At 37.5% G+C, this 243,793-nt stretch overlaps 1 protein-coding gene across 2 annotated transcripts; it reads left to right on the top strand.

The window, feature by feature from the left end:
* The first annotated feature begins 2,247 nt into the window (after positions 1-2,247).
* Positions 2,248-127,972, top strand: LOC129432171 (thyrotropin-releasing hormone-degrading ectoenzyme). 2 transcript variants are annotated; one of them, XM_055190393.2, is made up of 20 exons: positions 2,248-2,420; positions 2,841-3,547; positions 6,079-6,352; positions 13,132-13,258; positions 51,196-51,350; positions 62,620-62,733; positions 71,025-71,162; positions 72,728-72,793; positions 85,225-85,290; positions 87,210-87,397; positions 93,348-93,436; positions 99,584-99,717; positions 99,882-99,937; positions 108,772-108,919; positions 109,209-109,306; positions 110,023-110,130; positions 116,878-117,045; positions 122,885-123,025; positions 123,243-123,324; positions 125,839-127,972. In XM_055190393.2, the coding sequence occupies exons 2-20, from the start codon at positions 2,856-2,858 to the stop codon at positions 125,980-125,982; spliced, it is 2,988 nt and encodes a 995-aa protein (XP_055046368.1). In that variant the 5' UTR covers positions 2,248-2,420; positions 2,841-2,855; the 3' UTR covers positions 125,983-127,972. The 2 variants fall into 2 exon arrangements, with proteins under 2 accessions (XP_055046368.1, XP_055046367.1); XM_055190392.2 differs by having other exon boundaries at positions 2,248-3,547.
* Positions 127,973-243,793: the final 115,821 nt, after the last annotated feature.

Raw genomic sequence — 243,793 nt, 5'->3', positions numbered from 1 at the left:
TGTTTTAGCTCTCTAAAGAAATTAGCCTCTGTGTCACGGCAATCGCAGCTGCCCTCGAGGACATTTTTTTATTTAATTAAACCCTTTACACTCCCTCAAGACTGATCTTGTGGTATGTATGGCACAATTTTGTGCAAAGATGCCACATGGAAATTGGTTATTTTTCAGGTTCATAGCTCCATTTCCATATTATCCAAAGATTTCACAGACATTCCATATCTGCCTCATTATTTCGTAAAAATAGGTTTTAAATTCCAGAGAGGTAAGAGGGTGTAGAGGATCTTAAAAGGATGAGAATCTAAATGCAATTCCTGCCCGTTCTAGTTTAGGGAATTCCAATTCCGAATACAATCAGTTCATTTACAACCAAGCACCATTATTATTTTCACTTCATCTCACATATCTTTACACCTCAGCTTCTTTCTCACAGCTTCTTCAATAGTCTCTGCACACACTTGCTGCTCTCCTTCCATTGTGCTGCTTAACCAGCCATGCCAACTGCTGCAAATTGAGAGGATTATTTGGAGCCGTCATGTCGATCAAAGAGCCACCACTGGCCTTCCTTTATGAAACAGACTGTAAAAACAATGTGCGCGTGAGATGTGCAAAGTTAAAGTGACATGAGGTGTTTGATGTGTGTGGGTCACTGTTTAAAGCTTTTATGGATGGAAGATGGATGAACACTTGAAAGAATAAATACTCCAAACAGGTTGTTCAGACATTTTTCATTGCTAATAGATGTTGATGATATATTGCAAAGCGTCTCAGAAACTATCAAATTATTGCTGTGTTTGTTTGCACATGCCAGTGAGTTTGACACAAACCAACTAAGGCAACATGACTGCTTTTTTTTTACCAACGACATATGCAGTAATAGTGTGCATGAGGTAGTACTGAAATTAGACATTGTTTAGGGTTGCTTTTGTTTCAGCACCATGGACAGCAGCCTTCAAAAAAAGGTTGCAGCACATACTTAAAGTACACCTATTTCATTCCTAAAAACAACGTTATTTTGTGTATTTGGTATAATACAATGTGTTCACGTGGTTTATGGTTAAAAAACACAATATTTTCCGCATACCGTACATTTTTTTAGATCCAGATGTCACTCTCTTCTTGAAACACACGGATTAGAAAAGCTCTGTGTCCCTGATTGGCCAGGTAATCTGTACGTTGTGATTGGCCTACCTCTGACGTCAGCTGGAAATGTGACGCTCCTTACCATGTTTGAAAGATTCGATCACAATGCAATGCTAACTTACAGGCTGACTCCGAAGCGGGAGGAATTATGATCATGTCAGTCTTCTCTACGTCACCAATCCTAGGAAGTAAACTGTTGCCTACAATCCGTGTGTTTGTTGTAGTCCGAGAAAAGAGATTTATGTTGGAGATGATAACTCGCGTCATCGTTTTCTTTGGGGTTTGTACCTTTTGCATATCGTTAACATGTACTACCACACACTTACACACCAAAGGAAATGTAAAATCTGACCATTTGTGCTCTTTAATCTTATGCATATTTATAAAAGTGAAATCCTGTCCAGACAGCCAAACACACTTTACAGCACTACACTTAATTACATAGATTAGTATTTGCGCTACGGTTTCAGCAGTAACAACATAAACAAGCGGCTGTCGTGGTCTGCACGTAACTTCCGGTAAACTCCGCTAAGAATAAATAACAACAAAGTTCTTTAAACGTAGTTGATTTATATAAAAAGCAAAAAAACAACACATAGATTACCTAGGAAACCAAAACATTTGTTATTTTCAAAAAGACATTTGTTCAAGATAGCAGTTTAAAAAATATATTAAATTTATTATTAATTAAAAAAACAAAACCGGAAGTAAAGTACGGATCCAGACGTCTATCGCATGTGTGTCCGATGAAACCGTCTATACAAAAAAAAGGTCCTGTTCATGTCAGGAGATAACCACCAGCAAGAATAGTAAAGGGACTTTGTTACATACCATTAAATAAACAATTTACCTTCACTGAAATGCTAATGTTGCGTATATGTGTAATGTAAATGAAATTTGACAAGTCATTTGAAGCATTTGTCATAGTTCTGTTATTGAATAGTATTTGTTTTACAATTACATTCCCTCAGTTCAGCACAAATTCAGCATATAAGATGGAAATACTGGAGTGGAGTGAATTTCTGTACACCAGAGAGAGAGAGAGAGAGAGAGAGAGAGAGAGAGAGAGAGAGAGAGAGAGAGAGAGAGAGCACCACTGGTTGAGGGAGGAGGACGCCTCACAGAGAGGGAGAAACAGCGATGAGGATGAAGGCAGGTGAAATGGAGAGAGAGAGAATGGAAATACACAACTCTTCTGATTTATTATGAAGCAGGTGTGCCGGAACTTAATGCACATCGGACTCAACAAAGGAGAAATCGTGGATTTGCGGTGATGTGCGGTATGAACCCGTCTGCATTTTACTGTATGAGCTCCAGCATCTGACTGCCCGCGCGATTTTATAGAATTGTTTGACAAAACCAAATTGCGATCTTTTTCAAATTTTAGCGAGCATTTATTCATTTGTATGTTGTGCATTGCGTACCGGTATGTTTTTTAAAACTTAGTATTTGGGACAACATCCAAAATTTCTACCCCTTGTGTGGTTTTGGTACAATCTTTGGGTGATTTATCGCCATTTATACCCGCCCGTTTTTATCTGGAGTTTATAAGTTGGCGCGCATAAACGTGTAGTAGATATATAGCATAAAAAATAACTTTATTTAACAGAATTGTTTAGCAGCAACAAGAAACGCGTTTAAAACATTCGTATATTTTAGTAGCCTATGTCTAACGTAGTGTTAACACCGTTTTAATGCAGTGAACATTCGTGCCAATGGGGATTGAGGACATGAGCATGAGGAACGGCCGGACTTTGTCCGATCAGTGGGCCGACAGCGTGGTGGTCCGACCCCGGACTACCGAACAGCACATCACGGTGCACAAGAGACTCGTGCTGGGCTTCGCCATCTCCATCCTCACCCTCATCATCGTCACTGTCATCGCCATCACGCTCAGCGTCAGCTTCGAGAGATGCGCAGCGGAGAGCAGCGGGACTCTGATCGGTAACGGGTCTAGCAACAGTAAGTCCAATCAGTCCCGGGACAGAAACGGGATCAGTCACAGAGAATCAGAAGATGGTCAGCAGCCGTGGAAACATCTGCGGTTACCGGGCACCCTGCGCCCTCGACACTATGACCTCAGACTGTCCGTGTACATGGATAATTTCACTTTCTCCGGTCAGGTGAACATTGAGTTTGAATGCGTTAACTCCACTAAGTTCATCGTGTTGCACACAGACAGACTGGAGGTGAATAAAGTGCTGGTGTATTCAGACAGTAAGAAAACCGGCGTCATGAGGATCCACCGACGCTTTCACTATCCGCCCAACCAGGTGTATGTGATCGCGCTGCACAGAGAGATGAAGCCACTCAGAACATACAAGATCAACATCACATTTGATGCACAGATTGAAAATGAACTCTTAGGATTTTTCCGCAGCTCATACGTGCTACATGGAGAAAGAAGGTAATGTGCCATGTAATGCAAGTGTCAAACTCTCCAATACATTCATGATCAAATTTTGAGTAATGACCATAATGTCCTTCAAAATGATTATAGCATTTTGTAGAATTAATCGTTATGGGAAAAAATACAACAGTTTGTTACGGTCTTTGAACCTGATTGAAAGAGCAGCTCTGTTCCAAGAGTCATGTAGTCGAACTGAAACTTTATGCATACCCCTTAAGAAATAGGAACCCTTAAGAAAACAGTTTAAACAACAGCAACAACAAAAACATGGATATACTATGGTTCCTGTAGTAAAACCACGATTTTGCCAATGGTAATCAATACACAAAAACATGGTTAGCCTACTCATAATATAATATAATATTTTACAACTAGGTTGTTGAATGCTTTATTCTGATTAGTTGAGAAATGCTCCACAGGTGTTGTTCTGTAAAACGCACAGTCGCACACAAATACAATTGACTTAGTATTTTTCCCTATTATGAAAGTAAATGGTGATCCTGCTTCCTGCTTGATTACAAATATTTTCCTTCTTCGTCTTAAGCAGAACAAAGAAATGTATTCACTCATCATAACTCATTGTAACTAATGTACAAACCAGAAATTAAGCTCTGTTTTTTGCAAAGGCGTACTAAAGGGTTAGTGGTGCCACATCAACATTAAAAATAACAATTTTTACCTTCTTGCAAAAGGAAAAACCACCAACGATCAAGAATGCATGATTAATCTCATGGCTTTGCAATCGAAAAATGTAGTTATAATGGAAGTCAATGGGTGCTTTTTACCCAAATCAGTGACATTACTTATGAACTTGGCAATTAAAGAGTTAAAATCATGGCATTTTTGTAAACATTTGATAGTTTTGATCAGTACTGAGGTTGATTAGACAGATTTATTAAAAATATTTATCTGATAAATTTTTACAGCCGTTTTGTTGCTGCTAACAGACACAAACAATCTGAAAGGGTAGTAAATTTGCCTGTATATTGAATTTTTGAAAATTTTCTAAGCATTTTCTCAAAATGTGTGTCAATATAAGATTTCAAGAATCTATTTGCTGAAACAGAGAAAGTTGTGGCCAAATTAAGACAACCCCCCCCCCCCCCCCCCACAGTGACTGTTAAAGGACAAGTTTGGTATTTTACACGTAAAGCCCTGTTTTCAGATTGTTTATGATGAAATAAAACGGTTTTGACTGAAATTTGGACATATGATGCTGGCCCGAGAATTTTCGGGTGTTTCTTGTATCACCTTCCACCTCTATAATGGCTCTATAGATGCACAGGAACAATTTTTTCTAAAATGCATTAAACTTTCGTTTACAAAGACGTGAAACTCACCGAGTGGTCAGGGGTGTTCACTGATATGCTCACACAAAAATCGCTTTTTGCTTTCTAACAGGTGTTTTAGCATTTGTTGTAAACTTGTGGATGTATTTTTCCAAACGCCTCACATCCTTATATTCTTCCGTTGAGAGCTTGAATAATAGACACTCCAGCCCAGTTGGTGGCGATAATCCACCTTTGCCAATGGCAAGAATACAAACAAGGTTCCTAGCGCGGAGTAATACCGTACCTCACAGCACATCTAATACAAGTCAATGGAGCTGGACAAAAACTACGATAAAACCTGTTGGAATGCGTATTTTGCAGCGATTTTTGTGTGAGCATATCAGTGAACACCCCTGACCACTCGCTGAGTTTCATGTCTTTGTAAACGAAAGTTTAATACATTTAAGGAAGGATTGTTCCAGTGCACCTATACACCCATTGTAGAGGTGGGGGGGTGATACAACAAACACCCGAAAATTCTCGGGACAGCATCATATGTCCAAATTTTAGTCAAAACCGTTCTATTTCATCATAAACAATCTTTATGAAACAGGGCTTTAAGTGTAAAATACCGTACTTGTCCTTTAACATCTTGAACAACCCATAAGGGCCAGCAATGTTGTCTTCATGTAGTAGGAAGAGAATATATTTGTGAACAACACTTAATTGTTAAGTCTGGTGGAAATTGGAAAACATCTTATCTAGCTGAACGTGAATGTAAAGTGTTGCATTTAAACTAATGTTATAAATACTTTGGATTTCTAAAACACTCTCAGAATTCATTGTTTTAACAAAACCTATATGCAAGATCAATATTTGCATTTTATTTGTTTAATGTTTTGATGGTGTTCTGTTACAGATGTGAAAAATGTTTACAGCTGTAACAAAAAATGAAACCTAAAAAACAGTAAAAATCTTTAGATCTTTAGTTTTTCTCTCAGACCTGTTGACATTTAATGTGTTACGTCCATTAGTAGCTGTGACTCCAAGCTAAAATTGCCCATCTACAACCAAAAACGCGCATTTACTTTTTATTTCTATTGATAATTGAAGAGATGATGATCCAACAGTCAGAGATTATCCGTTTAAAGTCAATCAATTAATATTAATGAGATTGCTTTTTATATTAAATACCTGAACCACTATAATGTCTCGTTAATCTTTCCCTTTTTCTCTATTCCTGTTATAATTCTGCAGGTATCTTGCTGTGACGCAGTTCTCACCCACTCATGCCCGAAAGGCCTTCCCGTGTTTCGATGAGCCAATCTATAAAGCCACGTTCAGAGTGAGTTTGAAACACGAGAGTTCGTATCAGTCCCTGTCCAACATGCCAGTAGAGGCGTCCACATCGGACACAGATGGATGGGTGATCAACCATTTCTCCAGGACACCGCGCATGTCCACATACTACCTGGCCTGGGCGGTGTGCAACTTCACCTACAGAGAAGCAGTAACAGATAATGGAGTTGTGGTGAGTGCATTTTATGCAGTGAGATTATGTAAAAGGAAGTTAGATGATTCCTCATTGGCTTTAACTGTGCAACATCGATCAGCTTCATATTAATGTAATGAATCTCTCTTCTTTATATCAGATCATGGTTGCCATGCTGACTGTAAAGTTGCTTTTGTCTAGAGCATTTATACTCACACCTTGGGTTGTAGCAGTTAGCCACGCTCTAGCTTACCCCATCAATCTTCAAAGTGGCAGTGTAGCCCCCTTATGCCATCCATCAAAAATGTTTGGCTGTGTGCAGTGAGAGGAAAGATTGTGGGGGAGAAACATTGGCGATGGGAGTGAAGTTATTAGTCTGGGTTTATGGCGCTAAAATCATCTCCCACACATACATGCATAAATATCTGTTCAGACCCCGCAATCCATAGCTGGTTGAGAATTATTGAGTCAATCCACACAGTGGCCATCATGATAATGCCACTGGACGTCTATGTAAGTAATAGCCATAAAGGTCCAGTTTTGATATAGTTGGAAAAAAATGCTAAAATCCAGATTATGATGGCATTATTGCAAAGGTTTTAAACTGAAAGACAGGATTTCCAGGTGACTGCTCTTCCGAGGGGCGCAAATTCAAAAGATGTGTTCGGAGTGTCATGTGTGTTGCTTGTGTTTTCAAAATATGTGTTTGTTGCATTATGTGAACCATGTGCATCATGTGTTTTGTCAAAAAAAGGGCCTGCTGGGAACGCGTCAAACCGTTTATGATAAAAGAGACACTCACATTTACAAAATACACGCAAGACACTTACTTAACAGTAAAGTCTGATTACGCATGAGATTATGCGAGTATCTGGCAAACGCGAGCATCTCTTTTATCATAAACCCTTTAGACGCGTCTGCAGCAGGCACTTATTTTTACAAGACACGTGATGCACATAGGTCCACTCAACACGTATTTTGAAATTACGAACCACACACATGACGGGCTACATACATGTTGTGACAAACTTCGCATCGTGCGCCCTCGAAAAAAGAAGTCACCGGCCTGCACTGAGGACTACTATACCTACCCGGCCCCAGCAAAACTCATGGTCCTATCATACATGGAAATGATAACTGTGTCAGGCTTAAACTAGCAAGAAAACGAAAAGCATTGCACCGGGTATGCTGCGTTTTTTTGCTAGTTTCAGCCTGACACAGTTATCATTTCCATGTTCAGTGCCACGTTATTTAAATAGCAAATGCATTTGGGCACATTGTGCGAACACATCTGGAAAACAAGGTGTGTTCAGACGCATTGTTGGCACATTGGTATTTTGAGGCAAAGAAAATACATCATTAACCAACTAAAACCTGGTCTAAAGTCAATGGCGCACTTTTTTTGTTATTTAAAGACCGCGTTAATAATATGCGCCTCTAAATGGGATGAAAACATGGGTACACATGGATGCGCAGTAGTGCACAAATATTTTTAAATATAACAAATTAAAGAATTAAAATGTACAAGATTATTATTGTGTCTCTTGGACATAAATGAGAACAAATTACAAAAGCTTCACCTGTAAGATTTATTTGCTTTAAAAAAAGTGCAAATATTGCATTTATTTTGAAATGTTTTTAAATGCTATCCCACAGATTCATTGTATATGATGACTTTGTACCTCTGGATATGGTGAGATGAGAACCATAGTAATATTTTTCAAAAAAACAAAACACACCCATTATTTATTTCAAGAATAGGAACAACCCTTTTAGACGGTGCGCCAGGCGCACACACCATTTACCCATCATTAATAGGGCTGTGCATCGATGCATCGCGTTCCCCATTAAAAAGATCTGTCTAAAATCGATTCTGAATCACAAGGTTGTGATTCTGTGTTTCATGCGCAGTTTGTGCGTGTACTACGGCTCTGTGATCAGTAGGAAGTCCTAATCAATCTAAATTCACTATGAGTTTGAGTCGTTTATAACGTGCATTTAAAAAGCAACACTCGTTAACACAATCATTCAAAATATTCTTTATTATCATGAAAGTACCTGAAACAATTTGAAGAACAGCGATATAAATATGCCTCTAGATATTTCCTGGAATAGCGTTTATAATGATACTTCTTCGGTGGCACAAATGGTGTTTCTGTATGAGAGCACCCTCTGGCTTTTGCATGTGGCAGCATTTCACCGTAATTCATTAAAATTCATGCATTGAGAAAACACGCATTTGCACGATTTATTTTCCAAGCCCTAGTCTATAAACTAGCAAAATTTGGATTCGGACACCCCCTAAGTGCACTTTAGACCATCTTTAAAATAGAGTCCACACGACCGAAAAAACACCTGCAAGCACAAAGAGAAACACTTGTCTCCCAGTGCTAGCTAATACCCCCAAGCCAAATCAACCTCCAAGCCAATGTGGCCTTGACCAATGTGCTTACAGACTCACAATTTCTTACATTAATAAATAATTTTATAAAAGTATGTATATTGTGAAGTAGGACACTTCTAAAAAAATCTATCATTTTACTAATTGTTAACTGGTATAACGAGGTTAAATAAAGGACATTTGCAATTTGATTTGCATTAGAGATTGGATCACACTCAGAATTGAACACTGCATTGGCTGTGATGGGTCTCTGCTTAAGTCCTAGTCACATATCATTTATGTCATTAAAAATGCCGAATGGTCTTGTAATATCCCAATTAAAATTCTGCACGGGTATACTAAATGTGCTCATTATGTATTCATGGACTAACTTACACGATCAAGGAAAATGTTTACTGTGTTTAATAAGTAAACTGATGAGTTTAGCAGTAGAATACAAATACCTCTGAAACATTTTAAAGCTAAAGTGAACTCTCCTGAAAAACACAGCTTAGATAAGTCCTAGATGGTTTATTCTAGTTCTGGTCCAGATTGTCAACATGAATGATTTTTCTGGTAAAAAAAACTAAGTTCCCAAAACCATGGAATCAAGGAACCATAGTTCATTCAATTTAAAATGAGAAAATTAAACACAGGATTGGATTATTACAGGAGTGAATTTTTTATAAGGGGTTTCAATTATTATTCATACACAGATATATAACAAGGATAGAGTATAATAACTTAACAGGTTGTTGGTATCAGGTAAAATGTTTTCTTCTCAGTGTATTGACTGAAGCTTCAGAGCACTTCATCTGTTCATATGCTAGCAAAAAGAGTTTGTGTGATCACTGCTGAGCTATTAAAGTTCAATTAACCCTGTTTAAGTCATCCATCAAGATGCCTTCAACCAAACCAAACAATCAAACAAGCATTAACAAATGAAGCAGTCAGCACTAGCATCAAATGAAACCATCTGCACAATGGCTGAGTAATGAAGCATGAGCCGTTTGTATAATTACAGGTTGCTTTAAAGTAATATTGATTTGATTGAGATTTGAAACACGTCCACAGTCTTAAGTGCCCTCACGTCATCTTTATTTCAGTCATAGAGCAGATCGATACAGAAGCATCATGTGCGGTATAAAAACATACTGTAATGTGCATTTCGAAAACAATGTCTTTAATCCTACTTGTTTTGTATTGTAACCATGTTAGGCTGAATTTCAAGGCCTTACATTCTTACTACTATACATGGATGCATGCTGAAAAAAACTGAAAGCCGCTGGTATCATTTTAACTGTAATGTAATGAATTGTAAGTGGTCAGAACACAACTTATTCATTTTGAAATATGAAATAATGCATCTTTAAATATGTCATACTATTGATACTGCACTGTATTTTTTTAACTATAAGAGAAAAATGGATTTAATGCAGGAACTTTAAATATTTGATCAGATCAATGAAGAATTATTTTATTTTTGTGTGTGTTTCATAGTATATCATCCTTTTATTACTATAAAAACTGCTTGTGTCTCACCCTTAGATTTGTGTAAAGCTGTGGTCCGACCTGGAGCAAATGAAAAGCTAAAAATGATGACAAAAAGCCATTTCCACAATGGGACTTCATGTACATTAAATAATATTACAGTAGAGATGTCTCCAGTTAACTAAAAAGCAAGACAATTTCCTATAAGAGATTAATGAATTGACTGTCAAGATAATAACTATTTGGTTTAGAAATGAAAATGTTGCATTTATGCAAGATATGTATTTTGGAAAGTCTATTTCCTATTGCTTGGTCGCCTGTTTCTTCCATTATTCTTCCTGTGTGTTTCTTGCTACTCATTCACTCATTGGCTCATTCGGGGCATGAAGGCAGCTCAAGGACTTGCATCCGGACAGCCTTCATAGGCATGGAATTTAGTTTGAAATATAAACAGAGAAAGCCTTTGTGATAACTAATCCCATATTTGAAAACTACAATATGAATTTCTCATTAGAAATTCAATTAAAAGGTGTAAAAAGTGAAATTATTACTTTATTAACTATAAATTGGAAGGCAGCATTTTACAGCCTTCAGACACAGCTGTTATGTTTTGCACATTTATAGCTGACATGTTTGTGTCATTATTGGCTGATATTTTTGGCTGTTATATGATGAGTTCCAGTTCTTAGTTTCTTGTAAATAAATCTATGTTTAGATGATAGCCTTACTCTCCAAGGCTTTTTTTGGGACAGGTCTTTTGTGACAGATTGTGACAATAAAAGTGTGTCTCAGCAGTTAGTTACAAGAGCCTTGATCGACTAAACTTTGGTACACGGATGACTCAATCTGCTGCAACACGATTGTCAGGTTGTGGTAAGAATTTATTAATAAAAAACCATTATTATTTTATTTATCAGCAACATTATTACAGTACATGACTAAAATTTTGATTCATTTACTGTGCGTTCAATTTATTTTGTTTTTAAGTAGAAAGGTATTGCTTAAGAGAACAAGCTTAAAGGGGACATATCATGTAAATCTGCCTTTTTCCTTGTTTAGGTGCTATAATTGGGTCCCCAGTGCTTCTATCAACCTACAAATGTGAAAAAAAGCAACCCAGTAACTTAGTTTTAGTAAACCATTCTCTGCAAGCATGTGAAAAAATAGGTTATTGAAATTTGGCTCCCTTGTGATGTCAGAAGGGGATAATACCACCCCTTAATCTGCACTATCCAACCACGGCCATGCAACTTGTTGCAGAGATCCACTCATTTGCATTTTAAAGGATACACCCAAAAACTCCACATTTTTGCTCACACCTACAAAGTGGCAATTTTAACATGCTATAATGAATGATCTATATGGTGTTTTGAGGTAGAACTTCACACATGTGTACTCTGTGGACACAAACGATTTATTTGACATCTTAAAAAAGTCTTGTGAAATGTCTCCTTTAATATCTAGACATTGTGTCATCAGGTGCGCTCAGCTACCTAACAAGAATCAGTGCAATGAGCCAATGAAAGTGCGATAAAAGGGCAGTGAGTTATGGTTGAATCTGGTCCTGTGTGAGTTTGTGCAAGTGAGAGTTCCCTTGAGACGAATGATATTGTAATTGAATCACCCAGTGACTGAAGCTCTCGAATCCATGGCCTCTTTGAATAGCCATGGATCCCCCAAGAGGCCATATGACTGACACGTTGTGCTGTGTCATGTTTAGGGCCGTGGAGATGTTGCCACAATAACAAACCGGTGTGCAACCACGGATCTCTAAAGTCTCTAAACGACAATGGCAAACACATTAAAATATCTCTTTTAGATTTTAAAGAGCACCTATTGTCTGATTCACGTTTTTAAATTTCCTTTGGTGTGTAGGTGTGTATTAGTACATGTTAATGATATGCAGAATGTACAAACCCCAAAGTAAACGATGACGAGAGTTATTGTCTCCAACGTAAATCTCTTTTCTTGGACTACAACAAACACACGGATTGTAGGCAACAGTTTACTTCCTGGGATTGGTGATGTAGTAAAGACCAACATTATCATAATTCCCCTGCTTTGGACTCTGCCTGTAAATTAGCATTGCATTGTGAGCGAATCTTTCAAACATGGTAAGGAGCGTCACATTTCCGGTTGACGTCAGAGGTATTTAGGCCAATCACAACGTACAGATTAGCTGGCCAATCAGGAACAAAAATAAGTGCGTTTCAGTAAAAGAGGGAAATCTAGAGCTACAAAAATGTACGGTATGTGAAAAATGTTCGTAACCATAAACCACACAAACACATTGTATTATACAAAATACACAAAATAATGTTGTTTTTAGCAATGAAATAGGTGCTCTTTAAAGACTTTATGCTGTGAACCTTGCATATTTTAAAAATGCAGTGTTTATTCGATATTGATGAAGCATATTGTCACCGATGTAAGTGTGACAACTTTCTTCTTCAATCAGACGATTTTGTGTTGTTTCCAGGCGCACGATTTAAAGATCTTGACACAGGTCTCCCAGAAATCCTGTATAATCCAACTAATCTGTAAATGCATTTCCAGTTAAGTGTGCCGTGTGCATTAGACATTCAGCCAATGGACATGAGGTCTGAGGCTGCCCTTACGAAAATTAACCATGTTTTTTTTGTGGTAAAAGTGTAGTAAACATGTTTTTAGTGTATTTATTACTTTTAGCAAAACCATAGATTTACTATAGTAACCATGATTTAACAATAGTTTTTGAAAACCATGATTGCCAAAATCATGTTTTTTTTCTGTGGTAACCATGATTTCACTACATTAACCATGGCTTTTCGGTTTTAACTGTAGTAAAACCATAGTTAATTTTCGTAAGGGTGAGATAGAGAAACCCCAAGGAAAAAGTTGCCATACAAAAGTTCCTTCATCACCTGACACCATTTGACTTTGGTTACTTTTGTCTCATATCGTGTAGATTCGGCTGTACGCCAGACCTGACGCCATCCAGAGCGGATCAGGAGACTACGCTCTGCACATCACCAAGAGACTCCTGCAGTTCTACCAGGATTACTTCAAAGTCAAATATTCCCTTCCTAAACTAGGTAAGAGGGCTTCTGTTTTGTATGGCTGTAGTTTTGTGTTTGATGTTGGGAATAAATGTTGTTTCATAGGACACAAGTTGATTTTTCATTGTTCCTATTGTACTAAATTCTGTATGGTAGAAAATGAGTATCAGTAGTAACTTTGTTTATTGATACTAAAAGCATTTTAGGCCTGATTGAAGTTGTGGTATGTGGGATTTCGAGCATACATGTGAAGTTATGCATTTGTGGGTTTAAATGTATGCGGTAGACAAGCTTACATCAGACCATCTCTGTGTCTGTGACTCCCTCCATTGGGTTCATGTTAGTTTGGTGTGTTCATTTAAATATAGGCATTGATCTTGCTGGGTTTCTGTCTGTCTGTTTGTAAACTGTGGTGGTGAGACTGGTTGGATGTGGTCCAGGTTTGGTTGAAATGAAACTGTGGCGTGATTCACATGAATGTAAAAGCTGTCTGTACTCGGGACTATGTGCAATTTAAACAGAACTGCAAATTATTTGCATTTATTTCATATATATTTTCACAATACATTATTTCACAATACTGCTTTCAAATCAGTTTTGCAGAGAATTGATGTTTTTACATTTCAAAACCAGCAAAGCTACCTTCTCCTGGAGACCCGATGAAATATGCTATCCGAGAAATGCAAGGGTAAGGGTTAAAATAATTACAAATCCTCAGTCTGAAACAAGATCAATACTGTGGTGGGTGCCGGATTCAGATCAGAGCAAATGTGCCCAGTGAGAAAAGCAACTTAGATATTTAGTGGTAAATAAGGAAATAGTACCAGTACTTCTATTGTAAACAGCAATGTGGCTATAAGGTACCTGATCAATAGACTGTAATTGAATTGAATTAAATAGGCCTAATCACTGGTCATACAGGGCACAGGATACAGGATGATCAATAACTAGCTGACAGCCTGCATTATATCATGTAAGTTGTTGGATTGGCTTTTTGGAGGGGGTTGCCCGGTTTGGACACAAACCCAAGTCCCTGTGAGCCAACAGCTCAGATGTTAAAATCTCACGTAAAGGACACAGTTTGTGCAGAGAACCTGTTTATTTTCAAACAATGAGCTGAAGATACGTTTTCCGTGTTAAATTTAGGCATAAAATGGTTTCAGCGTAAATTACGGCCTCATCTAAGAAACAATGTGAACAAAATTTACGCTAAAGGCCCTATTTGTGTGTTGAGTGTGGCAGTAGTTGTAGCCCTTCTATTCTCCAAACAGAAACATTTTGTCATTCTGCTCATGCAAGACAAGACAAATATACAGAGAAATTAAATCAAAGTGTCCAGGTTAAGTACAGCATGCAATCAACAGATCACATGTTGGCTCAAGTCCTTGCAAAGCACAAGGCTGCACATTTTTACAAAGCCTTTTCACTGAAATTATGTGCATTTCTGAAGGGGCGTTCACACTATGGATTACAACTAAACTATAAAATATGTTTTTTATCTTTTTATATGAAAGAAAATAAAGCGGATTTCACACCGCAACTATAACTTTAAAAGATACATGGAACAATATCATTGGGAACACTATCTGAGCGATTTTTTTCTAAGTGATGAACCATAAACCATGGACGGCCAATCAAATCTAATCGAATTTAAAGTGCTTCGTATTTGAAATGACAGACTACTCTTTGCTGAGGTCCATAACATAAAATTATCGGAGGTATCCAGCGCTGTTGCAGTGAAATGGACTACCTAATGTTTTATTCTACTACATTGACTACACCAATAGAAACACAAATGCACTATTTAGATATAAAAAACACAGCATTCTGAGGACATTTGCTGGTTATAGCTGCTGTAAATGCATCAGGAACAGCTTATTTAAACGCGTACTGACATGTAAACAATTGCATAGTTTTTAATAAAAGAATATCTATAATATTTGCAATTAACTCATTCCCCGCCAGCCTTTTTTTGAAAAGTTGCCCACCATCATTTTTTATGATTTTTACAAAAGTTTCCAAAAAGTTTCTAAAAATATATAAACAAAATATATAAAATGGAAGAACAGACCCTCTGCTTTCAATCAAACGGGATTTTTTTTGTTTTCTCTGCTTATTAACTCTTAAATATGGGTATTTTTCTTCAAAAATATATTTTTTAGCAAAAATCTGAAATAATTGCATTTTTGTGAAGGAATTCTGTTTAGAGTTTGCTTTTCAGAACGATTATCAAAAACATACACGGAGTGTAAAATTAATAAATATTTTTGCTTCAGTTTTTTTATAAATTGGGTAAGTGTATAATAGTGGATAATTGCGATATTGCACATTACTATAAAAACTCATAAGGAACAAATTTTTTCATGCAAATTTTTTCTCTTAATTGACGAGATAACTCGTCAATGGCGGGGAAAGAGTTGAAGGTAAATGATTTATGCGAGTACTGTGGCACGCAAGCAAATTAACATAAAGTTATGGTCTAGCAGTGTGGATGCTAATATAGTTATTGATACCGTCAACATTATGGTTATCGTTAAAACTTCGCAAAATACCAAAATATGGTTAAAATATTGCAAAAATGACCATTAAGTGTTGTTTCAATTTTTTGGCCTTACCTTAATTTAAAAGGTTTTTGTATAATCATGTTGGAATTTTTTAAGTCATACTTATATATTTTTTATATATAATATTTCACTTTTGTCAAATTCTCAGATCACATGTTGGCTCAAGTCCTTGAAAAACACAAGGCTGCACATTTTTACAAAGCCTTTTCACTGAAATTATATGCCTTTCTAAAGGGCTGTTCATACTATGGACGATACCTATAAAAATTTGTTTTTTATCATTCTATATTAAAGGGAATAGTGGATTTCACACCGCAACTATAACTTTAAAAGATACATGGACAATATCATTGGCATCACTATCTGAGCGATTTTTTTCTATGGACGGTCAATCAAACCTAATCAAATTTAAAGTGCTTTGTATTTGAAATGACAGACGACTCTTTGGTCTTTGCTGAGGTCCATAACATAAAATTATCGGAGGTATAAAAACTCATAATGAACACATTTTTCATGCAAATTTTTTCTCTTAATTGACGAGATAACTCGTCAATGGCGGGGAAAGAGTTGAAGGTAAATGATTTATGTGAGTACTGCGGCACGCAAGCAAAATACCAAAATATGGTTAAAATATTGCAAAAATGACCCTTAAGTGTTGTTTCAATTTTTTGGCCTTAACTTAATTTAAAAGGTTTTTGTATTGTCATGTTGGAATTTTTTAAGTCATACTTAGTAAAATAAGTATATTTTATATACAATATTTCACTTTTGTCAAATTCTCCGTAGTTTATGTTTGAGAAAGCCTAAGCATTGTTTTTTGGAGATTTACTGTTTTCTACATAAAATCATCCTACATAAAGAAGATTCTGTGAAAATAAATGTAACCTTTAAATCTTTAATATTGACATGTAATGTTAATGTGAAATCAATTAATTAAAATCAAACTTTGACACTCTTAATCTCACAATTGGATAAAACTTTTGCGTGGATTTCACAGACAGGGTCACATTTTAAGCACATTTCTAAATGATTCAAGTATTATTTATCACGATTTTATATTCCTGCTACGCTGTGAGTGATTTATGACATCTTTAAGAATAGGACATTGGTTCTAAGAGTTATGATTTAATAGTAACCCATCTCCTTAATGTGTCTAAAAATCATTGTGTATAGCTGTTGAAAGCATTTGCTAACACTTTTGCAGTCTAAATGACTATAATCAATTATTTTGTTACCCCTATGACCAATGGCATTAAAAGCACAACACTCCCTTTTTCATTTATCTCTTCATTTCTCTCTCTCTCTCCCTCTCTCTCTCTCATCATGTGTTGCTCAAGAAACGAGACAGTTGAATGTTTAGCATGTCCTTTGAGAGGGAGTTGTTATATCTGAGATATTGATTTACAGTAAGTGATGTACAGTAAGTGCTTCTCAAAGAGAGATCAATGATTAAAAAAGCTGAGCTGGTCCAATTTCTTTTTGCATCTTGATAGCGCCATGCGAGTGACAGGTATGGACAAATGTAAAAGGAAATCGAAGCCATGACAAATATCAGTTTAATATACATTTGCCCTTGCAGAAGATGCAAAAGCATGTGTGTTTTTACAGTATATTGTTCATTTCTGATTGTTGTTCTTCATAAGAAAGTGTTACACCTGGAACATGTTTTTGGATTAACACATGCTTTAGTTCGAAAACAACATTTTTATCATACATCATCATGATCACAGTGAGTCTCAAACCCAAAACCCTAAAAAACACCTACCTATATCTCTTTATTCAGGAAATTGTCCTAGTATGGCCAATCACATTATTTCTGCATACACAGAGTTCCAAGTGACCTTCAGATTTAACTTTAACCCGGTGCATGATGGAAATGATGGCATTTATTGTGCACTCTCAGAAATAAAGGTGCGTAAAGGTAAAAAAGTTGTCACTGGGGCGGTACCTTTTCAAAAAGTACACTTTTGTACATAAAGGTACATACTGGTACCTCAAAGCTAAATATCTGTACCTAAATAGTTCAGAGATGCAGAGATATTGAGGTGTGGAGATTTTTCATTTATTTATGCTAATATTTGCACAGTTAGCCGCCTCTGCAAGGTCACCATTCACTTCACAATTCTGTTTTTATCCTTCACGCCATTATTTATTATAAATACAACCTGTGACACTTCATGGCTTTTACTTTCCTGTGCCCTCTTTATCCTCTTATTTCCTCTCTCTCTTTTTCACTTTCTGTCTAAATATCTCATGATCCTACTTCGTGCTTTAGTGACTGTGACCTACTGCAGTGCAAAGATGACTATATCAGTCTCTGATAATAATGTATTATATTATAGCTAATCATCAAGGTTGAATGAGGGACATTTTCGAAAGTAAATTCACCATCGGTATGAATGTGACAGTCAATAAAAATGATGGATGTTTCACTAGAGGTGAAAAATGTGGCACATTATAGAAGAAACACTAAGTCATCGCATGACTGATGAATGTGAATGGTCTTGTGTCTCTGTGTGTTTCCTTAAACCTAATCTTTGACCCTTAAACTATAGAAAGATTTCTAAAGGTGATTAAATAATATCATATTCCCTACTACTATCTTCAGTAATGATGAAGTGCATTGTGTGCATTAGGGGTCGTCAGGGGTGGAAAGAGTACTGAAAGTACTGTTATTCCCAAAAATGTACTCATAAAAAGTATAGCTCTTTGAAAAGTACTCATGAGTAGCGAGTATTATGAATGTTATGTGACTATGAATGTTGAAACAACTGTAAGACAGCACCCTGCAATATAAAATAAATAAATGAGCCTTAGGCCTAAAAAAAAAATTTGTTTGGTTCCGGTTTCCGACCGACCCTGCCAATTTATGTGCGACCCAAATTTATTTTATGAGCTTGGGGAAGAAATAATACACATTAAATAAATACACAAATAAAAAATTTTTTGAGGCGAACTATAATTTACCTTTTAGTACAGCACCGTTTTTGTAAAGCACGTGTCCTCCAGCAACAAACAAAGCAGCTACACAGTCGTTAACACAATAGTTCACAGATCGTTGTCGCCACTTACCAAAGCACTGGTAAAGTGGTAATTTTTGGTGTGCATTCGAGATGCTGTTTCGTGAACAGCAACGTGATCTTTTGCCCCGCCGAAAGTTGTAAATTACAGACAAAAAAAGACGAGCTGAACAACGATATGCAAGTGGGCTTTTCCCTTCCAGAGAGCACAAACCAAGGCTCATTTTTGCTGGCAGTAAGTGAATTATAATATTTGAATTTATGGTATTATGACCAGGGCTTGACATTAACACCGCCAAACGCGGATAAGATTTCGGCCGTAAGGCGGGTCTGTTTTCTTAAAAGTTATGCGAAATGATAAACAATACGCAATGCGACACTGGGAAACTACAACTTCCATGAGCATTCTGCACCCAGAGCAACGCACAGAGATCTGTTGAGAGACGCGCAAGCGATCAGCGGGGCGTTGCGGACCAAATAATCACCTTCCAGAGAGCGCGCGAGAGCTGATGGATTTGCGAATGCACAAGAGGACGCAGTCTGAGCGCATACACACTTCGGGAAAGATAAAACAATTGCATGGAAGTGATTGATTAGATATAAATTGCGTGCAAACTCTCAGGGCAAGAGCGAAGAGAAATTCAGCGCATCTGAATGCACACGAAATCAAAAGAAACCCGCCATCGAGAGGTTCGCGCATCATTTTAATGTAACAATAATGCCCTCCCGACATTTGTCATTAAAAGTCTTAAATCACTTTTATCAGAAACCATTTAGCTTATAAAATACATCTGCATGACAGTAAAATTAATGTACATATCTTGACAGTATTTACTGCTGTTGTTAATAAATATTTAAAGTGGTTATCGATGGGTTTTGTGTTTATCTTTTCAGTTTAGAATTAGTGTTTCTTCTACACCCCTGTTCTACTTTTAATATATTCATTCAAAGTTAATCTATTTATGCCTTAATTACTAGCATGTTTTTCATGCATCTTATATGATCTATACTGATATACCAGCTATATACCAGCTAAATGTTGTCTTAATTCGGGTAGTCAGACTGCATTTGAAATTCAGTCTGCATCTAATTTAGCAAGTAAATTTGCTCGAATTAACGTAATTTTAGGATGCCAAAGTCAAATTTAATCATATACAATTTAACTTTGGCTAGTACCTTTGAAAAACAACTAGCCACTTTGGCTGGTGAGCAAAAAAGTTAATGTCAAGCAGGGGCGATTCCAGGATTTTATAAATGGGGGGGCACAGGGGGGACCAAGAACCAGTCAGGGGGGGCCAATCAAAAAATTCAAATGAAAATAAATACTGGTTTAGAAAATATTAAGCATGGTTCACAAAATCTTGTGCAATGCCACATGTTCTAATATAGATGGTATTAATTTTTTGTATTTTGCATGGATTAAACAACAGTTCTGTTCCAGAATAGTTCACTTTAAATAAATTGTCATAATTTACTCATAGAATCTTAGTAGCCAGAAAGTTGATGAACCCCATTGACTGCATGTTATTTTGTTCCTACATATGAAGTCAATGGGATCCATCAACTGATTTTGGTTACCGGCATTCTTAACTCTTTTCTTTTTTATGTTCAGCAGAAGAAAGAAACTCATACAGGTTTAAAACAAGTTTAGGTATATGACCATTTAAATTAAGTGAACTGTTCCTTTAAGTAGGCTATCTACATTGCGTGTAGCTGGTATTAGTTAACATTCTGACATATCAGGATTTTGGGAAAATATTAGCCTACTTAAAAATTTGTTTTACTACTCTGTCTGATCTGACTTTCATTGTTTATTAGCCTATATTGTATTTTAACACAACTGAATGCTATTTTTACATATTATCTGATATGTTGTCAGACAACAAGAAAGAGTTTAAGCTAGTGACTAAACACGACCCAATAACACCTGGTGTTTAATCCAACCAGCTGTTACTTTATACTGCTAAAATCCTAATTTAAATGCGACATTGTCTGGTACAATTTACATTGAAGAGCTGATACGAGGTGATTTTGGATTACCTGTGTGTCTCATGCAGGGTTGATCTTCTAATCTGATTGTGTTTATGAGAGCTTTTAATTTTAAATGCGAGTGATAGTTTTATTGTAGATCGCGTACAGCGCAGACAATTCAGCGCAAATTCAAAAATATCAGATAATACTGTTAAGCGTGCGCGCGCATACCGCACCATAGGGAGGGAGAGAGAGAGCTCGTGCACAGAGAACTGGTGTGTGTGTGTGTGGGAAAACACTAACCTTTCGTTAGTCATAATACTCGATCAACCATCAGTAACATCTGTTGACTGTTAACTTTTACGTGAAAAGACAACGGAACCCAGTTGGAAAACACCGCCAACTTTTAACTCCTTCACTCAGTGTCAGGGAGGCACTGTCGAGGTTCCGCACGCAGCAGTGAGAAAGCGTGCACGCGAGAGAGAGAGAGGCGCTGCTGAGCGCTTGCAAAAGCACATGAAGCCGTTTTAAATAGTAAAATAAAATGTAAATGGTAATCATGGTAAATCTATTTGATTTGTGCCAGTATTGAGTCTGTGGCGGGGCGCCCTCCTTCTCGTTTGCACGAGTCTCAAATCAAACAGTGATTGACAATTGGTCCAATTGTGCGGTGGGTGTCGTGGTGTCTCTTTCCTCCTGTTTTAAAAACGCGCAACTACTGGGCTCGCTTCGTCTTCGCGTTCGCGCGAGTCTCAAATCAAACAGTGATTGACAACTGGTCCAATGGTGTGGTGGGTGTCTGACAACTGGTCCAATGGTGTGGTGGGTGTCATGCTGTCTCTTTCCTCCTGTTTTAAAAATGCGCAACTACTGTGCTCGCTTCGTCTGTGCGTTCGCGCGAGTCTCAAATCAAACAGTGATTGACAGCTCTCTGGTCCAATGGTGCGGTGGGCATTTTCAGGTTGACAGTAAATCTAGCTGGCCCAATAAGATTGGAGGGGGGGCACCAGGGGGGCCAATCATATTCCAAGGGGGGGCGGTGCCACCCCATGCCCCCCTTCTAGACACGCCCCTGATGTCAAGCCCTGATTATGCTACAAAGAGTTCCACTTTTATACTTTAGCCACAGGCTCACGTAAGATATTTTTCATATCATACAGACAGATTCAACACCGGCCTCCACATATTGCGTTTCGTTATTTATTTATTTTTTTACTTTAAAACACGCAGTGTATTCGTTCAGCTGCATTTACTGCTCTCTCTCTCTCTCTCTCTCTCTCTCTCACACACACACACACACACACAATTAAAAAGAGATAATCCGTGGAGATCCGTGGCTCTGCGCTGCGTGAGACAAACACGCAATATGGCCAAAGTCACCTCAAATATATCCGCTATTCAATTGAAATATTTAACAATTTCCTACCTATCCCTTGCTGCCACTGTAAAAAAAAATAAAAAATAAAATAAAATAAATTCCCTACCGACCCATGACCTAAACTGACAACCAACCGGAACCAAACTTTTTTTTTTATGCCTTGGCCGCCCATGACCCTGTCGCCAGTCCACCGCTTTTCCTTCCTTGGACAAATTTTGATAGGTACTGATCACTGCAGACCGAGAACACCCCATAAAGAGCGTCAGTTTGGAGATGCTCTTACCCAGTCGTCTAGCCATCACAGTTTGGTGGGCTGTTTTGGTGGCAAAAGGGGAACATAAGCAATATTAGGCAGGTGGTTATCAGTGTTTCCCACAGGATTTTGAGAGACTGTGGCGGTGGTGACGTCACACACCGATTAGCATATATGTGTCGTGTTTTACTCTTTGATCTGTCACATTATATTGCATTTTAACACAACTGAATGCTATTTTTTACATATTATCTGTTCTGTTGTCTATAAAATAGTGACTTAATCGGACCCAGTTACGACCCACGACCCAGTAACTCTTTGTTTAATCCAATCAGCTCTTTTTTTAACTGCTGCTAAAAATGCGACATCGTCTGAAAAAATCATCATACATTTACTTTGAGGCTGTACTGACGTTGCTTTTCTTATCAGTGTTATGAGTGTGTGTTATGAGCTTTTTTATTTTAAATACGAGTGGTAGTTTTATTGTATATCACGTGTACCGCAGAGGCGCGCTGAGCGCTCGCTGCAATGAATTAAGACATTTTAAATGTTTTAAAATTAAAATGTGAATTGGAATCATGAAAAATCTATTTGTGGCGGCCAGTGTTGATTCTGTGGCGGTCCACCACAGATAAATCAATGTATAAGAAAAACAAAGTGTTATAATGTTATTGCTTTATTTTTAACTGCTAATATTAGAAACATGCAATCAATAAATCAGTTCATCTAACATCATGATTATATGATCATTACTTACTGTAATAAAAAAAAATATATAATACGCGTAGTTATTTGCAATACATGGCCACATGAAAATATACTGTAACATGCTTTAGTATTTATTATAGTAAACTGTGGTTATTATAGTAAATAAAAGTGTTTTTGAACCTTGCTATATTAAATACTACTACAGTATTTGCTATAGTGTATCAATTACAGGGTTTCCCGCAGAAAATTTGTTAGTTGTGGTGGTATCGGGGCCGAGGGCGTGGCAATCAAAGGGGCGGGACGTATGCGTCATGATGAAAATTTAAATATTTGTATTTAAAACACTCAAATAAAACCTTAATTTTGAAGAAACTATGACACATACTAGATTATTAATGAATTAAATGTTTTTGCCTTTTTTTTTGGAAGACCTAGTTAAGGCGGTAGGGTTTCCAAGCTTAGGGGGGCCGCCTTAACTGAAATATGCTGCGGGAAACCCTGAATTATTATTCACAATAATTAATACTACAGAAATACAGTAGTATACATATACAACTTCTGGGGACTAATTGGCTAAACAAAAAACAGGTATCTCATATATTCTTTTGACAAGTTGTTTTTCTCACTTATAATATTGCTTCTGGAGTTCAGCTGTGCTCATTCTCTGCAATCAAAGCTTTGGCACCAGCATTTTGGCTGTATTGAAGTAAAACACAGTGAATTTAAGTGTGTTTATTCAAAGCTATGTGTGTGGTTGAAGCATGATAAAAGCTGCAGTATGATTTAGTTTGTTGGGTGGATGGGGGTGCAGTAAGAGTTGAAGTTTTGTATTTTGGATTGTCACAAGCTCAAGTCTTTTAGTCTCTCTTGTTGAAATGTACAACAGTCTGCTCTTATCAATTGAGACCACCATCTTTGTTGCCTCCCGCTGATACCAAAACCAGAAGCCGAATCACAGATGGAGACTCAAAACAGCCAGAAGGAACTCTGAGGTTTCCTTTTAAAAGATAGAAAGTAAAAATCAGAGATGGGTGAGTCCAGACATCAGATTATATCAGAAGAAATACCACAGAGAAACATAACTGTGATGTTTACCGCATAACATTTTCCCCAGTGTGAGCATCTTTCCCATGATCCTCTACTATCACTAGGACTAATATATTCTGACCATACTGCATGTCTGTTGTGAATCAGTTGCTGTTTGAAATTGTATCATTGCATCAGCGCCCACTTTGGTGTATGCCACCACTATATCAGTACCACCACAAAACATAAGAGAAGAAAGTAGTAGTTATGATTTTGTTTATTGTAGTATATGTATCACTAAAATCTGACTTTTCCACGTTCAAGTGCTATAATTGGGTCCTCAATGCTTTTATCAACCTAGAAAATGTGCTAAAGAACAACCCAGTAACTTAGTTTTGGTAAACCATTCTCTGCAAGCACGTGAACAAATAGGTCATTGAAATTTGGCTCCCCTTGTGATGTCATAAGGGGATCTTATTATAATAATACCACCTCTTAATCTGCACTATCCAACCACAGCACAACCATTTAGTGCAGAGAGTAAGTAAATAATTGACAGCACAATTGAGTGTTAATTTCAACAAACCACCATTATGGCGATCAGTGTTTGCATTTCATCAGCTCATTTGCATTTTAATGGACACACCCCAAAATGGCACATTTTTGCTCACACTTGCAAAGTGGCAATTTAAACATGCTATAATAAATTATCTGTAGGGTATTTTGAGCTAAAACTTCACATTTTGACATCTTCAAAAAGTCTTGTGAAATGTCCCCTTTAAGTGTATTGGCTGTAAAATGGCAAACACACTGCTGAGTTTGTGTTAATGATACTAGAGTCAGTGTAGATTTTTGCAATGGTAAGGACATTAACCCCCCACCCCAACAAAGATGAGCAGGTTTTAATTTGTGCATATTTCTGCTTCTTAACATAACAGAGAAAAACACCTTTAGTGGACATTAAAGGTGCAGTGTGTACATTTTAGCGGCATCTAGTGGTGAGGATGGAATTGCAACCAACGGCTTAGTCCACTGCTCACCCCTCGCTTTTGAATCACATAGCTACGGTAGCCGCCACCGGACAAACGTGTCATCGTCGGAGACAACTTAGTAAAAAAATGTATCCGTTAAGGGCTTCTGTAGAAAAATGGCGGCACAAAATGGCGACTTCCATGTAAGGGGACCCTCGGTGTATGTAGATAAAAAGGTCTCGTTCTAAGATAATAACGGTTCATTATGAAAGGTCTTTAATACACCCCTGATAATATAGTTTTGTATATTATTTAGCATTTCTGTCAAGAGATCCTTCTAGAAATCACACACTGCACCTTTAAAAATACAGCGATATGTACCTGGAGCAACATATTAGAGGTTTTGCCGAAATGTAGGCAGAGGTATGGGTTGGTTTCTCTGATTATGACCACAAGCCATCACCATCTGTGAGACTTCCATATGTTTTTCTTCCCCACTTTCGTCCCTCTTCTGTCTCCACTTGGTCCATCTGTGTCTCCATCTCCACATCTGCATGTCTCTCTCAAGCACTCTTGTTGTTTTCTCCCTCGAGTGCTAATTTTCTTCTTCCACTCTATTTTCCCTCTCATCTTTTCCCTCTCACTCTTTTGTGTTGTTTTTATCTACATCTTCCTTTTCAAGTGCTGTTGTCTTTGAGACAAGACAAGTTTGACCCGGCTTCTGTTCCTTTTTGTAGAGCATCTGTTAAGTTACTAAGGATCAGGTCAGAGAAAAAGTTTTGTGGATTTCACTGTGAAAACCTCTGCCTGTCATTTTCAGTTTCAGGGTCGCTGTGGGTTGTCGGGGGTCACTTGAACTCTGTCTTCCTCTTGTGGCTTTCGACAGCGCAGCTGCGGTTTGTGCACAAGTGAGAAGAGATCTCAACATTTCTTACATGCGCACACACATAACCGTTCTGGTTCAATAAGTTCAGACTAGGGTTGTCTCTGCCACAGATAAAAAGAAAACCCTTGTCCTGCATATTCGTTTGTGCTGTCTGGGCTCTTTGAAGTGTTGTTTGTATTTTCCTGCTTCTCAAGACTAATAGAGCTCTCAACATTGCTCTTCAGTCAGGGTGATTCTGGGATACGTGCACTGAAAACAAACTTTTGTATCAACCTGACAGGAGCTCTCATCTCTCGCTGTCCTCGTAACCTTTTATTAGTTGTCTCAAGTGTTTCGGCAAATATTTTTCCACCGAGATTTTCATTGCTGTCGTTAGGAGTTCTCACAATGAGTGGACTAACTCTTATCATCATTAAACTAACAAGACACTATCTCACACTGTCAGTTCAAACTCTGGGTCATTATGTACTCAAGGTTTTTATTAGCTGGCATGTTATTCTAGTGATGCAACACTCTGGTTTATCTTTTTAGTATTCATTTAATGTAAAGCTGGGTGGTATAATAATACCATTACCACAGAATAAAATGTAACCCTGCCTGTTGGATTTACACTGCAAATCTTGATCCTCAATTCCGATTTGTTGCCTGTGTCCAATTTTGTGGACGGCCCGCTTACATGGTCTTTTAAAAGCGACTAAAACTGATTGGAGAATATTGGAATCTATACGCTTTTTTCCTTCTTACACGTTCGTGGGTTATATCCGATCTGTCCACTTACATTGCGGATGCGAATGCATGTATCTGATTAATATCCGATTTATTTCCACCAGGGCCTAAAGTTAACTTTTTTGACCACCAGCCACTGTGCCACAGTGACTTTTTACCAGCCAGTTTTTTTTTTGCCTGAATAGTGAATCATAACTGTCTTTATTCTATGAATTAAATATAATTATTTTTTAGAGCTACAAAAGTGATTTTCTATTTGTCTTAGGTTGTTTGATTAACATTAATGACAAAGACTAAAGTAAGTTACTTAAGGTTACTGTCTCTTTAAGACCAAATAAGCACAGACTGGTCACAGACTCTCTATTCATACACTTAAGAAGACATAAAGAAATGTTTTACTAGAATACTGTGAAGATCATTTAGTTTATATGTGCCCGGTCAAGAACAGAAAGATTTTATGTACGCTTGCTTTTAGGAATGCGTATTTTCGTATGTGCACTATTGAGGGCCCTTAAACCTGCGTGCACCCACAGACGGAGGAGGAATTCCAACTGCGCACATAAACGCCCCACATACGTTGTTTTTCATTACTCTATTCGCATAATGTATGTTATTGTACTACAGTATAAGACACAGTAGCACAACTCTCTCTAAAGTTTACACATCAAGAGTTATGATCCATCACAGCACAAATATGTGCAACTGCGATTGTACTGTAGCCTATGTCAGCATTGCATTCTCATCCCATCTCACCAACAGTTCAATACTTACTCGCACATCCAAACATAGTCAGAGAATTGCCTCATCTTCTTTCCAATCGCATGAACGTTGCGAAACAGCAGTCGCATCCTCTCAATGAATCAATTAATTGGCATCAGTGATGCGCGGGATGATAAGAAATGAGCGGGTGCCTGCGGTCACCCTTCGTTACGAGTCATCCAAAAATATTTTAATGTTAATCGGGCCGGGTTGTTAAAATTAAGATGGCAATTAACTATTTTAAACAGTTGCGGCTGGTTAGTTGAACCGTCGGTCGGGAGCGGGTTGTTTATACATTGACCCGCGCATCACTGATTCGCATCGGCTACCCGCCAATGTGGCTGGTAGATTGACAGTGTTACCCGCCAATTGCAAAATCTACCCGGATTTGGTGCGTGGTCGGGTGTTAATTTCAAGCCCTGATTTCCACATATGAATGAGGCCTAAAACTGATCTGAGAATATCGGACTCTATGTCCTTTTTTTCTGCTTACACGTTCGTGGGTCATATCCGATCTGTCTGCTTACATTGCGGATGTGAATGCATGTATACGATTCATATCCGATTTATTTCCACATATGAATGAGGCCTAAAACTGATCTGAGAATACCAGAATCTATGCACTTTTTTCCTGCTTACACATTCTTGGGTCATATACGATCTGTGCCACGAGGGAAAAAATCTGAATTAAGTCATTTCAACATGCAGTGTAAATGTGGCCTTAGTGTGACCAAGAAACTGCGTGCACACCGCCAGCTCATTCATTTTAATGAAAGCTTGCAGATTTCCGGCAACACGAGCAACTGCGACCACTGGCAACAGGAAATGGGTGTGTCTAGCTATGCAGCAAAGTTGTGAACAGTTCAACTTTATGCAAAAGACAAACTTCTTCTGGGAGCGACAACCATTGAGAGTGAAGAAGTGGAGTTCATGTCATCCGTCTTTCGTCTACCCACCTCATTTAAACTACTAGCGAGACTAGCGACACACAGCGAAGTTGCTGGAAGCGTGCATGCACAGTAATAAATAAATAAATAAAATTATTTTAAGATACATAAAAATTTTGCACTTGATTCAGATGCATTTTTGGTGTTAGATTATGTGTTTGTATCGAGTCATGTCAATCAGATCAGGATTGTGTCATCACAGTCACTCTAAAGTCAAACAGCTAAAGTAACTTCTTTCCCCTCAAAACTCTTCATAAATATTTAACAAAGAGCCCTGAATTTCTGCTGAGGTCTCAACCTCACTTTCTGTTCTCTTGTGTTTATTCCTTCCTTCTTATTTGTTTGCTTATTGGCACATTTTTCTTCCCCATTTTAGCTAGTCTTTCTTTCTTATGTTTTCTGTTTTGTATGATTTCTTTCAGAATTTTTTTCTCTCTGCTGGTGCTGAAGTTTTTGAAATATTCTAAATAAGATCAGACGATTATCTTCATAATATTTCTGCTTGAATTATGCGTCTTTGCTCGACACGTTGTTGATGTGTTTTTAGCTCCGTGTCGAGCAGAGAACACTTGCGGCAATAATTGTAATATTTCTCAGATTCTTCACAAACACAGCTGAAGTTTGAATGATGATAGTCTGTCTTTGTCAGAGCATCGCTGGGTTTTATGCAGTATAGCTCTGTAGATTGATCTTCCAACTGTCAGTGTAAAGTCAGTGTGGAGATATTGCAATATGTCGGTAAAACCAACAGATGTCTAGAAAACAGAAAAGATTTTCAGACCCACGACTTGGGATAGATACTAAGATGAAGTTCTTTTTGTCAAAGCTGTACCTGCATATATAACATTGTAGCACCAATAAGACTGTTTTCACACATAAACCCAGAATTGGGAACCTGTAGTGTAAAAACGCCCTAAACACTTTTCTTGATTTTTCCCCAATATTTTAACATCATGAACAGCATCTAAGAAACCGTACCCCTTGTGTACCGATTAGGTACCTTACGCTTCATTCACATGCGGTGTCAGCGGTAATGCTTCTCATTTACTTTGAATGGGTGACGCCAACGCAGATGTCAGCCAATCAGTTCGTCTTATGCAAAAAACGTAGTGCAGACGCTAGCCAATTATGTTATGCAAGACAAATGAGTATAAAAATGGAATAAAGATTAATCATTGCAGTAGGTAATCACGCGGTCCTTTGTGACCAATTCCTTTTTTAGCACCAGCGTCCATTAGCTGTCAATCCAAAAGTCGCCTTTTTGTGTTTTGTTGTGGTCCACTGTGATTGGCTGTTGTCACTATTAGGATTAGTCAAGGCCACACTTCAGACATGCCTTTCGTAAAGTATTAAAAGGATAGTTCACCCAAAAATGAAAATAGTGTCATTAATGACTCACCATCATGTCGTTCCAAACTCGTAAGACCTCCATGCATCATCAGAACACATTTTAAGATGTTTTATATTTAGTCCGAGAGCTTATTGACCCTTCATTGAAAAATTTTGTACGGTATACTGTCCTTGTCCAGAAAGGTAATAAAAACATAATCAAAGTAGTCCATGTGACATCAGTGGGTCAGTTAGAATGTGTTGAAGCATTGGAAATACATTTTGGTCTAAAAAAAAAAAAACGACTTTATTCAGCATTGTCTTCTCTTCTGCGTCTGTTGTGAAGAGCATGCACGAGAATAAAGCTACTTGACTGCAGTGACGTGGCTGACGTGTTATCCTCAGACAAGTTTTTTTTTTCGAACTTACAGCGTGCGTCTCCCTCAGACTGTAAACGAAGCCCGGGCACACAAAAAATACAGCTGGGGCGCACCAGAACACGTCAGCCATGTCACTGCAGTCACGTAACTTAGTCTCGCGCATGCGCTTCACAACAGACGCAGAAGAGAAGACAATGCTGAAGTCGAAATTTTCTTTCTTTTTGGACCAAAATGTATTTTCGATGCTTCAACACATTTTAACTGAAGTGTGAATCCAGCATTAGTTTTGTTTCCACATTTTTCCTGAGATATTTTTTTTATTAAAATATTTAATTTTTATTATTTTTTATAAAATAGTGTAATTTATTACATTATTTTTATTTATTTTTCATATTCATTTGATTTAATTATTTTAGTTCATTTTTTATGTTTGCAGTGGTATTGGCAACCTGATCTCACAGGAAAACCTACCTGCAGTATTTTACGTGGTAGCATTTTCATATAATTTGTACGATTCACAACACAGAGCACAAAGAGCACACGATCAGTCCAGAGGATTAATATTCAAAGATGGCAGATTGTCTCCCACAGTGGCCATTTCTAAAGCAGGACACTCTTCAAAAAGTTATGCTTTTGCGTCATCTTTCTCTGTTTGCGCAAAAAGAGATGGCTGTCTCTGTGCAGCTTCCAAACCATACTCAACCATACACACAAATGGAGCACCAATGATTTCTCATTCAAGTGATTACTTAACTAGACCATCAGGGAAGCAGTGACTCACCTCATTAACAGGACATTCAGAAAATGAGGATAGAAAAGTGGCGAAATGTCTGTATGCATGTGTCGATACGCACTGTGTGTTAACAATTTTTTTTTTCTTTAAACTATCGGTCATAAATTCTTACCTGAGCCTAACAGTTAACCATTCAATACAAACATCCCTAGTTTAAAACTTTTCTGTGTCAGTTTTTGCCTGGTCGTCCTATCACAGTGTAGTAGGGTTTGGGAAAAAATACCACACAGACCAACCGCCACATCCAACTTGTAACCAATAGAAAAAGAATGAGGATTTAATATTGCTGGTTGATTATCCTTGTATGTACCAGATGACAAACTGTCTTCAAAATCAGATACTACTAACATTACTTTATGGATGTATTCTATTACAGCAACCAAAGCATTTTATAAAGTGCTCTCAAGTGCTTTTCATTTTTCAGAAGAGCCGCTGGCATTTTCATCTAGTATGATAAAAATGTTTTGGTGGACACACAGCCTAAGAAAGGAAAGATACATGCTGATACAGAAATGTTACCTGCACAGTGAGAGGAACAGCAGGTGACCACCAAATCCTTCTCACATCCTGGTCAATTAGCTGAGATCCACCCAAATGAAAGAGTCAACAAAACCTCCACGACACAGCTAATGAGTCAGAGAGAGAAAAAAAGATTCAATTCAACCACCATCCCTGCAAGTCAAAGCAGATTTCTCTTCCATATATATTTTTCTCTGTAGATACATAATTCATACCGTTCATACTGTGACAATCCATCTGTGAAACAAACTCCAGTTTCCTATTCTCACCTCCCTGAAAGCCCTTTCAGACCAAAACAGCCTGAAATCTCCTCTCATCTGATCTCAGAGCAGTACATGTGACGGTTGTAGATGATATTTGATCAGTATGCAGGAAGTCACTTCACTCTAATTGTGCTGCAAATCCTCTGCTGACTGTGCTGCCTTTGTCCAAATGAGTCTGCTTGTGTTTCAGGTCACAGTGAACATTCAACACTGAATCAAGACACCACAGGGCAGTTTACTGTAGGCCTACTGTGCAATTAAGTTCAAGTTCGACTAAGCATTATTTTGTTATATGTGGTGACATACAAAAGGAACAAAATGTTGTGACCCAATGGGCCACGGTTCTACACAACCTGCTAAAAATGACAATGTGAAATAAAAAAATTGCCAAATAAGTAATCAAAATCTTTAACACCAGACCAGTCTCATAGAGAATGAGACGTGGTCTGGGAACCATATGCTAATTTTCTCGTATTTGAGGCGTGGTTTACGAATGCCCAGCGCAGTTTATTGGGCGCTACAAATGTCTATCAAATGTGTCTGTACGTAGCTCATAGCCAATCGTTTCATTTATACCAGATGACGTATGTAGAGTGACATAAGTTCAACGTAAACAACTTTTATCGGTACGTGTGCACACAGCTGAAAGCTATGCAAATAAACCGGTAGCTGTATATTCATATTAAAAAGCAACACAATTTAGTGGCACCGTGACAACCACAGTACAGGCATATTGACAATATATCAATAAATACCACTTACCATTTATAAGTTAATTGTAGTTCGTTGACAACGATGCCTAGCAGGTTGGTCCTATAAAACTCTGTGGTTATCATGTCTTGACAAATCCAAACATCCTTCTTGGATATAAAATTGTTAAACGCCAAAAGGTGCTCTTTTTAAAAAAAAATAAACTTGCGTTTAAAACTACTTAGAACACTGTCTAAGGCTGCATTGAAAAGTAACTTCGCGTCTGCTGCCGTGTTGGATAAACAAAACTGCTTCGGTGTGTCCCATCGATGTCTATTCGTCATGCTGCCCCCTCCCCTTTCTGGGATTGGTTCCCTATTTCAGGGGCAAAATTGGTCCATAATTTCCATGCTAGACTTGCAGCTGTTGTATCTCTCAATTTTCAAAGACCACTACAATCTGAATAGATACTCGCGATGTAAGGGTGGGGCCATGTTCGGTGGCTCCAGTGCATCATCGAGCCTCCGTTTTAGCCACGCCCAAATAATCCTAAACACAGAAAAAGTTTTTTTTCAATGCAATGGAAACTATGCGGGATATTTATGCAATTTTATGCGATGAAATTGCGTGAACTTGCAAATATTGCGGGAACTTGCGAAAACTGTGTGAACTTGCAAAAACTGTTTGCAGCTTTTTAATGATGTCCACGTCACTTCATAACGTTCCCATGGCAACAGGGGACATGTGTGAAGTAAATGCAACATTTTTAAACTTTCTGCTAAGATATATGTGATTTTTGCTACGAAAATGCGGGGATTATGAAATCATGCAAGCCCTGCATATTTTGCGCACGGAAATCGGCACGAAAGTGCACCGTATTCGAAAAACGGCCCCCGCAAAAATATGCGGACTTTGGCTGATTATGCGTTGAATCATGCGATCGCATTATCGTGTTTTTCTGGAGGGACTGTATGATAAACCAGACCATATGAAACAGGAACAACACTCATCTTTTGGCCAATCAGCTTTTTCTTATAGAGCTGTACATGTTTGGAATACTGTACCTGTAGAGATAAGAGATATTGTCCTTTTATTTCCTTTTTCTACATCTGGTTATTTGAAAATCAAATCTGTACTCATGACTTAAGGAAGTGTGTGTGTGTGTGTGTGTGTGTTTGTGTGTGTTTTGTTGGTTATGATTATGCTGTTTGGGAAATGTCGATTATGACTGTGATGTGATTATTTTTATATGATGTGATTATTTCACATCAACCTGCCTGGGACAACAAATGAATATTAACCTGTATGGCTAAATTTGACATATTTTCATGCTCCTATTGCATGGTTATTAATGTGCATTGTCCCATTTCTTAAATAAATAAACTCAATTTGCCATATTAAACTTTACTGAGTGTGTTTAGCTGTATCTTTATCCTGATGACACCATTGATCAGTTGCAGCTTTTCAACAATAAGGTGTTTGTTTATGTCTAAAACGTCTCCCATCCCTCATGAACAGAGTAACACGCCTGCCACTGCCATTGATCCTTTGAACTTCTGCCATATGAAAGCACAGATTGCTTATTGAACGGGAGCATAGAAGAAAAGAAAATAATATGTCAACAAAAAGGATATTGATAAGATGGTTTGTTTGTTTATCATGGTTGTGTTCTGTTGCTTGAAAGTTCAGTATCAGCCGAAGGTGAAGATCAGATGTTTGTGTGTCAGGGTTATCACAGAGTATCTATTTGCGAAGCATGTGTAAAATGCACTTAAAAGGATCTTCTCTCGTTTCAGACAAGCTCAAACGTCTTCAGAATAGTGTAGAAAAAGTATCATAAAAATTTTGGCTTTGGGCTCTTTTGATTAACGTTTATAGCAACCCTTACAAAGCTTTTGTAAGGCATTGCATTGTATTGCCCTGACGACAGTCTTGTCCTGTTGCAGTCCTGCCACAGCCAGATATCATGGTGACCACTTTTGCATAGGAAAGCTCCCAATTTTTGTTTTATTCTTCAAAACAACAACTAAGACAACAGGTACAAAAGCTTTAAACGGGGCAGTACCTTTTTAAAAGGTCCTAATATGTACCATTATATGTTCCTTTTGAGATATGAATGTGTATCTTTGGGTGTTTTCACACAGTTCGTTTTAAAAGAACCAAACCCAGTTCACTTAAAGTGAACCAGTAGGGGAATTTAGGGCTCCAGACTGCCATCAAAATTTAAGAGTGTGCTGAATTTTACATCCAGGAGCACATATGCGACCAGTAAATTTGACCTTTTTTTTGTGATGTGACACTGAATTTAAAACAGCACATTGTACTTCCTGCATCTATCATCAAAGTATTTATTAGTAATACAGTGTATTACTTAGTAGAAATGTGAATATTTGGTTAGCATGTGGATTTACGGTATGTGCCCCCAATTTTCTGGTTGCGCCCCTACAGTTTCCAGTTGGGGGCCACTGTGCTCCTAGTGAAAAAAGTTAGTCTGGAGCCCTGGAACTAGCCAAATGTGATCTAAGTCCTTTTGGTGTTTACAATATAGTAGATACAGTATATATATTTTTTGGTACTATTTAGAATTGAAATGATCTCAGGCCCTTTCTTGTTCACACCATAACTTCATAAGAACTCAGACCTCAGCTTATAAAACTTCTCTATTTGGGAAACTGCGTTAAGACTTTACTATAGCTAGTTGGTATTTTCCAAACTATTAAACTACTAAAGTGTGAGTTTATGGATTATAAAATCTGGAGTTCATATTCAAAACATAGTTTAGTGAAATCAGTTTAGTTTAGTGAAAGTTTTCCTTTTTCTGTTCTTTTTGGAATACTGAATTTGTCCATTTGGCAGCATCTGGCAGGAAAGTCTCTTTGCGCTGTATTTTGTTTTTAACAATGTGACATTTCTTTAAGACATTGCAAACAAGAATCCAATGACTCACCACAAAAATTATAGCTCTCACTATGTCCAATTGCCAGAGGTCACTTTACAACATCCCCAGAGATTGTAGGCCTATATAAAACAAACAGATAAGCACTAGCTAGTTCTTTTGGAGGAGTGAATTTTATGTAGAACAATAAAATCCGACAGCGTCTGCATGACCAAACGTACTGGAGAGATACTGTAGGAAGAGTTAAGAGAAAAGAAATAGAAAAATTGTTCTTACTCCTTTATCTTCTTTGACATGTCAAACAGTGACAGTTTAAGTTCAAGATAAAAGAGTCTGAAGAAAAAGAGGAAAAGCTTTTTGAGGGGTAAGGAGGGTCTTTATATTCGTGATGTCAATTCAACATACACATCAGAAAGAGAAGACGGCATTGAAGCTGTCTACTTCATCGATGGAAGTTCCCAGTGCCAAATGTACTGAATTCGCAAAGTATGTGTGAGATCTCCAATGCCAATGCCAAAATGTACATATCAACAGCTAATCAGTATTTATTTATATACTGTAGTGTACCTACTGTGGTTAATGGAGTGCAACCAATCATAACAGTGCTCATTTACATATACACGACTTAAAGTGCTACTGCAAAGAAAACCTTAAAGAGCAACTATGGTCCAATTCACAATTTTATATTTCCTTTTTTTGTGTATATGTATTATAGTACATTTTAACGATATGCAAAAGATACAAACCCCAAGGTAAACGATGACCCGAGTTATCGTTTCTAATGTAAATCTCTTTTCTTGGACTACAACAAACACACGGATTGTAGGCAACGTTTACTTCCTCAGCCTGTAGACGTGGACACGACGGTCATTATCATAAATCCTCCCGCACTGACTCAGACTGTAAGTTAACTCCTGTTAGCAACCAAATCTTTCAAACATGGTAAGGAGTGTCACATTTCCGGCTGATGTCAGAGGTATTCAGGCTAATGAACAGTATGTGGAAAATAATGTGTTACCACGCGAACGCATTGTATTATACCAAATACACGAAATAACATTGTTTTTAGCAATGAAATAGGTGCACTTTAATTTTTATACTTCTCACTCCTCACAGGTATTTTTAGTCTGAGTCATAGCTGAAAATGAGTCACAAATTTCCTGTCTTTAATTCTCATCTCAAGTATTATGGGTTTGAGAGTCTTTATAATGCTGGAACTGATCTGAGAACAGCACTTGAGTGGAGAAGCATCAGCAGACATTTGATTTAATGGCTGTTGACTCTCACACTAGCTGCTTTTGCGCGAGCATGGGCTTCAAACGGGTCGAAGGGGGCCAATAGCCTTTGAACTCTAGCTGCAAAGCCAAAATCATTACCACAAATTTATTTACCACAAATAAACGTTCATCTACATAATTTGCCATTAAACTATATACACAATATTTTTAATGGAAAACACCACAGTTTTTGTAAGTGTTCTTACCTCAACTTAGACAATTTAATACGTACCTATCTTTATTCAATGCATGCACTTAATCTTTGTACAGCGCATTGTTAATGTGTTAGCATTTAGCCTAGCCCCATTCATTCCTTAGGATCCAAACAGGGATGAATTTAGAAGCCACCAAACACTTCCATGTTTTCCCTATTTAAAGACTGTTACATGAGTATTACCACGAGTAAGTATGGTGGCACAAAATAAAACGTGGTGATTTTTTATGTTGATAAAAGATGAGAACTATATTGCATGGTGGAAGATCACTTCAACCTTGGCGCACAGTAACATCATCACTCTTGACTACTACCCCTCTTGCTCAAGCTTCAATATAGTTCTCATTTTTTATCCGCTTTTATTTTGTGCCACCATACTTACTCTTTAAATAGGGAAAACATGAACGTGTTTGGTGTCTTCTAAATTCCTCCCTGTTTGGATCCTAAGGAATGAATGGGGCTAGGCTAAATGCTAACACATTCACGACGCGCTGTACAAAGATTAAGTGCACGCATTGAATAAAGATAGGTTTGTATTAATTCAAAACATAGTAAAATATTGAAAAACTGTGGTGTTTTCCTTTAAAGAACATCAAATGGCTCCTAGTTTTCAATTTATTAGGTGAAAAATAAAGATTTAGATAATGGCGAAACGCTCATCTTTACCACTCCTTTAGCCGCGACTAGCCCGCTCGGACCCAAGGTATTCGGTGGCCCAAAAACCCTTGTCTTTGGGCCTGAGGATGCCCTAGTTAAGCACGATCAGTCTTTCGAAGTGCAAACTGTGCAAACATGAACGGCCCTGGCACGCACTAGCGTGCCTCAGCTGTCACTTGGGCACTACTCTATAAAAAGGTCCATTAGGTACAGATATGTATACATTTGGTACCAACATGTACCCTGGAGATATGAATATTTTTCTTTGAGGTGCTAATAAGCTCTTATTGGTACCAGTATGGTACTAATAAGAGGGTACTAATTTTGTTCTAACAGTGCGAATAAATAAACCATATTTTATTTTGCTGCTGTTTTGTTGTTGTATGTTGTTTCCTCTAATATTAACACTGACATTTAGCAAAAGGTCAACAGTGAGGTTTGAGTAAAAACTGTTGATTGTGCCACTTGTCCCACTGAGTGTCTAAACACACAAGGTTCCATGTGTTAACTTTAGAAACGTCTCCTTGTCTTTAAAATGGGCAGTGAAACAAGATGTAAGTCTTGGTTTGTCAATGCTGTTTGCTAAAGCAAACATCAGTTTTGCTGTTGCTCTCAACACTGCTGTGCAACTAGTACTTGATACGGGCATGCGTAACACATCAATTTGTGTGGTTGTTAGGAGGTGTTTTGCTGATACCCCACACCAGCACTTTATCAAGAGACAAAAATATCATAGAGACTCAAAACAACTATTAAAGGTACACTAGCAATCACCTGGCAACCTCTTACTGCCATCTGGCAACCTTCTATATCTCTATATGCCATATTCTCCTGTAGACGTGTAACATTTACTTTTGTTTAAACGTTTTGAGTGTTTTCAAAAGTAGAAGAAAGAAACATGCTGTACTGTGTGTGTGTGTAGAAGAGTGTGTGTAAAATGTGGCAAGCCATATTAACAATAAGCCACTTTTCAACTGTTCAAATAATAAAACAATAATCATTGTATTTTTCAAAAAATTCTTGTGTAAAACAAATTGTGTGTTTTCCACTCAACACGCTGCTGATGAAGTACCCGACAAACAGTTTATTAGTTTACCACAGAGAATCACATTGTCTCAAACACAATACATTTTTTTATTACTGTGCAATCGTCACTGTGTGATTTAATACATACTGCATGCTTTGTCTTATTTGCACAATTTCACAGTCACGAGTATTAAAGTCCAAGTTCACAGATTTGAATTTTTCCATTTCTGGCACTTTGCAAAACAACCGTCACAGACAAAGTCCAATATTAACCAGCCTTGACTTTCTCCCTTTTCCAATTACTGATAAAGATGAATAGGAAATCCGGAGCAGAAACTGCTGGAGTGTTTCAGGATAATGTCTATAGCTCACTGATCTGTTTCATGATTTTCCACCCGCCCTGCTGCTCTGCTCCGAGCTGATAAAACATGTTTGTGTCCCTCCGTTCTGCCCTGATTTGTAGTGATCACCTGAACTTGATCACAGTTATTGCCTTATACCTCTAAAGATTTTTCTCCTGTATGCTGTGATTTGTGTATGACAGAATGGACAGTCAGACAGCATTAGAGAGCTGATACCAGCCGGAGCTGTAATAGTGCACTCACACACACTGAAACTGTTATCAGTTTAAAAACAGGGAAAATTTGGATAGAGGCTGGGAATCATGTATCAGTTTGTGGAACATTCACAGGTGTTGGGTGAGGGAATGAGGCAGGTGCTTTAGATGGTTATATAACAGACTGAGCGTTACTTATATTTATTACTGCCAATTTGAGAATTGTGAAGCGTTTGACATTTAAAAACAGATGGGTGTAGGGCTGTGACGGTGGCAGTATTTTACCATCGCGATTGTACACACCAATTGACCACGGTGGGGCGGTGGTTATAGAATGTGTGTGTGGGCGCGTTGATGCATATAGGCATATATAACGCATACATATATTTTGAAATATAAATATGTAAACAAGGATAGGATATTAGTTTCTTAACAAATGTACGTGTTCATAGGTGCCGATTTCTTTTTCCGTGGGTGCTCGTCACAACATCAAGCCATGCTTACGTTACTTAGGAACAGTGTTGGGGAAAGTTACTTTTCAAAGTAATGCATTACAATATTAAGTTACTTCCCAAAAAAGTAACTAATTGTGTTAACGTAATACTTACGTTACATTTGCATTACCTTTGCGTTACTTTTTCTGGCTGAAGCTTGATCTCTTTCAGGCCTTGTAGGTGTTTTTTTATGACTGACAAGTTCTGCATTCAGAAATTGCATATTTCCATCACAAAAATGTCAAGTTCTGGCCTGCCATCTCCGTTTCTGTTCCTGCTCAGGCGCGTACGCATAAAGTGTGTAATTCTAAGTGCTACATTCAGTTTAATTAGTACATTATTATATTTTTTTTTAAATCAAATTAATTAAACTGAAAAGTAACTGGCATTACTTTTTAAAAAAGTAACTCAAATATTAGTGTGTACATTTATAAAGTAATGCGTTACTTTACTCGTTGCTTCAGAAAAGTAATATTATTACGTACTGCACGTTACTTGTAATGCGTTACCTCCAACACTGCTTACCAAAGGCAGACGCTCTGGAGAGCCCAAGCATTTGGAAAAGATGGAGGAAAGTGATGTTTTTAGATGCGAAATGTAAAGCGCCCCCTATTCAGCTTATTCGTCAAAGCATTGTAGATATTGCAATTAATGAGACCCACCAGAGAGGCTCCCACATTTTAAAAGCATTTTTAAAGAAAAATAAATTGAGCATATGTGCTTGGCCATTTCAGCGCCTATGTGCATGTTTATTGTAGCACACATTGATACTTTTTTTTGCAACCTTGACCAAGAGAGAATATCTTACCTCATTGTTCTGCCCCCAAGCCAGCGCGTCATCACTGATATCAGATGCCACCCCTTGCAAATAGCGCGTTACCGAGTCTGCTGGCTGTTTGTGTTCACACGAATTTAAAGACATCTCGCTGGGTGAGATTGTGCTTAATAGTTTTCGTAGTTTGTGACATGCACACTACCACGGCCGCACTTCACCAACACGTGATGGTGCTGTGGTCATGACAACCAATACAGCCCTAAATTCGGGGTTCCCACGGCTCCTTGAAATCATAAAAATGTGAGACTTTTTGAGCAAAATGCCAAAAATTATGTACGTTTTGCCAAATCGAAAGAAAATTTACAAATGATATCTCAGCATAACATCACAACTGTTTCTCATTGACCATTAACAAAATTACATTTAGGCAAATGGAAAAAATTGTAATATATTTAGTATATTTTTATTGACAGAGTAAAATGTTCTATTTGGCCAATATTAATTGTTAGAAGGCGTTGTTGATTTTTGTTGTCCTGGTAAACGACTGAGTAACGGGGCAGTCACGCTGTCCTTTTCGTTCCATTGACTTCCATTCATACACATGCAAATGCGTGAGACCGAAAACGCAAGCTCGTGCAACGAGTCACACCGTGACCTTTCTCTCTACTGAAAAGCACAAATGGACGAAGGTATAGACCTTATACTGACAAACCGCTCCCCGCCTATATCCACAGTAACGTCAGACAAATATTTGCGTGCTCAAAGTCTAGTGAGACCACGGCATGACCGTTCACTACAGTAACTGACAAAAGGTGGATGACGTGAAATCCACTTTTCACTGCATTTGACAGTCGCTTTCAAAAGTCGCTCATCATTTGCGCACAGGTTTTTCACCGTAACTATCGCTTATGTTGCTGGAAAACTCCATCTCTCTATTGAAATGAATAGGATTGTTGTCGCTTTGTTGCTTGTTATGTTAATAGGTAAAATTGTACATTTTATTTTAGATAAATGAGGTTACGTAGTAAAATGTCTCTCAAAACATCTTTAGTGAATGCATAAATTGACAGGTGGAGTGAACTGTATGATCTGAGAGCATCTGTTTGATCTCTCTGGAGTCTTTTCTCCTCAGGCATCACTGCTGTTTTGTGAAGGGCTGCTCACTTCTGCCCCCCGCCTGTGTTAAGAGCTCACATGTGGGGGCAAGCCTCGAAGCGTTTGGGTTGCTGTTGATCGAGAACGAGTCTGTATGTGCCGGTACTTATGCAGTATGAGTGTGTCTAACATGACAAGAGGATCTGAAGAACAGCAAGCTGTGAACCAGAGGTCCTAACCTGACCTTGACTTCTCTGTGCTGCATGTGGAGTTAAATTCAGTGTTTGACAGGAATGTGAATGGGATGCCAATTAGCCAACAAAACCGCACCAATTAGGGTGAACTCCAAAATGAGTTTCTGCTGAAACATGCAAAGAAAATGTCATTCTGTGCAAATTGGGCAGTGAACATGCCTGTATCGCTTGTCGCTTTGTGTCGTGTCTGGCTAAAACATGTTATAAACATTAACCATTAGTGAAGAAACTACATTTAAAGCACAAAGATATTTAAAAACATGAGGCAAATGAATATGATTAAAGATCTTTAATATGCGCTGCAGATGAAGAACCATACACGCGCAACTATGACACGCAGCTCCAGGAAATGGCTTACACATATTTATACTCTTCCGCCATACAATATAGTTCTCATTTTTTATCCGCTTAAAAATTGCCACGTTTTATTTTGTGCCACCATACTTACTTGTGTAACTACTCATGTATCAGTCTTTAAATAGGGAAAACATGGAAGTGTTTGGTGTCTTCTAAATGCATCTCTGTTTGAATCCTAAGGAATGAATGGGGCTAGGCTAAATGCTAACACATTCACGACGCTGTACAAAGATTAAGTGCACGCATTGAATAAAGATGGGTATGTATTAATTTGTCTAAGTTGAGGTAAGAACATAGATAAATATTGAAAATGGTGGTGTTATCCTTTACCAGTGTTTTTTTAAAGCATCTTTCTATTGCCATATACTAAAGCAGCACATCATTTTTAGTGTATTGAAGGAATAACTGTAACTCAGTAGAATGGGTCTTGCTCATGTTAATAAAAGCTCTACATCAAAAACAGATGTCTGATAATTGAGTGTGTTAATTAAATACATTTAATTACATCTTTTCAGCTTTCAGTTTTGGGCGAGCTGCTGTTATTGCTTCTTGAGGGTCTGAAGTACGTGTGAATGCATTTACATACTGCCACTGCGTTTTTGGTTGAGCAAACTTATTGTACCATCACGACTCATTATTCACGTTTAAAAAAACTCCCAGTGTTCTCTATCCTGCTTAACTATACTGGGCTTTCAAAAAGATGAATACTGTTATTAACTAAAATGAAAGCGTGTTTACATCCAATACCGGAGAGGCCCAGGGCCCAACATTTACAGAATTTAATCACACTGACGCCGTTGGATTCAAAGGCAAATTAATGAAAGTGTTTATAATGAAGATAATGAAATGATGGTACAGAAGAAAAGAAAATGGTAGTACTACATACAATGGCACACGTGTGAGTGTTATAAAGCTGTTTTTGTGCTGAATGGGTGCAGGTGTGATCTGATAGACTGAACCCTGCTGTGAGTAAAGGTTTATATTCACTTCCTCACATTTCCTTTCGCTGCACCTCCTGGAGTTGCCCCAGGACCGCTCAGACAACCTCAAAGAGAGGCAGACCTCCAGATAAACCTGAATGTTCAACACTACACCTCAGGCTTGGGTATTTTTTATGAGAATAAAAGTGATAAATAATTGTTGAGCTACGGTGGTCCTGCTCTCCTGTTTGTTTGTTTCTATCCAGCAGATCTCATGACGACATCTCTTTTCAGTTACAATACCCAATGCAGTCTGCATCTCTCTTATATAGCCACTTTGAATACCAGATTTGTGACCGTGAATGACTAGTAGTAGAAGGATGAGGAGGGACTACAAAATCTGACTTTTTCCATGTTTAAGTGCTATAATTGGGTCCCCAGTGCTTCTTTCAACCAAGAAAATGTGAAAAAGAACAACCCAGTAACTTAGTTTTGGTAAACAATTATCTGCAAGCATGTGAAAAAATAGGTAATTGAAATTGAACTCCCCATGTGATGTCAGAAGGGGATCTTATTAAAATAATATCGCCCCTTAATCTGCACTATCCAATAGGGGTGTCACGATTCTCCAAATCCTCGATTCGATTACATTTTCGATTCTAAGGCCACAATTCGATCCGATTCTCGATTTTTACATATTTTTTATATGGCATATAATTTAGAAAAAAATGATATGCCATTATTTATTTATTATTATTATTATTATTATAATACTTTAATATTTTAATTAAATTCGGTCGACTGCTTGTTGTTAGCTGTGTCCTTCTAAGCATGCGACCTCTCTGCCTTTCATAGTGGCAGCCAGTGTTGGGGTTAGTTACTCAAAAAAGCAATATATTACTTATTACATATTACTCTCAAAAATAGTAATGCCTTACTTTACTTTATCACTCCCTGGAGCAAGTAACTAGTTATATTACTAGTTATATTACTAGTTACATTTTTTTCTGGGCAAGAATGTTTATTTGGGCAAGCCACGGCCAAGAAAACATCCAAACACAAAACTCCCAAATCAATAAAAAGTTACAATTTTATTAGATTAAATTTGATAACAGTTTACTCATTCAAAATACAGGGATGACAACAGGTTGCAATTATTTTTAGATGGACACCTTTAAATGGACAGCTGATAAAATAATGACGGTTCACAATAAATTATTTCCTGATTAAGACTTCCAAGAGTTCTGTATTCTTAGCAGGGGGATACCATGATGTTAGTGCACATTATTTACCCACCCACTATACACAGCAATGCACAGCAAATTCATCCAACACCCAAACATATAAATATATCAATTTAACACCGCAAAGTAATAAATACACAATCAATTCAATAAATATCATTAAAATCACTCAAGCTAAAGACACAGCCTTCGTCAATTACGGTAAAATTGATATACAAAATTGATGGGATAAACAACCTGCACGCAACCCGTGTTTACATACAAACAAACAATGAAATGAGCGCCGGGAGACCGTGGCATAACCTCACATTCATCAAGGTCTCCACGGCGAGAAAACCCACCGTTAATACACCACATTTTAATACAACATAAAAATTACTGCTGGCTTCCTTACCCGCTACCGGACGTGGGGCACAGCGTTCGGAGAAACATTAAAGAGTGTGCACTTCACCGTCAAGTTATTTTCCTTCCGTTGAACATAATAAAATAATGACTGAATCTCCTCCCGTCGAAACTAGCGAACCTTCCTCTGAAAAAAAGCTTGCCGTTGTTGACGCTTCCATTTTCCCGATCTGTCTTTGAGTGTGCCGCTCTGCTGCCGGCTGCCGGGTGTCGACCAATCGGTGATGGTAAATGATACCTCATGCCAAACTTAGACCAATCACTGTTCCATTCACGCCCTCCTCCCCTTCCCTTTTGTTCTCTGTGTTGTGTGCCTTGTGTGATTAAGGTGCTACTGGCGAATGTAACGCAAGTAACTAGCTCGGGAAAACTGTAATAATATTACCATTTTCAGACGGGTAATGCGTTACACTACTAGTTACTGAAAAAAGTAATATTATTACAGTAACGCGTTACACCCAACACTGGTGGCAGCCACAGAAGTTCAAGCTGAGAACTGAAATGAGACTGTCTAGCCTTCGGAGGACCCACAATTTGCGTCACCTGCTGCACACGCCCCCAGTAGCGCCCACCGCGCCTGTCAGCAGAAAACAGCGGAGGCATTTCTCACTTATTAAAATAAATATCTATGTAATCAGAAAAATGTTAATTTATTTTAGAACATATGACACATTGATGTAGATTAATCTATTCAACAGCATATCAAATAATCAACCTAGAAATATACGCAACATACAACAAAATAATATTAACACAAAACAACTTATAATACTAAAACAGTGACAAGAAAAAGTTTTCTAATAAATACACACTTTTATTTAATAAAGCTTTTAATTGTTTGGGATATCCTCAGCTGTTAAGGATCCATTCGTTCTATCATTAACAGCGCGGAGAAATGAGGATGCATTTTGACACAGCTCTTATCAACGCCGGCGAAGCGTACGTGACAAACTCAAAAAATGAGAATTAAAAACAAAGGAAATAGAAGGTCAGAAAAGGGTTGCCTGGAATAAGTTTTACAAAGTGGTAAATCAGGAGTGCAGGCTATGTAATTTGTGCGTTAAATTTAGGCTTTTTATTTATTTATTTTTGTCCCTGTGCGTAAATCGGAGACGTTGTTCACTGCTGATATTCTAGAGCTTTCTAGTCTCGCGGCTGTCATCAGCAGCGTCTTGCATCGCCCAGTCAGCGGATGGCGGGCGGGTGCGGTTTTGAAAACTGGTCAGAAACGTTGGTGCGGATGGATGGTGGACGGATGAGTTTTGTTATGCGGTTGCGGATGAAATAATAGTCCATCCGCGCATCTCTAACATGGACTTAATGCACATGAACTTAATGCGTGTGTCTTGGACTCATAGCATCTGAAATAAATCCAGCATATAAGCAGCTGCGCTTCTCTCTGTCTCACGTGCACACGCTCTCGCATCTGTCCGAAGTCTGAACATAAACTAAAGTAGTAATCCTTGTATTTGTTCAGTTTTATGCGTTTCATGCAAGCTGAGGCAAACTATCCTTTTGTTTAAAATATAACCCGCTGCATATTTGCGCCTCCCTCACTATCGCGCACGTGCAGAGAGCTGCGCTCTGTCCAAAGTCAGATCACTGGTAATCCTGTTTATGATATGCATTTCAAGGAGTTTAAAATATGATCGCTTTCTGCTGGACAGATGTTTTTAAAGGCATCTCTGAGAGTTTTTTTCCTCGCTTGGCAAGCCGACCAGACGTGAAATGGGGGCGTGGCAGCATCGACGATCCCGTTTTTTAATTCGAAGTTCGAAGCTGTGACTTAATTTCGATCGATTTCAATTTAAAATCGAAATCGTGACACCCTTACTATCCAACCACGCACTGCCATTTAGTGTAGAGATCAGCTCATTTGCATTTAAAAGGACACAACCAAAATTTTCAAATTTTTCTTATACCGACAAAGTGGCAATTTTAATATGTTATAATAAATGACCAATATGGTATTTTGAGCTAAAAATTCACACATGTACTCTGGGGACACCAAAGATTTATTTGACATCTTAAAAAAGTCTTGTGAAATGTTTCCTTTAAACAATAATGTTCTATATACTGCATGCCTAATAATAAGCACTGTTTTAAAACCTTTAGGAATGAATTTGAATGAGTATTTTGTTTATATGATTTTTTCATACACTCACCTAAAGGATTATTAGGAACACCATACTAATACTGTGTCTGACCCCCTTTCGCCCTTCAGAACGGCCTTAATTCTACGTGGCATTGATTCAACAAGGTGCTAAAAGCATTTTTTAGACATGTTGGCTCATATTGATAGGATAACATCTTGCAGTTGATGGAGATTTGTGGGATGCACATCCAGGGCACGAAGCTCCCGTTCCACCACATCCCAAAGATGCTCTATTGGGTTGATATCTGGTGACTTTTGGGGCCATTTCAGTACAGTGAACTCATTGTCATGTTCAAGAAACTAATTTAAAATGATTCGAGCTTTGTGACATGGTGCATTATCCTGCTGGAAGTAGCCATCAGAGGATGTGTACATGGTGGTCATAAAGGGATAGACATGGTCAGAAACAATGCTCAGGTAGGCTGTGGCCCAATTGGCACTAAGGGGCCTAAAGTGTGACAAGAAAACATCCCCCACACCATTACACCATTGCATTGATGAGAAATTAAACAGGTGTTACTAATAATCCTTTAGGTGAGTGTACAATTTACATATATGTAATTTCTCTCCCTCTTTCTCAGAACGCTGGTTGTGTAATTGCAATATGAGTTTGTATAAAAGTCTAATTGAAAAATCATCAAGTCCTTCATCCATAAAGCATATTAACATGTTAACTGTGGCCAATTAAACCTGCACTGCTTGATTCTGCTTTACAATCTGAAGTCATCTAATAGAGCACTCTTTCATCTTTTATACTGCACTATTCTTGTTTTTACCTTTTAAATTGACTTCAATAAGCCACATCAACTCAGAGAAACATGCAAATAAGACACACAACATTTTGTTTCATATATTCATCTTGTTAAACAGTTTCTCTTCTCGTTGGCTGATGAGATTTGGATTTAACAGTGCCAGTGGTTTATCTACTTCTGTTCTCATACAGTATGAATCCATCCTGACACAGAACTGATGAAGGTGGAAGCGTTTAAAACTCTGATCTGCTCTATTACTGATGGATTGACTTTTTAAATATGAGCTATTTTAAATATATTTGAAGGGAGCTGATTGTTGTATCACTTTCATTTGGTTTATCTCACTGCTTGAAAATTAGAAACTAGAAATGAGAGATTTTATTATAACATTCAGATGATAAGTAGGTTTAATAAGGGATTAATGATCATTACATGATAATCTTGTTTTTTATGGATTTCCTTGATTTGCTCGAACATTTGAGATTTTCTAGATACCATGGCTTTTTATATAGGTCATGCTAGGACAGAATGTGTTTGGTTATGATTAGGGTCGGCAATTTTATTGAATTTCTAGCCATTGCTTGCCTCAAGGTCATGACATGTTGGTGCTAACACATACAATTTCATAGGTATTTTGTTTTTCATAGGTATTTCCTGTTTTCTACTTTTATATTTCTTGTCAGGTCTTTAAATGTTGAAGGTTGTACTGTATAGAGGAGGAGCTCAGGTGCAAAAGCCACTAAATGCCACTTCCATCAAAAATGAGATAATGATGATATTAACCCAATGCCCTCGGCATGTATTATATGTGACCCATGCTGGCAAAATGAGTCGGAATAAGGACATTTTCAAAAATTTGTAATTTATATTTTGATTATGATGATTTCATTCTCTATTAAAAAACTTCAAAACAGTGTATGGTTTGTTGAAATCTGACCAAAAATGACAGTGCTACATGTGTTTGAAGTTGACAGAGTCAGCAAAGTCAGTTTTGAGAAAAAAAAAGTGTTAATTTTTGAGGGTTCAAAAGCAAAATCACCGCACTAATACCTTAAAACAGGAGTGGGGAACCCTGGGTCCTGGAGGGCCACTGTCCTGCAGAGATTAGTTCCAACCCTAATCAAACACACCTGCATGTCATTTCCAAGTAATCCTGAAGACTTGAATTAAATTTTAGGTGTGTTTAATTAGGGTTGGAACTAAACTCTGCAGGACATTGGCCCTCCAGGACCAGGGTTCCCCACCCCTGCCTTAAAATCACTGGTAAAACGAATTTAGCACACACAAAGTCAAAAACAATACTATAGACGTTTCATCGGACGCACATGCGGTGATGCGATTACGCGTCTGGTCAGAACTTTACTTCTGGTTTCTGTTTGTGTAATGGTCTGACTAGTTGCTAAACTGAACTCTTAAGCAAATACCTCGTCGAAAATAACAAATGTTTTGGTTTCCTAGCCTAGGTAATCTATGTGTTGTTTATTTTGCTTGTTATATAAATAAACTACTTCAAAAGGACTTTTGTGTTATTTATTCTTAGCCGAGTTTACCAGAAGTTACATGTTTTCTACCGAACCCGCTTGTCTATGTTGTTACTGTTTAAACCGTCTATAGGAAAATATTATGTTCAACTTTTTTCTTTCTTTTAATGTTTGATTGACATTGAGACAGACGGCTTTAAGATCTACTGTAATGCAAGGATCTAATATAATGTTACACATCAGATATTTTCCCCAAAAGTTAACTAAACCCAAATTCACTTAAAGCCAGGATACACTGCACTATTTTTAGCTGTCCCAGACGAAATATTTCCATCGGGAAACAATCATCGCGATTTCTGTGATCGTGGCTCTTTATCGGTAGTCCTATGTCTTACAGTGAGAGAAGTTCAAAGATGACCATTAGCATATGATAGTTTTCTGACATTGTCAGAAATTCAGCATGGTCAATGCACATTGTGTTTGCTGCTACGAGCTGCATACCAGTATTTGTTAGCTAACTTGTGTTGCAGCCATCACAACCTACGATTCAATATGTGTCATCATCGTACAGTCTGTATGCTTGTCGTACCCAAGTTTAAACGCTTCGCACAGTGTGATAAGGTAATCTTATAGGATGACAAAAAACGTGCTGTGTATTCTGGGCGAACATAACAAATTATAGGTCCTACCTGTGTGAATTCTTGACAAAACAGATAATTTTAAAACTATTGTAATTCTGTGTAGATGTCTATATATCAGCTTTGTCAGTCAGCACGAGGAAGATAATTTTTATGTCTTATGTCTCATAATAAGTCTTTTAACATCAAGTCCTGCAATCTATTTTCCAATCCCTGCATGTTTTAAAACCGAATCCAAAATGTCACGTGCATGTGGATGCACATGCATCTTTGTATTAGATTAAGCATTTAGGACAGTAAACCTCTCAGAAAATTATTTTATGCTGCGTTTACACCAACCGCGGTAGAGGCGCGAAGCGCGAGTGATTTCAATGCTAAGTCAATGTGAAGACGCGATGACGCGTGTGTGGAGGTCTCGCGGCGCGGATGAGGCATTTGGCCCGCGCGGAAGACGTGTTTTTGCCTCATTCGCTCGCCTAGTTTGCACGAATTGAGCGCCTGCCGCGGTACACCCGAATGGTGCTTTTTGTGCATTTTGTGTTTGACGCGAATTGCTGGCTGACGCCCGAGTTGAAAAATTTGAACTTTGGCAGAATTTCGCGCCGCGTTAACCAGTCAGGAGCCTGCTTGCTGCTGTGGAGGCAGCCCCGCCCGGAGTCACTCATTCAACCTGAAGGAACGCTTGATATTCTCCGAAGCAGTCACCAGGAGCTATACGACAAACGTTCTTATTTCTATAGAGACAGGAATAAAAAGTACCTCGCTTGGAAGAGTGTCAGTGAGGACATCGGGCAACGTGGTAAGTTGTAATACACATTTCACTTTTGAGTCACGTGACGTTTATCAACTGGCGCCGTTTATTTTCCCCCTATAGTAAGGTTACCAAATACAAGCCGGTAACTCTCTCAATAAATGCACAATCAACATCAGTCATCTTGCAAACAGACAACCGCATAGCACTTGCCCCTCCCACAAAAAGCGGATTTTGCCGACACGTGTCAAATGCTTGCTTTTTCCGTGCGTCTACTTCGCTCTACACGCGCGAATGCATTCAAACTGTTCAAGCGGCAAACTAGGTGCGGTAGACGAGATTTTGACGCCTAAAACGCGGTTGAATGTTGAATGACTATTTAAAGCATTGCGATCGCTAGACAAGGGCTTAATGTACTTATTTTTATGAAAACCACAATTTCGACCAAAACCGACATTTATACTTTCCCTCAAAATTAGACGGTGCACATTTCAACCCATTTGCCAGCATGGGTCACATATCTTCAGGAAATACTTTCACTTCAACTTCAAATCCACTTAATCCCAGCCTTAGGCCACTTAGAAATACCAGTTTGTAGGCAGAATCAATTATATGTCAAAAAAATGCTAATTTACAAGAAAACATGTCAGATTGACTTACAGGGTTTTTCAGCTATTGTCATACAAAAAACAGTGAGGGACAAAAAAGCACTAGTTTAATTTAGTGACCTACCTATTACCTTGCAGTATGAATAAAAACTTCTGCTTCCCCAAACTCTTCCCTGGTCTTTCATGTTTAACAACTGGGTCCTCTTTATTAACCTGTGACGTCTTTCACTGTGTGCAGATCTGCTGGCAGTTCCCAAGCATCCGTATGCAGCTATGGAGAACTGGGGTCTGAGTGTGTTTGTGGAGCAGAAGATCTTGTTGGATCCTGACGTCTCATCTTTCTCCTATCAGATGGAGCTCACCATGGTGGTGGTGCATGAGATCTGCCACCAGGTACAACACAAACACACTCTCTACTGTACTAACATGATCATTAATCTCTTTTTTTATTAGCCATTACATCATCTTGCTGCTTTAAAGTGGGGACTTTTATGATCTCAATTCAGATGATCAACCTAGTGTAACCTCTAAAGGAGAGGAGTAAGACACAGACCACTGCATTGGGAGTTCTTGAAGCTCTTCTTTAAATGCCTGTAGGCAGCCAAACTCCCGAAAATGCTCTGAAGGCTAAGCTATAATTGTCTCACTTACGTGTCTCACTTCTTTCCATGAGATCCAAGGTTACAATAGGTCTTCTCTGAGTCGAGTCGATTTTTAGACGGATCACTGTACTGTATGAGAGAGTTACTCTGCTGAAATGCCCCAGAATAATCCTACTTGTCCGTGTCCAGTAATGCAGACATCATGTCAGAACTGTACAAGGTATAAAAGGAAGTATGCTCCAAAAACCCCTGAATAATTTGTGGCATTTTGCCATTGAGAAAGTTGGGGGATAGAGAGTGTACAGCTAGGATAAGGATGCAAAGTGCTAAGGCCTTTTAAAGCCAGCATTGAGGTGCAAAGCAACCACTTAGCTGTCAGAATTAAACTCAGAAGCACATCAATCTGGAAGGGGCTGTTTTGGAAGATAATCTTTAAATCCACCTCCAGCAACAAATGCCCAAATTATACCACACATATGCATTCAAAACAATTACCAAGTCCCAAGACAGGAGCGTAGTATTTTGAAACTTACAGACTTAAAATTAAGATTTCAAAACAACTGCATCCTAATGACGAAAGCACGCCCAGGCTTGGATCGATAAAAGTACCATGTGAGTGCGTGCTTCTGGGGAAGTAGGGAGGGGGACAATCGCGCTGGGGCATGGTTTGGTTTGGATAGTGTGAGTGCGCCCTTAGTGTTTTGAGTAGTCTCAGTAACAGACGTCTGGCTCAAGTTTTTTTGTCCTCAAGGGCTGGAGTGTGCACAAAAAATCTACGCACTCATGCCAAACTGTATTACCCAGGGATGCACTGTCTATTCTTGATTATAGAGCACTGTCCTGTATAACAGATTCACTCATGAATATAAATGCCCAGGGGCATTGAAGGTCTGACCACACCTGAATTGTGTCTGCTGATGGAATTGACCCTTCGCAAAGACCCTTCTTCTATGTCCGACAAGCTTACGATATCAGCCATGATATCAATTTGCGCACTCCGTAGGGAAATAGGGACTGGAATGATGTTATTTATGTTTATATTCTGCAGCATGTCCTGGTATAATGATACATCAGCATTATACAGTACATTCTCTCACAGACAGCCATAAACCCTTCTTCTTTTTTGAGAAATAGTTTCATTTTTGCAGAATTAAAATTAATGAGGACAATTCAAATCTCACTGTTCTCAGCATTTAAACCGTCTGTTTTATGATGAAGAATATTTGAAATGAATTGACAGTGGAGGTTGGTATAATAACGTTGAGCAGTGATGTGCAAAGCAGTACTGTATGTTGACTTAACTTAATGTAAATGAGTATAACACAGAGAAAACTAAAAACAATTACCAGTCTAGTGTTGACACTTCAAGCATGCATAGCCCTGATAAGTACTGGCAGTTGGTTTGTAATTATTATTTGACTTTCATGAATATCTTAAAGCTTTATCACTATTGCTTTGTACTGTACACTGTAGATTATAACAGCTGTGAAACTGGGCTCAAACTGGTTTTAATCCATCCGTGATATCACATTAAATTGCTATTTTAATGTAACGCTTACTAATGTCCTTCAGAATATAATGTAGCGGCACATTGCTATAGTTTTATAATCAAGAATACCTTGACACTGGCACGATATCAGACTTTATTCACCCCAATGGAAAGCATATTTACAGTCTAAATCAGGGGTCTCAAACTCAAATTGGCTTGGGGCCATTTCTGAGATTGACATTTAATCGGAGGGCCGCAGAGCTATTTTAAGGTTAAAAAAGTACAATATTTCTGTAAATTGACTGATAAAATTCTATTATTTAATGTATAATAAAAGCAGTGTTTTTTTTTTAATATACATTATTTTATGTAAGTAAATCATTTCTTAACCTTCTCTTTATAAAAAATTACCATCAGTAAGTGTTTTTTTTTTTTATTTATTTTGGATTGTTTACAGTCATAGTATTGACCTGATTATGTTCCATCTTTGTTATTCCACAGTTTTAATGAATTTGCTATTATATGTGGAAAAATATGAATAAGTGAAAGTGATTCTAAAACTTCTGAATGGGTAGTCAATGTTAAGCTAGTTAAACAGAATAAAATATATAATACTGCTAGGTGTAATTGCATAGCAAGCTACATAATAATATATTATACTTCATTAATATATAGCAGTATACTGTCAGGCACAAAACACAATGGATCCCAATGCAGTTAACAGAAGGTTTTATTTAAACAATAATGACAGCAAACAGACAATGGCACGTCTGGGCATAAAGCCACACCAGGGCAGACGGCTGAGACGGGGAACACACACAGGCACCGGAACGATGAACCACACACGTTCGGGCTCCGGCCAGACAGACGAACGGTGGGAGGAAGTATGGAGACCCCGATACGGGGTAGGGTGCGTAGATCGCTCCCGTGAGCGCCGCGTCACGGAAGCCACTGGGACAGGGGTAAATCCTGCGGCGGGCAGAGGGAGAGAGAGAGAGCGTTAGAGACACTGATGAGAGAAGCTGGACAGCTCCAGTGATGAAGGACCTCTCCAGTGGACAGCGACAATGCCGCGATGAGTCTCTGCCGTAAAGTGATAGACCAGTCTATAAATCCAACAGAGGTTGAAGACAGTCTGTAACAGGCAGCAGAGAAACAGTCCAGAGAGCCGTCGAGTAATCAGAGTCCACAGGAAAACTCTCAGGTAGCAGTGAGCTCAGACTGGGGTAGGGAAAATAAATCCACAAACTAGAATCAGACACAAAACAAGACTAGAAACTAGCATAGCTAGAAATGGCGAGAACATACGCCGTGACAGACGAGTATATAGACAAACTTTGACAATGTTTGACAATCTTGACAATTGACAAACGAACTTGCAAAGACACACTAGACACACAGAGATTAAATACACAGACCAAACGAGAGGATAACAAGCAACAGGTGAGGAAGACGAGAGGAGGCAATCACACAGAGCAGGAACACCTGTGAGGAAGCACACGTGAACCTTTAAAACACATACAAACACAAGACAACCACAATACAAACAAGACAAAACCCTAAATATATTTATATATAAATAAATATATATAAATATATATATACACATGAAAACAGAACACTAGACTAAACAAGACATAAAAACAAAGACTGGAAAATGCAAGGGAGCGGGGATAAAGTCACAATGACAAGAGAATACAAGGGAGCGGGGAAAAGTCACAAGACACGAGAAAAGCGTGGTCTGATATGACAATACCAAAACCACGTTCTCCCACACAAAACATTTACTGTTAGGACCCTGCCATACAAAACTAGATATAATTACCAACAAGATTATGGCAGAGTCCTCACAGGACCCTCCCCTCAAGGGACGCCACCTGGCGGCCCTCAAGGAGAGACACAGGACAAGACAGACTGGACACTGGACAACATCCACGAAAACATGACAAACACCAACAGAGGAAGACAAGACAGAACAACTAGAGGGTTAGGGTGGGACAACAAAAACAACAAACAAGGGAGGGGGGGGCGGGGGAACAACAGTGTTCACAGGAGGAGGGATTGGACTGGGTACAGGACGAGCCTTCTGACCCCGGGGAGTAACTGAGGGTTGGGTGCGTTGAGACCGGGCAGGCCTAACGGGGTTCTTAGGGGAGGAAACATTGGGAAAAACAAAGTCAGGTTTAGAAGGCTGAGGGGAAACAGGAACAGTGACAGGGGGCGCTGCGGCCGGCAGCGGAGACGAGACAGGAACCATGACGGGGGGCGCCGCGTTCAGCGGCGGAGATGACATGGAGACTGTGACACGGGGCACAGCGGACGGCTGTGGAGGCGAGACAGGAATCATGACAGGGGAGGCTGCGGACGGCAGCAACGATGAGACAGGGGCAATGACAGGGGGCTGCGCAGACGGCAGGGGCTGCAACGGAGGCTGCACAGACGGGACCGGAACTATGACGGGGGGCGCCGCGTCCGGCGGCGGCAATGACATGGAGACAGGGGCAATGACAGGGGGAATTGAGGATCCCTTCTTCCTCTTTTTCTTCTTGGGACGCGGTGCAGAGAGTGGGGCAGGTGGAATCAGCACCGTGGTGGGAGTGGAAAGATCCGTGGAGGAGCCCCCGGATGCTGACTCCCACGAGATCCTCCTCTCGCGCTTCCCTCGAAGGCTGACTGGCGAGGCGGAGCTTACCGGACAGAATGTGGAGGGCGCTGAGCTCTCGGGAACCACCATCCCGACGACGCGGCCCTCAGGGATCGGTGGCAATGGGTTAGAGGAAGCAACCTCGGCTGAGACCCCGGGCTGAGGACGATTCATGGCATAGTTCATCAACTCAATCAAGCCCAGGGACCTCCGCATGCCGAACTCGTTAGGGCTGAGAGGCTCATCGAGGCCACTGTTGAAAGCGATCTTGAGCTCCTCCCAGTCTAATCCGGTCCCTCCCATGGCATATAGAAACTCATTCACAAAAGCGCTGCACCTTCTTCCCCGCTGATGACAACAGCGTAAAAGTTGAGCCCGACGGGCTCTGTCAGCTGGATTCTGCTTAGGTTGGTCCATATCTGCGGGATCCAGTTATGGCAAGTTTGTTCTGTCAGGCACAAAACACAATGGATCCCAATGCAGTTAACAGAAGGTTTTATTTAAACAATAATGACAGCAAACAGACAATGGCACGTCTGGGCATAAAGCCACACCAGGGCAGACGGCTGAGATGGGGAACACACACAGGCACCGGAACGATGAACCACACACGCTCGGGCTCCGGCCAGACAACGAACGGTGGGAGGAAGTATGGAGACCCCGATACGGGGTAGGGTGCGTAGACCGCTCCCGTGAGCGCCGCGTCACGGAAGCCACTGGGACAGGGGTAAATCCTGCGGCGGGCAGAGGGAGAGAGAGAGAGCGTTAGAGACACTGATGAGAGAAGCTGGACAGCTCCAGTGATGAAGGACCTCTCCAGTGGACAGCGACAATGCCGCGATGAGTCTCTGCCGTAAAGTGATAGACCAGTCTATAAATCCAACAGAGGTTGAAGACAGTCTGTAACAGGCAGCAGAGAAACAGTCCAGAGAGCCGTTGAGTAATCAGAGTCCACAGGAAAACTCTCAGGTAGCAGTGAGCTCAGACTGGGGTAGGGAAAATAAATCCACAAACTAGAATCAGACACAAAACAAGACTAGAAACTAGCATAGCTAGAAATGGCGAGAACATACGCCGTGACAGACGAGTATATAGACAAACTCTGACAATGTTTAACAATCTTGACAAATTATGACAAACGAACTTGCAAAGACACACTAGACACACAGAGATTAAATACACAGACCAAACGAGAGGATAACAAGCAACAGTTGAGGAAGACGAGAGGAGGCAATCACACAGAGCAGGAACACCTGTGAGGAAGCACACGTGAACCTTTAAAACACATACAAACACAAGACAACCACAATACAAACAATACAAAACCATAAATATATTTATATATAAATAAATATATATAAATATATATATATACATGAAAACAGAACACTAGACTAAACAAGACATAAAAACAAAGACTGGAAAATGCAAGGGAGCGGGGATAAAGTCACAATGACAAGAGAATACAAGGGAGCGGGGAAAAGTCACAAGACACGAGAAAAGCGTGGTCTGATATGACAATACCAAAACCACGTTCTCCCACACAAAACATTTACTGTTAGGACCCTGCCATACAAAACTAGATATAATTACCAACAAGATTATGGCAGAGTCCTCACATATACACACTTTTATCCTCTGTATGTTTCTCCTCATCTTTCCTCTTTTAATCTGGGCACTTTGATGGCAATTTTTCTTATCTGTAGTTTATGTGTTGCATTTCATCTACGGCTCTGCCTCATATTATGCGGTGTCTCCATTAGAAGCTGTGGCTTCTTGATGTAAGACCCACCGAAGCTCTTCTCTGAGTAACAGCTGATATTCACCCGGAAGTAAAAAATCTTCTCTGGACAAACACTACAAAGTCCCGAACAGATTAACTGATCGGATGGTGAAAATTATATGATTGACGCGAGGTTTAGATGAGGAATTAAAGTCCGATCACGCATTCCGTTATCCTCGCAATCACGGAGCGCGCGCGGCTCATGGCTGCGTAGCAACGGGTGACGCGACCCACGCCACGGAACGCAACTTCCGCTTCCGAACACTTTAGAAAATAAGAAACGCCTTGACTCGTTTTAACGCGCGTTGTTAGACGCGACATGTGAACGAACCCTTAAACGTTTAAATTAAAAATGGAATAAATATGAAACAAAGTGAATAAAAATCTTTCTGCGGGCCAGATTATGTTATATTGTTGAAAGGTTCCGCGGGCCGCAGAGAGTGGGAGAGCGGGCCGCAAATGGCCCGCGGGCCGGGAGTTTGAGACCACTTGTCTAAATTGTTTCTTATCCTCTACAAAGTGAACTATGTGCCATTTTCTATATAAGTACTAGTAAATAGCAAGTGTTATTTACTTAATTTGTTTTTAATAAATGTTGATTTTAGGCGTGTGTGAATACAGCCGCAGGTTTCACATAGTGTAGGGGGCGGGACGCTTTAGCGTCTAGAGAGTGTTTGATTGGGCAAGAAATTTGATAAGTGTAGGATGACATCATACTTTTTAGAGCATGTGTGACGAACTGAATTTTGTCAACGTTTTGAGCCATACTAGTTTATATATGTCCTTAAGCCTAACATATTTTTCTAAAAGCAAAGAAAGTTTAATTTTGATTTCATAGAGACTTTAACTCATTTGGCTCATTAATTGCGAATGCATTATTTCAGAGCTTAAGATTAGATTTGGTACTGTGCGTTCACACCAGACACGAAAGAGGCAGCAAAAACGCGCTATTCGCGCGTAGTTGGACGCTTGAACATTTTCAGTTTACTCGCTTCATTCGCGCATGAAATTCTAGTAATTTGAGGCATTCATGTGTAAATTCGCATCATGGGAGAGGCTTATATAGCTCAAATTGAGTAAACTTGCCAGATTGTTTGACCTCCTCACTCATTTTCTTCCAAACAAGATCCTTCTAAAGGCGCTCTAAGCGAATCCGTGAGACGTCACTTTTTGTTGATGTTTGAATTGTTTTCAAACAAACGGAGCGTAGCTAACTCCTCCCCCTACCTTCCGTGCTTCCATGAACGCGCCCAACCCCCACCCCCAAATCCTTCTTGTCGTTTATTGGCTGGAACACTTTGTTTTGTTTTGTTGTGCTAGGTTTGGCCACTGTGTTGTTATTGCCGTTTGTGAAGCCTGGACTGTCTACAGAGATCACGTTTTTTTACAGTTTGATCAGCAGACAGGCAGCAAGCAGATAGTGAGGAGATGTTTGCTGTATGTAACAAAAAATGTTTTAAGGTCTAAAATGCGTGAATTTGCTTAGAACACCTTTAATTCCTGTAAAGGTACGAAGATGTCTCGTGTAGCGATGATGATTGTCCTCCATTGTTGTTTTCTTTTTCTGCCTCCGCTCGCTTCCTGTAATCACGTCACTGCTAGAGCATGCTCCTGATTGGTTAACGCGGTGCGTAAATCTGCCAAAGTTCCGATTTTTAAACTCGGCATGATCATGTGGCAACTACCAACACACATTATGTCCAAACACCTTGTAAAAGTGGATTTTGTATAATAGGTGCCCTTTAAAAAGGACATAAATATATTTTTAACAAGTTTAGGGTTAAGCACATGCTTCAATATGTTAAACTATGTTGCAAATGCAAGGCTTGGTTCTGTTGTGTTATGTCAGAATCTTAACTCTCACATTCTGTGTGCTATCAAACATTAACATCCACTTGCATCTCGCGAGCTCCTTTCAGATCCTAAGATTTTCCCATTTTAACCTCACAGGCATTTACCCCACAGACATAAACTTGATGCAGCAGACAGTCCTCATATAAACCTCCTTGTTTAATGTCAGCAAACGTCATTTAACCTTAATTATTCAGGCATTTAGGTACAAGACTGTCAGTTTGGTTAAGGGCTTCGGGATGTTTTTCAGTCTTGAGTCATGTCAGTTTCCGTATGACTCGTCAGAGCAATTCTCAGCTGCTTTGGAAAGTTTGAAATCTTAAATTTTTTACTGATCCCGTTGAAGGGTTTTTCAGGACACATGGAAATTTCCCGTATTTGCAGCAGTATAGAGTTAGAGAGTAAATTCTTCCTGCTCAGCTTCCTGTGTAATGAAACAGATGGGCTGCCTGCAAAATCAGTCACTGGACCAATGGGAAGCCACTTGATGTGTAACTACTAGAGGTTTCCTCTGAGAACAGATGACAGTCGTCTCTCCTCACACTGAGTCTGAATCACAGATGAATACGCCATTAGACTTTTTGAGATGCATTGAACTGCTCTGATGGTGTCTAGTTCCCATCAGATGAAAGACCGTTGTCTCCTAGAGGTTTGTGTGCTGTGATAAAGATCCAGAGATCCAGGTCTCGATATCACACCTGTCTGACTGTCCTAGAGCCTGTCCAAAAATATCCCACAGCAATGAAAATACTATTTAGAATTACAAATGTTGCATCCTTTCTAGCCCTTTCTCACACCACCATCTGTTCACAGTGGCAGAGCGCCTATGTAATTGATTGTGTGTGCCACCATTAATCATAGTTCAGAAGCTCTGCCTGAATCTCACTGTACTGTGAAGCCATCTTTCTCATGAAGTGCCATGTTTGTATTTTTTTCTTGAAAGTTCTTTATCAAATGTATAACACTTTTCTAATTAAATAGTTTTTACATTACCTATCTGTATTGTTACAAACATTTAAATGCCTTAACCAACCATGATGTAAAGTCTTGACCACAATGAGGACGCACTGTACAAAAAAAATTATGGACACTGGTTTTGCATGATTGAAGTGTTCTTAACTCTTCCCCCGCCATTGACGAGTTTTTACGGCAATCCATATTTTTCCTATCATCCAACAGGTTGCGCTCTTACACAACTTATAAAACACGGAAGCATCAACTAAGACCAAAAACTCATTTGTTTTTATTATCGCTATAAGTCTGATCTCTAACAAAAGTCCTTTACAAAAATTATCTCTTCGCTTTTTGTTCAAAATTTTGTATTTTTGAAGAAATTATCTACCCATATTTGAGAGTGATAAAAAGAGAACAAATAAAGATAGGAAGAATTTTTTTTCTTTGAACGCAGATGGTTTGTTCTTTCATTTGATATATTGTATGTTTATATATTTAAAGAAGAACATTTTCTGGAAGGCTTTAAACTGTTGTGAAAATCATGAAAAAAATGCTGGCAACTTTTTTTAAACACTGGCAGGGAAAGAGTTAAAATGAAAATATCATTAATTAGCGTTAATTTCATTTTACAAAAACTTGATTCAATCATGTTAAACTGGTGTCCATAATTGAATTACGAAGTATCCAAAAGTAAAAAAGTTTTTTAAGAATGATGTGCAACCCGTGTTTTTTTAGTGTTCAAGATTTGTTCAACAGTAAGTTACCTGGTTGCCATAAATGTTTTTATTTTACCTTTAAAATATTAGTGAAAGGCGGGGTGCATGATTTTTACGGTGAGTGTTATACATGCTGTTTATGCGTGCTGAATGCATTTTTTTGCCGCCTGCCGCACCACGTGTTTTTGCAGTAGCGCTCTGAGCAGAAAAGTACCCGATGTCATTTGCGTTCTTTCCAATGTCCAGTCAAATGAGGATAGAGCCTTTCATTGTAGTGACAGAAGTTACAGTTGCTTGGAACAACCGAACAACCAGAGACTGCAGTCACCCAATGCCTCCTGCATGCTTGAGTATATAGACATATAGACATTCGTAGCGCCCAATAAACGGCTCTGGGCATTCGTAAACCACGCCTCAAATACGAGAAAATGAACATGTGGTTCCCAGACCACGTCTCATTCTCTATGAGACTGGTCTGGTGTTAGCCAGGCTATGTTTGTGCACCTCTCACCCTCGATTAAAGGGATAGTTCGGACAAAAATGATATTAAACCCATGATTTACTCACCGCTAAGCCTTCCGAAATGCATATGTCCATCATTTTTCAGACAAACACATTTTCAGTTATTTTAGAAAATGTCTTATATCTTTCAGCTGGTAAACATTAAAGTTACGGGGCCACATCCTTCAAGTCCAAAAATGTGCATATATCCTTCCCCAAAGAAATCCAAAAGGCTCCAGGATGATAAACAAAGGTCTTCTGAGTGTAATCCGCGCGGCGTTGTTGTAGAAATATCCATATTTAAAACTTTATAAACGAAAATAACTACCCTCTGGTAGCGTCGCCATCTTAAACTCCTCTGTATTCAGGAGAGAGTTTTAGCATAGTGTCCGCACTATTTTTAGTGATGTATGACAAATTCGGAGGGCGGGGGCACAGAGCAGCAGCAGAGAAATCTCCGTAAGCTGCGTAAGCTCTCATCTTGAATGACGACGCGACAAAGATGGCGGCATTACCGGAGTTATTTTCGTTCATAAAGTTTTAAATGTGGATATTTTTACAACAAAACGGCGCGGATTACCCTCAGAAGGCCTTTGTTTATAATCGTGGAGCCGTTTGGGTTTATTTTGTGAAGTATAGATGCACATTTTTTGGACTTGAAGGACGTGGACCCCATAACTTCACATTTGATTAACTGAAAGATCTAAAACATTTTCTAAAATAACTGAAAATGTGTTCGTCTGAAAAATGATGGACAGAGCACGTGCCCTCTTTTTAAAGTTTCTGCTAATATGACGGTTAACAGCAAAAGAGCGCTCACGCTTCAATGTTTGATCAACAGGACCGCTGCCTCAGTGGTTGCCTAGCAATATAAAAAAAACGCACTGCACTGCTCTTTTTTGATGTTACTTAAATAAAGGCAGTGTTGTCCACCTCGCGTTTTCAAGCGTTTAAAATGCGTTTGGTGTGATTGGCCCATCATACTCTTTTACTGTCTATTAAATTTTTATGTACAAAATATTAAGTTTGTCAGAATGTTGTGCCAGTCGACATTATTGTTTTCACTATAATAATTACTCGTTATCTGTTTCTGATCGACTGTTTATGTGTTTTCTTATCTAGTGGTTTGGAGATCTGGTCACACCAGTTTGGTGGGAGGACGTTTGGCTAAAGGAGGGATTTGCTCATTACTTTGAATACATTGGGACTGATTTTCTCTTTCCAAAGTGGAACATGGTAAGATTTCTTTCACTTTTCTATAGGAAAGCAACAGTCCTCACAGTGGGACTTATTAATTAGTGTATGACAAAAAAATAGGTATACGGTTGTTTCTTTGACCTTTCATTTCCAAGTACTGATGAAAATGTATGACTTAATGGGGTGGTTTCCTGGACCACCCTGATTCTAGTTCCAGACTCCATGCATGCTTAAGTTGCCTTATTTTAAAAACATTTTGCACTGACATATCATTGACATTGTCCCAAGATGCACACCAATATTGTTGTTTGTAAAAACTACTTAAAATAACTAAGGCCAGGTCCTGGCTTAACCTAAACCCTGTCCGGGAAACAGACGCACAGTTTTTAACAAGAGACCAAGAATTCATATCAGATGTGTCAGATATTTTTGACTAGAAATCACCAAAATAAAAGTTAAGAAAGCAAACTGTAGATGACTGGTGGGTCAGTTTACTCAGAATGATCAGCATTCCTCTAAATATGATTTGCAAATGACAAAGCAGGTTAGAGGAAAAGCTCACACTTGATAATTTTGTCAGTAGAGAATTAGGATGATGAATGGAAGCTGTGCATGTGGGATCATATTTTACTGTGTTTCTATGAAACCAGTGTTTTTATATATTAGGGCTGCAACTAACGATTATTTTAATAATCGATTAATCTGTCGATTATTTTTTCGATTAATCGATGAATCGGATAAAAAACAAAAAACAAGAAAAGCATTCATTTCCAACCCCTTATTCAAAACAGAACAAAAATCTTTAGAAATTACACAAACATGTTGCTCCTTGAACATACCTGAGCTGTTACAATAATAATAAAATAAATAAAAAATGGACTAACACACAAAAAATACACATGTATGCTTTACATCTGCCAAATATATAGACTTTTTTATGATGCATTTCCCATCAAGAAGCCTCTCTTGATGGGATCAAAAAGATAGTAAATGAGTACACTAGAAATAAAGGTACAAAAGTTGTCACTGGACAGTACTCTTTCAAAAAGGTACACCTTTGTACCCAAAAAGTGCATATTAGTACTTCAAAAGTACATATTGGCAGTTCAAAGATACATATTTGTACCTAAATGGTACATATTAGGACTTTTTATAAAGGGTACTGCCCCAGTGACAGCTTTGTACCTTTATATTTGACTTCATGTGTTTTCTCTGATCGGATAGCTATCTCATTTGTTAAAACTGTTCTATTTACATTTGGCCACATACATGCGTCTTGTGAAAACGGAAAATGCTTCTTCTACTCCCGCGCAAAATGCAAATACACCATTCATTACTTCGCCTTAAAAAATGTAAGACGATGTTTATGCAACAAAAGGCGGCACTTACTGTATGTTGGGCCGGGCACGTGCGTCTCCTTGCTTGGCAGTCGGCATGAGCTGGAGCGCGCAGGAAAGGGCAGCAGGAGAGTGATGGCACGATGATTTTACGTAAAGGTCCATGACGGGGAAAAGCGTTCATACAACTCCCTCTCAAAGTTTTATTTCATTGTTTAATATCAGTGGAGTTTGTCATTGGAGTTTTTTATTCGTTCTAGAAACTTTTTTTACCCGCTGTCGTCGCTCCATAAAGCATAAGCGTGTCGTCTTTGTTTGTTTACCTCTTTGCCGGCTAACTTCCAGGTGACGCGCTTACGTTTGGGTTGAGTAAAACACTGACATGTGGTTTTCCTCTACCTTTGCTGTTTTTTTCATCTTTTCCCCGCCGCCCTGTCTTTTCTCCGCCCTGTCTATGAGCCGCCGAACTCTGCAAGCAACAGTGCGCGAGAGAGACCGACGCTGCGTCCCAAACAGCATACTTCCATACTATATAGTAGGCGAAAAGCACTACTTCTCATACTCTTTGCCTACTATATAGTATAGAAATAGGCTGTTTGGGACGCAGCACGAGTGTGTTCACCCCGCTCCGCGCTTAACTGAAGGGTTTATTTTTTTCTTTTTTTAAATTAAACGTCTCTGCGTCACGCGACACGACGAATCGATAATGAAATTCGTTGCCAACACTTTTAGTAATCGATTTTTATCGATTTAATCGATTCGTTGTTGCAGCCCTATTATATATATATAGTCTCCAGATGTTCAATCAGTCAATTACTGTCAGATGAAAAGAGGGCTCCATCAGTAATATTACATTGCTACATATAGAACTAAGCATTTCGACTATTTGTGAACATGCTGATGTACTCTTTTCTGTGTGAGTCACAAAATTTGCATAAATGATTTAATATAACAAAAAGTAATGACAGCATATGGTAGGCACAGAAACACTGCATTGGCAGTGCCATAAAGTTACATCCTCAATATAGAATTGAAATATTCTCAGCAGCTCTTATGAGTCACAAAGAAGTAAATGCAAATGCAGATGACAGTATTGCCAAAACGATTTACCATGCGATTTTTGTGTAGGATAAAACAACTCTAAACATCTAAAAAAGTCATAAACCAGATGGGTTCATGGTTGGAAAAGGAGACAAAATGCCCTCAGTTCACAATGCCAAGAAATTTTGCAGTGGTCATAAGTTCGGTGATTGCTCCTAATGGTTGTGTAATGGCCAAAAATTATGATATTATTTACTGGTGCACGTGTGCTCTGTATTTCCAACATCATAATTTGTGAGGTGAATACAGTACACTTCAGTGGTCACAGCTCATCGAGAGGAGGCTGACAATGGCTAAATGTTTTTGAGCGTGATTTGGTGTCTTGTTTGGTGAAACAATCAGGTGTCATTAACTGATCATAGATGCTTAGATGAAAACATAAACCTGTAGAACTGAATTATAAAAAGAGCTTGCAATTCCAGTGACTCTTCTGAATCCCAATGTCAGTGTGAATTAAATTTGATGCGAGCGGCTGCCGGTATCCAGTGGAGTAAAATTAGGAGGGATGTGATGTGGGCAGTCTTTGTTTGATTAATACCAGATGTGTTGTTTCATTCTGGATCATTTGGAGAGGGATTCTGGATCATTTGGGTCCTGTCCCAAATGGCACACTCCGGACTTGTGGTCCTCCTCAGAGTCCACACTTTGATGACATCACGTAGTCCAGACTTTAGGGACCCTTAATGCGAGTCCACATGGGTGCAACAGAGTCGTATTTTGGGACAGACTCGAGCGCCACACCGGAAATAGGTAGAGAAGTTGCCTGTCAGTGTGAGCTCCTCCCTTCCGTCGTCTGATTGGTCTGATTGCTCTCTCACAAGGACTTCTGGGTTGGTAAAGTGCGCGAAGCCTGCTGCAGTGCGGGCTTCGCTGAAGACTGCATTAAGGGGGCAAAGGAGGCGCTGATGAGCACACTTCAAAGCGTAAAAATGACAGATGGGACACCCTACGGACTCGTGGACTAAGCGAGCACGCGCAATTTAAGGCCACGAGACCGAAAGTCCACATGAAGTGCGCCATTTGGGACAGGGCCTTGGAGAGGCTTTGGTTGCACTGGCTAAAGCGCTGTAGCATACTCAAGACTGGTCTCATTTTCCTGATGTGTAAAGTGCATACCTGCATGACTGAGCCAGTGTTGCGATGTGTGTTGTAAAGTGTAGATGGTCATCAAATGCCATTTCCAGATTCCTAACAGAGTTAGTTGGAGTAAGTGTTGAAGGTCCAAGCTGAAGAGTGACGTTTTGTATGATTTATGGATTGACTAGGTTTACTAGGAGTTCTGTCAAGGTTGAGCTAAATGTATGACATGCCGTCTTTTATATAGACTAAGATTTCTAGCAGACAAGCAGAGATGATGGGGTCATGTTGCTCAGCTGTGTATCATCTGCATAGCAATGGTAGAAAATATGTTCCTCAGTGTTTAGATCCAGAGAAGTTGTTCATATTGAGAAGAAGAGGGGACCTAGAACTGATCCCTGAGGTACCCCACAAGTAAATTGATGTGGGATGGATGCCTCTCCTCTCCAGAATACCTTAAAAGATGATGATGGTGTTATATGATAATAATTGGAAGATGGTTTGGTTATTTCCTCACAAATATTTATTGTCAAATAAGATAAGAGAAGTTGCATTCAAGATATTTTTTATTTCATGTAATTACTATTTTGTTTTTAAATGTTTTTTTCCTTTAAGTTTTAATTCCTGTTTGTAGACAGTACAATTTGGTAAATGTTTTGGAATAAGTCAATAAAAATCATTGAAAGATCTTCCTGTATGAACCAGGAAGTGCAGTTTCAGTGATGCCCAGGCTGACAAGGAGAGGGTGGACAAGTAGTATTTGGTGATTAGCTGTATCAGAATGAGCAGAGAAATTGAGTAGAATGAGGACAGATGATGCAAGTTGGCTCTTGCTTGTCGTAGGTTTCATAAACAGAGATGAAGGCAGTCTCTTAGTAGGCTCTTTTGTCAACTGATCACTTAGATTTTCGCTAAAATACAAATTCAGTAAGGACAAGCAGTAGCTGCTTTTGTTTGAGTGTAATAGTGCTTGCGATTAGCATAATGCTATTCTGCCTGAGTGGCCCATAATGCAGCTGTTTTGAAGGATGATACACTCAAGCTCTACTGATAAAATTGAATAATTAGGTAGCGAATAATTATGTAGGTTAACAGCATAACAAACTGTAACACCGTTCTCTAATGTTTGTTGTCACTGATGGTCTTATGCATTAGGAAATGAACTAATTAAATTATATTTGTAGCTTCTGCTCATATGAGTCAGCAACTACATGATCTGGCATACAGATTATTTTGGGCTGGTGGTCGTGACACATGATTGAAGTGCCTTAGACAAGAAGTGTACACTACAGACAATGTGTGCTAGGCTAATGCTAATGGCTGTCTAAACACCAAAAAAACTCTTAATGATCATTATACCATCTTTATATCATCTTTACAGAGAAATATATATTTTGTTATGCTGTGCTATGAGGACTAGTTGACACCGGTTGGGTTGGGTTGGTGCTGGTTCTGGGGGTTCCTTAGCATTGCCATCAGTCTAGCTGGTAAAGTGAGTTGACCTTGCCTTGCTGGTTATGATATTAAAGGGGGCAAATGTGACCCATCACGGAAACCAGTGACACAAGTCGGCAGCACAAGTTTTGAGAAAATGAGAAACAAAGTTGTTTTTTTTCAAAATTTGTGATTTTCGTTTTATTGCAGAATCTGTTAATTGAGATCATGAAGACACCTCTCCATGTTTGAGATAGCAGTTTTTGTACATTTAAAAGCGTACATTTTGCGATCGAAATCGGCTTGTTTTTCCGGATATTCTATCGTGCAGCGGGGGGCGTCATTGTCTGTGTATGTTTACTAGGGCTGGGCATCGATTCAGATGTTCCAGATCGATTCAATTTCGATTCACAAGCTATCAAATCGATTCGATTTCGATTCTCGATTCACTTTTCGATTCCGGTTCTCGGGCCGGTTTTTATACTCGATTCTCGATTCAGCTCAATGAATATAGATTTAATACAAATACTATATTAATAAAAAATAACAGTGAGCATAAGTTTACAAGTGGGTAATTAATAAAAAGAAATTAAAAGCCACAACGCTATCGTTGTCGTCTTGCTTGTGAAATCTAAAATGCTTCCATACCTCTTACTTTTTATGTGAAGGTGGCATCAACATCAATGAAGCACCTAAAACCGCCATTTTCAGCACTGAATGAAAGAATGACAGGCTCCTTGGTAACACCGCGCAAGGCAAAAAAGAGGGTGACATCTAGTGAAGAAGACTAGTAATTTGATTAACGTTAATCTTACGTTCAATGTTTGCAGAAAAAAAATGGGAAAAAAACGATTTTGCTCTTTGAGAATCGATTCTGAATCGACCACATTTAAAAAAAAAATGATTAATCGAAAAATACATTTTTTTGCCCAGCCCTAATATTTACATACTGTATAAGTGTTTTGTGTTTTCGCCCCCGCCCCCAAAGGGAACAGCCTGACTACTAAATAAGGATAGTTATATAATGTCATTAATGACTCACCCATATGTCGTTCTAAACTGAGAAGACCTCCGTTCATCTTCAAAACACAGTTTAAAGATGTTTTAATGTTAGATTTAGTCCGAGAGCTTTCTGTCTCCTCCATTGAAAATCCATGTACGGTTTCCATGTCCAGAAAGGTAATAAAAACATTATAAAGTAGTCCATGTGACATCAGTGGGTCAGTTAGAATGTGTTGAAGCATCGAAAATACATTTTGGTCCAAAAATAGCAAGAATTATGACTTTATTCAGCATTGTCTTCTCTTCCAGCTCTGTTGTGAACCGCTTGAAGTCACGTGACTGTAGTGATGCGGCTGTCCCTCAGACATGTTTGCTATGTTTTTTCTTTTTCTTTTCAATTTATAGCGTGCGTTTCTCCAGACTGTAAACAAAGCTCGGGCGCACAAAACAAAAATAAAAGAAGCTGGGGGGCGGAACAGATAACAGTCAGCAGCGTCGTACGTCAGCCGCTTCACTGACTTTATGCGGCGCCACAGTTAGATGACATCAGAGTACCACGAGAGCTCTTCAAGAAATCTTACAGAGTAGTTTAATTTCGACTCGCTCTCGCAGTACTTTGACGTCATCTTTCTCTTAGTTCTTGCAGCGCAGAATGAAGTCAAAAACACACACAAAACGTCACGATCGTTGAATTCTTTATATAATTGGCTACATGTTTTGTCTATCAATATTTTCCATGAAGTCATTGGCTGATGTAGTAACAAGCGAGCAATTGGTAACATCTCTAAAGGACGTCACGTTTTCGACGGCGCTGTTTGGATTAACTATTATACTACCGCCCTATTTTAAAAACAAACTTTGAAGGCGGGTTCATGTGTTTAACAAAACATAAATTACCGGAGTGTAATCTCATATACCCTTGTTACAATGTAAATAGTCCTCAGATTGTATATTATATTCTTTTACCAAAAGTTCATGCGAAATCTGATATAAACAATAGACTATATATGTATATTTCACGGATTATACGCATTTGTGGACAAAACTGGTCATTGGATGATTCACACATCTGAAACAGACTGGATTCGACTTGTAAAAAGTTCTGTTTATTTTTCATCTGGACTTCTTTCACAAAATACTACATATGATGCTAGAACATCTGTATTTCAAAACAGCTTTACAGGGGGTATGGCTTAGCTAAATGAGATGTAAATGAGCACTATTGTCTCTCCAGGCAGGGAAAAGTGTTAACTCTTCTTTCTCAAATTTCTCGGCATTCTCTTTCTTGAATGTGTTACATTCAAATGGCCACAACTTCTCCAAATCTTATCAGATTTCCATGTGTTACACATCGTTGGAAAGCTTAGAAACTGCACTTTCGGAATTTGTGAATAACTCAAAATGCCCCAGATCCGACTTGTGTCCCTACTTTCCGTGACTGGTCACATATAATGAAAATCTGACTTTTTCCATTTTTAAGTGCAATAATTGGGTCCCCAGTGCTTTTATCAACCTAGAAAATATGAAAAAGAACAACTTTAACTTTATATTAATATTTTATAAAAGAATAGTATAATATTTTATACAGTACCTCTTGCTAAAATCCACTTTGGTCATGAGGCAACCTTGAAGCAGAAAGAGTCATTTCAGAAACTGCATAATGGGTTGTAGTTTCATTTGGTCTGTATATTTGGAGATTAGCTATTAGAGATTTATTTATTATACTGACAAACAATCTTACAAATGGTTTAATGTTTGAGTATGATTTTTAATAATTTATTTCTGGATTAATTTCAGTATGTTGTTTGTTTGAGCCTGAATCCCTTGATATCCTAAATATCCTGCTGTGCTGGATTAATGTCTTAAATAGGATTTTAATCAAGCTGCCAAAAGCTTTAATGAACAAGAATTATTCATAATGCATCTGAGAATAAAGGTGTAATAAAGAATGTCAAGAATTAAAGCCAAACTTGTTAATAATCCTCATAGTTTGCTAGCTTTCTCTTACTTATCCACATTTAATGATCAGGATGTAATAAAATAATGAAATCTTAGTTTAGCTTATATTCAAGCTTTAATTTTAAATTTGATCAGTCAACACAATTATTTCTCAGAGGGAACCATTCTAATGTTCTGAATATGACCCCGCGGTGTAATGCTTTCATATATAATTCACCTGATTCATTTTTAATTCAGTCTCATATACGGTAACTGGCATACTGCCATGTTTGAATGAGTAACAGGACAGCAGTATGACTGCAGAAGCAAATTTTGCTGCATTGTGTAAGAGTTTATGATGGTACTTACTGATGAATACTCTAATCAATCCAGATGTATAACTGTAAATGCAAATGTAACTCTTTTTCTCTCCATCTGCAGGAGAACCAGAGATTTCTGACTGATGTACTACATGAGGTGATGTTATTGGACGGTTTGGCTAGTTCTCATCCAATCTCTCAAGAAGTGTTTGAAGCCACAGACATAGACAGGGTGTTTGACTGGATCGCATATAAGAAGGCAAGAGCGTTGCTTATTATTTTATTTACTTACTTAGTCTTCCTACCATCTAAATTTCCAAACAAAACAGTGCTCTTTAGATACATACTGTTTAAAGGATTAGTCCATTTTCTTTAAAGAAAAATCCAGATAATTTACTCACCACCATGTCATCCAAAATGTTGATGTCTTTCTTTGTTCAGTCGAGAAGAAATTTTTATTTTTGAGGAAAACATTGCAGGATTTTTCTCATTTTATTGGACTTTAATAGAGCCCAACATTTAATACTTAACTCAACACTTAACAGTTTTTTTCAACGGAGTTTCAAAGGACTATAAACAATCCCAAACGAGGCATGAGGGTCTTGTCTAGCGAAACGATTTTCATTTTTGACAAGAAAAATGAAAAATATGTACTTTTAGACCACAACTTTTTGTCTAGGTCCGGTCCAGCGCGACCTAACGTAAATGCATAGTGACGTCACGTGTAACATATATAAAACGCACATTTGCGGACCATTTTAAACAATAAACATTAATTAGACATTAATTAGTATCAGTTGACATACAACAACGTAGGAACGGTGCTCTTTCAAGACACTTGTAAACACTGGGGCGGAGTTTCGCGTTCGTCCTCTTTGACCTCTTGACGTCATGACGTATTGCGTTGGGTTATGCTGGCGCATCACGACCGGATCTACATGACGAGAAGTTGTGCTTTGAAGGTGTATATTTGTTGTTTTTCTTGTCAAGAATGACAATCGTTTTGCTAGATGAGACCCTTATGCCTCGTTTGGGATTGTTTATAGTCCTTTGAAACTCCGTTGAAAAAACTGTTAAGTGTTGAGTTAAGTATTAAATGTTGGTGTCTATTAAAGTCAATTAAAATTAGAAAAATCCTGCAATGTTTTCCTCAAAAAACTTAATTTCTTCTCGACTGAACAAAGAAAGACATCAACATTTTGGATGACATGGTGGTGAGTAAATTATCCGGATTTTTCTTTTAATAAAATGGACTAATCCTTTAATTACTGACCTGTAATCATAGATGGAGGTAAGAAACCGTTACACTGAAAGATTGTGAGATTTTACATCCCTAAGAGACCAAACATTATACGTCAATTTCTTATTGACTGTAAATGGATTTCTCAGCTGTCAATCAACCTTCTGTGGTGTTATGAACTCTTTCAGTTACATTGTTGAGATCCTGACACCCAGCACTCACGCAACACTTCCTGCTTTCACTGTACAAAATCTATAGCATCATAGATTGGGAGCAATGGGGTGTGGAGAGAATAGACATTGATGGATACTGAATGCTGTCACATGGGTTGTCAAAATGATAAGGAAACAGACCATTCACAGAAAAATAGTCCAGCATGTATTATGGAGCTATTTTTAAATAAACATTATTACTTGTACTAGAACACTCTGTTTTAAGAAATGTGTTGCTCTTTTTTGTCTTTGTGAACTATTGAAATGACTGCAATAGTGAAGAGAAATCATACAGGGGACAGAGAGTGAACAGAGTACAGCAAATATAAATGGGATGTTTTTATTAAATGTGTGTTTACTGTGTGTCTGTAGGGAGCCGCTCTGATCCGTATGTTGGCTAATGTCATGGGACAACCGGTATTCCAGAGAGGACTTAATGTAAGTCAAAGGTTGCTCTCTCTCTCTCTCTGTAGTATGTTTACATGTACATCTGATGTGTTCTGATTATGAATCAATTGTAAGAATTCAACGTAAATGCACCATTTAACTAAAATCAAATTGGTAACAAATTATGTTATAGGTTAGTGTGATACATAAATTATGATTTGCTTTATTTAACTTCTGGTAGTGATAAGGTATGAGGGCTCATTTTGCTGTGAAATTACTTAAAAAGCCCCTATGAACATTATAAACACATTATTTTCCACACACTGTACATTATTGTTGCTCCTCTATATGCCACGGCTATCTGAAACCACGATTTCTACAAAACTCGTCATTTTAAAAAGAGCGGTGTGCTCTGATTGACCAGTTATCCAGTGTGTTGTGACAGAAATGTGATGCTTCTTAGCATATTTGGAAGATTAGCTCACAATGCAGTACTGACAGGAGATAATACCCTCTTTACTACCTTATCAATACGAGCTGAATCTGATCCAGAGAATGATTGATTAACTTTGCCAGTGTGGCTTGAGCAGAACGTAACATATTTGTAAGGTAAGGATACTAAAACATAAAAGTGTCAGGCTTTTTAAACAAGACACAAACCCAAATGCAGACGTAGACGACAAAAGGGATTTATTAAACAAAACAGGGTAAAACAGGAAAACAAAACCCACAAGGAGGCAAAACAGGACAGGGCAAACACGACACTAAACTAACACTAAACTTAACAAAACCAACAATAAACTTTTCAAAACATTAAACAGACTAAGACTAAGGTTACACCAAAAACTCACAGGTAAGCAAACAGGATATGCGACAAGACAAACGTGCACAGAATAAATAGAATAATACAATAAATAGGGAGAAATAATTAGGGGCACAGCTGAAATCAGTGACAAGTAAGGGAGCGGGTAAAAAGTGACAAGACATGGGAAACACGTGGCTGGGTAAAAACACGTAATGCCACGTGTTCCCACACAAAACATGGTACTGTCAGAACCCTGCCACAAAGACTATAATACAAGACGTATCAGATGATTCTGACAGGATCCTGACAAAAAACATATTTGAATTTGTGATCGTAGAAACGACAAACAACAAAAAGTACTCTACACTGCTCAAAACTCGCATTTTTATCATGGTTCAAATCAGTGTTCCCCAATCCTGGTCCTCGAGCCCTAACCCTAACCCTAACACACCTGATTTAACTCATCAGCTTGTTAGGGAGACATGTTTACCATTTTTGAAGTAGGCTGATTAGTTGAATCAGGTGTTTTAAATAAGGAGACATCAAAAACTTTCTGTCAGGGGGGCCTTGAGGACCAGGATTGGGAAACACTGGTTTAAATAGTCAGTAGCAATTTTTTAAAATCGGAAAACATATAAGACTTACAGACTGTAAGAGTCAGAAGTGGGCGGCATTATGTGCTTGGAGACCACGTCATCTCGCATTCCATTCATTCAGTAAATAAATACATTCATTGAAGTCCAAGAAAAGAGATTTTAGTTGGAGACAATAACTTGCGTCATTGTAGACTTTAGAATTTGTAGCTTTGCAGATCGTTAACATATGCTAACTAGGGCTGTCACTTTTGTGAAAAAATCATTTTCGATTTTTAATATATAAGTGTTCATTGAATCGATTGTAAAATCGATTTTCCATGTCTAAAAAAGACGTTTCCATTTAACGCCAAATAACAGACAAATGTAAAGAGAGCGCCTGAAACGCACAAGTCAGCAATATTTCTTATTCATTGTCATTAAGTTTCGTGCAGAATAAAAAACAGCAACAGTAGTGCAACATTCTCTAAAAAAATATGCTGAGTGGACTGCTGCCATAAATGAAAAACATTACTGCAGGTTCAACAGGCTGCTTTCATGATTTAGGCAATTCAAAAATTATTTTAAATAATGATTCGATGCATTTCAAACAACTGTTCAAAAATGAAACTTTAAATAGACTTACTTGAAGTTGAGAACATGCTGTGTATTTTTTTTATTAAACGTAACCGACACTTAGGCGGCACTATGAAGGCATAATGAAATGCGCAAAAAGACTAGGGCCATTACAAATTAGATGTCAGGAAAACAAGTCGATCAACATTGTAGGGGTCAATAGCAGATCTCTTTTCATTCACTATATGTCCATCTGTTGAGAAGACGCACTCCGACCGCACTGATGTCCCAGGGAAACTCGGGTAACGTTACTTAGTTGCAAGCTGGGTATTTAGTACTGCCATTCTTCCATCAAAAAAGCGGGTCGCTGTCAGCTCTCAAGGGTGGCTCTTGTCATAACTCATCATCTCCTGTAAGGTCACAATTTCGACGCTGTCTCGTGTTGCACAGGTTTATTGACGTTGTCCTCCATTTTCTTTGCAAAACACTAGATGCAGCGATTGAAAGCGTGAAACTATAGGTGCGTAAAATTGCTGGGTATTTTCTGTCTAGCTTTCGCACACCTACAGCACTTTCGGAATTCTTTATTTTCTTTTTCTGCTTGTTTGTGAGTTTTGTTACATCTATATTTTTAACTGTTTAATTATTTTAAAATTAATAGTTTACATATTTGGTTAAAATCGATTGCCTATTTTCGTTTTTGAAACGTTTTTTGGTTGGTCCGATCGATTGTGCAATCGATTTTCGAACGAAAAGTGACAGCCCTAATGCTAACACCATTACACACCAAAGGAAATTGAAAATCCTGAACAGGAAAATAGGGTTCTTTAACTAGATTTGATGACTTTTAATATTTGTCCTTCTGCTTTGAGGCTATGTACTGTATATGTTAATATACTACTATGTTATGTTACGAAGTTGATCATTTAATTTGGTGCATGCAGTATTTTTTTGACAATTTTAATGGGAAGTTTAACCACAGATTACTCACGTTTTAAATTTGAATGTTCCTCCCCCTAATTCCAACTACTACTGACTTGTAATAGCAGGTCGTGGATTTGCTATTTGTAAACCTTTTGGCCTTTTTTATAATGCGTCTTTCTACATGTCCTGTCCCAGCTTTCTGTTTTAGTTGTTCTGTTTTAACACATAAAAAAATGCACTATAGTACACTATGGGGTGGTTTCCCAGTCCTTTAAGAAAAATTTGATTATGCAATCGCATAAATCAATACGTAATCTGCCGAAGTCCGCATATTTATGCAGCGGCCGTATTTTTTCAAATACGCCGCACTTTCACATATAGATTTCAGTGCCCAAAATATGCGGGGCTTGCATGATTTCATAATCCCCACATTTTCATAGCAAAAAGTCACATATATCTTAGCAGAAAGTTGAAAAATGTTGCATTTACTTCACACAAGCGCAGCCATGTTCCCTGTTGCCATGGGAACATTATGAAGTGATGTAATTACGCGACCGCAGTTTTTGGAAGTTCCCGCAATTTTTGCAAGTTCCCCCAAATTCATTGCATAAAATTGCATAAATATCCCACATATTCCATACAATTTTTTGCCACAAGATCAAGGATTTTTGCCCGCAACAATCACAAAAAACTCATGAAGGACTGGTAGACTAAAATGCATGATTGAGCTGCCTTCATTTAAAAACACCTTGCACTGACATATCTTAACAAATATCAGTGTCATTGATTTGTGTCAAGATGCACATCAGTAATGTTTTTGTAAGGTATGTTTTTAAAAACTACTTAAATGTCATAATATAATAAGGCCTTGTCCCGGAATAATCTAAACCTTGTCTGGGAAACCGCCGCTAAACCTTTAACAATAAAGCTTAATTCCTAAAATTCTTAAACCTCTGAAGGTCTGCTTGTGAAGAGAAATACAACATAACATTTCTGCCAGAGTTCCAGCAGTCCCTTCTCATCTGCTGTCTCTGTTCAGGTTCACTTCATTCTCTCTTGTTCTCTGTGTATCATCTCTTCTCTTCCGTGTCTCTGCATAATTAAAGCCAACAGACAGACAGCTCTGTGTTTAGAATGCTTAACCAGCAGTCACGCTGTTGTTGACACCCGGACCACCATTAACACCATCTCTCTCTCTCTCTCTCTCTCTCTCTTATTGGCAAATGCTGGATAGGCTGGTGAAGGCAGATGGAGGCCTTTTATTGCAAAATAGTGGGAGTCATAAATGAGGACTGAATGGGTTTACATGCCTCTGACTAGAGGGGAACCTGCAGTAATAAAACAGGCTGTTTGCCGACTCAGTCCATTGCTTCTACACTCCCTTTCAGATCTATCTTGTAATGAGGATAAAGGAAATATTAATTCTGGCTTGATATATGAAATTGCTGACTTAATTTCCTAGCGGTGTGAGCCAGTAATTTCTTCTGAACACAAATTAAACAATTTGATATGCCTCTATTCAATTTCCAGCATACAGAAAAACAGGAAGAGTTTGAATGATATCCATTTCTCCCATCTTCCTCCTTATCTTCGGATATCTTAGCAGCTTCCTCTGGCTTAGATGTTTTGTCTCATTATCACTGAGTATCGCTGCTCCTTTTTCTTATGGAAAGTCTGTCTCTCTCTCTCTCTCTCTCTCTCTCTCTCTGATTGATAGGAATAGATACATACCTCACCCATCAATCCACCTTTTTAATATGCAGAAAAATTGTCCACATATTTCACCTTGTATCAGTTTTGAGAGAACTAATTTAGAAGAATGAATAAAGAATTATTTATGATCTCTTTTAGGTGCTGTGATGAAGATCAGAAAACTTATTTTAGCTCTAAGGGACTTGCATATTGAAAACGTTCAATCTTTTGGCAAAAGCAATTTGAATATACAACATCCTGAACTGAATAGAAATGTGGAATTTCTGATTGATTCATATTTCTGCTCATACCACAAGAAGACTAAGTAGACTAACTAGCTAATCGTGGTGTAAATTCATTACATAAACAATAATTTTTATGTAATGTGTTACAAAATTAAATCTTGAGATTTGTTTCAAAACATAGTGAGCTTTTAAAAGCTATTTTACACTTTAAAGAGCACCAATTATCTGATTCACGATTTTACATTTCCTTTGGTGTGTAAGTGTGTATTAGTACATGTTAATGATATGCAAAAGGTACAAACCTCAAAGTAAACAATGACACAAGTTATCTTCTCCAACGTAAATCTCTTTTCTTGGACTACAATAAACACACGGATTGTAGGCAACAGTTTACTTCCTCGGATTGGTGATGTAGACAAGACTGACATTATCATAATTCCTTCCTGCCTAGAACTCAGCCTGTAAGTTAACTCCTGTTAGCAACCGAATCTTTCAAACATGGTAAGGAGCATCACGTTTCCTGCTGACGTCAGAGGTATTCAGGCCAATCACAACATACAGATTAGCTGGCCAATCAGGGGCAGTTTTGTACAAAATCCGTGCGTTTCAGGAAGAAAGGGAAATCTAGAGCTACAAAAATGTACAGTATGTGGAAAATAAGGTGTTTTTTAACCATAAACCAAGCAATATTATACACATTATATTAAACCCAAATACACAAAATCACTTTTTTTAGCAATGAAATAGGTGCTCTTTAAAAAGTAAAAGTTGGATCAACTTTAAAAATGATTGGTAACATCTAAAATATTTAAACACTTTCAAATTAAAATTTAAATTACATGTTACCAATTAAAGTATTTTTTTTAAGTTGATCCAACGTTTACTTTTTACAGTGTAGGAGAGAGTGTTGCAGGTACTGTAGACAGCAGCATTGTGCACCTTCTCATGGCCAAAATCAATCCCATGATCCATTGCGACAAGCTAATAAAACAACAGCTGCATCCCAAATCTGAGGCTTGATCCTTTAAAGTCGTGGCCTTCGAAGGTCAAAACAAAATGAGACAGTCTAGTCTATGGAGGATTTCATAGTTGGGTCACCAGCTGTTCCCACCCATCAGTCCTGTCATTGGGACATAGTAGAGATGTTTCTGAATTTAAAAAAACAAAGACAGATCCAGAATGTGATGTATTGCCGTAGATAAAAACTACACAAGAGTGTATCAAAAAAACATCCTCATACATATGAAAAGCTCAGATGGAAAGGCCGCTAAACACATCCTCTATCAAAAATGAGATGATAATATTAACCAAACAATCTCGGCAAGTATTATACATTTATCAAAAACTTTCGATTTTAATTAGCTTAATTCCAGCCTCAGGTTTGTTGGCAGAATTCGTTAAACGCCACATTGATTTTTCAAAAGTAAAACGACCAAAGAAATGAAGCAAAAGTAATGAGGGACAAAGCAATTTTCTCAAAGCCCTGACTACATTTGCATTCCAAACTATATTGGCATGTTCAACACGAAACCCTTGTTGGAGCTGCCACATATTGCGTTATTTTGTTATCGTTTCCCACGGGTAGGTCCGGAAAGCTTTATTCGAGCATGAAATGTAAATTACTGAAGCTCATGTAAAATATTTTCTCTAAATAAATTTTGTGTTTCTCATTTCATGTGTAACAGTACTTTACAGGTTATTTAGTGCTATTACGCATCCTAAAGTTTGCCATCTCAGAGGTTTTTTTTTTTTGTATTAAAGCAAATCAGGTTCTAATGTCAGGAGTTCATGTAGGGATGAAAGTAACACTTGTTACTTTTGTTCTGCTGCTCATACTGTTGCATTATTTTAAGAAATTATATTAATTAAATGTTTATATTGTTGAAACATTTTTATTATCAAGTATTTAAGCTTGTGATGTTGGGTCACTTTTGAAATATAATGAAACGGAAATTTAAAATTAAAATGTAATAATTTTTGCAAAGATAAATGACTACATGTTTCCAGTTACATATAAACAAGGTCATAGTGATGTATATTTAATAAAAACAAGAGTAACACAAAAAAACAATCTTTTACTGTTGTGTTACTTTCGTTTCAACTGACGGGGTTGAAAGTAACAATGCGCAACTTATGTTGAAAGTGAAATTATAAATTATACCGAAGTCGTTCTACATTTGTACAAAGTACAATCTGATATTGATAACCCACACTTCTAAGTTATTGACCACAGCAAAAACAGTCTAAAGGGGGTCGCACACCGGCCGCGCAGCTCAGCGCAGCGGCGCGCCGTTCTAAAATAATCAAACACATTGTTTTCTATGAGTATACGCACACCGGCGCCGCCAGGTGGCGCCTGTCCGCGCCATCCAGCTTTGACTCAGGAAGTTGCTCAAATCCCCGGTGTGCGACCCCCTTTAAACATTATCTTTTAAATTAAGTTTTTCTGAAAAATTTTACTTTCTCCCCGCTCCCCCCTACTTGGAGTACTAAGGTTTTAAAAGTTTAAAGTAACATCCAGTCGTCACCAGTTCGCAGTGAGTCTCGGGTTAGGCGAGGCTGTAAGGGATCCATTCATTCTGTCCTTCGTGTCTTGGGGGAAAGTATGCATTTTCAAGGCTAGATTTGAAGGCGACAGTAAAAGTGACAAACACTGTAGGAAAGTTGGGCAAAAGTTGGGCAAAACTTGTGCCGTCCCTGGCTCTATGTAACACTTTTCTGCTTTTCATTTCAAAGAATCTCATTATTTGAAAAGTATCTGAATTGTCAGTTTGATTAGAACAGTGTCACTTTTCAGCGCAACAGCTATTGTTTCTAAATCTCACTAGAGATGAGGGAGCACAAGCTATACTTGACTCAACAGCAAACCTAAATATTTTCGGTTGTTAAAGTTTGTGGATGAACGTTTATTAACATGATATGACATTGTGGTAATTTTTCAGATAAATTTCTGTGACATCCCCCACTCAGCATGGCTTCTGTAATTAATGTCTATTATTAGCTCCGCTCCAATGCCCCTGACTGTACAGTATGTTCAGATTACCTTGCGGTCTTTAGTACAAGATTGATTTATTTTTACTCTTTCCCTCTTGCTGTGGCAGAGAGCAGAAGACATCTGTGTCAAAATAATGATGACACACTGTGACGGGCCAATCAGAGGCTGGATTTATCCACACGATCATTTGGCCTTTAAGGTGTACTGTGTAACATTTAGGAGGATCTCTTGACAGAAATGCAATATAATATGCATAACTATATTTTCAGTGGTGTGTAAAGACCTTACAGAATCAACTGTTATGTTTTAGAATGAGCCGTTTTTATTTACACTGTGGGTCCTCGTATGTGGAAGTTGCCATTTTGTACCACAATGTTGGAAAAACTGCTCTAAAAAGCATGTTTTGAAACTACATTGTCTCAGATGATGACACATTTGTCCTGTGGCAGCTACCGTAGCTTCTCTATGCATATCGTGAGCTATGGACTGAGTCGTTTGTTGCAATTCACAATCTTACCACTAGATGCGGCTAAAATCTACACACACAGCACCTTTAAGACTTACTGTGCATGCACATAGCTAGCGACTTTGTCGATGTGTGTCGCTAGTCTCTTTCAATGAAGCATTTCTAATTTTGGTTGTCCTATGGACAAATAAGTAACTGTCCTCTCAGTAAATAACAAAGGACGTGAACGCCACTGCTTCATTCTCATTGGTTGGCGCTTCTGCAAGTCGCTCTTCATTTGCATACAGCTGAACTGTTCTCAACTTTGTCGTATTACTGTCCCACTTCCTGTCACCAACGGTAGCTGTCTATGGTGTCTCCAGAAATCGGCAAGCTTCTGTTGAAATGAACACGATTTTTAAGTGAATAGCTCCTCAAATCATTCTGTTCCTCACATAAAGTTTCTGAATCATTGGAAAGTAATCCAGAAAGTGTATAGACCACTTTTATTATGCTTTAAAAGGTCACCTAATATGACAATTTTTTGTGTCGATCTGCCGTTGCTACGGTAGTCACTGGCGGTGTGCATGCAGTTTAAGTCTCCACTGATGACAATGTAAACATGGTTATGATCCAGACTCAAATGTCAGTCTGTAAGCGGTACAGTAAGCAGACAGCTGGACTGTCTGATGCTTTCAGACTCTGTAGTTGTGCAGAATCATTGTTTGTACAGCAGGAGCTTATGACTCCAGCAACAGGGAGCGGATTACAGTTGACGGGTTTATCTTTCACGGGCACTCGAGTGTTATCAAGGAATCTCATACTGAAGGGAAAAGACGTCCCATACAGATTTTCTTATTGGATGAATTATAAATGTGCACTCAAGGATCAGACTCTTTATTCATGTCACTGCCACATGTATCACTCAGACTGCAGGACAGAACAGAGACACTGATAATGAAAGTGACATATTTGCCAATGTATGATAACCCATACTCTGCATTTAACCCATCTCAGTGAGTAGCGAACAAACACGGGAGCAGTTGTCAGCTATCACATGGAGCAATTAGGCTTAAAGGCAGAGTAGGTAGGTTTAAGTCTAAAAAAATTCTAAAACACTTTTTTCCAAATTTGTCTTTATATACCCTTACATAAGTAAATTGTAAGTACTCTGAAAAAGAGAGTATAAAAATTGAATGTCTGTAGACCTCTCACGACTGTTTTAAACAAAGCTAATTTTTCCATTCACTCCACTCCCTCCCTTCTGGGTTTCTTCTAAAGCCATGCCCCAAACACATGAACGCCCAACGCTGACCGGCTCTGCTGGAAGCAGCATTTACCTGAGACGAGCGGAGAGGAAAGAGCGCGGCGCATGTAGTAACATCATGTCAGAATCACATGTAATAATACACCTAACTTTATCACTATGAATATAAACAAATACGATAGCTTTAAGTACTCACTATCAAGCTAGCATATCAATACTGGTAAAGTTTAAAATATATTTTGTTTGATTTGGTAACAAACGAGCTAGTTATATTTATAAGACAAAGCTAAAAACAGGTTGCATTGATACAAGTTTTTTTATTACCACACTGTTATGAAGGTGAATTTCGTGGAAGATTCATAACATATACAGTGTTTTGCATGTAAGAGTTTCCGTGATGAAAACATTGTTGACTCTGATGAGGACTACACTCCGGAGACAATACCGCTACCGCATCGTCGACTCGAGGAAAAGCCACGCGATATTTACTCTCGTTTGATTTCTTCGTTTATTCCTTTTTTCCCTTCGCTGACTGCATATGTAGGTACTGTGAGTTCTGAATGCTTTTTCTCTGCCGTACTTTTGCTCTTCCTAGAGTGCAAATCAATCGGGTGTGCGCATGTCTGGGCAGATCCCATAGCAACAGGGGTGGTGCCTTGGTCGCGAGAGAGAGTGATAGTCCCGCAAGCCACTCATTTGTTTCGTCCCGAATGGAAATAATTAACTTTTTCAGAGTACTTACATTTTACTTATGTATTGGTATATCAAATTTGTAAAGTTTTTTAGATAATCCCTGCCTATCCTGCCTTTAAGGTGGCTTGCTCAAGGGACCTCAGTCGCAACCTGTCGGCCATGACCTCTTAGGTTACAAGCCCAAATTTCTAACATTGTAAAAAAACTGTAAAAAAATAACGGGCACAATAAATTACAGAAATTTTCTGTAATACAAAAATACTGTTTTTATGTCATTTTACATTAACAGTGTAAAAAATTTACAATTTCGGCAGCTGAGATGCTGGAAAAATACAGTAAAATTACAGGCACAATAAATTACAGAAATTTTCCGTATTACAAAAATACTGTTTGGTCTGGCAGAAATTTTCTGTAATACAAAAATACTGTTTTTCTGTAATTTTACATGGGCTACGACTGCCCACAAGTGTCTAATGTAGAGTTTGGCATCAGTGCAGAGAGTCCTTTATCAGTAAACTGAACACCAGCGGGTGATATAACTTCAGTATCACCCAACATTACAGAGCACCCCAATTTCTGTGCATAAATCAATGATCTTTGATGTGGAGACATTTAGTTAAGACTACATTAAATATGATCCACCATAGCTTTATAATTTATTAGGCCCATTGCTCAAGTGTTTGCTTTCTTGTAAAACTCACTAGTAAAAACAGGATTGTACCATGCTAATGCCGTAATTAGTTTATACGTGTATTGTACTAATGCCTGCTGGTCACTACCTAGGAACAGCATGTAAACATCATTGTATACGGTTTCATCGGATGCATGCGCGTTGTTGCGTTTACCAACCCATTCTCACTCCCCAAGGCATCAAAATCTGAAGCATGTTCCAACGCCTTCAGCGTCAGTATGAAGATGCGAAGGGTGCCCCTATGCGTCACTATATCGACGAAATGGGAACTCCGTTGCTTTCATGCTAATCCCTCAGCGTCGGATATAGACGAAAGGGAATCCCGGAAGGTGATGCCGTCACGTTATGCGACAATCGGCAGGATCATGCCGCTTCTGGACGGTAACTTCTCAATTTTTGTTCCAAATTTTTTACCATTGTTGCTTGGTGTTGGGGTTAGAACGACTTTCTGTTACATAAAATTACATCCTTACCCAAACCCAACTCTAACCCTAACCCCAAGCGAAAATGGTTTAAAAATCAGAAGACAAAAAGTATAAACCAATACAGACATCCTAACCCAAACCCGAACTCTAACCCCAAGCAACAGTGGCTTAAAAATCAGAAGACAAAAAGTATAAACAAACTGACATCCAAACCCCAAGTCTAACCCCAACCCGAAGCGACAATGGTTTAAAAATTGGAAAAAAATTGAGTAGTTACCGTCCAGAAGCGGCATGATCCTGCCGATTGTCGCATAACGTGACGGCATCACCTTCCGGGATTCCCTTTCGTCTATATCCGATGCTGAGGGATTAGCATGAAAGCAACGGAGTTCCCATTTCGTCGATATAGTGACGCATAGGGGCACCCTTTGCGTCTTCATACTGACGCTGAAGGCGTTTAACCATGCTTCAGATTTTGACGCCTTGGGAAGTGAGAATGTGTTGCGTTTACACATCTGGGCAGAACTTAACCTCCGGTCTCTGTTTGTTTAATGGTCTGGCAGTGGCTAAACTAAACTCTGGAAGAAATACTTCATCGGAAATAACAAATGTTTTGGTTTTCCAAAGACGAGGGGAGACGGCGATCATGGATTACTGCTAAGTGATGGGAGATTTGGCAGCCAATCTGTAGTTAAGATTGTGTACATTATATAGTACACATTTTACCAGTAACGTTAGCCCAGTATAGTTTTTGATACGCTTTAGCTATGTTTTGAACTAAGGTCACCTACTTGTTGTTTATTTAGCTTGTTATCAGAAATAAACTACTTTAAAAGGACTTTTACAGGGTTTACCGGAATTTAAGTTTGTTCCACGAAAGCCATTTGTTTATGTTGTTACTGCTGAAATCATGGCATATAATACAATACATGGTAAATACAATACATGGTATTTCCAACTGATACCATCACTGTACCATGGTACATTCAGAGTAGAAAAATTCTATTTCTGTTTTTGTTTGCCTCTGTTTACGGTTCCTGAGCCATTTTAAATCCAGTTGGATTCTTTTCCAATTTTTAAACGGATAAGGTAAAAGCTCAGTTTAAAGGTAATGTGTGGCTTTTGTTGATTCGCGTCTCTGTGTCTTTGCAGGATTACTTGATGACGCACATGTACGGAAACGCAGCGAGAGATGACTTGTGGAACAAATTGTCAGAGGTAAGATTTTACACATTCAGTCCTCTGTACCATTTCTGCGTAAGAGCTTTATTCACAGACAGGCATTATAACCGTAGTCAGTGAGCATTGGTTGAGAAGTAAAATTCTGTGTGTATAACCTACTTACATTTAGCCAGCACATCTCCTACAGGCAGATATCATATAGATTCACACACTTCATATAGATCAGAGGACATTATATAACTGCTCATAGACATCATAAACCTATTCTGATTAACACTTACATCAACACAAGGTTTTAAATAAATATTGAGTGGGATATAGTTAAAGGGACACACAACTTCTTTTTGAAAATATGCTCATTTTCAAAATGGTAAACATTAAATTTTTACCTTTTTGGAATCCATTCAGCTTATCTCCGGGTGTGGCGGTACCACTTTTAGCATAGCTTAGCATAATCCATTGAATCTGATTAGACCATTAGCATTACGCAAAAAAAAAAAAATTATATTACGCAGCAGCCGAAAATAGTCCCCTTAGTGTAACTTTCAATGGCAGGGGACTATTTTCGGGCACTGCGTAATAACATTGCGCCTCCTGCAGCTGTGGTACGGCAGCAAAGTCCTTTATTATTACGCCAGAATGAGAGTATAGTTCTAGCCATATCTGTCTAGAAAATGCAACTCTTAATTTTCCGTTGGTCTTAGTACACGATGTAACTACAGAAGAGTCAAGTTTTAAATAGGAAAAATATCGAAACTCTTTGGTTATTTTTAGCGTAATGCTAATGGTCTAATCAGATTCAATGGATTATGCTAAACTATGCTAAAAGTGGTAGCGCCAGACCCGGAGATTGGCTGAAAGGATTCCAAAACGGTAAAAATCAAATGTTTAACTCTAGGGGAGCTCAAAAATGAGTATATATATATATATATATATATATATATATATATATATATATATATATATATATATATATATATATATTATATATATATATATATATATATATATATATATATTTTTTTTTTTTTTTTTTTAAAGTGGAGTGTCCCTTTAAATTGACATGTAGTTCTCTCAGTGCTCATCTCAAAGTGTCAGCTATCACAAGCATAGATGTTATAGTTATGTAAGTTATAATGCCGAACATGCTCCATTGATCTGGACAGGTTGATGTTTGGAGAAAGCAAGAGAGTCTTTGTTTCTGCTTCACACCAGCTGGAGTGTGCTGATAATGTGTCTTTGATGTCTTTGATGATGCTCTTTAGTTAGGCAGCTCGGAGATCCTTTGAAAACTATTTCTATAAAAAACTGATGGTTGTCCACTATGCCATGTCCTTTATGGTAGTTTATAAAAAGGTTGAAGAGCGACAGTGTAATATATTTCCCCTAAGGGACAAAACATTACTAGCAGTTTCCATTTATGAGCCGTGTGTTGTGGTTTTATGCTTCAGGTCTTTAGAAGAGGAAGAGCAACTTCAGAATCAAACTTATAAATCCAATTCTGCTTCTTTACAAGCTTCATTCCTTATTAGATAAACTAGAAATAGCCAGCCTGTGATGTTCCCACGTGTGCAGTTTAAGAGAAGAGTGGGGTTTAATTGCTTTTATATTTACTTTGGGTTTTTAATTAAACATCCAGGCTGGGTTTTATTTACTTTTTTACATTAGTATAGTCATACATTAAAGGTGTAATGTCTAAATCCACATATAAGTATGCAATGACACTTTAGATTTAAGCTGAAAGATTTGTTTCGGATCAAGCAGTTTATTTTTTTCTGTAGTGTCCTTGCTGAGAGGACACAACCATTCAGAGAGTTGGCGGTCTCTAAACAAATTCAGCTCTATTGCGGTATAATCCAGTTTCTTTGCACCCTACAGTATACTCTGAGCTGTATTACTGTCTTGATGGTGACATGTTTGTGATGTATTTTGGTGTTTGATATTTTGTGTCACAGGCCATGCAGAGGGAAGGGAAAGACATCAACATTACAGAGGTCATGGACCGCTGGACACTGCAGATGGGCTACCCTGTGGTCACCATCAGCAAGAATGACAGTCTTGACAACACTGTCACCATCTCCCAGGAGCACTTTATATATGACACAGATGCCAAGATCAGAGATCCTGAGCTCTTCAACAAAAGGTAGTCCACCATAAACATGATGTTACGACAGTAAAACGGAAACAATTTCAGTAATTTAACCGCTTAAGATTATTTTCGTGAGCCTGTCACCTCATGCAACTGAGAAATCGTAGAGAGAGCCAACGTTGTTAGGGAATAGTTGAGTTCAGACGCCGAAGTACATCTGATTTTTTTTCTTGTACATTTTTTTATTAGGTTCTTTTATCTAATATTAGTTATTAGTCAGTAATTAAAAAAAAATGCCTTATAGGGATGCATAACGATTAATTGCGATTAATCTATAGCAGAATAAAAGTTTTTGTTTACACCATATATGTGTGCGTGAACTGTGTATAGACCATTTCAAAAGATGTAAACAACACTGGTCCAGAAGCACTTCCTGTTTCAGTTTTTTAACACTAGATAAATGTTGGGATAAAATAAACAAACGGAACATATAAACCTGAATTAACCAAAGTTAAACAAACATCTTAAAAGGTAATGATATTTGTGAAATAAAAAAATACTGTCACAAACTGTAACAGGAAGTGTTTCTGGACCAGTGTTGTTTACATCATTTGAAATGGTCTATAATAACTTTGTTTAGATAAATGCACACACATGCATGTATATATTTAAGAAATGTGTATATACATTTGTATATTTATGTATAATTTATACTATCCAATCTCACGAGGTTTCATGATATAGTCACATACATTTTTTATTCTTTTTTTGTGATATTATAACGATTTTCCGCGTTTTTTTGTGATCGTATAACGATTTCCTGTTTTTGTGTGATTATCACGTATGGGTTACTTTTCCTATTTTTAAACCATTGTCACTTCAGTTTAGGGTAAGATTTGGTGCTTGCATTAGAGTGTCACTTTATATATTAGTTTATAAAAAAAATTAGGGTTAAAGTTGGGTTTGGGTAGGAATGTCATTTTATGTAAATCTAACCCTAAACCTAAGCGACAATGGTAAGAAAATAGGACAAAACAGTTGAGTAACCAATACGTGATAATCACACGAAAACAGAAATTCGTTATACGATCACGAAAAAATTCGCAAATTTGTGATAATTTTGTGATAATATCACGAAAAAGAATCCAAAAATTACGTGAATATATAACAAAATTTCGTGAGACTGGGCTGAATTTATATTATATATAAATACTTAATTTTTTTTTCTTAAAATTATACATGCATGTTTGAATATTTATATATACATAATTATTATACACAGTTCAAACACAAATGATGTAAACAAAACTTTTATTCTGCTATAGATTACTTGAGATTTATCGTTATGCATCCCTATTGCCTTTTTTTCATAAATGCCACTGTAGTAACAGTACTTTAGTAACCGTACCCCAGTAATTTCATTGATATTTAACAAAACTGCAAAACCATTCAAGTGCTTGCAAACTTTTTGGCAAAAACCTCCACTTCGATCCGAGTTCGAATCCCGGCTCGAGGTCCTTTGTCGATCCCATACCCCTCTCTCCACCCTGTACTTCCCTGTAGCCTTTCAATTACTACTGTCTATCAATAAAGGCAAAATGGCCCAAAAATATGGCTTGTGGCTGCCAGGTTAGGGGATGTACTCACAAGGGACCCGATTGAATGTGATCCACGGTCGTATTCCATTCCACTCAGTGGGATCTTCCTCCAGGCAAAAAATATTTTTCGTTAAAATCACTTAAATTTGCTATACCTCCAAAGATAAAACAGGATTAAGTAGATTTAAAGCAAAAGTATTTGATGAACGGATACTGTGTGTTTTGACGATTCGGTCAATATCATTATCTCTTTTTACAGAAGGTGGCATTAAGCGGCTTTTGCATCTGAGCTCTTCTAATTTTCTTTCCTCAAGAAATTTCTGATTTGTCATACTATTTGTGGATGCAATATTCACAATCCTTCACTTCTTTCATTTTTGCCACTAGCCCTACACAGTGACCCATCTGATGTTTATATCTGTCTGGTTTCAACCCTCAATGCGTATTTTTAGCTTATATGCAAACAACCTGCCAGAGTGCAGGAGAAGTTGGCACTACTAGAAATGTTAAAGGTGTAACACTTCGGCGAAGGCTTCGAGGGCCTAACAAAAATGTGCTGACAGAAACATTGGCATCAACAAAAGGTAAAAGAGGAGGTCAGTTTGAATGTATTTCACACCCCGTATGTTTCATGCACCCTGCTTTAAGTGATTAAAGCTCATAGAGGATTTGCAGTTCAGCTGGAGAGATCCAAACCTAGCTGCACAGTGAAAAGACATTTCTTCAATGCCACTGTGATTGAAATACATGCTGGTTTTGCTACAATGTGAAAATTTAAATGAAACCCTAATTTCTAAACGTATTATTTAAAGACTTCAATCTTATCAAAAGAGTTCACATTGTTCTTTATAGGTTTTGTGTACATACTTCCTCAAAGCTGGTGGTGGCATAAGACTTTTGCACAATACTGTATTTATAGGACTTTATAGGTAGCGGTTAATATCCTTACTGTGTTACCCAAGGTAACATGTTATTTTTATCCAGCCTATCCTGCCAGCATCATCGTCGTCTGTTGCACATTGCCACATGAATCTCATAGAGGTTTCAAAGAGTCTCTGGATGGTTAGGTATAATGCAAGCCTACAAAGAACAAAAGTAAAAGTGGTGTTGGCTAAAAGTGTGAAAATCTTCCGGCACATCACACATGCTGAACTGTTCAGTCCCTAGTGGCTCATTATGGGCCACTGAAGCCAATAGTCCCTAAAAAGATTCAGGGATGTTATTTCACCAACACCGACAGTCAAACTGAGATCTCACAACCAGTGACTTCAGAGAGAGAGAGAGAAAGAGAGAGAGAGAGAGAGAGAGAATAAGGGTGGATGGGGTTTAATTACAGTGAATTTTAAATGTGAATCCATTTCAGACCACATCTGTTGAGGTATTTTTTTAAGGTTCATTGCAATTTATTAATTGCTTGAAGTTTTAGTCATAAAGCACATATTAATGCCTTATTCTGCACCATATTCTACATTCATATAATCTTACTGCTATAACAACAACTACTTTATTAGCTATTCATTAGCAGTAAATTAGGAGTTAATTAAGGGTGAAGTCGTAGTTAATAATTAATCTGTGTTCCCAAAACTAAAGTGTTACCAAGACAATATTTTTAATAAAAGGAAAAGTTCCAGCTTTAAAATCTTATTGGTATGAACCACTGTTGGTGCTGTTACATCTGTAAATTCAGTTGACTGAGTTCAAAGCTATTCTATTTTTAATTAATTTATAATTATATCAGTTTCAGTGTTATAAATTGTATTATAACACAAAATGTATAAGTTAGTTATTGAATAAACTTAATTATCGACAGAAACTGTGTTTTTGACATGCATTGTCAGTACTGTGGAAGGATAGAAATACAAAAAATTTGCTGAACAGGGTAAACACTGATAACCTGAAAGGTGACATCAAAAAATGATAATTTACAAAAAAAAATGTAATAGCTTAAACCTAATTTTATCAAATATTATTTAAGTAGTTATGGTTCTTGTGAGTTCTTATTCTGTGAAAAAGCATAAATAATCAATATATTCAGGCACAAAGGATTATGGGTATTCCTTACAACATGTACTGTTTTTAATATGTTTATATGAAATGAACTAAGATTTTTCAAGCATTTTCAAAACTCAAAATTGTAAGTATATATTGACAATATATAGATAAAAAAGACTATATAAAAGTTGGTTCAACTTAAAAAAGTAAGTTACTTGGTTGCCTTAAAATTTAAAAAATATTAGTTAACATATTTTTACACTCATATTTTTATATATAGTTTTATATATATATATTAACTCTTTCGCTGCCATTGACAAATTATCTCGTCAATCAAGAGAAAACCAATGACGGCCAATGACGAGTATTTCCGGCTTTCCGCAATACCGCTATTATCCACCAGGTAGACTTTTTAAACCCGGAAGTATTGCCCTATAGCAAGCGGCTGCATGTCCGTGTCTGTTTTAAAGATCGCTCTGAATGGGATCTCTATGAAAAGTCCGTCACAATAATGGATTTATCTCTGCTTTTTGCTCAAAATGTGGTGTTTTTGCAGAAACCTACCCATATTCAAAAGCTGATTACAAAAGAACCACTGAAGGTAGGATGAAACGGGTTTTTTGTTTGAAAGCAGAGGGTCTGTTCTTTCATTTGGTATATTGAATGTTCATATATTTAAAGAAGAATATTTTCTGGAAGGCATTAAACTTTGGTGAAAATCATGAAAAACGCTGGCGCTGGCTGGCAACTTTTAAAAAAAACGCTGGCGGTGAAAGAGTTAAGAGTGTATATTGCTGTTTTTGCTTTTATATCATGTGAAACACCATGTTTTAAATCCCATTATTTTTTATGAAATGATAGTACACATTATGTATGCTATCTAAAATTGAAACCAAAATATATTGTCTAATTAACATTATATGACACCCAACTGAAACTAAAACTCTGGGCCAAGAGTTAAACCAAAACTTCCTGAGGGATGTAAATAACAATGATAACAGACGCTTTCATAAACGAACCCCACCAAATGATCGGCCTGTGGAGAACTTTCATTTTCTTTTGCTTTCTTCTCTTGTTCGTTCACAGATTGTTGAACACAGATTTATGTAAATGTATCCGTGTGTGATTTTATTTTAACACACACAGATGCCTCTGTTATCACTAAAATTCATAAGAATTGTAAAAGTGATCATATACAGTAAAGTATCACACAACATCTCTCTCTATAGGCCTCTAACAAGCATGTTTTTTTAAATAGTGTTTCCAGCAGGCTTCATAATGCTTTATTTTATGCTTAATGTGTTCCCAAATGTGCACTTGTTTTCGATGAACTTCTTCAACTTTACTTTACGGTCTCGGCTGTTTTTAGCAGCGTTGCTGCCGTAATTAAAAGTTGTTTATTGTTTAACTGTCCTTATTGAAGCACATTGAGACACAATTATGATATATTAAATGAGACGTATCATCTTACTGAATGATTTGAGGTTTGAGTCACCATCACTCTAAAAAGGATTTTCTGGAATAGTCGGTACCTGTCATTTTCCATTGAACACATCTAATGATTCATCCTCATTCACTAAAGCCAAAATAATTGTATAGTAACCAAACTTGTTATTCTCATACTAAGGCAGTCCTGGCCTAATATTTCAAGTCAGGCATTTAACCCAAAGGTCCAATCCTCACAGCTGGCAGGAAGCGACCGATGGGTGCTGGAGTTAATTGCCGCCCACTGCTCTGGGTGTTCACTACTCACTAGATGTATTAAATGCAGAGTCACATTTTGAGTATTTTGACAATCACGTCACTGAAATTATAAGTGTGATGGCTTGAATAGGTAATAAATTATACATGTCTTCTAAGCGATCTGCATGATTTGAATCACGTGTCCAAATTAAATACATATCTTAGTGGTGCTTCCCTTAGCTGTTGGTTTGCTCAATTGGTGCTGGCAGAACACGTACACCTCAGCGTTTGCAATTTTGACAGGCTGAGAGGTGGACATGCAGCGTGACAGCTGTCAGAGAGGGTTGTACTTGAGGCGTACTCATAGCTTGCGATGGTCGTACACACACAATGCAAGCACACATCTCAGATAAATCTACATCAATAGGATGTGACTGCACAGAATGTGACAGCTGGCGAGAACCAGGATATGAAAGTGTATGTAAAAGTGAGATAGAGATTTTTGACACTTGTGATGGTCCTTTGTGCTTTATATGTTACATTATATGCTGGTACAGAGACAGAAACTCTTTTCACACAGCATGTTGATCCCGGAAAACTGCCGTCTGAATTCAAATATATCCTGGCTGGAATTGATCATGGGAACATGTATTTCTATTAGTGATGTTTAAAATCTTGAGATAAAACGTATAAGCAATTAATCTCTTATTCTTGTGTTTGTGTCATTTTAGCTTCCAGTGGCAGATCCCCTTGACCGTCACTGTGGGAAACTTAAGTCACATATCAACAGAAACCACCATTTGGGTCTGTAACCATACAGGTAAGAGTTATGCAGAATGTTTTTGTAAGAACCACAGATACTGGATTTCAGCTTTCCTCATTAAATTGAATTTGAAGTTACACTTTAGATTTGAAACTGGTAGAAATAAAGTGTAATTTTGGCAAATACATTTAAAATGGTTTACATTCCCATAAACTAACTTTTGTCCTATTAATGCAGTGTTTCTCAAACCTTTTCTGCCATTCCACATTTGGTGGTAGGGAAGGGTTTCTGAGCCCCACCTGTTACTAATCTACCCAACAAAATGGTAATCAAGTAGGCTTTAAGCTTAAAGGATTAGTCAATTTTCTTAAAAAAATCCAGATAATTTACTCACCACCATGTCATCAAATGTTGATGTCTTTCTTTGTTCAGTCGAGAAAAATTTTAAAATTGCAGTTTTAAAGGATTCTAAACGATCTCAAACGAGGCATAAGGGTCTTATCTAGCGAAATGATTGTCATTTTTGGCAAGAAAAAAAAATGCACTTTTAAACCACAACTTCTCGTCTTCCTCCGTCCTGTGATGTGCCAGCGCGACCTCATGTAATACATCATCACGTTAAGAGGTCACAGGTGAAGTATGCGAAACTATGCCCCAGGGTTTACAAGTGTGAAGAAAGAGCAACGTTCTGACGTTGTTGTATGTGGAATGATACTAATTAATGTCTTTGTGTCAGTTTATTGTTTAAAATGGTCTGCAAATGTGCGTTTTATATATTTAACACGTGACCTTTCGATGCCATTACGCAATTATGTGAGGTCGCGCTGGCACATCACACAGCCGGAGGAAGAAGAGAAGTTGTGGTTTAAAAGTCCATATTTTTTATTTTTCTTGCAAAAAATGACAATCGTTTCGCTAGATAAGACCCTTATGCCTCATTTGGGTTCGTTTAGAGTCCTTTGAAACTGCAATTTGAAACTGCATTAAAACTGTTAAGTGTTGGGGTCCATTAAGGTCCTTTAAAATGAGAAAAATCCTGGAATGTTTTCCTCAAAAAACATAATTTCTTCTCGACTGAATAAAGACATCAACATTTTGGATGACATGGTGGTGAGTAAATTATCAGATTTCTTTTAAGAAAATTGACTGATCCTTTAACTGTTGAAATTTATACAGTTTTACTGTAGCATTAAACACTTTTAATAGGGGTATAAAAAAGTGCAAATGTATTCAATATGCATGAAATAAGACTTTGTTCAGAAGTAAATAATAGTAATGCAACTGTGTTTGCATTTTGTCTCTGACAAAAGTCTTTTCTGCTGGCTTTTTGGTTGATTGGTTCTACTGTCTGTATGTGCCGAATCTTCAGTTTTCCTTTCATTCTGTGTCTCAAACTTATCCATGGTTAACTTTTATACACGTTACCGCCTATACCGCCTTTCCACATTAAAGTTTTTCTTTCGCTTCAATTAAAATTCTGACGTCAATTCATTCTTGTAGGCTATGGTCCCGTGTGACATTATTTTCACAGAATGATGTTGTTTTAAGTTAGGCTTCTATTGAACTCTTTCCCCGCCAGCGTTGTTTTTTTTAAGTTGCAAGCCAGCACCAGCATTTTTCACGAATTTCACAAAACGTTAATGCCTTCCAGAAAATGTTCTTCTTAAAATATATATAAAAATAAGATATTTTAAATGAAAGAACAGACCCTCTGCTTTCAAACAATAAACCCCGTTTCATCATAATTTCATTAGTTCTATTTTTATAGTACCTCTCAAATATGAGTTAGGTTTCTTTAAAAACACAAAATTTTGAGCAAAAAGCTGAGATAATTCCATTTTTGTGAAGGACTTTTGACTCAAAACTTACACGGACATTCAGCTGTTTGCCCTAAGCCGATACTTTTGGGTTTTATTAGTTGCGCTTGTAAAATAATAGCGGTATTGCGGAAAACCTTAAATACTCATCATTGGCATGGCATCATTTTCTATTAATTGATGAGTTAACTCCCATTTGTCAAGCCCTGCTTGTAATGTTCCTATTCCCAACCGGTGAGGCCTGCCCCAAACTTTGAGAAACGCTGTATTAATGACAATTAATAACAATTGTTTTGATATTAGGTATTTTGGAGTTGCAATAAAACTTCTATTTCATTCATACAATAACAATGAAAATATAACTTACTCTCTTCTAAAAGATACAAATATTTTTCTATTTTCGAAATGTATTTTCTAAAAAATATATATTTTGGTGGGTCCTGAGATAGATAATACGTGTCTAAGTGGGTCACGGAATGAAAATGTTTGGAAACCACTGGTCTGAATGGAGTGCATTTACGTAATGCCTCTGAATGGGTATGAGCTTAAGAGAGGCAAGGACTCAGGCACAGAGTGCAATATGAGTTCTCCAGACTAGAGAGAGCTATGGGACTAACCATCCAACGTAAGCAACAAACTTTTACAGGGAAACATCACAACATGCTGGCATGAGAGAGAGAGAGAGAGAGAGAGACCAGTGGGATGTTAAATTAGGAAAGGCAATGAGAATGTTAACAAGAGAAGGTAAGTGGGGTAAATTAACTTAATGATCAGACAAACAAAAGAGTCAGACCAATAAAGAAGTGGATGTGACACACAAAAAAGTATTGTGCTCAAACCAACACCAGAAATCAAAATTTCCATTGCAAGAGATCAACATGTGCTCAAACAGACACACTGACGGTACATTCACACAGGGCGAAAGCGTTAATGCTTGACGGAAGGATTGTCAAAGCGTAGCCAACAGCCAATCACAGTGGCCGTAACACATGCTCTGGTCTTGCATAAACGTAACTTGCTGGCTCGCACTAGTTTATTTGCATAAAACTTGTCCTTGACAAGTTGAGAAATGTTCAACTTCTGCCACGAGCAAAGGCAGTGACACGACATTGACGGATCCACAATTCAGTTTGGCAATGCATGACGTCAACCATTAAAAGTAATTGAGAAGCATTAACGCTTCTGCTCCGTGTGATTGTACCGTTCCAACTACAAGGGCAAAAAATGCCCAAAATCAAGGGCGTGGAATCCAGCACTCTCAGCCAACCTCATTCACACAGCAGAATCCAGCAAACCTCATTCACACAGCACTTTGGTCCCAGAAAATTGCCATAAATTGGCAGAGAGGCTTCTGTGTGAACAAAAACTCTTCCCGTAATGTTGTGGGATCACTCCCGTAAAGACGACCTGGTAACATTGCCGTAACATTCACGGAAAGCATTCTATGTGTAGTGAGGATGCATGTGTCGGTACCCTTTCAAAAAGTACACTAAAGCACCTAAAGAGTGAATATTAGTAACTAAACATAAGTAGTAACTACTGTAACTGGTACGCATTGGTCCTTAAAAGATGCATATTGTGTTAGTGATTATTAAAAGGTACATATCTGTACCTAAATGGTACATATTAGGGCTTTTGTAAACGGTACCATCCCAGGTTTTGACATCCTTTATTTCTGACAGTGAGACAGCATGCTCCACCGGCAAAACCACACAACATACCAGAATGACAGAAGAGTGCATAACAGGGAGAACGAAACCACATAACAGTGCATGAGTGTCAGGATCCCAACACAAGGAACAGAAACCAAACAATAACAGAAGTGTCAGGATCCAAACATCATGCACTGACAAAACACCAGACGCCAAACAAGCATCACAGTTCTGTCACTAAAGACTAAAAAAAGAAACAGACAAGAGGTGACAGACAGGACAGTAATTTTTTTTTAGCTTTTTTACCAAAGATTTTATGTGATGAGTGCCATAAATTGATTTGAATATATAAAACGTTCAACACTTTGGGAGAACATAGCATCCCTACTAAGTATGGAGCCACTGGGATTAGATTTGGTCTGTGTGTGAAGCTTAGAGCTGAGAGATCCCATTTTTGTAAAACCATTTACCAGCCTCCATTCTCTGCTCACCTGGCTTGACAAACAGCCCTCATCAGGGCTACATGCATACGACACAAAAGAGTGTGCAGTAGTGAATTGGAGTCAATGGCTCTTGGAGAAAACAGAGAATGTAACACAGCGACTCCATTTATATGCATTATCTAACAGGCCTGACTCTTGCAGTCTGGCCACGGATGGTTGGATGCAGCCTGGATCACGATCACAAAATCCATTGAGTCCACGGGGAGCTCTGAAGCACTTAGCAGGAGCATTTGTTCTCCTTTAAAACCCACCAAGTCGGACTGTGATATTGCTGCATTTGAATGTGAAAACCTGCCATACATTACTAAATGAAAAATGTTTAATTTATTTAATGCAAATTTCCTTTCGTAAGGCTGCTTCTATGATTTATCAGAGGTTCATTTAAAAGATCATTTGTGGTTTTGGTGTCTACCCAAAACACGTCAGTAGAGATGTAGAGAACGCAGGGTGTGATTTGCTGGGGGGGGTTGGTGGGGATTATCCCACCCTCTGGTCTTTATATCCCTGCCTCTGATGAATTATTTATTATCCCAGGTGGGGCAAAATGTATCCCCCCATGATTAATGGTCATCAAACGGTCATATAAATTACCTAAATAAAAATAATTTAATATAAGTAAAAACGCTGCCACACAATAGTGCAAACGACAGTAAAATTCGGAATGAAGTATGACTGTGACCACTTTCGCTCCTGTGACAATATGCAACAGGGCGTCAAGGTTATGCCATCCTAAGCAGAAACTACTGTCGTTAGAAACGAGGGGAAGAGGTCAAAAGTCTGTCATCAAACAGACTATTTTCTTAGTCTTATATCTAAGTAGGCATATATAGCAGAGCATACAGAAACAATGCTCAGGTAGGCTGTGGCATTTAAACGATGCCCAATTGGCAATAAAGGGGCCTAAAATGTGCCAAGAAAACATCCCCACACCATTACACCACCACCAGCCTGCACAGTGATAACAAGGCATGATGGATTCATGTTCTCATTCAGTTTACGCCAAATTCTGACTCGAGACTCATCAGACCAGGCAACATTTTTCCAGTCTTCAACTGTCCAATTTTGATGAGCTTGTGCAAATTGTAGCCTCTTTTCCTATTTGTAGTGGAGATGAGTGGTACCCGGTGGGGTCGTCTGCTGTTGTAGCCCATCTGTTTCAAGGTTGTGCGTGTTGTGGCTTTACAAATGCTTTGCTGCATACCTTGGTTGTAACGAGTGGTTATTTCAGTCAAAGTTGCTCTTCTATAAGCTTGAATCAGTCGGCCCATTCTCCTCTGACCTCTAGCATCAACAAGACATTTTCGCCCACAAGACTGCTACATACTGGATGTTTTTCCCTTTTCATGCCATTCTTTGTAAACCCTAGAAATGGTTGTGCATGAAAATCCCAGTAACTGAGCAGATTGTGAAATACTCAGACTGGCTCGTCTGGCACCAACAACCATGCCACGCTCAAAATTGCTTAAATCACCTTTCTTTCCCATTCTGACATTCAGCTTGGAGTTCAGGAGATTGTCTTGACCAGGACCACACCTCTAAATGCATTGAAGCAACTGCCATGTGATTGGTTGATTAGATAATTGCATTAATGAGAAATTGAACAGGTGTTCCTAATAAACCTTTAGGTGAGTGTATGTTAACATTAGTGCATTTTTGTTTTAAAACACATTACTTTTTATACGGTTATGGTTGGCATGTATCAGCGAGGGTTTACTTTGGGTACTCTGGTTTCCTCTTACAGTCCAATAGCATGCGGTTAGGTAAATTGGAGTGGCCAAATTGCCCCTTTCCCATTGTGTGTGTGGATTAACTTGTGTATGGATTAGCCATTACCCCCATGAATATAACCACAGATGCTGGAATGACGTTAAGAATAATCAAACAATCTATAATATCCCCTTCCCATTAAGCATCGCAGATGATCTTATGGAGTAGATCTTTAATAATGTGATTTGTCCTGGAGTGGGTTGCTTTGGTGTATGGCTTGAAACTCTTAAAAAATTATGAAACTTGTAAAAGTAAATAAATCTACAGCAACTGAAGAAAACAGGTGGCTTTAGTGTCATCTAAGTTATCTAACTGTAATCCAAAGAAATTCAATTTAAATGTCTAGGCCATCATTTAATGTCATGTGTGTGTGTGTGTGCACTTGGTGTAATAAAAGTTGAGCTACAGATCAGCTGTCAGAAGTGTCATTAAATATTTTGTGTGCTTGTTCTCATTTATTTATAGAGATACACAGAGTAGGTCACATGGACGGGGAGACCTGGTTGCTGGGAAACATCAATCAAACAGGCTACTTCAGAGTGAATTATGACCTCCACAACTGGAGACTTCTTATTCAACAACTGATGACAAACCCTACGGTACATCACCCACAATTCATCTTTCTTGCTTCTACGTCTGTCACCTTGTCTTCCTCCACATTTCCATTTCCATCTTCTCTTGTCCCTCTTTACTGTCAAGACTCTTAGATCTTTGTAATTATCTTAAATGTGTTTTTTAAATGCCTGCTTCTCTTTTTATTCAGATCATCTCCGTGGGCAACAGGGCAGGTCTGATAGATGATGTCTTCAACTTGGCAAGGTGGGTTCTGTTTGGCCCCTCTTGAAACTTGTAGAGCATTACAAAGCCACAACATCACCTGGCGTATGGGAGATATGATAATTTTACCTTACATTTAGAGATTTTCTAAATCAACTTTATTGTGTTTTTTATTGTCACAGTTACTGTCACAAAGCATCAGTTCAGGGTATTACATCAAGTACAAGATAAACTTTTGTTGCCTCGCAATCTTAACGTTGTAATTTTTCAGAATTATATACAAATCAACAGGTGCTAGACACAGCCAAGTGAAACAAAACATTTAGTAAGATTTGCCATATGTTACTTTTTAACTGTGTTTAGGTGTTTGTCAGAACACAAAATGGGCACCATTGCTGTATACTGTATGTTGGCAGTCATATAGTAATTTTTAAGAGTTCAAAAGAGGAGATTTTTGCAGCTTAATTTTGAATAATGTTTTTTGGAAAGCCAGTGACATTTTGTGTTTTGGATATTTCAGTATGTTTTCATAGTACAATAAATAATTTTACTTTTTATTTATTTTTTATTGTTTTAGCATTGCAAAGGTCAGTGGTTCGATTCTCAGAGAACACATATAAAGTACTGATGCTCTTGTATATAGCAGTGGTAGAGCATTGCATTAGCAGCACAAAAAAGTTGTAAACCCAGGGAACCCAGGTTGATTTTACTTTGTAATGAACTGTAATTGCTTTGGATAAAAGTGTCTTGCAAATACATAAATATAAATTGAAATGTGTATTTTATACTTTAGTCGTTTACTTGCATCAGATTTGGCGTGAACGGAAGTAAAAACCATTATAAAGACATAAATCTTAAAAGGGTCATACTGTATTTTCCTGTTTAAACCCTAAAAGACTTTTGAAGTTCAAAACTGTCATACATACTTAACTCCAGTCAGCACTTTTCAGTATTGTCCAATAAAGCTCTAATCAGTTACTTTCTGACATTATAGAAGAAATAGCCTATTATTGCCCTCAACATGATGAGATTTTTGGGGAGACTATTTATTAGCCCTTACAGTGCTGGTGGATAATGAGAAAACTCATCACTTGTGTCCAAAACTCTCTCTGCTCCCTCATCATTAGCTGAAGTGTCACACAGGTCCACTGTTTAATGTGAGAGATGGGACAGAAAGATAAAGGAGGATAGAAAGGACAGTGAATTGTGACGCCTATGAGAGTACAGAGTCATTCCAAAAGCAGTAATCTGAAGCTTTATAGAGCCATGGCCTGCCAATAGGCCCTAGAGGAACAGATGTTCTCCCAATGGTCCTATTTAATACACTGATAATCTTAATAAAGTCATAATTGGCTTAACAAAGCCAGGCCTGCAGACATATTCAATAACTGGAAGCTATGTTTGCAAAAAAAAAAACTTAAAGGTGCAATGTGTACATTTTAACGGCATCTAATTGTGAGGTTGCAAAGTGCAACCAACGGCTCAGTCCACTGATCTTGCTTTTGAAACACATAGAGAAGCTCTGGTAGCCACCATCGGACAAACATGTCATCGTCGGAGACAACTTAGTAAAAAGGTTTGGGCTTCTGTAGAAGCATGGCGGCACAAAATGGCGACTTCCATGTGAGGGGACCCTCGTGTATGTAGATAAAAACGTGTCATTCTAAGGTAATAAACACATAAGCGTTCATTATGAAAGATCTTTATACATCCCTGATAATATAGTTTTGTATATTATTTTGCATTTCTGTCAAGAGATCCTTCTAAAAAATTACACACTGCACCTTTAAGTCATACATTTCAAATCAAAAACATTTTTAAATACTTAATTATTAGTGATGAAGTTTCTAATTATTTGATTTCTCAATATGAAGCTGTATGCCTGTGGCACTGCTTTGTACAGATTGTAAAATCCATTCAGTATAGATATTAGATACTGACAAACTAAATGAGAAAGCTGTAAGATTGTGGATAATAAGCAAACTTATAATTTGTGTCCAAAACTCTCTGCTCCCTCATCATTACTTGTAGTGTCACACAGGTCCACTCCTTAATGTGAGAGATGGGACAGAAAGATAGTACTCATAAGAGAGACTCTGTACTCTCTCTTATAGGAGGCCAGAGTCATTCCAAAAGCATTAATCTGAAGCTTTATAGAGCCACGCCTGCCAATAGGCCCTGAAGGAACAGATGCTTTCCCAATGGTCTTGTTTAAAACCATGATAATCTTAATAAAGGCATAATTGGCTTAATGAAGCCAGGCCTGCAGAAGTGTTCAATAACTGGAAGCTATGTATGCAAAAAGTTACTGATTAATTCATACATTTCGAATCAGTGTTTTAATTATTTACATTTTAAATACTTAATTATTACTGATGAAGTTTTCTAATTATTTGATTTCCCAGTATGCAGCTGCATGTTTGCCTGTGGCACTGCTTTGTACAGATTGTAAAATGCGTTCACTACAGACACTGACAAACTAAATCAGGAAGCCGTAAAATGTTTTGGTCTTTCTGCTCTGCTTGTGTTAACACCACGCTTCATTATACTGAAGTGACACATTTATCTCCCAGCCCTGTGCTGGTGTCATTGAGCTAAACAAGGATTTAACAGGAATGCAGAGAACTGCATTTTATGAACCAGATGAACTGATTTCTAAGCATGATGATTCAGTAAATCAAGGTGTAATCCAAAGGTAAAAAGTTATGCTTATTGCTTTCACTTTAAAAATTGTTGTTTATCATATTTTTGCTTATTTAACTGTCTAGACCTTGTTTATCAAAACAAGGTAACTGAAATGTAGTACTGATTTTTATTTTAATGTAACTCATAGTAGAGTACTTCCCTCTAATGATAAAGAGCTGATGTTAACAAGCTGTTTTATTTAACCTCAGTGCTTAAATCTGTGGTGGTGGTTATTGGCTCTTATGTCTTATGTGAGTGGTGAGAATACCAGACTGTTTATTAAAAACATCATCATTAATCACACCGCGAAACAGGCTTGGTTTTCTGTGAACTACTCAGATGAGAAATTGTGTTTATACTGTACTATATGATTGTGTTCAGAATTGGCATTTATGCCTATAGATCTTGACTCAAGTGATTTTACCTTTATAAAATATCTTTGGTGTTCATGGGAATTACTTGCATATCTCAATAACACTACCTAACAAAGCTCAGTTAGGCTTTTAAGTTAATATTAATTATTGGATCGATGGAGTGTTGCAGCACAGTTTGACACTGAAGATTATACTTCAGCCACATTATTAATTTATGGATAATTGAATTAATTAGTGTTTTTAAAGCAGTTGTCTTTTAGGGTATTGCCACAGCAATCCGACGCCAACAAAATAGTGCAGACTGTGAGGTCGGCTCACAATGCCTGGGTGGACCTATTAATCAGAGGCGGACACTACTTAAGTATTTTAGTTACATTTTCCAAGCATCTGTGCTTTATCAGAGTATTTGTCTTGGGAAAAATTACTTTACTTTACTAAAAATGTTCACTACATTCTAAAGCATAGAATCATACTGTGTATTCCTTTTATATTGCATATTAATGCAATTGATTTAATACCTAATTACATAAAAATTGTGTACTTTAACTTTTCGTGAGTAAAAGTACGAAAGTACTTCTTACTTAAGGAAAAAAATACTAGAGGTTTAATGTACTTAAGATAATATGCTTTGGAATGTATGTTTTCCAAAGAAAAACACTGATAAAATACAAATACTTGAAAATTTACTTTTATGTAGAAAGTAAAAATACTTAAAGGTGCAGTGTGTACATTTTAGTACATCTAATGGTGAGCTTGCAAATTGCAACAAACGTTTCAGTTCACCGAAACGCATATAGAAGCTATGGTAGCCGCTACCGGACAACCATGTCATCGTTGGAGACAACTTAGTAAAAAAAGTTTGTCCGTTAAGGGCTTTTGTAGAAACAAAATGGCGACTTTCATGTAAAGGGACCCTCTGTGTATGTACATAAAAACGTCTCATTCTAAAGCCCGGAATAAACGGCACGATTTTTGTCCTCTTATAAGATCATTACCTTATCACACTGTGCGACATGTATCGTTTAAACTCGGGTACGAGAGGCATGTAGACTGTACAATGATGACACGGAAGCTTCGGCGGCAGCGTCACACTTTGCGCAACGTCACCAGCATGCGCTCGTTGTAAACAAATACCGGCGCGCAGGTCGTAGCAGCAAACACACTGTGCGGTGATCATGCCGAATTTCTGACACTGTCAGAAAACTATCGTAGACTATCTTTGGAAGCAAGACCGGGAAAACGGCCGTCTTTGAACCTCTCTCATTGTACGACATAGGACCACCGATGGAGAGCCACGATCACAAAAATCGCGACGATTGTTTCACGATGACAATCTTTCGACAGGGACAGCCAATAATCGTGCAGTGTATTCCGGGCTTAAGGTAATTAAAAACATAACACTTCATTATGAAAGGTCTTTAAACACCACTGATAATATAGTTATGTATTTTATATTGCATTTCTGTCAAGAGATCATTAAAAAAGTTACACACTACACCTTTAAGATGCGTCCACCTCGGCCATTAATCAAAAGTCTATGTAACTATTTTGACATACAAAATCCATACACATAATCTTTCAAGTTTAATGAACTTAAATTTGTTAGTAAAGAATGATTTGACAAATACCCATAATCCCTTGCACCTCAATATTTACATTTTTTCATTTTATGAAATAACAAGAACTTATAGGACATCTAAATAGTTATTAATTAATAAGTCATAGTGGTTTTAGCTCTTTTTTAGTATTACTGATGTTATTTTGTTATAAATAATAGTTTTCTGTGAAGTTGCCATTTAGGTGATCACACTGTAAAAAAATTCTTTGCTGGTTTAATTTTTTGTTTTTGTTTGTTTAATCAACTCAGATTTACAAGTCATTTCAACTTACTATGATTTATCTTGACTAGAGATGAGTTGTTTTAACTACAGATGAGTTTTTATAACTTATATTTGTTACAGTGCCGGCCCGAGCCTCTTAGGGGCCCTAAGCAGAATGTGTTTGGGGGCCCCCTCACCAATTTTTTAAATAAAAAAATAAAGAAATTACACATTTTTTAAAAAGAACAAAGTTGGGCTAAAATTAGCATTAGGTACAGAAATCAAATCAAATGAATCATAACACTGTCTTTATTAATGACACAGACTTAGGTTAATTGAAGCACATACCTGGTTTCTGCCTAATCTATACATAAACCTAAGACATAAACTAATGTTTTTATTGGAAAAAGAATACTGTGAAGATCGTTTTGTTTGTATGTTCCCTGTCAAGAACAGAAAGATTTTATGTTTGCTTGCTTTCTGAAACGCATCTCTCCATGTGTGCACTACTAAGTGCACCTAAATGCATCTGGCACGCGCGCACACACAGACGGAGGACAAATTACAAATGTTACATTGTTTTTCCGTGCTCTATTCCTCAAATGTATGTTAATTTAAGTTATTTAATTGTAAAAAGAAAAAAAAACAGGCTGATGTCTTCCTCGTCCTATGAAGTCCCTCCTTCAGAAATACGTAATGAGTTGTGATTGTGTAGTTTGTTTAGTGTGTTGTGATTTGATAGCAGCTTAGCTTAGCCAGAGCCGTTTGAGTTTAGCTGACGACTGACATATTCCTGTGGGCGGAGTTTAGTCAATAACTGTTATATTGACGTCATTCAATCAGGAAGTAGAGGGCTGTAGTCCAAACCAGCCATTCGATGTAGGCTTTGAAAGGTGAATTCTGTCAAAGAAAATATATCGCTTGGCCGTGAACTTTGAGCTTTATCATTTTACATGTATTATTTATGCTCTAACACTAACTAAAGTTTGAAAAATGGGATCAGGAAGAATGTGACCTTTAAAGACATTCTATTTCTCTCCACAATAATGCAGATGCATGTCAACAATGCAGTTTCATTTGTATTTTTGCGGAGATTATTTTGCATTTCTTCATACGATTAAGCCTTTAATACCTAAACCATTTAACACATTAGCACTGCATTCATTTTTCTGCTTGCAACACATCATTTTTATTTTTGTAAATTGATAGCTGGTTATTTTTAGTATTTGCTCTTTTCCGGTATCTAAAATTAGCAAATAACAGTTGCTGCTAACAGCTTGTGGTCATTACTGTAATAATTATCTGTTTGTCCTGACAGTGTTTTCATAGAAATTATGATCTGTTTATAACTCAGCATCAGCATCACAGCGGTGGAGCAGGTTGTTGCCATAAAGACAGAAGGACATTAGTGGACCAGTCAACAAATCTGTCATATCATACACAGTAAAGATGCCAAGTGAATATTTTTACATTTAAGTGTTTTCTTCTGAAGTATTTATGTAAATAGTGAGTTCTTCTTTTTTTACTCTAAGTAATGGAGCTTCTTAATAGTCCTAGTTGAATGCGAACGCTCTGTCTAAATGAGCAGAGCAATTACAGACCAATTTAAAATCAGTGATTTATTTAAGAGGCTTTAAAGCGGCTCTATATATACCCGCTGGTATTTAAAAAAAAACTTAGTTCATCTTGACCTAAATATCAGCCATGATACTAAAAAAATGACTTAATTTTAAAGTCTCACCCTTTTAGATATAGCCAAAATATTGATGTTCAAATCTCTGGCTCCGTTAACTCACCTTTGTTGTGATGTGACAAAAATACGGGGTTCTATAGTGTCTTTTGCTAGTTTCAACCCTGCGCAATGATCATTTTCACGTTTAGCTCCACGTTGTTTAAATAGCAAATGCATTTGCGCCCACTTTTGCGCCCATGGGCGTTCTGGTCTGAAACCGAGGTGTGTTCAGGCGCATTGTTGGCGCATTGCTATTTTAAGGTAACTAAAATAGACTATTGACCAACAAAAAACCTGGTCTAAAGTCAAGGGCGCAATATGTTTTTTGTTATTTAAAGAGCGCAGTAATATGCGCATATAAACGGGACAACGCGGGTTTGTTTATCACATACATGAATGCGCAGCAGCACAAAAACGCTTTTAAATATGAAAGATTAAAGGATTGAATGTGAAAGATTATTATTGAGTCTCTTGGACATAAATGAGAACCAATTATGAGACATTAGAAGGCACAAAGAGCTGCTTCACCTGTAGCCTGGTAAGTAAATAAATGCTTTGCTTTAAACAAATGCATACATTTTTAAATGCTACCTTACGGATTTATTGTATATGATAAATCTGTACCTGTGGATATGGTGAGATGAGAAACATTTTAAGTAATGCTTTGTATATATAAAAAAGAGATATCCCGCACACTATTAACTTGCAAAATATTAAAATAATTTATTGCGACGTTTCGATCGTGAGATCTTCTTCAGGCATATGCAAACGTCGCAATAAATTATTTTAATATTTTGCAAGTTAATAGTGTGCGGGATATCTCTTTTTTATATATGTTTGTTGGACTATTATTGTCTCTTTATCCAACGCATCTAACCGGAACCAACAGGTGTGCGACATTGTTCTTTTAAGTAATGCTTTGTAAAAATCCCATGGCGCTGTTCGACTGCTGAAATGCTTCTTTATCTCTTGTTTGTTTCAAATAAAGTATTTTTAGAGTACAAACCTTTTCTTGCATATTTGCAAATTATTTTATGAGATTACAATGATTATGTAGGATATCAATACATTTACAGCAATTAAAAGCCTGCTATTTGTACTTCTATGACTGAAAGAAAACGTCTTTTAAAGGTTTTAATCCAAAAAATAAAAATTTTAATAAAAATGAAAACAACACATTTTTTAACATTATTTTTAAACTGGGGGTTTTCTTCCTCCGCTTAATTTTTCTGTTAAATTAGCAAAAACGGCATCAGACACGCCCATTTAGACCGTGCGCCGTACGCTTTAGACTATGCGCTTAGATCGTTAAAATAGGTCCTGTAGATTTTATAATGATGTGTTTAATGTGCTACAAAAGCACTGAAGTATTTCGGTTATTTCGACACCGGTTTCACCAAGTTTTTGTGATTATGGTTCTTTATTGACTGCTACATGAACCATATGTATATATCGCCATGCAGTCATAAAAGAAAAGTAAAATTGCATTGAGTTATCATGTTTAACAAGCTATGTGCTATTTAAACACCAATTAATAGTGAACGATAGTAAACCGCACCAATAAAACATAGTTTGGTTACACGACTCTGGGAGGTTCTCGTCTATCTTGTGTTTTTCCTCTAAGGATATAGGCCACCTCTCTCCTTCATCTCTCATGGGAGGTTTGAAGAAGTTTCTAAATCGGCCGAAGGGAAAAGCGGAGATAGGGAAAGTGGAACTGATAAAAAAATAGGTGCTGATGATGATGAGCTGCATTTGTAAAGCTGAATTTACTGAGTCTTATTTGACCACAGCCCAAGGTCATGCCGAAATACTTCATCTAAGATTTAATGTACTGCTGTAAATGCTGGTCTAAAGGGTTTGATATGTGCTGTTAGTGCTCATTGTCTCTCTGCATTGTCAGAGATTTTATGGATTTATGCAAAGTAAAAGACTGCAGTTGTACAGGAGAAGCTGTTTTTGTTTCACAGCACATTATGACTCCACACGCAAAGCAGAATGCCTCAAGTTATTCTTAAAGAATAATGATGAACAAAATGAACCGTTTGTCACCAAATGCAAATGATATTTCTTCCTACCAAGGGGGAAATATGCATAAAGTGACTGGCTAAAGAAAAACAGTAAAACATTTTTTTTACATTTGAAGTTCTGAATCCATTATGTTTAACTGTGTCTGTGGCAAAATATGCTTTTAGTAATGCATTGCGTGTCCTGATTTCAATGTGATTTTTCTACACACTTTTTCTGTTTCTCTCTTTTCTTTAGAGCGGGCTATCTGCCCCAAAACATCCCCCTGCAGATCATCTCATACTTGTCTCAGGAGACCGAGTTTCTGCCCTGGCACGCTGCTAGTCGAGCTCTTTACCAGCTGGACAAACTACTGGACCGCACTGAAGACCACAGTCTCTTTAGTGTGAGTCTTTACACCTGATCTCGGATCAGTTATCTTGTTTAATTGTGTTTTAACCTTGACAACTGCTGTATGAAATTTTTGGCAGTTGGGCTTTCAGGCTTCTCTTCATCCAACAGCATTAAGACGCAGTCTTATCAAGATCATATGTGTTGACATTATAGTTTAAATAGCTGAGTTTAGTTAATTTATTTGTACAACAGCAATGCATCATTCAATAGCTGTACAAATACACATGACCTACACCTGTTGTGTTTCCTTTAATCCTTGTTTCATGTTGTTCTATTATCAGGACTATGTGCTGAAACAGGTGTCACCGAAATATCACAAGATGGGTTGGCCGACCGCTTTCTCTGATGGATCCTTCATGCAGGCTGCTTATCAGACTGAGTGAGTTTGTCTTAAATGCCATGTCTATCTTGAAATATACAGTACTGTGCAAAAGTCTTAGCCCACCATGCTACACCATTAGATTTGTTGTTTTTGCAATTGTATAGCGATCATATATAATTATTTCTCAGTCTCTTTATTAAAATACAACCAGAAAATACAGGAAATGTGTATGTAGTATTAAAACAGTATAAAAGTAAAAACTGAAGTGTCAAGTATTTAGTGTAAACTCTCCTTCAACTTGAGCAATAGCAGGATCTTTTAAACCTAAATAAAATTAAATCCTAATTTCTCATTCTAATCGAATGACTTCAAGGCTCTCCTCAAAAAAGCTCAAGATGCCAAGAGAGGTCACACTAAATACTGACTGATGCCCAAAGACGACATTTAGTTCTGAAAATTGTTTTGTTTTGAATTTTGTATACATATTTCCTGTATTTTCTGTTTGTATCTTAAAAAAAAGAGTGAAAAAATAAATATGGATGGACATTAAAACTTTGCTAAAACAACAAAGCTGGTGATGGTGGCCTTTTGCACAGTACTGTATATAATATAGTTATTAACATTTTACTAAGGATTTTTTTAAAATGTAAGCTAGACATTTGTTACCAAAACAAAATATGTTAATCTGAATTTACATTTTCATTATTTCTTTCTATTTTTTACTTTCTCCTTCTTTTCTTGCTTCCTAAAAATGTTCTCTGTTTCCTCCTCAGAGAGTTACAGAGAGAGGTGATCATGCTGGCCTGTAGTTTTGGAAACAAACACTGTCATCGACAAGCAGTGTCTCTCATTTCAGACTGGATTTCCAGCAACAAGAACAGGTAAAGAAATTTGGTGCTAAAGCCAAAAGAAAACAATTAAATCAGTCTGTCCTTTAAAATACAGTTTCCACCATTTAGCATTAAAGGCATTATATAATACACTTAAAAAAATGCTGGGTTATTTTCACGGGATGACTCAACATGGGGTTAAAACAACCCAGCATAGGTTAAATTTACAACCTAACCCAGCATTTTTTTAAAGCATTTTTTACTGGAGGACTTTCATATATTTCATTGTACTGAATGAAGACCTCATCTTATAAGGCTGTAATTCGAAGGGGATGAGTGTAAGTCAGTGTTTCTCAAACTTTTTCAGCCCAAGGACCACTTTATCTTCCTTTTTTTTTCTGAGGACCACCTAACAGAATCCCACTCTAACACTCCCCCAAAAAACAACAAAATAGGAAGGATAAGCTAAGTTTAAGTTTAATATGCAACTGTTTCAAGTCAAACACTATTTTTTTTAAACAAATGCAATGCTATGTTCAGAAATTATTATATGAATTTTATTTCATTCGAAAAAGTAAATCTGAAATGAGTTGCAGCTTATATGAACAACACAGGGATTTTACACATGAAACAAAAACTAGTACAAAACTAATAGATCTGTGGATTTTAGCTGCTCTCAGTTGACGCTTGATCTTTTATTGTGACTCCTCTTTGGTTTTGCCAACCAATCCATTTTTACGTTATTAAAACAGAAAGGCAAGAACTGATATCACAGTCTACTTAAATAAGTGACGATTCAGGGCTCGCAAAATTTCAAAATCCCTGGTAGCCCTTCGGGGCAGGCACTCTTCAGTTTTTGGTAGCCCGAAATGAATGCAAGTAGCCCGAATAAAAAATACATTACTTTTAATGTAGAATATTAAGACAAAACATCTATTAAAACACAAATAACAAATATCAATTTTCAGTACATGTCAATCATCAGTACAAATTTTTCTTCTAACCGAAGTGAAATATCTATACATCAGATTCTGAATCTGAAATATTAACTGAAGTCACAGATAAGAAAATGCCACTTGACTTTGTGGGCATAGTACAGGCTTATTCAATTAGATTACCACAGGCCACATTTTGCCAATACAAAGCCAATAGGGCCTCTAACCACAATGTTTAATCTGCTATTCTTGTTGTTGTTTTGATGCTGTTGTTTTTTTAACAAACAAAAAAAGACTGGATTTCCATGTAAACCAACTGTTCCTGCTCATCCCCACACCAGATATACTCACCATTTAAAAGTGGTTTAGTGGGTCACAAAACTCACAGTTTGGATCATCCAGTTACAGATCAGAAAAACAGGGGCTACTGTCGCTTTAAGAGCGATTCTGCACAGAGTCACTCTCTTCACTGCCTGTACAATCTATACTTTAAAGCTTGCTGCGAGAGATTTAATTTTCTTACGTGAGGATAGTAATGACTGACACAACGAAGTTGGAGGATTTGCCCAACAAATCCATGACAAATCATTACGGATTGCTTTCTGTACTGCGTCTTTTCGCGCGATCGCGAAAGTGAAAGTAAAACTCGAGCGCGCGCTCAAACGTAATTTAAATATCCAATGCCTGAATTTCATACACCATTATTACCCGTCCAAATCTGTGAAAGAATGCATAAGCATTTAAATATATTTTTCCTCCCTAAAAGTCAAGATAGCCCGACTGCAAAGCACAATAGCCCCGGGACGTCAGGTTAGCGATTTTGCGAGCCCTGCCGATTGTATAAACACTTGCCTAGTTTAGGTCATCTTCTGGCGGACCACTGCGGACCACACTTTTAGAATTACTGGTGTAAGTCATAAGAGTTTTTTTCATTCTTTTATTTGAATTGTGCCGTGTTTTCATCTGACCTGTAACAAAAGGTTTGATTTCTCAGATCTTTCATTTATTGTCTTTTCTTTAAAAGTGACCTACAGCACTGCTGGGAAATTAAAATGTCTGTTCAATTTAATATTCAAGGATCCTAAAATATTAATGTTTTTGACCTTTATGTCACATGAATGACCTACAGCATTTATAAGAAACTGCAGAACATCATGGATTAATAAACATTATTTACCCCCTTTTTTTAACTAAACAGATATAAAAAAAAACGGTCTTACTAAAGCAAGTCTGTGTTTTGTTTTTAACAGAATTTGCAGCAGCTCATATTATAACAGCCTTTTGTTATAAATATGTAGTTAAAAGTGTATTTAAAGGTAACTTTTAGAAGGATCTCTTGACATAATTAAGTATATTATTAGTGGTGTAAAAAGACCTTACAAAAGCTGTACTGTTTTTATTACCTTAGAATGGGCCGTTTTGATCTGCATACAGTGCAGGTCCCCTTAGGAAGCCGCCATTTTGCACTGCCATGTTTCTACAGTAGCCCTAAACGGACAAACCGCAGAGCTTGTTTTGTCACTATGTTGTCTCCGATGACGACATGTTTGTCCTGTAGCTGGTACCGTAGCTTCTCTATGCGTTTTGAAAGGGAGGGGTGAGCTGTGGACTGGAGATGGTCCTCACTGCAGAACACGACATCTAGGGGGCGAGGTTGGATGTAGATCAAACTCCTCCCACTTTATATACTTTGCTCTGCCAAATGAACCAATATATTTTTGTTGTTGCAGCCTGCAATTAGTTGCAACCTGTGGTCGCCAACGTTTGCTCTTATCAATTTAAGTCTACGTTTGATTAATAATATAGTCGAGAAAGATTCAATTTTAGTAAGTAATGATCACAGTTAGGTGCAAGGGGAATGGACACGTTGCCGAAAGGGTGATATCACTAAAGGGATTTATTTGCGACCTGGTTGGCTGTATATTATCCCACTTCATATACATGGCTATTCCTATATGAGTAAATATAAAAGCACAATTTTATTTGATATTTTTTATTAGCACATTTGTAAGTAAACCTTCTGCGAGGGAAACCTGTTTCCTAATGGCTGTAAGCAAAAACGCGTTAAAACAAGTTCAAAGTCCATATGAGATAAGCATATAATTTATTAATTTCTAAATAACATGCCATATCCATATGTTAATTACTTTGCATATTTACACTGTATACATTCATAGGTACTAAACTGTGCATAGTAAGATTACTCGTAGTACCCAAAATGTTTAACTACTTTTATTGTAGTCATAAGTAAAGTTTGTTTTTCCGTCAAAAGAATAACTTAATTTAGTTACGTCTCAATGCGGAAATGGTAACGCAACAACACGTGTATGACGTGTCTTGTGGTAAAACTGCCAACCAATCAAAATGCAGTGGGAAGAGATCTCTGGCCCTGGATCCAGCCCCGCCCCCTGGATCTGAATCCAACCCCGCCCCCTTGATGTCGTGTTCTGCAGTGAGGCGCTACTGTTGGACTGAGCTAATGGTTGCAATTCACAAACTCACTTCTAGATGCTGCTAAAAATCTTTAAGAAAAAAATTATCTTTTATGTTGTTTAGCTACATTGTAAAAAATTCTTTGCTGCCATAATTTTTTTTGTTTAATTAACTTAAATTTACAAGTCCTTTCAACTTACTATTATTTATCTTGACTAGAGATGAGTTATTTTAACTTAAAATATGGTTGAAATATGTCAACTTATTTTTTTTTAAGTTGTAGCAACTCATCTTTTGTCGAGATAAATAATAGTAAGTTGAAATAACTTGTAAATCTGAGTTGATTAAACATTTTTTTATTGTGTATAACTTCCATACGTTTCCACTTGTAAACATAGCTTGATATACAGTCCAGTATGTTGAATGCTCCCTCATTCAAAGTTGCTTTGGATAAAGTGTTTGCTAAATGAATAAATGTCAATCTAAATGATTAAAACAAACTTAATTTTTACCTTCATGCTACAATATTAAGTCAAAGAAAAAATCCATTCCTTAAATTCATGAGTTATAAATTGCTTTATAAGTTATCCAAACCATAATATCACAGATATTTGACATACAGAGGTGTTTTTGAATTCACTTTCTTTCAGCTCCAGTCATAAACACGGCATCCACTGTACATGTGCCACAATTTCAGTCTGTATGCTTCAATTGGATCTGACATAATTTCATTTCTTACTGGAAGTTGAGTTCTCTGTATTTTAACATCCATATCTCCCAGAGGCTATAATGGATCATTGAGAATCAGCAGGGCTTTATTGCTCTCCGTTTGAGCAAATTATGAGTTCAGTCACTGCAACGCCGCATTTCCTCCAGGGTTTAATGTTATTCCTTTTTGTACAAATATCATGCATTGACTCTCTATATGGCTTTTTACTTTCTGTTGTAGATCTGCTGTAGACCATTACTGTTGTTTGTGATGTGCCCATAGAGAGCTTTTACTCCTAATCCTTATATATGAGACATGCCGTCCAACAACTCTATATATTGAACTGTGGTTCTTAGAGCAGTAGGAAGATCTGGGTCACATTTTCAACTTAAATTCTGACCTCAAAAGCAGATTTAAGTTTTAAGACATGTAAGCTCAGTGTTATCACAAGCATTTTACGCTGTAACAGGATGTTCCTTGTAAGGTTGATGCACAAAACCCAAAGGGAAAAACACGGTTTGTGGTTTCTGACTGTTAAAGACCATTTGAGCCATGTGAGAGTTTGGAAACACTATGTGGTTTGAGTTTAAAACTAGTAATGCACAGATACAAAATTTGTGCTGATACCAATATTAGAATGATATGTACTGATATCGATAGATACCGATAGTTTTGCTTTTTTACTTTTAAATACTAGAAGTGCAGAGCGTACAAAGTGCAATTTAGTTGTCCTTGACCATTTTTACATGCACCCTCATAATGCGATTATAATGGGATTTTGGCAATATTACGGTTATACTTTACTACATGTAAATGCAATACTTCGATAAAAATAATGTGATTAAGCTCATAATCGCAGTTAGTATAATCGTATAAAAAACAGTACGTGTACGCCATTTGTAATCATAGTATAAAAATAATTTGGTTAAGCCCATAATCGCAGTAAGTATAATCGTATGAAAACAGGACACATATGCCGTTTTTAATCGTAGTATGCTGCAATTTTATGTTGTCCGATAAAAATAATGCGGTTAAGCCCATAATCGCAGTAAGTATAATCGTATTAAAACAGGACGCGTACGCTGTTTTTAATCACAGTATGCGGCAATTTTACGTTGTCCGATAAAAATAATTAGGTTAAGCCCATAATTGAGTAAGTATAATCGTATTAAAACAGGACGCATACGCCGTTTTTAATCACAGTATGCGGCAATTTTACGTTGTCCGATAAAAATAATGGGGTTAAGCCCATAATCGCAGTAAGTATAATGGTATCAAAACAGGACACATACACAGTTTTTAATCATAGTATGCGGCAATTTTACGTTGTCCAATAATAATGCGGTTAAGCCCATAATCGCAGTAAGTATAATTGTATTAAAACAGGACACGTATGCCTTTTTTAATCGTAGTACGCGGCAATTTTATGATGTCAGATAAAAATAATGCGGTTAAGCCCATAAATGCAGTAAGTATAATCGTTTTTAAACAGGACATGTACACCGTTTTAATCACAGTATGCTGCAATTTGACCTTGTCCAATAATAATGCAGTTAAGCCCATAAATGCAGTAAGTATAATTGTATCAAAACAGGACACGAACACCGTTTTTAATTGTAGTATGCGGCAATTTTACGTTGTCCAATAATAATGCGGTTAAGCCCATAATCGCAGTAAGTATAATCGTATCAAAACAGGACGGGTATGCCGTTTTTAATTACAGTATGCAGCAATTTTACATTGTCCAATAAAAATAATTTGGTTAAGCCCATAATAGCAGTAAGTATAATCGTATTAAAACAGAACGCGTACGCCATTTTTAATCATAGAATGCGGCAATTTTATGTTGTCCGATAAAAATAATTTGGTTAAGCCCATAATCGCAGTAAGTATAATCGTATTAAAACAGGACACGTATGCCTTTTTTAATCGTAGTACGCGGCAATTTTATGTTGTCAGATAAAAATAATGCGGTTAAGCCCATAAATGCAGTAAGTATAATCGTATTAAAACAGGACATGTACACCGTTTTAATCACAGTATGCTGCAATTTGACCTTGTCCGATAATAATGCAGTTAAGCCCATAAATGCAGTAAGTATAATCGTATTAAAACAGGACACGTACAGCGTTTTTAATCACAGTATGTGGCAATTTTACGTTGTCCAATAAAAATAATGCGGTTAAGCCCATAATCACACTAAGTATAATCGTATTAAAACAGGACGCATACGCCATTTTTAATCACAGTATGCAGCAATTTTACGTTGTCCAATAAAAATAATGCGGTTAAGCCCATAATCACACTAAGTATAATCGTATTAAAACCGGACACATACGCCATTTTTAATCGTAGTATGTGGCAATTTTACGTTGTTCGAAAAAAAAAATTCAGTTGAGCCCATAATTAAAGTAAGCATAATCGTATTAAAACAGGACGCGTACACCGTTTTTAATCGTAGTATGTGGCAATTTTCTGCTGTCCGATAAAAATTATGCGGTTAAGCCCATAATCGTAGTAAGTATAATCGTATTAAAACTGTACGCATATGCCATTTTATAACATTATGCGGCAATTTTACGATGTCCTTATTGGTTAAAAGACCATTGACTCAAGCAACTGTTAGTTCAATCAATGTTTAAATTAATCCTATCATACACGTTCAATTCAGTTTATATTGTATGTTTATATAAAGGTTACCATCAAGGTTCTGTCCCACAGGATTCCACCCAACGTGCGGGACATTGTGTACTGCACAGGCGTCTCTCTGATGGATGAAGACGTGTGGGAGTTTATCTGGATGAAGTTTCACTCCACCACTGCCGTCTCTGAGAAGAAGATTCTTCTGGAGGCCTTGACCTGCAGTGACAACATCTTCCTGCTCAACAGGTCAGTTAACAACTTTACATTTTCATTATTACATTCTGTTTAATTAGGTTTGCTGTTTTATAGATGCACAGAGAGATATTGTAAGCACTTGACCATATATCATCTGTGCAGTGAATTTTCAGAGTCCTGTGGGAGAGGTTTCTTGTTGAGACTGATGAGGTTTGCCTTGCTAAAGACAAAAGATCAACAAACTTAAACATTTTCATGCTCTGTATCTTGTCATTTTCATTTTTATGTTAAATATGCTATTAATCATATTATAGTAGTCTCTGAGGACACTTATTTTTTTCTGATAATTGCCTCAAAGGTAAAATCAGTGTCTTACATGCTATCAATGATCCATAACTTGACTGCTATACACAATATACCTACACATGAGGATCTTGTTTTAAAAAAGTTGCCTTTGAGATTTCTTCTTTAAATATAAAAACATACAATATAATAAATGAAACAACAGACCCTCTGCTTTAAAAATAAAACAATATTTCATCCCATCCAAATTTGTTCTCTTTTTATCACTTTTTAAATATGAGGTTTTTCAAAAATACAAATCTTTGAATAAAACAGCTGACATATTTGTAATTGTAAAGGATTTTTTTTAAAGATCAGATTTAAAACGATGATCAAAACATACACTCTTAAAATGGCTGGGTTATTTCTGACCTATTTTGGGTAAATATTGGACAGCCCTTAAGAAAAAAATAACCATGGTTTTATTGTGGTAAAAGTGTAGTAACCATGTTTTTTTTTGGTGTATGGATTACTATCAGCAAAGCTATGGTTTTACTACAGTAAACATGGTTTAACTATGGTTTTTGAAAACAATGGTTGTCAACCCGCATGCTTATTTTGTGGTTACCATGGCTAATTTTCTTAGAAGAACACACCACTGGGTTAAAATTGATCCAATGCTGGGTTTTAACCCAATTGTTGGGTTATTATAACCCAGGTTTGCATAACAACAACCCAACATTGGATTATTTTTAACCCAGCATTGAGTAATTTTTAACCCAGCATGTGTTTTGTCCAATATTTTACCCAACATTGGTTAAAAATAACTCATTTTTTACAGTGTACACAGAGTTTATACTGTTTTTGAATCAGTGGATACTTCAGTCATTTATAAGTTGGGAAATAGTGGAAATACGGATTGCCGTATTATTTCGTAATTTACAAGGAAACGTTTTCTCTTAATTGACGAAATAACTCAATGTTGGGGAAAGAGTTCAAATCAACCTGAATGCAAATTTTACAAAAAAAGAGAAGAAAGATTAACAAATAACAAACACACCCTGATTTTAATGTTATTTGTACCTATTGACCACCCTAAATTCAGCAACTAAATTATAATTCAAGTTGTTACCCTGAATCTTCATGTTGGCAAATGATCAGGATGCTGGAGCAGCAGTAATAATGTGATGTTATAAAAAAGTGCCAGATGTCACACAGTATGAAACACAGTAACACTATCAGTACTCATGTGTTAATTAGAAACTATAGTAGTGTCTGATGCTATAGTGTATTTCATCAGCATGATATAATGCCCACAATGTTTTATGTGTGAAACAAACCCCTAAATTGAGATAAACTATACAAAAAATAAAAGATTGCTATTGAATCCTGCGAGTTCAAAAGTGTTGATATCTGAACATCTGCACTGTTTCCATTTTATTAATTCATTCAGCAAAAAGCTGCTTAACTTCTTTGTTTAATACAAATCAATGAATTATAACAGATGTTGTAGTTTATTTTTAAGACTTGTTAGTTTTTAACATTGCAGGTTGATCCATGTTTCATACATGTATTTGAAGAGTTTGGTTCCAAAACGCGATAAACGCCATTTAAAAAAAAAATGAGTTACTTCCAAAATCAGTATTGTATCAGGTCAGTATTTAAAAGTAAATTCTTAATTTTACGCAAAATCCAATATCCGCCGTGTTATTATGTCATCTTTTCTCCCTTTAATCCCAAAACGCAATAAATGCCCCTCCTCCTTTTCTGCAGAATGCAATAAATCCGCTCAACAAATCACAGCGCACCATTCCACGCATTGTAAACAAACAATAGCGGTGCGTCGAATACCCAGACTCCTAGTTTTCTTCATCTTGTACTTCGTGATCAACAAACAAACAAAAAACAAATAATACTTTAATGGGATTGATAAACCTGTGGTGGTTTTCTGTGATGGGAAAGAAACATAAGCCATCAAAATGTAATAATTTACGCGAGAGGCACTCGGAAGACGGGTGCTTGTTCTCCCGACAGCATCAAGCTTCTGTCATGCTAACACATTAGCCGCTTTTGCACTATCGGGCATGTGCGAGCCAGGGCTTCAAACGGGCCTCACGGAGCCAATAGCCTCAGACCTCCAGCTGTGTAGCCAAAATCACGACGCGTTTGCATTGTCAAGCCAATAGCGCCGCAGCGGTTCAGAAAACCCCGCCCTTAATACGCCTACCTGGATGTAACGTCACACAACTCCGCCTGTTTTACCGTGAGGAAGTCACTTCAATCTGACAGGAGACGGGAGTGAGATCGCATCATCATACAACAAACATAAAGAACATAACTGAGGCGGCTGTTTGCACGGTGAAAGCCAAGATGAGAAGATAGAGATGTTTGCTCCATCCGCGGTGTTACTCTTGAAGTTTATGTTGGCTGCACACGAGCGATCTCACGACGAGACAATATCAGATCAATAATCAATAGTAAACTTTATGAAGTGGTAATTACAAATAAAGCGTTCATCTACCTAATGTGCCATTATACTATAGCCTATACACAATATTTTAAAGAATATAACGAGTCCTAGTTTTACATTTATGTAAAATAATCTTATTTTAAAATATGCACGTGTCTAAATATGTTACGTTACGTTTGTAATTATAGTTCTATGGCGATGTAAACATACTTACACATTATAAGAGGTGTGATATCTTTAATCATGAAAACGTTAATAGTTGAGCATCACATGAAACACAAGGTAACTGTCTAATAGCTATTTCAATAATGTGTCAATCAATCAATACTTTTGTCTATAAAGAACTGCCTCGAATAGCTGAATAGGACTGAAAATCACTTTACTTGCATCTCAAAAATCAAAACGTTTGAGAAATCATTAATGTACTCGTTAAGAATCAACTCTGAATATACACAAGTATTTAAAAAGCTATGTTACAGTGGTTAAGTTAATGATGGTTATATTTACCATTTTGTTGCATCTTACCATTTCTGTGTTTCAGATGTGATTATTAAGCAATCATTTTCAATAAACTGACAAGCAGCCGTAGTAATAACGCGGTACTTTATTTACATAGTTTATATCAGTGCACAAACAGTGTATTTAAAGACATCTCCTCCGGACGGATTTCAACATCCATGGCTCCTGTCGTCTCATCATCATCATCATCTTCGTTTCATCACCTACTCTTGCATTTGTTGCTGTGTCATCTCTCATACACAAAATAAAATATCCTGGATGACAAACTGAAAGCTTTACGTTGGCATTTTTCTGTAAAACGGACACAAAAGAAATCAGCACATGTGACGTTTTGTATAAAGGGTTTGTAAATACACATACAGTATACCGACATATAAAGTTTGCTACATTCATATAAGAGTTTAATTAATCTCCAAAATACCAGAAAGCATGGCTATGACTAATATAATAAAACCATGGTTACTTTTTCTAAGGGCTGACTTAAAAATTCAACAGAGATGACACTATAACACAAAAAACACAACAAAGACCCATGTAAGACACTTCTGCAATCGTTATTTGTATTTTAAGTGTTTTGTATGCAAACGTTATGTAGCATGTTAACTCACCGACTGTAGATACCATCGTGACTCGATCGCTTTAATACATGGAGTGATGGACGATGAAATGATGATTCAACACACATCTTTAATTTCTCAGCACTGTTGCACTTTAAACACTTTGTTCTGTGCCCGAAACTTTATAAACTTCTCCCGAACCGGTAGCGGTGTGCGCCGGATCCTTAGCATGGCGAGTTCGGCGTTGTAACCTGTCTTTGTTTTTGCAGATCATTTTCTTCAGTCCGAAGTACAAACATAGCAGGCATCTTCCGTGAAACAGTAAATTACTGCTGATCCCGGTTATATTTAAAGTTTTAAATCTGCAGACAGATGGATGCGCATCTTGCCAGAGACTCAGATAAACTCCGCCTTAGACCTTTACCACTCCCCTAGCCCCGAGAAGCCCGCTTTGGCCCAACGATTTCGGCGGGCCAGAAAAGCGGGGCCTTAAGCACCAACGAAGCACCAGTGAAGCACGATCATGCCCCGGAAGTGACAATGCAAACGCGACAGGCCTCGGCAGGCACTGGCACGCCCGCTTGAAGCCCGATAGTGCAAACACGGCTATTGACCCCAGGGGATCTTATGAAAAACTTTACATTATTTTACTCCAAGTCAACGAAAATTGAGCAGGACCAAAACATTTTACAGCTGATCGCTGTCAAAAAGGTTCAGCGACAGCGTCCCAAGGATGACAGCAGCAATGACAGTGTTTTTAATGTGACAAAGTAAGTGTTTTGATTAATGCCATTAATGTTTATTTTTTTATCAGTGTATACCACTAGTCAACTAAATGAATATAACATGGCAAAGATGAATGCACATTTATATATATATATATATATATATATATATATATATATATATATATATATATTCCATAGATTTATAGCATTTAAAAAAAATTGTCATGGATAAATTGCATTTTGTGATAAAATAATCAGTTTTTATAATAAATCTTTGAAAATCAAATTATGGATTTGATTTTTTTATGTTTTTATAACCGAATGATGCTATGTGAAAGTTTGTAACCAAAAATAGTGTTTTTTTATCTTGTCACTTTCTTTCCTTTAGTTGAAATGAATTTATTGCGTTTTGGAACCAAACTCTTCATATCTTACTCAGGGTGAATTTAGTGTTGCTTTTATACACCACTCATTTTCAAGTTTAAATGTCTTGCTACTATTACTACTACACTTTCCCATCTATCTAACAGAAATTGGTCAACAGCACCATCATGACTCAGTTAAAGGTGCAAAGGTCCATCAGAATATTTTTCTTAAATTAGCTTTCAGAGGAGTGATTTCTTAAACTCAGATTAAGTCTAATCCACTCTAAATTTCTCAGTCAATGATGATCCTTTGAAAATCCATTTATTATTAATGTAAACAGCTGATATCAATCAAACCTGTCTGAATTTAAGTGATGCTGATATCAGTCTCCAGAACACCAAACAGCATTCACAAGCAGGAACCTTCGTCTCACATTACAACAGTGCACACTCGTGCGTGCGTGCGTGTGTGTGTGTGTGTGTGTGTGTTTTATATTTAATTTACCTCTGAGAAAACTGGCTTGTGTTTTGAGTGTGCACGTAAGCATACTGCATTCATTGAGTTTGAAGGGTCAGATAGATGTCTCCATGTTTGGTATTGATTTCTCTTGTGTTGGCACACCTGAAGTAAATTATTTCCCCCTCCGTGTATTTGCTGTGAGTGGAGTGGTATCTGTCTCTGTTACTGGAGTGCGTGTGGTCATCTGATCTTACCTTTAGTTTGATTGATAATCTACACATTTGTGGCCTATAGGGACAGAAGCTGTGCTCAGAATACAATACCAGCATACTGTGCAGTATACACTGCATGTCGCCTGCTACAGTATTAAAAAATAGTATAGAAGTAATTTTTGAATATAGTAGTTTATCACTAATAAATAAATGGTCAAGGCAAGGCATTTTAGTAAAATATGCTTATAAATTGGTAATATGTATATTTTACTTCCTAATTTATTACATTGTTTGCAGACTCCTAAATCTGTCTCTCACCTCTGACATGGTGCCGGATCAAGACATGATCGATGTCATCATACACGTGGGCCGCAATCCACTGGGTAGACATTTAGCATGGAGATATTTCAGAGAGAAGTGGGATATATTGAATTCCAGGTGAATCCAGCAGCTTTATTTATCTCTCTGTTTATCTGTCATTAAAACGTATCACTCTTGTTAGTGACTGGAGATGCAGAGAGCATTATGAGAAATATTTATTGTTTGTTTGTTTGCTCTTGGGTTCATTATAACAGCACAACATCACACATAAACATTGAGTGTTTTAATAAGAGTGCAGTGCAATAACAGTGAACATCATTTCTGTGGTTCACAGGTATGGAGAAGCTTTATTTATGAACTCAAAATTAATCAGCGGTGTGACAGAGTTTCTCAACACAGAGATGGAGTTGAATGAGGTGAGTCTGAGCTTATATACCCTGAAGCAACAAAACACATCAGACAATCAAATATAATAATTAATAAACAATTAAATAGTCTTCATTGAACACTAATGCTTCTTAAAAATCTTGGTAAGGTAAAGTGTTATCATGAGTAAAACTTCAAACTTTATTGTTTTTAAGGTTTTTAAGCAGATTTAATTGTTACTATTTAACCTCATTACAGTAAAAGTGAAAGTTTATACACTTATTTAAATTCATTCAGCTTCAGTCCCAGAGGGCAAAGACTGCTGATGCTCATCTCATTGCAGCACAGCAGTTTCTTCACTACAGCTGACTTCACTTTCTACAATTTATCATTCCTACAGAGATAAAACACAACACCCTTAGTGTTTCCCATCATTACAATACTAATTGCGTTTACATGCACAAAATAAGCGGGTTACTATCAAAAATAGGTTTATTATGGAAACCTGTTTACATGTAAATCAATAAACCGGCTATGCAGAAATCTGCGTTTACACAGGATTTGAAGATTTGTGATGTTTCTCGCAGGCAGTGACGTCAACGCATATAGTACGTCCGGAAATCTGTGAAAAGGTATACTGTTGTGTCTCTTCTCATGTCTGCAGAACCTGTAAATATAACGTGAGATTTAATTTCGCAGGTTCTCTGCCAACTGCATGAGTTGAGAGACTTTTGCATTACCTTACATTTACTTCTGTTTGCTGAGACATAAACAAAACTGTGAGAAAGCGGGTTAAGGTATTTATATGCAACGCAAAGTCAGGGTAATGAGCAAAAAGCTACCTTTGCCGATCAGTTTTTGCTTAACCCTATGTGTTGTTGGGGCCATTTTTGTTTTTTGAGTCTTAATTTTGGCCACAACTTTCTCTGTGTTTCAGCAAATGGAATGATTTTGGTGACAAATTTTATATTTACACATATTTTAAGAAAATGCTTTGAAATTTTTCAAAAACTCAACAATACACCATGGGCAATGGTATTACCCTATCGTGTTGGTTGTTCAAATTAAACTGCTGTAAAAATGTATTAGATTAATATTTTTTTTTTGTTTTTGTGCAAAAATCTGTTAATCAACCTCAGTACTGATCAAAACTACAAAATGTTTAAAAAAATTCTATGATTTAATTTAATTTGATTTAATTTCCAAGTTATTACGTGGTGTCACTGATTTAGGAAAAAAAATACACAAAATGACAGATTTTCAATATTTAAAGTGATAGTGGACTGGATTTTTTTTACCTTTTTCACAGTCACAGGCATGTCAAAATTAAAAGTGTAGTAAAAACATTAAATTTGATGCATTTTAAGTTTTTGTGCAGCATCAGATTAAATTTTTTTCTCCCTCATTTTTTTCTCCCTCATTTATGGTTCCCAATTGACTTCCATTATAATGTCATTTTTCGATTGCAGGGCCATGACACCTTATTATCATGCATTCTTGATTGTTGGTGTTTTTTCTTTTAGCAAAGAAGTAAAATTTGTCATTTTTATGGTTGATCACCATGTGGCACCATTAACCTGTAGTAGGCCTGTGCAAAAATCCGACCCTAATTTCTGGGTTTTACATTGAGTTATATGGAGTATAACACGAAAGGGTAGTGAATTTGAAGGGTTAAGCCACTTATGGGCTTTATCCAATATAAGTAAAGTTTTACACACTTACATGACCTCACACGTTATCAGTATTTTTAACCATAATTGTCGTAAGACTGTGCATGTAAACGCACTCACTGTCATTATCAATAAACTGCTGCAACTTCAAACCAAGCTTCCGCACAAGCCCTAAAAAGTGAAGCCAAAAACGTCTCGATCGCCCCCCCCCAGTGACTGGTCCCAGTATAGGTAAACCCCGCCTCCCTAATGTTTTTCAATGGGACTTGAGACCAACAAAACAATTTAATTACACTTAAATTATCTTTTTTCGGAAGCTGGTTTCTGTCATTAACTGTAGTTTTTATCACGCTGATGTAAATTTAAGTGTTTGTTTTTAAAATAAGTCTGTTTTTGTTATTTAATGCTATAAAAACAGTGGTGTCACGTCATGATTGACAGCTGTGATATGCGCTTTTTGCGAGAGCAAGGGCGGGGCCTTGATTTCGCGTCTTTACTTCCTGCTCACTACTGCGCAGGACTGGTCCCGAAATCGCTACTGCGCAGACTCAAGACCCAAGATGTCAGCGCTATAATGGGACACTGGCGGCTTCACATTTCACCAATGAAAGAGAGCGAACGGTCGTCGTCCATCTTTTATACAGTCTATGCTTCATACAGGTTATATGGAGCAGAACTGAAAGATTTTAGACAAAAACTGATTTGATGTGATCAATGTTTCTTTTAATGGTGCTTTTCTTTTAAAGTTGCTATGGGTCACTAAAAATTCTGACTAAAATTTATCTTTTAATGGTACACGTTAATTCATGTAGTGCTTATGACCTGCTTTTGTGAAACTGTTACTTGTCAGCAGAGGTTGTTAATCATGTGTTAATGTTGTTGTCTTTTATTCAGTTAAAAGAGTTCATCCTGACCAGCGGTGGAGGAGCAGCACCTGCGTTTGCTCGCGCCGTTGAGATCGTTCAAGCGAACATAAAATGGCGGACGCTGTTCGAGCAACAGTTCTTCCAGTGGCTGCGAAAAGCTCCTGACGGTTAACGCAACATTAGGCACGAAACACGCCAGTAGCTTGGAAACACTATCAGAAACCAGTAACTTGGGAAGACTTAAGTGTTTAAAAAATAAAACTTAAATTTGGGACCAAGAGAATCTGGAGAATTAAGCATTTATTTCTCTGCTGTCTATGAAACAAGGCCATGAACAAGACGAAGACATAAGGATTAAAATGGAAAAGGTCACCCCAGAGGAAAAAGAAGCATGAAACTGATGTGTTTAAAACAAAAACATCTTTTAATTTTTTACATCTGAAGCTCTGGATTCATATGCTTTACCATGTATGATTTTCATTAGGTAAAATGTTACATGTGCCATACCCACACAGGACTCTCATCATACCATTTCTGTACCTTTTTTTTTTGCTTTTTACATCGGATGGAGTCAGTTTATAGACAGCATCATTCAGTGTTAACAGCCACAATGACTTAACTCCCCGCTGAGAGAATGACCCCAACAAGATCTGGTCAAATCTATTCAAGGCCACGCTGAAGAAATGCCTTTGTCCTGCATGGATCGAGTCCAAAAGTGGCAAAACCACATATCGAATGCCAGCTGGTATCCATGGTGATTATATAAGCAGTTATTTTCTGCTGTGGTTCTCCTACAATTACATGACTCATATAAAATAAGTAGGCAGAGGCAGAAATTTAAAATATTTTTCTCGCTGAAGCTGCACATGATCATATACTTTCTCTTGCAAGTTTCAAAAGGATAAATTGATACTGAGTCGAACTGCATACTTATTCATTCATGTTTGTGTGGAACTCTGTTTGTAATATGCCATATTTCATGTTGTTTTGCTGCCAAAATGGGACGTTTAAATGCGTGACCGGGAAATGCAGTCATTTTGTCTGCCACCCATTCTCAAAATCAAAAGAAGAAATGAGATATTGCAGCAAAAATATTTATCAAGTTGTTTAAAGGGATAGTTCACCCAAAAATGAAAATTCTGTCATAATTTACTTTGATGGACATGAAGGAAGATATTTGTAATCAAACCGATCATGAGCCCCATTCACTTCCATAGTAGGAAAAAAGAATACTATGGAAGGGAATGGGGCTCATAAACGTTACAAACATTCCTTAAAATATCTTCCTTTGTGTTCATCAGAACAAAGACATTTATACAGGTTTGTAACAACATGAATTTTCATTTTTGAGCGAACTATCCCTTTAAGTTGACAAGTGTGATATTGACCTAACACAAGCACCCCAGCTCTGCACCACCTCAAGGCAGAAAATCACTGAGCACAACAGCGCCGCCCTGCTGATCAACACACTCAATGCACACATCAGATTCATTCTACAATGACTGCCGCTTTGCTGAGGTGGAAAAAAAGACCTTTAGATTTCAGTGATGTGCTGTTTGGTTTCCTTGCACAATACACAGTATTTTTCTTGACTCTTATATTTTGTACAATATCAAATGAGGCCATATCTACCCTGATCGGACAGTTAAATAAAGATGACTGTAGGTAAAGCGTGAATCCAGAACAGGTCCTTGTCATTTCTGCAACATTTAAAAAATATTTAATTCTGCTGAATATAAGTTGCCTAAATTGAAACTGATTTAAAGGCAATTTATATACAGTTGTTATATAGGCCAATTCATAAAATTAACCTAAATATGTATATATATATAAATATATTTGTACAGTTCTGTATAATAGTACACATTTTTAACTTAAGAAAATTACTTTGAACTCATTTCCCCTTTGTTATCATTTTAAAGATTTGTTGATGCAGATGGTTGTCGGCAAAGTGAGTTTATTATGGTAAAGTAATTTTTTATCTGTTTGTTTTGCCCATTACCAATGTCTCTTTGTAGATTTGATTACAGGTGATGTGGAAAAATGTGAAGCGATCAAACAAGCCAAAAATAACTGCGAACAGTGCCTTTTCTACCTCAATCAATCTCATATTAGAAAGACTGACAGTGCCTTGAATAAACCTGTCATGAGAATACACATGATTTGATGTCTGATTTTTCACACGTCAGATACTGTGTGTCTTACATCACCGATGCTCTAAAAGAAGGCTGTGCAAGTATGTGAAAAACAGAAACCTATATGCTACAGCTGTCAAACTCTAGTAGTATAATAAAACAGGTATTCAGCATCATTCAGACACTGATCTTGATGTTATTCCCACAACTGCAACAAATATGGGATGTGACCTTTTAGAAATGATGATACAGTCAACCAAATAAAGCTTCTGTGGTGGACATTGTAAATGCCTAAAGATTTGCTTAAATATTTTGTGCAGCTTTCCATCTGACTTTTTCCATGTTTAAAGGAACACGCCCAGATTTTGGGAATTTAGCTTATTCACCGTATCCCCCAGAGTTAGATAAGTGCATACATACCTTTCTCATCTCTGTGCGTGCTGTAACTTTGTCTGACTGAGCCCCCGCTAGCTTAGCTTAGCACAAAGACTGGAAGTGAATGGCTCCAGCTGGCATACTGCTCCCAATAAGTGACAAAATAATGCGAACATTTTCCTATTTGATTTGTATAATCACACCGTGTACAAATAACAAGGTGATATGAGACAGAGCTATCTTTTAACAGTATACATACTGGGAACTATATTCTCAGAAGACGAAGCACTGCTACTTGGGCGGAGTGATTTGCACAACTCTGACCGAACTCTCTGCTCCTCACCAGGGGCTTCTCGGGTGCTGTGAGCAAATCACTCCGCCCAGTAGCAGTGCTTCGCCTGCTGAGAATCCTGATGTGCTGATATCAATTAAAACTTAAAGTAATTGTTACCACGAACATTTGCTTCCCAGAATGTTAAAACCCAGCTAAAGTCATTTTGTACTGTTCTGTACATAATCATACTACAAAATAAAAAAATATGGATTAATGGCAAAAGATTTGTATATTTACATTACAAAATTTGATCAGAAGCGTTTAATGTATACACCATACACTGTACATTTTTATCAGTATGGGTTCCCTGAATCAACAGAAAGATATAAGCAACCACTTTATTTAACTTTACTTGACATCTGTGCTTCATAGAGCATGTGCAGATGATGTTCTCACATGTCTACAGAGGAGTCAGAACTTGCAGGACATTATTATACAGAGCATCACATCTCTGGATTTGATGTGCTGCTGGTGCTTCTCTGGTGTTGAATTCAAGCACAGCCAGACATTTCACACTCATTTGTGCTGTTTATCTGTTGACAGTATGTCTGCAGTTGGGACACAGTGATGCTCTTTGAATTGCAGTCTGGAAATGCTACCATGTGTGATATTGCAGCCCTCAGAATGCCAACAGCTCTTTTGCTTCTGGTGATTATCAAAGCCTTACGAAAACACAGATTAAGCACAACAGGTCTCATCTAAAGTAGGTAAGGTGTGCACGTCATCAGTTTAAACACACACAGACACACACACACACACAACACAGTTCAAAACTACAACCTCTTTCACAAAGGTCCATTTCAGTTTCGGCCTCACCTTTATGGATATTTGATGATGCCATTTTTCTGTATGCTTATAGTTTCCTTTATTTAAAGGGCTTCCGGTAAACTCTGCTGTCTCAGTTTTATGTGGTAAAGGGCTTCATTCAGCATAATAGACCTTTTGTGAGTCGATGTCACAGATAACAGTGGAAATTAATGAGACACGAGTGAAACAAACAATATAACTCACTAGAAAATGTCTTGTTGTGCTGTTGAGTGTCAGAATAGGAATGCCAAAATAGTTGACCTTCATTTTTATAGTATACCGTCGTCGAAGACACCGTTTAAAGATAAATGTATGTGTTTATGGATGCAATAAGCCCTCAACCACACAGACTGGAGTGATAAAATTATTTGTAAATCTTTTAATAATTAGAATAGAAAATAATTAGAGAAGATATCCGGTGTTCTGTCGAAGTCTGTTCCATCTATGTGTCTCTTAGAGCGTTTTCATCACGTTACGTTTATAATTTATTTAGAAAGATTAAAGATTTGTATGAGTTCACAATATCAATAATATTACCATTTATTAAAGTTTTCATATTTTTTTCGTTTTTTATTACTTCTTTTTACCTTATATCTTAGCCTATGTCTTCTTCCTGTTTGTTCATGATGTTTACTAATAAATATATAAACATAGCACACACACACACACACACAATGTAAAGTGTTAATAATATATAAACAGGTCTATACAAATTAATTTGTATGTAAACATAATAGTTTTAGAACAAACACGTAGGCTATAAATATAATGAAGAAATTGAAAACAGGAAAATGATGAAATATTTAATAAATGATATTATACAGAATACATGCACACATATCAGTAGCCAAGCCATTTAAACTTTTATTTAAAAAATAAACGTAACTTGGTGAAAACGTTATAAGAAACATTACACTAAAGAGAAATATAGTGGAAACAGACTTCAACAGAACACCGGAACCATAAAAATCACAGTTTTACGCTAAAACACTTCACACCGCTTTTGCAGAGCTGTCACTTTCTGCTACCAGTTGGGCTCCGCCCACAAAAAACGTCATCTCTGTTTGCAAACACGCAAAAGGTCTATAAACTCAGCTTAAGCCATTTTTTTTGTGAATTACTGTTTTCTAGTATATAAAATCATCCTATGTAATGTAAAGAGCATTTTGTGACTTTGATATCTTTAATATTGACTGAGTAAGTAGGGTGACCCCCCGTCCCGCGTAGCGCGTGAACGCACAGCGTTTGAAGCCCAATTCATGCGTCCCGCAAATTGAGACCGTGTCACGCATAATCAATGCTTGCTTAAAAAAAGTTGGTCGCTCTATATCCTCAAGCCCCACGCAGCCAAACGGACATTACTAGACAGTTCAGGCTCGCTCGCCACTCGCTACTCACACGCTACTGTTGCCCCTCAGCTGAACTGCTGACAGGTTGTTGTCAACTTTTCGTTGTTGTCATGACAGCGCAGTCCGGACGCAGCCACACACGTGCATCCCTTTTAGATGCGCGCTTTCAAATTCGAAAAATGGAGAAAGAGACTGAGTCTGACTCTGCACCGCCATCATCAATTAAAAAGAGAAGGTGTGGGTACAAGAAAGACTGGGAAAATAAATATTTGTGGCTGAAAGTCCTAAAGCTGTCTCCAGAACACTGAACAGTTTTTTTCCTGCGCCTGCCTTTACTAACATGCAAGTTCACCATCCTTCCTCCCCCTTCTCGTTCCGTGAACCTCTGGAGTTGTGAGTTAAGACTTTTTTTAACTGTTTCTGTGTTGTTGAGCAACTTCAATTCCTGTTAATTCTATAATTTTATATTATAATTTATTTAAAGTGAATAAATTATAATGAAAAATAAATTAAATAGCTAAAGTAAATCGTAAGTTGAAGTGCATCTGTCAATTCATTGAATGTTCAAAATATTATGAATCTTTATTTAGAAAAAAATACACATTGGTTGGCCTATTCATGAGCATACGTCATGTTTAGGGGAATAGGGCATTATTAACCATGTAACCATGTTATGCCATGTACACTGCAAAAAAAAAAAAGATTTTCAAGAAAAAAAATCTTAGTAGGCTATTTTTGTCTTGTTTTCAGTAAAAATTCTTAAATTAAGATGTTTTTTCTTAAAGAGCAAAACAACCCAAGAAAATAAGTCAAGTTTTTAGACCAAAAACATCAAATTTAAGTAATTTTGTGAATAAAACAAGGAAAAAATTTAGTAAATTAAGTGTTTTAGAAAAATGTTCAAGATTTTTTGCTTACCCCATTGGCAGATTTTTTGTTTTGTGCACAAAATAACTTAAATTTGATTTTTTTTTTGTCTACAAACTAGACTTATTTTCTTGGGTCGTTTTGCTCATCAAGAAAAAGCATCTTCATTTAAGAATTTTTAGATATTTTTACTGAAAACAAGACAAAAATACAAGATTTTTTTTCTTGAAAATAAGTTTTTTTGCAGTGTAAGGTGGTATGTGCTAGAAATGGGTAAAGCACTATCAATAAGTCGGCCCGTGGGTCGGGTGCACCGCCGGGCCAGGGAGTGTCCCACATTGTCCCTCAGAAACACACCCCTTGTCCCCCCTTGGGCTTATCAGCAGGTGGTCACCCTATGAGTAAGGTCATGTCAAAGGTTAAAATCAAATTTGTATCTCATAATTATATTATGACACTTTAGTCTGGATTTCACATACGGGGTCACATATTATGTAAAATAAATCAAAATCATGTTAAACTTTATTATAATCAGCATGGCCACAAAATGTCCATTATAATATTGTGTCGGTTTCATCCTGATGAATTCGATCTTGTAGCTGTTTTGACCGCATTGCAAATGGTTTATATTTTTTATAAATAGTGTTTATTTAAATACATCAGCAAACATGCTGACAGTTAATTTTCCAGAGTAGAAATTTTAAAGGAATAGTCTACTCATTTTCAATATTAAAATATGTTATTACCTTAACTAAGAATTGTTGATACATCCCTCTATCATCTGTGTGCGTGCACGTAAGCGCTGGAGCGCGCTGCGACGCTTCGATAGCATTTAGCTTAGCCCCATTCATTCAATGCTACCATTTAGACCACTTCGACTCGCCTGAAAAGTCCGCTCCCCTTCTCCCTCTCATAATGGGAGAGGGAGGGTGTAACTGCGCCGAGTTGAAGTACTCCCAAAAGTGCTATTATGCCATAAAATGTAGCTCCTCTTTTAAATCCGCTTAGAAAAGCGCTACGTTTTATTTTGTACCACCAAACTTGCTCGTATAACTACTCGTCTTAAATAGGAAAAACGTTGATGTGTTTGGTCACTTCTAACTTTATCTCTAAATGGTACCATTGAATGAATGGGACTAAGCTAAATGCTATCGAAGCATCGCAGCGCGCTCCAGCGCTTACGTGCACGCACACAGATGATAGAGGGATGTATCAACAATTCTTAGTTAAGGTAATAACATATTTTAATATTGAAAATGAGTAGACTATTCCTTTAATAAATATATTGATATTGAGGGACATTTATAGGGCTTCTCCACGCATCAGTGACTTCTGGTTAATGTCAAAAGCAAAATCGCTAGACTTCTCAGTTCACTAAACTACACTTACTTTTCTCTGGTCTTTAAAAGTTCACGTTGTTATCACAGTTTTGCACATGTTCATGAACAAAGTCCTGTAACCAAAAGTTCGTTGGATATCTATAGAGACTTAACAATACCCTAAATGTTTCTTGTACAAAATGTAAAACATTGTGCTGAATGTAATCTAAGATAAGCAATACGTTTGTGAGAGAAAGTGAATCATATTTTGATCTTATTTAGCAGTGGTGGACAGTAACGAAGTAAATGTAATTCGTTACTGTACTTAAGTAGTTTTTTCGCGTATCTGTACTTTACTCAAGTACTTTTATTTTGGGAGACTTTTACTTTTACTTTACTACATTTTAAAGTCAAATATCTTACTTTTTACTCCACTATATTTTAAAAAATCCTTCGTTCCTTTTTATTTATCAGTGGATAAAAAACGTAACTGGGCAAACTAAAGCTGCACAAAAAAACTAAGATGCACACGTGATGCGTCAAACCACCAATCAGGGTACAGCATGCACTTCGTTTTGAACTTGTTTTGGTTGCCGCGCTGTTTCACGTAAGCTACGCGAGTCATGCGAATGCAGCAGCCAGCCAATGCATCGTTTGGAGAATGAAACTGCATTCAAAAACAACAGAGGAGATAACTGACCCGTCACAACAACAATGGCCTTATTTACGCGCGTTTTTTAAGTCCTTGAATAAAAGAACGAGTCCTTCGTGTCTTCTGTGCCTGCCTTGAAACTGTGCTATTTCGTTTTAAAAGAATACTCTTTCAAATCTAAGGAAACGCGTAGAGGTAAGCCATTTTTATTCTGGTTATATTTTTAAATGAGCAATCTTAACAGTAGCTTGCAGAAAACTGTTAATTGTGTTGCTAAAATATATACGACGTTATCATAAATTAACTTTAAGCTATGCAGGCTGAAGCTATTTTTAGCCGTATAGTTAGCTGTTTCACTTAAGTTCATTGTATTTGAAGCTCAGTGCTCTGTTATTTTGAAATGACAATTAATCACTATCAACACTGTTGTAAAATATAAATGACATTTTGACTAGCCATGCAATGTATGATGCTTAAACAGGCAGGTGGATTGGAGTGCTCCCTATTAACTGAGATTGTTATTAATATTTTCAAAAGTTTTGCTTCCAAAATATATAAATACATTTAATTATGTATTACAATATACATATGACATGCTAAAGCACATGAAACGTTTCTGAAATTATTTTCTGTAAGGCTTGTTTTATTTGTCAAAGAAAGGGAGACTGATTTCTATCTAACGTTATGTATTTAATGTTTTGAAAACTATTGTAAACCTGTGCTTAAGTTTTTATTACACTTAAACTGTTAAATTATTTAACAAATAAATCTTGAAATGAGACTTACTGCTCTCAAATCCTGTTATTTCATTTGATGCTAAAGGAATTTTTTTGTTTTTAAGGTTTTAGGCTTATGATAATTTTAATAGACATTAGTGTCTGATTTATTAATGTCCTTCTATTAATTGATTGGTTAGCCAAGAGAGTTATTTCACATAATTTGAGTTTTGTGACAAAAATGATACGGCCATAATAAAGCACAGTACTTTTGTACTTAAGTACATTTTGAGGCAGATACTTTTGTACTTTTACTCAAGTAAAAATTTTAAGCCAGTACTTCTACTTTTACTTGAGTAATATTTTACCCTGGGTATCTTTACTTTTACTCAAGTACACGATTTGTGTAATTCGTCCACCACTGTTATTTAGCGAACAATACGTTGCGTATCAGTGTAAACAAACAGATGGTGCAAAACCTTTAAATGCATTCAACGGATGGCATGCTTGGATGTTAAAGTAGATTTACTAAGAATTGGGGTTACTTAAGGATTCTGACAAATATTTACTGTGTGCGCCCAACTTTGCTTCAATCTGGCATCACCACCTTACTATCATGAAAGCATTATTTTCACCAGCGTTTTTGGTCTTTTTCCTGAATAACAGCATTCAAAAATTTCATTACTTAGTTGATGAATTATAAAATGCTAAAACATTTGAAAAACATTATTAAATCTGACATTTTTTATCCATATTCATGGTTTCAGTTGCATTATATTAAGTATTCAATAATATGGGACATGGAAAAATAATGTTAATGCACACACAGGCTCACAGTCTGATAGGAAACCCATTACAGTAGATATACAGGCAGCGTATGTTCAACAAGCAAATTAAATATGAATCTCAATATGTCCTGTACAGCTCCTGAGTGTTATTAAACTCACCTTGTCTGTGTAATTGTACTGCAACCCCTGTGGGTTTATTGCAGAGCATGAAATCAAAGGCATTCAGTTAAGCTTGTGATTTAAAATCTGTCATGTCACCCACATCACGTACGTCACAGTATAACAGCCATCAGAAGATGTGTGCGGTGTCAACAAATAGTTTTGATGGTGGAGGACGTTCTGTCATTTTTGTCAGCTTTATGTAACTCAGAACCTCTATGATTTTCTTTTTCAGTGGAATACAAAACATAATGTTTATCAAATTGTTCTCATAGCTTTTATATAATGAATAATTGGAATCAGTGAGGCTGTAGTCTTGCATCCTAAAAGCTATGTGAACAGTGTGCTCAATGTATCCTTTTGTGTTTCACAGAAGAAGGTCATATGCGATTGGAACAGAATGATGACAGAATTAAAACTTTTTTAAAGTCCATACACTGCTTTCATAAAGCTGTAGTGGATTGAAATGACAGAATAGGAAAAAAAGCTGATTAAAACAGATTTTGATATTGGTCCAGTAAATCCATCTCCGTATAATTGCTTGTCATACGGAGATATATCTCCATTGTGTTTCAAAAGACTAATTGAATTTCATTCAGCCAGAAGCCCTTCAGTTATAAATCAGATAACAATTACCTTTGAGGTTAAGGTTATCAAGAGTCTTATCAAGAATACCATCTGTTCCTCCATCCCTAATACCATCGACCCACTCCAGTTCGCCTCTCACCCCAAATTGGTCTACTGTGGATACCGTCCCCCAGGAGAACTTTGTGTTTTTAGACTACAGTCCAGCCTTTAACACTATAACACTGTAGTTCCCCACAGTCTGGCTTTAAGCTGAGGGACATTGGTTTAAATGCCCATCTCTGTGACTAGGTTTTGGACTTCCTCTCAGGCACATCATCACCCTGAGCAAGGGAGCCCCACAGGGCTGTGTCTTGAGTCCACTTCTTTTTGCAGACCCTGGAATATCTTCTTGTCCTATGAATATTGCATGATAAGAACTGAAATGTGTATTGTAAGAGTGAATACAGTAGTGTCAGTGCATTGTTTCATATTGTCTTTAAAGCACTAAAGAGTTTTTGCTCTTTGCTCCCCCTACAGGTTAGAAGTGTAATTGTCCATTACCACTGTCGTAAATACTGCAGCATAGCTGGCTCTGATTGCATTGTAGGTCTGCCGTAAAGCAAGTTTTTGTAGTTTTCACTCGAACTACAGGACCGCGACCCGATGGTTGCAGTGTTGTTTTCATCAACGATGACGATAACGAAATGATTTCGTTGATGCACCTATTTTTATGACGCTAACGCGACGACGACTAGCTAAAAATGTCTCTAAGGTGACGAAAACATGACAAGACGCTTTTGAGTTTTCGTTGACGAAACGAGACGGAACGAAAATGATTATAAGTCTGACGTTCATAATGCATGTCATTTCTGCCTATTTTGCGTGAAATCAGTCTGTTTTTAGCTCAAAAGTATCAGCAATGCTGCCGCTTTCTATCCTTGTTTTGGGTCAACACAGTCTCACTCACGCTCACGCCCACCACCCGGCTGCCGCCATGCCGTGCACGCGCACAAGATTTCAAACAACAACAACACACCTGCGGCTGTGGCGAGTTCGCAGGACCGTAGCGGTGACGCCAATAAACGGAAACGACGAGATGATTTATGGACATACTTTCAGTATAATCCATCAGACAGAAAAACGGAATGCATATTGGGAGACGACGGTAAATGTGGCCACAAACTAGGTGGGAAGAATACCACCAATCTCAAGCGGCACCTGAAGGCTCATCACGCTAATATTTTTTAAAGGTAACTAACAAGTCACACTGTTAACATATCATATACATTCAATTTTACTCGACAATCGACTTGTGACACATTTCATGGTAAGCTTAAGGTTTTACATGTATCTGCTTGTCAAACCTAAGCCCATTTCCAATACTTTTTGTGGTGTATTTAAATAAGGCAAGGCACGCGTTTCTCAACTTTATAAGCGAGGTCTCAGCGTAACACACAAACTCAACATGATGGTATATTAGGCTAAACTTTTTTCTTCATAACTTTTTGTTATGACATGCGCAGAAGGCACACCGACTAAAACAACGGCAAGCCCTCAGGGACAACCTTAATGCACATTTTAATTGTATTAAATACATCACACTTTTTAACCTAAATTCATTGGTTAAAAAATACTTTTTTTACTAAAATTTACTTAAACTTGACTAAAACCTTTTTGCGTTTTCGTCGACTAAAACTTGACTAAAACCTTTTTGCGTTTACGTCGACTAAAACTTGACTAAAACTATACATTTTACAAGTGACTGAAATGTGACTAAAACTAAAAGCATTTTCGTCCATAAGACTAAGACTAAAACGAAAACTAAAAGGGCTGCCAAAAACAACACTGGATGGTTGGAAACTTCTTTAGTGCGATTTTGGCCGATAGAGGGCTGCAAAGCAAATGTGAAAGTGCCGTTCACCCTGTTTCGAGTGGATGAACGACTGAAACGTTTTTAGAAACGTTATTTTAATGTAATAAAAACTCTTTGGTGTTGCTTTAATGTTGTTTAGTTATTGTTTGGCACTTTTTACTTGACATGGCATTTTTATTTGCATTTGGTGCTTAGCGGACAGCTGTTTTGTCCCTGTTTGCAGTTCTTTTATATGCATATCAAATGAAGACCACAGATGGTTGTGCTCACAAAATGCAGTCGGAGAACCACAAAGTATATTTACAATGTTTGAAATGTTTAACCTTGAAAGCATAGACAACTATTTTCTTCAAACTTTTCTAATGCTGTGTTTACACACATGCCTAGGCACACAGAAATGTAAAGACCTTGGAAGGAATAATCAAACAAAACATCAGATTATCCTGCTCACTAGTAGTTATTCTAAAGACAATCCTGGTTTAGATATCAAAGCAAAATGAACTACAATCTATTGAACATTTGGCAAAAGGTCTTTACAATAATTATCTACAACTGTTCTCAATTAACTGCTGGGTTTCTTTTTCATGTGTCTTATCTGGGTCTGTACATGAAAATGTAACGGAGAGGTTAAAGGGAAGAGAGGTATAAGACAAATATAGAGAGATGGAGCACATGCCCAAAAGCAGCATAGGGAAATCAGAACAAACCTATAACAGATGAAATATAAGCAAAGAATGTCTGCTGCACATTTTTGCTATAAACATGAATGATAATTACTTTCATTGTCATCCTGCTAAGCTTAAATAGTGGTATTAATTCGGTATTTCATCACAATACTATCTGAAATGGGTTTTAACCAGACACAAACAAAGGTAAATTATCATAAACTTACATTAAAGAGAGCTTCAAGCCATATAGGGATCGATCAGGGATCACCCTGGCCTGATCTTCCTTGCAATGTCCCAACCCAGGAGTGGGGTCATAGAGGGCCACTGTCCTGCAGAGTTTAGTTCCAACCCTAATCAAACACCTGAATTTCATTTCAAAGTAATCCTGAAGATTTTAATTTGATTTTTCAGGTGTGTTTAATTAGGGTTGGAACTAAACTCTGCAGGACAGTGGCCCTCCAGGACCAGGGTTCCCCACCCCTGTCCTAACCAGCCTGTGTCCCAATTCAAAGGCTTTCAGTTCTCTTCGCAAACTTCTGAGGCTACCACCTTGAAAGACCGAGTGCTCACCTTTAAGGTTGCATGCTTATAAGGTTGCAGCCCTTCACTCAAAAAAATGAAATGTTGGATTTACTTAAAAATATTTTGTCAACAGGTTCCACATAATTTGTTAAGTAAACTCAACTAACAATAATTAAGTTCATTTAACAAAAGAAGATTAAGTAAACTTAACAAAAAACAGTTGAGTTGATTGTACATAAAAAATTAATTAATGATGACAAAAATTTAAATAATGACATTTTATAAACTCCACCCCTTTTATCTAATAACTCCTTAACACCGAATCAATTAATCAATCAATCATAGTGCAGCTGCTTAATACAACTAATCATATAAGCCTCTTAATTATAACTTATCAAGTACATCACAAATATATTTGAAATGAAATGTTACATTTCAATCCATTAATTTGTTTGTTTTTGTTCTAATAATATATCAGAACAAGTTAATTCACTCATAGTTGGCCACAGGTACCTATCTAATGGTGCTACACTTCTGCAAGAGGCTGCCAGAACAACAACAATTACCCATAATACATTGCAACATCATTAGCCAATGAGATGCCAGTCTGTATTGGTTTTATTAATCTGTTAATTTTACACAACACTGTTATGTTGGCTGAACAAATAATTTTTAAGTAAAGCTGACAAGACACACATTTTTGTTGAATAAACTCAATTAAATTAAGTACACGTTGTTAAATTACTTTTTTTAAGTAATCACAAAATGAAAGGATTAAGTAAAACTGACAAAGGCAAAAGTTCATTTTTTTGAGTGTTGAATTGGGACACAGCTATAGACTGTAAAATAAGATGGTCGACGCAACGCCGTTTCCTTCCATTGTAATGAACTGCAAAAAGATGCTGTATTGTCATAAATTGCTGTAGTTATGCAGTTGGTTGCCAGTACTTTACTGTAGATTTAAATTTATGGTATTTACTTGCATCACTTTGTTCAAAGTTAAATGAACATTAAACATTAACACGTCTTTGTCTTTACAAAATAAATCTATAAAATAACAGCCTCATGCAAAGCATTCAGGGAACCAAAAATCCTCATCAACCTTTTTCTGTGTTTTTCCTTCAGATTTTGGTTCCCAGAATGCTTTGCATGAGGGTGTTATTTTAGTTTTATTCTGAAAAGATAAATAATGTTGCCAGTAAATAATATAAATTTAAATCTAAGGTAAGTTACTGCCAAACAGCTGCCAATAATACTGTAATTTATACAGAAATGTTTTACAGTGTATTTATGTGTTTTTTTGGCAGGGAACAAAATAAAATAATAAAAAACACATCATGACCCCTTTAAGCAATAAAACGTTTTTCAATGTTTACTTGATGTATAGAAGAAGTTGTGGAATCTGCTTGTGAGTAGAGATAACTCGCGACTGCTTATCCATCTATGCAGACAGCTACAGTAATTGTACCAGCTCCTCAGCTCTCTCACATTTTTGATAAGCACACCGTCGTAAAAGAGCGATTTCCTTCATTCCTTTCATTCATCACAAATCACATCATCAACCCTCAAGGTTTTTGTGATAAGACGGCTCATAATCTTAACTTCATATACTGCTCTTCTCAACAATAACTGCTCTTTTACTCAGTATATCACACGGATTGATTGCAGCTACCTTCCCCTATAACTCTGAGAAATGAATCCTGAATACATTTAGTCTAAATCAGCCATAGAGATATTTTTTCTAAGCACTTTGTAAAAACAAATCATCCAAGCTGGTCAACTATAACGTCAATCATAGTCTTATTGTTTCCCATGAAGTTAAATAGAGAATTTCTTTATCACTTTGTAATCATTAGATTATCATTAGATTTTTACTAATGCTTTTTTAAATCTCCACAAAGTATTCAGATATGACTCTGCAGGCCATGTGAGATGTCAACTTTTAAGTTCATGAAACTACTTTGTCACCATTCTTACCTGAAACACGGTCTCACCTTTAGGGTTCAATGTTTGAATAATTTGGTGCACATCATCCTACGGAATTGCTCAATAGTCTTTGGTCAGTAACGCATCTAAAAACAGAAAAGTTGAGGTGTGCATTTAATTCTGCAGCTATTTCTGTGGTTTTGTCTTTTTGGATACAATCTGGGCTACTCATCACTTTCAGACAGCTCCTGCTCGTGTCAACAGTTATTTCTATAGAATGTGGTTCATCCTTCACATACCGACTTGGACTCGATATACCACAAAGACTTGCTGTCCTTGTCAGCGATGCAGTTTGTCCTCTTTAGAAGGCTGATGTGCTTCACATTATTGCAATATTTTATGGGCGGCTGTGCTATTGCTCTGCTAATTTAACCTTCACACTCTGTTCTTACTGATTTAATCGGCAATGCATGAAGATTGGACACCAAATCGCACATAAGCATGAAACCTCCAACACTATATGGGCCAGTTTTTTTGAGTTTCATTGTCCAAACCATGTATATTAAAAGCCATCATTTGTCTCTATGAAACAACTATTGCCCTTCTGGACATTTTGTATTTGGACAGGTGTGTGCAAAAGTTTCAGGCCACCACCACCAGACTTGTTGTTTTAGAAGTTTTAATGCCCATCTATATTTTATTCAATCTATTTTGTTAAGATACAAACAGAAAATACAGAAAAAATTTACAAAAAAATAAAAAAATACATTTTCAAGGCTAAATGTCTTCTTCAGGCATCGTCAGTGTGACCTCTCTTTGCACTAAACACATCTTGAGCGTTTTTGAGCAGAATGAAGTAAAAAGACTATTTTCTTTAAAATGAGAAATTAGGATTTAATTTTATTTAGGTTTAAGAGATTCTGCAGTTTTCTGCTATTGCTCAAGTGGAAAGGGAGTTAACCCTAAAAAACTTGACACATCAGTTTAAAATTGTATACAGTTATTAATACTACATACACATTTCCTGTGTTTTCTGGATGTATTCCATTAAAGAGACTGAGAAAAAATTATATATGATCACTACAACATTGCAAAAACAATAAATCTAATTGTGGCATGGACTTTTGCACAGTACTGTAGGTATTAGGAATTTTTTTTCCTTAACTCCCCGTGGTATAACTGATTATTACATGGTGCGTTGGAATGCTTGATTCTGATTGGCAAGCCCAATCTCCTGAAAATATGTGTAAAACTCGTGCAATACATACGCCAAATTCCACTTTGGCGTGCATATGATACGCAAGTCCTTCCCATTCACTTAAACGGGGCATCTTTTTTGTCGTTTTATTTATTGGTTTCTTAATTTTTTTGCTATTTTTTACCATTTTTGCCCGGGTTTAGGGTTAGAACAACTTTTTGTTATATAAAAATGACATCCTAACCCAAACCCCAACTCTAACCCCAACGCCAAGCGACCATGGCTTAAATACGGACAAAAACATTGAGAAACCTGTAGGGATGGGTACCGACCTCGGTACTTTTATAGGCACCGACCGAATTGCGTCGGTACTACCCAGTATCGATTCACATAAAATCAATCGGTGCTCAATTTCGGTACCTGAGAGAACATGTCAGCGCGCCGTGTGAGTCTGGTACGTAGCGAAAGCGTGTGCGCGCGAGAGAGAGAGATGGTGTGGTAAGTGACACCCCTTTGCAACTTGCTTAATGGCTAACAGAAAGCGATCTAACATGTGGTTAAATTTCACAAAGGATGATGCAGACAATGCTACCTGTAATATTTGTAACAGTAAGTGCAAGGTAAGCAGTGGTAATACATCCAACCTGAGGAAGCACTTATTTAAACACAGTGTGTATTTAGAAGCACAGCTTATTAAGCTTATATAAAAGCTTATTAAGATGCGTTTTCGTCGATCGGATCACTAGTGGACGAGAGAGACAAATTCTGTTTACACCTGGTATTTAGCAACACCAGTCCGTCTCTTTTTTCCACTTTCGATCGGTCCTGTCCTGATTACTTTGAGTGGTGGTCCGTGGAGACCGCGGGGAAGTCCCTTTGCTTTCGTTTTAACGTTAGCTGGAGTAATGACGGGTTTAAATGCACACGAACTAATACTATGCTTGTGTTTTAAGTAAACATGCTGCACAGTGTTTTGTACATATGTTGGAGCTTTCTCAGATTTTTCAGCACAATTAATGAATTAAGATCACACAACTTTCACGCGCTCGCGAAATGAAACTGCGGAGATCAGCCGCTTTTAGCTTTATCAATGAAAGCCTAAAGACTGTGTGTTCACGCTAAAAGTCAGAAATGACGTAAAACTTTGTCCTCAGTACCTCAAATTAGATAAATAGGAGGAGAGAAGGCAGTCCGTGTGGCTGTTCGAACACATTTAACCACATGCGGACCAAATGCCAATGCTGGCCAGATTGGCAAAAAAGTATCTCTGTGTCCAGTCCTCTTCTACATCCTCAGAGCGAGTGTTCTTTACCGCTCTGTCATGGCTTTTACCTGAGAACGTTGACATGCTGATTTTTCTAAAAAACAACTGCTAGTATTGTTTTCAACATAAAAGTTTACTTTTATGTTGCTTTTAGGACGTTTATGTTCATTGATCATTTGTCTTACTTATATATTTTATTTATTTATTTTATTTATATGTAAGACATATGCCCTGGATGTTATAGGGATGTTTTTTTTTGTAAAGATTGTGTGTATTATTAAACATTTCGAAATAAATAACAAAATGTTGAAAATGAGAGGTTTGGGCTTATTATGTCCACTGAAAGTCACTTAAGTCAGAGTAAAGTACCGAAAAAGGTACCGCTGGGTACCGGTATCGAATTCCAGGTACCGGCATCGGAACCGGTACCGGTAAAAATGTGAAAGGTACCCAACCCTAGAAACCTGTATATTAAATAACCTCATTAAGCAAATCTAAAATCTAACCCTAAACCCAAGCGAAAATGGTTTAAAAAACAGAAAAAAATTGAGAAACCAATAAATAAAACGACAAAAAAAGATGCCCCGTTTAAGTGAATGGGAAGGACTTGCGTATAATATGCACGCCAAAGTGGAATTTGGCGTATGTATTGCACGAGTTTTACACTTCATGCTATTTATACGCAACCTCAGGAGACTGGGTTGGATTGGCCAGTCACGACATTTGCAGGTTTGTTATTCCCAGATAACAATGACTCAAAACTAACAACGCACGGTATCTCATATGGTGCAAATCATTTTGACAGTTTAATATTAAACAAAATGAAATATATGTCACAGGTCAAAGACAGACTCACCCACTGCACTACACACACTTTCGTGACTTTTTAAGGTCAGTACTCCGCACTTGGTCGAGATCCGCCCTGGAGGGGGGTTTGAGGTCGCTGACACAAGCAGTGATCAAACTGACGTGGTAGAACCCACCATATAACATCCGTTAAAAGAAGATGTTTTGGTAAATGATGGAAAGCACACAGGTGACGTTCACATTCACTTCCATAGTAGGAAAAATACTATGGAAGTCAATGAGTACTGTCAACTGTGTGCTTTATCTATGATCAAAATATATAATTTGATGTTTACTTAAGTTAAGTTACTCATACAATAGAACAACATAAGGAGGAGTAAATAATGACAGAATTTTCATTTTTGGGTGCACTATCCTTTTGAAGTGTTTCTGTTACGCTATATGCCCACATTAAAAGAGTATTCATTATGGTTTTAAAAGTAAGCCAGCAGTGAACTATTCTTACAATGTAGCTGCTGCAGTCTGTGTACGCACATAACTTCCACAAATGTTAATTGGACCAATTCTTTCTGGGTATTTCATTTAGCAGCTGAATGATGGCTGTGCTTCTTGCAAACAGCCTGAGGTAGAGTTTCCTCACATTCCCTTCTGGTGCATCGCAAAGTGAATTATTTTAATTTGCAAATCTGTTTTGCAAACAACCTTAATGTACTGCAGAACATAAAACCAGAGGAACCGTAAGCTCCTCTCAGCATCTGTGGGCGTCGGCGCAGTTGCAGTTTGGACCTCCTCCTCACCCGAGCTCATTTAAATGTATTTATTATGTGCTGTTGATTTAAACTTGCTCTCTGCTGGAGCTCAAGCTAAAGTTTATCTTGCTTTAACTGGAACATCTGTTTGGATCTATTTTCAGTTTGACAGCATTTGAAGTTTTTGGATTCTATACACTTATTACACCAACAGCCTGTATTTCTGGCTCTCATACAGGATACTGTATCTTGATTTCCTACAGGCCTATGAGGACTTGCTTGTATTAGTTAGTTATCATAAAATCTGATACTTTCAAATGTTTAGTGCATAAGTTGCATTAAACTTTGTAACTTGTCAATGCCCCTGGGTCTATCTAAAAGCAGATGCCATTATTGTACTTTTCCATGCATTTGAATTCCCTGTGTGAGGGTGCTGTTACATATTTCACAAATTTGAATTGAAAAGTGGCTCACTTATGATGTACGCATGCCAGAAATAGAAGACAGAAGCGGAAAATTGAAAACGTATCAAAGCTGAACATTTGCAGCTTGAAATGGCATGAAAAAGTCTTGCATCAGTAATTGATTTTAGATTGTTCTGGACACAAAGATCTCTTTTTTGCAATGTATCCTGACTCTACACCCAGAACGTACTTTAATAAGTTTAACCTTCCTTGTGTCTTATTGTTTAAGTTTAAAAAGCACCTATTTCATTGCTAAACACAATGTTAATTTGTGTATTTGGTATAATACAATGTGTTTGCATGGTTTTTGGTTTAAAACACATTATTTTCAACATACCGTACATTTTTGTTGCTCCAGATGTCCTTGCCTTGCTCATCGTCTCTGCTTAAATGTAACTATATAAACAAAATGTTAATTAAAAACATGTTGTATTATCTTATAGCTGTATATTTTTGTTGTAATGGACATTATTTTGACACTCATCAGAGGGGCTTTTTACACCTGGTCACTTCATGCGTTTTCTCTGATCGGATAGCTAGCCGATCGTAAAAAGACCAGGTGTAAATGCCCTCCGAAACGTTTTCGAGACGGATTTAAATCCGATCGCTCATACCACTACAGGAGGTGGTCTGGGACGCATTTCAGATGAAACTGGACAAGTGTACAGTAAATACATCTGGTTGATGAAACCACATCTTTCAACGCATAACTCCTCCCAAACGTAAGCACGTCACCCAGAAGTTAGCCGTCAAAGAGGCAAACAAACAAAGACGACATGCTCGTTGCTTTATGGAGCGACGACAGCGGGTTAAAAAGCTTCCTAGAATCAATAAAAGAGTCTAATGACAAACTCAAATTATATTAAACAAAGAAATAAAACTTTAAGAGAGAGTTTTGTGAATGATTTTCCCGTCATGGACCTGCATTATATCACCGCGCCACTGCGAGCTTCAGCTCATGCCGAGCAAGGAGACGCATGTCCCCTGCCCAACATTTTTTTTTGTCCCCTGCCCAACATATAGTACAACACAGTGCTTTAAAGCAACACTATGTAGTTTTTTTACCTTTAAATAATGTCTTTAAAATTATTTCAGTGATAGAACAACTTTTAACTGAACAAACTGTACTGTTGCTGCAGCCTGAGCAGCCTCCTAGCTGCTACAAGCACACTCTGAAAGTGGCGGTGGAGGGTAGAGCACACAGCCCCGCCCCTCCCCCTGCCTGCAGAAGAGTGTCTGATACCAGGCACTGTTGCGCTTTTCAACCACATGGGGGAGCTGTAAGTCATTTTTACATGGAAACTACATATTGTTGCTTTAAGTGGCCCAAAAGAGGCTGATTTTTGCTGACTCGACTCCTATATTGAAGGGGTTTTATATTCAGCAGTCAACAGACGATCTTGTAAAAAATAATAAATCCTTTTATAAGTTTGTGGATTTGCTTGAGCTAGAAATAGCTACTGAACATAAATAAAATGTGCAAAAGGATTTTGAAAAATACCATTAGAAAGAGCTACTGTAGAGCTTTTGAACATAAATAAAATGTGCAAAAGGTAGATATGTGAGTAAAATTTTCAGCATGGTTAAATGTTAAAGTTGTTCGGATAGAAAGAGCTTAAAAAAAAACTTTAAAATGACACCAAGACCATGTCTATGGGTTCAAGAATAACAAAATACTGCCCATTTGAAACTTGAAAGTCATTTATTTTGTCCCATTGTTTTCCATTTTGCGGGTGGTAAAACTACTGTGCACGTCGTTCAAATTTCGTTGTAGTTTAGCAATTAAACTAAATGTATATTACAATTTCAAGAAACTTTTCTGCACATCACCTGAGGAAATCCAAAGTTGCGTCGTACATTAAGGGCGCTCAAAAGGATTAAATTAAACCTCTGATTTTTAAACAGATGTGCAAATGAGCGTTCCGGTACGCTTAAAGCACGTTCTGGGCGCACGGAGAGGTGGTGGTACGCTCAAGAGCTATTTTTGGAAGTGGCGGTACTGAGTACCGGGGCGTTCCGGCCCACTTAAAGCACTGGTACAACATACAGTAAGTGCTGCCTATTGTTGCATAAACGTCATCTTAAGTTTTTTAAGTTTAAGTAAGGCAGAGTAATAAATAGTGTATTTGCATTTTGGGCGGGGGTAAAAGATCGGATTCATATCCGTTTTGCCAAGACGCATTTATGTGGCCAAGTGTAAATGGAACCGTTTTAACAAATCAGATAGCTATACGATCAGAGAAAACACATGAAGTGACCAGGTGTAAAAAGGCCCAGAGAGTATTCCCTAATTATAACACTGAAACATGTTTTCGGAAAAGCCCTTGATCTATTACATTTAGAAAACAAGGTCTACTTCCAAATCTGTTATTCAAGAGATCAACATCAAGGAAACAAATTGAAAATTATGAATAAAATTAAAACCAAAATAGCTGTCAGAAAAACTATAACAAACCACTTTTCTAAATTGCTTCAGCAATTGTGTGATTCAGTTGCGTTTTTGCACAAATTAAACAAAGACCACAATAATACTTTTAGCTTTTCCATTCTTTCTGGTTTTAAATCAAATTTTAACTTGCTGCAGTACATATTTGTGACTGGATGTCTTTTTTGTTGTACATGATTCTTTGTTGTTGTTGTGTTTGACTGCTGTCCATGGTGCTGAACTTCCTGTGTAAAATATGATGCATCAGTGCAGACAAGAGCTTATGTAGATGTTTACACCCTTCACTACTACAGTACAGACAACTTGAAGACAACTTCAATTCATTGTTCACATGTTTTTGCTTCTGTGTTTCCCTTATATTTATTTTTACATCCTAACAAGGTTAGACTGGAGAAACATTGAAGAGTTGTGTCATCATCTAGTCAGAACTAAACCTCATGTGTTATTACAGTAGATGAAAAATACGGTAGCTGATGAAGCCATCTGTATTGTTGCCTTTATGCTAATTACATCTGACAGACATCCTGCTTTCAGTAATTGAGTGCCTTGTGTTTATTTCATTAATCATTCACAGGCCCACATGGAATCTGCTCATGCAGAACTCCGCAGAAAACTATAGATTTCCACTGAATATCCATCATTCGATCAATTGGAGTGTAGTCCTGTGAGCCTAGTTAACCTATTTTAAAACCCATTTCTCTTAAGTTCACTGATTTTCCCCAAAGAAACACAGAACATGCACTTAAAGGAGACATTTCACAATACTTTTTTTAAGATGTCAAATAAAACTTTGGTGTCCCCAGGGTACATATGTGAATTCTAGCTCAAAATATCATAATTTATTATAACAGGTTCAAATTGCCACTTTGTAGGTGTGGGCATAAGTGTGCTGTATTTTGGTTGTGTCCTATTAAATGCAAATGAGCTGATCTCTGCAATAAATGGTAGTACTGTGGTTGGATAGTGCAGAATAAGGGGTGGTATTATCCTCTTCTGACATCACAAGAGGAGCCAAATTTCAATTACCTATTTTTTTCACATGCTTGCAGAGAATGGTTTACCAAAACTATCTGTAACATGGGCTGCTTTACACAAAGCAAGGGAGAGTAGAATCCATGTGCAAATGAGGTTTTATTATTAAATTCCACGTAGACAGGCAAACAAATCCAAACAGGGCAATCCAAACACGTAATCCACATAACAGGCAATAGTCGAGGCAGGCAGCAAACAATCAGAATCCAATGTAACAGCCAACAGGTCAAAAACAGGCAGACACAGAACAGGAAACAGGATACAAGATAAACGCTTAGTAAGGCAGCTGCACACCAACAATACTTTATAGTTACAAACAGGAAGTGGAATGTGAAGCATGGCATGATTTAAAAAAAAAGGCCGGAAACAGAACAGGATATCAAAATAAAAGACCTAATAGCAAAACACAACACAAGACAAAACCCTTACACTAACTTCTTACTGGAGTGATTTTTTTGCTGTGCTGGTGATGTGTAGTGGAAACGATGTAACCCTTAAATGGCTAAGTTACCTGCTGTTTAAATTGAAACTGTGCTTTTCTTATTGCTTGATAGCCTGAGAGATTTTTACTTTGCCAGCAGTTCAGAGATGAGTCAATAACACAAGTGTTTCTAGTTGTGACCGGTTAAGTAATACATCAAAAATGTTCATAGGAAGGTGACAAGATTCTGATGGAATCAGCTGAGCTCAGAAACACCAAGATTTTGTCCTACAAGAAGCTCTGTGACATTGAATCTATCGCCTGTAGGCGAAAGGAGATATTCATGAGTGAATTTCATTAAAGTATGTCAACAGTGAAGAGGAGTTTGACCTCAGGTCTAAAACTTACAGTCATAAGTCATAAGAACAGAAGTTTAAGAGGGAAAGTGAAATCTCAATTCCCATGTGTCTTTGCATGAGTTTTCTTTTTGTACCATTGAAATTAAAGGAATGGCTATGACTGTAACACCCCACATAGGCAGGAAGATTTTTGTACGAAAGTGAAAAAAGCTGTCAGCTGGTTATGGATCTGTGGGCGGACTGTTGGCGTGTCTTTTAGGCTGAGACTTGCAAACAGTTCGCTGATCAAAGCTCTTTTAGGAAATAATAAAAAAAACCTGTAAAGTGTTGCTTCATCGCAAATTAAGTGTTGAGAACCTATAATTTACCATGACATCAAAAGTGGCATCAAAAAGGGGAAAGAGTTTCAAAAACAACAGGTGTTCAGAACTTTGTACTTTGCGTTCCTTGGAATAAGCAAACATTTCCTAAGGGACTGTGGTGGGAGGAGAAAAGTTTTACTTCAAGAAATACTGTTATGCTTGTGAAAACATGCCACATTAGATTTGGTATAAGAGACGGATGATTCAATTTGCAGTACAACCCGCATGACATGCAGTGATTCAGTTAAGGTCTATAATTTAGTTTGAGTAGGAATGCAAAAGGAATTTGAATAATAAAGTGCAGAGATGGAAACTCGAGTTGGAAGGAATAGTTCACTTAAATATGGAAATTCCTTCATAGTTTACTCACCATCATGCTATCCCAGATGTACATAACTTATTTTCTTTAGCTGAATCCAAACAATTTTTTTTAAAGGAGCTCTACGTAAGTTCTGAAATTTCTAATCGTTACTGACACCAGTGGCCGTTATAGAAACTGCAGCCAGTCTCATGCTCGTTCTCGGTGGCACACTCGTACGAAAATAAGTATTTGAACAACCTGCTATTTTGCAAATTTTCCCACTTAGAAATCATGGAGGGGTCTGAAATTGTCATCGTAGGTGCATGTCCACTTTGAGTGACATAATAAAAAAAAAAATCCAGAAATCACAATGTATGATTTTTTAACTTGTAATTTATTATCCTATATTAGATGCATCTGTTTGAGGTTGTTAACTGCATAAAGACACCTGTCCACCCCATACAATACATCCTTATGCAACTAACAACCTCAAACAGATGCATATAATTTAGGATAATAAATGGAGTGGAGGTGGACATTTTAAAGGCAGACTAACGGGTCTTTAAGGGTCAGAATTCTAGCTGATAGACAGGTGTTCAAATACTTATTTGCAGCTGTGTCATAAAAAAAAAAAAAATATATATATATATATATATAAATATATATATATATATATATATATATATATATATATATATATATATAGTGATTTCTGGATTTTCTGGAAGAGTGGGCGGGGGCTTCAAATACTTTTGTGGACAATAGGGGGGCCCTGAAATGGAAAAGGTTGAAAACCACTGGTATAGAGAATACGTGGACTGTTAATTTTATACCTGTACATAGTACTTAATTTCTCTACATAAATGCCTAACAAAAGTGCCTGGTATTTTATAGTAGCATGCTTACTTTCTTTAAAAAGCCTATATTTTAAAGTACATAGTAAAATATATGCTAAGCACGTTTGTAGTATACTGCCTACATAGGCAACTGTCTATACATAAACAATACTACTAAAACTAAACCTTTTTTTCACATTCATTGCAACTCAGCAATTGTGTTGCAAGCAGATCAGTTCTGTTTACATGCTGGGTGCAAATTAGTGTCAAGACTAGATGCTCCATAAACCAAATACCAATCGTCTTCGACCAGTTGTTGCCACTCGATAGATTCTGTGTCCCATGAGTTAGTAAAACCTTGTGTCAAACGTACACCAATGGCTTAACTCTGCATTAAAATAGTTTCTTTATGATAAGTCTCCCCTGTTAGGTTTATAATAGCAAATGTCTTGTCATCGTGACAAGCTAAATGCTATTTTACCTACCGCTCTAAGTCTCAAGGGTAAGACACTCTTAGGCACTTCAGATCCTTATCCTCAAAGGAATTGCAGCAATAGAAAAGACCACATACATACAAATGTGGAGATTAGGAGCTGTCTTCACTGAGAGCTGTAGGGCTTATCTATCATCTGTTTTCACTTGAACTTCTAAGCTTTAGTGCCAAATCCAAGTGACTGAAATGCACATGGATGGAAGATCTAGGTTCTTAGTGTTACCAAACACTTGACATTTTTCGTCTTTAAGGTGCAACAGCTCGTAGATTTGAATTAGAAAGTGACCCATTTGATATAGAATAGCTAGAATCAGTTGTATACACTTCTACTGGGAGTCTGGCCAAGATTTGAAGCTTTTAAAGCTCCCATAACACAAGCTGTTTCTGCTTTTCTCATGTTAATCTGGAGTACATATAGAGTAGTATTACAGTACATCCTTAATTTCTCAGAAGAGTCTTTAGTTTTATCAGATTTATAAAAGACGTGCCACAAGAGGAGGGAGTCACGAGCTAGAAACACACACAATCTCACTATCCCTGGATAACTTATGATTCACTACATGTTATTTGCGCTTAAGCACCAATTTCCAGCATGACACAGAAGTCTTAGGGGCTGTTTACACTTGGTATTAAGATGTGTTTTTATCGATCGGATCACAAGTGGACGAGAGAGACACAACACGTTTACACCTGGTCTCTTTTGTCCACTTTCGACCGGTTCTGTCCTGAAAACTGTGAGGGGGTGGTCTGTCAAGACGGTGGGCAAGTCTCTCCGCTGTCATTTAAATGCGAGTGGGAGTAATGATGAGTTTAAATGGATGTGAACTTATATTATGTTGGAGTCCGCTGCTTGTGTTTAAGTAAACATTCTGCACAGTGTTTTGTATTTGTATATGTTAGAGCTTTCTCTGAATTTTCAGTGCAATTGATGAAATAGGATCGCGCAACTTTCACACACTTGCAAAATGAAACTGCGGAGACCATCTGCTTTAGTTTTATCAATGAAAGGCGAAAAATAGCGCTGTTCACCGTGTTTTGTGCTCCAAAAGTCAGAAAATACGTAAAACATTGTGTTCAGTACCTCAGATTAGATAAATGGGCGGAGAGAAGGCGGTCGCGTGTGGCTTTTCGAAACACATTCAACCACATGTGCGTTTACACTACAAAAGCAATCCGAACGAAAGAGTTTTCGACTACCTCTCAATGTGGTCGAAAGTGGTCGAAACTGGACGAGCTCAAAACGTTTTGAACACCGTTTACACCTGGCATTAACGTCGTCCACTTGTGATCCGATCGACGAAAACGCGTATTAATGCCAAGTGTAAACAGTCTTACTTACCGCATGCAACTCAGTCCCGGTTGGGACTTTTCAAAGAATTCCAGTGTTAAACAAACACAGAGAATAATCCGCTGCTACACCAGATATACAAACTATATCCATTGTTTTCATAATGTTTGCTTACTACTTCTCACATCCAAAAACACACTTCTTCTTTCGTCCCATTGTTGAATCTTGATGTAAAAGAAAGCTTTCGTGTGAAGTAGTTATGCCTGTGAATTGACATGTGGGTGTGCTTTTCCAATTGCCCGTAAAAAGAAACGATACGTAAGGTCTACTCATGATACGTAAGATGTACCCATGTTCGAAAAACAACTTTCAGAAACTTGTACAAACCTTTGTGAAGTCATTTGGCACAGAAATACTCTGCCACCCTTCCAACTGCTTTTATGACACGTTGCCTATGTTTAGCATGAGGAATCCAACTTAAACTGTGTTAATAAGTCAGAATGCATAAAATACCTTTACCCCCCCCAAAGAGTAAATTATGATGTTTGTGTGAAGTCCCATACGCCCCAGCTTTTTTTTAGTTCGGAAAAACTGTGTTTGCTGCTTGAAAGTGTTTTGTTTGCATCACAAAGCTGATACCAGGTTTATTTCAGGCATTGCCAGCCACACTGTTTTGCTCCTTCCAGTTTAATTGCTGCCCTTGAGGGATAAAATGAGCCATGAACAAATTTAAGCTCCACTGGTCTTAAGAATGCACAACACATGTAAGTCAGCAATATACATTTACACACATCAATTGATATGATTTATGCCACACTAATGAAATTAAAAAATGATATTGTGTACACATTTTGATATACACTCTTAAAAAATAGTGCTAAATAGCACTTAAAGCTTGTAATCATAATGGAACCATTTTGAGTGCTACAGTATTACTTTCCAGACTATAAGCCGCACCCGCATCATTCAAAAATGTGTCATTAAGACAAAATAACATAAATAAGTCACAGTGGACTATACGTCGCGTTTATTTAGAAAATTATTTCAAAAATCCAAGCCGAAGAACAGACATTTAATCTGGAAAGGCAAATTATTCAACTAAACAATAGCAGACAGAACAGCAGGCTGAATAGATGTCTGTACGTTAAAGTAATATTATCAGTTATTTAAACGATAAACCATAGCATACAGAACATACCTGGAAGGTTGAATAAGCTAAATTAAACGAACAAGCCAACTAGCGTGAAGTTCGCATACTCGTCATTCCACATTACAGAATCCATTGAATTACATAAATACAGAAGCAGCATATGGCGGACTCTCGCAGCTGTAGACGGTAATGTTGTCTCTTGCCTCGTAAATGTCATAATTAATTTATACTGACTTACAAGGCGCACCTGACTATAAGACGCAGCACCAGCCAAGTTATGAAAAAAACACGGCTTACTGAAAAATACGGTAGCACCTATGAAGAACCATTTGGGGTGATATAACACCACTATAGCATCAGATATGGTTCTATGTACTGTAGCACAATATGGTTCTACACATAAGGCACTTAAAATGGTTCCACTATGATTATAAGCCAGTGAACCACTTTTAGTGCTATTTAGCACCATTTGTTTTTAGAGTGTTGTCCTGTATTGTCTTATACATCATTTTTAAGATAATTGACATGCTGTATATTTATATATTTTTACAAAATACCATTCTTCAATTTACTATTTATTATGAAATTGCGAGAGAAACCTATGTATTCAGTATTTTAAACATACAGATGTTTTGCTAATAAGCATTGTTAAGTTCGACAACCTTGTGAAGGTGTGAGACCTGTTTGAGTAAAAATGTGATTTTGGTGATTTTGGTATGCTGAATTTGGTACCACAGTCTATTCAAAATATTGGAGATGTTTTTCTCTCTGGTTGCCAGACACATACAGGAGCGCAACTGATGATGCAAAGCATAAGTTTATCTGCTCATTTTTTACGTTTGCAATGTTTTTTGTTGTCCTCAAAGTAAAAAACCCACTTGTGTGGATTTTTATAACTCAATCTGCAGCTCATTTCAGAGGTTGCATCCACCGGAGGTCTCGTTTATGGGCCATTGGGGTCTCATTTAAGCAACCGTGATAACTGGCAACCTAGCTGTCAAAATACGCTGTTGTATTGCAAACTGATGGAAGCCCAAGGTGCCATCAGTTTGCAATATACCATGATTCAACTGCTCCCTGTGAGACTGTCAGAATTTAACAACTTTGCACATTTATCTCACAATGACCTCATATACTGTAACCTTACTTGTCTGAAAAAGCTTTAATGTGACTTGGATAAATGACAGCTACTCAGCCAGCTTATGTAAGAAATGATGATCGTGTTTATTGATATATTGTAAATCATTTATTGTGGTAGTTCTGTGGTTATTTGAGCGTCTGTGACAAAAGAAAAAAATTGTGCCACAAAAGAAAACACAATTTAAATAGCTGTTTTATGTCATTTTATTGGCATTCAGCCACATGTTTGTATCAGACTCCATATCAGTGAAGTGTTATTTAAGTAGAATAAGTATAGTATATTATAAAAAAAAACTGTGCTGTTGTTTACTGCTTCCCCACTTAAAAGAGGTTATCTTCGTTTTGCAATGAATTCTCAGCCTACACAGGAAGAAATTAATAATTGTTGTTCAGTGAATTGGTACAAACAGAGCTTTCCATATGGACTTACTGTACAGTATGGTTTCTTGCCTTTTCTCATATGTAATCTTATGTTCTTGATAGCAAACCACAATATAAATCTCTTTTATAGAAACATACTCGTAGGTGTTGTGGACACTGCTGGTGTTTTTAAGTCAATCTTTGAAGGAAATATGTAATGAGGTTTACTGTAGACATGCACTGGTGGGTGGGATGTCATTTGAATCTGTTGACCGTGTCTTACAGTATTTTCCATGACGTTTGAAAATAATGAAGATCATCAGAGAGCGGAGGATCTGAAAGACACAGACTTGCGTGGGTTCAGTGGTGGCGCTTTGTGCTCTGAGTTGATGCGGCACATTAAAGTGGCACATAGTGTATTTCTGCTCTATTAGCAGTTTATTGTGAGCAGTGGATGCAGATTATGCTTGTCATGTTGCAGTGTGTGAGTGAAATTCGTGTAAAATTTTGTGGGTATTAAAAACGTTTTTTTTTTTAAATATAAAACCATACTTATACTGTGTTTGACCCCCTTTCACCTTCAGAACTGCCTTAATTCTACATGGCATTGATTCAACAAGGTGCTGAAAGCATTCTTTAGAAATGTTGGCCTATATTGATAGGAAAGCATCTTGCAGTTGATGGAGATTTGTGGGTTGCACATCCAGGGCACAAAGCTCCCGTTCCACCACATCCCAAAGACGCTCTATTGGGTTGAGATCTGATGACTGTGGGGGGCATTTTAGTACAGTGAACTCATTGTCATGTTTAAGAAACCAATTTGAAATGATTTGAGCTTTGTGACATGGTGTATTATCCTGCTGGAAGTAGGCATCAGAGAATGGCTACATGGTGGTCATAAAGGGATGGACATGGTCAGAAACAATGCTCAGGTAGGCCCTTGGCATTTAAAAGATGTCTAATTGGCACTAAGGGGCCTAAAGTGTGCCAAGAAAACATCCCCCACACACATTTTTCTCAAATTGTAGCTATTTTTTCCTATTTGTAGTGGAGATGAGTGGTACCCGGTGGGGTCTTCTGCTGTTGTAGCCCATCCGCCTCAAGGTTGTGCGTGTTGTGGCTTCACAAATGCTTTGCTGCATACCTCGGTTGTAACGAGTGGTTATTTCAGTCAAAGTTGCTCTTCTATCAGCTTGAATCAGTCGGCCCATTCTCCTCTGACCTCTAGCATCAACAAGGCATTTTTGCCCACAGGACTGCCTCATACTGGATGTTTTTTCATTTTCACACCATTCTTTGTAAACCCCAGAAATGGTTGTGCGTGAAAATCCCAGTAACTGAGCAGATTGTGAAATACTCAGACCGGCCCGTCTGGCACCAACAACCATACCACACTCAAAATTGCTTTGTGCCAATGTGATTGGTTGATTAGCTAATTTTATTAATGAGAAATTGAACAGGGGTTCCTAATAATCCTTTAGGTGAGTGTATGTGTGTGCTATTCCGAGAGAAGTAATAAACTCAGACGAAGTGCATTTGGCACAGAAATACTTCCAAATGGCTCTTTAAAACTTTGCCCATGTTTAGCACCAGAATCCAACTCTTTAACTGTGTTAAGTCAGAATGCATGAAATACCATTAGACCTCCCATTTAACTCAGTTCGCTGCATCTGAGTCTGACAAAAAAATAAAAATAAAATCAGGAACAAACCGGTCTCTGAATCTAACCATGGCCATGTGAGTGACAGGATCCTCCCTAGCAGTCTGGTAAACCACAGGGAACAAGCAAAGGGTTTTAATTACAGTCTATCCCCCTAATAGCAACTGCTTACATATAATTACACTGTCAGCAACCCAAACAGCATTGGAAGTGTGAACCAGCTGTTGCCTTGACAACCAGTGGAGAAAATCATGGTAATTAATTGGTTGAGAACATGGCAGTACAATTCCTGGCCAAAACAATTTAAGGATCATCCCTGTTTAAAGTGTTTCTCTGTGAGTTTAGTCAAACTAAAATTCTTCCTTTAAATGCAACATTTTCCATGTATTTAAAAAGATCTAGTGATGTTAATGAAATATACAATATGTGTTAATGGTGATGGACTCTAAAATTGCTATCCCATCTAAGCCTGTGCACATTTCATGTGGATGTCAATATGAATATGGCTAACACACAAGAACTCAAGGGCTGTTGAAGGCGAAAACCTGGCTGCTTTATTTCTAAGTGTAGTTTCATCCAGGGAAATCATGAGTGTTCGTCAAGATGATGAGATGAAAGCTGCTGAACAGAAGCTCAAATTTCAGACCGTCATGACGAAATGTGTTTAAGTTACTGTGAAAGAAGATCAGAGTGTCTGTGGAAAAACTCTGGCATGAATCGGGTGTCCCAGTCAAAAACAATATGTCACATTTTGTATAGGGCCCTCTAGACCCGAGGACATGAACTTTGTTAAAAAAATAACATTTCAAAATGTATTACATATTATTTTTAATAAATGTCAGCCAGTTTCCCTCATTACAATCGCTTTGCAGACCGATAGGCTCTTGACATCAAAGTACATCGAGAGCGATTTGAAAGCATACAGAGCGGACTAATCTCATGCTATTCACGTTCAGATGCCTGCTGACTGGTATGTACTATTTACACTAGTCAACATTTGAAGTGGATCAAAACCTTTCTTAAAAGTTGACTTAAAATCGATACCCAATACTTGTTCTTGTCTTAGGACAATTTTAATGAACGTTTTTGATCCACTTTAAATGTTGATTTGTATAGTTTGGGTAACAGATGACATACCATGTTAAATATATAGGATCATTTAGTACACTGATTTGTTAAGGATCATTGTTTCAGTACTGTATGCTACCACATTTTTCTTTTTAAGAGCACCTATTTCAATTGCTAAAAAACAACATTATTTTGTGTATTTGGTATAATACAGTGTGTTTGCGTGGTTTATGGTCAGGGTCAAGTCTCTGGGAAGTTTTTGAGAATATACATAGGTAGATACAGGTCATTAAAAGTGCTTGAATCTACTTTATGCAAGAAGTTTTCTGAAAAAAATCCATATTATTTCCTGTGTAGTGTAGGATAATATGAATGTTGATTCAAACCAAAATGCTTTTTTGCATAGTTGTGTTTGACAAATGAAAACGTCTCGGGTTACATATGTAACTGTTGTTCCCTAAGAAGGGAACGAGACGCTGCGTCTCCCTTGCCATACTTCCTGTGTCCCTGTAACGCCGTCTTTGGCAATATTTTAGATAGCGATATACTTCCTGGCTCCTTGTCGTTAAGCCTCACCATTGGTTGAATTTGATATACACATTCAGATGCACTTACCCCTGAATACATCCCCAAAGGGTCACCGCAGTGACGCAGCACAAGTTCCCTCGATTGGGAACTGTAACAATGTATCTTAAAAGGTAACACAATGTAACCTTGTTCTCACTTAAAATGTGTCCCTGCATTTAGTCTTTGAATTTGAGGGTATTGGACCTGTTCTTGAAAGGTCCTTGAATTTGAAGTGAACTAAGGTGTGGCAGGGCTCCATTTTGCCACCAAAAATTAAGAGTGTGCGACTGAATTTTACATCCACTCCCACATGTGTGACCAGTAAATTTGACCTTTTTTTGTGATGTGACACTGAATTTGAAAACAGCACATTATAGTTTCTGCATCTATCATTAAAGTATTTATTAGTAATACTGTTTGTTTATTTGTGCATCTTGTACAGTAACTAGTATTCTGTGAGGTCACAGTACAGTGACTTCTGCTTGACAGCTGTTTTCATGTATAAGAAGGTGTTCAATGCATTTTCAGTCCTCTTTTAAGCAGTTCACTTTGATAAAAGGCTGGGGATCAATGCAACCAACATAGTTATTGACCTAGACTCAGACTCGGCCAATGCATTAGTTTGTTTGTAAAAGGTTTTTTGGTGCCTTTTTCATATCTCAGTAGCATAACCAGTAAGAGAAACTCTGAGGGATTCTGGGTAACAGTAGCTGTTGACATTAACGTTCAGATCCAGGAACAGTGTTTTTATCCTCAGGCATATTTCACTCCACTGTGGTTCTCGCAGCCGGTTATTGCTCAAAGCTTTTTATTTAATGCTGCTTAACCAAATTTATTCACAGTATGAGTTTAAAGGGAGATTTTTAGGTGCCACTATTATAAAAGAACATTTACTGCTTTCAGGTCTCTGGAAAGTCCATGAATAAAATGCTAATGCACGTCAATCTGGTGAACAAAAGCATTTGCGTTAGATGCACCGTCAGGTTTTATCATAGTGGCTTAGTGAAAATATCAATTCCCTGCAGTCTTAGTGCGTCATATATTTCTTACCACAGTATAATATCCAACTGAAGTATACATTATGAATGAGTTTCATGTGTATGAGTATAACCCTCATGATGGATGCATTCACCAAAGGGTTGAAACGTGGCTAAAAACGCCAACCAACTTTGGGTGCTTGCCCGTAAATCCTCAGCCAAGCGCATTGATTGCTGTGATACTTGAACATTTTTCAACTCTGGACACTCACACCTGCACGTGGAAAAACGCTGAGCTCTGGACAAAAACTGCCAGCTGCTGGTGTTTTTTTAAAAGCGTGGCGCTTTCAATGGAAAGTTGATCTGGCCTTCTAAATGGAAGATCCAAATAAAGCCTTTATCCAAAATTCAGCACGATGTTGAATGTTTTGAGCCATGGGTTTGGAGTCAGCTTTCCAGCGAGTAAACTCCACCTGATCTAAATCTGCACCTCACTTCCGTAAATAAAGTATATATCCTCATAAAGTTGTTAAATATTGCAATATTTGGCATTACATTAATGTCAAATGTATACACAAAAGACAAGGCTATGCATTTATCACAGATTCAATCAGTATCAGGGAGTCTCATATATGTTTCATGCTACTGAGGAGGTTCCCCTGATTTACTTGTGCAGGGTGGGTCTGTGGATTCGGATCTGGATCCGTAATACATATCTGTTATGTTTCTGACTCTGTCTGCAGGAAGTTGTTCTGATCCAAGCATCTAAATCCGAGCCCAGAGGCAAACTGTGACGGTGGCAACAGCTCATTATGTTTACAAGTTAAGGGACTTCTGGCAGATACTTGCTAAAGGCTATAGGCAGATTATCTGGAATATGTAGTTATGAGATTGTACAGGTTAAAAGGAATGTAGTGAGTGACGCAAAAGTTGTAATTTTAAAGGTATAGCTGAAGATTTTCTTTTTCCAGGTGGATCATCAAGACTATTGGTCATCCCAGTTGTCAAGCATTCTGATGATATGTTGACGTAAGGCCGTCATACGTGCTCGTCCCTAAGTTCGCTTTCTGCACATGTGCACTTTCAGGTGTATATGTGTGGTGGGCTACGGTTTCAGCCGTTCATTTAAGCTCATGTTCTCACCGTGTTTTTTCAAAATGTCTGAGGGTCGCAAGAGAAAAAGTGTGTACGAATTGTATGACAAGAAGAGAAAGGCCTCTGAAGAAAGCAACAAGACCAGGGTGTTTTTTAAGAGAATCTGGGTTAATGATCAAGATGGATCAGGATTCATACAACACTACTTAGCTGGCAAGCACCCACAGTTGACTTCTGCGTTTTTCAGCCGCTCATTCAAAAGCATTCATTTGCTTTTAAGGATGTAACAGTAGAGACAGCAGTCATCAATAACACTTCCGCTCATTCCGCCTCAAAAAGTCGACCCTTTCAGTGTGTATTGTTTTGTTTTTTTACTAAATGTGTATTAACATGTTCCAGAAAGAAAGTGCTTATTTTTCTCTTCGCCACCTTTACTAAAATTCCTAAAAAAATTGTTTTCGGAAAGATTGTCTAAACTTATCTTTCCTTTACTTCACTCTGCTGTTTATTTTTTATTTTTCAAATAACCAGATAGTAACCAAGCATACTTTCATTTAAATTGGTTGCATAATAAAAAAACTGAAGAAGATGTGAAGTGGTGCTTGCCGTGGCAAAATTCTGGGAACAATATATGATTATACTCCAAGCCACAAGTAAAACGATCCAACCGCCATTTTTCTACTATGCTCTGAACGCTTTTATTGCCTTATATGGGCGTGTTCCCTGCGCCATTATAAGTCAATGGGAAATTTTGGGTGCCTCTTACACCCCAATGTGATGTATGTTCTTACAGAGCCTACCACCCTCTTTAAATTATGTAACCAACAAGTTTCTACATAATTCTTGAGCCGAGCTAAGACCAGTTAAAGTTCGGCACAATGTTAAGTCAATGGAATTTTTTGGGTCGTTTTTTTGCCCCCCTTTTGGAAATCCTGCACGCAATCGCTTATAAAAGTCATAGCAGACATGTCATCAATAAGCCAGTCGATTTGAACCCTCGTTCATGGGTCTACGAGAAACCGTGTGGGCGAGTTACGCGCCAAAAAAGTGTCCAGATATAAGAATAAATAAAGAAGTATGAGCAATAATAATAGTGATGCTTAGGCCTACTAAGTGAAACCATCCATTTATATCTTCAGACAAAATCTGTAAAACGGCAAGCACATTTTATGCTTTACAATCAGTTTTAACTAAAAAACTTACTGTGTGTAGGTTGGGGTGCATTTTTAAGTTAAAGTAGTTGTATTGACTTATAGCAGTTGAACTTGGTACCGCAGTCTATATTCAAAGATTTTTATCTGCTCATTTTTATGTTTTTTTTTTTTTGTTGTCTGCAAATTACAAACACTTTTGTGTGGATTTTGTAACTCAATCTGCGGCTCATTTAAGCGACCATGAAAACTGGCAACCATGCTGTCGAAATACACTATTGGGAAAATTGGCAGTGGGCAGTATTACTCAGACCAAAACAGAAAACAGACATTCAGGACTGGAAGGCGCATTTCAAAAAGAGAATAACTGGCTACAGCATTGTTTTTCAGAGAAACAAATACGTGAACTTAGCATGTTTCCTAAATATCTACGGATATTATTGTAGTATTTTTTTATTTAGTAGAGTGAAAAACCTACACACTGCTCCTTTAAGAATAAGTGCTTTTGCAGGACATGTGTGACATCATGCGTGTTGTGTGGATATTTTGTAGGTTGTGTGTGTACAGTAAAAGAGCCGTAGGTAATAGGGGTAATAAAAAAAGTGTGTATGCAATTTGCTACTTCTTAATACTTATGTGACTTCTGGACTGTGTGGGAGACGTGTCTCTCTTGTGGATGTAGTTACTTATTTTACAAAACCTCTCTCTCTCTCTCTCTCTCTCTCTCTCTCTCTCTCTCTCTCTCCCTTTAGCAAAAATGAGCTTCTACCTGGCGGCAGTCACAGCTGCCCTCAAGGACGTTTCACTGATATTCCTATTTAATTAAATTGCTCAAGCTCCCTCCAGACTGATCTTGTATTATATATGTCATCCGCATGATATGGGCTTTGTTGAACAGATGCCACATTGAAATTGCTTATTTTTCTCTTTAATGGCAAACAGGTTTACACCTTCATCCTAAGACATTTCATCTCTGCCTCATTATTTCATAAGAATAGGTTTTAAATTACACCGGGGTAAGGGGCTGTGAAGATCTTGATCGGATGGGAATCTTAATGCAATTCCTGCCTGTTCTAGTTCAGAGGATTTCATATGTGTGAATAAAATCAGATCAACTAGAAGCACCTTTATCCTTTTCAGTTCATCTCACATCATCTTTACACCTCAGATTCACAGCTGCTTTAGTAGTCTCTGCACACACTTACTTTTCTCCTCTCATTGTGCTGTTTAACCAGCCATACAACCAGCTCCAATTGAGAGTTTTATTTGGAGCTGCCATGTTGTTCAAAAATCCATTGCTGAGCCTTGTGCGTGTGTGTGATGTTTCTAAAATTTAGCTTATGAAGTTAGTAACACTTTTTCACCAAAAAACACAGACATGTGAAAGGGTGCATGTGTAGAAGAAAATGTTAACGTCAATTGTGACTATTTCAAATTCTGCCTTTATAATAGAGGAAAACACAAAACTTTTTGTTAGCTTTGAAATTTGTTCCCTTTCCTTTTTCTTTTATATTTGTAAAAATCAAGGTAGACATTATGGTAGACAGTTTTTTCCATCAATCATAGTGTAGTGGTCTAAAGCTACCCAGTCTCACAGAATTATGTACCTAACATTAAGGAACCTAACTCACTTCACATTGAGACACTGTTCAGTTTTTTCCTGTGACGTGACTGCTTAAGTGTGTTGTGATCATTTACAACTGTTACTCATCAACATCGGCACCTGACTTAATTTTTAAACATTATTAAAGTATATTATGAAAAACACTTTCATTATTCTCTTACCTATCCGTGCATAAATTTGGAGGAATATTACATTTAAAGGGGCCATGGCACAAGACTTTTTCAAGATGTCAAACAAATCTTTGGTGTCCCCAGAGCACATATGTGAAGTTTTAGCTCAAAATACCATATAAATAATTTATTATAGCATGTTAAAATTGCCACTTTGTAGGTGTGTGCAAAAATGTGCCATTTTGGGTGTGTCCTTTAAAATGCAAATGAGCTGATGAAACTAAAACACTGATCACAATGATGGTGGTTTGTTGCAATTAAAACTCAATTGTGCTTTTCTCTGCACTAAATGGCAGTGCTTTGATTGGATTAAGGGGTGGTATTATTATAATAAGAGCTACTTATGACATCATAAGGAGAGCCAAATTTCTACGACCTATTTTTTCATGTGCTTGTAGATAATGGTTTACCAAAACTAAGTTACTGTATTGATCTTTTTCACATTTTCTAGGTTGATATTAGCACTGGTTACCCAATCATAGCACTTAAACATGGAAAAGTCAGATTTTCATCCCATGACCCCTTTAAAATTAAGTAGATTGTGGTCCCTTCCTGTCTAGCAATATGTGTTTATATTAAAACTAAAACAAACGTTTGTCTTTTCAAAATTTTTGTCACAATTCAAGAAGTTTATTGAGTTGGTTCACGCAATTTAAGGTTTCCAGTAAGGGAACATGTGTACCATCAAGGCTCAGTTTTTTGCATTGCATTGTGGGATTGAGCGTTTCAGTGCACTGGAAGGATTTTGCAATTAAGACAGTACTAAAAATGTCAGATCTTCTGATCAGTCCCCTGACTACTGAACATGGAAGCTGATTGAGACGCAGTCAATGTGACTTTGTTGTGTGTGATGTCACCGAGGTGCCATTTTGAAAGTATCGTTACTGATTTTGAGTATAGAAGAGATTACAGGAGTAGATATTACAAGTAAACAAATCGCCAGGCTTGAGAAGTATATGAAAACCAAAACACTTTACTGTGAAAAACTCAACAAAGATGCCAGGGATCTTTATCTGGATTAACTGTAATTCATTCAGAACATTGATCCATACAGGCTGACAGCATTAAGTTGCAGTAGGCTATCCTGCCGATCCCTGCTGCCTCCAAACACCTATTTGGATATTGTCAATTGTTTTTGGTATAAGTGCATTTACTTGTCAAGAATGTAAAAACTATAAATCTCTTAAAGCTCACAGACATAATTAACCAAAACGTAGTTAGAATTTAATAGTGTATTTAATTATAACAATCTAGAATATCACACGTCACCTTTCCAGCCAAAGTAAATTATTGATCTCCACCTAAAAATCTTTCCCCATGGTTAAGTTTTTGTCCCCTTTTTTATCATACCATAGCTGATCACACAAGAAGAACATAGTATTTTTTTCTTTATTTTTTAGGAAATTAAGCGAATAAATAAACAATTACAATCCAGCAACAGATCTCCTTGGATTGATACCTACTGTACACCTATAATGCAAGTGTGATGTCACATTTGTGGTTGGTTCACATTATGAATATGCTTCATATGAGGGTTTGTAAGTAAACTCAGTGAAACTCTAATCACACTCTAGCACAAAATTGCTTCATTTTATTCATTACACATACTGCATGTATACAAAGGAAGGGCTGTATTGTGACTTCTTTAACAACAAAGACCTCAATACAGATTATTGAATTAGTCATAACACTTCTTTTCAAACACATTTGTGTATTTGTGTGATGTGTAATACCAACTATGTTGAAAATACTGTCACAGCTCATCTAACAAGGTTTCGTATCTCATTTTCATTGCATCTAATTTGTGTTGAATAGATTCACAGTATCATATCAGACAATTCAGCAATTTTGATTTGTTAAAGAGGACATTTGTATGGAGAAAGAAGGTAATGACATTTAATGCATAATATACAGACAGATAGTAAAATAGAGTTAAAAATTAAGCATACATAAATAAATTTGATAGGCCTGACATTTTATGTATTTTATAATAGCTTAAATATTTTCGCCAGTTTATTGTGTTTTGGAAACTCTGAAAATGTATGATGCAACATCATTTCTTCGCGTTTCATGAGCTGTGACATCATCACCATGTCAGCAATATCAAGCACAAGCTATTTGCTCATTTTCTAATTGTCTTACTATTTCTAATTGCCTATAGACGTTAAACAGTTTATATCTTTCATCAATAATTTTGTAGGAAACATTAGTCTTTGGCTATTTAGTCTTACTACTTTTTTTGCTGAAGCATTTATATTTCTAAAATAATTTTAAAACTGTCGATATGCTGCCTATTATGTCTATACAGTAGTTATTTTTCAGTTAGTTATTTATTTTACTGTGTAAAATTTCTGCTTTTATGGATTGGTGATGGGATGCACATAAAATGTTTATCCTTCATCTTTCACTCATTGTCTTTGAACAAAAACATTTTAACCTCCCCCCAGCCCATCCTATTAACTGCATAACTGTGACCTCTGAAAATTGTAAAGATGTTTAAGATGCAGCATATGTGGTAATTAAAGTAGTTAATAAAATTCAGATAAAAGCGGAGTATCCCTCTTGCCCCTGTGGTTAGCGGAGGAAAAATCCCCCTTTTGAGATTTGAGTCAGGGTTTAATATTCATTTATGCAGATTCCTGAGAATAAACTTGTAGCTTGTGATGTTAAACAGCAGTGCTGTTACTGATTCTGCATACATTCATCTCAACAAAGCCAACATCTTACTCTCCTCCCAAACCTTCCTGCACTCTTTACATTTATTTACATTTTTACAGTTCTTTTCATTTTGGTTTCTTATTTATTTGATTATGACATCTTAAATGTGTCTGCTTTTAGATATTTCCTTGAATTAAAATAGGTTCAGTACAAACATTTACAATGTAATTGATTCATGCTTTCGGTTTTATTTCTTGGAGACAATATCTTGGATGATTGTATGTATATTTTAATTTTAAATAGGTTTTACATGTCGCCATTTTATTTCATTTAATCTCTTACTTTTAATTTGTATGTATGTTTTTTATTTTATTTTCTCCGGTCTACAAGTTATACTTGGTTGAAGATTAGAGCTCTTGAATTATACATTTTTGCATATCTCTGCTTTGCAAAAAAAAAAAAAAAAAAAAATTGATGAAATGTGCTGCCTTTCAAGTTTTTGTAAATGTGCGTTTTTGTGTCATTTTCGTGCTGAAAGCTTAACTTATTCTTTATTTAGATGTGGCCTGCAGGTTTCATGCCATTGGTGGGTATTTGGGACTATCTATCGTTTCTTTTAAAAGCGCTCTAAGCGAATCTGTGTGATGTCACTTTTTGTTGATGTTTGAACTGTTTTCAAACAAACGGAGCATAGCTAACTCCTCCCCCTCCCTTCCGTGCTTTCATGAACGCGCCCACCCCCCAACCCAAATACTTCTTGTCGTTTATTGGCTGGAACACTTTGTTATCGTTTCTGGTGGTAGGTTTGGCCACTTTGTTTTTATTGCAGTTTGTGGAGCCGAGATCGCGTTTTTTTACAGTTTGATCAGGGGACAGGCAGCAAGCAGATAGTGAGGAGATGTTTGCTGTATGTAACAAAAAATGTTTTATGGTCTAACACGCGTGAATTCGCTTAGAGCACCTTTAACTTGACAATTGTTCAGTTTCAGCTGATGAAAAGCAAGCCCAAAGTGTGATGCTTTTACCATGATGCTTTACATTGATGTCCAGAGTAATGCCATGTACGTATTTATGTACATATTTATGTACAGGGTTTTATATAAGGGTAAACCTATTAAATTTCCATTGCAAACCATTAGGGTTAGTTTTGATCAGCTTGTAGATTCAATTATTTAGATGATTCAATTACTTTATTCCTAGAGTTTTTCTTGTATCAATTCATTATTGTGAATTTGAAACCTCAGTTTATTAAGCTAATTTCATCTATCTGCCAATAGAGACTCTGTGTTAGTAATCACATTCATTCATAGTCCTCTCTTTCATATTAGACAGTTCCTAATGGTTCCTCATTGGCTCTCACTGTGTGGCTTTAACCTTGACCATCCTCCTCCTCCTCATATTAGTCTAATGAATCTCTCTTATTTATATTTAATGATCTCAACCATGCTGAATGTACTGTTTCTTTTATCTAGAACATTTAAACCCACATTGTGGGTAGTAGTGGTTAGCCTTCACACCTGCTCCCCCCATAAGTCACATTTAAGAGTAATCTGTTTTAGAGGTTTGGGTTTGTGAAGGGAGAGTGAATTACCACATATACGTGCATAAATATCACTCTAGGCTCTGCAGACCATAGCTGGTTGAGTATTATCAAAGTGGCAGTATTTGCTATATAGGCATTTCTCAGATTAAGGGCTAAATTGGGTTGCTGCAATTTTGAAAATTAAAATTCCAAATTTTACTAATTGGTATACATCAAATTATCAGTCCTTAAAGGGCTCGTTATAGTCGTGCGTAGGTCCTACCGCATAGCAGCGACGGCATAGGTTCCGCGGCGGTTTTCATTTATACTTTTGCGTCGTTGTCCGCGTCGACGTGCAAACACACGCGCGACCGCTGGAGGGCAGTATCCACGCGTGTAATCACACTAGCAGCGCGACCGTCAGAGAAGAAGAAACCGGGCAAGTAAACCCACAAACGAAGAAGAAACAGCAACTTGTTGTGTATGTTTTGAGAAGACCAGCAATGATGGAAGTAAATAAACAGCGACTTTTGATGCAGTTTGAGTTAAATCACTCCTCAACTTGGCTCATCTTTGTTTTCACCGTCACAAACGGAAACACCTATGACGCAGTTTTTTTTACCTGATGGGAGGGGGTTCTGGTGGACCAATCACAGCGCTTGCGGTCCGTGTAGAACTGACGCGCTGTTAAAAATTTTGCGAGGTGCGCGTCAGGCTACGCAGAGCTATGCACAGGCTACGGATAGCCTACGCCGTAGCTACGGCGTAGAACCTACGCACGACTATAAATCGCCCTTTAGTCAGGAGCGACGTTATGAGCTTGTTTGAGACCATAAGATAAGGGAATTTTTTTTGCCATTTTCTTAACTATGTCAAGTAAATGTGTCTTTACCATCACATAATCGAATATATGGAAAAAATAGAACTTAAATGATAAATCAGTGCTTTTAAAACATTTTGTGGTTTCACATGGAATCTAATTTATCGTGAACTTTACTTGAAAGATGTATTATAGTCATTTACGTATCTACATTTCTGATTCATCAATCTACCCTGGCTTGGAATATAAGCTTACTAAAGTGAATGCCATATATGAAAACGTTTTAATAGTGATCATTTAGACTGTCCAACATTGTCAGAAATTTATAATTGTAGGATGCTTTTGTTATTTATACATAATTTATTGGCAAAATTATGTTTTGTGCTGGTAATGACATTTTGTCAAAAAACTAGCCCTACTAGCTAAGATGATGACTAAGCAAGTGTAGCTAGCTTTCTACATGTAATGTACACCATTTTAACTATTAAAGTGATACAAGTATTTCAAAAATGTGTAAAAATACAGAAATACAACACATATGGTAATGACGCATAATAAGTGTACATGCCCAACACAAAGAATAAAGAGTAGATTTACTTACTTTTCTGGACATCGAGGCATCAGTCTTGCAGCTTGAAATACATGTCCTCCACTATGTCATTATGTTACCATGGCCACCAAATAAACTTTTGATGAAAAACAGTGGGAAAGTCCCTTTATGCAGAGCGTGTTGGTAATGACAGCTAAACCATGGGACAGGTAGAAATTACGAAAAAATAAAGTACAAAATGCATATATGCTTAATCTGTGCATGTAGTTTATTAGTTCAAGCAACATTTAATTGCATATATTTTTTGTTAATTTGTGATAAATAATGTTTGAAATATGGCACGACATGTGAAAACTCTGGTGAAAGACAACACCAAAACACCGATATTGTACCACAAAAAAGCAATAAAATGTGATAAAATTATTAGTAAGAGCTGCCATAAAAAAGTCTTGTTTTTGTTTATACTAATTAATGGTGCTTAAATTTAATAGATTTGATTAGTTTTTAATAGAATTACACCCTAGGGACATAAATAGGCCCGAATTCTGGGAAATACCCATATATACTTCTCTTATTTAGTTCAAATCATGCTGAAAAAACTGCTTTGATTTAGCTAATGCACATGTGCAAACAATTGAAAGAAAACTAAAGGAGAAAAGAGAAAGCAAACAGCTCTTAAACAACATTTTGTTGTTTTAATTTCTTTACATTTTTATTAGATTTCTTTACAGTGGTTCATCTCTTAAAGGGACACTTCACCCATTTGCATTTAGCTTTGTATAGTTAGAACCCCAGTCATGTTTTTGAATGATCATGCATCATTTCCTCAGTTGTCGCCGAGACAGGAGAAATACAGACTTCAGTGTTGCACTTCCTTCTTTCAATGATGTAAAAATCATCATTTTGCATCATTGAAAGAAGGAAGTGCAATATCTTTGTTGAGGGAGTGAGACTACAAACACCCCTTTTCTCTGTCAAATAGGCACCAAATTCTAAATGTATGTTACATTTCGACTACAAATATGACACACTTCTAATAAAGATTAATGTTTCTACGGGTGAAATGCTCCTTTAAAAGTCAAATGAAGAAATCATGCTACTTTAAAACATCTTAAAAACAACAGTCATTATAGACAGCTGAAATATGACTTTTATACTGAAAGGAACTGTACCCTCTCTAGTGTGTTGTGTATTGTCTGCTACCAGTTTGGTCTTTAAGGGCTGCAGGCTCAGAGAAATTGCAGGAATACGAAATTTTACTGAATTTACTGTAAAACTGTAACAGGCATTATGTGTTCCTGGTTAAGCCCAAGTTGATATCATATAAAATTGTTGTCTTTCTTGACTGAAGCTTCAGAGAACTTCATCTGTTCATATGCTACCCGAGAAAGTTTTGTGTGCTCATCTATTAAAGTTCAATTATCCCTGTTTAAGTCATCGATCAAGAGATGCCTTCAACAAAACCGAACTATCAAGCAAAGGCAAACCAATAAAGCAGTCGGTGGTAGTGTCAAATTGAACTGTCTTCCCTCCAGCTTATTAATATACCATTGTGGCTTATGATAATCAATTTGAGCCGTTTGCCTAATGCGAATGAAGTTTGGGTCATTTCCATAGTCCTCAGTGCCCCCGCATTCCTTTTTGTAAGTCATAGAGCCGATCGATACAGCAGCATCATGTGCGATAAACAACACATAATTCAGTGTGTACTGCTGCCAGCCTTTGAGACAATGTCTTTCCTCCTACTTGTTTTGTTCTGTAACTCTGTTAGGCTGAACGTACAAGGTCATTACTCTTACTAGATGGATGCGACTCAGAAAGCCGTGCAGAGTATCTAAGGTATCTGTGTTCTGCTGTTGTTATCTTGTAATTTTTTGTATCTTGTATTATTAACTCTTTTCCTGCCACGGTTTTAACAAAACACATTTTTATGATTTTCACAAAATTGTAATGCCTTCCTTTAACCCTTATAAGCCTATTTTTCTTTATACGTTAGAGTTCTCTGTGGGTAAAAATGACCCCAGAAATTAAAAGGGTGATTACAAAAAATATATACATTTTTAAAGATACAAATAATATATAATTTTTTTGTTTACTTCCCATCTATACAATAATGCTGTGTTTTGGGAGATATGAAGTACTTTTGTACCTGTTTACCACTCAATTCCTCAACTACTTGCCTGTAAAATATCAAATTTTTATGAAAAATTCACATAAATTATTATCTAAATTTTATTTAAATTGTTTTTAGATATTGATCTAGATGTTATGTGTTGAATTCGACCATTTGGTGTTTAGAAAAAAAAAAACAGTTTTATGGTTACAGTTTAGGAAATAAATAATTTTGACCAGCAGATGCCCATAGAGACCCATTCATTTTACTGGATGTGGCCAACTGCTCAACATCAATACTTTAGTGAAACATTTTGTGTATGCGAGGTAATTTTGTTCTCATGCAGTAAGTCACTCAAAAACAATGACGACAAGTGTTTTTGACTTCATACGGCAGACCGTCAGGCGGATGACATTAAAATACCACAAGAGCTATTAAAAAGCATACAGAGTAGTCGACTCTCAAATTGATCTTGTGGTATTTTGATGTTATGCATTTGTTTGTCCTTGTGACATCTCTTCTACTATGGATGCGCAATAATTTGCATGTGATTGTCATTGCGCATCTCATCAGTGAAGCCGGTTCCGTGATTAGAAGTAAATCGCCATCACCTGCTTTCAGATGGAGCGGCATTTACTACACAAAGCTGTAGTTCACTGACAATCGGGGCAATTTCACATTAATAATCGCTGACGTGTCGCCTGCATTATGGCCCAGCTTTTCAGTGAACTATGGCTTTGTGTAGTAAATGCTACTCCACCTGAATAACCGGTGATGGCAATTCACTACTATTCAAGGAACTGGCTTTACTGACAAGATGCGCATGATATGCATGCAAATTATCTCACATCACTAATTTTCACCCGTGAGCATTTTAAATCTTTGTTTTGCGTCAGTGGCTGTTTTTGCCAAATTCTGTAAAAATGCTCTCTGTGGCAGTCATAGATTTGTGTGTGTGTGTGTGTGTGTGTGTGTGTGTGTGTGTGTGTGTGTGTGTGTGTGTGTGTGTGTGTGTGTGTGTGTGTGTGATTGAGCATGTCTTTTCTATATTGCATTTGTGCTCTAGTACCAGGCCTACCTTTCTGTGTCAAAATTTTCAGATTTATTCTGGATGCATCGATTTTATTTGATGAATAACAATAAATTTTTTTGCATTTCCCATTCATTTCAATTGGGGTCATTTTTACCCGCAAAGGGCCTCTTTTGGAGAATTTTGTATACCTCTTTAGAACGACCGAATCAAGCCCAGTTTTTTTATATGAATCTTGACAGATAATCTGGAAAAGTCACACAATCTTATTCCACTAAGAGTATATTAGCCATATTTTTTATCTAAATAAAAGTGGCTTGGGATTAAGATTGACCACAAGGGACTTAAGTTTAAATATATGAAATACAAATGAAAGAACAAACCCTCTGTTTTCAAACAAACTAAGAAAGTTTCATCTTCATTTGGTCTCTTTTGTCACCTCTCAAATATGGGTAAGTTTTTTCCAAATGCCATATGTTGAACAAAAAGCTGAAATAAAAGTATTTTTGTAAAAGACTTTTGTTAGAGATCAGATTTACAACGATTATCAAAACATATACAGAATTTACTGTTTTTTGGATCAGTGGATGCTTCAGTGTTTGTTAAGTTGGGTAAGAGTGTCACCTAGTGGATAATAGCGGAAAAATGGATTGCTGTAAAAATGCGTCATTGGCAGGGAAGCGTTTGCCTACTATTTTTCAAATACTGTGAATTCGGACAAACTACTCGCCTCGCCTACTGCTTTTCACCTAGTATATATAGTATAGAAGTAGGCGATTTCGGACGCAGCCAATGTGTTCAGGGTTCGTTGATAATTCCAGACAGGTGTGTTGGAGCTGGGTTGGAACTGAAGTCTGCAGGACGGTAGCTTCTCATGAGCAGGGTTGGAGACACCTGACTTAAAGACACTCTCTGCCCATCTCCAAGAGACTCTTGTAGTTCTACTAGAATAACTTCAAAGTCAAATGTTCCCTCCCTAAACTAGGTAAGGTGGGTGGTAAAGTGTGCTTTGACTTTGTATTAGCCAGTCATGTGTATGAAATGGGCAATGCATCTTCCTCTCATAGGAAACTGGGTGATTTTTCATTATTCTTTGGTGCTTCCAGCTGCATCTGTGTTACTTTGTGTTAAGTGGAAAACAAGCCGTGTCAGAAATCTAACTCAGTTCTCAGTTCTAGTATTTATTGATTTTGGGGAATATCTGTAGAGCACACACCATACACAAGGCGACAAAAAGGTTGCGGGTATATTGATGTGTGTTTGTACTATATGTAGTTGTTATGCTGTGTGTGTAGTTGTGGTGGACTAGCTTACATCAGACTGTGTCTGTGTGTGTCTCACTCCGTTTTTTTGTTTCGTAGACATTATAATGATAAGGGAGTTGGCCATTTCTAGATCTGTTTAAATTGCAAAATTCTTCCAGTGTACATTATGACATTTAAATACCACAAGAGCTATTCAAAAGCATACAGAGTAGTCGACTCTCAAATTGATCTTGTGGTATTTTGATGTTATGCATTTGTTTGTCCTTGTGACGCCGCATGAATTTGAAGACATCTCTTCTATATTTTCACTATGGATGCGCGATAATTTGCATGTGATTGTCATTGCGCATCTCGTCAGTGAAGCCGGTTCCATGATTAGAAGTAAATCGCCATCACCTGCTTTTAGATGGAGCAGCATTTACTACACAAAGACGTAGTTCACTAACAATCGGGGCAATTTCACATTAATAATCGCTGACGTGTTGCCTGCAATATGGCCCAGCTTGTCAGTGAACTATGGCTTTGTGTAGTAAATGCTACTCCATCTGAATAAACGGTGATGGCAATTAACTACTATTCAAGGAACCGGCTTTACTGACTGATATTGCATGCAAATTATCGCGCATCACTAATTTTCACCCGTCAGGTGCCCTGTAAATGCAATAAACTGTTTCCATTGCAGTTTTGTGATAAAACCACCTCACCTGAGAGTAAAAACTTTTTAGCAATATAAAGACGATTTTTTTTTTCCGAAATTTGCACAATTTTGAAGGGCAATAGACACGTTCTAGTGTTGCATTATGGGATTTTACTGTATGTCACAGTACTTGCAGCACTAGCTTTTGGTTTGCACTAAAACAGAAATAAAAATGTATTAAATGTATACTTTCCCATAATAAAATCAGTAAATGCTTTTAGGGCATAGTACAAGTAGGTGAATTGGGATGCAGCATGTGTTCCTTTTTCAGAAATCACATCTCACATTTTCTGAAACCTCTCTGTTCAAAATCAGAGTCAACTGAATACTTAACCCGCTCCATTGTAAAGATTTTGAAAAGGCATACCGTGTGTCTCACTCCATTGATATCCCTTTCAGTTTGCTATGATTATTAAACATAGGGATAAATCTGTCTGCGATTCTGTCTGTTGCTCTCAAATGCTTGTTTGTGTCTTGTGTATTCTCTACATGTACGTGCTCTTTTAACAGCACTGCTGTGTTTGCTAATAAGATTAAAACCCTCTGGATAGTCCCAGACAACAAAATGATTTTACCTGCTCTAGAATCTAGTTTTAAGGGTGGTTCAATGGTATTTCATGCATTCTGACTTATTAACACAGTTATAGATTTGTTTCCTCGTGCTAAACGTAGACAAAGTGTCAAAAAAGTAGTTGGGCGTGTTACAGAATGCACTATTCGCTAGGGTTCGTACAAGTTTCGGATTTTTTTTTTCAATTACAAGTCCAGCTGACGTTTCAGGGGTTTCAATACGTATTGCTTATTTTTATGGGCACTTCCCCCGGAAATCCCCGCCCACCTGTCAATCAGCGGGAGACGCTAGAACTTACAAACATCACATCATGCGACAGCTTTGTTTAATTTTAAAACTCAACAATGGCACGAAAGAAGAAGTGTGTTTTTGGATGTAAGGAGAAGAAAGTCAGCCTTATGAAAACAATGGATATAGTTTATTATCCGGGGTAGCAGCGGAGTTTTGCGTGTGTGTTTGATGCGCTGGATTTCATTGAAAAGTCCCAACCGGGTCATGAGTTACACGTGGTAAGTAAGACTTCTGTCTTATGTTGTAAATAGGCGCGTGCATATTATATAAATGACACGAACATGTAGTGAATCATAAATTATAAGTGTTGTATAGTGTTGCATGACTCGTACTCGCTCCTCCTGCGGTAGTAACTCCTCCTTAATTTTTTCGTACGTTATTGGAAAGAATCGGTAAAGCTAATCTTTCTTTTATAAATCTGATTAAAGTAAACACTCTTCGGATATATAAATGATGTACTCTATAGGTACTCCAGATTAACATCAGAAATGCAGAAACACATGTGTCATATGAGCTTTAATATAGCTGTTCAACCAGCCACACTTTTTCTGAAGGTTTATTTAGGTTCTCTTTAGATCCTAAACTCGGATATGGAAAATTACACATGTAAAGCTGTGACTGATTTGCTCATTTGACTGGCCATGTTGTTAAGGTTACATGATGATCAATAACTCACTGACAGACTGCTTTCTATCATGTGATCTGTCGGATCAGCACTATGATCTTTTTTTAAAACCCTTGAACCTATTGTGCTCCTAATGAGTGTTTTTCTTTATGGATGTTTTATTGATCGACGTCCTGAAGGATTGTTTCACCAGATCTTCTCCAACAGGCCGAACCCTTTAATGAGGCCCGTGATTTTCATGACCTTCATTTCTTTTGGAGCTGAACTGTCAACTGATAAAAAAACTCACGGCTGGCTGTTAAAATCGCACATCATGGACACAGCTTGTCCAGAGAAACTGTTAGATCTGAAGATACTTTTGATGTGTGATTAATCATACTGTATATTGTGTGCCTGGTTAATTCATGGGTGAGATGGTTTGAGTGTGAAGTTAGGGCTTACGTGAAAAGCGATGTGGACATAATTTTTGCTGCTGTTATGTAAAGAAACCATCTGTGTGTTGAGTGTGGCAGCAGTTGCACCCCTTCAGGTCTCCAAACAAGGACATTTTGTCATTCTACTCATGCGAACAAGACTAAAACACTCAGAGAAATTAAATCAAAGTGCAGGTTAAGTACAGCATGCAAAGAGCAGATCACATGTTGGCTCCTTGTGTGTGCACCTGCACTGCACATTTATTTGAGAAATTCCTTTATTGTCTGTCAGGGAGCAAGTTTTTGACAAGTGACAAAATTATTATAATTTATGCATCATTTTTTGCTTTTATTTTCTGTCTCTTCTGACTGGGTGGGCCAACCGTCAATCTGAGTTGGCCAGTGCCACCCTGACCCTCATGTAGCCTCGCCAGTTCAAATTGAAGCACATTCATAAGCAATCAGTGATACCAAAACAAAGCAATTCAGAAACTTTGTCTGCACTTAAACAAGATATTTAACACAAACACTGCTTTCACTGTGTATCATGCCCAAATGTACAGTGTATCATCATGGTCCATGATATGTTTTGTGGGTGTGGTTATAGTCAATATAAAAAATCATACCAGTTTAACAGCACATTATGTGTAAGAGAAAACAGACAGTGTGAATGTTTGAAGTAGTATGTCCTTTGGGAGAGAGGTGATATATCTGAGATATTGATCTACAGTAAGTGCTTTACAGAGAGGAATCGATGATAAATCAAAAAAGAGCTGCTCTAATCTCTGTTTAATCTCTCCTTGCTGTTAAAAGTGCAAAAAAAGAGCAACAGCATTTGTGTTTGATGATCTGGACACTGAAGAGATCCAATCAAATTGACCATTAACACCATCTAATGCTAAGTTTCCCTCGTCCTATTCTCTTTGTTCTTCATCATTTTTCCTTCTCAAATGTAATACAAACACATTAACCATCCATCATAATGCATTACTTCTTAAAAATCACATTTTCAAATGTCTTATCACCATCCACCTGCTCCTCTGTTTGTGACTTACTGCATTTTCTGGATGACTGATCTGACTGATCTCTCTGTCAGAATGTGTTGGGACGAACCCTAAATAAAACAAATTTCCAAGGATAATCTTTTATAAAATTTATTACAGACAACCATTAAGGTCAAACTAGGAACATTTTGAAAGCAAATTCACCATTATTGCGATTGTGACAGTCATAAAATTGATGGATGTTTCACTATATGTGAAAAATGAGGCACATTATAAAAGAAAAACTAAACCATTGCATGTCTGACGAATGTGTCTTACAACTGTTTGAATGTTGGTGTAGAATGTTGATGGCTATCTTGGGAAATTAATATTATTGCAAAATGCATAACTATTATTTATTTCCTCTTCCCAGAAATTTGTACTTTAATGAAAAAGTGTCAACCACTGAGATCTTTATATTGATTTCTATTTCCAGCCTCCCAAAGCCCCGAGCTTTTTCAGAATGTACAAAGATTTCAGTTATGACTATACTCATAAGAGCCAAATTTCTGCAAATGTTTGTGTCAGGTTTTATAAATCATTTTGGCTTTCTCATTCATATTTGTCCGCTTATCTGTTAATGTTATGTGGGCTTTTCTTTGCACTTAAATAAGATTTGGGTTAGAGTCTTAGCCTCAGACTCAGTCACGCCCACAGACCGTTGGCTGAATGTCTGATACATATGGAAACTTTTCTAGAAACACTTCAGCAGATTTTGAAGTCATCCTCTGGTTGAATTTAACAGTCCGCCCAGAAACAACACAAAGCTGTCTGATCGAAGAAGAAAGCTTTCATGTTTACATTGGTGACAATATGGTTTATCAAGACCGAATAACTGTGCATGTTTAAAAGTATGCAAGGTATTTTAAAGTGTTTGTGACGTTTGTGAATGATGGTTGCACACCGGTCTGTTATTGTGGTCCAAGCCCCTAAACATGACGCAGCACAGAGCAAAACATGATTAGTTGTTTTACATGTCAGTCATATGGCCACATGGGTGGTCCTTGACCATTCAAAGCTGCCATGGTTCCAGGCTACACAAAACTAGCGTTACAACGCCACCAAGGCTTTATTTAAGCAAAGTGTGTGGAATTAATCTTGAGTTTGTTGATACCATTTTTTTGTGTTGAACTACTTTTGATTTTGAATTTAAAACTAGAAATGCACTTAAAAATTCATACAGTTAAAGGGACACGTCACTTTTTTGAAAATATGCTTATTTTCCAGCTCTCAGAGTTAAACTTTTGATTGTTACCATTTTGGAATCCATTTAGTTGATCTCCGGGTCTGGCGCTACCACTTTTAGCATAGCTTAGCATAATCCATTGAATCTGATTAGACCATTAGCATCGTGCTAAAAAATTACCAAAGAGTTTCAATATTTTTCTTATTTAAAACTTAACTCTTCTGTAGTTACATCGTGTACTAAGACCGACGGAAAATTAAAAGTTGCGATCGTCTAGGCAGATGTGGCTAGGAACTATTCTCTCATTCTTGCGTAATAATCAAGGACTTTGCTGCCGTAACATGGCTGCAGCAGGCGTAGTGATATTACGGACTGCACGAAAATAGTCCACTTGGTTAATTTCAATGGCAGGGTACTATTTTCGGGCGCTGCGTAATATCATTGCAAAGTTTTAAATAGGACAATTTTTGAGCGTAATGCTAATGGTCTAATCAGATTCAATGGATTATGCTAAGCTATGCTAAAATGGTACCGCCAGACTTGGAGATCAGCTGAATGGATTCCAAAACTGTAAAAATCAAATGTTTAATTCTAGGCGAGCTGGAAAATGAACATATTTTCAAAAAAAAGTAGAGTGTCCCTTTAAAGGAAATAAATGTACATTTACGTTTATAAATCGCTCCCTGGATAGATAATTAATATAGTTAAATGGCTGATAATATAGTATAGATTTTTAAAGCCTATACACAGTTTACTGTAATAAATAATCAAGCAATATGGCAGCATACACCATACAGTACTGTAAGAAATAATAAAAGGCACGTGTCAAGGAGAAACTTCCTCCCATGGTGTTAGGCCCGGCACATTTATTTAATCGCCTGGCCTTCAGTTTCCAACTAAAGCAGGTATGAGAGAGGAGGGGAACAGAAAACGATTACTGGTTACCTGTCATTGCTGCTTTTAAAACAGCTTTCCTCTCCTTCGAGAGACCAGTTTCTCCCATGCATGCACAATAGGTGTCCTTGCATGTGCAGAATAAGGAACCCAGGCTCCATGGACTTAAAAAGTTACGGGCCACCATTCCTTCTCACCTTGAGGCGGTTTGTAATATTTTATTTATTATAAATATAATTGTATTTCAGTGTCCAAAAATGTGTTTGTTCAATTAGGTTAGGCTAATTCTACCAGTAGCTTTTGTGTGCTGTACATGCTTACTACTACATTGTTAGTTTAGCAGCATGGCAGTGTGCAAGTAATAGAATGGATTGAGAGTCACGTCTCGTATGCAGTTCTTGCAAAAAGCCCTGTTTTGTGTGCTAAAGTCAAAATGTAGGACATCATATGTGGTTTATTCTTCTGATGTGTTGCTTGCTGTGAATTCAACTCTGCTATCAAAGCTTTGGCACCAGCAGTGTGACACTATTGAAGTAAACACAGTGACCTTTAGTATGTTTATTCATGGCTGTGGTTGAAGCATGATAAATGCTAAAGTATGGTTCAGTTTGTTGGGTGGATGGGGGTGCACTAATAGTCGATGTCTGCATTTTTGGATGTCACAAACCTAAGGTTTCTTCATCATTTAGTCTCTCTCGTTGAATTTTAAAGCGATCTGCTCTTATCGATTCAGACCACCATCTTTGTTGCCTCCCGCTGATACAAAAACTAGAAGCTGAATCACAGATTCAAAATAGCCAGGAGGAAATCTGAGGTTTCCTTTTAAAAGATAGAAAGTAAGAATCAGGGATGGGTGAGGGAGTCCTGACATCAGATTACATCAGAAGAAATACCACAGAGGAACATGACTGATTTTTTTAGCAGCTTGTAATGCGAGAGGTGTTGGGTGTCTGGAATTATATTTTTTCCCAGAGTGAGTGTCTGATCTTCAGCTATCAATAAGACTGATATATTCTGACCATACTGCATTTGGTGTATACCATACTGTAGTAACATTGCAGTATTTCACAGAAGGCAATAATGATTTATTTTAGATATATTGGATGCATACTTATATAGCAAACAATCTACAATCTAATGATATTGACCTCACTCCTTGGATGTTGTCATAAAATATCATCTTATGGGACTATATTAGTGTTTTAAAGAAAAGTACAAATCAACAGGCTAATATCCAGAAGAGATTTTATGTACAGATTTTATGTTAAGTCATATAGTCCTTCTAGTTTGAACAATCTGTGTTCACTTTGTCATGTGGAAATTTGTGAAATTATGTATTTTCTGAATAAGGTCTATAGTGGCATTAGAGTAAGGGTTCGTCTCATTTCTCTGTCTTACCCCTTCCCCCTTCACCTCGGTTTTGCGCGTTCATGCGAGGCGAAGTGGTGTCTAAATTCTCAGTTTGATCAAGGGCTAGGGCTAAGGCGTAGGGATACATAGCCCTTGAAACGAAGTGTGACAAGGACCACACTTGAAAGAGAGGGGTAAACGTTAACGTAGGAATATCTCAGGAGAGCCGGCATCAAGACGTTTTATTGATGAACGTCGAACTGTCAAGGAGTCGCACAAATGAAAGTAATGTTATTTTCTGCAGTTTAATTGAGATTATATTATGACACTCATGATTTATGATACTTTTAATAAAATGTTCAAGCAGTTTTAATTGTAATGTTTTTGTTTTGAATCGCTAATTAAGGCGCTAGCTAGCAGCTAAGTTATGCGCTATTTGTTGAGCTCCGCTCAGGCAATCGATACCACAACCTGAGACAACGGCATCTTCTTTGTTTGTCAACGCTTGTCTGTTTACGTAGCAGCCAGTTAGAGGCAAGGGAAGGTGACGCAAGCGGTAATCGAGTGGTGTCTCATTTTTTAGTCTTACCCCTTTCCCCTTTTCTCGGTTTCGAGGGGTAAGGGGAAGACGAAGACAAAGGGGAAGGGGTAAGACAGAGAAATGAGATTGGCCCTAACTGTGAAATAATTGGAAAAGAAGCCAAGCAAAATACTAAATATGAGAAAGTTTCTATGTAATTAATTAGGCTGAAGAATTTTTACTTTGGTGTTTGATCACTGTATTGCATCCACCAGTCACTGCTGTTATTAAACACATTAATTCACTCCCAGTTTGTGCTGTAGATCAGAGTCATTTGTCTGAGAAAGTAACACTGTCACTGAGTTTAGTCCAAGCTCCACTGTAGCTTCATTCATCACCTGGAAAACTTCTAACACCTTGTGCTGATTGGACATTTAAAATCAACTCTGTAGAGTCAAGAGCCAATGATAGAGTGAATGCTGTTCTCCTAAAAACCCACTGTCTAATGTTTGATATTTATACCAAGACAGAGACTTTCTGACCCTCACAAGGGGGTTGATGTGAACTGTCTGTTAAGGGGCATATATTATGCACATTTTTACAAGAAGTCTTAGGTATGCCTAGAAAGTGTCTGTAAACTAGAGGTCCTCACGGGTCCACTCAGATCCAAAAACCCAAGGTCCGACCCGAGACACGATGAATGTGCTTTTGCCATACATACCAAAGATGACCTGAATCTCGCATGAGTCCTTTTCCAACCCTCCCTCTGTTTGCCAAGAACGCTTGTGAGATCGTGTGGCTAGTGGTAGGTTTATTTTCATCAAGACAGACCTGTCAATCAATTTTAAATGCACATTTTAGCATTTACCTTAGTGTCGTTGACAGATAACAAAAAATAAATAAATGGAGCAGTGGGCCAAATTGGATGCGAGGCCAAGGGGGTTTCTTTCTTTTGACTGGTGTGTGCAGTAGTGTTGTAGTCAAGACCACCTAAACCGGGACCAAGTCATGACCAAGACCAAGACAGGCCGAGACCGAACCAAGACCAAGACTTTAAAGGGTTGAGACCAAGTCAAGACCAAGACACTGCATTAAAACACTAAAATGTGTATACCAATTAAAATGTGGAATATGCATATGATTAGGCACTTCTTGTTCGTGATGTGCTATCAGTTGTGGTCTTGACCGGTTGTGAAATACAATTCCAAGTCGTCTTTGTCTGAGACCGAGTAAAAATGCGGTCGATTCCAAGTCTCAAGAACTACAACATTAGTGTGCAGGGCTGCAGACAAATTCGGTGCCATTTACATTCAGGTCCAAAAATAATTGCCACTGGTTCGGGTTGGACTTGGGTCTGCTTTTCTTGTGTTTGACACGGATTGGGTCTTTCTTAAAAAAAAAAATGTATGCACATCTGATTTGGGTAAAAAGTTATTCGGGTCATTTCATGTCAGGTACATTTCTTTAGACCTGAGAAAACATCTACTGTGAAGCTTCTTCTCATAATACCACACAGATCATTTGTTATTGCATGTCCAAAATGTCCCTATTTGGGTGGAAGGAAAACAAACAATGTTTTCATTTCTGTACCATAGACTGTAAAAAATATGGACATAGTGTCCGTGATGTCACCCATTGGTTTATGAAGATCGTTTTTAAAGCTTAAAGTAGGCGTTGCCTGCCGTCGCCATCTTGGTTGCACGTCACCGTGAATCACTCGCGGATAACCGAAAATGGGTAAAGAGGTGGGGCATGGGTAAAGCGGAGGTGGCTGGTTGCTGAAACCATGCCCGCCTAGCTCGATTATAGTGACAGCTCGATTATCATCACCCCCCTTACGGTTGTCATGAAGGCAAAATTAGCTATACAGACCAAAAACATTTTAACATGGAGGTCTATGGGAATTGACTCCCTTTTGGAGCCAGCCTCCAGCGGCCGGTGGATGAATTGCAGTTTAAGTCACTTCTGTATTGGCTTCATCAGAGAGATCGGAAGGTTGCCCCCTCGGTCTGTACCTTTAAATGCAAATGAGCTACAGTTCCTCACTCCCCTACCAACAGACAGTGAGTGCTTTTGCTTAAAAATAGATCTGATTTCTGTGAATACAGTCTGAGACAGTAGTATATTTAGCTGCATTAGCGCTACAACATGCTAACAAACACATTTAGAAAATATTTTGGGTAAAAATTAACCAGTCAGTGGCTGTGGGCGGGGCTGTATCAGTGTGACATCACATTGACAAAAGAATCTAATTAGACTGTCTAATTAGACTGCTTTGTTTAATGGGGATTAAAAAATTGGGAATGTGGATTTTTTATTGTAGGGTGGTTGTGACACTGCCAACACACATTTATGTCCAAACACCTGGTAACAGTAGATTTTGCATAGTAGGTGCCCTTTAATGCTGATTTATGAATGATGTAAGATGTGTTTATTGTCTCTTTAAATGGTTTTAAGAAATCCCTCAAATGTACAGTAATGAGGCGAGGTAAAAAGTGATGGATTCGAGAAGTTCAATAAGCAAAGTAAAAAGAATCCATCTGCTCTTTAATAGCAGAAGACAACTTATTTTATTTAATGAATATATTTGGACAAACAGGATTTTAAGAGCTCATTTGTCTTGGCTGGAGTTGTTTTGTTTGCCCGATGATTAAAACTTCATGAATGCTATTGTTCTTCAAGCATAGCAAATAACATTTGCTATTTAGACAACGATTACCAAGACGTTTTACACATAATTGTGTATGTTTTAAGCAAGATTTGCCTGCAGTGTTTTTTTTAAGTGTGTTTTTGGGTGATATATTTTTTTCTGTTTATTCTAACACTCATATTATACCTAAACCACCCGAACAGCTACTGTATTATTGTAATGCATTGTTTCAAATGTTATTGAGTGTTCAGTAGTTAATATTACATTCTTAACATGGTCACTCAGTCCACCAATCGTGAGTTTTAAAGCAACACTATGTAGTTTCCATGTAAAAATGACTTACAGCTCCCCCATGTGGTTGAAAAGCGCAACAGTGCCTGGTATCAGACACTCTTCTGCAGGAGGGGGAGGGGCAGCTGTGTTTCCTACCCTCCACCGCCACTTTCAGAGTGTGCTTGTAGCAGCTAGGAGGCTGCTCAGGTTACAGCAACAGTACAATTTGTCCAGTTAAAAGTTGTTCTATCACTGAAATAATTTTAGAGACATTATTTAAAGGTAAAAAACTACATAGTGTTGCTTTAACCTGTGTTAGCTGCACACCAGTGCTGATACTATTGAAGACTGCTTTAAAAACAGCTCACTGCAGAATGTTATCTATGATTCATGAAAATCTGTTTTCCATGATAGCTCATACATAGCACATTAAACTCTTAAAGGTCTATGAAAATTACCTCTTTAGAATGTGTTTTGTGTACCAAACCACTCATTGATTTCACACGTTGATAAACGATCTCAACCACGTCGAGCATAAGAGTGAAGATTCTTGCTAAAAGATTAAAACACTAGCCGAAACTACATCAACTGTGCTGTCATAACACATTGCCTTTGTCTGGGGAAAAATTGAGCTTGAACAAAAAGCAAAGGCTTCAGTCAACTAGTATGTAAATTCTCTACCAATGTAAGAAGAAATAACGCACCAACAGGTGGCAGTATTCTGTATCAGTCTTAATTTCGTTGATGAATAATTTTCGGCCTTGTTTTCATGAACATTTGGTTTTCATCAACGAAAACGAGATGATAACTAAATAAAATGTCATTCATGATGACGACAACTATGACGAATCTATTGACATTTTCATCAACTAATTGAATCGAGACAAGTGTTAGTGACTGATCATGGAATCTTTGTGTGGTTGTGTGGTTAGATGCACAAATACAACTGTAACGAAAGAAAACATATAGAATTAGAAAAAACACAAATGACATAAAAGCAAATCAATCAGTTTGACAACACATGCGCTTCAGATACTTGTATTTGCGTTTCTGTATTTGTATTTGTTGTGAGTATTTGCAACACGTTTCTGTATTTTTATGCGTTGTGAGTATTTGCAAGGCGTTTCTGTATTTGTATGTGTTGTGAGTATTTGCAACACATTTCTGTATTTTTATGTGTTGTGAGTATTTGCAAGGCGTTTCTGTATTTGTATGTATTGTGAGTATTTCCACCGCGTTTCTGTATTTGTATGTGTTGTGAGTATTTCCACCATGTTTTTGTATTTGTATGTGTTGTATTTGCAATGCTTTTCTGTATTTGTATGTGTTGTGAGTATTTGCAACACGTTTCTGTATTTGTATGTATTATGAGTATTTGCAACGCGTTTCTGTATTTGTATGTGTTGTATTTACAACACGTTTCTGTATTTGTATGTGTTGTGAGTATTTCCACCGCGTTTCTGTATTTGTATGTGTTGTGAGTATTTCCACCACGTTTCTGTATTTCTATGTGTTGTGAGTATTTGCAACACGTTTCTGTGTGTGTTGTCCAACTGATGAAGATGCTTTCTTGATTTGCTGTTTTTTTCTGTTTGCATGTGTTTTCTTTTCTTGCAGTGCAGTGACCCCTGTCAGCCACCGTACCAACTAGACTAAAACTAAAACAATTCAGATGACTAAAATATGACTAAAACTAAATTCCAATTTACTGTAGTCAAATGACTTCTTGCTGTGCTATGTAGACCAATCGTATGATTCAAAGTACTGTGAGAGCGAATCAAAAGCATTTGAAGAAGTCTCGTGTTCTCGTGGTACTTTGATGCCAAACACCATGTACCATAAAGAAGGCTGATTGAAGAAATGTATTACACTTAATGTAAGATAGTGGTGTAACGTACTGCAATTGTCTTATGAACAAATCTTTTAAATGAATGTCTTTGTGTTTTTAATGCTTTGCCTCATATTTCTTGTTCATTGAAGTCCCTCCCTCATTGGGCACGAGGCCATTGCCCGAACCGATAGCATTTAAGTGCGAGCTGTGAAGGATCATTGGTTGGATGTTCTGAACAAACACACCCTGCACTGACCAAGTCAGAAAAAGAGCTTTAATGATTTGAATAAACTGATAATGATAAACTGATATCATTCGTGGTCCAGTATCTACTGTTTGTGTCTTTCAAACAATTCATCGAAATGAATGTCAGAAATGTCCCCCCAGTCAACCTCAGCTTCGCGTCTTGGCCACATTATCTCCTCGGGTGTGCATTATTCATGAATAATTCAACATCCTTAACTATTCCTTATATTTGAATTTGTTACATTTATATAGCACTTTTCTGCAGCACTCAAAGTGCTTTACATATGAATGGGGAATCTTCTCAGCCACCACCAATGTGCAGCATCCACGTAGATGATGCGACGGCAGCCATATTGCGTCAGAACGCCCACCACACACCAGCTTCTTAGTGGAGAGGAGACAGAGGGATACAGCCAATTAGGGGATGATTAGTAGGCCAATGGGCAAGTTTGGCCAGGTGTGTATGTAACAATTGCGCTCATGACAGACAGCGCAGTGTTAGCAATCGGCTAACCGCCAGCTTCATGGCCTTCATGACCCAGTGTGTCAAGATGTATTTGTCCATAAAATATTTGTATATGCAGTAATTAAATAGCTTAAGAACTTGAAATAAATAATGAGACTGGTCAGATTCAAGAGTAATTACATTAACTTGGTGTTCGTCTGCAGCATATTAGATTTTTTGTATTTTGCTGAGCAGTCAAAATGTGGCTTGCCAATGTTTGCTTCCAATACATTATTAAAGAAAGCACGACAAATGCTTGTGGGAAAAAGTTTATTAAAGGTGGCAGTGTACAACTGAATAGTTGTACATTTTGTTTGTGAGACTTTCATATGTTTTTCTGTCTAAAGCTGCATTCAGACTAGCAGTAGCAGAGCGATGTGATCTCATTGTTTTCAATGGAAGCCTGGCGACTTCCGGAGACACGAGCGACACAGTGACCATTGGTGACTGGATGGGGCGTGTCCAGTCGTGCAACAAAGTTGAGAAATGTTTAACTTTATGCAAATTATGCACGACTACCAATGAGAACGAAGCAGTGGAGTTCACGTCATCCGTCTCTTGTCATTTACTGGAGTGGACGTTACTCATTTGTTTCTGACAACCAGATATAGAAACACCTCTTTTGAAAGACACAAGCGACACACAACGACAAAGTCGCTTATAATGTGAATGTACCTTTACTCTTATTTCTCAAATTTCTCCACCTGGTTTCTCTTTGTATCCTTCTCGACATCTGCATGTTTCTCTCAAGCACTCTTGTTCTTTTCCCTTTCGAGTGCTGCTCTTCTTTCTCCACTTCTCACTTCTCCCTTCTTTCTTTTTAGTTATTTTTGTATCTCCATCCTTTTTTCAAGTGCTCTTGTCTTTGAGAGTGCCTTGACCTGCCTGTCTGTTCTCTGTGAAGAGCAACTCTTTAGTTTACTGAGCTTCAGGGACCGTTTGCACCAGCTAGACGTAAAAAAGTTGCACGTCCTCGCGTACATTATGCGGTTGACCACATTGATAGTTAAGACCCCGTTTCTGTTGCTATGGTTACAAACTCACATTGTCGCCAGCTAATAGATGATGAATGAGAGCTTTCCCTCTGCCCCAGGTCAGGACGGTGTTTCTCACATAAGCACTCTGGTTGAAGATGTTCAGATTAGTGTTGTCTCTGCCACACGCTTTCAACTTAGACAAAGCAACATGACATTGTTGCCCTTTGAGTAAATCATCTTTTTTTGTCCACCAATCAAGTGACTTCATAAATGAGTAAATTTATGCCGAACACGATTAATTCTGACAGTAATGACATCAGACATTTATCTGCCACAGTCACAAAAGCATGAACTGAATAATATATGCCATGTCCCGTATTGCCTGCATTGCAACACCGTAAGAAACCCGCATCAAAACCGAGAAAAAACAAGTGCCTCTAGTGAACACTCCAACCGAAAGATGCAACAATATGTACCCGGAGCAACATATGTTTAAGTAAGAAATGTAGGCAGATGTATGTAATTCCAATAAGCCTGTGTAGAACAATATGGTTGTTTTCACACTTGGTTTAAACTTAGATTTGATTCCACAGTAAAACCTGTAGTGTTAAAATGCCTCTTCTGATTTTGTTGAACACTTCTAATTTTCACTTATAAAACAATATATCCATTGGGATACATATTAAAAATAAGTTGATATGGCGCATGGCCACTTGATTGACAGGTGAACTGCCAATGCTGTCACTACAGTCGAGCTAGGCGAGCGTAGAACCAGCTACTTCAGCTTCACCCATGTCCTGCCTCTTTACCTATGTTTGGTTATCCCTGAGTGGAGGCGTGGTGACGTGCGGCCAAGATGGCCACAGCAGGCACTGCCTACTATTGGCTTCGGTCTTTACAAACTATGGGTAACATCATGGACAATAGGTACGTAATTTTTACAGTCTATGGTAATGATCCAGAAGACCCATTCAAGACGCAAATGTGGGCACACACAATACACAAGGCAGCACAACCCCAGAGTTTTCAAACTAAAAAAGGATTTGCAGCGTTTACAAAAGTCCCTGTTTTCGAGGATAAAAAAATTCCTGGCATAACGGTAGCAAAAGTAATGTGTTTTTAAATGAAAATGCACTAATGTGAGAAACATCTAATAAGAGAAAGAGTCAGGAAAAAGAAAACAAGATTCAATTCGATCCCTGAAAGTCAAAGCAGATTTCTCTTCCACATATAGTTTTCTCTGTAGATACATAATTCATACTGTTCATGGTTAGGACAAACTCCAGTTTCCCATTCTCACTTCCTTGAGAGCCCTTTCAGACCAAAACAGTCTGAAATCTTTTCCAGCTGAGCTGATCTCAGAGCAGTACATGTAACGGTTGAAGATGATAACTGATCAGTATGCAGAAAGTCACTTCACTCTCATTGTACTGCAAATCCTCTGCTGACTGTGCTGCCTTTGTCCAAATGAGTCTGCTTGGAACCAAAAGGATCATTTAAAAAAATAATGGTTCTTGTTCTTATGATGGCAATGCATGAAGCGTACATCTTCTCAAGCTTACAAACTACACAAAAGCTTCATAAAAAGATTTTATGTGATTTGTGATGTATTTTCCATGGTCTGAGACATATAATACCAGTGGGTTTGGTGACAGAAACAACACCACAACACTCTTCCAAACTCAAAACTCTGTGTTAACTGCATCTTTACCCTAATAAAACCATTGATCAAGTTCAGCTTTTTAGCAATAAGGTGTTTGTTTGTGTCCAAAATGCCTTGTGAACATATTAACACTTCTACCAATTGATGTATCCAAGCATCTGACATATGGAGATCTACAGTCCTCATCATGTTAAAGTCACGTGTACAAGTCAAATGCTTTTTATGGTAGGCCAGTAACCCTTTTTGGGGTTAAAAATGTTTAATTTATTCTATAACTAAAAGTGTTTAAGTTATAGAATACATTTTTTTTTTATTTCACAGCTCATTGGAATCCTTAATTCTGGTTGGCCAGACGCAAGATTTGCAGGTTTGTTATTCCCACATAACAACCGCTCAAAACTAATAACACATGGTAATCCAGATGCTGCAAATCATTGTGACAGGAAGAGTTTAATATTACACAAAAATTAAATATGTCTTTTAATAACATACATGACATTATATTTACGAATTATTAACCCAGATAGTGTGTTCTTGGCCTTGCCTACTGCTTTTCGCCTACTATATAGTATGCAAGTAGGCGGTTTCGGACACAGCCTTACACAACAAGCTGCTTCGGCTTCTTCTGTTGCACTGCTACTGTGGGTAACACGTGTGGATACTGCTTACGAGCCGTCTGTATGTGTTATCAACGCCCTTTACTTATGAGGTAAACAGCCATGTAATAAGCGGGATGATGCCGGTTGTTATCGCGAAATAAGCCCCTTTAGTCTGATACAGGCCCTGATCACACTGACAGGGCTTATTTCTGCGATAACTACCGACTGATTTTACATTATCCCTGATATTGTGTATTTTTACAATGACATGTGACTGAAAACTTGCATCCACAACACTAGGTGGCAGTATAACGTTCCAAACCAATGACATACTCAATAAGAAAGTTGCATGTGAAATGAGTAATGCATCTCCTCTTCTATCATTAGTTCTCATCTCTTATCGTCGAGTGTTTGTCATTACTGAAGCATCTTCGGTTTGAGAGTCTTTATAATGGTGGAACTGATCGGAGAACAGCACTTGAGTCGAGTAGCATCAGCAGACATTTGACTTAATGGATGTTGACACTCACACTGTGTAGGTTACATTTAGCCAAAGGTCAACAGTGAGGTTTGAGTCAAATTTGTGGATTGTGCCACTTGTCCTACTGAGCTTTAATGATGTGTGAATGTTGTAGGCATGAGCCAAGATTTCGTGTGTTTAACTTTAAATATGTCTCTAAAAATGATGGTACAAGATATTGCTTGTTGGTTTATTAGTGGTGTTTGCTTTGTGTGCGAATGGAAAAAGTGCATGTGAACCACTTCAGTTTATATTGTTAGATTTCAATGTTTTGTCATCTTTATAATTTTAAAAACATGGATGATTGTTGTGCATGTTCATATGAAAGACTATTAATTATTACTGCATAACATTTCCTTTATCAAGCACATTGTGTGTTTGAAGAATAGGAAATGAAAAGCAGAAACTGCTGGAGTGTTTCAGGATAATGTCTGTAGCTCACTGATCTGTTTTATGATATTTCCACCCGACCTGCTGCTCTGCTCTGAATTTCAGTTTAGCTGATAAAACATGTTTGTGTCCATCTGTTCTGCTCTGATTGGTAGTGAACACCTGAACTTGATCACAGTTATTGCCTCACACCTCTAAATACTTGTCTTCATTTCAGCAGCGTCCTGTAAGCTGTGATTTGTGGATGGACAGTCAGACAGCATTAGAGAGCTGATACCAGCTGAAGCTTTAATAGCTGTAATAGTGCACTCTCACACTAAACTAGGTTTTATTGTTAACTGTTTAAGAACAGGGATCCAAGTGGGTTTGATTGGTAATCACTTGAAGAGATGCTGAACATGTGTCAGTGTGCATCACAGGTGTTAGATCTGGAAAGGATTCATGTGCTGTTTCATTTTATAAAAGGTCTGGATGTTTCTTACCAGTAAGTGGTTTAAAATTCCAGTAAGGCTCGATATGGCAATGTAAAAACTAAAGGTAAATTTGGTTGTTACTTGATTTTTTTGACGTGACAGTTATGGCTGCATTTCTACACTGTCTGTATAAAACCAAACTGAAGAGTATGACTTGATATAACCCTGTCTTGAGTTCTCTTTGCGGCATGTGAAGTTAAAATGAGTGTGTTTGGGAAGAATGTGATTGTGATGCCAATTAGCAAAACAAAACTGCACCAATTAATACAATCTCCAAAATGAGTCTCTATATTATGCAGTGTTTCACTGAAATAACCGAAGATAAATGACATGCAGTGCCAACTGGGTGGTGAACGTGCTTGTAACTTTGGGTCATCATGGATGAGAAAAAAGGTACAAAAATGGTACAAAACTGTACATTTTCTGTGTTTAGGGTGGTATCCTCGAAGGTTCATTTTTGTGCCTTTATGGGTATACAAAACATTGAAATGTTGTACCGTTTGGGGTAGCATACAGCAGTGGTTCTCAAAATGGGGTCCGAGGCCCCAGTTTTATGACATTTTGTAAAATACATTAATTTATCATGAATTCTGTGAAATTAAACCTAAAAAAAATAAGGCAGCACTACTTTGTATAATTTAATGTTTTGTTTAATTAAAATGTGAAGTTTTAGAACTGTTTTTTGTCATACATTTTCTTTGGGGGAGCCGCGAAGGAATGCACCATACACAAAGGGGGCCGTACGCTGAAAAAGTTTGAGAACCACTGGCCTACAGTATTATACCCTACACTCAAAAAAAATATTCATTGGATTAACTCAATAAAATCCAAAATGAATGTGTACCCCTAACTCATAAAAAACTGCTTTACACAAAAAAAATATTGAGTTAGTCCAACTCAATTTAAAGTAAATGGCAATACTCAATTAGTTGCCTCAACTCAATTTAGTGTAGTCTGAATAACTCAATTTAGCGTAGTTTAATAACTCAATGTAGTGTAGTCTGACTAACTCAATTCTGTTATTTTATATAAAACGTTTTTATATCAATTCAATTCCAATTCAATTCAACTTTATTTCGCCATGTATACAAATACTAGGAATTTGGTTCGGTATTCTCCATGCAGGCAACACACAGTACAACATACAACATGCAAATGAATTTAAGTTAAGAGTCATTTAGAAGGGCTATTGCATGGGGGAAAAAACTGTTGCGATGGCGTGATGTTTTGGGCAAAATAGCCCTATACCGCTTTCCCGAGGGTAGAAGATTAAACAGACTGTTGGCAGGATGAGAGGGGTCGGCCGCAATCTTCACAGCTCTGTTAATGGTCCTAGAGCTATGCAGGTCCATAATAGAGGGCAGGGGACAGCCAATAATCCTCTCTGCTGCCCGGATGACTCTTTGTAGTCTGGCCTTTGCGCGGGCTGACGCAGAGGCAAACCAGACCGTAAGGGAGGAAGTTAGCACACTCTCAATGAATGCTCTGTAAAATTGTACCATGATGGAGGTGCTAAGCAGTAGTCCTTTTAGGCGGCGAAGAAAGAACAGACGCTGCTGGCCCTTCTTCACTAGTTGGGAGATATTATTATCCCATTTGAGTGTGTTGGTAATGGTTGTGCCCAAGAACTTGAAATGCTCCACGACAGACACGGATGCATCATTAATGAGCAGAGGAGGATGAGTCGGGGGCCTTTTACGAAAGTCCACAATCATCTCCACAGTCTTATTGATGTTAAGTTCCAAGTTACTGACTGCACACCAGGACTCCAGGCGACTAACCTCACTGCGGTAGGCTGACTCGTCGTTGTTAGAGATGAGGCCTATTATTGTGGTGTCGTCCGCATATTTGATGATTTTGACAGATGGGTCACCAGAGGTACAGTCATTGGTGTACAGTGAGAATAGCAGAGGAGACAGCACACAGCCCTGAGGGGCACCGGTGTTACATGTGCGGGGCTGTGAGAGATATGGGCCCAGCCTGACATACTGAGTCCTGTTAGTAAGGAAATCAATAATCCATGAGCAGAGGAAAGGGTTAATGTTCAGATGGGTCAGTTTACTGTGAAGAAGATTGGGAATTATAGTATTGAAGGCAGAGCTGTAATCCACAAATAGGAGTCTAGCATAGGTATTCCGATTGTCCAAGTGTTGTAAAATAAAGTGAAGTGCAATGTTGATAGCATCGTCAACTGAACGGTTGGGACGATATGCAAATTGAAGAGGATCAATGAGGTGATCGATAGATGCTTTAAGATGAGAGAGAACTAAGCGTTCAAAAGCTTTCATCACTACAGAAGTGAGAGCAACCGGTCTGTAGTCATTCAAGCAGCTGATCTTGGGCTTTTTCGGCACTGGAATGATAACAGCGGTTTTGAAGCAGGCAGGCACTCGGCAAAGTTCCAGGGACTGATTAAAAATGTCTGTGAGCACTGGGGTCAGTTCACTAGCACAGTGCTTAAGGGAAGCAGGTGACACCCTGTCTGGTCCACACGCCTTCCTGATGTTCATACCTTTGAGGAGCCTTCGGACTTCATGCTCCCTAATAGCCAGTGGAGCAGGTGAGCTAATGGAGTGGGTGGGGGGGGCCAGGGGGTTGAGTGGGGGGTGCTCACACGATGCTTCAAACCTAGTGCAAAACACATTGAACTTATCTGGTAAGTTTGGGTCAGTGGGAGCTGGTGGAAGTGGCTTTATATAGCCTGTGGCAGATTGTAGACCCTTCCAGACAGCTCTGATGTTCTTGTCATTGACCTGTTGTTCAATCCTTGCCTTATACAACCTCTTAGCATGCTGGATGGCTTTGCTGAGTGCATATTTGGCCCTGGTGTAGGCAGCCTTGTCTCTGCTTCTGTGGGCCTCCTCCTTCTCTCTCCTCCGTAGTCTTACTTCTTTATTAAACCATGGCTTACTATTCCCATAGATTACAATAGGTTGTCTGGGAATACAAAGTTCCTCACAGAAATAGATGTAGGATGAGCATGTGTCTACATACTCATCAAAGCTATTACATGCCAATTTAAAAGTTTCCCAGTCTGTACTGTCAAAACAAGCTTGTAGTGTTTCAACAGCATCGGGTGTCCATTTCTGTACTACCCTCTTGATCGGCTTTTGTTTTTTAAGTAAAGACCGGTATGTGGGGATGAGTTTAATCACAGCGTGATCGCTATTGCCTAGTGGCGCGCACGCCCACGCACGATACGCATCCTTGATGGAAGAATAGAAATGATCGAGAGTCCGTTCTCCCCTGGAGGCACAGCGCACCAGCTGATGGTATTTTGGAAGTTCAGATCTCAGATCAGTGTGGTTAAAATCACCCATGACAAATACAGTGGAGTTAGGGAACTTGTTCTCCACATCCGTGATATGATCAGCTAAGAGCTGCTGCGCTGTGTCTGCGTGCGCCTGTGGCTGAATATAAACACCCGCAAGGATAATAGATGATATTTCCCTAGGCGAGTAGAAAGGTTTACAGTGTATGGCCACCAGTTCCAGATCGGGGGAGCAAAATTCAGAAATAACTGTCAAATCACTGCACCATTTGTTACTCACATAAAAACAAACACCTCCGCCTTTTGTTTTTCCACTGGCTGTCGTATCGCGATCCGCTCTAAAGAGCTGATAGCCAGGCAGATTCAACGCCGTGTCAGGAATATTAGAATGAAGCCAGGTTTCCGTGAAGCAGAACGCCGCTATATGGGAGTAGTCCTTGTCCGTCTCCACCCGAAGTTGGATCTCATCTAGCTTATTGCTAAGTGATCTCACATTAGCCAGAACTAGTCCAGGTAGAGATGCGCGGAACCCTTTCTTCTCAAAGCGGCGACGGCACCCAGCTCGATTACCCCTCGCTCTGTAGCGGGGGAGCAGCCTCCATGGACGGGCTGTCGAGTGTTTGTATGGGCTATATTCCGTGGAGATTCTAAGGATATCCGAATGACAACCCTGCAGATCAGGGTGGCAACTAAGAAATGATGATGCGCTGATGTTAAGTAGCTCATTTCGGGTGTAGGTTATTTTCATAATGCACTGCACCATAGACATAAACACAAACAAACACGGACAAACTTTACTCCTGCACGAGATCTCCACGGCCGCCACACAAGCGTTTTTTAGTACCACATCAGTTGGGGTTCCAAGCGACTCGAGCTGATACCAAAAGTGACGCGAAAACACTGAAGATCACTGATTGGTCTGAAAGAATCATCACTACCAGCGTCATCGCTATAATGTAAAAGATTAGCTTTACCTTCATGCTAGCTTGCGCTGTCTCGAGTAAATATCATACTAATTAGCATAAGCACATGTTAGCATGCTAAGAATAATAACATATGATACTTTGGATGAGCATGTGAGAAGAGACTGATCTCCAAACAGGCATTAACACAGTTAATGCTCATTGAGAGAAATAAGTCCCATTCACAACCTAACCACAAGTGCCACTCTTCTGTACGATGGTAACCAAACAATTTGAAAAAATATAACATAAATGCTTCTAAATCAATAAGATAAACGAACATTAAACACTATTAAGTCTTTCTCTTTACGTAAAAATGCATAAAATAACACTTAATTTAAAAAAATACTCTCCAAAAGCAGTTGCATGCAAAGCATGCTGGGAACTTTTATTTCCAGAACCCAGACTCAAACTAATTGTGGTAACGCAATTAAAATGAAATCAATAAATTATAGTACATATTCATTTTGTGTTAGACTAATTAAATATATATACTTATTGCTCTTAATGAGGTATTTTAAATAAATTGAACACAATTTTAATGTGTCATTTCTAAGAAGGGCTTGAATCATTTTTTTGAGTGTAATGCTGCGTTTACACCAACCGCGGTAGAGGCGTGAAACGCAAGTGATTTCAATGTTAAGTCAATGTGAAGACGCGTTGATGCGCGTCTTGAGGTCCCGCGGCGCGGATGAGGCATTTGGCGCGGAAGACGCGTTTCCACCTCATACGCGCGTAATGGTGTTTTTTGTGCATTTTGTGTTTGACGCGAATTGCCGGCTGACGCCCGAGTTGAAAAATTGGAACTTTGGCGGAATTTCGCACCGCGTTAACCAATCAGGAGCCTGCTTGCAGCTGTGGAGGCAGCCCCGCCCGGAGTCACTCATTCAACATTAAGGAATGCTTGATATTGTCTGTGAGCAGTCACCCAGAGTACCTGAAGGAAAACAGTTTTGTACCAGTAAAATTTGAGAGGTACAAAACTGTTACCGTATTTTCCAGATTAAAAGTCGCTCCGGAGTGTAAGTCGCATCGGTAAAAAATACGTTTTGAAGAGGAAAAATATATATAAGTCACAGTGGACTATACGTCACGTTTATTTAGATAATGATTTCACAAATTTGAATGTAATCCAAATTAGTTCTACTCTCCCTATGGTTAAATTTTGTACCAAAAACTTTATTTGAACCGTAGTATTTCTTTGTAAGTAGTTATTGAATTTAAACCTCTGTCGCCAGCACGAGCACACAGGTCAGTGTGCCAGGAACACACGCACTGCTGGGCTTGGCTCCCAAAACCTCATTTTATTGTTTGCTGGCAACTATAATATGGACTACTGTTTCAGTTTTGTTGAGCAAGTGTCTGCTCACTGGCTCATTTTTCACATTTACAAATTCTCTAGTCCCAGTTTTCTCTGCCATGCTTGACTGTATTGGGGTTATACAGAGATGAACTGTTATTGTTTAAGTAAAATTAAAGAGCTGGCTGGCTTGGAATGTAAACACTGCGATTAATATTGATTTTAATGTCATGCTGGTAAATAGTCTGTGGGTGTTTTTTAGGATGAAACGGAGAGAGAGAGAGAGAGAGAGAGAGAGAGAAAGAGAGAGAGCGAGAGAGAATGAAAAAAGGTGGCCCTAGTATTAATACAGACCTCCACATTGCTTAAGTCGCTTTTCCATTGCATAGTACCCCATGGTTTGGTTTGGGTCGGGTCAGCTTACTTTTGGGGGATTTTCCACTAAGTGCAGTACGTAGTACCCAATACTTTTTTAGTACCACATCAGTTGGGGTTCCAAGCGACTCGAGCTGATACCAAAAGTGACGCGAAAACACTGAAGATCACTGATTGGTCTGAAAGAATCATCACTACCAGCGTCATCGCTATAATGTAAAAGATTAGCTTTACCTTCATGCTAGCTTGCGCTGTCTCGAGTAAACCTGTTGTCATCTGTGCTTTGCTGTAAGTTCCCAAACTCCCTTTTAGCGATGAAAAACATCCACATGTTGATAATCAGGAACACCAGACTTACAGTTTGTGGCGGCACATTTGAAACAGGCACGTCTGCATATATGCTTAAATGAGGCTCAGCGGAGCGTCATGTGAGACAAGAGGTAGTGATTAACATGATGTGCAAATGTATGGAAATGTACAACGACGCTCTCACTTGTATGACGTCACAGCAGTAGGCAGCGCAAATACAACGACACGCCTAAAATCCCTCCCACTGCGAAGTGATACTAAACCCGATGGAAAAGCTAACCAAGCCAAAGTGAGGTGTACCCGACCTGACCCAAACTATGCGATGAAAAAGCGCCATTACTGTTTTGTTATCGTTTATATCTAGGATATGTTCATTTTTACACATTGTTTTGTGTTAAACTATGTAACACATTATTTGTTATTTTTAACACATTATGTGTCATTAGTCCCTTACACATACAGTCTTTACTAGTAATTTACTGGTATATTGCAGGCAACAGGTCATGTGTGAGCAGAACCTTTCCGGTTAATCAGTGCTGCCAATTTACCAGAAAGAGAGGTTGTAGGATTACCAATAATTTACTGGTAAGCGCTATGTGTGAACACAAAAATATAGATTACCGGCATTTAAAATGGACGGCGTCAAACTAAGCTGACAGCTTTGGGCCAATCATAATGTTTTAATACAGATGACGCGTTTACCCCTGCACTGTTTACGGACATTTCCACACACACATGCTGGTAAAAAGTCAAGCACATCTGAAGTTTACGTCCACATTTTTTCACCAAAGTTGTTTAAAACAGCACACCATCGAATTGCCGACATCCTTAGCACACCCTCTGTGAAGCCTAATGTGCAAAACGTACTGTTGTTTAATTCCAGTTTGACATCGCCTAATGCAATGTAGTTTGGTCACGAGCAACTTCGCGACCGTCAACGTTTAATACAGACGTGAAAACAACAAAATACGGACCGTTGATATGAACGACTTGGATTGTTTACAAATACAACACTGAGCTCGCCGTGCGACACAGGTAACTTCCGCTTTCTCACCGAGATTACCGGTATTTTGGTACTGATGTGTGAATGACACAAAAAGACGGAATGTCACTGCGTGTGTTAACGGCACATTTTTGTATTTACTGGTAAATTAATTCTGGTAAATTCATGGTAATTTACCAGAATTACTGTTTGAAAGAGGCTATTTTGAGTTCAAATAAATGAAATGGACAACACAAGATGTGTTAAAACAACACAAAGTGTGCTGTTTCAAAAATAACGCAAAGTGTGTTGTTCCAAAAATAACACAGAGATGTGTTAAGTTAAGGACAACACACTAGATGTGTTGTCTTTAACTAGACACAAAATGTGTTAGTTTAATACATTCATTTAAGAGTGTATTTTGGGGCAGCCTCCAGTTTTTGTTCCCTTCAATTTGCTCAGTTTAAATAATATTCAAATAAGGACAAGGTAAACAATAACATTTATCACAAGCAGTCAGTGTAATGAGCTGTTTAAAATCCTTGTGAGCTGCCTTGCTGTCGATCACATAAAACGTGTTCTTGCATTTAATCACATGAGATGCACCACTCAGGAGTGATTTAAATGAAATGCAGCACAGAATGTTGTACCCCAATAACAAAAAATGCAGAGTACACTGAATAGCATTAGCTACTGCTTTTGTTCCCTGGCTTATTTGTTAACAGAGATTGATTTGTGTTGGTTTTTAAACATTTAAAATCAACTTAAATATTTAACACGGCTATAGGTTATATAAGTTGTCTAATTCAGGTTTGATTCTATCCTGTATAATGACAAAATTTCATTTCTTATATGTAACCGAGCCTGTGAAAACGCAACTAAAGTTATGTTTTTTGTGATTTACTGTTTTTTTTTTATAAAAGCATCCTACATACTGTAAAGAACGTTGAAAATATAACTTTGATATTTTTAATATTGACTGAGTAAATCCATGTCAAAGATTAAAATCAATGTTGCTCCCAATCTTATAATTATATTATGAGACTTTATCTGGATTACATGACAAGGTCACACATATGTTATATTTAACACATGAACATGTACTGGTATGCATCTGCAGGGCTACTTTCATATTCTAAGATTTTCCAGTTGAGGAAAAGCCTGTTACCCTACAGACACAAAGTCGATGCAGCAGAAAGACCTCATCTGAACCTCCTCCGTAAATGTCAGAAAATAACATAATATACACTCAATTATTCAGGCATTTGTTCCTGAAAGAAGTCTTCTGACATGTCAGTTTCCACATGACTCTTCAAAGCAATTCTTAGCTGCTTTGAAGAGTTTGATATGTTTTTGATGATTAAATGATGATTTTTAGGTTTTTTCAGCCAAATGGAAATGTAATGTATATTCTCTGTATAGAGTTAGAGAGTGAGTTTATGCATGAATTCCTACAACGTTAAAAGTTAAAGTTGGGTTAACTTAAAAAAATACTTTTGGAAACACCGCACTTTAAGCAACAATTTTAAGGTGATTAAGCATAAACAAATGCATTAAGGGGTGGTTTTCCGGACAGGGATTAGACTAGTCCTAGACTAAAATAAATGTAGGAGCTGTCTAAACTGAAAACAACTTGCACTGACATATCTTAAAGGGGTCATATTATGAGATTTTTTTAAGGTGTAAAGCAAATATTTGGTGTCCCCAGAGAGTGCGTAAATGAAGTTTTGGGTTAGGGTAATTAAACTCCACAGATAATTAATTATAGCATGTTTAAATTCCCACTTTGTAGGCCTGAGCAAAAGTTTGTCGTTTTTGGGTGTGTCATTCAAAATGCAAATGAGCTGATGGAATGCAAACACTGATCACAATGATGGTGGTTTGTTTAAATTGAAATTCAATTGGGCTGTCAAGTATATTCTCTCTCTTTTTCTCTCTGCACTAAATGGCAGTGCTGTGATTGGATATTGCAGATAAAGGGGACGGTATTATTGTAATCGCCTTGCTATACCTACCTCACAAAACAGGCGAAATCTGAACGACCTAATTTTTCACATGCTTGCAGAAAATGGCTCACCCAAACTAAGTTACTGGGTTGAAATTTTTTCACGTTTTCTAGGTTGATAGAAGCACTGGGGACCCAATTATAGGCATGTTTGTTAAAACTAGTTATATTTCATAATTAAACTAAGGCCTAGTCCTGGCTTAAAGGATTAGTCAATTTTCTTAAAAAAAATCCAGATTATTTACTCATCAAAATCTTGATGTCTTTCTTTGTTCACTCAAGAAGAAATGATGTTTTTTGAGGAAAACATTCCAGGATATTTCTCATTTTAATGGACCCCAATTCTTAATCGTTTTAATGCAGTTTAAAATTGCAAAATTGCATTTCTTGCCAAAAATGACAATCGTTTCGCTAGATAAGACCCTTATGCCTCGTTTGGGATTGTTTAGAGTCCTTTGAAACTGCAATTTTAAACTGCATTAAACGTGTTGGGGTCCATTAAAGTCCATTAAAATTAGATAAAACCTGGAATGTTTTCCTCAAAAAACATTATTTCTTCTCGACTGAACAAAGAAAGACATTTTTAAGAAAATTTACTAATCCTTTAAGCTAATCCCTGTCTGGGAAACCACCCCTTTAGGTGTTAAAGTGAGGACATTTAAGTTGAGGAAAAACTAAAGTATTTTTTAAATTAGATCCAGCTTCACTTTTTACGGTGTATTGTTAATAATAAAGCAGATGGTCTGCACAATCCCTTTGTTTCACTGTTCACTGTAGTCCGAATGTTTTTTTTTTCGTATTTGTCATCCTACAAATTCGTCATGCACATAAACCTTGCACACTGGTTTGATGCATATTAATTTATTTGTAGCGAAAAATTTGCAAAACAATACAAAATGGAGTTTTTATAATGTTGCCCACTTGTTATCCGATCAACAAAAACGCATGTAAACAGCCCCTATGAATGAATTAATGAATGACATTAGCAACAAGCTGTTGTTTAGCTAATTTGAGCACAAAACTCAATCTTTGGTACACGAAGGTCACCTGTTTGAGTCTCACAGCTGACAGGTTGCAACTGAGGTGCACACGTGCAAGGCACCTTATTCCCAATTGCTCCCCAGACGCTGTGGTGATAGCTGTCCACTGCTCCGTGTGTGTGTGTGTGTTTACTACTCAATGGGATGGGTTAAATGCAGAGGTCACATTTCCAGTATGGGTTACCATACTTGTCAATCACGTCACATTCACTTTAATCTGTCTTTATTTTCCGCCTCTTTGCATTCTGCGCTTTGTCATAGTTTGTGCTGCGTGACAAAGTGGCTCAACGTGTCAGACGCTATTCTGGATTTTCACATAATGCTATTCTCAGGGCTCCAGACTGCGACCAGTTTTTGAGACAGCGCTACTCTATTCCATGCTCTGCTGGAAAGACCACATTAGCTGGTTTAGGCTGGTTTGTAGCTGGTCTGTGACACTGGTAATGCAAAATCCACAGCAAGGATATGAACACAGCCAAGCGACAAAAAGCCAAATGGGTGCAATTTCTACTTGGCTGGTTCTGTTGGGTACGTTCATAGATCTCTTTGATTTCCTTCCCATTTGTCTGTCTCTGTATTTGACACTTTCTCCTCCAAGAGGGCATCAGCCAGGCAGAGACACAGTTTAGAAAAACCGGTACTAGTAACATTTGGACCTTTCACATCTGATGAGCTTTGATGGCAGCACATCAGCAGATGCTGATAGTACATCTATAACCATTTCACCACAAGATGAATATTTCATACTTAGAGGACAAAGTATAAATAGGACTGAGAGATGATCTGGCAAAGCTCTGTAAGAGGTCATTAAAATGGGCTAGAGATCCTTTAGCTGCATGCGCATAACTCAATGCTTGTGGATTTCTTCCTTTTTTCATGTTTATCATGTAATCCTTATGTCTGGTTACTATGGAGACTCACAGAAGCTGGTTACCCACCAGGCATTGCTCCAGGGCTACTGTCCAAAGATGCCACATTAATATGCATGTTTTCCATAATCAATAATAATCAAACGGGCACATAACAGTAGTCTTTATAAATGAATTAGCATAGTTTAATCAGCATGTGTTTTGTAAAGAGTACACAAGTCTGTAGTCAGATAGAACTTTCTATAGCAATCAAAATTACTCTGATCTGAAGTTATGAAGAGGTAAATTATAATTTAGTTAAGACTTAGTTGGAGGATTCATTATTTACATTTTATACATTTACATATGGGTGATTCTCACAAAATCCGTGCAGCATCAGAATAAAAAAAAACCCTTGAAGCCAAATTTATTTTGCATATAAGATTAAAGTCTGAACTTACTATAACCATTATTTTTAGAGGATTTAGAAAAAATTTCCTAAAGAATTATTTACAATTTTTGGATTAATATCATTATAAAAAATTATCATTACCGCAACATGATATTACATTAAATATATGCTTTTACAAACTCATGTTTCGGTAATGAGAACTAAAAAGTTGTCTAGGTACTATGACAAACAAAATTAAAATTTTTATCTGGAGAGAAAAAATAAGATCTGCTTACCTGGTAGCCATCTTGAGTGTCACAGTCAATTATGTCCCTTCCAACAATTTTCTTTTTGGAAAATGTTAGTTCATTGAGGGCTTAAATGATTGAAAATTGTTGCGGAGGATGAGAAAATTTTTTCTTGGACACATTTATATTCTTTATAATTGTCTCTACATTTACCAATGATCACCAAATACCACGTTTCTTTACTGTAAATGTTTATAGTTTAACATGCACGGAAACTTTTTATTTTTTTAATTATAAATATTTCCATGTCAAAGAACCCAAATCCATTCATTGACATGTTGCGGTAATGAAAATGTTCCCCTTAAATGTGGAAAAAACAACAAAATTGCTTTGTATAATGTCATTTGAAATCATGTGCAAAATAGTACATGAGGAGATGTTTGTAACTGTATGCTTCTTATTTTGATACTCTTTGCATTTACTTTTTTATCAAAATGTTTCATGACACCTCATAAGTCTAATTTCGCGAGAATCACGCATTTGGCCATATAGGCATTCTGAGGATCCCTATCCTGCAGTGCAATGCTTTAATATATAAATCATATTTTCAATATTTTGTTTATTTACAGATGTACATGTTGTGTTTGTTGGTCAATTATCTTACACAAAAGTACTTTGCGTCTACTACAGGACTGTAGTCATGTAACATGTAACTTTCCTCTTGTTAAATATTCAGACACGCACGCACACACACACATGATTTTACACTGCTTAATTTCCCCCTAATGTGTTATCTTATGAATATTATTATTGGACTCCATGTATGAATTATACATTCTGCCTCATAATTACCTTTAACAGGATTGTGGCATTATGTGCACCGTACTTTTTAATTTGGTTTCTAGCTTGAAGGTTTTTCAAAAGCTCTGTCCTCATTTTATCCTGTAATTAATGTCTTTAATTAATGTCCAACTGAATGGTTTACATATAAAATCAAGTAATGTTTTTTCTAGTAACTTGCTGCTTAAAGGTTTTTCTTTGATGGATTTGCACAGCGGTTACAAAAGAGCTTTGTGTAATTCCTCCCATTTACTAAGAATCTCATCATTTGTCTCTAACAGGCTACCATTTTGTACTTGTGATGTCAGTAGATGTGCATTCAGGGCTGGAGCATCAACAAAAACCTTTCTTGTGGTGTTTTTACAGGGTGTTGTACAAGGACATCTGCTCAATAGATGTTTATTTGAAGTTCTTCATATGTCTCATTTACCAGTTCAGGTCCATTTGAATGTTAAACCTCTCTTACATTGTTTTCACATGTGAGGAACAAAAGTGCATGGTGAGTTTATACTTTAGACCACATTATACTTTAAGTACTAATTTCTTTCCCGAAGTGTGCATGCATTCGCAAATCCATCAGTGCTCGAGCTCTCTGGTAAATAACCCCTAATGTATTTTGCGCTGGGTGAAGGGAGTGCTCATGGGAGTTGTACTGTAGTATCTTCGTTTTAATTTTTTTTGGATTCTGGTTTTAATGATTAAGTTAAATTTCAGTTATTAAAAATCATATCTTATTAACTAAAAACATTAAGCTAATACAATTTAACCTCAATTTAATGAAAGTTTTAATTAAATTTGACATATAGAACGATGTATTTTGGCTGTCACAGTAACCGCAATGTACTACAACCATGCTATTGACAAAAAAAATATTAATTATGAAATTGTCTGTCAACAATTTGATTCAACATTACCGGTTATAAAACACTGCAGTCATCACTGTATGTACAGCTGCAAAATTTGTTCAGTTAGGAGTAGTGAGTAATTTTAATTTTGGTGTGTAATGCCCTTGGGAATTATGTTGGTCTATGCTGGTTTAATGCTGGTGGTCACCAGCATACAAGCACCAAAACACAACATATCTGACATAGAAAGCCGCAGGCTACTGTCACTTTAAGACCCAAGACAGCTTTAGGACTGCACTGCTTCAACATACTGAGAAACATCCAGCTGTTTATGTTCACTTAAACAAGAAAGACTTAAGGGGTCGCACACCGGACGCGCAGCTCAGTGCAGCGCCGTGCCATTCTAAAAAAATCAAACACATTGTTTTCTATGAGTATACGCACACCTGTCCTCAGCGCCCAGCTTTGACTCAGGAAGTTGCTCAAATCCCTGTCGCGCCCAGAGCCCCACTCACATAGTTTAACATTAAATAACATCATATTTGTCCCAAATCATTAATGACAAACATTGGCTGCTAACGTATATTTAGCATTTTGAAGTAGACGCTATCTGACTAAGCTTGCGGTATTTAATGTGCACTTCCGGTTTACGTTAAACCAATTGTTCTAGACCCAACTCGACGTAGTGCTGGGCTGAGCTGTGCGTCCGATGTGCGACCTTCTTTAGTTCAGTGATCACGCATGTGTTGACTGGCGGTGGCGATGCCACTGTATGAGTGCTTCGGATGTGAGCCCTCATGCCTGATGAACTGTCACATAAACAATGGAAGCAATGTCATGAGGTGTCATGATCGCCTTAACTGTGAAATTTCTTAAATATTGTTTTTTGGTTATTCATCTTACATTCTAAACTAAACAAAAATTGTGCTAAATAGCACTAAAAGTGGTTCAATGGCTCGTAATCATCTAAACAAAACATATAACACTGTGCCAGTGATTTTTGGATATTTTAATGCAAAAAAAACTTTCATATTGTGTCTAGAGACAGGAAAGTGTGCCAGTCCTTTCACCTTTTTTAATAAATGTTTAAATAATCTCAATAAATGAAAAAAGTTATGCTGACAAGTTTCCCACTAACTTAATGTTGATTATTTATTTACTTTAAAACGTCTGTTAGCCTGGAGAAGAAATACAGCATATGATTTCTGCCAGAGATTCACCATCCTATCTCATCTGCTGCCTGTTTTTTTCTGTTCAGGTTCACTTCATTCTCTCTTGTTCTCTGTGTATCATCTCTTCTTTTCGTGTCTCTGCATAATTAAAGCCAACAGACAGACAGCTCTGTGTTTAGAATGCTTAACCAGCCACTCTGTAGTCAACACCCAGACCACTAATAACCATCTCTATCTCTATCGCTCTCTCTCTCTCTCTCTCTCTCTCTCTCTCTTTCTTGCCTTCTCTCTCACACACACTCATTTCCTCTGTGATTATGATGGCATCTATTAGGGCATTTATTGGTGAACGCCAGATGGGCTTGGTGAAGACAAGCAGACTGAGGTCTTTTTTCAGCTAGTGGGGATGCTTTTCCATGGATTCAGTGGGCCATAGTCCTGTTTATTAGTGCTCAGTGGGTTCCTGATAACCCATGAAATACCGCTCCCTTCAATTTCCAAGCATACTAAAAGACAGGAGTTTGTGTTTCTTTATCATCCATCTTCTTCTAAACTCTCACAGCTTTATCTGGCTTGTTCTGTCTCATCAATGCAGTGTTTAGCTGCTTCTGTCTTACTGCTCTTATAGTTTTTCTTCTAAAATGGAAAAAGTTTTTATGTGCAGGATAAAGTTCCCATATTTCTCATTGTATGAGTAAACATATTTAGAAAAATGGATAATGAATTATTTATGACCCTTTAGTTCCAAGGGATTTTCACAAAAAAGTTAAAAGTGATCAATCTTTGGTTCTATTTTGTAAGCCATTTTTGCATCCAACACCATGAACAGAATACAAATATCGGATAAACGAACTGTTAGTTTGCGCTCCTAACCTTTTTAGCCAGGGACTACAGTGTGCTCCTAGTGAAAATAGTTAGTTTGGAGCCCTGAGATCTCAAAATTTCCCAATGTTTAGCATAGTGAGTTTAAGACCATCAGGCTTATGCTTTTAGTTGTTTAGAATCACTGTGGTCCGTGTTGTATTTGTGCAGCGGGAGCTTATGGCTCCAGCAACAGGGAGCGGATTACAGTTGACGGGTTTATCTCTCACGGTCACTCGAGTGTTATCAAGGAATCTCATACTGAAGGGAAAAGACTTCCCCTACAGATTTTCTTATCGGATGAATTATAAATGTGCACTCAAGGATCAGACTCTTTATTCATGTCACTGCCACCTGTATCAGTGAGACTGCAGGGCAGACAAGAGACACTGATAATGTAGAGTTTGGCATCAGTGCTGAGTCTTTTATCAATAAACTGAACCCCAGCGGTGATGTAGCTTCACTAGCACACAACATTACAGAACACCCACATTTCTGTAATTGAAAGATGTTTGATGTGGAGGCATTAAGTTAGACTACAGTAAAAATGGTACTATGGCAAGTAGAAATAGTAAATGGTGCACCTTTGGAGCAGCATGCATTCCATTATATGGGAATCTGGTAATCTTACTTTTTATTAAACTACTATGCCAGTTTCAGGTGATGCCATCCCTTTTCTGTTGTATTGCCACAGCAGTAAAATCCTTTGGCCGTGTGGGTTTACAATTCTTGAGCTGTTTTGCTTCTTTTTTTATGTTTGAATGGAAAAAGTAGATGGTCACTATCAGACAAGACTGTCAACATCTGACAGGAGAAGTTTATCAATGACACAAATGCCAAGAACCAAGATCCTAAGCACCTCAACAAAAGGTAGTCCACCATATCTCAACATACGCTGAGGCATTGGTGTTGAATCCAGAATCCATACACATATGGATGGATCCATGCTTTCATGTTGTTGACGCCAAATTCTGACTCTACCATCCGAATGTCGCAGCAGAAATCGAGACTCGAGCATGTGCGAATTGTAGCCTCAGTTTCCTGTTTTTAGCTGCCCGGTGTGGTCTTGTGCTGCTGTCGCCCATCCGCCTCAAGGTTTGACGTGTTGTGCGTTCAGATGCTCTTCTGCATACCTCGGTTGTAACAAGTGGTTGTTTGAGTTACTGTTGCCTTTCTATCAGCTTGAACCAGTCTGGCAATTCTCTGTAAACACTAGAGATGCTTGTGTTTCTGAAATACTAAGACCAGCCCATCTGGCACCAATAACCATGCCACCATGGCCGGTGAGTGTCGATGCAGTGAATAGAAATTATGGACATTTCTTTGGAACCATTTATGACAGTAACAGTTTGATATCTTAAAAAACTTTCCAGTTAGGCAACTTGCTAGGCTGTAGAACACAACTATGTTCATTCCAAATTCAGTTTTTTTCTGTGATAGGAAACCTTGGGGTGAACTTCCATTTACCCATTTACAAAATAAATTAAAAAGGTGAATGAAATTCAATAAACCATTACTGAAAACCATTCCTTATACCTACAGAGAACCTCCAAAAACAATGTATTTAGAAAACTGCTAGTTGTCCACTGTGCTGACTCATTTATAGTAGCACTTTAAAAGAATGAAGAGGAACAGTGTATGGGATATATTTCCCCTAAGGGACAAAACATTACTTGCAGTTTCCATTAATGAGCCGTGCAGTTTAGTTTTATGTTTCAGCTCTTTAGAAGAGAAAGAGCAGCTTCAAAATCAGACGTATGAATCCAATTCTGTTTCTTCTACACAGACTTATTAAATAAACTAGAAATAGCCAGCCTGTGATGTTCCCATGTGTGCAGTTTTAGAGAACCGTAAGGTTTAATTGCTTTTATATTTATGTGAGTTTTTAATTAAACATCCAGACCTAATGTCCAGGTTTTTTGCTGTAGGGCTCAGATCAGATCAGTTTAAATATGTGTATAATAATCTACTGAAGATATGAGGTCTAAATCCTTTTATAAGTATCACCAAAGCCAAACAGCCTGAAAGATTCAGTTTTTGATTCAAGTCTCGTTTTTAGCTATGTTTTATTCTGTTCAGTGCTGTCAAAGCTGAGAGAAAAAATCATTCTGATGCGGCGAGTGTTTGCTGGACCCTAAACCCCAAACTAAAAGAACAACTTACTTCAACTTGACTGACACTATTCCGATACAATCCAGTTCCTTTGCAATGTCTACTCTGAGCTGTCTAAATCTAACATGCGTTTAATGCATTTTGGTGTCTGATATTTTGCCACAGGCCATGCAGTGGGAGGGGAAGGACATCAACATCATAGAAGTCATGGACCGTTGGACACCTCAGATGGTCACCATCACACAAGACTGTCACCATCTGACAGGAGTAGTTTATCTATGACACAAATGCCAAGAACCACGATCCTGAGCTCCTCAATAAAAGGTAGTCCACCATATCTCAACATACGCTGAGGCATTGGTGTTGAATCAAGAATCCCAAAACATCTGATGCTCTTTAGTCAGGTCAAGCTCAGAAAGAAACAAAACATTCTGCAGAGGAATTTTATAATAATTTCATTTAGAAAGAAATTGAACTGAATCATGATAATAAAAACATCTGATTGGTCACTGCAGATGCAGCTCATCACAGTCCTCGTTTTTGTGGGTCCACTTGCCCTGCGCCTTGACCCACCTGATGTTCAATAAAAAACACACAGACAGAAATCTGCCAGTGCGTCTCTTTTCTGGGTTTCATTTGTTTCCGGGCAGATGAAGCCCCCTTCATCTTGAACCTTTCCTCCTACTGAAGTGTGTTTTGTGAGAGCATGCGGTCTTCTGCGGAGGCGTCTGAAGCAAAGAAAGCACTAGGAAACAAAGCAAAACCACTATTGCTGTATTTTATGACTAGGGGCCATATCTTTCCTGTTTGAGCCCTAAGGTGGGATTTTAGCTGAAAAGCAGACAACCTGCCAAAATGCAGGTGATTTTGGCACTACTGGAAATGTTAATGTAAAGGTGTAACACCTCAGCTGAGGCTTCGAGACTGCCTAGCAAAAATGTGCTGAAAGAAAGATCTGCAGCAACAAAAGAAAAGGAGATCAGTTTGAATGTATTTCACACCCCGTTTGTTTCATGCACACTGCCATGTGTTTAAACTTGACTTGCTGTCCAGCTGGACAATAGAAAGACATTTGTCCTTTTGGTTGTGCTTGAAACACATGCTGGCTTTATTTTGCAGCCCTGTGATATTCTGCTAAGGCATCTTCGCCGGCAAACCTGCCAAGATTTCTTACCCACAATTGAAGTATAGATTTCATCTTTCAAACGGTAATATTATGTGTTAAATACTACACATGCTTTGCATCTGTCACCAGCAATCAATCAATTTTTACTCATCTCTTATAGGTTGTTAAGAAAAGATGTTTTATTCAATGCACTTAGCAGGCAAGCATTCTGCAAGTGAATTTTATGTTCACATTGTTCAGCATATAAAACATGCATTTGCTAGAGACAGGAGAGTCCATAAATGGTGTAAAATATCAAGTTATAAATGTTTATACTTAACTGGATTGGAGGGACTGAAGTAATCTGTCTAGAGTTCATTTCAGCTATCAGCATTTTCTTTATTAACGCTATGTAGTGTTTTACCTGACTTTCATATGATTTCACACCCCTGCAAGCAAGCCTACGATGGCCCATTTTGGCCAACTTAGGGCTTGCCCTAGGGCCCCCAGCAGGCTCCCAGATTTTGGCAAAATGTTGGCCCCTTAGCCCTGGCCCTGCACAGGCAGCTCTCACTTAGCCCCCAGAAAGCCATTACCAGGCCCACACAGGCAGCTCTCACTTAGCCCCCAGAAAGCCCTCACCAGGCCCAGCATGGGCAGCCCTCACTTAGCCCCAGGAAGTCCATACTAGGCCCACACAGGGCCTGCATTATTAATTTACAACATGGGTCTCCAAATCTGTTCCTGGAGGGCACCTGTCCTGCATATTTTATTTCCAACCCTACTCACACACCTGCCTCTAATTTTTAGGTAGCCCTAAAAAAGTTTAGTAACAGGTTTCAGGTGTGTTTGATTGGTGTTGGAGCTGAAATCTGCAGGACAGGTGCCCTCCAAGAACAGGGTTGGAGACCCATGATCCACAACAATATGTTTCACTATAAATACTTTTCGGCTACTAAAACTTCAGTCTTTGTGAAAAACAATTATTTTACATCTGAAATGGATGCAGTCACCACATAACTAATGCCTGTATTGTCAAAAATGTACAGTCAAAGGGATTGTGAGTATTCTCCTAGTGCAGTGGTATCCAAATTCTGTCCTGGAGGGCCGATGTCCTGCAGAGATTGGCTGAAACTTTTCCTCAACTGGTCTACCTAAGAAGACCTTGATTAGGAACAGGTGTGTTTGATTAGGGTTGGAGCAAAACTCTGCAGAGACACCGGCCCTCCTGGTGCAGAATTGGACACAGATGTCCTAGGCCCTGTCCCAAATGGCACCCTATGGAGTTGTGGACCTCCTCAGACTCCACACTTTGATGACATCATGTAGTGCAGACCTTAGGGACCCTTGACGCGAGTCCAAGAGGGTGCACCTGAGTCGTATTTTGGGACAGACTAAAGCGTCACGCCGGAAATAGGAAGATAAGTTTCCCATCAGTGTGAACTCCTCCCTTCCGTCGTCTTCTGGGTTGATAAAGTGCGCGAAACCTATACAATAGTCTACACCTGGGGCCTATGGTTTAGTTGGCTAGCCAGGTAAGTTTAGGATTAGTTTGTGCCAATCCTGGGTTTAAGGTCCCATGAAAGTTGCGGATTAATCATAAGTATAAGATCAAAGTCTGAGTTGACAGAGAAAGTTGATAAGCCGGTTTATGGTACCAACAAAGCCTGATCTTATTGGTTTGGTTTTGTCAACTTGAAACTAATCCTGTAACCCTGAGTTTGTTTAACCATCTTAATGGTACAGGCCTCTGAATTGACGGCTCAGAGTAGCAAATGTAGATGATAAACAAAACTTTGGAAAGATGATGTGAATGATCATGGCTATAAACACACTATGGTAATGGCTTCTTTGTGTGGGAGGTGGAGGAAATGGCGGGTGCACAGGCAGATATACTGTTACACAAAGGTGTCAATAATAGTTTGGCTGGAATCTAGAGAGCTTGAAGCCAAAAACTGAAGCAGAGAATATGCATTTTAATATCTGTCCAGATTAATGTAGACAAATATATTCATATTCGAGAAAGGCTGAAAGATAAGCAGGTGAAATATTACAGTAGCGCTTTACATGTACAGTTATATACATATGCATTACATAGAATCCTCCACCAGAGGTTTCCAGTTCACCCTTATGATCTGTTTGGGTTTCTGGCATATGATTAGCAGTAACACTTTTATATGGTGTATTCATAAGGGCATAAGGGCTACGTTCACATGGCACCAAAATACAGTTGAGCATGAATGGTAACCGGTCCTACTTGCACCTGCCCTGAGCGGGACTCAAACCGGTTCAGGCTGGCATGGAGTCAGGTGCTTCAACAAGGAGGCTAAAGGCCATGACCTCTACGTTTACGTTTGTAAGGTGTGGAAGGAGAACTTTTCATTAAAAATGCAGTTTTAAGGCATAAATGCATTAATATAAACAGTCCCTAAATCTCTATCACCTTCACATTCTATTCCTGAATGATGACAATTTTTGGGGGATCCTTGGACTTGTGCTGGAAATTCAGCACTAAAATAAATCCAGAATTTAAATTATTTTGATTAGCTGCCAACGTTTTATCGTTCATCTGCTAGAAAATCATTTTGAAAGTGATATTGTTCCCAATGATGTTCTATTTTATTGTTATAGTTCTGTTGTTATCGTTGTCGTCTTTGGTGTGAACAGGCATTAACTTATCTGTTTAGCAGCTGTTCAGCTAGTTTCATCTGCAGGGGTTCAATTACAATCCTCACTGTGTAATTTAAGGAACGTGTTTTTATGGCTTTAAGTTCATCTTGCAGAACATCCTCCTCTTATCCTGTCAATTTTCTTATGGTTTATTGAATGCAAGTTGAATGCAAGCCTACAAAGATCAAACAAACAGTTTTGTTGGGTTAAAGTGTTGTGAAAATCGTTAATCCTTCACACATATTAAACCACAGGTCCCTAGTGGCTTCTTATAGACATGCAGCTAAAGCCAACAGTCCCTAAAGATATCCTGAGATGTTACAGTAACACCACATGAAGGTAGTGTGACCAGGACATCACAACCAATTAAATGAGAGAGAGAGAGGGAGAGAGAGAATAGAGGTGAATGTGGGGTTAATTAAAGAATTTTAAATGTAGATACATTTCCGACTACAGCTGTTGTTTTTTATAGCACTGAGATCATCTTAAAGGCTCAGGCATTTCTCAAAGGTTCACTGCACTTTGTAAATTGTCTAAAGTTGTTGTCCGGTCAAAGAGTGGGGCAGCTAATGTTTCGCGTCTAAAACGGAGCAGAAAACGCTACCTCACCGCTTTCCGATTCGACATTCAGAAAAGTTGACACGCCTGCAGGAAAGAACGCATCGCACCACGTCTGCATCACCGCGACCATGTACAGTAGCTCTCTATTTGAGCATGCTTGCCGTGCGTCTACATTCATATTTGTGCCTTTAATGGGGTGTGCACAGCAAACACGAATTCAACGATTTCATTTCAAGCACAGTCAATGCAAAGATGGGAATAGACACGAACTTGCATGGGGCGATGCATAAGGTGCGAATTGGGTGGCCTCAAATGCGTCTTCATGCAAGTTGAAAAACATGTCATGACATGAAGTTAAATCCTTCAAGGAATCTAGAGAGAGGAATGCGATGCTTTGCGTTTGGTGTGTACACAGCATAACCGTGGGGTCACACCAGCCGCGTTTGAGGCATCAAATTAGATTCTACCGTGTCTAGTTTGCCACATGCTGCTTTTGAGTTTACTCGCTTCATTCGCGTGTGAAAGCAGCGCGTGCAATTCTAGTCATCGAGACATTCACGCGGAAATTCGCATCATGTTCCTGAAAATTCCTGAAATCAGTTACTACTAGAGCAAGCTCCTGATTGGTTAACACGGCGTGTTTTTCAACTCGCGCATTTCCCGCAGCTGACGCCTATTTTTCACGTGACAAGCAAGCGTGTTGGAAGCATTTCCAGGCAAAATAAAATAGGAAAATATGTTTATATGTCATTTTGCACACAAATACATATTAATTAATGACATTTTGATGCTATAGGTTGACTTAAATTCAGATATATATTTAAAATATGATAAATAAATCATTATCGATTTTCAAATATTGCACCTGTCAAACATAGTCTATTTTGCCGCCAATACGGTTGACGGTGTCCTTTATCAGTAGGCTTTATATTTATGCTATGTAAATATTTATAACAATTTGCAGTAAAACACTGTCTCATAGCTTATTGCTTTGTTTTATTTAAACTAGTCCATTTAGACCTCTGAATATTACTGTCTAGAACTGAAGACAGCAAATATTTCCCCCCATAAACATTATATGGCACCCACTAGACATATCTTAGTGCCCATTCAACTGCTGTACACACTAAAACCTTTCTACTAGTTTGGCTAGTTCCTGAGGGATGTAAATACAATGATGATAACAGATCCTTGCATAAATGAACACAAATGTGAGCAACCAAATTATCAGTCTATGGAGAATGATCATTTTCTTTTGTTTCCTTTTCTCGTTCATTCCTATTGATAATCACTGATTTATTTTAATGTTTCACTTCTCATATACTACAGTACTTCTATGTTTTATTTAAATTAAATTTCATTATTAAATTTCCTTGAATTGTTTGGGTGTGTTCGGAATGTGACGAATTCTATTCCCGGCATTCTGCTCCCAGACGTACAGTACATTTATGTAATGCTTCACTTTATGAATCTATTTTCTGTAATTCATACAGTGTTACAATGGGTCCATGGCCACCATCACTATAGGTTTAAAGTGATTCCGTTCCTTTGGGATATTGAGTGCTTTACAGATGGAGCCACAGCTAAATTCCAAGAGTCGGAATTCGATTTGATGTGTGAATGTTCCATGATGCTCAGAGCTGAGAGTTACCATCATTGTGTGACTATTTACCAGCCTCCATTCTCTGCTCGCCTTCCCTAAAGAACAGCCCTTATCAAGGCTACATGCATATGACGCAAAAGAGCGTCCAAGATTGAATTGGAGTCAATGACTCTTGGAGAAAACAGAGAATGTAACGTAGTGATTCCATTTATATGCATTATTTCACAGGCCTGACTCTTGAAATCTGGCTATGGATGGTTGGATGCAGCCTGGATAACGATACATTTTATATCCACTGTGGCTGCTGAGAGCTCTAAAGTACTTAGCAAGAGCATTTGTTCTCCATTAAAAACCACAAGGTTGTGAGATGCAAGTGTCAGTACAGTATATGCTGAAAACCACTATATTGTTTCAGAAGTTATATAGAAGCAGCTAATCCTGGTTTGTGACGACAGAGTGAATTATGACCTCCACACCAGAGACTTTTCATTAATCTGGATACATCATACACAATTCATCTTGTAAGGATTTGTTAATTTTACAGTAACAATGTTGTGAAAACTACCGAAATGAATTGTCTGTGTCCATGGCATATCGCAACATATTAAGATTTGCATCGCAAATCCAGCCTTAGTCAGCCAGCAGCAAGTGTCTTGAATAAGCAGTGCATCATAATATTACTGAACAGTCAGATGTACTAAACTTCAGTCAAAACATTACTGACAGGTAACCATTGTTGGCAGCTGTGATTAGATTTTTTTCTGGCATTATTCAAAACATGGCTTTTCCCTCATCAAAATGAGACCTATGGTAAGACAATCCAGCCTTTGCTGCACTGATGGATAATATAAATCATGACTCGACTCTAAAATCCTCTCTGTTCCCTCATTGTGTGGATCCCGCAGAGTTTCATCATTATTTGGAGTGTCACACAGGTCCATTACATAATGTGAGAGGAGGGACAAACCGAATGATAGAGGTGGAGAGAGAGGATAGTAACACTGATGGGATTGAGAGAACAGATTGATTCCTAAAGCAATGCTTTCTGATAGAAATCCTCTGAGGCTTTAAAGAGCCACAGGCTGCCAAGGTGCCAATTACACCCTTTAGGAACAACTGCTCTCATTGCTCCTCTTTGTTTAATATCCAGTTATTCTGCTTAATAAAGGTTATATATAACAATTTTATATGAGGAATACAAGTATTACTGATGCACTTATGTAGTAATTTACATTTACAGTATCCAAAAACGTGTACTGTTTTCCTGTGGCACTCCTTTGTACAGACTGTCTAACAAACTAAATAAAGAAAGAAACAGATGATTTAGGATTTTCCTCTGATATCATTAGGACTATGGTTTATTATACTGGTAACATTTTATAATAAGTATTTGTTACGATTATTTACTACTCTTATTTATTATTTTCAACATTTACGAATAGATTTTTAAAACCGAAATGTATAACGGTTAACATTATTAATGCACCATATACTATCATGAACAGTCGTATTGGCATTAAAAGACATTAATAAAGGAAGGCGTGGATAAGGCTTTAATTTGAAAAAGAAGATCTCTTTGGGTTTGTAACTTTACTATTTACAAAATTACAGTTCTATATGCATAGACACTAGATGTTTCTCAATGTCAAGGATACTTCCTTGGCAGGACTGGTCCTTACAAGTCACTTCCTTTAGAGGCAAGGCTCTTCTTTAGCGTTCAGACAACACGCAAATGGAACAGGCTAGTAAGTGCACGTCATTGCGTCATTACGTCAGTGAAATGGTGTGCAATCGGCGCTGCGCGTATAGGATTGTGGGCGATTTCAGAGCGCGAAGAGCGCAAAGGCTACAGATATGCATCCTTTCCTGTATATGGGATATTTCTCGATATGGGATATTTCTCGAACGAAGGACTCAGTCCTTGGTTAAAATTCCGAGTATCCTCGATATTGGAACAGTCCTTCGACGGATGTCGATGACGTAACATCCTCAAAATTCCGGCTTCTGAGGATCATTACTTGACATTGAGAAACACCAATTTTTTAAAGGACAAGTTTGGTATTTTACACTTAAAGCCCTTTTTTCAGATTGTTTATGATGAAACGGTTTTGACTGAAATTTGGAGATATGATGCTGGCCCGTGAATTTTCGGGTGTTTGTTGTATCACCCCCCCATCTCTACAATGGCTGTATAGGTGCACTGGAACAATCCTTTCTAAAATGCAATAAACTTTCATTTACAAAGACGTGAAACTCACAGAGTGGTCAGGGGTGTTCACTGATATGCTCACACAAAAATCGCTGCAAAAGATGCTTTCCAACAGGTTTTATCGTAGTTTTTGTCCAACTCCATTGACTTGTATTAGATGTGCTGTGAGGTACTGTATTACTCCGCCGCCGGGAACTTTGTTTGTATTCTTGCAATTGGCAAAGGCGGGTTATCGCCACCAACTGGCCTGGAGTGTCTATTATTCAAGCTCTCAACGAAAGAATGTACGGGTGTGAGGCATTTGGAAAAATAGGTCAACAAGTTTACAACGAACGGTAAAACACCCGTTGGAAAGCATCTTTAGCAGCGATTTTTGTGTGAGCACATCAGTGAACACCCCTGACCACTCAGTGAGTTTCATGTCTTTGTAAACGAAAGTTTAATGCATTTTATGAAGGATTGTTCCAGTGCATCTATGCACTCATTTTAGAGGTGGGGGCTGATACAACAGAAACCAAAAATTCTCGGGCCAGCATCATAATTATGTTCAAAATTCAGTCAAAACTGTTCTATTTCATCATAAACAATCTGAAAACAGGGCTTTAAGTGTAAAATACTGAATTTGTCCTTTAACAATCTAAAGACAAAGGAAAACGTGAAATTGCATCATATGACTCATTTAAGCTTTATTATATATGTAGAGAATTGTATTTAATGGATAAGGGGCACCCTTGACACGTTACAATTGTTTTCTAAGCACAAAAAAACAGGGAATTTAATTTATTGTTGTTGCTTATTGTTGCGAATGGAACGTTTTCTGTGTTAGTGAATGTCACATTCATTTAACCTGTTTATTTAGCTAGGCCTTATTTTGAGAGAGGTAAATTAAATACTTTTCCCCTGTTTTTTTATTTATTTTAGTCTGCTTCATACATTGCTTCCTTCTGTTGTTTACACATATATTAAATGAAAGAGACCGAATATTAACAGAGGCGGTCTTATTTAACCTCAGGGCTTAAATCTGTGAAGGTGGTTATTGGTTCTTATGTACTTTAGAGGTGAGAATGCCAGCCTGCTTATTAAAAATGGCATCCTCATTAATCACACTGTAGTAAAGGCTTGCTTTTCTGTAAACAACTGGGATGAGAAAAAGTGTTTAAATGACTGTGGAAAGAAAATGGGCATTTCTGCATTTCGGACAGTGATTTTATGTAATGAAATGCCACTGGGTCTCATGGGAATTACTCACACAGCACTGCTTCATAAAGCTCAGTCAGCCTTTATTGTTTATATGAATTATTGAATCAACAAATTGGGTGTTTGTTCCCGATTCAACATAGTTGTATTTTTTTTAAATCATCTAAACAAAGTTTATTGATGGAAACCAAAAACCAGAAAACAAAGGGTTCAGTCGAGGGAGTTCTAAAGTAGTAAGGGTGAGATCAGCATTAGATGAGTTCAAGCCCATGGGGGAAATTGAATCTGAAAAGGGGCAGGCAGCGGGGCTGCAGAATCCAAAAAGGCAGGCACGACGAGAGGGAACGGCAAGAGATCAATAGAAAGAGAATGGGAAAAGCAGACAGGCAGATCACTCCAGGATCGAGTTAACCAAAAACTGAAAGAGCAAAACAAGAAAACGTATATTAGAATCTGATATAGATATTGATATTTTGGAACGAAATATAAGCATTTACCAAAGATAAAAAACACAGTATACATTAAATGAGAGTTTTAATGCAACACACATATAACCTCAGCTTTTATGTTTTATAGCAGAAAAAAATAGTATAAACCACTATATAAAGTGACATTGTAATGCAAGCACCAAATCTAACCCTAAACCGAAGCGACAATGGTTTAAAAATAGGAAAAAGCAGTTGAGTACCCAATACGTGATAATCACACGAAAACAGGAATTCGTCATACGATCACGAAAAAACGCGAAAATTCTTGATAATAGCACGAAAAAAGAATCAAAAAATACGTGACTATATCACGAAACTTTGTAAGACTGGGTAGTATATATACTCCTCCTCAAATCATGTAGCTTGTTTTGAGAAATCAAGTACGTAGCGTGAAAAAAGTGTGGAAGGAGTTACGTTCTAAGGGCTGCTTATGTTTAATATGATTAGGGATATAAAAAAAACCTAATTGGTAAGTATGTGTGTGCAAGAGAAGTATTGATGCCTGCTTTAGCAGACACTACTTTAGTTTCAAGACTTGAAAGGCTTGTGTTTTTGCTGTAAGGCTTCTCTGTGTTTCATCCCTCATGAGTGGGTTGTGTCTAAAAAGGCTGAAGGGAAAAAGTATGGGTGTGAATGAAGATAAATGATGGAGAGATAATGACAAGTTGTGTGTATATGACTGCTGGAAATAATTGTATACTAGGATAACAATCCCATCTGACCAGAGCTCAAGGTCGTGCTGAAATACTTCATCTAGGATTTAATGTGCTGCTGTAAATGACAGTCTAATGGTTTCAGCTGTTACTCATCATGTCTGTATGTTAAGTGATGTGATGTTTTATGGATGTTTTCAAAGTGAAACAGCTGTACAGGAGTTTTTCTCTTGGGTCATATTGGATCATACTGCAGAATATTTAATAGGTGTTGAAATGTAAATGTTGTCAGTGATACTATATTTTAATATGTATATGGGCAAGCACTTTTATTTCAAGAATCAGGGAAAGTCCTGTCTGAATGTACATGGCGCTTTTCAAAAACTTTCCAGTGTTGATATCTCAACGGAGGAAACAAATATTTACTTTCTGCTTACTTTTTATTAGATTTCTTGTTTTGTCTACTCATTGTTTTCTAGTGTTCTCCTTTCGCACCAAAGTATTGAGCTTGGTCTCCCTGTTAAAATGTAGTATTAATACATAGCTTTAAAAAATACCAAGCAGTTTTTTTGTATGTTTTAAGGGTTAGTCTATTTTCTTTAAAAAAATCCAGATAATTTACTCACCACCATGTCATCCAAAATGTTGATGTCTTTCTTTGTTCAGTCGAAAAGTAATTATGTTTTTTGAGAAAAACATTCCAGGATTTTTCTCATTTTAATGGACTTTAATGGACCCCAACACTTAACAGTTTTAATGCAGTTTAAAAAAATGCAGTTTCAAAGGACTCTAAACGATCTCAAGCGAGGCATAAGGGTCTTATCTAGCAAAACGATTGTCATTTTTGGCAAGAAAAAAAAATGCACTTTTAAAACTGACACAAAAACATTAATTAGTATCATTTGACATACAATAACGTCAGAACGGTCCTCTTTCTCCACACTTGTAAACACTGGGGCGTAGTTTCTCATACGTCATCCGTGACCTCTTGACGTGATGACGTATTATGTCAGGTCGCGCTGGCGCGTCAAAGGACCGAAGGAAGACGAGAAGTTGTGGTTTAAAAGTGCATATTTTAAATTTTTCTTGCCAAAAATGACAATCGTTTCGCTGGATAAGACCCTTATGCCTCGTTTGAGGTTGTTTTAAAGTCCTTTGAAACTGCAATTTTAAACTGCATTAAAACTGTTAAGTGTTGGGGTCCATTAAAGTCCATTAAAATTAGAAAAATCCTAAAATGTTTTCCTAAAAAAACATAATTTCTTCTCAACTGAACAAAGAAAGACATCAACATTTTGGAAGACATGGTGGTGAGTAAATTATCTGAATTTTTTTAAGAAAATGGACTAATCCTTTATATAGATGCTGAAGCGTATAATGTAGGCGCATTTGCAACATTTAATTTCAGCATTATTACATTTTTTTAGCTACAAAACATAAAACATTTACAAATCTTCCATATCATAAAGATTGCTGTATAATTTTTCCTTTAACCATTTTATCGATACTGTTACCACCCTAACCCAATCTTACCTAAACCCAAACCCTTTTTATACAAAAAAAGTATTCTTTTTATAGCAGTGCAACGTAATGGACAGAAATGAGTTGGAAAATTTTAGTGAAATAGTAACAATATGTTTGTGCGGTGCATGCAATAAGCGTCTGGTTCGAACTTTACATCTGGTTTCTGTTTGTTTAATGGTCTGACTAGTTGCTGAAACTGAACTCTTAAACAAATACCTCATCGAAAATAACAAATGTTTTGGGTTCCTCTGTAATCTACTTGTTGTTTATTTTGCTTATTATATAAATAAACTACTTTAAAAGGACTTTGTTGTTATTTATTTTTCGCAGAGTTTACCGGAAGTTACGTGATGACCACTAAAGCCGCGTGTTTATGTTATTACTGCTGAAACCATCTATAGCATTTAAAATATATTTTAAGCCGCTAATACAGCCCTATTCTTAAACTACCCAAAACAGTTTATTAAAATAATGTACTGTTAGAAATAAAAAGCATAACAGACAGATGTGTAATCACAATAACTTATTTTAAAAGCAGTACCAAAAGTAGTTAAAATGACGATGTGCTGCAGTTGCGCTCCTCTCTGGAGTATGTGAAGTACAGAGTAGTATTAAAGTTATTAATCCACGAGAACATTAATCTGGCTTCTCTCTGTCAAGGCGTGCATTTCAAATTTCAAAAGTTCATTGACTGAAAGATGTCAATTTTGCAAATCTGTGACGTAGCATGCAAGAGCCATGAAATGTGTCATAAACCTTCTTGAGGCACAATATTTGAATTTAAATTCATAACAAACTCACGATTTGACATTTACAGTCGCTGATAAGAACTGGAATCAAGATCGCTGGATAAAGGGCTAAATTTGGATTTGTTTCTCACAATCGAATGAATAATGAAGATGTGGATTACATTAAATAAATAAATTATACATCTTTTGTATATTTATGTTGTGTTTTGGTGTAATTATTATTGCATAGGAGAAAACGCCTTTTGTGACAAACTAAATATTACAATGTTACATGGTTACAACCAAATATTACATGGTTCAATGATTACATAAATGTTATTCATTTTAGGGTTTTATAGCTTCATGAACATTAGGTTAAGAAATATGACTGAAAACATGTCATTATTATGAGTAAGAAACGCCAATGCCCGCGATTTTAACATTTCTGAATAGGAGTATGAACAAATTTGTACGTCTGTAAAGCTGTTAATACAAAAATAATTAACGTATTAGTCCTGTCAACATGTAAATTATAAATTTCAGTGTGTTTGAAAACGTAAGTAAATGTGTGTGTGGCACAACCACAATTTACGTAAAATGCACACGTATTCTCAAGAGATCACTTTGTTCATTGTTACAGTATTTCTTTAAACGTGGTCTCTCTGGAGGAATAAAGAAACGTCTGTTCGACTAAATAGTCAAAGATGAGCACATCATATGTAAGAAAAGTGTTTGACATTGGTCTGTAGCATCACACAAAAGACCTTCACTTTTTATCAGAAACTGTAGAGAGAGAAAGTACTATACAACAGTGAGATTAATAGCTTCTGTTTTGCGCAAAGTTCAACTCTATTTAAAACAATAAAGGCTTACACAATATAAAATATAAAAGACTTTGTACATTGACTCACGAAAGAAAATGTCTCACAGAAGTTTCCTACAGACTTTGCAATAGTTGCCTTTTATTTTGAAATGTCCACAAAGCCAATTATTAGGGCAAACAATATAAGAAGCCATTAAAGCCATCTCTTTGCTTCTTCATTCTAAAAAAATGCTTTATACAGATTGAGTTATGAAATTTTCATAACAGGATCTGTTAATTATTTTTCCCTTAAGCTCATAAACAATTGACATCAGCTTTACGTGTGTGACCATTTCAGTTTATATATTCCAAATGCATTTGACATCATATTTTACTAGATGTCCTCTGTATTTCTACATCAAAAACTCCCAGAGGCTTTATGGCATCATTCAGAATCAGCAGGTCTTTATTGCTCTTTGTATGAGCAAATCATAAGTTCAGTCACTGCAACACCGCATCTCCTCAAGGGGTTTAATGTTATTTCTTCTACTTGTACGAATGTTACATGGATCAACTCTCTTTTTATGGCTGAACGCTTTTCTCTCTGTTGAAGATCTGTTTACTGATATTGTTTTATTTTGTGTGTGTGTGTGTGTGATGGGTAACCAGATTATATTATAGACTACAGCTCTTACGACATGTCTAATTGGTTCTTTAAAGCACCTTTAACATTTGAATAACCTTTTTGTTTCTTTAAGGTGAAAAAAGGTATCTCAGAATATAAAATGTATAAAAGAAATGGTTCTTTAAAGAACCTCTGAATGACTGGTTCTTTGTGAAACCAAAAAAGGTTTTTCTATGGCATCGCTGTGAATAACCTTTCAAGCACCTTTATTTTTAATAGTGTAGCATGCACAAGCAAGGAGCCCTCTGCCACATTAGCTTTGTGTTTAATATCGATTTTTCTTTTCTTGGCACACATGAAGTAAATTGTACCTTCCTCTTCCATGTTTTTTCTTTTTTTTTGGTATGTGAATGTTGTGATCCAGTGAGTGGAGTGGGTATCTGTCTTTGTTATCGCAGTGTGTGTGGTCATCTGATCTCACTTTTACTCTGATTGATAATCTACACGTTTCTCTGGCCTATAGAGACACAAGCTGTGTTTAGAATACAATACTGCTTAGAGGGACAGTTCACTAAAACAAGTTCACCCTTGTGCACCATATGGTTACTAATCCAAAATAATTTTAGGAAGATGTTCAGCTGGTTTTTGTCCCTACAGTGGGAACCCTTATCCCTCAGGGCCAGATTATCCATAGACAGGATTGGGGCACAAGGCAATGGGGGGGCACCAAGGGCTCCTGACTGCGACCAAAATGTTTTTTTTTTTTTTTTTTACACTCTTTGCAAAAATACCAAATGCATGCTTGGGTTTTAATCGCTCAATTTTATGATGCATCAATCATTTAAAGTCACCATGCGCTCAGTTTATTCTACCTCTGGTTATACGCAGACCGGGTAAAGTCAACACATCTCACTCAGAACTGCGAGAAGATGTACACAAGCGTGTTTAAAATTAGACATTACAGAGATGAGAGACAAAGATAGCGAGATAACTTTTAACCTACATTAACACCAAAATCATTATAGATGAGAAAAAAGTTTTTAGACATGAGTGCCCAGTTAAGGAAAACTGGATAAAATGTGAGAAATGTGTAAAGAATACAAGTATGTATATTGCCATGCCACTCATCTCATTACAATATGCTATCTGGATATAATTTATTGTATATGTATGTACAGTATCTTATGCCTAGAATTAGTTAAGGGGATTGTATAATTCTTTGATTTATAACTTCCTATTCTGAAAGTTTCATCAATTGTGCATAATGACAGCAACTGCATAGAGTTAAGTCTATTTAGTACTTTTCAGTAATTCAGTTGTTTTGGGAAAATGTGAACAATTGCATTGCATGCTGATTCAAGGTGTGCCCTAAATTTTCCTTCTGGCGCTCCTACAATTTTTTTTTGGGGGGGGCACACTTCAAATGTGGTCACCCTGGGGCACTACACTGTGTTAATACGGGCCTGTTAGCCCTTAAAAATGGTGCAAAAGCTTTAATTATTACTTCCACACTATAAAAAAATGCAACTTGTTATTTTAAGTTTTGACTTGTGATGAGTTTACATAAACAATTTCAACTTTTTATATAAGTTAACTAAATTTGCATGTGATTTGCGCCATTTGCACACAGTTTGAGGATGTTCGAGTATTGTTACCATGGCAATAATCTCCAGGGTGTTCATGAATAAACGACACAACCCAGAACAGCAGTTAAACAAAAGCGAGAGAATCAAACCACAGGGATGTTATTACTTCACATGTAATTGCAAATTGAAAACCTGCGCACTGCGGCTTTATGTGAAACATCTAATTTCCTACTTCTGTCTTTTTTATCTGTGTGACATTTCACACCAATTTGAAGTGAATGGGTCTGTCTGCATTCGATTTGCTCTTCTCAGGTTAACGACTTTTTGAAAACGCTCAGTCGCAGTATTAAAAACGTATTTTGAAGAATTATTTTCCTGTGACTGTCACAGATGGTTTTTGTAAACAGAACGGAAAATATTCAATTACAGACCTTCTTTTTTAGATTTAAGCTTAAAACAAAATCTGTGCACTTTTAGTGAAAGTAGGCCATGGAAAACATATCCTCCATTCATATCTTTTGAGCTTCATTCGTCATTTGCAATTTTAACAATAATTTCAATACCTGATATGAATTTAGGTTTGTTACTGGAGAGTCAGAGAAATATTTGTTGTTTGTTTATTTGTTCCTGGGCTTATTAGAAAGTTGCAGCATTGCATGTAAACATTGAGTGTTTTTAGTAAGAGTGCAGTGCAATAACAGTGAACATCATCTCTGTTGTTCGCAGGTATGGAGAAGCTTTATTTATGAACTTAAAATTAATCAGCGGAGTTTCTCAACACAGAGATGGAGTTGAATGAGGTGAGTCTGAGGCTTATTCACCCTGAAGCAACAAAACACATCAGTCAATCAAATGAAATAACTTATAAACAATTGAAGAGTCTTTATAAAAAATGAATTCTTCCAAAAAGTGTTGTAATGAGAATAGCTGTGTTTGAGGAAGAAAAGTCTTTGCAATTGCAATATAATGCTCTAGACTCTTTCACCTGGTTATTTTCTCATTGGGACCACTTCATTACATTAAATGGAAAGTATATTCACTTATTTAAATTCATTCGGTCTCAAAACTGCTGATGCTCATCTCACTGCAGCACAGCAGTTTCTTATACAGCTGACTTCACCATCCACAGAGACTTCACATCATTTCTACAGAGATAATATGAAGTGTTTCCTTAAACAGATCATTACAATACTGTCATTGACAATGAACTGCTGCAAGAGCACTTTATCCCATAGACATACATAGATGCTGCATTGAGCGTTTTGGCCCGTTGCCCGTAATGTATTTAAATGTAATTTATTATATTCCAATAAAATCAATGCCCGAGAGACAGTCTTTCTCAACACTATACAGTGTGACAGTAATGTATCAAATATTAACAAAATTATAATATTGAATTATAAGTAACTGCATATAAAATTGTAGATCATAAAGCATTAAATTTCAGTTAAGATATGTAAACATTATTCTGCTTTATATCCAGAAGAAACGCTGCTGCCTACTTACAACCAACCCTTTATCACAAAATAATGTACCTATAGTCACATACATTTGTGAGTCTTTTTCATGACACTGACACGTTTTTCCGCCTTGTTGCGTGAACATGTCACGTGTTGTTTACGTGTCACTGTCACATATTTGTTACTCACCTCTTTTGTCCTATTTTCAAACCATTGACGCTTCGGTTTAGGGTTAGATTGGTGTTTGTGTTAGGAAGTAATTTTAAGTATTGGTTTATACCTTTTTTCATGATTTAGTTTTTTTTTAATTTTATGATTTATAAACCATTGTCGCCTGGCATTAGGGTTAGAGTTGGGTTTGTGTAAGGATGTCATTTTATGTAAATGTAACCCCTTAACCAAAGCGACAATGGTAAGAAAATATGACAAAACAGTTAAATAACAAATACGTGACAGTGACACGTAATAAAAAATGCATGATATGTTCACACAAAAAGGCAGAAAAGCGTGTCAGTGTCACGGAAAAGACTCACAATTTTACGTGACTATAGGTACGTAATTTCATGATATTGGGTTGTCACAACTGTGTTTAGGGCATTTTTACACAGACTAATATGGTGCCGCAGCTGACCCTATGATTCAATGTGCCATCCAAATGCTTCACCCACATAAATGCGGAGCAACATTGTTAGACAGAAACAGATTTGTGCAGTCAGCGATATATTTAGGTATTATAATTATGATTTTTTTTTAAACTTGTAATTGTTAATTTATGAAGGGCTAATGACCTGAGGAATTGTGAATAATTTTAATAACTTGTTATTTGTTAAACATTTAATAGATATTAACACTCATAATTGGTGATAGAAGTTCACAGACACCCAAATTTCCTTCCAGTAGAACAAGTATGATAACATGAAAGTTTAATATGACGAAACCAAGACATAATGGAATCAAATCCTTTCCACCACATGAGAAATATGTGTGCTGAAAACAAAAACATCTTTTATTATTTTCATATTTAAAGATCTGAGTGCTTTATGCTTTATCATGTGGATGCATCTTTTCATAGGTAGAGTCATACTGTAGGTAGCTTTGTACCAAGAAAATAAGATGCTCACATAGACGTTTCTGTGCCATTTGGTTCAGACACGTTCACATCTTCAAGCCGTCATCCTAGTAGACAATTTTTCATCCTTTTTCAGTCGTGAATTTTTTTTTATATTTTTCTGAGTGAGTTGGAACATCTTCAAATTGATTTGCTGCCAATATGAGACGTTTAAAAGCATAACAGGAAATCAGCTTTAAACAGAAGAAGTTTAGTCTGTCATCCTCTTGCATTGTTAGACGGTTTGACAAACATTCCGTACATCCCTGACATTTTTAAGTTGTTTTGATTATTTAATGAGATGTCAACATAACCACTCCAGTCTTTGCCTGACCTCAAAGCAGAAAATCATAGAGATCAGCGCCGCCCTGCTGACCAACATACTCACTGCTTGTCGATGACTTCAGTCTAACCCCATTAGACCTGGTGTTTCCAGTGTTTAATCATTGTGCCTTATTTTGATTGGTTGATCAGCATTTTTATTGGTGTAAACTGAAAAAACATGTGATGTCCATTCCAGTGGACGCAGGGTCTGAAGGGGTTAATCTCCTTTTATAATTAATGAATCTGCACGTATCTTATTTTCATAAACGTTGTTGTTAATTATGAAAGGGTGAGTCTGGAGTGTTAAGCGGACTGTTCCTGTGATTTATGAAAACGCATTTGATTGGCCATTACCTTCATAGACTCAACAGACACATAATTGGTTAAAATGCTCAACACTGCAAAAACGCGTATTAAGAAATATTTGATGCAACGTGAGCAAATCAAAATGTGTAATGCTGTAATGGACACGTTTCATTAACTTTGAAAACAGCTCATATTCATTTACATGTCTAACCTGATGAGGTTGTGAACTGTTTAGGGTGCTTTTCCCGTTTTGGGTTTTTCTTTGGCACACATGTTGCACATTGCAGAACTGTCAGTCGGCGTGTTCGACCTCACGCAGAGCTGCGCAGACAGACAGTAGTTGAATGACACCCGATCAATCGGAGCACCCCTACACTGTAAAAACATGCAAGTTAAAACAACATGGTTTTAATTCAACATACTAATTTAAATTTTTGACCTGTGAATAGTTGACATGTAAAAACAAGTTGACATTGTTAAACTTTATTTTTTAAGTTGAAGTAGCATAAAAATAAATTCTGCATTTTTTACAGTGTAGGCCTACTGTTTTTCGGTTTGTTAGGTAACAAGCCTATTGTTGTTTTTTGCAACTGTGTCATAGGTTTGACTTTGTTCTTTTTTGTGAACAAATATCTCTGCATATTTTGTACAGACTGAGAAACGCTAGAATCAGCTAGTCCCCCTTAATCAGAAAAAGATGAGAAAAAAATTCAGCTACGCTGCCCTCAATGCCCACTTGGATTTGCATAAGTGTGCTTTATTTACATTTCATTTACGAGTTGCATTTATTACATTTTCAGTATCTAAGTTATTACATTTTCAATGAAGAGAAACAGTTTTCATCATCTGTATGGTTTTCCAGAGTTGCTGAATAAATTATGTGCATCAATGTATGATAAATGCATCCATTTAAAAGAATGCCCGCTTCATATATATTTGAAACTACTTTATGTGGCATTTTGGGAAAAACATTGACCCAATCTGTGAAAACTCAGCTAAAGTATTTTTTTGTGATTTTCTACATAGAATTTTCTTTACATTATGTAAGATAATTTTGTGAAAAAAAAAAAGTTTATAACTGCATAGTACAGCAGCTGCAATTTTTGGGGGGGTACACAAGGGTGTGTCTGAGGTAAACTAAATACATATTCTTTATAAAACCATCTGTACAAAAAAATCTCACATGCTAAAGTTTATTGACTGTATAACAGATACCTGTAACAAAGAAAACTTCCTGTCTAAAATATGACAATAACTCATTCGAAGTTTAGACGGAAAACAGTTTAAGATGATGTACAACAGATCAGCATTCATGAGATTTTTTTGGGAGAAAGAATAAGAATAAATACTGGCACACTTTTGATATACTGCTTCCAATTTAAATGCAACAGTCATTGGAGTGAAATAAAAGCTGAAAGAAAAACAGAAAGAAATCTACTTCATTGATCCCTGGAGGAAAATTCAGAACATTACTCATTGATTAAAATATACAAACATAAACAACAAAATACTATAACAACAAATCAGAAAAAACAAATGTGAATGTTTAACTTCATGACAGATTTACTACTTAACATCTGTGCTGCATAGAGCCACTGAGCATCTAAATGTGCAAATGTTCTCATATTTATACAGAAGAACGTCTGGTCATGATCAAACAGTGGGTCACATGTCAGTTTCTGGTGTGCTTGTCAGTGGCTTGTTACACAAAACAAGTTGAATAAACTGTTGCAAAGTAAGTTTTGAGTTGACAAAACCTGACAAATCCAATCTGCAAATACAGACTCAAATAATTATTACAGCATGTTCATTGAGAGGTTATATAGTGAGAGGTCTTAGCAACCAGGACAATTTGTTCTCATCACTGAACATTGCTTTCTATCTGAAATGCCTCATGTCAGTTATTGAAGGGATTTAGTCCTTCCGAAAAGAAAATCAATTTCCTACATGCAGCCTGTTTGACTCACCTCCTTTAATTTGTCTTCAACCATGAATCACAACAGGTGTGGTGACATACAGCTTGCTGACATATATGAGAGGATTTAAGAGGCTTGTACGGACTCGGATAATCAAAGGTTATTAAATACTCAAGGAAATAAACAGGATTGGTGAGCAACTATATGAGATCAAATTAGAAATGGTGCTCTTATAATAACTCGATCTGTAGGAAAGAACCAGAGTTATTAGGCAGTCAAGGATTTAATCTGGGATTAGCAACCAAAGGCAATATACTATAAGTCAGTGGGTATTGGTAGCTGTGTGGTTACCATCTATCATCAAAATATCTTCTGTTGTGTTCAACAGAATAAAGAAACTCATTAGGGTGATTCTCACAAATCCAGATTTAGAAGGTGTCCAGCATCAGAATTTTTAAAAAGCCCTTGAAGCCAATTTTATTACACATATAAGATTAAGGTCTGAATTTACTATAACCATTATTTTTAGAGGATTTAAAACGTATTTTCTATAGAATTATTTACATTTTTTAGATTATCATTATAAAAATCATCATTACCGCAAGGTGATATTACATTAAATATATGCATTTACAAACTCATGTTTCAGTAATGAGAACTAAAAAGTTTGTCTAGGTACTATGACAAATAAAAGTATTATCTGGAGAGAAAAAATAAGAACTGCTTACCTGGTAGCCATCTTGAGTGTCACAGTCAATTATGTCCCTTCCAACAATTTTTAAAAAAAAAAAAGTTAATTCATTGAGGGCTAAAACAATGATTGAAAATTGTTGCGGAGGATGAGAAAATTTTTCTTGGACACATTTACTAGGGATGCACCGATCCGATATTCTGGATCGGTATCGGGGCCGATTCGGCCTTTTTTGCTGGATCGGATATCGGACTAATAGGACCGATCCAATTCCGATACTGCACGTTACCCATGGTTGTCACTGACAAGCGATTAAAACGACAAAGTATTATAAAAGCACCATAAACGTTTTTATGCACTATAATTAAAGTCATCTTACACTCAATAGCTTCATGTGAAGGAACAACCGCACATTTAAAGATATTAATGTTCACAGAAACACTGTAAGTTAACTTACTTGCAAACTGAGTTAATCCACTGATGAGAAGCGGACGGATGAAAACGCGTCATTCAACACACGCACACACACAAGTTAACTGTAAAGTTAGGCTTTATTAAAGATCTGATTTTATAAAGCTGTTGGATGGATGCAATTCAGTATGTGCTGAGTTAATGCACAGGTGAAGCGGACGGATGAAACGCGTCATTCAACACACGAACACTCAATAACTGTAAGCTGTTTTAAAGATCTGATTTTATAAAGTCTCAGTAAGTTGTTGGATGGATGCAATTCAATATGTGCTGAGCACACGATGCCTCTAATCTCTTTGTTTTAATAGTTATGAATGTAACTTTCCATTGCGGTGCGAGGATTCCCATGTGAGTGTGAGAACACTTCTAGGGCATCAATGCTGCACCCAGGAAGCACAGTATTGCACAGAATGCGCACTCAATATGATTTAGGCGCATCAATTCTGCACGCGCAATGTGCATAAAAGGTCCGGTTAAGTGCATAATTCCCAAAATAACCATCTGCACACTAAGGGCCCTATTTTAACGATCTAAGCGCATTGTCTAAAGCGCACAGCGCAACGTCTAAATGGGCGTGTTCGAATCCGCTTTTGCTAATTTAACGACGGGAAAAATCGTTTTTGCGCCGAGCGCATGGTGGAAAAGGGTAGGTCCTATTGTAATGGGAGTATTTTGGGCGTAACGTGCAGTAAACCAATGAGAGTCACAGCTCTCATTCCCTTTAAAAGCAAGTTGCGCTGGCGCTATGTCTAATCCCTATTTAGATGACGGACTTTGTAAACTGAAAAACTAAGCGGAGGTAGAAGATCCCCAGTTTAAGATTAATGTTAAATAATTGTGTTGTTTTTCCCTTATATTGAAATTGTTATTTTTTTATTTAAACCTTTAAAACCCGTTTTCTTTTAGTCATGGAAGTAAAAAAGCAGGCTTGTAATTGCCTTAAATGTATGGCTATCCAATATCATCGAAACATAATTTACAAGTATGTAAGATAAGGTTTGTACTCTAAAAATACTTTATTTGTAACAAACAGGAGATAAACAAATTACAAACGGCTCTCCTCACGTTTCAGCACTTTAAACAGCGGTTTTTATTTTAGCAAAGAGTTTTTTTAAGCATTACTTACAAATGTTTCTCATCTCGCCATATCCACAGGTACATCATATACAATAAATCCGTGAGGTAGCATTAAAAAAAAAACATTTAAAAACACGCATTTGTTCAAAGCAAAGCATTTATTTACTTACCAGGCTGCAGGTGAAGCAGCTCTTTGCGCCTTCTAACGTCTCATAATAAGTCCTCATTTATGTCCAAGAGACTCAATAATAATCTTTTACATTCAATCCTTTAATCTTTCATATTTAAAAGCATTTTTGTGCTGCTGCGCATTCATGTACTTTGTGATAAGCAAACCCGCGTTGTCCTCCGGTTTATAGGCGCATTTTACTAAAGCGCTCTTTAAATAACATAAAACACATTGCGCCATTGACTTTAGACTTTAGACCAGGTTTTTGTTGGTCAATGGCGTAGTCTATTTTAGTTGCCTCAAAATAGCAACGCGCCAACAATGCGCCTGAACACACCTCGTTTTTCAGACCAGAACGCCCATGGGCGCAAAGGGGGCGCAAATGCATTTGCTATTTAAACAACGCGGCGCTAAACGTGAAAATTAGGGTGGAAACTAGCGAAAGACACTTGCGTCGCGCATTGCGCTGCATTGCGCCGGGTGTAAGATAGAGCCCTAAAACTTTTTTACTGTGACTTTTTGCGCAGTAAATATATTTAGCATACTTATTTGATCAAACGTGCCTATTTTATTTTCTCCTAAACACTGCCATGGTTAATAATTACTAATGTTCTTGTAACTTGTAAATCATTTTAAATTATTGGTTTTTACTTTAAAATTATAATTATAATATAATTATATTATGCTAGATTTAGCAGAAAGCACTATACACATTTATATATAGTGTGTGTGTGTGTGTCTGTGTGTAATTTAAATTGCTGAAGAAAAATACAGTAGTATCGGATCGGATCGGAATCGGCCGATTCTCAGAATTCGGGTATCGGAATCGGATCGGAGATGGAAAAAGTGGGATCGGTGCATCCCTAACATTTACGGTATATTCCTTATTATTGTCTCTACATTTACCAATGATCACCAAATACCACATGTTTATTTACTGTAAATGTTTATACGTAGTATAACATGCACTGAAACTTTTTATTTTTTAATTATAAATTTTCAATGTCAAAGAACCCAAATCCAGTCGTGGAAAAACAACTAAATTAGTTTGTATGATGTCATTTGAAATCATGTGCAAAATAATACGCGAAGAGATGTTTGTAACTGTATGTTTCTTATTTTGATACTCTTACTTTGCATTTATTTTAATCAAAATATTTCATGACACCTCATAAGTCTAATTTCAGAATCACCTATAGAGTTTTTAGAACAACATGAGGGTGAATAAATGATGACAGAATTTACATTTTTGTGTGAACTATCCCTTTAATTTTAGTGATATGTTCATGCCAAGGTTATGTCTAAGCATTTAAGACAGTGAAGTTGAAATTGTTCATCTGCATTGATGGCCCTTCATGTAATGGGGTCGTTCAGAAAGGTTCAATGCATTTTTATGTAAATAACAAAGTGCTTCAGTTAATGTCAACTACTACCATTATCTCTTCAACCAGGCACGCAGTTTGCAACTAAAACAGAGGATAAGAAATCTTAGTGTATGTCTGGTTGGAAAGATACAAGCTGAAACACTTTCTCATTTGGATGTGGAAAAAACTGGAAGATTCGGTTTTTAGTAGGAATGCAATTATACACAAATTGGAAATCATTCATTTCCAACTGTGACTTTAAAAAGTTTTACAGAATATCGCAAAAGAAGCGAAACAGCCCTCAAACAGATACATGTTCTCTGTCTCTTATTTTCTGTGTTTTTTGTGGCTTCTCATTAGATGAAGGGTTTGTCAAAGCAATATTGCCCTCGAGTGCAGGAGTGAAGGGCACAGTGGAAACGTCTGTCAAATCAAAGTAGAGCGACTGGACAGCCATTAATTTACCTCAGGCCGCTCTGTATGCTTCACTTTGAAGTCCACAAACAAAAGCCTGCGGTTACACTACTGAAAAATGTCGATTCACAGCTCACCTTATAGCTCTGCTGTAACATCCTGAAGGCAAGAATGAAGTGATGGAGGAGCTCCTTTGATACCCAAAACTGATTTTCACAAAACGTACATTCTCTTTTGCAATGTAGCAGCACTGTCTCTGTTTGCTACAGCTAAGATGTTACTCCAGTGTGTAGAAAGGAACAGAAGTGTGTACCAATATGGCACATTGGCTCTGTTATGTCATCTGTAATCCAATGCTTTATGATACATTAGTGGCCAACATTATTAAAACACCTGACAGATCTGAAATATTGACCTGTTTGTCTTCAAAACATGATTTCATTTTATAATGATGGTTGCTCTGAGCACAACAAATATTATAAGTGAGTCACACTATTTTTATCCACTTTTAACTTTAATATTTGGTATGTCCATATTTTGCAGCAATTACAGCAGCATACTCTGTATCTCTCTGGCATAGTGTCAATGTATTTCCTCAGCACTTCATCAGTAATGTTATCCCATGCCTTCTGCAAACTCCTTTGAATGTACAAGTGTTACTTAAATGTTATATGCCGATCGATCAATCTGCATAGCGCCACATTAAGCCACCAATGTATAATTACAATGAAATCCATTGTGCTGACTCTGATGAGAGAGCACATATCTTCAGGTTTTCTCTTTAAAAGAATTGCATCATAATAACATAAGCATACTCTGGTAAAGTGTGTTGTAAGTGCAGACCAGTAGGGGAGTGGGACGATTGCACTTGGGTATGGTTAGATACGGTTAGGTACAATGGGCCTCATTTATCAGTCTAGCATAGAAACAAGTGCAGGGCCTTTTGCAAATATCTTCTTGCAACAGTAATTCATGAAACATTCGTATCCCGACAATCTCATCGTACAAATGATCGCACGTTGATAAATGTGACGGATAAATATACTATTGTGATTTGAATATTACGCCCACTGTAAACTGCATTGTAAAACTCGGTTTTTAGCTATATACACTGCGGGTCACCTTACAGTACATGGAATTCACCATTTTGCTTCACCATGTTTCTACAGTATCCCTAAACAGACAAATTGTTCGACAGAGTGTGTTTCATCACTGCGTTGTCTCAGACAATGACATGTTTGTCCCGTGGTGGCTACCGTAGCTTCTCTATGCGTTTCGAAAGGGAGGGGTGCGCAGAGGTCTACACAGGTCCAAAAATTCCTACCCAAACCCGGACCCATCTGTTATTCTGAAAGCTGGACCCGGAACCGACCCGGACCCGTCTATTATTTAAAAGCTAGACCGAACCCGTCCGGGAAGACACAGACCTGACCGGCAAATATTCTTTAGCTAAATGTTATTAATAAGTAAATATACAAGTAGTGAAATCCACCAGGTGTCTATTATCCACCAGGTGGCGCTCTTATGCACTTACAAAACCAGAAGTATCCCCTTAGTGCAAACAGTTCAAACTCCGTGTATGTTTTGAGGATCGCTCTGAATCTGATCTCTATCAAAAGTCTTTCACAAAAACGCAATTTATCTCAGCTTTTTGCTCAACATTTGGCATTTTTGAAGAAACTTACCCATATCTGAGAGGTGATAAAAAAGAACAAATAAAGGTAGGATGAAACTTTTTTTTAAAGCAGAGGGTCTGTTGATATATTGGGTCATTTGATATATTGTATGTTTATATATTTAAAGAAGAATATTTTCTTCAAGACATTAAACTTTTGTGAAAATTATAAAAAATGCTGCCGTTGGCTGGCAACTTTAAAAAAAAAATGCTGGCGGGGAAAAAGTTAAACTAAACAAAACACTATTTGTAACTTTTGTTCAATATTCCTTTTCAAATAGAATATCAAATGAAGAGTTTGCTTCCAAAACGCAATAAACGGCATTTTTGAAAAAAACGAGTTACTGCCAGAATCAGTATTATATCAGGTTTAAAAAGTAATCTCTTCATTTTACGCAAAATCCAATATCCGCCGTGTTATTCTGTCATCTTTTCTCTCTTTTTTCCCAAAATGCAATAAACGCCACTCCCTCTTTTCTACAGAATGCTATAAATCCACTCCACAGATTACAGGCAGCGCACCAGTCACGCAATGTAAACAAACAATGGCGGCACGTTGAGTACACGGAATCCTAGTTTTCCTCATCTACTTTGTACTTCGTGATCACCAAACAAACAAAAACAAAATAATACTTTAATAGCATTGATAAACCTGTGATGGTTTTCTGTGATGGGAAGGAAACGTAATCTAATAATTTACGCGAAGCACTCGGGAGACTGGTGCTTATCTCCCGACAGCATCAAGTTTCTCATGCTAACACATTGACCCCAGGGGATCTTATGAAAACTTTCCATTGTTTACTCAAAGTCAACGAAAATCGAGCAGGACCAAAACATTTTACGACGTCAAGTATAACCGCAGCAATGACAGTGATCTTAATATGGCAAAGTAAGTGTTTTGATTAATGACATTAATGTTTATCATTTTAATTAGTGTGTACAACTAGTCAATAAATGAATATAACATGGCAAAGATGAATGCACATTTATATAGGCTATTGATTCAATAGATTTATAGCTTTTTGAATAAAAACTTGTCATGGATTTATTGCATTTTGTGGAAAAAAAACTCAGTTTTTATAATTAATCTTTAGTTGTGGATTTGAATTTTTATGTTTTTATAACCTAAAGATGCTTTGTGATAGTTTGTAACAGAAAATAGTGGTTTTCATCTTGTCACTTTCTTGGTATAGAAAACACGTTTTAACCGAAATTTGTCAAAATGGATTTATTGCGTTTTGGAACCAAACTCTTCAAATAGGCACATCTTTAACTTACATCTTTACGCTAACTTAGAACGTCCATACATTAAGTGAAACATAAAGTGAACTTTAATCTGAGCCACCATTTACCTCTATATTAATAAATGTCAAGTCTTATGTTGAAACGACCGTATGCAGAGTTTTATAAATGAGGCCCAATGTGAGTTAACACTTAAAGAGAGCTGATCTGGGAACAGAAGCACAGGATCAAAAGCATCATTGTGAGCCACTTTGTCACAGCACGACTCCATGATCATTAGCCATGGTGATTTCAAGGAGACAACTGTTTACAGAGCAAAAGAACAGGGAATGATTTTTTTGCTTGCTCTAATTATTTCACAGCTAGAACAGCTCGACACAAACCCTGAACAAGAGCTTCAAATCAACTGGGAGGGTTTTAGTTGTTGGTCCTGTAAGAGCTACAGAAAACCATTAACTAGCACGACAAGATCAGAAGCCCAGTGCATTTAATTGCAGGAAGCATCAATCAGTCCGTGACAAGATATTTATTACCCTTAGTCATTGTCCTCAATAAACCTTCAGGTGAAACCTTCTGGGGAAAATGCTGAATATTTGCCTACAACTTATTCTTGTTCTGACAGTCTTGGCAGATCAAATAGAAGGGCAGAGCTTTCGCTCTTAAACAAAGTTAGCAGTCTAAAACGCTTTCTCTGAACAACTTGTAGCTGGAATATCAATGTTGTTGTTTGTTTGGAAACCCAACCTCAGTTCAAGTCCCCTGTGTCGGCTTAAAGTATTCTGCTCGCGTTTTGATGAATGTCGCATTTGGTGCAAGCCAATTTGTCTTGGGAGAAAGTGACAGTTAGCCATATAAATTTGCTCACAGCTATTTGTTGCCAGACCTGCGTTGAAGTCGTGGATCACTCGGATGAGCTCCTATGGTACCCTGTGGGAAATCCCAAACACCTCTGTCTAAGACTGACTGATACCTGATGGCTAAATTGGTTGTCTGTCAAACTGATTTCCACAATTGTATCCCTTGTCGTTAGGATACGAAAGGCAGACAGTATGTGAAACAGAGGTTGTTGAATGTTTACAGTAGCAGGAGGTTTAGGAAGATCGGGTCAGCGGTTGAAGAAGATTCTCTCTCTTCCTACCTTTTTATTTTGTTGAACTATGTGTATAAAAATGGTTTTTTTTAATGATGTGACTTTGTTGATTACAAATTGAAATATAAAGATCAAACTAAATAATAATTGGTGAATTAATTACTAATACGTCATCAGACTTTATAGACCGTGAAATACATTTGAATGAATAGAGGTTGTAGTTGACTTTATGGAATATAAAAAAGCATTAGCACAAAAATAACATTTTTCCTATTGCTCATGCAATCTTTCAGTTAATGATGTGATGCATTAAATGCGCTCCTCATATTTGGGACCAAGTCTTTAGGGTAAAATGAATACAGAATGTGAATATAATTTCTTCGATCAATCTTCATATTTCATATCTTCTACAAATGATGTGACCTTATTACACTTACAAAACAACATCACCATAATGCATAGATTTAATCTTGATATATCCAAACACAGAGTTAATGGACATCAAACTCTCATTTGGCCAAAGGAATAAGATGGTTCAACGCTCCACAAATGTATTGTTACTCCTTAAAGGTTACATAGCGCCTGTAATGTCACTCATTTGTTACCATTAAACGGGCTTAAAGGCATCACATTAGAGTTGCTGTCTGAAATGGACATGGTAAGTAGAAAAGCATTGTTTTGTTCCTCAGGCACAGAGGAGATTAAAAACTAAATGGGATGAAAGATCTAGAGATGATCATGTATCACAGAGACAGAATGCGGACTGCAGTGATTACGGCTCGTGGTCCTTTGTTGTAGACAAAGTGTTTTCTTTTCCGCTTAGTGTCTTTGTAGATTAATAAGTTTGTGGTGTTTCATGTTATCCTGTGTATACTGTAGCCTATATACCCTTGTCGGTTGTCGGTTTGTCTTTGCATGTATTTAAAGTTATTTAAAGCCAGGGAAACCATCCCATTGAGGAGTACGTCAGAGATTTTGGGACGGTTCATTCTAGTCCGACTAAAATGCATGTTTGAGCTGTCTTCATTTAAAAACACCTTGAACCGACATATATTCAAGAGCAATGATTTTACATTTCCTTTGACCTGAGTTATCATGTTCAACGTAAATTTCTTTTCTTTCACTACACAAACACACAGACTGTAGGCAACAGTTTACTTCCTGATCCTGTTGATGTAGACAAGACCGACATTATCATATTTCCTTGCTTCGGTTCGGACTCAGTCTGTAAATTAACTCCTGATGGCATTGCGTTTCGCATGAACCTTTCAAACATGGTTACGTCTCTGACATCAGAGGTATTCGAGCCAATCACAATTTACAGATTAGCTATCCAATCAGGGACACAGCGCTTTACAAATTGATGAGTTTTGTACAAAATCAATGCGTTTGAGGAAAGCAGTATATTTGGAGCTACAAAAATGTACGGTATGTGGAAAATAATGTGTTTTTTAACCTTAAACCACGCAAACACATTGTATTAATACCTAATACACAAAATAATGTTGTTTTTTTAGCAATGAAATAGGTGCACTTTAACGTATATCAGTGCCATTGTTTTATCTCAAGATGAACAACAGTATTGTTTTTGTTAGGTTTGTTTGTAAAAATTTAACTAGGCCTAGTCCTGGATTAATCCAAACCCTGTCTGGGAAACTGAAACTGGTATTTAGTGAAGTTCAGTGGTCCCCGTATGTCTTTTGATTTTTAGATGGGGTAATCTGAGCTGCTTAATTGTTGATTCTGACCACAGAAATTCGGTTTCACTTGCAAGCAAAACTTCAACCAAGGTTTTTTGGTATGGAGGAGTGCAGAGAGTTTGTTTTTACATCGTAAAAGGGGTTTTACCTAAAATAATAGCTTTTTTTATGGTGAAATAAAATAATTTGATTGGACAATGGAAAAAACGCAATGACGTTAGGCACTTTTCCGCACATATAACGCTCACTGCCCATAGAAAACAATTAAAAAAGGTGCCTCCCACTGCCATAAACGCGTTCTGTGTGATCCGCCTTTTAGATCCTTAAACCGTTTGTCACCATTTCTGAGTTCAGGATTTTCTAGGCAGGCATAAACAGTGGCTAGATAATGCATTTGAGCCACCATGCATGGCCCCGCCCCTAACATAATCACGAGCATCTATAGGTTGTAGAGGTATTTCGAAGTTGAGAGTGTAAGGGTTGAGACGGGAGACAAGAGAACCCAAGTAGTGATGGGTCGTTCGCGAACGAGCCGGCTCTAAGAGCTGATTCTTTGTAGCGAACGAGCAGAGACGAATCTTCAGACGCAGGCAGGGGTGGGACCGTAAGAACCGGGTCTTCTAAGGGAGCCGAGCCAGAAGAGCCGAATCTATGAAAAGAGCCGGACTGCCATCACTAAAATGTAGAGCCGGAGCTTGAGCCGAAAGAGCCGAACCAATGGAAAGAGCCGGACTGCCCATCACTAAACCCAAGCGCAGACGATATCGGGGAGTTAACATATAACATTTATTAACATGAAAACTCATCACAACATTAAACAAGATATACGAACACTGACTAAACATGATGACTAGACTAAGATGAAACATTTGCTGAACATAAATGACCGCTAGACCCGACATGAATTAACACAATGAACCAACACAAGACAAGAGACAAGAGGAGATTAAATAGGGAAACTAAACGAGGGCAACACAGGTGCAAGGGATGAACTAATAATGAATAATTAACAGGGAGAACAAGGGGGGTGGGGACTAGAGACGAGACACCAGAGGCACATGCCACAATAAACAAGGCATGCGCCTCCACATGAAACAAGAGACTGTCAGAACTCTGCCATCACAATAAAACATAAATATAAAACCAAACTCTCGTGGCAGAGTCCTGACAGAGAGAGATGGCAGCTTTCCCGCGAGTGGCCATGGTTTCAGCGCAGACAGGGGACACGCCCCCAGCATTTAAGAGTAGATAATGTTTTAATAATATGCCTGTTTTTCCAAGATTTTGATAACTAATTTTATTGATTTATTTATTATTTATCTGTAATCGATTAACATTACACAAAAAGAAAACACGTGTAATTAAATTAGATTTGGGCCTAATGAATCCATCTCTTTTTAATTACATGTCATATAGGGATTTCTTCAATTTTCCTTTGCTTCTGAAAAGATTAATTGAATTTCATTCAACCAAAAGGCCCTACAGTTATAAATCATGTAATAATTATCACTGAGATTACAGAGAATCTTTGTTCAAAAGAAAAACATGAGACAATCACAACACACAAGAGGAAAACAAAAAAACTGTCAGGCTGATCTGTTGTGCATCTGTTTCCAAAATTAAGACGATCTGGTACATAAAAGAATAATAAACAGCGGAGGGAATTCTGTTTTCTGAAGGGGGGGCACTGATTTTCAAATGCAAATCAGCTAATTCAAACCCCCAGCTAATACATTTTCTTTGAAAATGAGCTTTGATTGTGTTTCCAGTGCGCAATATAACATGTGTTCATGTTTCACGTGTAAAAAAAAACACGGTATTTTTTACACAATTTACTTATCTGTATAGCGCTGGAAGTAGAGGACTGTAGTCCAAACCGGTTGTTTGCTGTAGGCTTTGAAAGGCAAATTCTAAAATATATCGCCTGACAGTGAACTTTGAGCTTTATCATTTTACAGCTATTATTTATGCTATTATAACAACATTACACACTAACTAGGGTTTAAAAATGGGATTATAAAGAATGTGACCTTTAACTTGATTGACACAGTGTTTTAATATCGGGTCTGACATGGCATTCATGCCTCAGTTGATTGGTTCAAAAATCCAAATCTTCCAAAATTATGAAATAATCCCTGAACGTTGTATTACATCATTGTTATTCATACAGTTTGTGTTTCACACCTCTTTACACACTTGCTGATGTCTGTCAGTGAATGTGAAATCTATTGGGAATGAAAGGCCACAGGCTAAACTCTCATGTCATCTGTTAAGAAGGAAAGAAAAGCTTGCTGTTTGACTTTCTGATTAATTGATTCATTGCTAGTCTGACAATACATTGTGGTGTTGTACGTGCAACTGAATCCAGTCTTGATTTCCTGACACTGTTGTTTACACAAACACAAAATCATTTCAACCAGTTTCAGCTTTAGTGGTCATGACATAAACAGGAAGGACTATAACAAGTCTTTTGTATCCAAACCAAGCGGCAACCTTTCGATCTCTATCGTGAAGTCAACACGGAAGTGACTTGAACTGCAATTCATTGACTGGTTCCCATACACCCCCATGTCAAACTTTACAGCAGAAATAAATGTGTTTACAGCCTGGTACAAAAATTGTTTTTGTTCTATATAGCTAATTTTGCCCTTCATGACAACTGTTGGTGGGTGATTTTTTTTATAACTCATCCGTTTAAATTATATTAAACCTTAAATTTCTGCATAATTAAGGGCGTGGCCTTGAGTGACGGTGAACTGCAACTGCTGTAACTACCATTGAGTTAGGCATTTGTGGTTTTGGCAACTAGCCACTTAAGCTTCACCCACATCCCGCCTCTTTACGCATTTACGGCTATCCGCAAGTGATGCGGGGTGACGCCATGCCAAGATGCGACGGCAAGACCCGCCAACTATTGGCATCAAAAAAGCTCTTCACAAACCTATGGTGATGTCACAGACACTATTTCCATATGATGTGAACATGCCACAAAAGTGTGTGTGTGTGTGGGGGGGGGTTCTGTTTTCATCTTTATTTTCTTATTTAATACAAAGCTACATACTGTATCACATATTTGCATGAGTTTCTACATCAGCAGCAGAAACTCAGCAATGTCCATTCAGCAGGAGAGTAGTTTGCTTTGTTTGTTTCTGTATTTGTGTATGTGGTTATCAACAGGGACGGCTGAAATGTTTTGACTTTTGTAAACAGCAGATGTTGGTTATGAATTATGTCGAAGTAAATGACCCACGAGGAGAAAAACATCTGCTCTGTTTGATGTGGATTGACACTGGACACTAGACAGAATAATTTCATTCTGATGAGATATTTTTAAAGGTCACCTTCTTCGTGTTCCTATTTTTCAAACTTTAGTTAGTGTGTAATGTTGCTGTTAAGAGCATAAATTATACCTGCAAAATGATAAAGCTCAAAGTTCATTGCCAGGCGATATATATTTTCTTTACCAGAATTCCTCTTTCAAAGCCTACAGCGAACGGCCGGTTTGGACTACAACCCTTTACTTCCTGATTAAAGGACGTCAATAAAACAGCTTTTGACTAAACTCCGCCCACAGGAATATGTCAGTCAGATTTACAATATCAGTTGATTATTAAACAGACATGGGCCCAACCAACATACATGGCTAGCAGTGCAAATTTTTTTCTATTGGCCCAGATGGGCAAGTGGTTGAAATTTTATGTGCCCTGCCAAAATATTCACGTGCAAATTGTTACCATAAAAACTATAACTAGAACTAGTACTTGAATATTGATATTGGCTTAAATATGTGCAAATTATTGACTTTTATGATGATCTAGCACTGGCCCAATCGGGCAAGTAACCGCTCCATCAAATGCTGGCCTCGGGCCATCAGGCACTCCTTATTGTTGAGCATTGCATTGGAAGGCATAAATATGTTGCCATAATATGACACCAAACAAATATTTTGT

The sequence above is a fragment of the Misgurnus anguillicaudatus genome, chromosome 1 (genome assembly GCF_027580225.2).
Source record: "Misgurnus anguillicaudatus chromosome 1, ASM2758022v2, whole genome shotgun sequence".
NCBI classification, from domain to species: domain Eukaryota; kingdom Metazoa; phylum Chordata; class Actinopteri; order Cypriniformes; family Cobitidae; genus Misgurnus; species Misgurnus anguillicaudatus.
The sequence above is the reverse complement of the archived record's forward strand: the minus strand, read 5'-3'. Positions and strand labels throughout refer to the sequence as shown.

Coding starts and splice junctions, on each gene's coding strand:
- LOC129432171 (XM_055190393.2), top strand. CDS start 2,856: ATGGGGATTGAGGACATGAGCATGAGGAACGGCCGGACTTTGTCCGAT. Junction 3,548..6,078: donor GTGCTACATGGAGAAAGAAG/GTAATGTGCCAT, acceptor ATAATTCTGCAG/GTATCTTGCTGTGACGCAGT. Junction 62,734..71,024: donor TCTTTCCAAAGTGGAACATG/GTAAGATTTCTT, acceptor CTCCATCTGCAG/GAGAACCAGAGATTTCTGAC.